Here is a 288,358-nt window from a genome sequence, read left to right as displayed (position 1 = left end):
TGAAAATAACTTCAATTCTGTATACAGGCGGGTACAGTGTAAAAAAAAAAAAATATGGCCTGGATACCATAAAGGAAAGAAAAATGTTTTTTCAGACTGTGGGGGAGAATTCTGTGCTGGCTTTCTAAGAAGCACAGCTCAGGGCAGGAAAGGACAGCTACTCCAGACTATCCTGCCTGTCTGTTCCAGGACACTAGGTCCTGCCAAAGGGCACGTAACTGCTTTTGTGTGGATGCTGCAAGTACAACCTAGATACCTGTTTGCCCTGTGTTGGCACTGGAAGCATGACCTGTTACAGCACAGCATGCTACTCTGCGTTTCAGTTTACACCCCCTTAGTCCAAATTGGGAGGCCATGTAGACAAGCCTTTTGTTACTGCAGGCTCCAGAAGGTTGCCCAATGCTGCCCTATAGTTCAGAATGCTGCTAGGAGTCTCTACAGAGTTGTATGCTACAGTCTTTCATTCTTTACATGCCTATTCTCCCCCACCAACTCTTTCCTCCCACTCCCCAGACACATTTATGCCAGGACTCTGAAGGCAGATTTACAGCTATCTTCCACAGAATCCTCCCCTGGCAGCTTTTAGTGACATTTATGTTGCTCTAAGCCTTTTACATACTCGAAAGGTTCAAATGAGTTGAGGATCCAACCCTGGATATTTTGAATATGCATAGTCTTATCTTCTTCCTTCATAAAAATTCCCCATAATTAATTAATCCATAGTGAGGAGGAACTCTCTGCACATTATTCACCATTAAACAATATTTTAAATAGACCTGACCAACATTCTGAAATTCCATCCCTTAGGAAATCCTGACATTTCAACATTTGTTTCTTATCACAGATTGGGATGGAAAGTTGTAGTTGAGAAATTATTCCTGGAATGTACATTCCAAATTTTCAACTGAAATGAAGCATTTCTATATTTCGAAATAAATCTTTTTCTATTTCTTGAAATGACCCGAAATAGTTCATTTAGTCAGTTCAATATACATACTCCATTTTCCCATAGAGGAACAGTGCTTCAGGGGAGTGGAAATTTGAGTCTGATGTCCCATGTTTTCTCTTATGGGCCAGGCTCCATGGTCAAACTACATCTCCTATGATGAACACTGTCATGAGTTTCCCATGATGCACAACACAGGTCAGATAGAAATCTGTCTTGCATTATAGGCTACATATTCCTCCAGTCAGACTGATTCATAAAAGAGAACCAGGGTGAAAACTGCAGTTCCCATAAGGCAATGTATTGATAGGGAAATAATGTTCAACAGATTTGAAATGCAATGTTTTGGGTCAGCTCAATAGAATGAAATATTCTCATATTGGTTGAACTAATTCCCAGTGGAGAAATCCATCACACCTGCCAGCAAAATCAACACTTTCACATCAAAAATGTATATTTGCAGGAACTGCATTTCTGTCAGAAAAAAATCATTCCGATGGAAATCTTCTCACCAGTTCTAACATTCAAACCATCCCTTACATATAACCAGGGATTACCAACTTGCTCACACATTCGTGGACACAAGAAAAAATTCCCCTTCTTATACTGACAAAAATTAATATGAGAATAAGGTATAGCTTGTATTTTGCTACAAAGAATCAGGTTCTGTCAGTAATTGTATGGGGGAACCAGATGATTCCATAACATTAGGAAAGAGGATGCAATACAGAACAGCCTAAGCATGTTCTACATGGAGATTCCATTCTGGTTCTAACATGTTCTGTCTCTGCATTCTCAGTTCTTCTGGCAATTGCACATACTTATGGGGGGCGGGGAAAGGGGCACATGCAAAGCATCAGAAAATTCTTTTAACTTCCCCCATAAAACACAATGCTATTAAAAAATGTCGGTGAATGCTATAAATGTCACTCTGTGCCACTGTAGTTTTGAAATGGAGCATCTAGATAAAAAGACAGTTATGCACCTTGTATTTCTCCCTCTCTCACACACACCCAACCCCATCCATCCCAAAAATGAATGAAAAGTGAGCTTTTTTGTTGTATTTACCATGTTCAGGATGGATCAAGAAATGAATGCCTGATTCTAATGTAGAAGTTAAAAAAATAAAAATAAAACCTTGTTTTGGCTGAAAAGAGTAAGAAAGGCAAATAAAGAGAGTTTGTTCAAAGGATATAATTAAAGCTGTGCTAAGTTACCAAGTAAATTAACAATGACATGTATTTGAAAGCTGCCATATCCTGCCACTTCTTCCTCTTTAACATCTCTAAGACCCATCCTTTTCTGTCTATATCTATAGCAAAAGCTCTGATCCAGGCCCTCAGTATCTCCTGTCTTGACTACTGTCACTTCCTCCTCCCTGTATTCCCTGACACACTCGCAGTCAGTCCATACAACATGATACCACCAAGTTAGTCTTTGGTGCCTGTTGTTTTGATCGTATCACCTCCCTATTTCAGTCCTTCCATCAGATTCCCCCTCATCCACATAAAATCAGGCTTTGTTTTTTTTACTGCCATGAAAGCCCAATATTTCTCTGTTCTTGCCTTATTATCCACCTCTCTCTCTTTCTTTTTTGTCTCTCATCAACATTTACATCACTCCATCAGTGATGGCAGTCTTACCCATCTATTTGTCAGCTTCTCACACAAACATCTCTGGGCTTCCTTCCAATTACAGAACACCGTCCTGAACTGATCTCTAAGGCCACCTACACTCTGTGTTCAGGAGCCTCTTGAAAATATACCTTTGCTGTTATCTTCTAAAGGAGACTTGCTGACAATTAATGACAAGCTTGAGAAATAATTTAGGGATAGATGGCACACCTTATGTAATGTTACTGATAAAGGATATTGGGAAGGTGTACAACTAGAGCAGGTCAAAAATGAATCTTCAGAATGTTGTGTTTTACTTTGTAAAATTTGTGTGTGATTTTCTGGTTCTATTTTTGCTGAAATATTTGAGGTTTAGATAAATTCTTGTGAAAACTTGCATATTATCAAAAAGGAAATTTCATCAAAAAATTTCATTTTTTTCAACTGTCTGTATGTAAAATACATACAGTTTTGCTAACCAAATGCAGATATCACAAATGCATATGCGTATGCTAAAAATCTCTATTTGACTTAGTCTATGTTACTGTTCAGACTGTGGTCTAATATATTGTTTATGTTCATAAACCATCTCTAAATGTCAAAATCATACTATTTTTCATCCAGCCATATCTGTGATTGCAAGTTTTTGCTATACGCAGATAGTAAGACTTATAATAGATGTTTGGAGAATTCCAAATCTTAAGACACTTTAATTCGTAACAGGTGTGAATTTGATTTTTGACCTTACAGGCCAATATTTTTTTTTGGCTGGGGGAGTTAGTTGGGGAGAGTTCAAAATTGTAATTCAAATGGGAGGTACAACTGTTTAAAATCAAAGAAAAGATTGCTAAAAACTCATAGAAGACAACTAATTTAACCATTTAATGACTTTGTCAACCAGCTAGAAACCATAAGAATATATACTTTCCTTAGAAGATGGTAAAATCCAATCTGGAGAGCTTTATGAAGAGAGGTTGGTGAAAACCTAAGCTATTCAAAATTTTCAAAGTATTTCTGGAATATATTCAATCTTTTAATGGTTGGGAAAAAACAAACAACAAGATGAAAAATAAACAATGTGTTAAGTGAAAAATGTGTCATCCACATGGGTTAGCTTTTTATAAAGGAGGGTATATTTGGGGGCATTAAAAATGGGCTGATTAACCACATTATTATGCTCAGACATCAGGCCCTACACACACACAGAAAAGTGCCCTGATGCAAACGCTTATGGCATGTGCTTATCTTTATCTAAATCAGCAGTCCCGTTGATTTTTACAAGTATATTTGACCCATTAAGTAGCAATTTTGTAACAACAGGTCTGATCCTTAGCTGGTGTAACTTGATATTAATGGAGATACACCAATTTACACCATCTGAAGACCTGACCTAATATATTATAGTATTAAATATGTAGATGAGATATTGATGTTTGGGCTTTAAACTGGTAAATGAAATAAGGCCTGTTGCAGGAAATAGTCAATATTAATTTAGATTATACACACTTGCCCATAATAGAATTATTTGTCCATATTCAATTAGTCATAAGAAAGGATGAGACATTCCAGAAGACTGGGAAAGGGCAAACATAGTGCACATCTATAAAAAAGGAAATTCAGGGAATAACAGGCCAGTCAGCTTCACTTCAGTACCCAGAAAAAGAATGGAGAAAATAATTGCATAATCAATTTGCAAACACCTAGAAGATAATAAGGGGATAAGCAACAGTTAGCATGGATTTGTCAAGAACAAATCATGTCAAACCAACCTAATAGCTTTTTTTAAACAGGGTAACATGCCTTGTGGATAGGAAGGAAGTGATAGACGTGGTCATCATTTCATCTTGACTTTAGTAAGGCTTTTGAAAATGTCTCACATGACCCTCTCAAACAAACATAGGAAATATAACCTAGATGAAGCTACTATAAAAGGTGAGTGCATAATTGGTTACAAAAACCATTCCTGGAAAGTAATCATCAGTGGCTTACAGTCAAGCTGGAAGGGCATATAGGGTGAGGTCCCGAAGTGGACTCTGTCTGGTTCTGTTCAATATATTCATAAATGATTTAGATAATCATAGCGAGTGCACTTATCAAGATTCCAAGCTGGCAAGGGTTGCAAGTGCTTTGGAGAATAGGATTAAAATTCAAAATGATCTGGTCAAACTGGGAAATGGTCTAAAGTAAATCGGATGAAATTCAATAAGGACAAATGGAAAGTACTCCAATTATGAAGGAACATCAATTTAACACATACAAAATGGCAAATGACTGCCTAGGAAGGAGTACTGCAGAAAGGATCTGGGAGTCATAGAGGATTACAAGCTAAATAGAGTCAATAGTGTAACGCTTGCCAAAAATAAAGTCATTCTGGCATGTATTAACAGGAGTGTTTTAAGCAAGACATGAAAATTCTTCCAATCTACTCCATGCTGATTAGGCCTGAGCTGGAGAAATGTGTCCAGTTCTGGGTGCCACATTTCAGGAAAGATGTGGCCAAATTGGAGAAAGTCCAGAAAAGAGCCACAAAAATGATTAAAGGTCTAGAAAACATGACCTATGAGGGAAGATTGTTAGTCTGTAGAAGAGAACACTGTGAGGGGACATGATAACAGTTTTCAAGTATATAAAAAGGTTGTTACAAGGTGGAGGGAGAAAAATTATTCTCCTTAACCTCTGCGGATAGGCCAAGAAGCAATGGGCTTAAATTGCAGTGAAGGCAGTTTAGGTTGGACATTAGGAGAAAATTCCTAGCTGTCAGGATTGTTAAACACTGGACTAAATTGCGCACTAGAGATCTTTAAGAGCAGGTGTCATAAACAGATAATTTAATGCCTCTTACCTGTAAAGGGTTAAGAAGTTCACTTAGTCTAGCTGACACCTGACCAGAGGAACCAATGGGGGAACAAGATGTTTCAAATGGAAGGAGGGAAGTTTTCCTTTGTTTAGAGTTCCAGTTTCAGCCGGAGTGAAAAAGATCAAGGAACCAGCCTCTTATCAGAGTAGTAAGTTTTACCCTAAAGTTCAGAGGGGAAGGAACCTTGACAGCAGGTTAGACAAAAACCTGTCAGAGATGGTCTGATAATACTCAGTCCTGCCATGAGTGCAGGGGATTGAACTAAATGAACTCTCGAGGTCCCTTGCAGCCTTATGTTACAATTAAAACACATTGGTTTATTATACTCATGAATTACTTTGAGTATACATCCAACAATACTAGCAGTGAATGGGCTAGAGTCCTTTTAAGTTTCCACTACCATCCAAAAGCCCTTTATGGCCACATACAGAGCAAATGGAATGTCAGGCCGACAAAACCATAGTTAAAATGCACAACTCAATTCATGAAAATTGCCTCAAGTCCCAAGAAATGAGGAAAGGCATAGAGATAAAGAACCAGTGACAGGGAAAGAGCAAAGATGAATTCTTTTTTTGTGATCCAAAACCCACTAAAGTCAATAGGAATCTTTCTATTGTCTTCAATGGGCATTGAATCAGGACATGTCTGAAGATAATAGCTTGTGTACCTGCATTCCTTAATGTCTCTCTCAAATGGCTTCTTTTGTTTCTGAGCACATTTAAAGTGCTCATTGTAGAGGAAGAAATATGTCAGCTTTGCCTGACTCAGATTTCACTTTCTCTTTCCATTCTTGAAAAAAACCGCAGTTAAAACAGAATTTTTTTTCAAAAGTTGAAGTGTTGTAAACATGAAGGATAGTTTGCATAATGCAATATGATTTTTTTTTGTTCAACATAAGTAATAAACAGTAGTAAATAAGGTCATTAGAGTAATGTCTATAAATTAATCAAGACTAGATCAAAACACCTGAGTTTTAGTAAAATAACTAGATCACGGAGGTAGATATTCAAGCAATATGTGTTTAAAGATATTTTAGTGTGTTTTCAAAGCGTACCTATTTCTCTTCTATCATGGCTCTCATTTCAAGAAAAAAGTCGCATAACAACTAATTTTGGTTTAATGATTTATGGTATCAAAAAGCATCTTCTGACGTACAGTAAAAAGAAATCCACAAAGTAAAACATCCTTTGCAAGAAGACTCATCTCTTTAGTGGATTGGAATATGATGGCACCATCACTTAGAGAGGCATGCATATACTGGTTTAAACTGGATTCTCTAGAGATCAGCAATTAAATAACCTGAGTTTAACGTGACTCATGGCTTTCTTTCTGTTCTTCCTGTCCAAAGGGAGGTTACGAATCTTTAGGGAAATGTTGGAAGGACTATTGCTGGTCAAAGCCAGTCTGGAGCTGAGAAGGGGAGTGATCTCTGATAAGCTTATTAGTAGGTTCTTTAATTGTTTTTAATATGTTTTCCTCTGTAATGCTTTTACCTTAACAATTAATGTGCTTGCTTAAAAGAGTTGTGTGCAACTTAATTGTGGCAATTAAACTGTTTACCACCTCTGAGGAGAAAAATAAAGCAGGCCTGCATAGGCAGTCTGATTTGGCTGTGGAATTCAGAGTGTGGGCAGGGAATTGTGTAGCCTGGAAATACCCCCAACAGGAAGAAGAGATACATGTGTCTCCACCTAAGAGAGGTGATGGCTGGGGAACAAGAAGCCTAAGACTGTCTGCCCTTGCTGACCAGGAGGGAGAAATATAGGTTTCTGAAACCTGCATCCCAAGCAGGTTGTTAGGAAAGGGGTGCAGACCAAGCTGGAGGAAAAAAGCATCTCAAGCAAGTGGTTAAAAGAAATAAAGTCTACAAGCAATGGAAGATGGAACAGATCAGCAAGGAGAGCTACCTCTTGGAGGTAAGGAAGTATAGAGATAAAATGAGAACTGCCAAAAGCCAAGAGGAATTAGACCTGGGAATTAAAACTAGTAGTGAAAGGTTCTATGGCCATATAAATTAGAAGAAAACAAAGAAAGTGGGACTGCTAAGAACTGAGGATGGGGTGGAGATCCAACACCTAAACAGATACGTTGCCTCTGTTTTTAATGAGGCTAATGCAGAGCTTGGAGTCATGGCAGGGTGGCAAATGGCAATAAGGATATAGAGGTAGAGATTATCACATCTGAGATGGAAGTCAAAATCAGACAGTTTAATGGGACTAAATCAGGGGAGAGGTGGGGAAGATAATCTCCATTCAAGAATATTAAAGTAGTGACAGATGAAACTGCAAGACCAATAGCAAGGATTTTTAATTAATCTGTAAACTTGGGGTGATACTCTATGACTAGATAATTTCTAATATAGTTCCTATATTTAAGAAAGAGTGGGGGGAAAGTGATCCAGGAAACTACAGGCATGTTAGTTTGACCTCAATTGTATGCAAAGCCGTGGAACAAATTTTGAAAGAGAAAGTATTTAAGGACATAGAGGTGAACGGTAATTGGGATAAAATACAACAGGGTTTTACAAAATGTAGCTCATGGCAGACCACCCCGATCTCCTTCTTTGAGAAGATAACTGATATTTTACACAAAGGAAATGCAGTAGATCTAATCTATCTGGATTTCAGTAAGGCATTTAATACAGTTCCACATGGGAAGTTAATAAAGTGGAGAAGATGGGAATTAATATGAGAATTAAAAGGTGAATAAGGAACCGGCAAAAGGGGAGAATGATGGAATAAAGTGATTTAGAACCTTAATCATCTAATTATTCCTGCTCCTACATTTTGATTGAGACCCTTTAATTTACAAAATCAAAAACTTTAGTCAAGATTTTTAAAAAACAGGCACCTCAAGTGATGCTCCTAAATCCATGATGAGGTACCTAAACAAATGGTTTCACTTTCAAAAATGTCATGCAATGATTGGTTTTCACCGACTTAAAAAAAAATAGAATAAGATTAGTGAAAGCTCATATGATCAAATGTTAAAAGATAATGAAATAAAAGACTAGATAAACTTCCAAGTAGAAGAGATGAGTCCAGCCCAGACAGTACTGGCCTCCATATTCTTTGGCAAAGGGGACATTTTGGTGGAAAATCTGAAAGCAGTCAATGTTTTACCAGATTGTGGACTTTTTCCACCTTTGAAAATGGCCTGGGCTAGAGGTTAACAGCAAAAATATTGGCCATCACACTTCTTTCCTCCATTTTCTTAACTATTGTGTCTCATTTTCAAGTAACAGGTGATTGTTTAAATGTCCTGCCCTTGACTACGATTTCTTTTGTAAACAGTCAAAAATTCCCTACAGTATGTTTTAAATGTTGGAGTGTGATGTGATTTTATTGTTGAACAGATAGAGGAACACAATGAAATGAAAGTTTATTTAAATAATATTGAACTCTTCAAAAATTCAGAAAGGAACATTTTCAAGAATACTTATTCTTTTTTTTTTTTTTTTTTTAGAATAAAGTTGTCCAGGAGACTTAATCCTAGAGATCAGAGTATATTTTTTGAAGTTACAAGAGGGATCTAAATTCAACTTTGAGAAAGGTCTGTGGCTGCAACCTTAACAAAAGATGATGTTACCTATCCATAATATATCAGACCCAGCCAGTAGAGCTGGGACTAGAACTGTACACTCCAGAAACTCAGGCCTCTGCCTCATGAGCTTAAATAGAATCTGTCAGCTTTAGGACCCATATGCTGTATGCGGTGTTGTTAGGGTGACCACATGTCCTGATTTTATAGGGACAATCCTGGCATTCAGGACTTTGTCTTACATTGGCATCTATTGCCTCAGACACTTTTTTTCCACACTTGCTATCTGGTCACCATAGTTTGTTGTAGCCATGTCAGTCCCAGAATATTAGCGAGACAATGCGGGTCAGGTTCTGAGGACCCCTATGTTTTTCCCAATGTGTAGCCATCCAATAGGAACAACGTGTTCACAAACATTAGGTCCAAATTAAGAGTGGAAGAAACTCTTACCAGACCCTAGTCTCATTGAAGTCAATAGCAAAAATTTCCCAGTAACAATGCTTTGAGCAAGAAAGGACAAACTCTTCATCACACAGAGATTTAAGTATATGGAAAAACAGGAAAGGGTAACTAACTTCTTTTTGAGATACAGGGAGACAAAGAATATGGGACAAAGGTCAATATTTCAAAAAGGTACATTTTTATGATCTGAAATTCAAAAAATATTTGCTGAATCTTCTTCAAACTTTGAAGAAACTCTTTCTTAATTGTATTGAGTTTTAAATGGCATTTAGTTAGTGTGCAGTGTTATTAATTTCCATTTTACTCCATAAAACTTGAATGTAGACAAATAGCCATGTCATAAATCTATTCCACAGCACAAATTTTTTATCATGGCCTATTTCACATTGTTTCTCTCATGCAGGTAGTCCCACTGACTCCAGTAGAGGTACACATTTGTCTCATTGTGTGATTATTTCCACTTTAATTTGTTTTTTAGAGATAATAAAAAATATTGAATAAGGTTTATGTATTTATTAGGCAGAGCAGTTCAGAAAAAAAACTTACAAAAGGTGTCTTTCAGAAACATCCTAGCTTCACATACTGTTTGTTTAAATATATCACAAGCTGACAGAGTCAGGTGTTTTTTGTTTTGTTTCTTTTGGTAGGAATAGAATTCAAATATAGCCAAGCAGCCAAATTGAAAAATAACTTGTAAAACATTGTTGTGGGTTGTCATTAGCAACTTTTTACAGTGTTTTATAAAGAATTTAAGCTCTCAGTTGGTGCTTCCCACAGAAGTGTATAGGACAAAACTAAGTAACCACATACACACACACACACACACAGAGCGTAATCAAATAGAAATACAGAACGAAATGAAATCTGTCATCTTGCGTTATCTGAATCTAAGCTGTCAGATAGTTTTCTATATATTTCCAAAACAGATAACACAGAGATGCAACTAAGCTATTCTCCTAATTTCTGAGTGTATTTCCAGTTCTTCTTATAACCTTTCCCAAAGGTGTGAATCTGCTATTCTAACAGTTTCCTAACCACCACACATTTACCTCTGTCCTGCTCCTAAAGTGCCAATCCCTTATTTTCTGTAGACTCTAAGCGCACGTCCAGACTAGGGGAGGAAAATCGATCTTAGATACGCAACTTCAGCTACATGAATAACGTAGCTGAAGTCGAATTTCTAAGATCGAGTTACTCACCCGTCCAGACGGCGCAGGATCGATATCCGCGGCTCTCCGTGTCGATTCCGGAACTCCGTTCGGGTTGATGGAGTTCCGGAATCGATGTAAGCGCGCTCGGGGATCGATACATCGCGTCCAGACTAGACGCGATATATCGATCCCCGAGCAATCGATTTTAACCCGCCGATACAGCAGGTTAGTCTGGACGTGGGCTTTATTCACTAATAGTTGCTCCTCTACATATATAATTGTCACATGAGCTACACAGAAGAAAGATTGCTATGCTTCTTGACTCAAGGACACTGTTACCTGTTTTTGACCCGAGCAGCTAGTTATAGTGTTGGTCCTGGGGATGATCCACTTGAGACTAGAAACTGGGATGGAGTCTGGTATTTTCTTTGAAGTTGTCCTGTTTATTTACAGCCTGTACAAGGTCCTGCTTCTCCAAGTACAGGATGAACCAAAAGGCAAAAGGAGTAGTTTCTTAATTTATGGGCCCAAACTTTTCAGCCAGCATCTGTGACCCAGAACGAATCTCTAAGTTTCACTCAGAGTCCATCATGCTTACAGTCTTCAGCTTGGATTTATTCAGTCTGCTGCTGTCTCAATCTCCATCATTTTCTGCGTTTTGCCTTCCTACACACACACACACACACACCCATCTAGACAGTGCAAAATTCCTGGGCAGGTTCACATAGTCCTTTTGCCAGTGAAATTACTAGGCAGCAGGTTTAAAACAAATAAAGGAAGTAATTGTTCACACAACACACAGTTGGAACTTGTCGCCAAGTGATGTTGTGAAGGCCAAAACCACCTATTTTTTAAAGATAAGTTCATAGAGGATAGTTCTCTCAATGACTATTAGCCAAGATCGTCAGGGATGCATTCCTATGATTTGGGTGTCGCTAAATCTCAGACTGCTACATGCTGAGACTGGATGACAAGGTATGGATCACTTGATTGTCTTGTTCTATTCATTCATTCTGAAGTATCTGGCACTGGCCACTGTCAGAAGACAGGTTACTGGTTAGATGGATGATTAGGTTGACCCAGTATGGCTGGTCTTACATTCTTTAGGTGGAGGATTGTTATTAATTAATCCTTACAGTCATGTTATTCAAAGGGTACATTCACACCCATTGATCCCAACCAGGTTTTAATTCAACCCATAATAAAGTTTCAGTCAGCTCATAGCATTATTCATGCATCCTAACATTATTGTCCCAGTATGGATCAAGAGGCACCCAAATACTAATTGTCTTCTAGGCAGTGGTTTACATGAGGACTAGTCCAGTGCTCCATCACCACTGTAGCAGGAGCTGCAAGAGGAATTCTGTCTCAGATTTCTAAGGAGATTATAAGGGGATCCTTTGTAATAAGTGATCAGAAACTTGAAAAAGAGAGGGAACTTCCATGAAAGCCACTGGTTTTTGTGGGGAAGGAGATTGCTATCTTGAAACCCACCTTTGTCTGGCATGGTGAGTTTTCCAAAGTGACTGAAATGTAACATGGTGTCTTTTGAATCTATAAATACATTAAACAAACAAAGAAAAACACTAAAAAGAGCTGGGAGAAGTGTTTCAGACAAAAACAGAAAATTGCAGTTTCTGGTCAACCAAAACTATTCATGAATTCAAGCTGAATGTGGTCAATTATTTCAGCCAATGATTGATTAAAAAAATGTTTATTTCAACATTTCTAAAACAAAAACAGACTTTGTTTCTCAAATTGTTTCATTTTGAAATTTATCTAGATTTATTTTAAAAGAAAACAATGGCAAAATATTCCCCCAACAAAAGAAAAAAATAGGTTTGTGCCAACTAGTTATTTGTTTGACCCAAAATGTATTTTTTTTCCAGTTTTTCATTTGAGCAAGAAAAACCTAAAAAAAAAATCCATTTTGGATTGACCCTAACAAAAATAGTTTGGCTACCAAACCAGTGAATGAATTATTTGCTCAGCTCTACAGTTTAAATTAATCAAAAATTGTATGAAACGTGTATCTGGACTAGAGGCATTACTGACTAGGGCTTTTCGAGAATCCTGATGAGTTTACAAGATTTCTATGTCTCCAAATCAGAAAATTAAAATGAGAGGAGATAACCACACATGAGTAATGGAAAGACTTCGCAATATTGATGAGACAATGTGGACACTCCTTTGATTCTTCCTCTCTGGAGATCACTTGACAATTGAGCACGAGAGAGCGCTTTGGGAAGTATTAGGCTCCTGTTGACCAGAGTCAGTTTCATCATCATAGTAACCATAATATGATTGTCCTAAGGGGCTTATCACACAATTGGGTCTTTTTCTCCTGGTATTCTGTCCAGATTAGATGAGTGTAAGGATACAGATAACATCACTGTCTCCATGGCTGTGTCCTGAACAATTTTTGACATGGGCGTATAAGATTTCTATTAGAACTAATCAAGAAAGCAAATATTTACAAATCATTCCCTCCAAAATTGAAAACTGTTCAAATTCAACTATCTCTACTGTAGATCAAAGAGAGGTGGTAAGTTTCACAAAAAAAAATTGTCAAAATTTTTCCTTATTTTTCAGTTCAAAATTTTGTGTAAAAGAGTGGGGAAAGGTTAACCAGTTCCAGCACCTGTTATGAAATCCTCCTTCATGCATCATTTCCCACCCCACATTATTCCTCACCTCTTACATATCACTGCTTTTTACTTTGGGACTAGCAAGCGTTTGGAATAGCCAGCCAGGAGGAAGAGCTACCATTACAACTTTTCCTGTGAGGAGACTGGAAAGATTAAAGATATTCATAAGCATCTTGATTCCAGTAAAAAACTTGTAACCCACAGACTATATGGTATAAACCTTTCATGCTTTTTGAGCTCACACAATGCCACACTAGTATCTTTTCCACAACCAACAATATTTGTCAATGTTTTAATGGTTGATAGCCTCCATAAATGATGTATCATAATGTTATTGTGGTTCATTGTATTTATGTTTATGCTTCGACCAGGTGGGTTAGGCTTTCCATGATGAATGGACATATTTTAGTTTTTCATTTTGTGATATATCAAAGCATTGATACTGTCAGTTATTATTTTGAACTAGAGTCACACAAGAAATGGGTCCTTTCCAGTAGGTCAATGGAGAATATCACCATTTGAATTCAAAACACAATATTAAATTCATCAAAGAATTGTGAAAACATCATGCTCCCACTGCTGCATTCAGCAAACAGCCATTTCAGGTCTTCTGATTTTAGGAAATGTGTGTTCAAATCAATTCATCAAGGTGATGAGAGTTTCTGTTAAGATGATGGATAGCATTTGCTAGCACTTTTGTTTAGGAGTGTGTTTTCTGTGACTAGGAAAAAAAAGTAAAGTATATCTTGATTTACAGCCAAAAGCTCTTTGTATCAAAACTTCAACTAGATTTATCACTCTGGAAATTTTCAGAGTTCATCGATTGCTGCACTCCTAGTGAAAACAAACAAACTTGGTATCTAACAAAGAATTTTCTGTTTCCTTCTAGTATGGCTTGATGAAGGCCAGATTTCTATTTCTTTTCTATCCTTCAGTTCAGTGTATGTATTATTCCTACATGAAATATCACAGAAGTGTTATGGATCTCAAGTATAGAAAGCTGATTCTCTAGGAACACAATCTTAAAGTCTCCATATCTTAAAACCTACATTAAAGGCAATGAATCAACATAATACATAAGTCATTGATTTAAACAACCACATTATGTAATATTATGTGACCCTTCCTCTTGCATGTCATCACCTGCATGACATGTCATATCTAATTTACATGGTAAACTCCTGATCTAAAATTCCAGCTTATTTATGGTAGTGTTTGAAAAAAGTTTAGAATTGTACTTTTACAGAGTATTAGTTATGGCAATATATTGTACAACATTTATGGGTCTGCTTTATATCATTACCAACTGAACCAATAATTTCATATTTCTGACAATAATATGTTTGAACAAAGATTTATAGCCAGATCCTCTGCTGGTGTAAAGTAGCAAAGCTCCATTGACTTCAGTGAAGCTACTCTGATTTGCTACCAGCTGAGGATCTAGCCTTTGAAACATATTCGCCCCTCTGAAGAAATCTACCTAAGGAAAAGCTTATGCTTATAACCTGGTCTGCTGATTAGATTGATATTTACACATTGTTTCAAATGCTATATGAAAGAAAGAAACTATTACCCCTCCCCAAAACCACAGTAAATTTAATTTCTATAGATGATACATACCTATTTTTATGTCAATCATTGCCTCAAAGTTTGGCAGCACTACAGTAAGGAAGACATTCCCAATCCAATGCATCTTTGCCTTCTACATTTAGCCACCATTACTGATAAATACAGAAAAAAAATGAAATTTGAGATCTTTCAAAACAATTAGATGAAACATCCTATGAGGGAGGACATAGGATTTTATTCTACTCTACACAAACCTTCTACCTTTCTAGCAAAATATATACTATTGACAATTCTCTCACATTCTGGGTTTGTAGATGGAGTTCGTTCCAGGATCTACAGCTACCTGGTGTAATTTCTCTAGCCATTCCTCTCAATCTGTTGCCAAGCAATGAGATAGAATGCACCAGTCAGATAGAAATACAGCGTTTAGAGTAGAAAAAAAAATATTGACATCTCCTAAATATACTTCTTTTCCTTAGTGCATTTATCTCTTCATACACAAGTGATTTCACAAGATGTTTCTGACTCCAAATATGAACTTCAATTTTATGGGCAGCCATTTGCTTTCCATTTCTGTTTGTTTGTTTGTTTTTCAGAAGGCAACTTTATTTTCTGAAAGTATCTATCTATATAATCCTAATCCAAAAATATTCATCTTTTTCCATTGGAATTTTTCACTTGCATACTATCCACAGAATAGTGGTGACTAAGTTGGGACACTCAGCTTCCAATTAAAATATATAGAAAAATCTATTAGCTACCATTCCTTAGACATTGGACAGCATTGTATACAATGGATTTTTGTGGATGTAATTTTTTGTATGGTAACTGTTTAATGCTACCGAAATGCAGAATTATTTTTATTTAATTCCTATTAGGATTTTGAAAATTATTTTTCTAGTGTAAACTGCTCTCTCATGCTGCTCACATTGAATATTTCAAATCATAGTGATGTTATTTTTCATCCTTACCTCATTTTTATACTTCAAAGCTAAGTCCAAACTTATTACTCACGCAAAACCCGCCACTGAAATAATTTGGAGTTCTTCCTAAATAAAGAACTAGGCCATTAGTATCACACTGTGTCCAACTACTTAATACAATTTAATATTATTTTTGTATATAGTCTAGATTGCTATAAAAATCCTCTAATTATATACACTGTTATCTAGAAAGTTTTCATTAAAATAATTTATGATCTGATTGCCTTCAACAAGAGCAGGAGCAGGTCTATATTGTAGTGCAAACTGTAAGAAATTATGTCAAACTGCATGTAGTAAATCAGATTGATATTTTACTGAAAATTATATAAAAATATATATAAAATCAGTAAAAACAAAGCTTTGCAAACACAGAGCTATACTGTGTCATTGTTTTCTAAGCAGAACTCCCCACTGAATTTATTAGAGGAGTCTGTTTCAGTATCAGTGGCAAGCTCCTGGGTTTCTGTAAATCTTAATATTAAATTGATCTCTGTTATTTTAATTGGTTTCTCTCAAGCACTCAAAATTGCTTATATTAAAAAGTCTTATAGACCAATCTTAAGTGCCTGACATGGATGTAAAGTTCTAGGCATACACATATTGGAATATGAACTTGGATTAGTATCTAACATTTCTGTTAAACTTCAAATGTGAGAAGTTTATGAGAAAGGTTCTAAAGATTATTTTAAAAAGTCATCCAAATGACTCCTGGCATTGGGAATGAAGATTCTGTTGAGCTGGCATGTAAAAGAGAACTTCTTCATAGAGAACAGAGGACTAACTAGTCCTCTCACCTACATCACAAATTACAAGGTTTCTTGCTGTATCCCACATACGAAAGCTAAAAGTTGATCAGTGGATTAATCAAATAAAGGATATTACTGACTTTGAGAAGTTGAGGACCAACTTCTGTGGAAAGAATAAGGACTATGAGAAATTGGATTCAATATTTTGGGACTGCATTAAAACTATAAGCATCCCTGCTGCAATAGGAACCTCATTCTCTTTATCATGATTCCTAATAAGGTATCTCTTCTTCACTAACGTTGTGATGGAGCTTTGTTTATTTCCACTATTTATGTTTGCTGTCTATTGACCATCTCATCTTCAAATCAACAAAGTCTTTAAAAACAGCTTCTTAACACAGTATGCTGCAATGGAACACCTTACATGCTATTGTACATATATTGTAAAATTCAATGTGTATGTATTGTGTGCAGGAATGTACACACACACACACACACTTGGGATTTGTGAACCATGCAGTTTTTGAGAAAGGATTTGCAAGCTGAATACTGCAGTTTTGGCTTGGGAGCAAACCCTCCCATGCATGCTTGTTGAAGGCGATGAATACGGTATAATTGCTTATATAGTCTGTGTAATTCTCAAGTTCTTTTGCAGGTTCAGTCTAATGTTTCATACTATTCTACAGGTGTAACATATAGCTACATAGACACTGTATATAGACAAAGCTAATAGAAAATTCCACTGTTATTACAATTTAGGGCCTGGATTGTTAATACTAAACATAAGAGTATGATAAATTATATATATATATACACACACACACACACACACACACACACACTCAGAGTTTAGCAGAAATTATGCTATTTTTCTAATTAGGTCCAGAAGTTAGTACCACAAATCTCAGGATAAAGAAAATAAACATGTTTAATTTTGTAATATATTTCTGAAAGATACTGCAAATTGAGATTAAATAGCCAAAAAGTTGTGTTAGTGTTCATGCCAAGGGGGGGGGGGAATCCAATATCACTTCAGTTCATAGGCTATTTCCACTGGACTATATTAAAGAAGTTAGGTTCTTTGTAAACTATGGAGGTTGCTGCACATCGTAAATCCATATCTGATCTCTTTATTTCAGCTATTACTCATCTCTGTAATGACTAGGAGGTTCTCTTAGCTATCTGACATCTCTTGCATTTTGTGCTTGATTTTTTTAAAAGTGCTTTGGCCATCTCTATTTAGTTATGGGGCTGCTTCTCTTAGTTTCTCTCCCTTTTCTTCCATGCACTTTGTAAACACCTCCATCTGCATGACTTAAGTTGAGTAACAATTCCCACTCCCCTTCCCCTTCCCCCTCCCGCCAGCTTCTCACCATGTTTTCCTGGCTGCATTTCTAATCTTCCCTCACCAGCCTCTCCATTTACTCCAACTTGTCTTAGAGCTCCCCTTGCTGTTGGATGCTGTTATGATTCTGTCAATCCTCAAAGAAACTTAGCATATGACTAATGCGACATTCAAATAACCATTTATAATATTTTGATGTAATTGTTCTTCCTAAGCAAAAAATCACCTAGTCAACAGCTTATTTTAACACTCAGCGATGAACACTGAATAACTGTTTTTCTATGTGTTATTCTGCAAATCTCTCTACAGAAAGCATAATATAAAACAAAGGTTTCTTTGACTTCCTGCAAAGTCTGAAGGATCATTTTCTTTGCTAGGAATTTCACTTCCAATATTTTTTCCTAACATAATTCTCTAAATTTTTGGGATAAAAGGACAATAGAACAACAATTTGATATGGTAATTATTCTTTGTCTGTATGAGTGCTATTATATTAAATGTGAACTCACTATGTAGATTATTATAAATTCTGTTCAGCTTTTAAAGATTGAAATATCATCTCTCAAAGAAAGCATCATTCAATCAAAATTTTTAAAATCAAGAGATTAATAAATATAAGGAATTGCAAGCTTTTAACAGTTCTTATACGTTTAAAAAGTGCACAACTGCAGTGAAAGAAAGTAGAATGATTAAGTTATTTCTACTGAAAAATCATGGTATCTGCACATGTCATTAGCAACACTGTCAGCAGATGAAGTCAATTATCACTACTGTTATCCGATAGCGAATATTAAAACCAGTGTTGGTGTCACTAGGCATAAATCCAGGTAACTCGGGAGGGTGGTAGACCACAAGTGTCAATGAAGCCCTCCTGTTGTAGGCCTCAATGAACCAATGTTCTTCCATGTTCAACACTTTGTGTAACCTAATGTACTAATAGTTGCAAAAATGTAATGTTAGAAGTTAGTTTTTGGTTGTAACAGCCAGTTCTCTGCTGTAATACATTGAAGCTAGGCTGAAGCAAGTTTCAAGGCCACTTTTAGATACAGCATACATGTCTCTGCAGTAGAAAGGGGGAGAGGGAAGGGGAAAACAAAGAAATGTGTGAGAAGAGAATGCTGCAGTTGGACAGAAGAGGGAGGGGAAACGGGGGATTGCTAGTCAGTGAGAAAAGTTCTCATGGATATAAAGGAACAGACTGACTCAGATCAAGCACGTCTAAAACAAGCATTCTCCCTGCACCGCTTTGAGATCTCAAATAAATTTGGTTTGCTTCTCCACCCTGGTGTGTTTATTGGCGCGGCGCACCAGGCAACGGACCCCTCCTGCTGTTGCTTGGCCTCAGGCAGTTATCTGCCGGCAACACCAGCACCTTCTCCTTTAAAAAAAAGTGCATGAGCTCGGATATTTCTAGTTTTAAAAGAACTGATGTCACTTGAAAGTATTACAAACTAGAATTCATGGATCTTGCTAATGTTCATCTGATTATTACTATATGCTTTTACTTTTTTAAGTGTCTAGGGAGGTTTTAGTTTTACTAATTCCTGCCATAATACTAATTATTCTAGTAGACATTAGTGAAATTTTAAATATGGTGCATCCCTTTAAACAAGGGTTAACATTAAAATTTAGTTGAGTGCAACATATTAAGATTATTTTTTTTTAATGGAAACTGACAGAAGGTCACCTTGTTTTGATGGAGATCATTGCAGTGAAGAGAAGTTTTCAACTTGATTATTCATCTTTGAATGCTGAACTATGCAAAAAATTTGGCTGTGCTCTTATGTAAAGACCAAAAACTGAAATCCATTGGGGGTGGGGGGGAGAAGAGGGGGGAGTAGCTGGCACCAGTGCGTATAAAATACAGGACACAGGATCCATACACAAGCTTCAAAGTACAATCTAATTAAGGATGCAATTACATTTTTTAAATAAAAGAATGGAGAGGCTCTTAATGTGCTAGTTTCAAGGGCGGGGGAAGGGTCTCCCTTCCAATACCTTTGAGCCACTGAATTAAACACACACACACACACACACACACACACACACACACAGAGTTGTCCTTATATTATTTCATTCATAATCCAGGATATAACTATACATCTGTGTGGTACAGATTTGCATCTGCAGCTGAAAGAAAGGTGACTTTTATTTTTATTTTTAGTGTGCATGAGCTTTAATATAGTCAGTAAGTCTCTCATTTATTATATATATGCACATACACACACCCCTATATCAGTCAGTAGGGCGCACAACAACATCTGTATAAATAAATCTATGGAATAATTATTTTGCAGTGGCAAGGTTGCTTGTGATGATTTTATTACTCAAAAATGTATACTTCCTTTTCTTCTTTATAAAAATGTCCTTCAGTATTACACTCTGCACATCCCATTTTATCTCTTTCTCGTCTGTGGTTGAATTCTTCTCTGCTACACATCAGCATGCTGATATGCAGAGCTTCAGTGGATTGTTACAGGCAACAACAATCTTACATGTTATTCTGTGCTGTGATTTTGATAGAACGCTTTGCATGGATCCAGCTGTCTGCAGAGATTTCATAGACAAATTTGAGGTTATCAGTTGTGACCACCAAATAACTAGTAGATTCAGGTCCAAATTTTAAGGCATGAATCACTAAGACCCCCCCACCCAAGACTGCAAGCTGCAAAATAAAATACTTTCTTGGGTAGACATCATTTACTAGACCGGCTTCTGAACTTTATTGGATGTGCTCCAGTTGGGAAGACCCTGTGAGCAGCAATCTAGCCTTAGAGACTACAACTCCTATATGCCTTGGGGAAAAAGTGAGAGACTCTCTTCCAGAAAGAGCAGGCGGTGGACTCCATTTTGGGAGAGGAGTGAGATTGCTGCTTTGGAGCTCTGTCCATACCAGGAACTGCTGCTAGGAAGCCAGGAGCTGCAGCAGAGAGCCTGCAGGGGCTTTGATCCAGCAGGGAGCCTCAGAGGCTGTTGGTGGCTTCAACAGAGCCAGGGCAGAGACTGTTGCTGTGCCTAGAACTGACTGAGGTGGGCTGCAGTGAAGGAACTGTGAGTAATCTCCAGCCTTGTTTGGGAAAGTACTTGCAAGGGAAGGGGCACAGCAGGGAGACTGAGTCTGAGGAGAGGCAGAGTGATCTTCCCACCGAACCAGGACACAGAGCTGCTGACATTTGGTGGAGCTAACTCCAGTCATCAGAGGGGTTGTGCAGCTTGGTGCCTTGGCTGGACTGATACACAGAAGCAACAGAGTGCTGTCTCCAGCTGCAGATCTTCCTGTGCACCTGCGCAAGCAAGTGGAGTTTACACTGTGGTGTGAGGTAAATGGTGGCAGTATAAATGCCAGTTAAATAAATTTCATTTATTACTGTTAATTGATTTCATTCAAGTGCCTGTGTAGATTTAAATCTGTAGTGACATTTAATCTTAGTTTGTTATACCCTGTTTTTTTAAGTAAAGGTGTGTAAACTCTAAGTATATTGGATGTATATTACTTAACTGATATTTTTTAGTTACATCCAGGCCACAGATTATTAATTATTATTAGAATAGGTTTATTGCCAGCGGTTTCCAAGTGACCTGACTGGGTACAGAGGCCAGCCAGGTGGATACATGGCTAATTTTAAATTCCTTTAAGAGTAAAGGGACTGCAGCAGAGGGGTGGGTAGTGGATTCCCACCTATCCAACATCACCACTGGGATACTCATGATCTCCTTTAATGTCAACATCAGATGCCCTGGCACACAGGTGAGTGGTGCCTGCTTCCAAGTAACCCAAGGAGGAAGTATCAGAGGGTAGCCGTGTTAGTCTGTATCCACAAAAACAACGAGGAGTCCAGTGGCACCTTAAATCTGCTAGTCTTTAAGGTGCCACCAGACTCCTCATTGTTTTTCTAGGGGTGGAGTGGGGTGTTACGCTTGCATTCTTTTGCTAGGTATACCATAGACCAGGGATCGGCAACCTTTGGCACGCGGCTCACCAAGGTAAGTACCATGGCGAGCTGGGCCAGTTTGTTTACCTGCCATGTCAGCAGGTTCGGCCAATCGTGGCTCCCACTGGCTGAGGTTCTCCGTCCCAGGCCAATGGGGGCTGCGGGAAGCAGCGCGGGCGAGGGATGTTCTGGCCATGGCTTCCCGCTGCTCCCATTGGCCTGAGATGGTGAACCACAGCCAGTGATAGCTGCGATCGGCCAAACCTGCCAATGCGGCAGGTAAACAAACTGGCCTGGCCCACCAGGCTGCTTACCCTGGCGAGCCGTGTGCCAGAAGTTGCCGATTCCTGCCATATATCAATAGAATAAATGATTAATATAAAGGGGAAATATACAAAATAGAACACTTTTGGTTACAGTACACCAGTATGATTGCTTATGATAAAGTCCTCCAGGAGAATAGCCACGTTAGGGGGAAGGAGTGTGCTGCACATCCAACTGAAAACCACAGCTCCTCCTTTTAAATGGCAAACACAACTGGCATTGGTTGCTATAGGAAAGGAGGCTGCTGCATTATGAAACCATTCCCACATATTATGAACGTGGAAGAAGCCAACCCCATGTACCTTTTTGCTTACCATGGCTGCCTGCAAACTGAAATCTGTTGCCCAGCCACGTGTGGTGTGTCACCATACCAGCAGGTGCTCAATATAAAAGGCAAAATGCAACCTTGTACCTAAAATACACGTGCTGTGAATTGCTTGATTCACTGTGAAAGAGTGTCCCTTTTGTTCTCAGAAATGTATCTTCTGTAAAGTTTCTCCCATTTTTTCCTCCCTGCAGCTGCAAATGTTTCTATGATCCCCGCACCAACTCTATCCCTGAGGCTAGTGCAGACTAGAAAAACACACCACACTTGCAATGAAATGTTTTCAGAGCTCATGCAATCCTCCAACACTGCTAGGGCACAGCTGAATGCATGGAGGCATTCCGTGGCAGAGGACAGGAAAGCGTACAGTCAGCTGATTGGAACACACAGGAGGAGATGCTGAGGCTAAAGGGGGAGCAAACTGACATGATGAGGCGTCTGGTGGAACTGCAGGAAAGGCAACTGGACTACAGACCCCACTGCAGCCACTGTGTAACCGCCTCCCCTTCTCGCTAAGTTCCATATCCTCCTTGCCCAGATGCCCAAATACAGGGGGAGAGGGGAAGCTCTGTGCAGCCTACCTGTCAACTCCATGGGATGGCCCAAGCAACAGAAGGCTGTCATTCAAACAGCTTTGATTTGTATTATGGCTACAATAAGCAAGGTGGCTTTGTCCTTCCCTCCTCCCCCACCCCATTATCAAACCCTTTGTACACCCGGGCTTCCTTTTAATAGTCAGCATTGCCAGTCATCTCTTTTTTTTTTAAATAAAGAAAAGAATGACTCAGAACAATAGGGACTTTATTTCCTGTGCCAGCTGTGGTTGAAGCAGTGTGCATCTGAGTGGGCTCCATGCTTGCCATGCTATGGCATCTGCATGGATAACCCAGGAAAAAGGGCACAAAATGATTGTTTGTCATCGCTTTCAAGGAGGGAAGAAGGGAGGAGAGAAGACTGATGACATGAAGCCAAAATCACCCGCGAAAATGTCTTTGCCCCATCAGGCACTGGAAGCTTAACCCAGAATTCCAATGGGCAGGGGGACAGCTACCCACAGGGCACCACTCCATGAGTCGATGCTAGCCACAGTATTGAGGATGCACAGCACCAACCTAATGCACGTAGTGGGGACATGCACGATCAACTATATAAAATCAGTTGCTAAAGACTGACTGCTATAAAAATCGACCTAATTTCGTAGTGTAGACATGCCCTAAAGTGTAGCAAAGAATCCTTTAATAAAAAAGGGGGGAAGTAACTTGGCATTAATTTGGGAAAACACCACAAAATCGGGTTCATAAACATAAACCATGAGCAAAAGCCTCACCCCCAAGTAAGTTGGGCACTGTTCTTTTCCCTCAGGTTCTTAAGTCCAGCAACCAAAAGTCCTTTTAATGTGTCCATGTTTTCTCTGCACCCCACTCACAGTTGTGGTCCTTCATATTGGTAAACATAACAAAATTCATTTGGTGGGGGTGGGGCTAAGGGGCTCAGAGTGTGGGAGGGGGCTCAGGGCTGGGGTGCAGGGGGATGAGGGCTCTGGTTGGGGGGGTGGCCTTGGGGTGGGCCACGGCTGAAGGGTTCAAGACGGGGCTCAGGGCAGAGGGTTGGAGTGTGGGAGAGTGCAGGCTCTGGGGTGGGGCTGGGGATGAAGAGTTTGGGGTGCAGACTGCCCAGGAGCTGTAGTGGGGAGAGAGGACTCCCCCCAGCCTTCTCTCACTGCAGCAACTTGGGGCTGCGGGAGCTCTGGCGGAACTGGGCCAGGCCGAGGGAGGTGTACCTCTTCCCCGGCCACAGCAGGTCCATGCTGGAGCTAGCAGGGAGGGGCACCTCTCTCCACCCAAGCCCTGGGCCCCTGCTTGGGGCTTAATAGGCAGCTTCACAGCCCCACCCCCATCTTAGAGGGAGCTTAGCTTATCAGGTCCCCCTCAGTCTTTTCTCAAGACTAAACATGCCCAGGTTTGTTTTTTTAAAACATTTCACTGTAGGTCAAGTTTGAAGCATTTTAACATTTTTGTTTTTCTCCTCTCAGTTTGTCCACATCTTTCCCAAAAAGGTGATGCCCATAATTGGACACAATACTCCAGCTGAGGCCTCACCATTGCTGAGTTCAGGAAAGCAATTACCTTCCTTATCTTACATTAAATCCTCCTATTAATACACCCCAGAAGGATACTATCCTTTTCTCCACAACTGCATCACATTGACTCAGATTCAATTTGTGATCCACTGTAACCCCCAGATGCCTTTCAGCAATATTACCTACCCAGTTATTGTCCATTTTGTAATTGTGCATGAGATTTTTTTCTATTCCCAACTGACATACTTTTCATTGGCTTTATTGAACTGAAATGAAGTACTGGAGAGGAGAAAAAGCCCGGGTCTTAAAAGCACTAGGAAAGTAAAGCAGCTGACACCACAACCCTAAGCAGAAAACTATGGAAAGTTGATTGACTAACACCACCCTTTTGTGCCTCAGTTTCTGCATCCATGAAATCAGGATAATACTATTGCCCTCCTTTATAACACACTTTGAGATATACTGTTTAAAAGTAATATATAAGTAGTAGATATGTTATTAACAAGACGGTTCCATCCCTGCCTCAAGAATCTTTTTACTCTGGAGCAACAAAAGGGGCAAGACTGTGTCCAAAAGTAGTTTTGACTATTAGTCTGTTATTCTATTCCATCTCCACCAATAAGGAGGAGAGTGGGAACTATTTAATATATTGACACAATTTTATATCACGCTAGCTTGGATATTTACTGTGGTATTTGATCTTTTATATTAAACAATTCTGACCAGACCAGGCAATCATATGATTTTTCTGTTTCTGATTTCTTTAATTGTAATTTATGACCATTTCCCTGACAATACAGGATTATTTTCGATTGTATGCCTGACAACATTCTGTCCGATGAAGCTTCCACAATTTTCCCTAGAAGATTATTTATGCCACAGTCTAACAGATCTCACCATTAGAAATGTCTTCCTAAAATGAAGCCTACTTTTTTCTGCTATTCTGTTTACTTCGTTTCATATTGTTACTCCTACATGTACTTTCTCTGGGACATCCATTCTCTGTCAATTACAAAGATTTATAATGCAGTCATTAATGTCTGTAGCTATTGTGATTTCTACTTAATGAATATTATCACCAATAAGCATACAGTGGTGTCATACAATTCTAGCTTCTCCATGGGCTAATTCACTTAGTGCTATTTGAACTTTCCACTGGCATGGTCAGAGTTTTTCTTTAAAAAAAAAAACCAAAAAAAAAAAGCCTCATGATTTTACATTACTTGTCCAGCTGGGAGACTTTCAGATGGGTCAAATTCTACTTATTTTTTCCCCCACTCAGAGCATGAGTAAATACATTTTGTGTAGAGACCTGTGGATATCATGTGGGATGGAATCCAGTCCACACACTGAAGTTTGAACACAGGGAGAAATCTGCAGTCCCTCTGTGGCAGATACTTCAAAGCCATGGGTCAAACCTTCATGCAGCCCCCATATGGGGGTTTTGTAGCCACCATTTTATGCAGAGGACATCTCTGCTGTACACAGGAGGTGCAAGGGCCCCTGCATGGTTGCTCTGCATTATTCCCTTTCTACACAGAAGTAACACAGCAATTCTAATGGTTTGTGGGGGATTGCATCTACAATGAAGAGTTACCTACAGGAGTAATCTAAATTCTTAATTTAGAATTTAAATTATAAGTGGAGATCTAAATTCTGTGGGCCTGATTATTCCACCCTTACCTTACGTAGTACTATATTTCACTTATTGTTCCACTGTAATCAATGCTAATAGTGATGAAGGGAGAAAATTATGGGCCTTGAGAAGTCAGGCACTTAAACAGGGTCAGATTCTCAGCTGGTACAAACCATCAAGTTCCACTGAACTCCCCTGTGACTAGTTTGCTGTACCCTAAATTAAGATAAATTGCTTTAGTTAATTAAGATGTAAATTATATATTTTGTTGTTCAAAAAATCCTGTTTTGCAAAAATCATCAGTACTACTCTATAGCAATAAAAGTAAACTTATTTTAACAGATCTGGAGACTCACTGGGAAAGAATAGAAATTTGAAGTTTGTGCATGGAGTCCTGAGGATTTCTTGCAGATTAGTAATGCTCCAATTCTTAGGTCAAGACTCCTTCAGAACTAGAGAGGTGGCTGACTTCTAGAAACTTATTTTTGCTGAGGAAAATCTTGGCCCACTTATTGGCATCAACGCAGATGGTGGTCCCCAAAATCATTCATTGAGCAATACAGTATATTAAGATGACCTATTGTGTCAATGAGATTATCAATAAGCTTAGCATTGCTGAAGAAAGAAAGCACACACAGATACCTGCCTAAGTCACCATGTGTCTTGTCATAATAAAGGGTAGGGAAGTCTAAAAGCTGGAAAAATAGACATGACTTAATTGCCAGTGTTTAGGCTAGGAATGCTAAGGCAGGTGGGACCTAGGCCATATATGATGCCCAATTTGATTGAGAGGCAGAAAATAAGCCTAAGACTGAACATGCCTGTGTCCATGCTAATAACATTCTTGCTACCAAATGCTAACAGAAGGAGTCCTGTGTCCATGCTGAGTCCTTGAATTTTCTAGTGTCCTTCCTTCAGTGCTTTGGAACTGAAAATGTAGAACACTTAGAAGACATTGAAGCTAGTGGATCTGAGAGTTAGTTTGATGACAGCATTATTTATAAAAAGACAAAAATGTTGATAGAACTTCAAAATGGTTTTGAATTTCACCAGGAATCCAATTTGGAATCCGGGAATCTAATTTAGAGATCTAATTAGAAAACCTTCTAGGTGGCTTTTCAAATGCGACTGGTAGTCAGGTTGGACACAAAGTCAATAGGGAGGCACAGCGCACCTAAACTTACTATGACAGGAGGAAAATATAGTTAGTTTTAAAAATCTTAGTATCAAACATGGACAAGCTACTAACAATTAAAAGTAAATAGAAAACAAAGTAGTGCACTATTTTAAATATGAATATGCAGAATAAAAGTCATACTAAATGTTTTCAGTGGCAACCAGTACCTGAGGTAATTAAATAAAGCCTCAGAGATAGGTTACATTGTAGACACTGTCTCCAATAGCAAACTGGAGATACTAGACCACTAATGATTATATGGCTTTACAACATTTTGGAGTCTGAGAGACTCCTCAAAAGAGTCTGAGCAGGGATCTCTGAAGGCAGTTTCATATAGGAGAAGCTGCAATTAATAACTCAGACATTCTCTCTGTAGTATGTCTAATGAGACCATTAACAATTTGGAAGTATGTAACTGATGACTGAAAGCAGGTTTCTCCAATGATGTTTTCCAAGTCCCTTGGGTGTCAGTCATGAGCCAGAAACTGGAACTGATGAACTTTTTGCTCCTGTAACACCTGTGCAAAGTAATAGCCTAAGATGCTGTGTAAAAAACAGGATTTCAGCTGCCAAAGACAATCTATGTTGAGATATTAATTATTCCTTTGGGAGCTGGGTACAGTAAACTGCATTCTTTTAAAAGCTAACATGAATAAATCAGCATGGGTTTTCAGAGTCAAAGCCAGTAGAAGCCACTGAGTCTGAATAAGCAATTACTAAATTAAAGCGATAAGGAATAGTGCTACATTTCAGGAGAGATTTTAGATCTTTGGTTACATTTTAAATTAGTAAGACTGCATAGTAATTGTTAGATCAGTAAAGGTACTTGCTTCCACTTGTACAAGTAAACATACAGTCTGGTGATTCCCATGTCAAACTCCTTTATCATCTTGAATTATACACAGATGGTTACTTATGGAAATGAAATAAGGGCTTATTTTTATGTGAAAATAAATGTATGTAAACATCAAATGCTGGCTGCATTTTTGTCATATAAATAACCCCAAAAATGTGTTATGACAAAGTGTAGTGGTCCTGTAAACCAGACCTACTATCTGGCACCACTCAATTCTGAGAGTAAAGCATATCAAAGCTTACAGTCTAAAAGGGACGTCGTAGGGAAAGCATGCTGGAAAAGTGACAGGGATTTAGCAGCTCCCTTTCTTCTACTAGAGAGGCAGGAAAGGGAGCATGACCTGCCATACAGCTCTCTGGAGACCGATTATGAAAGTGGCAGGTCTCTCCAGTTCAATGACCTGGTAATAACCCTGGGAGTAGTTTTGGATAAAGACAGTTAAAAAGCCATGAATGAGAGATAGATTGCTGGGTCAGAGAACTCCAGAAGATGCAGATGTTTTGGGCCAAACTAGTCCTCAAGAGGGGGGCTAAAAAGGACTATGTTGAAGGATGCATCTTAGGGGGCAGGGGCAGGAGGGAAAGAGAAGTGCCTGTTACCTGTATAGGAGAATTTGGCATTGCATACAACTCCTGCTTTGTCATCTAAGGTAAAATGTCATAGCTCTCAAAAGTTGGAGGGGGTGGGAATTCCCTTCAAATCTCAGGGACCACAAGAGGATATCTGTTTGTACCTAAAGAGTGAGAGACTGGGTGAAGATTGATTCAGACTATACTGCTGGTCACAGCATTCCCTTGAAGGTTTTAGTGAAGATATGGACTTTCATCTAGATTCTTGTTGTTAAATTGAAATTTTGATAGCCTGAAGAGTAGAGCTATAGTTTAGCTTTCCAGCTCAGCTCTCTCACCAGCAAGGAAACTTTGGCAATGATCATAGCACCAAGTAAAGATCCCTCACGCTTAAAAAGTGAAGAAGTTCCCAAAGGCATATACATATTTTCTAAAATGACAGAATAGAACCATCCATTAGCCCTTGTATTGGACCCTCCAGAGGAAAAAAAAACAAAACTCCATTACGATCTTCTGATTTCTCTGAAAGAGGCAAGGATGGAGCTCAAAGGCAACCTTTTGCAGACAGGATCCACAACTATGAACTCCACCATATAAATCAACTAATTATGTCTGAAGTCAACAGGTCTAAATGCTCTTGAGTTTTACTTAGTACCAGAAAAAAAAAAAAAAGAGTTCCAAAGAAACCAGCTCAGACATCACGCCAAAACCAGATCTAAAATTGGAGCCAAAGAAAATTCTAGTTTGGAGCAAAGGAAGAATTTGTAGAGATAAACTCCTATCTCCATCAGCACATTCCGTAGCTTTGGGAGAAAGCTGACCAAAAAGAAAACAATCTTTTCTTAATGCTAGACTCAAGACAGGAGGGATCATGGCAGAGCCAGAAACAACAGAGCACATGAGCAGTTTGAACTGTTCATCTGAACCAGTGGATTGTGTTAGGATGATTTATAGAGAAAAAATAGAGAAGAGGGAGCCATGACCAAGATGGGTTTTGTACTGAAAAAGCTATACTAGAGCATATGAGCTGGGAATCATTGTTAAGTACAAAGGAAGGGGAAAATAAATTGGGTCCTGTGGGAGAAAGCCAAGTGGCTAAAGATAAATGCCAAGGGGAGGTGGAGAGGGAGAAAATCAGTAGCACCTTAGAGGAACTGCCAAAAAGAATTAAGTACAGGTACAGGGGCTTTACCAATGCTGTGAAACTTCAGATAAGCTCTCTTTAAAAGACTTTTCAGCAAGCCAAAAATGGCAGTTTGCAAATCTCTGGAAATTCTTCAGTGATTCTACTGAGCCCAGACATAGCAGAGCCGCTTGGAGCTCGCACGGATGAAGCTGCCCCAAGCCATGGTACAGAACTGGAAGACTAATATGCCAGCGGTGTGTCTAGAGACCCACTGCCCACCTTTCAAGTGAAATAGACACAGTTTGTCTGGAACATAGGCAATTCATGTGGTGGTGAAATTCATTACTGTTATTTATTTTAATTCCTTCTGATAGAGATAAGAGAACAGTGAGCTTATTAGGTTAAAATATTATGTAAAGAGTTTGATAATAGTCGCATGGATTACAAATACATACTCAGGGGAGCCATTTCTTACTGGGATCAACAAGAAATGTGAATCCTAAATGTAAGTTTAAGGTGACTAAACAAAGCATACACTTGCAATTTAAAGAAATGGAGAAAAGGATTTTTTGTTAAAAGGGAAATTTCAGTGTGATGTGAGTTTGTAGTATAAATGTTAAAGGGAAAAGATTTCTGCAAAGAATATAGAACTTTGATTTTGTAAGCTTCCATTAAAAAGGGAGAGTGACATTTGGTATAGCATAAATTATAAGTTAAGTCTCTCTTCTAAAACAATGAAAATATATTGTTATAATATAAAGGTACCTGAACACTGTCAAACTAATTTACAAGTACTTGGAAAAAAGCATTCTAAATGTGTTAGCGGCATTGTTTAAATTGTTTTGTTGAGTTTATGCTGATGGATGCTTGTCAGTACTATGAAGTACTGTATAAAGGCAAGCGGAACACATGTTTAGTATTTTAATATGCATGAAATTGAAGGCAACAGAACAAATTGAAAGTGATTTCCTAGTCTCAAGAGAATAGAGTGTGTACAAAAATAAATCAAAGAGAGAGTTAAAACAAAAAGGTACAAGTATAATTTAAACTGCTTCATGATCATCTTAATCCTAGAGTTTATTATTTCTTCTCTTGATGGAATGGATAAGATGTGTGTTTCCAAACTGTGGGACAAAAGTTGATCCTTAAACTGCTATGATCATGGGGGAAGTAGAGAAAACAATTACCCTGGAAAATAATTGAGGCACAGGAAACTGGATTGTCAATGGAACATGAAGTCTAATATGTCACTAGTTCGAATCCATACAGAGCAGTACCTGTCAGAAGTTACTATCACACTGGCCACAGAACCACTATCACAAATGGCACTATTGCTATTAAAAGAGTGTATAATCTTTGATCCAAGTGTTCTGTTAAAATTTTTCTCTGTGGTCATTGTACTTCATGGAACAGTGCTCTCTGATGCTGCCAGCTACAGGACTGAGTGTCATCTCTTAGCCAGACTGAAGAGTTCTCCAAATATTTCAATGTTTTTAGTAGTCCTACAGCTTAGTAATGTGTTAGTGGTGTGCTCCCATATATTTTAACAAAGGTTTCCACAAGCCCAAAGTAACCAGGTGAACCTTCTCAGAGAAAAGAGGTGAAGGAATGAAAAAGGCTACTTGCTTGATTGCTCCTTTAAACAAAAGGTACTTGTTCCTGGTATGAACAAGAAATGAGGCAATGCCACTGGTGAACTTAATGGAAATGTTTCTTCTGAAAAATATACTGAGAATATTGACAGCATAATATATTCTTTAACTTGATTAGTTTGAAATAAGGAGAGACTTTCTAACAAGGTCTGACTAATTTTTTTTTAAATGTGGATAAAAATTGCAAAATGTACTGTCCAATAATAACTGTGTAGGATGGTATATGTATACAGCACTGTCATGCAAATGTAAATATTGGTACTGTATAAATGAGATTGTACAATAAATTAAACCATCCCATAGTTTTTATTTTGTATAACTATCTATAAAACAAAAGAGAATGCCACATAACTGCAGTTGTCTTCTGCTAGAGAGAAGAGAAAAGTCAATAGGTTCTCAGGACCAGAATATAGACTTTGATCATAGAATCATTTTTGATTTTGTTTAGTTTACCCATGTGAGTTGTCCCAATTTTACCATGAGTAGTTTCACTGAAGTCAGTGTGTGTCTGCTTATGAATAAAGTTACTCCTATGTGTAAATGGTTGCATGATCAGGACCATGAATAGGGATTTTCTGTTATATTGCTGCTGCCTGTGTGGGCCTCTGATAAATAAGCCTGCCAAAAACAGTCTGTTCCTGGATCAGAATTAAGGTGCCCTGTCTACAAGTGATACTCAATTAGATGTACCTGAAGTCTGATTTGAGAATTTTATCACAAATGGCTGGTCATTTGCTCAGAAGACTGACAAAATTTAAAAAAAAAAAAAAAAAGAATCTCCCCTCTCCCCTCCACATACACACTTCCAGCTGCAAATAAATAAAGACCTTGATTACAACATAAGTATTACTGTTCCAATAAGGGCTCTTGATTAATCACAGATAACTCACACATTAACTCAAAAAAATTAATCACACTTTAATAGAATACCAACTGAAATTTATTAAATATTTTTGGATCTCTTTCTACATTTTCAAATACATTGATTTCAATTTCAATGCAATACAAAGTGAGCAATGCTCACTCTGTATTATTTCTTATTACAAATATTTGCCCTGTAAAAATAAGCAAAAGAAAGTGTACTTTTCAATTCACCTCATACAGCTACTGAAATACAATCTCTATTGTGAAAGTGCAACTTACAAATGTAGATTTTTGTTACATAACTGCACTCAAAAACAAAACAAATGTAAAACTTCAGTGTCTACAAGTCCACCCAGTCCTACTTCTTGTTCAGCCAGTTGTTCAGGTAAACAAACGTGTTTACATTTATGAGACATAATGCTGCCCACTTCTTATTTACAATGTCACCTGAAAGTTAGAACAGGTATTTGCATGGCACTTTTGTAGCCAGCATTTCAAGTTATTTAAGTGCCAGATATGCTAAACATTAGTAAGCCCTTTCACGCTTTGGCCACCATTCCAGAGGGCACGCTTCCATGCTGATAGCGCTCGTTTAAAAAAAATGTGTTAATTAAATTTGTGACTGAATTCTTTGGGGGAGAATTATATGCTACCTGCTCTGTTTTATCGGCATTCTGCCATATATTTCATGTTATATCAGTCTCGGATGATGACCCAGCACATGTTGTTCATTTTAAGAACACTTTTGCTGCAAATCTGACAAAACACAAAACAGGCACAAAAGTGAGATTTCCAAAGATAGCTACAGCACTTGACCCAAGCTTTAAGAATCTGAAGTGCCTTCCAAAATCTGAGAGGAAGCATGCTCCCCACCTCATTTCAGAACTCTTAAAAGAGCAACACTCTGATGCAGAAACAACAGAACTGAACCACTAAAAAGAAAATACACCTTCTGCTGGTGGCATCTAACATAGATGATGAAAATGAATGTGTGTCAGTCCTCACTGATTTGGTTCTTTATCGAGCAGAACCCATCATCAGCATGGACACACATCCTCTGGAATGGCGGTTGAAGCATGTCCTCTAGAATGGCAGTTGAAGCATGGAGACATATGAATCTTTAGCGCATCTGGCACATAAATATCTTTCAATATCAGCTACAACAGTGCCATGTAAACACCTGTTCTCACTTTCAGGTGACATTGTAAATAAGAAGTGGGCAGCATTATGCCCCGTAAATGTAAACAAACTTGTTTATCTGAATAATTGACTGAAAAAGAAGTAGGACTGAGTGTATTAGTAGGCTCTAAAGTTTTACATTGTTTTGTTTTTTGAGTGCAGTTATTTTTTGTACATAATTCTACATTTTTAGTTCAACTTTCATGATAATGAGATTTAATACAAATAATGTAGTGCAGTGAATTGAAAAACACTAATTTTGTTTTTACTTTACAAATATTTGTAATAAAAATATTAAGTGAGCACTGTATACTTTTTATTCTGTATGGCAATTGAAATCAATATATTTAAAAAAAATTAGAAAATATCCCAAATATTTAAATAAATGGTATACAATCAAAAAAAGTTTTAAATCACATGATTAATCATGATTCATTTTTTAAATCACTTGACAGCCCTAGTTTCTATCTTTTACCAAAATGTATACATCAACATTACCACCTGTGTTTGTGGCACTCTCTAATGGGAAAAGGTGACAGTAGTCATGACATAACCTTAGTCCCAGATTTGGACCTTAGCGTCCAAAATATGGGGGTTAGCATGAAAACCTCCAAGCTTAGTTACCAGCTTGGACCTGGTACCTGCTGCCACCACCCAAAAAATTAGAGTGTTTTGGGGCACTCTGGTCCCTCTGAAAAACCTTCCCTGGGGACCCCAAGACCCAAATCCCTTGAGTCTCACAACCAAGGGAAATAATCCTTTTTCCCTTCCCCCCTCCAGGTGCTCCTGGAGAGATACACAGACACAAGCTCTGTGAAACTACACAGAGGGACTCCCCCTCTCCGTTCCCAATCCTGGAAACAAAAGTACTTTCCTATTTCCCCAGAGGGAATGCAAAATCAGGCTAGCGATCCAACACACAAATCTCCCCTTGATTTCTTCCTCCCACCAATTCCCTGGTGAGTACAGACTCAATTTCCCTGAAGTAAAGAAAAACTCCAACAGGTCTTAAAAGAAAGCTTTATATAAAAAGAAAGAAAAATAAGTACAAATGTTCTCTCTGTATTAAGATGATACAACACAGGGTCAATTGCTTAAAAGAATATTGAATAAACAGCCTTATTCCAAAAGAATACAAATCAAAGCACTCCAGCACTTATATTCATGCAAATACCAAAGAAAAGAAACCATAGAACTTACTATCTGATCTCTTTGTCCTTACACTTAGAAACAGAAAATAAGAAAGTAGAGCTACTTCTCCAAAGCTCAGAGAAAGCAGGCAGGCAGGCAGACAAAAGACAAAGACCTCAGACACAAAATTCCCTCCACCCAAAGTTGAAAAAATCCGGTTTTCTGATTGGTCCTCTGGTCAGGTGCTTCAGGTGAAAGAGACATTAACCCTTAGCTATCTGTTTATGACACGCCCCCCAAATTGCAGACAGTGGGGAAGCTCACTGGCGGCGATTTCCTTCTAGAACTTGAAAATAAACAGATTAATACAACACATACACCTTTACATATACTCCTAAGTATATAACTAACAGACTTCTACATTTTAAGAACACTTTTTAGCTACTGAATTCTGGGAAACTCTCACGGGAGAGTGCATCAGCAACTTTATTAGAAGCTCCTGTGATGTGTTGAATTTCAAAATCAAAATCTTGGAGAGCTAAACTCCAACGAAGAAGTTTCTTGTTGTTCCCCTTGGCAGTATGAAGCCACTTTAGTGCAGCATGGTCAGTTTGTAGTTGGAACCGCCGTCCCCAAACATATGGGCGTAGCTTTTCCAGGGCGTACACAATGGCATAGCATTCCTTTTCACTGACTGACCAGTGACTTTCCCTCTCAGACAGTTTCTTGCTGAGAAACACGACAGGATGGAAGTTGTGATCTGTTGCTTCCTGCATGAGCACTGCTCCTATACCACGCTCAGATGCATCCGTGGTTACTAGGAATGGCTTGTCAAAGTCCGGGGCCCTGAGCACAGGGTCAGACATGAGCGTTGCCTTAAGTTGGGTAAAGGCCTTTTGACACTCATCAGTCCACTTAACTGCATTTGGCTGGGTCTTTTTGGTCAGGTTGGTCAGTGGGGCAGCGATTTGGCTGTAGTGGGGTACAAATCGCCTGTAGTATCCGGCCAAGCCTAAGAAGGATTGGACCTGCTTCTTGGACCGTGGGACAGGCCACTTTTGGATAGCATCCACCTTGGCCTGTAGGGGGTTTATGGTTCCTCGACCCACCTGGTGCCCCAGGTAAGTCACTCTGTTTTGGCCTATTTGACACTTTTTGGCCTTAACAGTTAGTCCTGCCTGCCTGATGCGCTCAAAGACCTTTTCCAGGTGTAGTAGGTGTTCGGGCCAGGAGTCTGAAAAAATGGCCACATCATCGAGGTAGGCAACTGCAAATTCTCCCAGTCCAGCTAGTAGACCATCTACCAGCCTCTGGAAGGTGGCGGGTGCATTTCGAAGGCCGAAAGGAAGGACATTGAATTCATACACCCCCGCATGGGTGACGAATGCTGACCTCTCCTTGGCAGGTTCATCTAGCGGTACTTGCCAGTACCCCTTGGTTAAGTCTATTGTAGAGATGAACTGGGCACGTCCCAACTTTTCCAATAGCTCATCGGTACGTGGCATTGGATAGTTGTCCGGACGAGTTACAGCATTTAGTTTACGGTAGTCCACGCAAAAGCGTATTTCCCCATCTGGTTTGGGTACCAGAACCACTGGAGATGCCCATGCGCTGGTAGATGGGCGGATAATACCCATCTGTAGCATGTTCTGGATCTCCCGTTCTATAGCGGCTTGGGCATGAGGAGACACTCGGTAGGGTGGGGTTCTGATTGGGTGAGCATTACCTGTATCAATGGAGTGGTATGCCCGTTCAGTCCGTCCTGGGGTGGCTGAGAACAACGGGGCGAAGCTAGTGCACAGCTCCTTGATTTGTTGCCGCTGCAGACGTTCCAGGGTGGTTGAGAGGTTCACCTCTTCCACGCCACCGTCTTTTTTCCCGTCGTAGTAGACACCGTCAGGCCACTCAGCATCCTCTCCCTGGACTGTAAACTGACAAACCTGTAAGTCTCTGGAATAGAAAGGCTTGAGAGAATTAACATGGTACACTTTAGGCTTTAGTGAGGAATTAGGAAATGCTATGAGGTAGTTTACAGCTCCCAGGCGCTCTTGGACCGTGAATGGCCCTTCCCATGATGCTTCCATCTTATGGGCCTGTTGCGCCTTCAAGACCATAACCTGGTCTCCTACCTTGAAGGACCGATCTCTGGCATGTCTGTCATACCAGGCCTTTTGCTCTTCTTGAGCATCCTTTAGGTTCTCTCTAGCAAGGGCTAAAGAGTGTCGGAGGGTGCTTTGTAGGTTGCTTACAAAGTCCAGAATGTTTGTTCCTGGAGAAGGCGTAAACCCCTCCCATTGCTGCTTCACCAACTGTAATGGCCCCTTAACCTCGTGACCATACACAAGTTCAAATGGTGAAAACCCTAAACTGGGATGTGGTACAGCCCTGTAGGCAAACAGCAACTGCTGCAACACTAGGTCCCAATTATTGGAGAATTCGTTGATGAATTTTCGTATCATGGCCCCCAAAGTTCCATTGAACCTTTCCACCAGGCCATTGGTTTGATGGTGGTATGGGGTGGCAACCAAGTGATTCACCCCATGAGTTTCCCACAGTTTTTCCATGGTCCCTGCCAGGAAATTAGACCCTGAATCTGTAAGGATGTCAGAGGGCCAACCTACCCTGGCAAAGATGTCTGTTAGGGCCAGGCACACAGTGTTAGCCCTGGTGTTGCCTAGAGCTACTGCTTCTGGCCATCGGGTAGCAAAGTCCACTAAAGTCAGTACGTACTGCTTTCCTCTGGGCGTCTTTTTTGGGAAAGGGCCCAGAATATCCACAGCTACTTGCTGAAATGGGACCTCAATTATGGGGAGTGGCTGGAGAGGGGCCTTGACCTGGTCTTGAGGCTTTCCCACTCTTTGGCATACCTCACATGACCGGACATACTTGGCAACATCCTTGCCCATCCCCTCCCAGTGGAAGGACTTCCCCAACCGGTCCTTGGTTCTGTTCACCCCAGCATGGCCACTGGGATGATCATGGGCTAAGCTTAAGAGCTTCCCCCGGTACTTAGTTGGAACCACCAACTGTTTTTGCGGCTGCCATTCTTCCCGGTGTCCACCAGAAAGAATTTCCTTGTATAAAAGTCCTTGGTTTATAACAAACCGGGATCAATTAGAAGAGCTGAGAGGCGGTGGGGTGCTCCGTGCCGCCGCCCAAGCTTTCTGAAGGCTGTCATCCGCTTCCTGCTCAGTCTGGAACTGTTCCCTTGAGGCTGGGGTCACCAGTTCTTCCTCAGACTGTGGACTTGGGCTTGGTCCCTCTGGAAGCGATGTAGGTGATGGAGTTGTTTCCGTTGCTGGTGAACCGCTCTCCGCTGGTGCACCTGAGGGTATTTCAGGCTCCGGCTGAGCCTTTTGGGTATGGCTGTCTTTGGCTTCTGCCAGTTCTGGCTCGCTGGCGCCCTCTGGCGTTGAGTTTGAAGATGTGGTTGCACTTGCTGGTGCTGGTTGCTGTTCCAGTTCCGGGCCTGGGACTGGAGATGCTGTGGCTGTTTCAGTGGTTGGCATGGAATCCGGGTCCACTACCTCTGTCTGGGTCTCTGGTAACACAGACGGGGCCTCTGTGGACGGCTCAGGAACAGGAATGGGTCTGGAAGCTTGCCTGGTTTGGCTACGTGTAACCATTCCCACTCTCTTGGCCCGCCTCACCTGGTTGGCCAAGTCTTCCCCCAGTAGCATGGGGATAGGATAATTGTCATAGACTGCAAAAGTCCACATTCCTGACCAGCCTTTGTACTGGACAGGCAGTTGAGCTGTAGGCAAGTCTACAGCTTGTGACATGAAGGGGTAAATTGTAACTTTGGCCTTTGGGTTGATGAATTTGGGGTCAACGAAGGATTGGTGGATAGCTGACACTTGTGCCCCCGTGTCTCTCCACGCAGTAACCTTCTTTCCGCCCACTCTCAAATTTTCCCTTCGCTCCAAGGGTATTTGAGAGGCATCCGGGCCTGGGGATCTTTGGTGTGATGGTGGTGTAATGAATTGCACTCGCATGGTGTTCTTGGGACACTTGGCCTTGATATGTCCCAGTTCATTACACTTAAAGCATCTTCCATCCGATGGGTCACTGGGCCGAGGTGAGTTACTGGAGACTGGTGAGGTTGAAGGGTAGGGTATCTGTGGCTTTACTTGGGTGGTATGTGGGGTCTTTGGCTGTCCTCGGTTGTAGGGTTTATGGTCTGTGTGCCCCCTGGGGTAATCGTTCCCCTTGACAGTAGCTTTCTTGCTTTCTGCCAGTTCCATCCATTTGGCTCCAATCTCCCCCGCCTCAGCGATATTCTTGGGGTTTCCATCTTGTATGTACCGTGTGATGTCTTCAGGAACACCATCCAAGAACTGCTCCATTTGTATGAGGAGGTTCAGTTCTTCCAAGGTTTGAATGTTGTTTCCTGTTAGCCAGGCCTCATAGTTTTTTGCAATGTAGTAGGCGTGTTTGGGAAATGACACCTCTGGTTTCCACTTTTGGGTTCTGAAGCGCCGACGGGCATGATCTGGGGTTATCCCCATCCTGTATCTGGCCTTGGTTTGAAAAAGTTTATAGTCATTCATTTGCTGCTTAGGCATTTCAGCTGCCACCTCTGCTAAAGGTCCACTGAGGTGTGGCCTTAATTCTACCATGTACTGGTCTTCGGGAATCTTGTACCCAAGACAAGCTCTTTCAAAATTTTCCAAGAAGGCCTCGGTGTCATCACCTGCCTTGTAGGTGGGAAATTTCCTGTGCTGTGGAGCAATAATGGGCGCCGGGTTGTTAGGGTTGGCTGGAGTCTGTTGCTTAGCCTTTTCTAATTCCATGGCCTGTTGGTGGGCTTCCCTCTGGAGTTCTATCTGTCTTCTGTGGGCTGCCTCTTCTTCTGCTTGCTTCCTTCTATGGGCCACCTCTTCTTCTTCTTGCTTCCTTCTGTGGGCCAACTCTTCTTCTGCTTGCTTCCTTCTGTGGGCCACCTCTTCTTCTTCTATTTTTCTTTTGTGTGCTGCCTCTTTGATTTGTTCTTCTCTTTCTTTCATCTCCATTTGTCGCCTGTGTTCAGCTTCTTTGAATTGCTCTTTGGCCTTAATTTTTGCCTTAGAAGTCATGGTTCCTGTTTTCTTGTGTTGGGGTGCCCTCCGGTGTTCATCTTCTGAACTGCAGGTTCTGTTGCCTCCTGAAGTCTGCCTAGCAACAGTGCTTTTTTCCTTTTCTCTCTCTAGCTAATGTTCAATGAAAGGAAACCAGAAAAACCACTTTATTTGCATGCATATAAGTGCTGGTACTTGCCTCCTAATGGGAGGGCTATTGCATGACAAAAGACCCTCAACAGTCCCTTAATGTATCAGAGGGTAGCCGTGTTAGTCTGGATCTGTAAAAGCAGCAAAGAATCCTGTGGCACCTTATAGACTAACAGACGTTTTGGAGCATGAGCTTTCGTGGGTGAATACCCACTTCCTCAGATGCATGTAATGGAAATATCCAGGGGCAGGTATATATATGTGTGCTAGCAAGCAAGCTAGAGATAACGAGGTCAGTTCAATCAGGGAGGATGAGGCCCTGTTCTAGCAGTTGAGGTGTGAAAACCAAGAGAGGAGAAACTGGTTCTGTAATTGGCAAGCCATTCACAGTCTTTGTTCAATCCTGAGCTGATGGTGTCAAATTTGCAGATGAACTGAAGCTCAGCAGTTTCTCTTTGAAGTCTGGTCCTGAAGTTTTTTTGCTGCAGGATGGCCACCTTAAGGTCTGCTATAGTGTGGCCAGGGAGGTTGAAGTGCTCTCCTACAGGTTTTTGTATATTGCCATTCCTAATGTCTGATTTGTGTCCATTTATCCTTTTCCGTAGAGACTGTCCAGTTTGGCCGATGTACATAGCTACGGAGTCTCTACAGAAAAGGATAAATGGACACAAATCAGACATTAGGAATGGCAATATACAAAAACCTGTAGGAGAGCACTTCAACCTCCCTGGCCACACTATAGCAGACCTTAAGGTGGCCATCCTGCAGCAAAAAAACTTCAGGACCAGACTTCAAAGAGAAACTGCTGAGCTTCAGTTCATTTGCAAATTTGACACCATCAGCTCAGGATTGAACAAAGACTGTGAATGGCTTGCCAATTACAGAACCAGTTTCTCCTCTCTTGGTTTTCACACCTCAACTGCTAGAACAGGGCCTCATCCTCCCTGATTGAACTGACCTCGTTATCTCTAGCTTGCTTGCTAGCACACATATATATACCTGCCCCTGGATATTTCCATTACATGCATCTGAGGAAGTGGGTATTCACCCACGAAAGCTCATGCTCCAAAACGTCTGTTAGTCTATAAGGTGCCACAGGATTCTTTGCTGCTTTTACAGTCCCTTAATGGCTTCTCGCTTAACATGCAAGCCACAAACTGCCAGAGAGAGCAGAAAAAAAAATTCTCTCTGGTTCCCTTTTAAAACCAAACTGTTTCTCTCTGCTAAAAAGCCCTTAGCAGAGAAAAGAAAAATATAATATTCCTACTGGCTTCTGGATTCTGTCTAGATCCTCCCACCACTGCCACTCATGACATAACCTTAGTCCCAGATTTGGACCTTAGCGTCCAAAATATGGGGGTTAGCATGAAAACCTCCAAGCTTAGTTACCAGCTTGGACCTGGTACCTGCTGCCACCACCCAAAAAATTAGAGTGTTTTGGGGCACTCTGGTCCCTCTGAAAAACCTTCCCTGGGGACCCCAAGACCCAAATCCCTTGAGTCTCACAACCAAGGGAAATAATCCTTTTTCCCTTCCCCCCTCCAGGTGCTCCTGGAGAGATACACAGACACAAGCTCTGTGTAACTACACAGAGGGACTCCCCCTCTCCGTTCCCAATCCTGGAAACAAAAGTACTTTCCTATTTCCCCAGAGGGAATGCAAAATCAGGCTAGCGATCCAACACACAAATCTCCCCTTGATTTCTTCCTCCCACCAATTCCCTGGTGAGTACAGACTCAATTTCCCTGAAGTAAAGAAAAACTCCAACAGGTCTTAAAAGAAAGCTTTATATAAAAAGAAAGAAAAATAAGTACAAATGTTCTCTCTGTATTAAGATGATACAACACAGGGTCAATTGCTTAAAAGAATATTGAATAAACAGCCTTATTCCAAAAGAATACAAATCAAAGCACTCCAGCACTTATATTCATGCAAATACCAAAGAAAAGAAACCATAGAACTTACTATCTGATCTCTTTGTCCTTACACTTAGAAACAGAAAATAAGAAAGTAGAGCTACTTCTCCAAAGCTCAGAGAAAGCAGGCAGGCAGGCAGACAAAAGACAAAGACCTCAGACACAAAATTCCCTCCACCCAAAGTTGAAAAAATCCGGTTTTCTGATTGGTCCTCTGGTCAGGTGCTTCAGGTGAAAGAGACATTAACCCTTAGCTATCTGTTTATGACAAGTGACCTTTGGCAAGCTTCGTGAAGAGTGGTTTCTAGAGGTCAGGACAAGGTGCATGCACTGGTAAAAATATTCATATGTCAGGTGATTGCTGGGTCGTTTTTTTTATAATGTTCATGGTAGAAAACCCAAATTCAAAGATTCACATTGATCTGAACATTGTCAAAAGAGAGATGACTAGATTCTGGCTGTTCTGAAACTGATCAGCATATTTAGTTCACAGATCACAAAAGTATGAATTTTACCTTCAAAATGCCTAAACTCTGGCACCTTACCTTTCAATTAGAAATTGTAAGGCATCTTCATCAATTGAATCAAGAATGTTCTTAGCTTCGGAAGGGCAGGTCCATAAGCAGAGACAACAAAATGGATCACAAACAAATAAAAGCAAATTCTTTGGAATTTTAGAATTCCAAAAATCACATTTTAAAATGTTGTATTGATTGTTTAGGACTTCCTGCATCATCTTCATCAATTTTCATCTGTAGCAACACCGCAATGTGGGAAAGAGTTAACAAGAAAGATGATGTACTATCTGTAAAATTTCAAGATTCCTCTGAAAGGCACATGCTTTTTCCAAACAGATGGCCAACGTTGCTTGCATTGCCTTTGAGCTGCAAGCTGAGGGAATTCAAGTAACCAGTAACGTGGCACAGAAAAGCTACATGACAGAGAGGGCATCATTCATCAAATTCTAGTAACTCACAAGTCTTATTCATCTTTTGGCTTGAAAGAAATTCTATTATTTCTTTTTGAAGCACACAAAACCTCCCTAACTTAACCAGTGAACATCGCTGTGCTGCAATAGGTCACTGCATTGGGCTGAAATGTCTTGTAAAAAAAGAGTATTAAGAAGATGATGTTGCAAGCTAGAAGTTGAGTGTATGTAGTTCATAGATTTCATCACAATACCCATTGTTTTTCTCAATTCTCCAGACAACTTACCTGTCAAAACAGTCTGGTGAATGATGCAGTGAGGTCTATTTAGTGAAGGATGCATTGCTGCCAAAAGTGAAGCAAAGCCTCTCTCTTTCCCTGTTATGGAGTGACCTCCATCTATAACAAGCAAGTTAACTTTCTGCAGCTCTAAACCACTTTTTCTCAAAAAAAAAAAAAGCCTTTTATCTTTTCAAAAAATGATCTAATCTGTGGTGTAAGTTTTCTAATGATATTAAGGACAAACAAATTCTTCCTTGAAGATTTCACTGTCATGACATCTAACAAACAACAACGATAATTGGGCAGTATCACAGTGGACAAATCAAGAAATTTAAGTAAGAGATTTGTATTTGGCATTTTTAAAATTGGAAAGCAGTATCAACAAATAATCCTCATAAATTATGTCCAATCATTGTACTGCCATGCAATCAGACAGATGAATTTGCTTTAGAGTTCACAAGGTCACCTTTGTTTTTACCTTCAGCAAAAAAGGTCCTAAAACACTCTCACAAGCTCAGCATCCAGGAAAGGCTTTTTCTTTTTTTGCTAGTATCAACATTATCCAAAATGAAGACGCTGTTCCTTTTCCTGATGTTGCAAGAATTACAGTTGTATAGTGATAGGAAGACTTCAGATTTTCAATTTTTCCATGTCTTGTAACTCTGCTAGGAGCATAGGGCATGTTGAAGTTACTGTGCTTTGATTCAAAGGGGCACCTCACACTGATGACCTTACAGAGGGATAAAGTGGTTTTGCATTTTAAACAAAGATTTTGCATTTAAGCGATGTGGCATAAAAAAAAAATTGATGTCCAACTTGGGTTAAAACCTCCGTTCTCATTATTGACTTTGCAACATTGTTCATTTTTGGCTCCATTTCCATTACTAAGGAAAAAATGGCCAGTGCTCTAGCTCAGTTGTTTCTACTGCTGTTGTGAGAACTTAAGATCTAGTATGCAATGCTTAATTTGGGCCAGTGTTTGCTACAGCTGAGCCCCAGCATCTCTAGGCTTGGCAGGTCATAGCCCCAACACCTCTGGGCTCCTAGCCAGCATCCGCCATTCTCTGGCTGCCCTGCTCTGAAGGTATCACCGCCATCTGTGGAAGCACAGAAGTAAGGGTGGCAATACCACGCCACCCTTACTTCCTCATTGCTACTGGTGGTGGCACTACCTTCACAGCTGGTCTCTCCGCCAGCAGCTGCAAATTTCTGGCCACACAGCCAGTGCTTAATTTGTGTCAAATTAATTTGTATTGTGTTAATTACTACCAGTAAGTTACCTAGAAAGAAAGTCATAGACAAATAGGTAGCACATTATTGTTCGTGAATTTAAACAAACATTTTTTTGTTTTAAGGTGAGCTGGTGGGCCATATAGGGCCTGTGGGCTACTGATTGAGTATCACTGTTGTATACTGTGGGAAGTCTCAGGGTTCTGTTTACCATGAACATTTTTCTTGGCCTTAAAGTGTGAATCTAAAGTATAACACAGGAATGGTATCTCTAATTTATTGCTTCTTAGTATAATCATCATCTTCCTAGAAAATATCAGGGCTGCCAGTCTCTTATAAATGGACTGAAACACAGCACTATGGTAGTCTGTTTTTTCTGGCTAAATAGAAAAAGATAATTTGTTTTAAGAATAGGTTGGAGAAAGAAAAAGAAAAACCTCAGCTATTCCATTATTTTGATTGTATGTTTTATTCTTCCCCCACTGTTCATAAAGCAATTGCCTTCTTAGGTCCAAATTTTCAATGAGCTTTGTGCAGCACCCCACTGAAGTTACTAGGGCTTTGTGCAGGCAGAGGTCCACTCATGCAGTGCTCATTGCAGAACTGGGAGCTTAGATGGTAAGTGTAGCCGGATGTGGCCTCGTTCATGGCTTGGCCTCTGGCAGGCAGGAGCAGCTCCTGCTCCATGGGGATGCGGGACAGCCCATGGCCTCACCTCATGCCTTTTCAAGCAGTCTAAAAGTGCAGTTTGCAGTTTCCTGTCTGAACTACAAATACCGGCGGAAGTCCTCGCTGATGTTAGGGCTTGCTTAAAGCTATATTACAAATTGTATTCATGCTTATTGATTATGTAATCCATATATAATGAATGAATGAGATAGTATGAGTGTAAGAAACCAATTGCAAGGCTTGAACCAAAATATTACCATGTAAGGATAATCAAGGTATATATGGGGCTATATATAAACCTAGGCAGTAGCAGCCAGAGAAAAGAATAAAACCCACAACAACAACAAAAACACTCAGGACTGGACCAAAAGCAGTAGGGCCTTCCTGCAGACCTGAAGGGATGCCGGGGTGTCTCATTGCCTATTGGTTTGATCTCTGGGAAGCAGGAACCTGGCCAGTCTCAGTAACCTAAGATCAAAAGCAACACAGAATATCAGGGTTGGAAGGGACCTCAAGAGGTCATCTAGTCCAACCTCCTACTCAAAGCAGGGCTAATCCCCAACTAAATCAAACAGCCGCATCTGCAGCCTGTCAGCAGTATGAATGGAGCGTGTGTGTGTGTATATATATATATATATGAGTATAACTGCGCAAATAAGAGAAACAAGCAATAAATCAACCCTCAGTTCTACTTTTGTGGTTATTTCTTGGACTGATTCCAGGGAACAGGCAACAGTAAACTCCATGAGGAAGGGACAGTGCCTTTATGTGTCCATTGACAGCACACCCTGGACATTGTGGGCATTACTACAACACTTAATTGAAACAATTTGAACAATATTATTGTGACAATAATTCAAGACCACAGATAATTACATGAAAATTAAGTTTAATAAAAAAAGAACACTTAACAGGACTCGCTCTCCCTAAAAAGAATCTAAGGGGAGATGCTATGGATATATCTGAACATGGGGGGCGCCATGTGTAATTTGTTAATTGTCCAACTGCTTCAGCAGCAGGAATGATGGCAGGCCTCTTACTTGATAATTATCACATCTAAGGGAGCAGAAGTTCCAGAAATGGAGTTCATCGTCTGATAAATGGAGAGTGTCCTTCAAAGACATTTCATACTTTGTTACTAGAATCTTTTGTTTTCAGAAGACTGTTATGAATTAAGGACCACTGGTGTTAATAATTAGGATTTGTGGGTTAAAGAATTACCTCCCATTAGAGAAGTTTAATGGTATTGTGTAGCTGCAAGCTGTGAAATATAAAAATGTGACTAAGACAACTGCTGAACTGCTACTAAAATATGTGAACTTTCCTAGAATATTTTCAGGAGAAAGTGCTTCTTTTGCCTAGGAAATAACAAGAAATAGAAATGACAAATCCGGCTGAAATCAGAGTACTGTTGTGCTCTGGAACAATGACATTTTAAACAATAGTGAAGTTGAATCATACAATAATACAACATAAACCATGTATGTGAGTGGAGTGAGTCATCCCAGAATAACCAATAGCCCGGTGGTTAAAGCCTACACCTGGCATGTGGGAAATCCAGCTTCAAGTCCCTAGGTCCAAATCAGAGTCAGAATAGGAGGAGTCAGAAAGTGGGGAAGGAACTGGGGACTAGTGAGGAAGGGGCAGGAACTGGGATGGGCAGAGACTAGGACGGGGACAAATAGTCCAGAAGGGGAGACTAAGACTTGCTGGGCAAGTCGACCGATGAGAAACCTGGCTAGGTAACGAGAATAGGGCTGTGGCGGAGAAGAGACAAGGTAAGGACAGATTGGAGGGAATGAGACAGAGGAGGTTCTCAAGACAAGCCACAGTATTTCAGTGATTAATAAGAAACATATTTGTTAAAAAGGTATTTGCTTTACATTAAAAGTAACTGTCAGGGTTCCTTCCCCACTCTGAACTTTAGGGTACAGATGTGGGGACCTGCATGAAGGACCCTCAAGCTTATTTACCAGCTTAGGTTAACAGTAAGCTGCCACCACCAAGCGTGTTCCAAATCTTAGGGGGGAGCCACTTGGCATTTTGCCTTCCCCCAAATATTTCCCAAGTCCCTAACCCCTGCCCCTTTCCTGGGGGGATTTTAGACTAATTTCCCACACACACACACCCCCAAGGCCTTACACCCCTTTGCCTGGGTAGGCTTAGAGTATACCCTCACCAATTAGTCCTGGTGAACAATGATCCAAAATCCTTGGATCTTAAAACAATGAAAAAATCAATCAGGTTCTTAAAAGAAAATGCATCAATATTGTGGCAGAAGCTTTTTTCTGCGCAAAAAATTAAAAATGTGTGGCTCATTAATTATGCACATGTGCAGTAGCACAGAACTTCCCTAGTAGTGATTCATGTGAGCCAAGCTTACCAGTACACCAGGATGGAATGGGCCAGGATTTGCTGAATGAATATGAAAAGAGAATGGAACATATCACTTATGTCATGAACCAGATTTGCTGTTCTGAGTCTTGTATTCCCTACACTGGCAAATTGCTCACAGATTTCAATTTTTTGACAGTGTAATTACTATAGGATGGTGTTCCTTATAGACTGCAGATTTATTTTGCTAAGTTGCATATTTTGCTCAGCTTTTTTTCTTCAAGGCATAGCTTCTTATGCAATGAAGATTCCAGTTTAAAAAAAAACAAAACACCGTTGTATGATCTCTGCTCAGAGCATTCTAAGCCCTTCCCATTCATTTTGTTTCACTTTCAAAGATCATATAATTATGTATAATATTCCCATTTGTTGTATTATATTATAGCTAAATCTGCTGCTTACTATTGATTTTATTCATAGCTCTTACATGCAACAGTAACCCTACTTCTTAAAAGATATAAATTTTTAATGGAAATTCAAAAAACCACAGCTCCCATGTTTAAATATATTTCAAGATACGTTTGCTTATCTTTTAATATTTAAAGATGAAGCAAGAGGTATAATTCAGTAGAGCCTGTATTATATGCCGCATAGTACTTTCCATGCCTTACCCACTGCAAACTGTCATTGAAAAAAGTAATGTAAAAAGTAAATAAAAGTGAGAAAAGTCGATAGAAGATACTGATGAGCCCAAAAAGTCATAACTTCAAAGTAACGAGCAAGCCACCAGGGAAGCAATGTGCTTTGTAAAAAATTCCTGTGAATGAGGTAACAGGAAAAGTGTTTCCTATAACAAAATGCAAAAAAACAAATATTTATGTAGGGGTTGGTGTTCACCCCTAAGGCACACTAATATGAAAGCCATTTAAACATTCACAACTGGTTGTTTTAAATTCAGTGGTTAAGAAAAGCAAAATGCTTTCTTTAAATCATTCATTACAAACATGAATAGTATGTTCACAGAACCAGATCCTGGGATTGCTTCCCTGAGGTGAAAAGCCCTGCTGGAGCTGGAGCATACCTGTGCTGTGGAGCACTAATATCCTTGTACCCTGAAGGGGTTCCCCCTAGGGGTGGCCAGAAAACAACTTTTTCATCTTGCAAAAAAAGTGTTGAGGCTTCCTGTCAAACAGATAGTTAAGGGTTAATGGCTCTTTTCCCTGTAAAGGGTTAAGAAGTTCAGTAAACCTGGCTGACATCTGACCAGAGGACCAATCGGTGGACAAGATACTTTCAAATCTTGGTGGAGGGAAGTCTTTGTTTATGCTGTTTATTGTTCACTCTTGGGGCTAAGAGGGACCAGACGTGCACCCCAGGTTACTCCAATCTTTCTGAATCAGTGTCTCATGTTTCAAAATAGTAAGTACTAGCTAGAAAAGGCGGATTAGTTTTATGTTTGTTTTCTTAACTTGCAAATGTGTATTTTGCTGGAAGGAGTTTTACCTCTGTTTGCTGTAACTTGAATCTCAGGCTCGGGGGTAAGAGGGAAGTCCCTCTAGTCTATATGAGCTGAATACCCTGTAAACATTTTCTGTCCTAATTTTACAGAGATAATATTTACTTTTTCTTTCTTTAATTAAAAGCTTTCTTTTTTAAGAACCTGATTGATTTTTTTCCTTGTCTTAGACCCAAGGGGATTAGGTCTGAACTCACCAGGGATTGGTGGGGGGAAAGGAGGGGAGGAGGAGGTTAATTCCTCCCGGTTTTAAGATCCAAGGAGTTTGGATCAGTGTAGCCTCTCAGGGTAACCCAGGGAGGGGAAAGTCTGGGAGGGGGAAAGGAGGGGGAATGGTTTATTTCTCCTTGTTTTAAGACCCAAGGGGTTTGGGTCTTGGGTTCCCCAGGGAAGGTTTTGGGGAACAGAAAGTGTGCCAAACACTGTATTTGGCTGGTGGCAGCATTATCAGATCTAGCTAGGAATTGAGCTTAGAAGTGTCCATGCAGGTCCCCACTTTTGGACGCTAAAGTTCAAACTGGGGGAAAAATACCTTGACATTTCCAAATTTGTTTTTGTTATGATGCAAAAAAACAAAACCAAGAATTTTATTTAAAAAAAAAAGAGAGATACACACATAACAGAATAGCCAACAGTCCACTGTTGGGCACTCCCCAGGGATATAGGGGAGACAGTTTCAAGGCTCTGATTCAGAGCATAGATTTTCATCCCAGCTGACTCTGAATGAAGCAAAGGAACTTGAACCAGGATCTCCCATATCCGGGGAGATCTCTCACCACCAGGCTATTGTTTATTATGGGTTGGTTAGTCTCTTCCACGCCAGCCCTCTTGTTTTAACCAGAAAAATCCACCCTCATCCTGAAAAACCTTTCCAACAAAAGTTGTGTTGAAATTAATACATTGACACACAAAAAGGTTTGTTTTAGATGGAAACATGAGTTTTTTGTTTTGTTGTTTGGACAAAATGTGTTTTCATCTCTCCTGTGGAATACCACTGACATACCCAGGACCCTGCCTGCAGTTCTCCATTCCTGGCCCGCATCACTTCCCTCTGCTCCCATTGGTTGGGAACAGCAAACCATGGCTACTGGGAGCTGTGATGTTCAGGTAAACAAAGTGTCTCACGGCATCTCCAAAATGGGAAAAAAGAGAACTTCATGTGTTTGGGGCCTAGGTCACTTTAGAGAGCTGTGCTTGCTCTTCCTCTCTGGTTTCTACAGATTCTGCTAACGCACCAGTGCTTTAATAATTCCTGAGGTCTGGCAGATGAGACAAAAGTAAGTCATGCAGAAGGGGTGCTCAGACAGCAGACCCTATTTTACCCTTCCTCTCCTCAGAGCACCTTCATAGACTGCATGGTTTTGCAGAGCAGCCACAAACCCCTTCTGAACCCTTAGTGCATTAGGCCTGAATACTGAGAATCAGTTGGGCTACCGGGGACCCAGCTTAAATGTAAGAAAGCCTTATGTGCATCTAATTTCTGACTTTCCAAGTCCTTATCCCATTTGTGCTCATTCTATGCAGAATGTATCCATAAATCTTTCCTACATTCACAAATACAACCTACTCAGTTTGAAAAGTAAACCCTCTTATCAGAAAACTAAACGTTTCATTTTGCTTCAGCTTTCTTTAACATTTGCTTGAGAATTCATTACACCTTAATGCATTACACAGTGTACAAATGATAAATAGTAACAAAATAACAGTCTTATAAGCAGATTTTAAATACAATGAAAACAGTGACCATATGACCATGCTATTTAACTGTTCTTTTGGGAGGAAGGGGGGCTGGCGAGAATGCTGTAACTTTTAATATATAAAGAAAAAAACAAAACCACACTTGGCATGAAAGACTGTTGAAAAGTAATTAGTTGTAGAATGGTGTAGACTGTAAGGCCCTTATCTGAAGCCCACTGAAGTTAATGGAAAAGCTCCCGTTGACTTCAGTGAGGTTTGGATCAATATCTTAGTGAAAATCATGGGGGAAATTGTGAGACAGACAGCTAAAGGCTTAAAAATAAGAACAGCCATACTGGATCAGACCAAAGGTCCATCCAGCTCAGTATCCTGTCTACTGGCAATGAACAATGCCAAGTGTCCCAGAGTGAGTGAACTTAACAGGTAATGATCAAGTGATCTCTCTCCTGCCATTTGTCTCCACCCTCTGACAAACAGAGGCTAGGGACACCATTTCTTACCCATCCTGGCTAATAGCCATTAATGGACTTAATCTCCATGAATTTATCTAGTTCTCTTTTAAACACTGTTATAGTCCTAGCCTTCACAACCTCCTCAGGCAAGGAGTTCCACAAGTTGACTGTGCACTGTGTGAAGAAGAATTTCCTTATTTGTTTTCTACCTGCTGCCTATTAATTTCATTTGGTGACCCCTAGTTCTTGTATTATGGGAACAAGTATATAACTAGAGGAGGAGGGACAGCTCAGTGGTTTGAGCATTGGTCTGCTAAACCCAGAGTTGAGAGATCAATCCTTGAGGAGGCCACTAAGGAATTGGGACAAAAATCTGTCTGGGGATTGGTCCTGCTTTGAGCAGGGTGTTTGACTAGATGACCTCGTGAGGTCTCTTCCAACTCTGATATTCTATGACTTTTTCTTTGCACCACTCATGATTTTATATAACTATCATATTCCCCCCTTAGTCTCCTCTTCTCCTTGCTGAGAAGTCCTAGCCTCTTTAATCTCTCCTCATATGGGACCCAGTCCAACCCCCTAATCATTTTAGTTGCCCTTCTCTGAACCTTTCCTAATGCCAGTATATCTTTTTTGAGATGAGACCACCACGGTATTCAAGATGTGGGCGTACCATGGATTTATATAAGGTGAATAAGATATTCCCCATCTTATTCTCTATCCCTTTAATGATTTCTAAAATCCTGTTTGCTTTTTTCACTGACACTGCACGGACATCTTCAGAGAACTATCCATGATAACTCCAAGATCTTTTACCTGATTTGTTGTAGCTGTTAGCCCCCATCATATTGTATGTTTAGTTGGGGTTATTTTTTCCAATGTGCATTACTTTACATTTATCCACATTACATTTCATTTGCTATTTTGTTGCCCAATCACTTAGTTTTGAGAGATCTTTTTGAAGTTCTTCACGGTCTGCTTCAGTCTTAACTTGAACAGTTTAGTATCATCTGCAAACTTTGCCACACTGTTTGCCCCTTTCTCTAGATCGTTATGAATAAGTTGAATAGGATTGGTCCTAGGTCTGACCCTTCAGAAACACCACTAGTTACACCTCTCCAGTCTGAAAGTTTACTATTTATTCCTACCCTTTGTTCTCTGTCTTTTAACCAGTTCTCAATCCATGAAAGGATCCTCCCTCCTATTCCATGACATCTTAATTTACATAAGAGCCTTTGGTGAGGGACCTTGTCAAAGGCTTTCTGGAAATCTAAGCATGTTATGTCCACTGGATCCCCCTTGTCCACATGTTTGCTGACTCCTTCAAAGAACTCTAATAGATTAGTAAGACATGATTTCCCTTTAGAGAAACCATGTTAACTTTTGCCCAACAATTTATGTTCTTCTATGTGTCTGACAATTTTATTCTTTACTATTGTTTCAACTAATTTGCCCAGAACTGATGTGAGACTTACCGGTCTGTAATTGCCAGGATCACCTCTAGAGCCTTAAATATTGGCATTACATTAGCTATCTTCAAGTAATTGGGAACAAATGCTGATTTAAAGGACACATTACAAACCATAGTTAGTAGTTCTGCAATTTCACATTTCTGTTCTTTCAAAACTCTTGGGTGAATGTCATCTGATCCCGGTGACTTATCAATTAATTCCAAAACCTCCTCTAGTGACACTTAAATCTTTGACAGTTCTTCAGATTTGTCACCTACAAAGGACAGCTCAGGTTTGAGCATCTCCCCCTCTAGGGGGGCACAGGCCCCATTGATCAATTCCTCCCCCTCTCTCCCAGTGCCTCCTGCACAACAGGGAACAGCTGTTCCTGGTCTGCAGGAAGTACTAGGAGGGAAAGGGGAGAGAGGACAGGACACACTCAAGGGAGGGAGTGGAATCATGTCCAGGCTGTGGGACCCTCTGATCAACTCCTCTCCATTCTTCCCAGTGTGCAGGAGGCACTAGAAGGAAAGGGAGAAGAGAGGACGGAGAGTGCTCAAAGTGGGGGTGGAAAAAGGCATGGAAGAGGGGGAGCGGTGAAGTTGGGGTTGGGGCTTGGGGCTGAGCAGGAGGTTTGGTGGTGTGAGGAAAAAAAAATCAAATCAAAATGAGGGTCCTCAGGCTGCTAAAGTTTGAGAACCACTACCACAGGTAGATGTGGCTGAAGCAATAAATAAAAGATGAAATTTCTTACTACGCTTATTAGGAAAAGCAAACGAACAACTGGGAAAAATATTAGGAGTTCCTCTTTTCTGCATTCTCCACCTGCTTTCCTTTTTAACCCATTTAATATAAAGGATAGTTATGAGGGGTTTTGTTTGGTTATGTGGTCCCAATTTTATACTGTTGGCAAATGCTGTGACTCTATCAGAAAAGCCCATTCAGTGAATAAGGACAATAATATTAGTCAGAGTCAGGCATTACAATTTAAGAATGGTTTACTCATGTGGATCATTTTTCTGCCAGTGTAATGATGTGTTAATATTTCTTAAGCTATAAATGCATACTTTTTTTGCTCAACTCAGCAACACATGGATGAAAGTGAGTTAAAGTACCAAGGGCTATTGCCAAAATGACCTCCTTCAGTGTAACAAATGAAAATAAACATTTTAATTTCAAGGTATTAATCCATCTGCAATACATTAGATCAATACTAGTGAAGAAATGCTGTAGAGCGATACATGTTACTGGACTTCCCCAATGCATGTAAAAGATCTTAACTTTATTGCATTCAGCATCTCAGATCTAGTCTCTGAATATTTTGCATATATTCAGTCTCTTAATCCTTTTCACTCCAGAAAGCGAATAGATTAAGTCATAGGACATTAGTTTTAGTTTCTTCCTCCCATCTCTACCCCACATACTCCCAACAGCTGCCTCCTGGATATTTTGAGATTTAAAATAATGAATTTGAAAGCACCTTAGAGCTCCACTTTATGTAAATCTCCACTCACTTATCAACAAAAGTACTGAGTTAAACTTTTAAATTCATGATGAGATAAGATAGCTGTGTCGGCATTTGAAGGATGAATACACTCCAATTTGTAGCATGTGCTTTGTAACTGTGGTGTTAACACTGGTGCTATCACTACAGTAGCTTGCACAGCATGTGACTAATAAGCAGATTTATCTTGAAGCCCCAGTCCTCTCAGTGTGCATCTGTTCATAGACAGATGAACTCACACGTTTATATTGTAGCAAATTGTGGTTTAAAATCCCAGCTGAATCCCAAATAGAAAGCAGATAAAAGCCTTTATTTATTTAAATCTTAACTATAGATGAAAGACTTGTTTGCATGATGCAAATGCAAAAAATTGTGTCACACATCTTTATTACAGATAGCCATATTACACAAATGATCTCAGTCAGTATGAGTACTATAGTAATTAAGCAATCCTAAATAAGAAAAATATTAGAAAATGTTTTTCATAAACAAATGTGACTGAAGCTGTTAGAGGACCCATTAGTTATGACAGGAGTGGTTCATTTTTTGAGCACTTTAAACAAGATCACTGGCAAGATATAGATGTGTAAGCTAAAAAGCTCCCTCCACTTGTCTGTGGACAACTGGTGATCTCTGGGACACTTGTTGATGGCCTGTAGAGACCTGGCTGGTCACTTAGTGCTAGGTCCTATTAATTTTGAGCTGCCAAATGCAGCTAAAAAATTAAATGTTTTCCTAAGAATACTTTGCCACGTAAGCAATAACTGCAAGGATCCTGCATTTCCGCACATCGAAGAAGAGGTAGTCTGTACAACTGAGGGTGCCAGGGCAGGTGGCCACAAGATAATTTATGTATTAAAATGTGACTCACAATCTGAAGAAATCACAAACCCCTACATTAGTGAATTGGGTTTCCTGTTAGCATAAGACAACTGATGAGTAACAGGCTACAACAGTAGAGCGTTAAGCCCTGAAAGAGGCTGTTAGATCCATTTTCACCAGTTGTAAGGGGACACCGCTATGCTATGGGCCTGATTTTCAGAAATGCTGAACCATTATTGATTTCAATAGTAACCTTGTACACAAAGCACCTCCATCTGAAAGCCAGGGGAGTTTGAAAGCTCTCAGCACTGGGGGATTGGCCAAAGTTTTACTATTGACTTCAGTGGGAACAGAGTTAGGCCAAAACGGAGCACTCTTGAAAACACCTTACAAGTTAAGATTAGCAATGTAGGTTGGAGATAAATTGTGTAGGGTCTTGGAGTTGAGGATGAAAAGTAACTTGCTGTGGTGGAATTCAAATTCAAAAGGAGAGTGGATTCTCCCCTCCCCGCCCCAATATTTCAATTGCACAGTCTGATTACAAGACGCGTATTTCCATTTTGGTCCAATTGTATCTGACTTAATAGTACTCAGGCCATTTCTTGTTTCCATACAGTTGGCTCTCAAACAGCAAGTCCCCAGAAAAGCAAACAAAGGAATCAAAGGATCAAAATTCAGTGTTTTCACCTGTCCTTCTGTATTTCTCAGTGGAATGGTTAAATATAAAAAAAAAAAACTTGCCCGTCTCCCTTTCATATGCATCTCTGAAACATACTGCGGAATCACAAGTATATCTGGGTGAAATTTTTCAGACAAATAGTTTATTCACTGAAAAATTCAGTTTCAGGTTAACTTAAACTATTCACAAATTCATGTCAGTTCACTAAATGATTGAGAGCAAACTGAAAAAGTCAAACCTGAAAAAAAAGTTCATTATGACTCAGGCATTTTGACAAAAGCAAGCAAGGAATTGCAAAGGGAGGTGAGAGTCGTGCCTCTTTTATGAGCTTTAGTCCAATGATTAGGGAACTTACCTAGGACATGGATGGCCCAGATTCCTCCCCTCAAGGAGAAGGGATTTGAACTTGTTTTCTCACATCACAGGAGAGTGCCCTAGTCATGGATGGATATTCTGGTATGGGGCTTTCACAGTACCTCCTCTTCAAGTTGTTCTACTTTAAATAAATAGTTATTGGAGCCGAGATTTGAACTAGTTCTTCCTACCTCCTAAGCGGTAGTCCTAATCACTGGACTAATGCTTACACAAAAAAAGGCAGAGGCAGCAGCAGCACCACCTCTTCCTCCTCACTCAGGCAATTTTGTGAATCATTTGCGCACTTGTCAAAATACCTGAAAGTCTAAATGAAGGCGGGGTGTATTCAAAATTGCCAACCAACTGAAAACAAAAATCAATTTTCCCTGCTCTTGTGAGAAGTGCACTTTCATAACCTTAGTCCCAGATTTGGACCTTAGCGTCCAAAATATGGGGGTTAGCATGAAAACCTCCAAGCTTAGTTACCAGCTTGGACCTGGTACCTGCTGCCACCACCCAAAAAATTAGAGTGTTTTGGGGCACTCTGGTCCCCCTGAAAAACCTTCCCTGGGGACCCCAAGACCCAAATCCCTTGAGTCTCAAAACAGAGGGAAATAATCCTTTTTCCCTTCCCTCCTCCAGGTGCTCCTGGAGAGATACACAGACACAAGCTCTGTGAAACTACACAGAGCGACTCCCCCTCTCTGTTCCCAATCCTGGAAACAAAAAGTACTTTCCTATTCCCCCAGAGGGAATGCAAAATCAGGCTAGCAAATCCAACACACAGTTCTCCCCTGATTTCTTCCTCCCACCAATTCCCTGGTGAGTACAGACTCAATTTCCCTGAAATTTCCCAGTAAAGAAAACTTCAACAGGTCTTAAAAGAAAGCTTTATATAAAAAAAGAAAGGAAAAATACATACAAATGGTCTCTCTGTATTAAGATGATACAATACAGGGTCAATTGCTTAAAAGAATATTGAATAAACAGCCTTATTCAAAAAGAATACAAATCAAAGCACTCCAGCACTTATATTCATGCAAATACCAAAGAAAAGAAACCATAGAACTTACTATCTGATCTCTTTGACCTTACACTTAGAAACAGAAGATTAGAAAGCAGAACTACTTCTCCAAAGCTCAGAGAAAGCAGGCAGACAGAAAACAAAGACTCAGACACAAACTTCCCTCCACCCAAAGTTGAAAAAATCCGGTTTTCTGATTGGTCCTCTGGTCAGGTGCTTCAGGTGGAAGAGACATTAACCCTTAGCTATCTGTTTATGACATGCACCAATACTCAAAAGTGCTGCACTCGTCACTATCTAGCTTATTCCAGAATAAGGCAGATTCCCACAGTTCTGCAAGTTACAGAAGAGGTCAATCCATTGAGGACAGGAGCACATGCTGAGGCCTGTATTTTTCTTCTTTATAATAATTTGGACTTTCCAGTTAAAAACATAAGGAGCTGTACAAACAATGAAGAATTAGCCTTAGAAGACCCCAGAAAGGCAGGTGCATATATGGTGAAAACAACCTAGATGTCCTGACTCCCGCTACTTGGTCTTAAAGACTAGACAGCATGTACAATTTTCAAAAAAGTGAATTAAATCCCTTTGCCTTCAATGAGATTTAGTCTCCTGGATGCCTAAGTAACTTTGACAATAGGATATAGGCTTGTAAGTCACTTGGGCACCTTTTGAAATATTACCCAATGTGTCTTCTCCTACATTTAAAGAGAAACTAAAGTAAGTCTGAGTCTACTGGTAAAAGTGAAGAGATTCTTAAAAAACATGTATCTTGATGCTACAAACCCAGATTTAGAAGTCATTGGGCTATTTCGTTAGCTATGCTGATGTGCAACAGCTGACAGTCTGACCCATTTAGTTAATGGAGAAAAGGGATGCTGTGAAGTTCAGTCCCTTTTCTCTGTTCAGTTTTAGGTCCTTCACTAATTTTTATTCCCTTCCCCATGCCAAGATCCTGAAATCACACTCAGTGATATGCCCCATCATCCATTGCACCAAGGATACCAGTATTTTTAATTGTACTGGAAGTTTGATTTTGCAAATGAGTTTTTGTATTGTATTGTATTTTTATCCAATACTTAACTCACTTTAAGTTATCCTTTTAACATTCTCCTTTAAATAATTTACATCAGAATTCCTCAAACTGAGATTAGTGTAAAGCCTCTTCTGGGGTAAGCTTAGTAAATTAAAGGGGAAAAATAAAATAAAAATTAGACACATTTATGGAGAATTCACACCAAGGAAAATTATCCAGAGCTAAATGGAGCAGTAAGGCTCAGACCTGAATATAAGGGTTGTATGCGCTGCTCCAAGAAAAGCTCTGGGAAAAAGAACTATGGCCACATACAAAAGTTGCTTCAAACATGCCATTTTCTTCAGAGTGCACGTGAACAGAGAAAATAATGCACACATTAAGTTCAGATACATTGCACAGTGTTAACATTTCTCTTTCTGTGCTTGCACTGCATTTTGCACACTTTCTCCCATTAGAGAAGCACATGCAGATATACATAAGTATGCACAGAGAGGATGTCACCATGATTTGTAGTGTCTATTTACAAGCACATCTTTTCAATAACTAGTGTCTGTATTTCAAGGAAGTAAGATGTTATTTCCCCCCACCCACCATCAGCTTACAAAGGGCTAATGTAATGCTTCCAGGACACATCTTCCTTGTCATATGCCAGCTGATTTTGATCACTTCAGACAGCTTGAAAGCTATTTCACATAGAAATGTTCCTAATTCATGTTATTTTTCTGTTAAAGCTGGGTATCATGTATTCAAAAAGGAAGTACAGATAACTGATAGATAGCAAGACCTGACTTAAATCATTATCAACACAATTTTTAAGTGATCTTAAATGGACATGAGAAATGAATCGCTATGAAATTCTAGTGTGTGGAGGGCAGGATAGCACTCATATTGTCTATCTTGGATTGCTTACTAATTATGCACTGGTCTCTGTTGTATGAGTGCACTCAGGCATATAATAATTTTAGATTCAATGAGCTGGAATGTCCTGATTCAGGTAATATTTGAGCAAGTTGTTTTCCTGCTGCAGCTCAGTGAGGATGTTTTTCTACTTTGAGAGAACAAAGAATTTCTAATGTGAGTCAGCCCACATTAGAAGTGTTTGTTGCGTCATCCAAAAGTTTTTCCACAATTATATTTAATCATGCAAGAAAAGTCATGTTTGACTCACATGAAAGGGTGGCTTCAATTTTGATATAAATTCTATGCATGTACCAACATATAAGGCAAGCACTGCGGCAGCCCTGAGATAGCAAGTAAAGACTAATGAAGGTGGAGATGGTTGAGATTGGGTCATTTCATTCAAAGGCAGAGAGGACTCTGGGTCAAACAGTGGCAGAGGAATTGCGGACTGAAATGAGGGGCAGCCAAATGCAAATAATTTCTCTCTCTATAAAATTAAACACCTGCTTAGTCTTGTAGACTCTTGGATTTAGCCCATCATAGTGTAATGCGATGTACATGGACAGACGCTGGAGCTCTCAGAGAGCCCACTGACTTCAATGTAGCTCTCTGCAAGCAAAGGAGCCTGGTTACATGCACCACATTTCAGGATCGGGACCCTTATTAGGTGTACTCCATTGGGGACAGTCACAAGGAAGGGAATCAAAGTGACAAACACTGGAAGGAAATACAATTATGAGTGGGAACCACAAAGGAATTTAGTTGTCACAATAGTGAGCATCTCAGTGCCTAATTTTTAGGTGCCTAGATAGATCACAGGAACAGCACTGTGATTCACAATGCATAGGCTCCACATACAAAAAACAGGGAGAGAAAGGCACCTAGGAATGCAAGTCACAAAAGCAAGAATGCCAGATGTGGAGCTGCCTAAGCTAGGCAATAGGAGATAGGATAGAGCTGAGTCCAAAGCCTGTCTCTCAGACATAGGTGCCTAAGGGTACGTCTACACTACGGGATTATTCCGATTTTACATAAACTGGTTTTGTAAAACAGATTGTATAAAGTTGAGTGCACACGGCCACACTAGGCACATTAATTTGGTAGTGTGCGTCCATGGTCGGAGGCTAGCGTCGATTTCTGGAGCGTTGCACTGTGGGTAGCTATCCCGTAGCTATCCCATAGTTCCCGCAGTCTCCCCCGCCCGTTGGAATTCTGGGTTGAGATCCCAGTGCCTGGTGGGGCAAAAATCATTGTCGCGGGTGGTTATGGGTATAGCCTCACCCCTCCCTCCATGAAAGCAGGAGACAACTGTTTTGCGCCTTTTTTCCCTGGCTGAACTGTGCCGACACCATGGCATGGCAAGCATGGACCCTGCCCAGATCAATACCGCAGTCGTGGACTTTGTAAACACCTCGCGCATTCTATGCTGAACTAGGACCCGCAAAGCCAGGCGAGGAAGAGATGGCAACTACGGCAGCGCGGCAAGGAGAGTGATGAGGACATGGACACAGAATTCTCTCAAACCACGGGCCCCTCCGCTTTGGAGAGCCTGCTGGTAATGGGGCAGGTTCTAGCTATTGAGCTCCAATTTCGGGCCCGGGAAATAAGCACAGACTGGTGGGACTGCATAGTTTTGCAAGTGTGGGACAATTCGCAGTGGCTGCAAAACTTTCGCATGCGTAAGGACATTTTCATGGAACTTTGTGACTTGCTTTCCCCTGCCCTGAAACACCATAATACCAAGATGAGAGCAGCCCTCACAGTTGCGAAGCAAGTGGCAACAGCCGTCTGGAAGCTTGCAACACCAGACAGCTACCGGTCAGTAGGGAATCAATTTGGAGTAGGAAAATCTACTATGGGGGCTGCTGTGATGCAAGTAACCAAAGCAATCATTAAGCTGCTGCTATGAAAGGTTGTGACTCTGGGAAACATGCAGGTCAGTGGATGGCTTTGCTGCAATGGGATTCCCTAACTGTGAAGGGGCGATAGATGGAACCCATATCCCTATTTTGGCACCAGAGCATCAGCGCACCCAGTACGTAAACTGCAAGGGGTACTTTTCAATGGTGCTGCAAGCAATGGTGGATCATAAGGGACATTTCACCAACATCCACGTGGGATGGCCAGGAAGGGTTCATGATGCTCGCGTCTTCAGGAACACTACTCTGTTTAAATGGCTGCAGCAAGGGAATTACTTCCCAGACCAGAAAATAACATTTGGGGATGTTGAAATGCCTGTAGTTATCCTGGGTGACCCAGCCTACCCCTTGATGCCATGGCTCATGAAGCCATACACAGGCAGCCTGCACAGTAGTCAGGAGCTATTCAACTACAGGCTGAGCAAGTGCAGAATGGTGGTAGAATGTGCATTTGGCTGTTTAAAGGCATGCTGGTACACATTACTGACTCGCTCAGACCTCAGCCAAACCAATGTCCCCTTTGTTATTGCTGCTTGCCGTGTGCTCCACAATCTGTGAGAATAAGGGGGAGACCTTTATGGCGAGGTGGGAGGCCGAGGCAAATCACCTGGCCACTGATTACGTGCAGCCAGACACCAGGGCTATTAAAAGATCACACCAGGAAGCGGTGCACATCAGAGAAGCTTTGAAAATGAGTTTCATCACAGGCCAGGGTATCATGTAACTGTTTGTTTGTTTCCCCTTGATGAACTCCCCCCTTGATTGACTCATTCCCTGTAAACAACCCACCCTCCCCCTTCGATTACAGCTTGCTTAAGGAAGTAAAGTCCCTATTGTTCAAAAATCATATTATTTATTAAAAAGTCATTATAAAAAGAGGGAGAGAACTGACAAGGTATCCCGGATGTGGTTTAGGCGGAGGAGAGGAAAAGGCCACTAAAAACATTTCAATGTATTGACAGCCTTTTGGTTGTGCTATCCACAGGGGTGGAGTGGGCAGGTGCACGAAGTCTTCCCCCACACGTTCTTACGTGTCTGTGTCCGTGCCTGCAGGTATATGGGATCTTAGGGAGCAATTACCATACAGGTGACGTGCCAATTTCTTTATTAAAGGAAAAAGGAAGTGGTGGGAATTTAACAATGAAATACGATGGGATGGGGTGTATAGAGTGTTTACAATAGACAATGATGGGAGGTTCTTCTTGAAGAGTGTAGGGAGTTCTAACAGTGGGGTACAGTAAGTGGGGTTCAGCACAATGGGATACAGTACAGTCAATAAGCGTATCAAAAAGAAATGCAAAATAAAATGGTAGCTTCTACATAAAATGGTCAACAATCTTAGATAGAATGTATTAAGTGGTTAGTGGCCTTATACACAATGTAACACAATGGTATCAATGCAAATACAAAGTATATCAGAAAAGTGGAAGCAACCAATGGGGTGTTATAATACAATATAGGTGATAAGTGAAATTATGCAATGTAATGGTATAAAAGAAAAGTAATGACTATCTGCTATCCTAGCCTCACAAATTATCTGTCAAGGAACAGGAGGGGGGAGGGAAGTGAACAATTAGAGGCAACTGATGAGAGGAGAGTGCGGCTGGAAGCAGCGAGAGACTCTGAAGCCCTGCCGGGTAAGGACAATGGAGCAGCGTGATGGTTATCTTCGGTAGGGGAGGGGCAGTGGAGAAGTGTAAAGAAGGGCTAGAGAGGTTTAAGCAACAAGCGGACACCAAATACAAAGGAAAAAAAACAGCAAAGGGTTTGGCAAGTTTCACAGGGGGAGAAGCACCAAGGGGTTTGGGAAGTTCGGAGGGTGCAGATGCGGGGGGAAAAAAACAGCAAAGGTTTATAACAGGGAGACACAGAGAAGCACACAGACGGGGAGATTGGAGTGGAGGAAAAACAGACACGGAAGAGTTCGGGGAAAGATCGGGACAGCGGGATGACGAATTTAAGCAGCAAAAACTTTATCTTAACCAAAGACTAGGCAAAACAACAAATATCACAATTCTAAGCAAAACTATAACAAGCAACTATACGGAGCAACAAAACAGTAAACTATAACAAGGCAGGTGAAATTTACAAGCTCTACAATTTTAACGAGCTATGACTTATTAAACTAACAAAACAAAACCTATGGTGCACCTTATGCTATGGGGAAGTCAGAGGGCAGAGTGGTATGTGCCCAGAATACAGCTCCCAAGGAAGCCAAGGGATGGTGGCTGAAGCCAAGGGCTACAGCTGAAAGCAGGGAGCCCTGAGGCAAAGCCCACAGGAGCAGAGCTTAGCAGCAGCACAAACTTATTTTTAGCAGCAAAGCGCTGCGGAGTTTAAGAGGTTTTAAGACACAGACCAAGGTTTAGCTTGAGTCTGTGTGCTGGGGAAACAGAGCCAGCAGCTAAAATAATAAAAGTAGGGAAAGTGTTACAGAGGGATTCTTACCAGTCCCCAAGGCAGCAGCAAAGGCAGAAGCAGCAGCAACATCAGAAGCAGCAAAGAGGGCTCAGTACAGTCTCAATAATCAGGAGATCTCAGGTAGCAATTTGTTCTTTGTGGGGGGGTTCAAAAAACAGGGGTACGCTCAAAAATAAAACTAGAGCAGAGAAAGGAAACCCCAGAGCCCCTGGCTGATCAGACCAGGCAGCAATGCAGGAACCTTTCTGATGTTTGTTTCAAAAATGTCTGTTTTTAAAGGCAAACTCAGGCAGTTTCCCGCCAGTAATCCTGATAGGCTCCCTCTGTCACAGGGGAGGAGGCACAGGGAAAAACCAGGCAGGTGAGCACAGAAACATGCCTGGGCAGAGTCCTGTGCAATAGGTGACTCAAAAGCACATGAGGCCTATGACTCATGCCCAGGATCTTAAAAACACAATCGGTCTTGCAGCTCTGGACATTGCCTGCCCTACACCGAGCCCAGGTTCAACAAGGTGATAACAGGACTAACCCTTTGAACAGGGCAGTGGTCCCATTTAGCATGCAGCACAAGTGGTCCTCCCTTGGAGAAGGGCAGTGGCCCTGGTAAGCAACTTAACAGCCAGGGAAGGGCGGCCACAAGAGGAGAACAAAAACAAAATGGAGTATGGGGAAAGCTGTAAGAAACAAAATGGAGTAGGGGGATAGCTGTAACAGACAGTCTGGGTGAGGAAGACATGGAACATGTTGAGTGGTGAGGGTGGTTACACAGGGGCTGTAGTGGCACTTTTTGACCCCGCTGCTCTTCCTTAAGCTCCACCAGACAGAGGACATCAGTTTGATCACGCAGCACCCCCAGTGTTTAAATGTAGAGAAACCATGCTTCCCCAAGTAATTGGGCTGCCTGTGCCTCATCAAGCCATTTCTGCATCAGTTAACCTCTCATTTAATTAGAGCACTAAAGGGACAATTTAGTTGATAAAAAAAAAATATATCACAGAACCAAGGTAGACTTCCCCCAAATATTTTATCTGGTAAAGTTAGAGTAAATTGTTTGCTTGAGATACCTCCAGCACAAACAAACAGCCATTTCAGGAATTACAGGTCAGAAACCTTCTGCAATTTGATTAGTAAACCCCCCCCCCATACTGTGTGTTGGTGGAGCATGAAGAAATATTGCACACATAAGCAACCAAAGTAGTAAGAAACAAAGATGAGACACACAGAATCTAATAGGTCTGCTGAACTAAAATACCATCAGTATGGAAAACAGTATCACTGCTTCAAGATAGTCATTTTGATTTATCTGGGAAAGAATGAGAATGAAGCACTTCAATGACAGCACTAACAACTGCATCAGAGAGAGCATGCTATGCAGAGCTGGTCAAACTCATCAAAAGTTTTACAATTAACATGATTTAGTAACTGGGAAATCTGCTTTTTGTCCAGTTATAGGGCTGGCTGAAATATTTTAAAATTTTTTAAAAGAATTCATGACAGTTTTCCTCTTTTCCCTGCCCCCTCCTTTTTTTGGGTCCCCTCTCCCCAGCTATCTCTAGTTATAAGAGGGGGAGGGAAGTAAAATTTCAACACTACAAAACAGCACTTAAAAGTGTCTTGAGGGTTGAAATAGATTACCTGAGTGAGAGAGGATAATGTAAGCCTAGCACTTTCAATGCTCTCCCCTTACACTCTAACATGCCCCCTCCAAATCAAATAAATAAATACTGTGTCCAAGAACCTAAGGGCTAATCCTCCTGCCAGTATGCAGCCCAAATTCAAAGGAGTTACCAGTTTAGATAACCAGAGTATGGTCCTATATTCCTAATCTAATTTATTCATAATAATAAAGCACAGCTATATGAAAGGGGATAGTAGATGGCAAAAGTAATACATGACTTAACTGTCAGATGTAACAGTTCTGTGTCCAGGTTCTGCTCCCCACTTCTGTAAAGACACTGCTCTGTGACTTTCCTCCTCCCAGAACATACACACAAATCCTTTGTTTAAGCATGGCAGCCAAGGCACAGGACTTTACTAACCTCACATGGTCTTGCCTATTTTATAAATTAAAAGGAAACCAACTTCACTTGAAATCAGATAACATTTCCCCAAACATAAGGGGCCAGGAGCTGCACTGATTTATATCAGCTGAGGATCATGCTCAACAGCTCAAATGTCTTCTTGCAAATGGGTGAAGACAATGACAATCAAAGTTACAGACTCAACATCTGACCCACCATAAAATAGTTATCACCTAAGTCATTGATTTAATGGGCCATGGTTTTTCCTCTGGAGAGTTCATTTTGGTAGTTAACTCTCAATACTAAGCAACCAAACACACAAAACATTTACTGATTAGAACTTATAAAATGCTTAGTACTATGCTCTCTCTGCAGCAGCAAAGAGGACACTAATTACAAGTAATTGAGGCTGCCTGGATCACAAAGCTATGTTAGCTCCCAAAGAGGCAGTATTACAGACTGTGTACTGAAGTTACTGTTATCAAAATGTTTAATTTAACCATCTGCTATTCTTTCAGAATATTAGGGCACCTTGAGAGTTGTTTGAAATTATAAACTAATATCCTTTTAAATTTAAAAAAATATAAATGATCCTTTGTTAGGCAATCTCTCTTTTGCAGTTGGGATAAAGACATGTATAAAAACCACATCATTTTTTTCAGAAAGATTGAAATGTGTTAATCATGTGACGTTGTCATGGAAATCTTACAACATGGTCAAAATCAAACCCTTCATCTCAAAACCAACTTTCAATAGCACTTAAATTCTCTGAAACAAGGGTGGGAAGGATAACTATCATTAGGGAACAGACAGCTGACAAACTCAAATAACCAAAATAATTCCAGTTTTTCTGCCACTGATTTTATATTGTTGGTTCCACTGACTTCTCTTAAATCCCTGCTAAAAATGTATATCTTCCAGAATGCCTACTAGAGTCTTATCAATTAAGTTGAACACTTTTTATGGTTTTAATTAGATAAATGGATATAATAAATAAATGGGAGAGACTTAACTGGCAAGATTGTTATAGGCTCCAGGGAAGGAATGAATTTTTAGAAGGATTTCACATTATAAACTGTGAACACTACTTAAAGAGCCTGTGTAGGGGTTCAGCCAGGGTTCATCCCCCTTCAGGGTGGCTGGGAACCAGGTTGCCTCACTACTTAGGTCCACTGAGTCAGGGAATTAGACTGGCTAGGTGGCAAACAGTCAGCACCTCAGGAAGGGGCTGAGCAAAGAGTTTAATATTAGCAAGTCCTAGCCCTGGATCAGGGCAGGGCAAACAGTCAGTGGCTCAGGCCCTCAGGCAGGGGCTGAGCAAACAGTTCAATAACAGGCCTAGGTCCTAGCTCTAAAGGACTAGAGAGAGGGGGAGACTGCCACCCACACATTGGGTGGCAGCAGGGGACACAGGCCCACCCACTCCACTGCATTCCAGCCCAGGGCTCTAGCAGTAGTAGACAACCTGCTGCCAAGTCAGTGGGGAGCCTGACAACAACACACTGACATTGGCTCTGGGTGTGCTGCAGCCAGACTACGGTTGGCTGCCCCCAGACTACTTTCTAATTCCCCTTTTTAGAGGTACCTGCATCTGCACAGAGTCTTCCAAGGAGTCAAGCACCAGGGGCTCCTCTGAGTACCCAGCGAGTGGTAGGCTTGGAAGCTCCTCTAGGTAACTTGCCAGAGGCAAGTTTGCTAGCTTCTCCAGGGTATGGTCAGCCACAACCTGCAGGAGTCTTCCAACCAAGAGCTAGGCCACAGGTGTCTGGCTTCTCCAGCAGCCAGGCCTCTAGTGAGCTCTGAGGTTGGGGTTTTGTACTTCCTGTCCTGTGCCCTGACCTCTGGGGAGCAGGCACAAGCTTCACTGGCTCCTCCCACTTTGGCATCCGGAGGGGCTTGTCCCCCTCCAGGGCAGCTGGGAACCAGGCCACCTCACTACAGCCAGTTATCCCATGCTGTTTCAATACAAACAATATAAAATAAGTAGCATCTCATAAACTTGACAAAGGTTGCACCATGCAAAAGCAGGCACTTCGCTTCTGATTGCTTGCTTCGTATGAACTCTAGAACATTGTGTAATACTGTCTTTACCAAGACTGTTATAGCTCAATGTATGAGTACAAGGAGACTTCAGTAAGACTATTCATCAGAATACAGTCATACATGAGTGTTTGCAAGGTCTGAGTCTTTGTAAACTCCTTGAGTCAATGGTCTTGGGTGAAATCCTCCCTCCATGGAAGTCAATGAGAGTTTGCCATTAACTTCAGTGGAGCCAGGATTTCACCCTTTGTCTTTCAGTCTATTTTGGGAGGTGTCTGGTGCAGTTAAAATAATGATAATCTGTCCACTTACAAAAAATATAGAAAATTTCCCATTTAGTGAAAGAAATAAAATATATGTTAACAACCTGACTGGTATTTTCATCCAAATACTACTGGAGACAATGAAAGGAAAAGGTCATTAAACATAATCCATATTATACACATTATGAATTGCCACTGATATTTTTGTTTCAAATGTAGTATATAGCAACTGTATTAATTTTTATTGACATGTTCATGAGGGAAAATTAATATACCTATGAATCAATGGTTTGCTCTCATACATATTATATATAATAAAAGATTATTCAGGGTCAGGTATTCCAGTTTCAGATAAGTTTATTATCCAGATTTGGAATAATGTCATGACCTACTGACATCATCAGCATCAAAATTTCAACTGATTTTTCCCCACCATGAATCGCAGCTAACTTAATAATTTTATTTTGCTGACTGCTCATTCACATGTTCAGCTGATAAAATAATCAGGGTCAAAACAATATTATATAAATGTTATAAGGTCATTATACTCTTGGGGAATTGTATGACTCACAGCTGAGAGATGTGAGCATAGTGTTATATTGATCATTCTCCTACCTGATTTAAATTAGGTATGCATGTCAATGTGAAATGCATTGCATATTTCAAGTATACTCATCTCAGAATTGTTGTGTCATGTGTCAAGGACACAAATACCCAAATTCTTTGATTATGTGCTGTGGTTTCTTAAATTGCCTGCCCATATCTAAAATTGCATGATCAATTGCAATGTAGAATAAACTAATTCTGAGCTCCGGCTTCAATGTCACATAATTAAATTAAATTAAATTAAATTTAAATTAAATCATGTAGTTTAATTGCTTTGCCCTCTATATGATATCATGGGCCTGCTTATTATTTATTCTAAGGACCTTTTACACCACTCTTGCTATATAAAGAGTCCTCAGAGAGGGTGTAAATGCAATTTACATCCCATTTAGAGTCACTTTAAATTGCTAGTATGGTGTACCTATTGTCATAGCTGGGAAATGATGGGTCTAGGCCCATCCCCTCAACCATGGGGGAGGAACTATTGAGCCCAAGCCACAAATGATTTGTCATTTATTGTCCTAGCAATACAGGAACAGGAGTGAAGGTAACAGGTTGAAAATCAGGGAATCACAAGGGGACACTGAGCAGACAACCCCCACAGTGCCCACCTACTCCTCAAAAGTGTCTAAGGAGTCAGTGAACACCTCCCAGAGGCATGAACTGATGAGGTACTGGAAATAAGCCCTACACTCACAGAGCACATCCCTTCCCCCATGAAGCTTCAGCCTTCTGTTTTGGCAGATGGCTATCTTGGCCAGTGCCAGGAGGAGGTTCACAAGGAGGTCCTGCGACTTTGTGGGGCCACAGATATGGTGCACCAAGATAAACAAGTGATCTGAAAAGTGCAGCCAGAACCTGAGTAAGAGGTTCTGGAGGTGCTGGAAGAGAAATAACAGCCTGATACACTCTATGTAGACATGTGCCAGGGACACCCTCTCACCAGAAAAGGATAAGAGTCCGGGATTCTATGAACTGTGCCAAATACATACCCATGTTCATGGTTCCATGGAAGAGACTCCACTTAATATCCTCAGTGGGCAGTAGAACTACAGTGGAGTACAGACTGGCCCACTATGATTCCCTGCCTTCTGCATGTCCGGCCACTTGGTGTCAGGACGGGACATCAGGGCAAGAAAATGGATAGTGAGGATCATGAGCAAATACAGATGTTCTCTGGTTGCAGTTTCCAGATGGACTGTCTGGATGACATTCAGGAAATCATGTTATGTGTCAGGGTTGGCTCGTGGGGCAAGGATCTAATGGCAAGCTCGGAGGGCCAGAAGTAAAGGTTGAGTGGGGAGTACACTGTGAGGCCAAGTGTGTGGTAGAATTCTATGGTCAGCCTGTCAATCTCCAGAGATTTACTGATGTGCATCAGATGGAGAGCTTCTGAGAACTCAGCTAGAGTGAAAGGGTGTTCTAGCCAGTCTCAGTTACCTGCACAGACTGTAGGGAGTTCATCCCACAGGATCCCACAAGCATTGGTGTTGGTTGGGTCTGGGGAGAAGAGGGCAGTATAGAAAGCACCTGGCCATTTCCTGCATGCCCAGCAGATCTGTAATAGGAGTGCCATCTTCCTCCAGGAGACAGATGATGTATTTTTTTGGCACCTCTCTTTTTCTCCAGAGCATACAAGAAATAAGAGCTGTTATCCACCTACTAAAGGAGCCAGATACTGAATTAAACAAAAGTGCTCTGGTACCAATGGTAGTCAAGAGCTTGTAGCTTGTCCCATTTCTCATGAAACTCTCTACAGAGAGATGGATTCCTGGGATGATCTACTGGAACCTCTGTAGCTCCAAAACCTCCCACCCCAACTGCTTCATAGCACATTCCTTCTGCAATTGGCCCCCTGGGTTGCACATCCCACCACCTAACTGCTGAAGGAAAAGTGTGCCTCTGCTGCCTCCGGGCCATACAGAACTCCCCGAATGATGTCACAAAGCCCACATCCACCTGCAGGCTGTTATTAAAATGCCAGTAGGCTGGCCCCAGCCATTCAGTCATCAATGAAACCATTACAGCCACCAGGTAGTGATCCAAGAATCAGTGGTGTAGCTAGAAGTGGAAACTTGGGTGGGCCCCATCTTTTGGGTGGACGGACAATAACAGAACGTGCTAGCTTAGCCTCTCCCCCAACACCATGCCCTCTTCCTAGCCCTGGTGCCCCCAGACACAGGGCTTCACCTGCCGAGCTGGGCACATGCATGGAGTGGCTCAGAAAATGGCAAGGCAGAGCAGGCAGAGCATAGCTTTCTGAAGGGCGGGCACATGCTCCATCCAGGATTTCAGGTGCCCAAATGACGCTCAGGACCACTGTGGCAGCACTACACCCCAGCTCAGATTTGTGTAAGCCTGGATGCTAAGTGAGTGGCTACACCCCTGCCGAGAATGGGACTGGCCTGATTCTAGAAGAGTGGGCCCGCAAGTTGTTAAATCTGGAAATATAAATGTGCTCCGGCCAGGAATGACAACCATAGGCAGTAGATGAACTGCCAGCTCAGGGATGCTATCATTTCTAAATTTGTAAGCCCTAACAATGCCACCATGGAGAAGGAAATCTCAGGTTTTATGCCCCATTTGGTAATATGTTAAAAATCAGTTGTGTTAGGAAAATTGACAGGATTTGTTTTTATAAAGATTGGATCCAAATCCAAGCCCCTCAGCCCCCACGTGCCTGAATTGATTTGGCACTACAAACAATAGCAACACTGGAAGGACCCCACTGTCTATTCCCCCAAGTTCTTAATTGGTTTTTAGATAGTTATTTTTTTCCCTCTAGACTAAATGTAGCACTTGTATCATACTGCTTAATCTGTTAGTCCATTTTATGGAAAACAGCCATGCTTCTCAAATCTATATTACATTAGGTGAAAATCAGGTGCTTCACAATTTGAAACACTTTCAGCTACAGTTTGCTTCTCTCTCAGAAAGTCCCACCCACCCATTCAAAGAAATTTTGGAGTTGCTACAAGTGACCATTTAAAAAGTTGTTAATTTCTGCTCTCAGATACACCTGAGCCACTCTCTCTATAATCGGGAGCTCTGCTTATATACACTGGCTAGTTGGGCTGCAGCCCTGCAGTCCTTTTGGATGCCTCAGTGTTGTCAGATGGCCAAATAGGGATGATGATACCAATCATACACTTCCATCTGTAATTGGCCAGAAGTTTGCACCGCTGCCTGTAAGGCACAGACCTGGCCAAATTGGTCTTTAAGACTGGTTATTAGGACTCACAATATCAGGAACAAAACCACGCACAAACTGAAAGAGCCCCAGCTAAAATTACAGGTCTACTCAGCACAGGTCACTGTGAACACACTACTGTTGGGCTCCATTTTTCTACATAGTCTTGTCATTATATATCCAGTCCCTTTCTCTTTCCTGATATTCTCTCAACTATCCATGGTATTGGCCCTAGCTACCTGAGATATTTCCTTTCCCTGAGTATGGCCTTTCATGACAGTTATCTTCCACTGGGACTATGAAGCTCCCAGCTTTATATGGGGAAGTTCATAAGCTCATGATATAAAACATTCACAGGAGTTAGAGGATGACTGGAACTCACTCCCACATGATATAAGAATGGCCATTGAACTAACCATCTTGTGAACTAAATGCAAAACTTCATCTCTACTTTCACTCATTAACTTCTGCACACAGCCACTCAATACACCATCATGACTGGTATGTGTCTATGCGCATGTTTGTGTGCAGCTGGTATGTGTCTATGCAGCTACTCAGGGACTGCTGCTACATATCTCATGTCCAGAGTGCTATCACATTTTGTTCTGACTGTTGCTGACCTAAGCAGTACATGATCGTTATGTGTTTTGACTGACAACCTACCTGCATGTCGTGTTACTTTTGAGGGTGTGGGTGTGTTTTAAGATTTCTGTTCTAGTGTGCATCAGAGCATTGCACTCTCTCTCTCTCACACACACACACATACACACTAATCAAGCTACAGGCTGGGAAGGAGAAAGAGTCAAGGCGAGCATTATTTCTATTTTTAAATACTTGGAAAGCATTCAGATATTACAGTAATGGGGTCCAGATCATTACTGTAATAGATAGTAATGTGTCTGAGGGCAAAAAAAATAGATATTTATTTTTAATTGCATTTTAGGACTTATATGTATGATCAAAAATAGCATTTTTGGTATCCCCTATAGTCTGGGAAAAGGCTTCTATCACCAGGTGGTTGGCCGCACTAACTGAAGTAGGTCCAGCACCTGTATGCCAGAGCAGGTGCTCCCATTTGGCCAGTTAAGAGGGTGGCGCAGCACCTGGGCCTTAAAAAGAAGGGAGACCCAGTGAGTCAGAGCAGACTGGTTCAGTCAGGAAGGGAAGATGAGAACTATTAGGGGACCATGAACAATTCTAGATGGAAGGAGATGTGTAGGTGTTATCAGGGGCGAGCAGGCTTATGGGATGACCAAAGAGAAAGTAAGTAAGAGGCGGGTTGTATAAGCCAGAGGGCTGAAAGTAGAAGTAGTAGTGGTGGAACTTACCTTCTGACAGTGCCATGACAGGAGAGCTGGACCCAGAGCAACTGTGAAATGGCCAGGGGGAAGGAGGGATGCTCCGCTAGAAAGAAGACTCCCAGCAGAGAGACTATGGGAGGTTCCTCCTTGGAAGAGTGGGTTTTTCACTTCAGTGGGAAGGGGTGGGGTGGTTCCAGAGCTTCTATCCTCGAACAAAGCTAGAAAAGGGGATGCACTGGAGAGCTAGGGCATGGTAAGGGATGCCAAGACTGTATGTTGTGTGCACTGTTTTAACTATACTGGGGAATTCTGGACTATGGTTGTGGTTTTATTGTTATGACTTATGTGCCTGGAACTTTCACAATAAATTAACCCCACAAGGGCTATAGTTGGGAAGATGCTTAGACTATTTCTAGGAACTCTGAGGGGAAACTGAGGCAGGTGCATTTTTCATGCTACAGCCTGCTGAAGGTAAGTGCTCCAAGGGAGTCTGCTGCATGACAGACCTCTGTAATTAGAGGGGGTGCTTGCCCGTGCTTTAATATGTTTTTCAACATGCAAGATGAACATTTTATATAGGATTATATTTTATTGCAGTTGTTCTCTCTGTCTGCTCAAAAGAAAACTAGGAAGGTTCCTGCTACTGTCTGTCATAACATTTTTCCCAGATCTGGACCTTAGCATCCAAAATATGGGTGTTAGCATGAAAACTTCCAAGCTTAGTAACCAGCTTGGACCTGATAACGCTGCCACCAGCCAGGGATTTATACAGTGCCTAGCTCACTGTGGTCTCCCCAAAACCTTCCCTGGGGGATCCCAAGACTCAGATTCCTTGTGTCTCACAACAAAAGGGAATAAACCATTTCCCTTCCCCCTCCTACCCCCAGGTGTTCCCTCCCTGGGTTCCTGGAGAGATATACAGAAGCAAGCTCCGTGAATCTAAACAGAGGTACTCCACCCTCCCTGTTTCCAGTCCTGGAAAACACAAGTATTGAGAGAGCTAATCTCTCCTGCCCCCCTTCACCCAGAGGGTATGCAAAGTCAGGCTAGTAAATCTAACACAAAGAGATTTTCCCCCTGACTTCTTCCTCCCACCAATTCCCTGGAGTCCCCACTAAAGAAAAACTCCAACAGGTCTTAAAAAGAAAGCTTTATATAAAAAGAAAGAAAAGGACATAAAAATGGTCTCTCTGTATTAAGGTGACAAATACAGGGTCATTTGCTTAAAAGAAAAAAATGAATAAACAGCCTTATCCAAAATGAATACAATTTAACACATTTCAGCAACTACACACATGTAAATACAAAAGAAAACAATATAAACCTTATTGTCTTACTATCTTTGTACTTACAACTTGGAAATAGAAGATTAGAAAGCCAGGAGATAGAAAAATCACTCTCATAGCCGAGACGGCACAGACACAAGACAAAGAACTCACACCCAAAACTTCCCTCCACCCAGATTTGAAAAAGTCTTGTTTCCTGATTGGTCCTCTGGTCAGGTGTTTCAGGTTACTCCTTTCCAGGTGAAAGAGACATTAACCCTTAGCTATCTGTTTATGACACTGTCTTAAATAGCATTATGTTAAGTGCCTGGAACTAACCAGCTTTTTATGTTTTTTAAATTATAAAAATAGTCCTGAAGAATCTTTCTAGGATCAATTACCTGATGAAATGTCAATATTCCCTTTAGAGAAGGCCTTTGACCAGAGCTCTAAGGGCAGTTTGTGAAAGACAGCTAGACCTCTGTGTCCTGTGAGGGATCAGTTCTATATTTCTAGAAGTGAAAAGTATGTTTGCTTCACCCTTTTATAGTACAAGAGGAAAGCAAAAGATAGAAAGAAGGGGTCACCTCTCTCCCACATGAGGACCTTCTGTGTCTCATCCTGAGATGGAACGAAAAGGGCATTTGTTGAAACAAAGGATTCCAACAAAGCCCATTGCCAACTCTGCCCACATGTCTATTCAAGGGACACCATCATAGGACCTAATCACATCAGCCACACCATCAGAGGCTCGTTCAGCTGCACATCTACTAATGTGATACACCATCATGTGCCAGCAATGCCTCTCTGCCATATACATTGGCCAAACCGGACAGTCTCCATGCAAAAGAATAAATGGACACAAATCAGATGTCAAGAATTATAACATTCAAAAACCAGTCAGGGAACACTTCAACCTCCTTGGTCACTCAATTACAGATATAAAAGTCGCACGTCTCCAACAAAAAAAACAAACTTCAAAAAAAAAAGACTAAAGAGAAAATGCAGAATTGGAATTAATTTGCAAACTGGAAACCATTAATTTAGGCTTGAATAAAGACTGAGAGTAGATGGGTCATTACACAAAGTAAAAACTATTTCCCCATGCTAATTTTCCCAGTACTATTATTCATGTCTTCTTGTCAACTGTTTGAAATAGGTCATCCTGATTATCACTACAAAAAAGTTTCTTCTTCTCCTGCTGATAATAGCCCATCTTAATTGATTTATCTTGTTAGAGTTGGTATGACAACACCCATTTTTTCATGTTCTCTGTGTCTATACATCTTCCCACTGTATTTTCCACTGCATGCATCCGATGAAGTGGGTTTTAGCCCACAAAAGCTTATGCTCAAATAAATATGTTAGTCTCCAAGGTGCCACAAGTATTCCTTGGTCTTTTTGATGACACAAACTAACACAGCTATCACTCTGAAAAAAATAATTTGGGGGCTGGAGCACATGATTTATGAGGAGAGGCTGAGGGAACTGGGATTGTTTAGTCTGCAGAAGAGAAGAATGAGGGGGAATTTGATAGCTGCTTTCAACTCCCTGAAAGGGAGTTCCAAAGAGTATGGATCTAGACTGTTCTCAGTGGCAGCAGATGACAGAACAAGAAGTAAGGGTCTCAAATTACAGTGGGGGAAGTTTAGGTTGGATACTAGGAAAAACATTTTCACTAGGAGGCTGGTGAAGCACTGGAATGGGTTACCTGAGGAGGTGGTGGAATCTCCTTCCTTAGAGGTTTTTAAGGTCAGGTTTGACAAAGCCCTGTCTGGGATGATTTAGTTGGAGATTTGTCCTGCTTTGAGCAGAGGGTTGGATTAGATGACCTCCTGAGGTCCCTTCCAACCCTGATATTCTATGATTATTTAAAATGAACATTATGGAAGAGATTTCAGGAAACAGGTTGTCTTACAGTAGGATAATTATTCCTTTTCCTTTAGAAATGTGGATAATGTAGTATCTGTGAAGCTGTAAAAACTAATTATTCTCTTCAGTTCTCAAAAGAAAGCTAGTCTCCTAGTGAGTTGTGAAAAAAATCTTTCCTTTTGTCTGGAAAAAAAATCACTTATTTTACTTCATAAATCTAAATAAAATCCTTACACCTTTTGGACACTTAAGATTCCCTGCTGTTTATAAAAGGAGAATGTAACAATCAGCTCAGATACAACACTTGCTTCCCCTACCACCCCCCCTAATCTTTCATACTGCTCAGAATTTTTTCTGTACAGAATACAGCATTCCAACTTTATGACCAGAAAATAAATAAATAAATATATATATACACACACACACTTTGGTTATGTGAAGTAAACAATTTTGAATAAGAATATGCCTTTAACACAGTGACCCCTTTAAAACCCAAATTGCATTGCTCAATGGATAAGATGAAATCATTAACTTCTAGAATAGACATGAAATTTATTTAATAAAATAACTCACATATTGATTAAGACAAGCATAATTTAATGTTTTAAAACAGTACACTTAATTTTTGGGAAGACTTGTGGAAGGACACGCTAACTCAATGTGATTTTTAAATATTTTTTTCTTAGTTTGCTAGGAACTTTTCTTCTCTCCATATACAAAAGAAAAATCTGATGACATAATGGAAAGAGCTTTACAAACACATGTTTAGCCAGTGCTCTCATTTAAAAATGGAGTTTGGTCTAACTTGAAATCAAATGATTATTTATGAGAATGTGAAGTTTCTCTCTGTGACTTTTTAGAATTATATGTCTTGCTTTTCTCATACTGACGATTTGTGTGTGTGTGGAAGGATAGTTATGGTATAGGAAGACATTTAATCTTCCAAGTGGAAATAATTATATACTGCTTTTACTTTATGTAAGATGTTAAAGGTCAGGTAAGCTTCTAGATAATAGTTGAAGTGGTACAAAAAGAAGTGAATGGAAACTAAATCTTACAGACTATTTTAGTATCATCTCTTAATTTAGCATATTTCACATTGATTTCTGACCCTAGAATTTAAACTAGAGTTTAATCCCTCGGCCCACACCACTTCCCACAGCCCCAATGCCCTGGAGCGGCAGACCACGGCCAGTGGGAGTCTCAATCAGCCAAACCTCCGGATACTGCAGTTAAACAAACTGACCCGGCCTACCAGGGTGCTGGGCCTATTTTTAAGAAATGACTACACAAAATGAAAGGCCACAAAAAATATTGCCATACATCTCAAACATGTTTTTGAACAGTATTCTAACAGTATGAGCTCATCCTTTAAAATGATTCAGTGGGAGTTGTGGGAGAACCATGTTTTTAAAATTTAGATCCCCATCCACAATGTTGCCTGAAAAAAGCCCTGCCGCTTTGGTTGCATTAGCAACAGAAGCTGCAAGTGGATGCAAGCAATAAAGTAGTTAACATTTTTTTGTCCTCTTCATATGTATTTCCTTTAGACTTCAGTACTTTATGCTGTATTTTTCATCACCAGAGGCAATCTAAAACACCTGTCCTTTCTTATCCGCTGATCATTTAGATACAAATAGAATGGTTTCCTCCAAGGATTCTCTTAAATTATGAATCAAAAGGCTCTTTAATTTTCAGATTTTAGGCAGAATATATCAGATACATTTTTATTAGAGATAGAATCAGCCAGAGTTTGTGTGATATGGTACATGAATTAATGTGAGTTTAAGGTGGGATTTTGAAAAGCGTGTAGCATTGGAGTAACTCTGCTCCCATTAAAATTTTTTTGCCATTAACTTCAGTGGGAGCAAAGTTAGACTAATGATAAGCTTTTCTAAAAATCGCACCTTTAATTCTATTTGGAGGAAAAGAGCGAGAGAGCGTCATATTTGGTGTGACCATCTCACATGGGGCCTGCTGAAGAGAAGCAGGGACAGATGTTACCACAGAAGTATCTATCTTAAACTGGAAAATTTGAAAAATATATCCATCTTCATCTTTTCCTAGTCAAGGACTGAAAAAAAAACCATAGTGAAACTTCAGTACATTGAGGGAACATTTACTATATGTATTCTAGTAACAATTGTGCTAACTGCTGACCAACCACATCTAAAGATACCATCCGCCCAGATTGGTCTCAAGCTCAAAAGACAAGCAAGTCCCTGCTCATTCATGAAATGAATTATGTCTCAATAATATCTTCCACTTGTAGAGATTCTCATAGTACTTAATGTGATCCTCCAAACTAGAGATGTCAATTTCCACTGAGTTTTGTTTCAAGTTAATTGACACCTAAATTCAACTAAAAACACTGGCAGTGCAAATTCTGTGACTCTATAACAAAGATTTATGTGAGTTCTCAGAAACTGATAATGCTGCATTTTGTGCCACTGTACTAATAAATCACAACCTTTTTTGTGTCTTCACTGTTCCTTGTTAACCCCTTTACTGACACTAACGTGACGATGCTCTCATGCTTCATTATCTACTAAAACTATTTAGTTATTTCCTTCTCCCTATCTCTTGACTTTACAACATCATATGACACCATCTGACACACGGTTTACTGTATAATATGTCTAGAGTTCTTTCTAGATGGGTTGTCATGACCACTGACCTAATATTAATGGACTTTGACTTCCAAAATATTGAAGAAAACCAAAACAGTGATATGGCTGACATAGGTGACTATTGCAAGAAATGGAGACTGTAGCCGAAATCTGTGTCAACATGCTTCCACTTAAATCACTCTCAGTCAGCTTGATCTAAACATATCTTTTTGAATGGTCAGCTGTTGGCACCCAATCCAAAACCAGTGTATATAAGGGTCACCCTAAATCTCAGACTCGTATGTAAATACCATCTCACTAAAGTAGCTCAAAACATCAAGAGCAAAATCTGTCTCCTGAACAAACTGTTAGGGTCCAATGCACAAACAGTGTTGTTCAGGGCACACTCTCTGGTGAATATTGTGCCCCAGTTTGGTTAAACTCTACTCACTTTAGACCAGGAGACACGCAGATTAATCATACTATGAGAATGATCACAACTGATCTTGAAACAAAACAAAACCAAAATTGTATGGCTGCCAGTCCTAGCCAATATTCATCTACCTAACATCCAGTGTTAGAATACAGTCAAGAATACAGCCAACAAACTGATCACCAAAGCATAGCAAATGCCCCACTTGCCACTGTTTAGGGAAATATGGGATGCACCCTGCCACTGACTGTGTAGCAGAACTCCTACCTGGACAGAGCTGGACACTCTCTACCTAGCTGCTATCATCATCAGGTCACTGTGGCAGAGAGAATGGAAGAGATCCTCTATGATTTCCAGGAACTCTCACATCATGACTGTGACACTGGCAGAGCAGGTGCCAACTCATGTCAAGGGCCCTAGGCCTCACTGAACACTTACAAATGAATAGCTAGAAACCAGTTTAAATCACCTGGGTGTTAGTATTGTTAAAATAAGAATTGCCACCCTTGCTTGTCTGCTGCTGATGGTAGTAGTACTGCCTTCAGAGTTGGACAGCTGGAGAGTGGCGGCTGCTGACCAGCCGCCAGCAACAGTGCAGAAGTAAGAGTGGCATGGTGTTGTACCACCCCTCCAGCTCTCCCTCCCTCTGTCAGTGTCCCTTTTTGGGAACTTGAAATATGATAATCCTACTTTACACTTTTTGAAAGACTTCAGCACCTTTGACTGCAGGGATAATGATTACACGCCTTATTTAGTGCTCTTATGAATATATACAGTAATTTGTTTTGTTTTTTTTGCCAGGGGAGGAATCATCACAGCCTGAAATATTTATTTTCGAGGGGGGAGGGGGCAGCAAAAACAAACAAACAGAGAAAAACCTTGCCTGAGAAGTAACTCTGCAACCTTAGCAACCACCAGAAAAGTCAGATAAAAAGACAGACACCTAGCTCTCCTAAAGATGAGGTTTGTGTCTTGTGTGGTCTGAGGGACACTATTGATGTTCGTCCATAGTTGTCGATGAGGACCTCAACAACTCATTCGTTTGATGACCGGGCTCTGTGCGTCCAAAGATGACTGATCAGTCCGATTCAGGCGTGGAACGTCCCATCACACATCGGGCAGACATGGAATGGAACTGTCGATGTGCGGGCAGCTCTGGACTTGCGCAGCTCACGCTTTCTTTCAGCCTCAGCAGTATGCCTCGCCTCAGAGGTATTACTGCCTGTGTGAATGAGGCTGTGCCATTCTGGATGGTTCAGTGCGAGGGTTTCCCATGTGGCGGTGTTGATCTCAAGGGACTTCAGAGAGGTCTTCAGCGTGTCCTTGAACCGCTTCTTTTGTCTTCCATGGGAGTGCTTTCCCTGGGTGAGTTCTCCGTAGAAGAGTTGTTTAGGAATGCGCTCGTCTGACATTCTCATGACATGTCCAGCCCATCTGGTCTGGGCTCTCATCAGCAGTGTGTGAACTGACAGCAGACTGGCTCTGATAAGGACTTCATATCGGGCACTTGTCCTGCCATTTGATTTTTAGAAGCTTTCGCAGACAGGAAATGTGGAAGTGATTGAGCCTTCGTGCATGACTCCGATAGACAGTCCACGTCTACCAGGCATACAGCAGAGTTGGAAGCACTACTGCTCGGTAGACCTTCAGCTTCATTGGTAGGCTGATCCCTCCAAGTTACCAGATGTTGGAGTGCAATAGGCCAAATGCAGAGCTGGCTTTAGCAATTCTGCAGTTTACTTCATCATCGATTGACACTGCTCAGGAAAGGGTACTGCCCAGGTACGTGAAGTGGTCCACTGCCTGAAGTCTCTGTCCATTTACAGTGATGGACGGTTCTGAGTACGGAGCACGGGGAGCTGGCTGGTGCATGACCTCAGTCTTCTTGATGTTAATGATGAGACCGAAGTTCTTGCAAGCAGATGAAAACTTGTCCATACTGGCTTGCATTTCTGGCTCTGTACTAGCATTCAGAGCACAAACATCGGCAAAGAGAAGGTCTTGAAGTACAGTTTCCTTCACCTTGCTGATGGCATGCAGTCGCCTCAGATTGAATAGTTTCCTGTCAGTTCTGTACTTCAGGCCTACTCCTTCAGTGCAGTGTTGAAAGGCATCAGTCAGAGTGGCAGAGAATATCATGCTGAACAAAGTGGGTGCTAAAACACACCCTTGCTTGACGCCGTTAGTGACTGGGAAGGCCTCAGATGTTTCACCGTCGTCATCCAGGACACGAGCCATTATACCATGATGAAATTGATGTACCATTCGTATGAATCTGTCTGGACAGCCGAATTTCGACATGATTCTCCACAGGCCCTGGTGACTGACAGAGTCAAACACTTTCGTGAGGTCCAGAAAAGTTTTGTGTAGAGTTCACGATTCTGCTCTTGACATTTCTCCTGTAGCTGACACGCAGCAAAGATCCTGTCAATAGTCCCACGTCCCTTGCAGAAGCCGCACTGTGATTCTGGCAGTAAACCCTGCTCCAGGTGAGTGATCAATCGGTTCAACTATTATATAAACTAGAAAGGGTGACTATAATCATCCTGGCATCAGCACCACTGAAGGAAGCCATCCTGACAGTTTTGGATCTCTCAGCATGCTGCCAAAGCCTGTTAGCATTTGAGGTGGGCAATTTTGCATGGTCAGGGCCACTTTGCTCAAGTTCATAATAGAATCATAAAATATTAGGGTTGGAAGAGGCCACAGGAGGTCATCTAGTCCAAATCTCCTACTCAAAGCAGGACCAAAACAAACTAAATCATCCCCACCAAGGCTTTGTCAAGCTGGGCCTTAAAAACCTCTAAGGATGGAGATTCTACCATCTCCCTAGGTAATCCATTCCAGTGCTTCACTGCCCTCATGGTGAAACAGTTTTTCCTAATATTCAACCTAGACATCCCCCACTGCAACTTGAGACCATTGCTCCTTGTTCTGTCATCTGCCTCCATTGAGAACAGCCAAGCCCCTGATCATTTTCGTTGCCTTCCACTGGACTCTCCAATTTGTCCACATCCTTTATGTAGTAGGGGGCCCGAAACTGGACCCAATACTCCAGATGTGGCCTACCAGTGCCAAAGAGAGGGGAATAATCACTTCCCTCGATCTGCTGGCAATGATCCTACTAATGCAGCCCAATATGCCGTTAGCCTTCTTGGCAACAAGTACATACTGTTGACTGATATCTAGCTTCTCATTCTTTGTAATCACTAGGTCCTTTTCTGCAGAACTGCTGTTTAGCAAGTCAGTCCCCAGCCTATGGCATTATATGGGATTCTTCCATCCTAAGTGCAGGACTCTGCACTTGTCCTTGTTGAACCTCATCAGATTTCTTTTGGCCCAATCCTCCAATTTGTCTAGGTCACTCTGAACCCTACCCTCCAGCACATCTGCCTCTGTCCCAAGCTCAGTGTCATCCACACATTTGCTGAGGGTGCAATCCATCCTACAATCAAGATTAATGAAGATGTTGAACAAAACTGGCCTCAGGTCTGATTTCTTGGGCACTCTGCTTGATACCAGCTGCAAACTAGACATTGAGCCATTGATCACTACCTATTAAGACAGATGATCTAGCCAGCTTTCTATTCCCCTTGTAGTCCAGTCATCCAACCCATACTTTAACTTTCTGGCAAGAATACTGTGGGATACTGTATCAAAAGCTTTGCTGAAGTCAAGGTATATTATGTCCATCACTTTCCCCATATCCACAGAGACAGTTCTCTCATCATAGAAGACAATCAGGTTGGTCAGGCATGACTTGCCCTTGGTGAATCCAAGTTGACTGTTCCTGATCACCTTCCTCTCATCCAAGTGCTTCAGAATGGATTGCTTGAAGACCTGATCCATGATTTTTTTAAGGGACAGAGGTAAGGCTGTCCAGTCTGTAGTTGCCCAGATTCTCCTTATTCCCTTTTTAAAAAGATGGGCACCATATTTGCCTTTTCCCAATCATCTGGGATCTCCCATAATCACTCAAGTTTTCAAAGATAATGGCCAATGGCTCTTCAATCACATCAGCCAATTCCCTCATCATCCTCAGATCTGGACCTATGGAGTTGTGCATGTCCGGCTTTTCTAAATAGTCCTTAACCTGTTATTTCACCACTGAGGGTGGCTCACCTGTCATAACTCTCCTACTCAGATCTGAACCTTAGACTTCAGAACATGAGAAGCTAGCTTGAAACCTCCAAACTTAATTACCAGCTTGGATCTGATATCGCTGCCACCAGCCAGAAAAATTCCAGTGTCTGGCTCACTCTGGTCTCCCCAAAACCTTCCCTGGGGAACCCCCAAGACTCAGATGCCCTGAGTCTCACCACAAAGGGAAATAACCCATTTCCCTTCCCCCTCTTTACCTCCTCCCAGATTTCCCTGCCCTGGGGACCCTAGGATACTCCCTGCTTCAAGTCCTTGAAACACAAGTACCGAGAGATCAAATATCTCTCTCCCCTCACCCAGAGGGTATGCAAAGTCAGGCTTAGTAAATCTAACACAAAGAGATTTTCCCTTTCCCCCTGTCTTCTTCCTCCCTGGTGAGCTGCAGACTCAATCCCCTTGAACCCTCACTAAAAAAAAATCCAACAGGTCTTAAAAAGAAAGCTTTATATAAAAAGAAAGAAAAAGACATAAAAATGGTCTCTGTATCAAGGTGACAATATACAGGGTCAATTGCTTAAAAGAAAAAATGAATAAACAGCCTTATCCAAAAAGAATACAATTTAACACGTTCCAGCAACTACACACATGTAAATACAAAAAAACAATATAAACCTATTGTCTTACTATCCTTATGCTTACAACTTGGAAACAGAAGATTAGAAAGCCTGGAGATTCCTGTGGTCACTCTCAGAGCCCAGAAACAGAACAGACCAAGAACAAAGGACTCACATCCAAAACTTCCCTCCATCCAGATTTGAAAAAGTCTTGTTTCCTGATTGGTCCTCTGGTCAGGTGTTGTTTGTTACCCCTTTCCAGGTGAAAGAGACATTAACCGTTAGCTATCTGTTTATGACACGCCCCCCAAATTGCAGACAGTGGGGAACCTCACTGGCGGCGATTTCTTCCTAGAACTCTAAAATAAACAGATTAATACAACACATGCACCTTTACATATACTACTAAGTATATAACTAACAGACTTTTACATTTTAAGAACACTTTTTAACTACTGGATTCTGGGAAACTTTCACAAGAGAGTGCATCAGCTACTTTGTTAGAAGCTCCTGAAATGTGTTGAATCTCAAAATCAAAATCTTGGAGAGCTAAACTCCATCGAAGAAGTTTTTTGTTGTTCCCCTTTCTGTATGAAGCCACTTTAGTGCAGCATGGTCGGTCTGTAGCTGGAACCGCCGTCCCTAAAGGTATGGGCATAGCTTTTCCAGGGCGTATACAATGGCGTAGCATTCCTTTTCACTGACTGACCAGTGGCTCTCTCTCTCAGACAGTTTCTTGCTGAGAAACACGACAGGATGGAAGTTGTGACCCGGTCCTTCCTGCATGAGAACTGCTCCTATACCACGCTCAGATGCATCCGTGGTTACTAGGAATGGCTTGTCAAAGTCCAGGGCCCTGAGCACAGGGTCAGACATGAGCATCGCCTTAAGTTGGGTAAAGGCCTTCTGAAACTCATTAGTCCACTTAACTGTATTTGGCTGGGTCTTTTTGGTCAGGTCGGTCAGTGGGGCAGAAATTTGGCTGTAGTGTGGTACAAATCGCCTGTAGTACCCGGCCAAGCCTAAGAAGGATTGGACCTGTTTCTTTGACTTTGGGACAGGCCACTTTTGGATAGCATTCACCTTGGCCTGTAGGAGGTTTATGGTTCCTCGACCCACCTGGTGTCCCAGGTAAGTCACTCTGTTTTGGCCTATTTGACACTTTTTGGCCTTAACAGTTAGTCTGGCCTGCCTGATGCGCTCAAAGACCTTTTCCAGGTGTTCTAGGTGTTCGGGCCAGGAGTTAGAAAAAATGGCCACATCATCGAGGTAGGCAACTGTATATTCGCCCAGTCCTGCTAGTAGACCATCTACCAGCCTCTGGAAGGTGGCGGGTGCATTTTGCAGCCCGAAAGGAAGCACATTAAATTCATACACCCCTGCATGGGTGATGAATGCTGACCTCTCTTTGGCAGGTTCATCTAGCGGTACTTGCCAGTACCCCTTGGTTAAGTCTATTGTAGAGATGAACTGGGCACGTCCCAACTTTTCCAATAGCTCATCGGTGCGTGGCATTGGATAGTTGTCTGGACGAGTTACCACATTTAGCTTACGGTAGTCCATGCAAAAGCGTATTTTCCCATCTGGTTTGGGTACCAGAACTACTGGAGATGCCCATGCACTGGTAGATGAGCGTATTATACCCATCTGTAGCATGTTCTGGATCTCCCGTTCTATAGCAGTTTGGGCATGAGGAGACACTCGGTAGGGTGGTGTTCTAATGGGGTGAGCATTACCTGTGTCAATGGAGTGGTATGCCCGTTCAGTCAATCCTGGGGTGGCTGAGAACAATGGGGCGAAGCTAGTGCACAGCTCCTTGATTTGTTGTCGCTGCAGACGTTCCAGAGTGGTTGAGAGGTTGACCTCTTCCACGCCGCTGTCTTTTTTCCTTCGTAGTAGACACCTTCAGGCCACTCAGCATCATCTCCCTGGACTGTAAACTGACAGAACTGTAAATCTCTGGAATAGAAAGGCTTGAGAAAATTAATATGGTATATTCTGGGTTTTAGAGAGGAATTGGGAAATGCTATGAGGTAGTTAACAGCTCCCAGGCGCTCTTGGACCGTGAATGGCCCTTCCCATGATGCTTCCATCTTATGGGCCTGTTGCGCCTTCAAGACCATAACCTGGTCTCCTACCTTGAAGGAACGTTCTCTGGTATGTTTGTTATACCAGGCCTTTTGCTCTTCCTGAGCATTTTTTAGGTTTTCTTTAGCAAGGGCTAAAGAAAATCGGAGGGTGCTTTGTAGGTTGCTTAAAAAGTCAAAAATGTTAGTTCCAAGAGAAGGCGTAAACCCCTCCCATTGCTGCTTCACCAGCTGTAATGGCCCCTTAACCTCGTGACCATACACAAGTTCAAACGGTGAAAACCCTACACTGGGATGTGGTACAGCCCTGTAGGCAAAAAGCAACTGCTGCAACACTAGGTCCCAATTATTGGAGTGTTCATGGACGAATTTATGTATCATGGCCCCCAAAGTTCCATTAAACCTTTCCACTAGGCCATTGGTTTGATGGTGGTACGGGGTGGCAACCAAGTGGTTCACCCCATGAGTTTCCCATAGTTCCTTCATGGTCCCTGCCAGGAAATTAGATCCTGAATCTGTAAGGATGTCGGAGGGCCAACCCATCCTGGCAAAAATGTCTGTTAGTGCCTGACACACAGCTTTAGCCCTGGTGTTGCCTAGAGCTACTGCTTCCGGCCATTGGGTAGCAAAGTCCACGAAAGTCAGTACGTACTGCTTTCCTCTGGGTGTCTTTTTTGGGAAAGGACCCAGAATATCCACAGCTACTCGCTGAAATGGGACCTCAATTATGAGGAGTGGCTGGAGAGGGGCCTTGACCTGGTCTTGGGGCTTTCCCACCCTTTCGCATACCTCACAAGACCGGACATACTTGGCAACGTCCTTGCCCATCCCCTCCCAGTGGAAGGGCTTCCCCAACCGGCCCTTGGTTCTGTTCACCCCAGCATGGCCACTAGGATGATCATGGGCTAAGCTTAAGAGCTTTTCCCTGTACTTAGTTGGAACCACCAACTGTTTTTGTGGATGCCAGTCTTCCTGGTGTCCACCAGAAAGAGTCTCCTTGTATAAAAGTCCTTGTTCTACAACAAACCGGGATCGATTAGAAGAGCTGAGAGGCGGTGCGGTGCTCCGTGCCACCACCCAAGCTTTTTGAAGCTGTCATCTGCTTCCTGCTCCATCTGGAACTGATCCCTTGAAGCTGGAGACACCAGTTCTCCCTTAGACTGTGGACTTGGGCTTGGTCCCTCTGGAAGTGATGTAGGTGATGGGGTTGTTTCCGTTGCTGGTGAACCGCTCTCTGCTGGTGCACCAGGGGGCATTTCAGGCTCTGGATGAGCCTCTTGGGTGTGGTTGTCTGCTGCTTCTGCCAGTTCAGGCTCGCTGGCGCCTTCTGGCGGCGAGGTTGAAGATGTGGTTGCGATTGCTGGTGCTGGTGCTGATTTTGGGGGCTATTCCAGTTCCAGGCCTGGGACTGGAGGTGCTGTGGCTGTTTCCGTTGTTGGCAGGGAATCCAGGTCCACTACCTCTGTCTGGGTCTCTGGTAGCACAGATGGGTTCCCTGTGGACGGCTCAGGAACAGGAATGGGTCTGGAAGCTTGCCTTGTTTGGCTATGTGTAACCATTCCTACTCTCTTGGCCCGCTTCACCTGGTTGGCCAAAATTTCCCCAGTAGCATGGGGATGGAATAATTGTCATAGACTGCAAAAGTCCACCTTCCTGACCAGCCTTTGTACTGGACAGGCAGTTTAGCTGTAGGCAAGTCTACAGCTTGTGACATGAAGGGGTAAATTGTCACTTGGGCCTCTGGGTTGATGAATTTGGGGTCGACGAAGGATTGGTGGATAGCTGACACTTGTGCCCCCGTGTCTCTCCACGCAGTAACCTTCTTTCTGCCCACTCTCAAAGTTTCCCTTCACTCCAAGGGTATTTGAGAGGCATCTGGGCCTGGGGATCTTTTGGGTGATGGTGGTGTAATGACTTGCACCTGGTTGGGGTTCTTTGGGCAGTTGGCCTTTATATGTCCCAGTTCATTACACTTAAAGCATCTTCCAGCTGACTGGTCACTGGGTCGAGGTGAGTTACTGGAGACTGGTGAGGTGGAAGAATAGGGTGTCTGTGGCTTTCCTTGGGTTGTAGGAGGGGTCCTGGGTTGCCCTCGGTTGTAGGGTTTATTGTCGGTGTGCCCCCTGGGGTATTTATTCCCCTTGACAGTAGCTTTCTTGCTTTCTGCCACTTCCATCCATTTGGCTCCAATCTGCCCCGCCTCAGTGAGATTTTTGGGTTTTCCATCTTGTATGTACCGTGTTATGTCCTCAGGAACACCATCCAAGAACTGCTCCATTTGTATGAGGAGGTGCAGTTCGTCCAAGGATTTAACATTATTTCCTGATATCCAGGCCTCATAATTTTTCCCAATGTAGTAGGCCTGTCTGGGAAATGAAACATCTGGTTTCCACTTTTGGGTTCTGAAACGCTGACAGGCATGATCCGGGGTTATCCCCATTCTGAATCTGTCCTTGGTTTGAAACAGTTTATAACTGTTCATTCTGTCCTTTGGCATTTTAGCCGCCACCTCTGCTAAGGTTCCACTGAGCTGTGACCTCAGCTCTACCATGTACTGGTCTTCTGGGATGCTGTACCCAAGACAGGCCCGTTCAAAATTTTCTAAGAAGGCCTCAGGGTCATCACCTGCCTTGTAGGTGGGAAATTTCTTGTGCTGTGGAACCAGAATTGGGTAAGGGTTGTTAGGATTGGCTGTGTTCTGTTGCTTAGCCTTTTCTAATTCCAGGGCCTGCCGGTAGGTCTCCCTCTGGAGTTCCAGCTGTCTTTGGTGGTCTGCATCTTTAGCTGCTTGCTCTCTTTTGTAGGCTGCCTCTCTTTCTCTTTCTCTCAGCTCCATCTCTTGTAGTTTTTTTTCCATGTCTTGCCTGTGGTCTGCCTCTTTGATTTGTGCCTCTGCATTCGGTTTTGCCTTGGAAGTCTTGGTTCCTGTTTTCTTGTGTTGGGGCGCCCTCCGGTGTTTATTGTCTGAACTGCTGGCTCTCTGTTGTCTCATGGGGTTTGCCTAGCAACAGGGCCTTTTTTTTTCTTCCTCTAGCTAATCTTTTAAATGTAATGTAAACCAGAAAAACCACTTTATTTGCATGTGTGTTGTGCTGGGTACTTGACTCTCAATCGGAGTGCTATAGTTTAACAAAAGACCCCTTGCCAACCTTAATAGTTCCTTGCTTAATATGCAAGCCAAACTGCAACTAGAGAACAGGAAAAAAAATTCTCTCTGGCTCTTTTTAAAAACAAAGCCTTTCTGTCTGCTTAAAAGTCCTAGCAGAGGAAAAGAAAATAATATTCCTACTGGCTTCTATCTTTCCACACCGCTGTCACTCATGTCATAACTCTCCTACTCAGATCTGAACCTTAGACTTCAGAACATGAGAAGCTAGCATGAAACCTCCAAACTTAATTACCAGCTTGGATCTGATATCGCTGCCACCAGCCAGAAAAATTCCAGTGTCTGGCTGACTCTGGTCTCCCCAAAACCTTCCCTGGGTTGCCCCGAGTCTCACCACAAAGGGAAATAATCCATTTTCCTTCCCCCTCTTTACCTCCTCCCAGATTTCCCCACCCTGGGGACCCTAGGATACTCCTTGCTTCAAGTCCTTGAAACACAAGTACTGAGAGATCAAATCTCTCTCTCCCCTCACCCAGAGGGTATGCAAAGTCAGGCTTAGTAAATCTAACACAAAGAGATTTTCCCTTTCCCCCTGTCTTCTTCCTCCCTGGTGAGCTGCAGACTCAATCCCCTTGAGCTCCCACTAAAAAAAAATCCAACAGGTCTTAAAAAGAAAGCTTTATATAAAAAGAAAGAAAAAGACATAAAAATGGTCTCTGTATCAAGGTGACAATATACAGGGTCAATTGCTTAAAAGAAAAAATGAATAAACAGCCTTATCCAAAAAGAATACAATTTAACACGTTCCAGCAACTACACACATGTAAATACAAAAAAACAATATAAACCTATTGTCATACTATCCTTATACTTACAACTTGGAAACAGAAGATTAGAAAGCCTGGAGATTCCTGTGGTCACTCTCAGAGCCCAGAAAGAGAACAGACCAAGAACAAAGGACTCACACCCAAAACTTCCCTCCACCCAGATTTGAAAAAGTCTTGTTTCCTGACTGGTCCTCTGGTCAGGTGATGTTTGTTACCCCTTTCCAGGTGAAAGAGACATTAACCCTTAGCTATCTGTTTATGACATCACCTGCTCCCCATACTGTGTTGCCCAGTGCAGCAATCTGGGAGCTGACCTTGCCTGTGAAGACCAAGGCAAAAAAGCATTGAGTACTTCAGCTTTTTCCACATCATGTGTCACTAGGTTGCCTTCCCATTCGGTAAGGGTCCCACACTTTCCCTGACCTTCTTCATGTTGCTAACATACCCATAGAAACCCTTGTATTATCCTTCACATCCCTTGCTAGCTGCAACTCTAATTGTGCTTTGACCTTCCTGATTACACTCTTGCAAGTTTGAGCAATATTTTTATACTCCTCCCTAGTCATCTTTCCCAGTTTCCTCCTCTTGTAAGCTTCCTTTTTGTGTTTAAGATAACCAAAATTTCATTGTTAAGCTGAGCTGTCACCTGCTATATTTACAATTCTTTATGCACATTGGAATAGTTTGTTCCTGCACCCTCAATAAGACTTCTTTTAAATATATCCAGCTCTCCTGGACTCCTTTTCCCCTTCCTAGGGGATCCTGTCCATCAGTTCCCTGAGGGAATCAAAGTCTGCTTTTCTGAAGTCCAGGGTCCATATTCTACTGCTCTCCTTTCACAGGATCCTGAAATCAACCATCTCATGGTCACTAGTGCCCAGGTTTCCACCCACTTCTACTTCCCCTAGCAATTCTTCCCTGCTTCCTGTTTGGGAGCAGCAGGTCAAGAGGAGCATAGCCCCTAGTTATCCTCCAGGACTTGCACAAGGAAGTTGTCCCCAACAGTCTCTAAATAACTTCCTGGATTGTCTGTGCACTGCTGTATTGCTCTCCCAGCAGATGTCAGTGTGACTGACATTCCCCATGAGAACCAGGGCCTGTGATCTGGAAACTTCTGTTAGTTGTCCAAAGAAAGCCTTGTCTACCTCATCTGTTGACTGTGCATTGTATGAATAAATACTTTGTTTTAAACTTGCTGCATATTAATTTCATTTGGTGAGCCCTAGTTCATGTATTACAAGGAGTAAATAACACTTCCTAATTTACGTTCTCCACACAAGTCAGTCAATTTTATAGACCTCTATCATATTCTCCCTTAGTCATCTCTTTTCCAAGCTGAAAAGTCACAGTCTTATTAGTCTCTGCTCACATGGAAGCTGTTCAATCCCTTAATAACTTTTGTTGCTCTTTTTTGAACTTCTCCTATTCCAAGATATATTTTCTGAGATGGGGCAACCATATCTGCATGTAGTATTCAAAATGTGGGTGTACCATGGATTTATGTGGAGGCAATATGATATATTCTGTTTTATCTATCCCTTTCTTAATGATGCCTAACATTGTGTTTAATGTTTTTGACTGCTGCTGCACATTGAGTGGATGTTTTCAGAGAACTATCCACAATGACTTCAAGATCTTTCTTGAATGGTAACACCTAATTTTATATCTGGGATTATGTTTTCCAATGTGCATTACTTTGCATCTATCCACATTTAATTTCATCTGCCAAAAAAAATGACTTGGGTACTTTTTTGATAACATTACCTCTCATGTTAGATTATGGGATAGAGACCATTTTTATCTAGATAGGGATATACAAATAATTACTCACATGAAATGCTTAAATATTCTGTGACAGCTTCACAAAAGTATTGGGGACTGGGAATGCAAGAGAAGAAAGTATTTAGTTTTCTTTTCAATTGCTGGGAAAATTCAAAGTTCTTGCTCCGACTCTGTGAATCCTTACTGCTTTCAGTGAATGTAACAGAACAAATTCACGAGTACTCTTTCAGATGAGATACAAATATTTCAGTCTGTCTATATCTACACAATTCTAATTCAAAGACAAACTATACTAGCCACAGAAGAAAGAGGGAATGCAAGAACAAAATCAGGAAGAAGGGATTTTTTTTTAAAATTCAGCTAGTAATATGTTGGGTGAAATGCCAGATTGAGGACTATGAAACCCTAAAAAAAGACCGTGACAATAAACAACAATTACAGAAATGCATTTACTAAATGACCATTTTATGTATGTGCATGTTCACATGCAAACACACACAATTATATGTGGTGACTAGGTGTACTTAAAACTCCCTATTATTTTAAATCTACACAATTAGTGTCATGCACATCACAACCAATATAAAATTGCAAATTTCCTGTTAAAATGATAGGTTCCTATGCTCAACTCTGATGTGTGGTGTGAAGGAGAATACTTTAAAATACTTGGAAACAAAGTGGGTTGGTCTGAGGTAGGAAGATAACATGTATGTTCCATGCAAATTCAAAGGTCTCAGTTCTATAAAGATCTACAGAAGTGGAGTCTTATGCCCTTAACGTCAGTGAATATCTGAACAGGCATAAGGGTCTCTCTACATGTTTTTTTCCCCCAAGATCCAGCCTAAGACTGTTAGAGGAATAGTAATTGAAGCTATAATTTGTGCTGGGCCTGCCTGTGTTTTTGAGAGATTTGTGATCTAGCATATCCACTATAAAATGTGTAAATGCAGTACCTATTAGGAATGATATTGCAATGAAAAATCATTCCTCTCTGAATACACACAACCCTCAATTTCTTAGTTGATACAGTCCAAGCTCCCTTTAGTTTTGTTACATGTTCAATCTATGACCAGGTATACACTAGAAACGCTACATCAGTGCAGCTGCAGTGATTAAGCTGTAGCACATCTGGTGAAGACACTCTATTCAAATGGGAGAACACTCCTCCATCAGCATAATTACTGTATTGGTGGGAGAGCTTCTCCTGTCAACATAGTGCTGGTGTGGACAGTGCGTAGGTCACTCTTTCTTGCGTTGCTTGGGGGTGTGTCTGTCTTTTTTGCACTTTGAGTGATGTAAATTATTTATTTATATTTTAAAATACACAAAATGGCAAACAATTGTGTTTAATGCACTTCCTGGATAGATTGATACATTGTTCCTGAAACGTATGCAAAGTAGTAAGACACAGTGATCAACTTGCATACATTTGAAAATGAGTGAAATTTGTGGGCATAGTTCTCCCACAACCCCATTTTTTTAAATACCTGACACTAACAGAGGGGGAAAAATGCTCTTCAAAAATATTTTTATGAGCCCAGGGATAAAAGCAATCTTTGGCATGATGATTTAGCTGTATCCAGAATGGATGTGACCTCCCTAAGAGACTAGGAAATCATTTAAACCCTTCCTTCAGTTTACTGATGGAATTTTAACAAGGTGTTTCTAAAAGCACTCTCCAGCTGAGAAATGAGAGGAAACTGTTTGGCCAATGGGCTCTCTGAAGTTTTTTGTTCTGATTTTAAATTCCTTGATTTAATGTCTTAAATTAGTCCATCCAGAATGATAAAGAGTCTAACTATATATGATTAGAATGTTACTGATTATTTGGTAAGTAATAGTAATAAATAATTGTTTATAAGGGACATGAAAATGTATAATAATCTTTGTGAAATACCAAGAGAATGGTTATGAAAGACTATGGAAATAAAAGCACTAATTGATCTTAATGGATTTTCATAGAACAGAGAAACAGTATGTTCTGTGTTTCAACAAACTACTTGCTGTTTTGAAGATTCTGAAGTGTTGAGGCAGATGGATAAGCCTGTAGAGCATGGCAAATTTAAATATAATTTCTTGATGAAATATCATGGGTCTCTTCGAGGGAATATTCTACAGTGACAAAGCTATTGCCTTCATGATTATTATAGAAATTGCAATTAGAAGTCCAATTGACATAATTTATACAACTTATAAAGATCACTGTTATGCTGTCTGGAGTGGCTCACAACCACGAGGGCTTACCTCAGAGAAGATGGTCAGAAACAATACAGATACCCCAAAATTGGTGGCATGTTCTATAATTAGATTTCACCAACTAAGTAACAAATGTGAACTCCTGGATCACAGTAATGGGCTTATCCCTGGAGTCACAGAGTCCCCTTAGTCCAACTTGCCTGGGTGGAAAGATTGTCTGTCTGTACATGACCATTTATCAGATAGACTGGAGAGCCTATCCGATAAATGGTCACGTACAGACAGACAGACACACACAAAATCATAACACATTGAGGTTGTTTCCAGTCCCAAGAGACCAGTCACTTATCTCAGATCTAAATCCTACACCAAAGACAATGCCAGTAGCCAATCCTGTCATAAACAAAGTACAGACTTATCTATGAGAAAGAAATGAGAATTACAGGTGCAAGGAAGCAAATAAACATATGAGTTACCATAAAGATGACAAATGTAGTAATCTGTCAATTCAAAATGCCTTGCAAGGCGGACACCCAGATGTAACCCTTGGAGATGTCTATCTTAGTTTAGAGTCTCTGGTCCCCTGAGAGTTCAAAGAGATGAAATTTTTTCTTCTGACCCAGTTTAATCTTTTAGATTTAGCCTTCCAGTCCATGAGACAAGCTCCCTTGCACATAGGATTGCCAAAGTGTGATAGGGCCATTCAGCAATCATTTGTACCATGATCCTTAAGGACTAGTTTAATCTTGATAGTCCTCCTTAATGGGCTGGAGAGGAAGAAGAATTCCCATGCCTGGATTCACAAGTTCAGAGCAAACATTTTCAAAGCTATAAATCAAAATTTACATATTTCTTTATACTATGGAATACAGACATTATAAAAGTGAGATTAATTCATGCAGCATTTTAAAAGCATTTCATAGAGTAAATACTAAATACATTCCTATAAGACTTCTTCTGAACAAAACTAACATACATTCGAGCTGGGGGTTATTCCAGCCTTGAGTTCGTCATTTTTTTATCTGGCACCAATTACGGAAGAATTGGCTTCTACTCTTGGTCACATTTTGGGGTAAAATCTAGACCAATGATAGTTGGTGTCACTGTAATGCTGGGTGCATTAAAATGCTTGCTGCTGTGACTCCCTTATCTGGATGCTCCCAGCAAGCATACAAGGTGCACTGAGTGCCTGTGCGATAAGCAGCCCTGGTTCCGTAGCTGTGACTCCAGCAGTCTGCTTGTTACACCACAGGCATACACTGTTCTCCACCAGCCTTGGTTACTACTAGCCAAGTGACCCCAACACACCTCCAGTCCCAAATTTCCCCAAACTGTCTACCCTGAAGCATCAAACCTTCTCCTGGACCACTCAGAGAAATAAAGTTTATTTGCTCCTTTAGAGATACAATACTGAGGAGTTTGCCACATTAATTGGAGTTAACAATTACTTCAATTCAAATACAGCACTGGGTTGGTTTAAATTTAAATGAAACAAGTTTATTAACAAGAGGACATAGGTTAAGTGATGCCAAGTAAAAAAATAAAAGGTAGAGATGGTTACAAGCAAATTAAAGTGTAAAAAGCTACATGTCTAAAGCAATCTGGCAAGGAACAGGCTTTGTTTTAGATTTTGCTTACTAGTATTCTTGGTCCAGCCTGAGTGGCCATCTCTCAGTCTGGACCTTCCACTGAAGTAGAAGGCATTTTGCCTTTTCTTTTTAGGTTCACTGCCCCCCTTTTTGAAGTCCTATAAACCTTTGAAAAGCATCTCTCAAAGCTGATTGACCCTGCTTCAAGAAGCAGGAAGGTTTCTTGGTGGTGCAGTATCCATCACCTTTGATAGCTGAGTTACCACCACTTCTCCTTGTTGATCGCTCTGTATATCTTTTATGTAAATATACCCTCATTGTCACTGCCTGACAACCAGGCTGGTTAGACAAGCAAATACAAATTCTTTATAATCCAGCCATGCTGACACCTCAATTACTTGTGAGCTTTGATGGTTCTCTTTACCACATATATAAACTGCATTTCCATACTCACTGGTCACCCTGCTTCATTTGCATTCAAGACCTGGGCAGACCTGTTTCTACTTTGTTCAAATACAGACTTTGAAACATAATATCAGAGGACATCCATAACTCCACCTGCAGCATTGTCACATATTCTACAATGATATTGAGCAGTGTGTTAGTTTTTAAATTATACTTCACAAGGTAAAGTTATTAAAAATATAATTGCAGTAGTGTAGACATAACAACCCACAGAGGCTTTGCGGCTTCCCACCATAGTCACGCCCTGGAAAAAAATCCTGGATCTGCCCAAATCCCTCTTAGCTTTAATCATCAAGTCCATCCCCTTACACGCTCCCAAATCATTTTCACTGAGGTGAAAAATGATCACATCCAGCACCTGCTACTGGGCTGCTAAAGAGCGTACAAAGGGATCAGCTGGTCCTGATACCCGAGAAATTCTCCAGGTTCCATTTTGTCTGCCTGATCTCTATTCTGAATACACAAGGGCCACTCCAACCTTGTGGAATATGCAGATCTTGACCATGATTGGTACTAACATAGAATGAAAAGTTAAGTTAATTGACAGAAAGCCAAGAATTTCTAAGACACCCAGCAGCTATTAGAGCACTCGAGTGAAGACGGACAAAGAAATTGGAAACCAACAAAAGAGCTGCTGGAAGAACTGCTGGAGAGAGAGATCAGAGGACTGACCAAGAGAATAGAAGATCTGCTGGAAAGACAGTTTAGAATTCAGAGAAGAGGTCTCTTGAAGAAAGCACCTTAGAAAACAGCAGATAGCAGCAGTAATATCAGCAGCAGGCACAACATTGGCAACACTGAAACCAGGGCCGGTGATTCCACTTAGGCGACCTAGGCGGTTACCTAGCGCACCAGAATTTGGGAGGGCAGCATTTTGTGGCTCTCGGTGGCAATTCGGCGGCGGGGGTTCCTTCCACGCTCCGGGTCTTCAGCGGCAATTCTGCGGTGGGTCCTTCACTTGCTCCGGGACCCGCCACTGAAGTGCCCCGAAGACCGGGAGCATGGAAGGACACTCCCCACCGCCGAAGTGCCGCCGACTGGGAGCGTGGAAGGACCCCCGCCTAATGCACCAAAAACCCTGGCATCGCTCCTGACTGAAACAAAATAACTAAGGAACAAAATGACAGAGCCAGAGAAACTGTTGGGAGTGAGCTGCAATACAGATGCTCCCTGGGTTACACAAACCGGATTTATGCAAATCCGCATTTACTGAAAAAGTTCCGTAAGTTCTGTAAGCTTTTTTGCGTGGGGTGGGGAGGGGAGCACACATAATTATTGGGTATATGTTCCTGATTTATGCAAAATTCAACTTGCGTAAGTCGGGAAGCATCTGTAGTAAGAACTGGAAACAGAACTGACTGAGAATAAACTGAAAATAGCAGCAGCAGGCAGCAGCAACATTTGTAACAATGCAGCAGAATCAAGGAATAGTGTAAATATAATAGTTTAACTATAAATTTACTGTATAGTATAGATGTGTATGCTTGACATGTGCCTGTTTTAATTATATTTTATGTAAAACTTAAAGTATAAATTAAGAATTGCTGCCAGCAATCTATTGTAGACCAGCCATCTACAATGGAGCACCTCGCTTAGAATTTAAAGTGTATACTATTGTAGTTTAGATGCTCTTTAATTTGCAATAAAAGATTTGTGTTTTAGTTAGGATTTTAGATTATACTGTATTAGGGATAATTAGTTACATCAAAAAAAAGATAATATTTTTTCCAAAACAAAGTGTGAGAGAGAATCAGTTTATCAGAAGATTATATCAGTGTCCTTCATGTGTTTCCTTAATACCCTTGAGACCCAAATCCCAGGAAAAGCAGATTAAGGGGGTGATAGGCAGGTTATTCAAACCCTAAATTTGGGGTAACAGCCCCAGCGCATGCCCCTCTGTGATATACTCTTTTGCTCCCTGTGGAGTGCCCGTCCAACGATACTGACTCAGAACTGCCTCACTGTTGAGGTGAGCCTGTGAGCCAAATGCCCAATATTATGCCCATGCATCCAGTCACACACTCGGGTACCCATTCACATGATCCTGAAGGAGGGAATAAATGCAAATTAGTACATAAACCACTGAATTATCCTCCTTAACAATGGGCTCCAACCTTGTATGCATTCAAATGATAGGCTTGATTTGGAAGATTCCCATTCCAAGCTATACTGTGGATGTCACCAATGCATTCCTGAATGACTTCTCCGGGAGAACTTCAACAATGTGTGTTCTTTGATGTTGCCATGAACTGAAATTTCCTTCTTAGAGGTAACTCCATTCCCTGAGAACAAACAGTGGCATCTACACTAAATCAGTCTGTACTGCTTAGATTTTGCCAATCTCATCCTCCCCTCCACTCTTCTATTATTTTGGTGCTACTTGCCATTCCTTAATTGGTTTGGTGACACATTATGAGTCAGGATGTCAGGTCCCTCTTTCCTCTATTGCAGATCCCCAATTTCAAAGCCCTATCTAAATCCTTGCTGTCATTAATCCCAGCAGCAACCATCCCGTCAACTAATCCCAGTTCACACACCCTCTTGTAGCATTAGGACACCTCATTGCTATCCTTTAATTGCTTTTTGACTCTCTGAAAGTCATGGGGTCAGATCTCTCTGAAAGATCCCCAAATTCCAAAGCCCTATCTAAATCTTCCCGTCTCTAACCCCTTGTTAACTTAAATAGTGAAGTGGAGTAAATTCCCTCACGTTCCCAATATATATATACTTGAACTTTCAAGATGCTAGTTGCTTTGCATTAAGACAAAATTGGTCAGTAAAGAACCAAGCTTCCAAAGGTATCACGACACCCAAATGGGCTCCTTTCTGGTTCCCTACACCAACTTTCAATTTCCACTTCTCTTATATTCTGATCGACTTAAAAAATGGCCATTACCAATGTGGGCCCCTGCCTAATTCACCTCCTTCACCCCTGATTTATTGTAGAGGTGCTAGGACTGAAAAGCACTCTCATAGGATTATGTTCCCATCCCTTCCCAGATGGCACAAAAACTAAGGGAGTGGTAAATAATGAAGAGGACATCCAAGTCACTTGGTAAACTGTGTGCAAGCAAACATGCATTTTAATGCAGGTAAATATGTACATTTAGGAACCAAAATGTAGGTCTTATTTACATGATGGGGGACTCTATCCTGGGAATCCGGACTCAGAAAAAGATTTGGGAGTCAAGATGGATAATCAGCTGAACACCCACGGTATGACACTGTGTCCAAAAGAGCTAATTTGATCCTGGGATACATAAATGGGGGAATCTTGAGTAGAAGTATCCCTATATATTTGGGACTAGTGCAAACACTGCTAAAATACTGTATCAAGTTCTGTTGCTCACAATTCAAGAAGGCTGTTGGAAAATTGGGGAAGGTTCAGCGAAGAGCCACGAGAATGATTAAAGAATTAGAAAACATACCTTCTAGTGATAAACTTAAAGAGCTCGTTCTCTTTAGCTTAACAAAGTGAATGTTAAGTTGTGTCTTGATCACAGTCTATAAGTATATATAAACTTACTTAAGGGGCTCTTCAATCTGGAAGAGAAAGGTATAATTCTGTAGTTTCAGAAAGCCTTTGATAACATCCCACACCAAAGGTTCTTAAGTAAAGTAAACAGTCGTGAGATCAGAGGGGAGGTCCTCTCAATGATTAGTAGTTGATTAAATACAGGAAACAGAAGGAATAAACTGTCAGTTTTCACAATGGAGAGATAGTGGGGTCCCTTCCCCCAGGATCTGTATGGGGACAAGGGTTATTCTATATATAAGTTATCTGGAAAATGGGGTAAATAGGGAGGTGGCAAAGCTTGCAGATGATACAAAATTATTCAAGATAGTTAAGTCCAAAGCAGACCACATAAAGTTACAAAGGGATCTCATGAAGCTGGGTAACTGGGAAACAAATGGCAAATGTATTTATCAACAATGAATTTCAAGTAATGAATATTGGAAAACATAATCCCAACTATACATACAAAATCATGGAGTCTAAATAAGCTGTCACCACTCAAGAGAGACATGGATAGTTCTTTGACAATATCTATTCAAAAAAAAGCTAACAGAATATTGGGAAGCATTAGGAAGGGGATAAATTATAAAACAGAAAATATCATAATGCCATTCTATAAATCCATGGTATGCCCACACCTTCAATACTGTGTGCAGTTCTGGTCACTCCATCTCAAAAAGAGATATATTAGAAATGGAAAAGTACACAAAAGGACAACAAATGATTATGAGTAAGGAACAGCTTCTATGTGAACACAGATTAAAAATATGTACTGTTCATCTTAGAAAAGAGATGACTAAATGGGGATATGATAGAGGTATGGTATGGAGAAGGTAAATGTAATTTATTTACTCTTTCTGTCATGGGGTCTGACTCATGGCTGTGGCACCTCCTACTGGGCATTTCAGGAATTAGCTCAGTCCCAGCAGGTGCACACCCAGGTGTTGGTGGCTCTTCCATCCTTGCCTCAGCCTGCAGATCTATTATGGCTCTTTTCTCTCCATGTCTGCTTTGTGGCACTGCCCCCCAGCCATGTCACCATTTTGGTCCTCCCCTGCACAGCTTCCAGGGGACTCCTCCAACAAGAGTCCAGCCGCTCCTCACAGTTGCTTGGCAGTCCATAGTCAGGCCACTCCTTCCCTGCTAGGACCTGCCCTTCCCCAGGTGCTGGTCTCTCTGTAGCTATCTAGGAAGCCAGTCTTCTCCCTAGGGCTCCCTGCAGCATACTAACTCAGGTTGCTTTGCAGCTTCCTTTTATATGAGCCAGCTGGGCCCTGACTTACTGGTCCAGACGCTGCCCTAATTGTCTGCAGCTGCTGACCTAATTGTCTGTTTCCCCTGCAGCCACTCCTTTTGCTGCCTGCTGCTCAGCCTCTCTAGGCTGGTTTTAACCCTTTCAGGCCAGTGCGGGCATCACACCTCCACATAACACAAGAAGTAGGGATCACCCAATGAAATTAATAGGCAGAAGGTTTAAAACTAACAGGAAATACTTCACAAAAAGCACAATCAACTAGTGGAACTTGTTGCCAGCGGGTAATGTGAAGGCCAAAAATATAGACCAGTGGTTCTCAACCAGGGGTACACATACCTCTGAGGTTACACAGAGGTCCTCCAGGGGGTTATCAAGTCATCTAGATATTTGCCTTGTTTTACAACATGCTATGTAAAAAGCATTAGCAAAGTCAGCACAAACTAAAAATTCATACATTGATTTGTTTATACTGCTTTATATGCTTTACACTGAAATGTAAGTACACATTTATATTCCAATTGATTTATTTTAAAATTATATGGTAAAAATGAGAAAGTAAGCTATTTTTCTGTAATAGTGTGCTGTGACACTTCTGAATTTTTATGTCTGATTTTGTAAGCAAGTAGTTTTTAAGTGAGGTGAAACTTGAGGGTAGGCAAGACAAATCAGACTCCTGAAAGGGTACAATAGTCTGGAAATGTTAAGAGCCACTGGTATAGATAAGTTCATGGAGGACAGGTCCATCAGTGGTTGTTAGCCAAGATGATCAGGGACACAGTTCCACTATCTGGGTATTCCAAAACCTCTGACTGCTAGAAACTCAGACTGTCAGCAACTGTGATGGGGATGGTCATGCCTCATGGTTGGAGCTAGGGCCAGAGCCAGAATCAGGAGTCCGGAGCAGGGCTGAACTGAGAACAGGACTGGAGTGAAAGTATGGCTAGGAACAGAGCTGGAATGAGAGCAAGGCTATAACAGGCTAAGGCTTGGGGAGACTGTTACCACCATCAGGCAGGAAAGAGTTCCAAATCTTGGAGTGACATTGAGGAAACTGAGCTGCTGTTCCTCCTGTGGGGCTTATTTACCTGCTCTGGGAGTGACCAGACCAGTTCCTGGCTTATGGAGTGCCTAAGGCAGGGGTCAGCAACCTCTGGCACACGGTTTGCCAGGGTAGCACCCTGGCGGGCTGGGCCAGTTTGTTTACCTGCCGCATCAGCAGGTTCAGCAGACCGCAGCTCCCACTAGAGCCCAGCACAGGACTGACTAATTACCTTACAGGGACTGCATGACAGGGGATGGATCATTCAATAATTGCCCTGTTCTGTTCATTCCCTCTGAAGCATCTGTCACTGGCCACTGTTGGAAGACAGGATTTTGGGTGAGTATGGCCTCTCTGATGTTCTTATTTTCATATTACAATTCAATATCTGAAAGTTGAAGCTCCACAAATTCAGACTGGAAATAAGATGTATTTTTTAACAATGAGAATAATTAACCATTGGGAACAATTTACCCATTATTTCTTAGCATTTCAGTTTGGTGTAGAATTGTGCTTCAGAATGTAAACTTCTTCTTAAGTCCATTTGTTCAGCCTCCCACACAGAGCTGAGAAGGAACCATATTTTTTTTTTCAGGAAATTCCACAATTTAATTTTTTTTTCCATTTTGAAATGGAACAAAACTAAACAAAATAATAAAAAAAACCTTTCTCACAAAATGAAATTCCAAATAAAACAATAATAAATAATAAATAATAATAATGATAAATAATAATATTTGGGGATGATTAAAATATTTCATTTAGAAAAATAAGAAATGTGCTAATTTTGACTTTTTGAAAGTTTTTAAATATTTTAAAACATAAAAACCAATAATTTAAAATTATTTTAAAACAAAAAGTTCAACATATTTAATTTAGTTATTTTAATGAAATGTCAATAAAATCAACATTTTTAAAAAAAAAATCTTTTTTTTGCCAGAAAATTGTTTCAGTAGGATACTTCTGAGAAATTCCATTTCCAAATGCAAAGCTGTGTAACCTTCCTCAGTCTACAGACTACTCAAAATAATAGATTGGAGTATTTTGCACTGCTACTACACATGACAATGAGTACTCTAAACTGGAGGTTTTTCTAAAAAGATATGCTCTAGTTCAAATAAGAAATTGAAGTCAAATGGCTTATGTAACAAATAAACACAATAATTGTTTCTGGCCTTGAAATTGATTAAGCTCTCCCTGTCTGTGATTCAAAGTTGCAGGCCAGTGGGGGCTGCAGGAGCGGCCAGCACATCCCTTGGCCCATGCTGTTTCCCACAGCCCCCATTGGCCTGAAATGGTGAACCGTGGCCAGTGGGAGCTGCAATCAGCTGAGCCTATGAATGCTGCAAGTAAATAAACCATCCTGGCCCACCAGCGGAATTCCCTGATGGGCCACATGCCGAAGGTTGCCGATCCCTGCTATAACCTAATTGAACATCACATTCAAATCAGTATTACAAGGAACACCATACTGATAGTATTATTCAGTAAAACCCTCTGTTTTCAATATATTTTAAGATGCTGCAGAATTTCCAGCTTGCTGCACTGGAGTGCTGCACAGGTGGATTTCAATAGAACTTAGGTAAGCTTAATGTATAGTTCAGAGGACTTTAGTTATTCTGTCTGACTTCAATAAAAGCTATTCCTTTTCTGCTATTCTGAGTTTCAATACTTCCAGGGTAAGTGGAAAAGAGGATACGAGCTTCTGTTTAATTTTTTAATTTGAATAATTAAATTAAATTATTTATTTATTAATTATTTGATTTGATTAAGAGATAACAGAGTGATGCAACAAATAGATGGGCAACTTAGATCAGCTCTAAATTGTGCTAGGAGTGAATCACACTTTAGACTCAGGACTGGAGACCCGTATCATTGTTTTCATGCTCTCTTGCAGACTGGATCTTGTGTTGAACAGAACCTAGCCAGACCTGGGAATTGTGTCCTTGCTTTTCTATCAGTTTTTTGTTGCTCTTTAGCTGCTTGGGAAAGACTGGTACTATAAAGAGAAAAGTGTATCCATGGCAATGATCAGGCAATAACATTTCACAACACAAAGTAATTATTTTTATTTTTATATTTTCTGTTTCATAACAACAATAATGGTTTCTGGGCCTGGCAGATAATGACTGTTTGGGTCAAGTGGATTTCAGACTTTATCTTGGGCTTTCAATTCCCATGCTCATTTGTTGGCAGGAAATGACTTTCCCATCAGTTATTATTGTCTAAATGAACTATTTCATTTTATGTTACTTGCAAAGTGAATGAAGCAATTTGTTTACATTGGTCATATAAAGTAAAGTGAACAATAAACTCAGTGCTAACTTCACTCAATAGTCTAATGCAAGTTTTGTTCTTTGTGTCCACTTCACTACAACTTCAAACTTTCATTGGGACCAATGCAGCTAGATTGAGTTTCAGCATGTGCTTAAATCACTTCTCTGGTTGGAAGGTAGTAAATATTTATGATTGATTTAAAAGAATTAACTGTTTCTGTAAGCTGAATTGTATGATTATCTGATTTGTTAAAAGTCTCTTCTCAAGTAGCTAAGAGTTGCAATAATGAAAAAAACTATTAAGTTAAGCAGTTTGTTCTTGCACATTTCCTTTTTGTGTCACTTATTCTTTGGTCAATATGTATGTCTTCCGCTACCGAATTGTTACTAGAATCATGAGTGGCATGAAGTTAGAACTTCACATGACTCTTTACCACTGACATACAAAGTTATTTGACAAAGGAAGAATAATTCCAAGTCAACACACCTATCTGATTGCTGATAGCCACTAATATAACAAATTACTAATGGACTGGAAATTCAACAATGGAAAAAAGTATTTGAAATACACCATTTTTATGAAATTTGTAGTAAAACTCCTGAGTAAATCTGTGCAAATAATGATTTTTTTTTGGTTTGGACACAAATTTTAAAAAAAAATTGGAGTAAATCCAAAACCAAAACACTGTCTAAAATTTGATTTTAAAATGTTTTGGATATTTTTAAAATAAAATTAGGGGGAATTTTTAATGAAAATTCCCCCTCTCAGAGGTTGAGCTCAGTCCTGAAAATTCAATATAATTTGAACTGAGTTGCAGGAAGGATGAATTTGTTCCTTTATGTTGCAGCATCTTTATATTGTGTGTATGTATGTACATTTTTTTTGGCCTCTGCTTACCAAGTCTGCTTATGTTCATTGTATGAGAGCACTATGTCTCATTTCTTAGAGTGTAGTTATTTCTCAGGTTAATATTTCTACATTTAGCACTTTATCCCAAGAGGACACTGAGTGACAATCTGAGGGTAAAAAGGGAATAGATCTGAGAGCCCTGATGATCTTGACAGTTGTCAGGATTTTTTTCCCTCGTGAACAAAATACTTAGCCTGAGAGCAGAGAACCTCTACTGAGTGACAGTAAAGACCAGTATGCTGTTGCTTCTGAAAATGTTTTTCTCCAATTGCATACTTAAACCTTAAAGGTCCCTGTGCTTTTCAGTTCTCCCACTACATTTTTTCATTCTTCTAATACCAAAGTTTGTGAAGAACCATAGCAACTCTTTGTTTCTGCTGTACACAGTAGTTCTATCATCTTACCCTAGTATTTGATAAGCATTGCTGACATGTTAGAAACAGCAGTTTCTGCTGGTGTTGGGTATTTTCAGAAGGTTTGGATAAGCACCTGGAGGATTTTGACAGCATTGCTGTAGGGGTCAGGAAAGGAAGAAATCTGTGAACTAGCCAGACTTTTTGAGAACCCCACTCAACTGGCAGCAGCACTCCTTTGAAGAAATTTAGCAACTTCTCCCTTCTGCTGTTAGGACACATTGTAGCAAGGTTTGGATGCCCCTGCCTACTAGCAGCCGTTTTTGAGGGAAGGAATAACTTAGCAGGTCTCCCCCCCATCAATAGGAGTTCTCAGAGGGAGGTTTCATGTACCACAAGGCAGCAGAAGCTCACTGCAACTCATTTTGCAGTTGGCATATTTGGTAGTTTCTTCAGAAATAACACTACAGTGTGCATATGGGAACCCAAAGCATGAGAGATTTGGCCCTTACCAGATGTACTCTGCTCTCTGGGATGCCATTACTAACCCTACAAATGACAACAGCATCTCACCAATGGGACAAGGAGACAAACACATTGTTCAGCTTAGCTTGGTAATATCAGAATTCACATTGGGAGGAAGAGAGTAGAGGTACTTCCCCAAGCTCCAAACATAAACCAAGATCTGCTTGTTTGAGTGTGATACCAAAATTATATTTCACACCCCTGGACTCTGCTGAGCTCAGCTCAGATGGGACCTTGTGCTTGGCTTGGCTAAGCTCACCTTTAGTGAGGCTCAGATGTCTTCCTTGGATTGTAGTACCCTTCTTGGGACTCAGTTAATCTCCAGGCTTTGGTCAATTTGTCTCATACAGAGTAGCTGTGTAGAACACATACCATACAAGTAGCTGTGACAGCATCTCTCTCCTTCTATTCTCCACAGCTTTCTGATTTAATGCCCAGCTATGTATATTTATTTAGCACCAGTGGACATCTCATTGGCCAGTATACTAGATGACTGCTAAATGACATCCAGTCAAGGGGGACGAGCACAACAGCAAAATCAAAAAGGTGTCCAGGCAGCACCACTACCACAATGGCTTACTAGTGTAGCCGGACATGTCCCTCAGCCTCCATTTGCTTTTTCAAGTGCAGTCTGCACAGTTTCTTTTTCAAGTGCAGTCTGCATGGTTTTCTGTTATGCTGTTACAAAGCCACAAGCAGCGGAAACTCCCCATTGATGTTAGGTGCTTGCTTAAAGCTGCATTGCTCTATATTACCAATTGTATTCATGCTTATCAATATGTAATCAATTAATGTAAGGAATGAATAGAGAGAGAGAAAGAGTGACAGCCAATGGCAAAACAAAGAAGCAAATATCGCCTTTTATGGAACCATGGTATTATCTTGGTAAAGGTATAAATCTCAAGATGGGTGGCCAGGACAGTTACCAATAAGAAAATGTAACAGCACACTAAGCTTGGGACCAGACTGGAAGCAGTAGAGCCCTCCAATGGATCCAAAAGGACTTCAGGGACTCTCGTTGCCTCGCAGCCGATCTCTGGACAGCTGTTGCTCGGCCAGTCTAAGCTACCTGCAAAATCAAAAGCAATCAATGCCTGCGCCTGCAGCATGAATGTGTTGTGTGTGTGAATATAATTGCACAAGTAAGGGATGCCAATAAATCAACCCTCAGTGCTGCTCTAGTTCGACCTCTGTTTATGGTTATTTCTTGGTTGGTTGTCAGGACAGGTAACAGCCAGAAACTGGTTCATTCGAGTCTCACATACCATACTTCCTCTCCTACCTCCTAGCTGCCCTCAAAAGGTTCAGACATGGTTTGAAGAATGTGAGAAGTTTCTAAACAGTTGGAACCAGTTGGTCTGTCCCTGCTTTCTTCCTGCCAGCTAAAAAAATGAAATATATTTTGCATTTATCATCTACTTACCTAATGTAGATATCTTACTATTTATCTGTGTTTCAATATTGTATTCCTCTCTGTGGTATTTGAACATCTCACCTTGTACAAAGTAGGCTAAAAACCAGAAACAAATTATTTGATAAATATTACTGCTATTTATGATATAAAGTATTCACTAAACCAATTAATACTATTCAGCCAGCAAAATAGGCTGAAGACTATACAAATTATTTGACAAATAAATGATTTAATGGAAAACTATAATATTCACTGAATAATTCATTTATCTAGAATTTGTCTAGTACTTAACCAGTTTTGTTCAGGAGAGTTCAAGTGTGTCAGTTCCTATCTGACTACATTACTTTATTATTCTCAGAAATGTAGTCCCTTTTTAAAAATTATTAAAAACCATACTTTACCTTAATACAGTCAGAATGCATTGAGTCCTCTTTTTTAAAAAAATAGAAAAAGAACCAACATATATAAGGTTGGATACAGAAAGAATAGTTACTACTACATGTTAGTGTGATATATACAAGAAAGAAAAAAAGAGTATGTAATTGGCTACAATAGTGTGACATCTCCAACCTCATGGAGATACTGCTCTCTCTGATCCTCCTTAACTCTTCCTGAGAAAGTCATTGGCTCCTCATCCTGAACCACCGATAACAATGGGAGTTTTATCATTCACTTCAACAGGACCAGGATTGTGCCCTCAGGAGAACATGGCAAGCTCATAGACTCATAGACTCTAGGACTGGAAGGGACCTCGAGAGGTCATCGAGTCCAGTCCCCTGCCCTCATGGCAGGACCAAATACTGTCTAGACCATCCCTAATAGACATTTATCTAACCTACTCTTAAATATCTCCAGAGATGGAGATTCCACAACTTCCCTAGGCAATCTATTCCAGTGTTTAACTACTCTGACAGTTAGGAACTTTTTCCTAATGTCCAACCTAAATCTCCCTTGCTGCAGTTTAAGCCCATTGCTTCTTGTTCTATCATTGGAGGCTAAGGTGAACAAGTTTTCTCTCTCCTCCTGATGACACCCTTTTAGATACCTGAAAACTGCTATCATGTCCCCTCTCAGTCTTCTCTTTTCCAAACTAAACAAACCCAATTCCTTCAGCCTTCCTTCATAGGACATGTTCTCAAGACCTTTAATCATTCTTGTTGCTCTTCTCTGGACCCTCTCCAATTTCTCCACATCTTTCTTGAAATGCGGTGCCCAGAACTGGACACAATACTCCAGTTGAGGCCTAACCAGCGCAGAGTAAAGCGGAAGAATGACTTATCGTGTCTTGTTTACAACACACCTGTTAATGCATCCCAGAATCATGTTTGCTTTTTTTGCAACAGTATCACACTGGTGACTCATATTAAGCTTGTGGTCTACTATGACCCCTAGATCTCTTTCTGCCATACTCCTTCCTAGACAGTCTCTTCCCATTCTGTATGTGTGAAACTGATTGTTCCTTCCTAGGTGGAGCACTTTGCATTTATCTTTATTGAACTTCATCCTGTTTACCTCAGACCATTTCTCCAATTTGTCCAGCTCATCAAGTATGAATGAGGAGGCTCAGCTAAAAACAATTTTCTACATTACACACCCTTCATTTCCATGTGACAAATTAATAAAAATCAAGCAACTACAAGAACTATCCCCTTCTGACATAAATGACATAAATGGTGATACTTATTTACAAGTTTGTGACAGAGTATACCTACCCCGTACCAGTCCCAAAGGGGTTAATTATATGTTGCAGGCTGAGGAAGCCCCGCTTTTCTGACCCTGCTATGCATGCTCAGTTTGGAGGTAGAGTATAAAAGGAAACAGCCCATCTTCTTTCAGGAGGCTGCCAAAGCGGGAGGCTAGCAGGAAGCTGCTACAGGCCCCGACCCAAGAACCTAGGCATGTAGAGCCTCAGATGGATACCCAACTAACCCAGAGAAGGGACCATGCCATCAGGAGTTGCAACTGAAGGAGGATCCCAGAGGGCCCAGAGAACCATGGACCTCCACTGAGGAAGACAGGGTAGGAAGCAGCCATGAGGACTTAGATATTGCCCCAGTGGAAGAACCAGGGAACTGGTCAGTGTGTTTCAGGAGAATCCCTGTTGACCCAGTGGCAGACCACTCTGCCACTGTTAGAGCCCTGGGCTGGGACTCAGAGTAGTAGGGAGGGCTTGAGCCCCCTACCCTGGGTTCTCTACACCTCTAAGTGGCCACGCAATCCCATAGGTGAGGTATTTTATTGACTCTGGCCATTAAGCCAAGCTGACAGGGTGGAAGGGCCACTTATTGACTCTGGCCATTGGGCCACGCTACCCTGAGAGGAAGGGCCACTGGCTACTGACCATACTACAATGTTTTGTTGTTTGGGTCACAAACGTAGGACCTAACTGGATGCTATACTGTTTTTTTCCCTTCTTTTCACCGTACCTACTCCTCAACTAGATTAAAATTTAAAATTATATATTGCAACTGAGGCTGGTAATACCGGAGAGCAGAGATTGACTCATGTCAATATCCTGGGTACAGTTTACTTCACTCTTCAGGAAACTTCAATCTGGACTTTAACTTTGAAGTTTGGGCTTCTCTGTTGCTGAAAGCATGTAGACAATACTGAAATAAAGGCACCATTTACAACATTTTGACCCAAAGTAAGTTAATCTAAGGCTACCCTAGAAGCCCTCCTGTACCCAATTGTCAGCGTCATTAAATGCTAATTTCTGAATTAGGGTTACAGATCAGACAACACACACTTCTTGGTTAGAAAAGAAATTTGAGAAAAGATGTTGCATTCAAATCCACTCGGTCTTATAGATGTCATTTCCATATCCCTCTGTCTATGAATCTAGCCATTTGTAATATCATGAATCCAAATGTGCATGTCTCAGAGGAAAAGTCGAAAAATAAATACAACTACTTATTAATTTTGAGTGCACTGACCCCAATCAGAATTGCAGGGAGGGGAGGAAGGGAGAATGGTTCAAGCCTTGTTATCAAATCTTAAAACTGGCACCACTTCAGAACTTGCTATAGTCACTGAAGGAATCTGAATTAGTGTGATTTACAACCCATGCCCTCATCCTGCATGGACACCCCAGGTGACTACTTGAGGCGATACGTAACTTATGTGGGGTTCCACATAGACACCAGAGTCTTCCCAAGTTGGTCCAAGGGCAGGTTTGGGTCCATGTTTTCCCTGATCCACATTTGGGGAGAAGGACAAAAATATGTTTGGGTCAATCATTTTTAAAAAACAAAATTACCAGCTACACAAAAGCTGCTCAGAGGTTCAGAATGGAGGAGGAGATGGATTAAGGGGCGGTGAACTGGTGAAGAGTCAAAAGTGGAAGAGAGATGTAGTATATTTAGCCTTGGAAAGATTGAATTTTTAGCAATAAATATTGATAAATGTTGATTTCACCGTACACACAAACCAACAAAAAAAATTCCATGACTAATAATTGAAATTTACCGATAGACAAAGAAAGAAAATGTTGCTTGAGAATGTAGAGTTTGATTTAATGCTATCCACTTTGTATTTTGACTTATGATACTTAACAATTTGTGTTTTAAGATCTAATAGTTTGACTCTCAGCATCTACTATCATTAAATAATTATAGTCTGACCTCCATAATTTCTCACAACTGGGGAAATTTAAATCAATATAAATTAAAAAATGCTTAAAATCCATAATTGTGTGGAACTATGGCAATTTAAAAAGATAAAGAAATAAAATAATGCTTAAAATAAACATTGATATTATCTGCCAACATCATAAAAATGAATGGAATTTTGCCAACCCTGAGTTTATTACTCTATGACTCTACAGGTTATTCTTCCATAGTGGCAGATAAAAACAAATAGAATCCATTGGAAATTTTCCAATGGAACATTTTTCCATTGGAAATAGCCAATTTTTCAAAAGGGAACATTTGCAGAAACATTAAAGTTTACCATTTCATTTTGAAAAAAAAAATCAAGACAAAGTGCTTAGAAAATGTTGAAACCTCCCATTTCTCATTTCAAAATGGCCTTCCATTTCAAAATTGATGTTTCTTCATTTTTTTAAGTAAACCTTTAAAAAATGTCAAAATTATATCAAAAATTTTCCAGTTCTTTCAGAATTTTTTTTCAAGGGAAATGTATTTATTTATTTAGTTAATAGGTATTGTTCTGTTTCAAAGCATTTTTTTTAATCCTGGAATTTAACACAGAACAAAAAATATCTATTTCCTGTGCAAATTAACTTATTCCATAGATGATGACTGGCTTCTGCCTGATTCTTTTCCTGTTCTTGAATTTATTTGGCCAGTTTGCTAATTATGATAATTATCATCTTTAAATATATTTTTCTTATATAGTTAAGGTGCCTAGAGGCTTCCAAAGATAAGTCTTAATATATTAAGTTTATTATCGTCTTCAGTTTTCACAAGAGAACATCAAGACACATTGCCAGTCTTCAGTGTGCTTTAACACCGCTGGATAATAAATATTATTGAGACATTCTTGGAAAATTACACAAACATAATTATAATTTAGAAGTGAATGATTGAATACTGTGAAGGATAACTGCCCAAAATTGAAACAATTTTGGGCAATCATTTTAGCTTGAATTGCATTAAATTTTTGCTTATTATTCTTTCTTTTTTCAATCTTAAGGAGAGAACTATTCCCTGCCAAAGGCAAAAAGAAAATCTTTACTGTGAAAATTGCTTTCACACATGGAAGGATATTAGAGACACTGGTAACAACTGCATAGTTAAGACTGCTGAATTTATAGTAGGGAAAAACTCCTTGTTATCTGTGCAAAATAATGTATATCAGCACCAATCTAAAGCACCTACACTAAGCATTTCACTTCCTCACTGCTTACTGGTCCCACTACACAAGACGCATCCCTGCCTCTCCGATCTTGATCCATTACCCCAACCTTCCCTATATGACCCTGCCTGCTTCCCCCAGCAACCCACAAATACTATAAGCATCACTAGTTCTTTAGTCCATCTCACTGACCTTTGGACATGGATGAATGTGCCCCCAATGAGGCTGCAGGCACTAAGGAAAGTTTGAGGTGAAATTCTTCCTTCTTCCTGGTGCTTGAAAGAACAGGTGAGGAGAGATGACGACTTGCAGCAAAAATGCCCTAGGAAGAAGAGATTTTTAGGTTTGCTAGGAAGGCACTCTTTCTGACTGAGGATCTCAGCAGCATTCCCATTAGCTCACCAGTACAAGCTCAATGGAGCACCCCACAAACTGTCCCTGACCCTGTCACTTTGTACGGCCCTCTAGTTCCATGTATTCCCCTCCTTTCTCTGCTCTTTTCCGTGCCTAATCAGCCACTCACCCATTCCACTTCAAAGTATTTGAAACTAAACATTCTCCCTGTGATATCATTGTGATGTTGCAGCCTATGTGGTTTTATAAAAATATGTTAATGAGTGAACATAATGTAACTGGAATATGCTTTATGCAAAAGGTCTCTTGTAAGGTATCATTACAAAGCTTATAATCTACTAAGTATGATCATTCTATTTGTATAAATGTACCACACTTGTATCTGAAACTAGAAATATGAAATGTAACTCTGAGGGCCTATTGTAATTATGCAAAGTATGGGCCATTAATGGTGGTTTGGAACCTTGATGACTCCCATTAACCAGGACAATTGTCTGCAGATGGATGTTTTTCACCTGTAAGTCTTCCTATACATGTATGTGCTGGCAAGTGGGCAATGAAGTCTTGCAGTGACATGTGATCATGTCACCTGAACTGGAATCCATCTTTAACCTGGTGTCTTTCCATTGAGAAGGAGGGGGTGAAAACCCAGAGAGGACAAAGGATTCCCGCCTTATGCAAAAGATATATAAAGAGGTGGAACAGAACAAAGTGAGGAGAGGAGCCATCATAAAGAATCCCCTAGCTAGCATCTGAGCTGGAACAAGAGCTGTACCAGGGGAAAGAATGGTGCCCAGGCCTGGAAGGGGTCCATTTTGAGGAAAAAAATTACTGAAGCATCTCTGAGGGTGAGATTATCTGTATTCAGTTTGATTAGACGTAGATTTGCATGTTTTATTTTATTTTTCTTGGTGACTTACTTTGTTCTGTCTGTTACTACTTGGAACCACCTAAATCCTACTTTATGTATTTAATTAAATCATTTTTTACTTATTAATTAACTCAGAGTATGTATTAATACCTGGGGGAGAAAACAACTGTGGATATCTCTCTATCAGTGTTATAGAGGACGAACAATTTATGAGTTTACCCTGTATAATCTTTTTACAGGGTAAAATGGATTTATTTGGATTTAGACCCCATTGGGAGTTGGGGATCTGAGTATTAAAAACAGGAACACTTCTGTTTGCCTCCCTCACCCTCGTCCCCCCCAGCTAACCTGAGTCTATTCTGGAACTACCCAATGAGAATCTTCCTCTAGGAACTGCCCCAGTGGCTGACTTTTAAAACTGGGCAACCTAAGAGTTGTACACTTCAAATCCAGGCCCCACCTCACAATCCCACTTAGGCTGATAAGGCCATTGTGCATTTTAAGCCAACCTGGTCATTCATTCATTCATCTACTCTGATGCTACAATACAAATACTTTCCAAAAGTTACTTTCCCATGTGTTGCCAGAGGGATGGTATTTGATTGTGGATGAGAGAGGAGGTGATTCACAGAGCAAATTCTCTATTAAGATGTAATTCATGCTAAGAAAATATTTGAGAACCCCCTGCTTTGAAGATTTTATTAGTAATGATCTTTGAGAATACAGTAAAACAATGAAGCGCTAAATATGGGAGCCCTTTTATATTGTATATGAGTCTTGCACTGTTTGTACAGTGATTTGAGATCTGTAGATAAAAAGAGCTATATGTGTACTAAGTATTAATATAATGTCCTTAATCTCCCTTTTCTAAGGTGAATGCTTTTACAGTTTCAAGAAACAGAGGTAGAAATTTATGATTCAAATGTCAAACACTTCGATACAAATGCTTTGTGTGTTTGTGAAAATGGACCAAAATGAAACATTACCACCAGTACCTGAGGCACAAGGGAGAAAATATCTTTTTAGCTTTGTTGGTACATTAAATCATGACCAAATCATGGACTGGGAGACATAGTTCTTTCAAAAACAGAACGGTTATCAAGGAAAAAAGATCAAACTTGCTTTTTCATGCAAAAGGTGCCCGGTCTGATTTAGCGACTTCGCAGTAGCTTCTCCAAACTTCTTCGTTTTTTTAAGCCTTATGGTGTAGGCTCTAGAAAATGGAATAGCATATCAATATAGTCAAGGCTTATCACAAAGCTTCCTTTTCTACAATTTGATACAAAAGCAGTTAGCCTATTGAACTGAACAAATGACATGCAAGGTACATATTAATCAGCCCCTGCTTATTAATAATTGGCAACTATGTAACTTTTGGGAAAGAAGTGAAATATGCTATTTATGTGAATATTCAAAGAGTCGATTCACATAGCATCAATGGGGAAAATTCCCCCTACAACTTATGAAGTACCTAGGAAGAGTTTTATTGTTTCCTTGTTGTATTCCATTTTAGCTCTAGAAAACTCACACAATGTGTAACATAAAATTCAGTGTTATTTATGATTTCCACTGTTTTAGCACTTACAGTCAAGACCATCATAGGTGAAACTCCATTTCTTATACTTCTGTATCCAATAACCTCTTTGTATTTTATATTCCTTTCTCAGTGAGAGTTTATTATTTCAAAGTGTGGTAGAGCAAGACTCCCTGGAAAGCAAGGTTAACTTGATTAAGAATAGCTATGTGAAGCTGTATGTTTAATGGCACTTAATCTGGCCAAATGAAATAGGAAATATTATATCCACAGCCCTGATAAAATGAAGTTTAGTTTTCCTTCTTGGAAATGGATTTAAGAAATTTTGTCAGTTCATGGTGGAATAATGCTAAATACAAATTGGAACAGTTGAATCTAAATGAATGTAGCTAGAGAAAAACTATAAAGAAATGTTATTTCCCAGACCACTGAAAAGTAAACCAGCAACCATTATAGGCTTGGTGAAATCCTTTGCAGCCATTGAGAGTCCCAAGGCTACACCACTCAGAGCAGGGTGTAATGGAATATCCAAACCCCACACTGGGCCCCAAAAAGGTTAAAAAGACACTACTGGCTCCAGGATTCCTGAATATGCTCCAGCTGGAGAGTGGGTTAAAAGGGAGTTCAGGTGTCCAGGCAAAAGGTGGTAGATGTGCTGTAGGAAAAAGGAATCTTTATCTGGGAAGCCAGCCAGAAGGTTGAGTCTGAGAGGGGACCACTGAGTGGGTAAAGATCATAGGCAACATCTTCTCCAACAAATACTCCCTTTGATAACCAGCAGGATTTCAGGCCCCTGCTCATTTGGATTTTTTTCAGGGGGGGCATGAGTGGATAGTAAGGGCCATGCCACACACTAAAGGGACTGATAAGTAGAAAGTAGCCCTGGGATGTGAACTTAGACCTATGGTTCTCAACCTATTTATCATAGTGGGCCTCATATGTAGCTCTCTGTATGTTATATGGGCCACATCTGCATACTACCTGTATGGCCCTAAGTATGTCACATAACTGTGTGTTGATTGGGCTGCAAGTGGCCCATTGGCTGAGAACCACTGACTTAGACCAACTGCAAGAAGGATCTGCTGATGATGCTTCCCAAAGAACCCTGGACTGGGACCTGGTAGAGAAGGAGTGTCTTGGTTCCCTACCACACCCTCATAAAGACTGAGGCCCAGATGTGGGTGGAATGTGGAAGATTTTTGGCTTAAGGTTAGGAACTGGTACTCCCACCACCCTGAATGATGCTGAGGGGGCTGAAGTTGGGTGTACTAACCACTAGGTTCCCTGGACTTCCAAGCCCTTATCATACATGGGTTCTCAATATTGTTCATAACGTAGATCACCTCTTACTGGAAAAACTGACTCATGTACACTTCCCCTACCATTCATAATTATTGTTTTTTTCTGTGATGAGTATAACTTCCTCAGAACATAAGAATGGCCATACTGGGTCAGACCAAAGGTCCATCTAGCCCTCTATCCTGTGTTCTGACTGTGACCAATGCCAGGTGCCCCAGAAGGAATGAACAGAACAGGTAATCATCAAGTGATCCATCTCTGTTGCCCATTCCCAGCTTATGGCAAACAGAGGCTAGATACACCATTGCTGCCCATTCTGGCTAATAGCCATTGATGGACCTATCCTCCAGGAATTTATCTAGTTCTTTTTTGAACTCTTATAGGCTTGGCCTTCACAACATCCTCTGGCAAAGAATTCCACAGGTTGACTGACCAGTGTGTGAAGAAATACTTCCTTTTATTTTTTTAAACCTGCTGCCTATTAATTTCATGTTGCGGCCTCTAGTTCTTGTGTAATGAGAAGGACTAACACTTCCTTATTTACTTTCTCCACACCAGTCATGCTTTTATATCATCATATTCCCCCTTCACCGTCTCTTTCCCAAGTCCCACTCTTTGAAAAGTCCAAGTCTTATTAATCTCTCCTCATAAGGAAGCTGTTCCTTATCTCTAATAATTTTATTACCCTTTTCTGAAACTTTTCCAATTCCAATATATCTTTTTTGAGATGAGGCGATCACATCTGCACGCAGTATTCAAGATGTGGGCATACCAGGGGTTTTATTTCAAGCAGTGTGATATTTTCTGTCTTATTATCTATACCTTTCTTAATGATTCCAACATTCTGTTTGCTTTTTTTGACTGGCATTGCACATTGAGTGGATGTTTTCAGAGAACTATCCGCAATGACTCTTTCTTGAGTGGTAACAGCTAATTTAGACCACATCATTTAATATATATAGTTGAGATTATGTTTTCCACTGTGAAATACTTTGCATTTATCAACACTGAATTCCATCTGCCATTTTGTTACTCAGTCTCCTAGTTCTGAGAGATCTTTTTGTAGCTCTTTGCAGTCTCCCTGGGACTTAACTATCTTGAGTAGTTTTGTATCATCTACAAATTTTGCCACCTCACTGTTTACCCCTTTTTCCAGATCATTTATGAATACAGTATGTTGAATAGGACTGGTCCCCGTACAGATCCCCTGGGAGACACCACTACTTAGCTCTCAGCTTAGCTTTGCAATGCAGCTTCGCTACTCAACACTCAAACCTAATCCCTACCAACTCAGGAAGCCTGGACCATCAATTCCTCAGGCATGCCAGAGACAAGGCTGGTCCTTTGTATCCTATTACCAGGTCTGCAGAAAAGAGTGTGAGTATGTTAGCTGAAGTAGTCTTTTAGAAGAGAGATGTTATCACCAGGAGTCATAGACTTGTATTACTTCTTTGTGATTCTGTGTTTTGTACCATTTATTCTGCTTTCATTTATTTTAATAAAGATCTTAACAAGTTGTTATTGTCCTCAGTATGTGTCCTTGGCATAGACCCCAAGAGTCCTCTTATGATATTGAACTATGTTCTCTATCCCTGTAGTCTGAAGTGGGACAAGAACCTAATATATCTTCTGATCAGATCAGTGGTGAGCCATAGTAAAACTAGACCATAAATTCAGGTCAACAGCGTGGAACTGAAAGCATTTCAGAGAATGCTACCACAGAGGTCCTGGTCTTCACTTTCTTACCTAGCAGCCTACATTTGGCCTCCAGGACCTCTCTCATATCCTTCCTTATGTCACTGGTACCTACATGTACCACAACAACCAGCTCCTCCTCAGCACTACGCATAAGTCTTTCTAGATGTCTCGAGAGATCTGCAACCTTCGCACCAGGCAGGCAAGACACCATGCAGTCCTCCAAGACATTTCAAAGCCAGCTATCTATGTTTCTAATGATCAAATCACCCACTACTAAAACCTGTTTCTTTCTAATTACTGGAGTTCCCTGCCCTGAAGAGGTATCCTCAGTGTGAGAGGATACTACATCATCATTTGGAAAGAGGGTCCCAACTATGGGAGCATTTCCTTCTGCTTCAGCTGAATGTCCTCCTTCCCTGAGACTTTCACCCTCCTCAACAGCACAGAGGCTGTCAGACCGGGGGTGGGACCAGTTTACTGTGTTCCGGAAAGTCTCATTTATGTACCTCTGTCTTCCTAAGTTCTTCCAGTTCAGCCACTCTGGTCTCCAAAGCCTATACACAGTCTCTGTGGGCCAAGAGCTCCTTGCACCGAATGCACATATACTCCATCTGCCCATAGGGCAGGTAATCAAACATGCTGCACTGGGTGCAATAAACTGTATAGACCCCACTTTGTTGCTGGACTTCTGGCTGCATTCTCTTTATGCCTGAAGTTCATTCCTTTGTTGTTGTTTTGTTTTTATCAAGAGGTGTTTTGGGCTTTAAGTTTAAAGAATATTAAGTACATCTAGCCCCCCCTCACACTTCCCCCTGTAAACTCCTTTGCCAAACTCCTGTTAGCTGTTCCTGTTCAGTAGCTGCTTGTTGCAACTTCAGCAATTGTTTTCCTAGAAAAAAATATACGTTAGTATTCTGAAATGTCTTAATCTGATGAGTGGTTTTTAATGAATTAATTATTATCTAGCTTTCTTTATTTAAACTCTCCCATCCATCTATTCTGATTCAGTAAACGGAAACAAAACAGAGCCAGCAGAATGTGTACAGATAGCTTATTGAACTACTAGCAAATGCGCTAGTGGATCACAGTTTTACCCCTCTGGGCTCACCTCCACATCTGTAATATGGGAATGGTTACACTAACCCTTCCATGTGTGTTGTATCTCATACAAGCTCAGGACTATGTTCAAAGTGCCTGCCTTGGGGGAGGGGCACAGCTGGCAGGATCAGTTGGAGTCAATTTTGAAGTCTGTGAGAGGATTCTAGTTCTTTTGGATGGATTGTACCCTTACAATCCAGAGTGCTGTGGGAGCACATCATTTCACTGTCCAAGGAGAAATCCAGGAACGAGACAATGACTGAGTTACAACATGCATCTGAGGAAGTGGGTATTCACGCACGAAAGCTCATGCTCCAAAACGTCTGTTAGTCTATAAGGTGCCACAGGATTCTTTGCAACTTGGCCCTAGCATCTCCCTTTTTCCAGAGATGAAGTAAATAGTGCAGTTTTCTTCCCTCTCTACGACACTTGAACTACTCTGGTTTGTCTAGAGGCAGCAGGAACAGAAAGGAGACTTGGCTCCACCAATACCTCACCCTTGCATACTCAGGTCCTGGCTTACTTTTTTCTGGAATGGGAACAGGAATGTCATGGCCAGTTACTTCTTTATCTCACCTGGGTAGGGATAGGTAATGCAGGTTACCCATGGTGGGCGTGGGGGTTATGACAAAGTTCCTCCTCTACCTTGGTGGATCCTGCACTTATTGACAGAGTTTCTCACCTCAGTGATCTTCCCTACAGTCTAGATCAACTCCTCCTGTATCTGATCAGGAGTTGGGATGTTTGGGGGAAACTTGGGCCCAACCTCTACTCTGGGTTCCAGCCCAGGGCCCTGTGGATTGCAGCTGTCTATACTGCCTCTTGTAACAGCTGCATGACAGCTACAACTCCCTGGGCTACTTCCCCATGGCCTCCTCCAAACACTTTCTTCATCCTCACCACAGGACCTTCCTCCTGGTGTCTGATAACACTTTTACTCCTTAGTCTTCCAGCAGCACACCCTCTCACTCTCAGCTCCTTGTGCCTCTTGCTCCCAGCTCCTCACACACACTTCCTCTCCTCTGGCTCCTCCCTCCCTGACTGGAGTGAGCTCCTTTTTAAACCCAGGTGCCCTGATTAGCCTGCCTTGATTAGCTGCAGGTGATCTAATCAGCCTGTCTACCTTAATTGGTTCTAGCAGGTTCCTGATTACTCTAGTGCAGCCGCTGCTCTGGTCATTCAGGGAACAGAAACCTGCTTCTTCAGTGGCCAGTAGATCTCCCTTCTCTTCCTCTGCTGTAGAGGGAAGGAGGGAGAGGGCTGCTGCTGCTGTTCCTGCTGAGCACTGGACCCTCCCTGCTGCTGCTGCTGCTGCTGCTCTTCCTGCTGCTCCCTTGGCTGGGCCAGACACCACCACTTCCATCCCTGCCTCCCCCCTTCTCTGCTACCCTCTAGTTGGCTGGCTGCTGATCCCCTTACCCCCCCACCCTCAACTGCTGCTGTTGCTCCACCTACAGCCCCAGTGCTGTACGCTTCTTCGGAGTGTCTGGTCAGGCTCAGCTGGACCCTGACTGAGCCAGTCAGCTTCGGGCGAGGAGTGCGGCAGGGGTGTCCCCTCTCGGCTCAGCTGTACAGTCTGGCGATCGAGCCCTTCCTCTGTCTCCTCCATCAGAGGCTGACGGGGTTGGTGCTTCGAGAGCCAGAACTGTGGCTGGTCCTGTCGGCGTATGCCGATGATGTGCTCCTTGTGGTCCAGGACCTGGGCGACTTGCTGGGGGTGGAGGCTTGCCAGGCCATCTACTCGGCAGCCTCCTCTGCCCGAGTCAACTGGGTCAAGAACTCTGGCTTGGTGGTCGGGGACAGGTGGCAGGTGAGCTCCCTCCCACCCATGCTTCAGGCCATCCGGTGAAGCACGAGTCCACTGCTCTATCTTGGCATTTACCTTTCTGAGACGCATCCATCTCTGCCAGAGAACTGTCACAGTTTAGAGGGCAGGGTGACGGAGCGGCTCCAGAAATGGATGAGACTACTTCGGTGTCTCTCCCTTCAAGGGAGGGTGCTGGTGCTCAATCAACTGGTCCTGTCCATGCTCTGGTACCGGCTCAACATCCTGGTCCCAGCCCCTCATTTCCTGGCCAACCTCCGGACAACGATTCTGGAGTTCTTTTGGCCAGGGATGCACTGGGTCTCTGCAGGAGTCCTCCACCTGCCCCTGGAGGAGGGGGGACAGGGCCTGAAGTGCCTATACACTCAGGTACATGTCTTCTGCCTCCAGGCTCTGCAGAGACTCCTGTATGGTGCTGGTAGTCCGGCGTGGAGTGTATTGGCGCATGCCTTCCTCTGCCGCTTCCGAGGGCTCCGATATGACCCGCAGCTCTTTTACCTCCATCCAAGAGGTCTTCCGCGAGACCTCTCCGGGCTGCCGCTCTTCTACCAAGACCTCCTCCGGACCAGGAAGCTCTTTTCAACGAACAGGTCCATGGCGGCCACTGTGGGGGCCAATCTCCTCGCGGAGCCCCTGCTACACAATCCCCAGCTTCGTGTGCAGGTGGCGGAGTCCCCCGCTGTGCACTAGAGTCTGGTCTTGGTGGGAGTCACGAGGGTCGGAGACTTCCTGGACTATGACCAGGGAGACTGGCTGGATCCCCTGATGCTCGCTCAGTGCATGGGGCTGTCCAGACCTCATGCTCCCTGGTGCATACTTCAGGAGGTGAAGGCCGCTTTACTGCCTGCTGCTCGGTCTTACCTCAACCAGGTCCTGCAAGAGGACACACCCTGCCCACCCTCCACCCCAGGACCCATGGATATTTTTATCGGGTCCCTGCCCTGTGGACCCAATCGGTCCCCTCACCCTTTCACTGTGAGCCAGCTGCATGATCTGCAGCCGGTTCTGTTCCAGGCCGTGCCACAGAAACACCCATACACGCTCGTGCTCCACACTCTCCACTACCTCACCCTCGCATCCTGCCCTGATACCAAATGGCGGGACCTCCTGCCACCTCTCGATGGTGAGAGGCCCCAGTGGGCCAGCTTATGCTCTGCCTTGGTCCCGAGGCCTGCCGGGGATGTCAGTTGGCAGCTCCTTCACGGGGCCACGAGCATGGGCGTGTACTTGGCGCGGTTCACCCCTGTCCCCAACACCTGCCCTTTTTATGGCATGAAAGAGACCCTGGTGCACATTTATTTAGAGTGGGACAGATTGCAGCCCCTGTTCTGGCTCCTCTTGAACTTTTTATTCCTTTTTTGGTTGCACTTTTCCCCTCACCTGTTTATCTACGCACTCCCCATCCGTGACCCCACAAAGTCGCGGGATCTCCTTGTCAACCTCCTCTTGGCTCTGGCCAAATTAGCCATCTACAAAACCAGGGAGAGGAGGTTGGACAACGGGATTTCCTGCAACTGTGGGGCCTATTTCTGCTACTCCATCTGTTCACGCATCCGGGCAGAGTTCCTCTGGGCGGCGTCCACTGGATCCCTTGATGCTTTCGAGGAGCAGTGGGCGTTGTCTGGGGTTCTCTGCTCGGTGTCCCCATCAGGTTCCCTTCATTTAGCCCTATGACCTCACTCCCAATCCTGTTTTTTCATTAGTTGTCCCCTGTACTTATTTGGTGTCACAGACCTGTGGATCCTCCCCTTAGGCTGGGGGGAGGTCCTTTAGAAGTGGGCGGGCTTTGCCCGCCCACCTCTTGCATACCAATAGGACCAGACTCCTGTACCCCACTGGCCTGGGTCTGTCACAGGGTATAAGACCAGAACCTATGCAACAACTCAATTTGCTTAAAGAAAATGCTCAAGGTATTACCTTACATGTATATTAGGAAAAAATATTGAGATTTAGACTGAGCTTAAATGACACATGTTATCTAAATCTGACCTACACCCAATGGTCTTCCTAGTCAAGATGAAGAAAAGGAGAGTATTGACAGTTGTCTTCCATGGGGCTAAAATTAGATAATAAATCCTGCTTTTACGGTGCTAATGTATGCCTATAGGCATATTGAAAGCATACTGGGTTTCAATGTGGTGTGTTTAAAGTTGATTAAATGGCCCATGAGTTATATACAGGAAGTAAATATGGAACTGGATCAGGGATTGAGTTATACAATGGGTAGACATGAGAGCTGTTTCCCAGTCACCTAATCTCCAGATTTTTATATTTTATTTATATAGTACACAGACACATACACACATTATAAAGGCCTCTGAAGAGGCATTATAACTGAAACTAAATATTTTGGACAGAAAACTGGTCTCAAGGTATGTGCTTCCCTCTGTCATTTTTATTCAGATTATGGGCCTTCTGTGGCAATAAAAATCATAATGGTGATAGTTTTTCTGTACCATTATTTCATTTTAAGCTAGAAATGTGTTAAGTTGAGAGTGCAGCAGTAAATTTCCACAAGCACATTAGTTCTTTGCTGGAGAAAATGGCTTAGATGTTCCCTAAGTAGTGTCAAACTCAAGCACACTCAGTAACAAAGAAAAATATCTTAGCCAATAGCCACAGCTATAACTGGATATTATGTCTCCAATATAGAAAGTGGCAAAACAAAAACACAAACCAAAAAAAACCTCCTACAACTGAACTCAAAATCTTGAAGATATATTACAAGATCATCTACTTCAGTGTCACAAAGATAACACTTGAGATGGTTTTAGAGATTTGATGAAAATCAAGAAGCTTAAAAAGAAAAAAGCACAGGAGATTTGCAAGAGAGTTGGTTTTGTTTTTTGTTTTGTTTTTTTTGAGTGACTTTTGTACATGTTTGTAAGATATATTTGAAAAGATGAAGTTGCAGCCATCAGTCAACTTTACACTGACAATGACAAAGGTCTTCAGTATTGAAGAAAAACACTTTAATAAAAAAGTGTGAAACTTTTAAGGAGAAAAGAAAGATAAGGAGTTGCAAAGGAATGTAGCCTGAGGCAAAATGCACCTCTAAATTTATTCCAAATCAGAGTGTGATGTGTCGGGGGGGAAAGAAAAAAATCATTGTAATTAGACAACATTATTGGTTAACTTGATATGGTGCAAATGCAAATTGGGAATGTGGTGAAGCACATGAATGTCTTTGAAGCAAACTTCTCTGGGTTTGGTCACACAAACTTCGGTGATATCAGTGGTCTTCAGAATATGATCCTAAGGCCAAGATCCTCAGAGCTTCAAATTAGGGCTGCTTACAATTAAATTTTCTGCATCAGTCCCCAATAGCCATTTGTTTCTGTGCACTGCAGTTCAGCGATACACCTGGAACATCTTCACCTCCAGCAGGATTGGGAAGAGTTACACAGAGTTGGCTGTGTCACCTCTATACTGGCTGAGGGATTTTTGCACACTAAGGCATCCTCAGGAGCCCTGGTAATTGGTTTGATTGAAATCTATTTCATCAAAACAGATTTGACAAATTGGGGTTTCAAGAAAATGTGTTTTCTTTTACCCCTGCAAAGTGTCTGGCTTTCGCAGAAAATGTTGATAGTTTATTGAGAAAAACAAATGCCTGCACGATGGCCAGGGACTATTATTCTTATGATGCATCCTCTCCCCTCAACTGATCGGGGAGGAAGTTGTGCATCACAGGAGATGAAGTCCAGTCAGAGATCCTGGCCCATAAAAGGAGAATGGGACCACAAGGCACCTAAACTACAACTCCCATGAGGCACTGCAGCACTATTTTGAATATTCTAATTTTCAACTGAAATATTTATGGTTTGGGTATTTACTGGGGAAAAAATAGATCTCCCAACCTGTTAGGACAACTTCCAGGATCTTTGGGTATGTCTACACATCAGTTAGGATGTATGATTCACAGCTTGGATAGCGGTGTATATTCTAGCTCTACCTGAGCTAGTGTACTAGTGCTAAAAATAGCAGTTTTGCAGTGGTGCCTTAGGTTAGCTGCTCATGTACATGCCCAGAGGGTTGGGTAGGATTGTACTTGGGTGGCTAGCCTGAGCTACTGCCTGTGCGGCCATGGCCACACTGCTATTTTTACTGCACTAGCCTGAGCAGAGCTCATATGTATACAAATACCCAAGATGGAATTTCACATCCTACTTGCTGTGTAGACATACTATTAATGTGACACAGAGCAGTCCTACCAAAGGCCAGGAGATAGCCCTAAATGTTAAAAAAGCCAAAAAAGACAATCCAAAGTCTCTACCTCAACATATAGAATTTTATTGTCCCTTTGTCCTGAGCAGTTAATCGAACAGTTGGAGTCTCACAGGGTGGCATCAATTAACAGAAAATAATAATGGTGAGTCAGATACTTTGGTGCAATATTGCTTATTTATAAAGAATGAACATAAAATCTTGTTTCTTCAAAACAGACAGCAGGCAGTTTCCTAGCTTATATATCCAAGTCTGCCTTTCCAGAAGATGCTGTACTGAAAAGAAACTCTCTCTTCCTGCATCCTCCAAGGACCTTGTTCACCACTGCTTCTCTCATGATCTGCTAGTTTTGTCCTTTAAATACGCAGCTTATGAAGCAATCCCTTAACCCTTCTATCTGCAACCAGTCCCAGGGAAACTTCTCAGTCTATACAGCTTAGGCCTACTCAGGCTTTGCCATGTCGCCAATTGCCTTGGATAAAGTAGCTTCAGCTGTTTCCAGTTATCACACTCCATAGAGGAACTTAATTGCTCTCCCATGTAGCCCAAAATAAGGGTGGTTAACACACCCATCAGTTTTAACAAAGGTAGGGATTGTCTGTAAATCAGAGACCCATTGATGGCAGCCATGAACAATTTCCAGCATAAACAATATCACTTTTTGCCCATCATTACTTTCTGAATTTGATTCTTCATGAGGTGGGGGGACAAAGAAATGTTAGGTTCAGGCACATTTTCTCTCCTCAGAGGATTCAGACCACTCAATCTTTATTTCTTTTCAGATATAATCAAAGTTGTATTTGTTAAAATCATCTAGTCAAAAAAAGCACACCGCAAGCATTTCACTGTTCTTAAAGAAAAGCTCAACATATGGTAAAGGACAGGAGCTTTAAAAGCAACAATACATATCAACACTTCTAAATAAGATTCAGTGAATTAACTTGTGCAGGCAAAGGAAAAAGGGAGTGCTGGATGGGATAAATATAGACTGAAATCTGGTGGGAAAGAGTGCATTACACTGAAGACATTGCAAAGAAAGAATAATTCAAACCATAGGTTAGTGTGTCAGAAATCACTGTAAACTGCAACCTCTGAACATGGAGAATGGAGGCAACACTCCACATCGCTCAACTAAACAGAGGAGATTCGTAAGCAGAAGTTGAATAAATGCAGAAATATTAAACTAAATGGGTAAAGGGACAAACAAAACAAAAAACACCAGCCACCGGTTAAGTACCTGATAACTTGACATGGGAATTATGTAGACCGAACAGAAAAAAGATAATGTTCAAGTTATTTATAGTTTTATGAATGCTAGATCCAATCAGTACAAAATTCTCTAATGTTGACAATCTGTTATAACATGAAGAAGAAGATGATAGCCTCTGCGCATGTAGTCTTTTATTCCAGTATCCCACCTGAGAACTGGAATTACCTCCTAATGCAAACTTCCAGGGGGGAAACACATACCGTCTGATCAAAAAAAATTGCAAACAATCACCACATCAATCCTTCCTCGATACATGCTTTATAGGGAGTTTAAAATAGTGATTTAGAAATTTCAAGAATGATATTTATATAGGTATGAAAGTAATATTATATATTACACAAAAGACTTTACATGTTGAAAAAATATTTCAAAGAGATTTTTGTTTATCTCCAAGAAATCTGAATTTCAGTGGACAGGTTTGGAACAATGTGTATTCTGGCCAGCCTGGGTTATCCTTGCACGAACACATTAGGAGAATGAGTTGTTGCTGTGGAAGCATAGTGCACAGGGAAAAAATGGGGCTACATGCAAAAAAGCATGTACCAAGCCCCTGGATCTTTGGCCTTACCTCAGGATGTTGCTATGTGATCTAACCAAAGAGGATCTGCAGAAAGTCAATGCCACAAATTTTGTGACAAAGTGCAAAAATGTACCTTGTGCTCCCTCTCACTCACACCCAAGAACTCTATTTTCTGTGATATCCTAAATTCAGGGCCAGGAACACTTCTAGAGTCAAATGCTTGCATGTTAACCATAAAGATAATACTCACAAAGTGCGACTAGTCCCTGTGCAGGTTGCAAGAGGGTAAGGGATGATGTAGAGAGCCTTCCACTCGTAATTGCAGTCCCTACACACACCTGAGTACAGGGACTGCTACTATCAGTGTCCTGTGGGGTAGTAGGCACTGGTAATTAGTTGAAGGGACCTGACCTCCCCTTCCCTACATACTAGCCAGAGGAAATGACTGTCTATTGAAGGAGTGCAAGCTACACCTTCCTAAGGGATGACCCATTGCTCATGCTCATCCTTCAGACCAGAGACAGTGGAGGCCGTGTCTCTTGTGCCACTCCTAGGGCAGCTTAGTACTGCTCCCAGTGAGAAGTAGTGCTTCCATGGAACAATTTGAGTGGAAGTAATTAGCTTACGAATAGTCACAAACATTTAGGCCACCTTTAATACATTCACTAATTCGTAAAGCCCGGATCGAATCAAGCAAATCACATAGCTTACTTTCCCTGCTTTAGTATTTGCTAGACATAAAGGGCCAATTTAAAATCAACATATTAAGACTGAGAGACAGTACAGTCTAGTGGATAGGACACTGGACTGGAAGTCAGGACAACAAGAACCTGTTATGTGATCTTGAACCATTCACTTCATCTTTCTGTGAATGTATCCCACCCCTGCCCAGTCTGCCTATAATATCTATTTATATTGTAAATTCTTTGGGACATGAATGGGCCCTTCCTATGTTTTTCTACCAGTGGAGTACCAGGTTTGAACCTATCGGTGCTACTATACTAATTATAATAAAACCCCTATATAAACCCTTAGGGTCCTTCATGTGCCCCCAATCTGCAAGAGCAAAATTATAATGTTTGCTTGCTTATTTTCACTTTACCTTCACTATGCATTTGTAGGCCAAAAATCCCTTTATATTAACAATGTTTATTTTGTCTGTAGATTTATTTTGTATATAATTTTAATAATGAGTATGTTACTTCTTATTTGTTCTTATTGCCAATTGCTGGGCTGTTTGCTCAACAAATTCTTTGAGGTTTAAAAATATCACTTAAAATATAATGTAAAACTTACCAATAGGGAAATATTTGTTTCCCTAGAGTTACCATGAAACAGAGTTACATGTTTGAATCTTTTAGACTGTAAGATATGTATACTGTTTCTTTAAATCTGTAGCAGAAAACCATGTGGAAAGTGAAGAAGATCTATAGTGAAACAAAAAAAAAACCAGGGAAGCTTTAGGGATAACACTATTTTTCTTATTCCAATAAAGTCCTTTGAGCAGATTTAAAAGAATGCAGTTTTTTTCTCATAGTCCTGTGACATGCTGCAGCTATATCTCCAACTATTCTATCAAGAATAAAAGCATGTTGATTAAAGAGAGAAAACTCAAGGCCTGTCTCCCTGATTTCAAATCCTGATCTTTATTATCTAACAAACATTACAGTGATTGCTGTGATAATTAAAACTTTTTTTCATGCAAAGACTTATCCAGAGGGACAAAATAACAGTGGTAGAATTTCTGTTAGAGTGTGAAAATAAATGGAATACTGTCTTCCACTTTCCTATTTATATAATAAGAAAACAATATATAGTACAGTGGCAATGCTTGGGAAAACACACACATCCTGTTAAATGGATGCTCAGTTAACATGAGAAGTTACTGGGAAGTGAGTCACACCAGGGTAGGGTGACCAGACAGCATGTGTGAAAAATCAGGAAAGGGTGGGTCGGGGGGTAATAGGAGCCTATATAAGAAAAAGGCCTCAAAATTTGGGGCTGTCCCTATAAAATCAGGACAACTGGTAACCCTACACTGGGGATGTAACTGAGTTGTGGTGGATTCTCCATCACTGATCATTTTTAAATCAAGATTGGACATTTTCTAAAAGATCTGCTCTAGGAGTTGTTTTGGGGAAGGCCTATGGTCTGTGTTATGCAGGAGGTCAGACCAGATTATCACAATGATCTCTAGGACTCTATAAACTGACACAAGGGTAAAGATGTATTTTGGGGATTAAAATAATTTGATTACATAGTTTATTGTAATCCATTGAAGGTGTATTTTTACTGGTTATTTCTGAGGACAATGACTAATACAAAGACTACAGCCTTAAGGAACTGTATGTCTGAGTATCATTATTCCAAGGTAAGTGATCTGAGTACTGGGTAGTTTACTGTGCATGTATGAGGAGAGTGTAAAAGATGTTGTGTTTCTATGTCAGTTCAGGCCTTCAAGCTTTTGGACCTCAATGCTGGCCTTACAAAAGGGTACATGTTTCTTTTTATAAATCCCAAGAAGGAGTTTTGACATTTCATCAGGAGTAAAACTAAAAACAAGCTCCTTCTTCCTAATTTGGCTATGCTAGGGTTTTTACTTTAGGAGGCTTCAATTTAATAAAATACTAGTTCTCTAATGGGCTACTCCTACCTCCCAAATTTTAAAGGTGGAGTTAATCAAGTCACATCTGCCTCATTGAGTCAGCAGGAATTAAGCTACTTCTCCCCACATTGGGGAAACAAGAGAACGGCCACCCTGTTACAAGGCCCTATTTAAAATGTTAAACAATGCCATCAAATATAAAATATAAGTTATAGCTTAATAAAATGAGCTAAACACGTTGTTATCCCAAATTTTGCATGCTTAATTTCCTAATCTTAACATTATATTTGCAAAAATTAGCAGATGTCACTCACTATAGAAGTGTTTAGGGTAATACTAAAGAACAGTTTAAGACTTATAGACTAGTTTGACAGTGAAACTATCATCTCTTTGATAAGATATGTCTACATTTAGAAATCTAGAGAAAAGCAGGTGGAATACAGAAAATACTTTGCTATAACAGGAATCTATCAGTACCTCCTCCCTAACCATTCCATCCTGCAGGCTTGATTAATTTCCAATTGGCAGTGCTGCTTATTTTTGAAATAAAATGAAATCGTTTAATAAAATACACATGTTGAAAGCAATCTGGCTTTCAACAGAAACAAAAGAAACGTGTTTAGAATATCTCAATTGAGAGATACTGAAGGAGTGCAGGGGCTGATCAATGTTTAAAATAGAAACCTGCACTTCCTCCAAGATCCCTAATTATGAAGTTGTTTTACTACTTATCCATGCATGGTTGGGTTTTTTTTTGTTTCTTTGTTTTTCAGTTTCATAGCACTCTGATTCCTTTCAAAACTGGGCTGATCCCACAAATCATCAGCCTCAAAAGTGTGGTGGTGAGCAGGAATAGGAAGACTGTCCAGTACTTCAGATTTCACCTGTGATTTCTTTGTTATACCCGAGAGATATACTCTTAGTTCCAAACGAATTAAATGGAGGCGATCCATCTCGTCGAAGGTCTTTTGAATGATAAATAGGACAAATAGTGAAATCCTAGCCCCACTGGATTCAATTAAGACAGAATTTCACTCCAAATGCTTAATTGTAGCTTGAGGTGATAGCTACTAGTATACCAAATGCTATGTGTACATTTCATCCTACTTTGAGTAGTAATACCCACAAACACCCTACACTATTGTTGCATCTGAAGAAGGGAGGCTTTTTTACCCATTAAAGCTTATGCCCAAATAAATCTGTTAGTCTTTAAGGTGCCACTGCACTCCTTGTTGTTTTTGTGGTTACAGACTAACATGGCTCTCTCTGTTACTTGACAACCTACACTCACACCTAGTAGGAATCATGTACATACACAAACCTCCACACATCATCATGGAATTAATTTTCCTGGAGTCATTTTTTAACAGCCAAGGCAGCTGATTTCTGATGCTTGAATTTGACAGAGTTAATGTGGCCCAGAAGTATTGACAATGAACACAGATGACAACTACGGAATATATTCAACAGCACTGCAGGTTCCTTGGAGTTTTGTTATTCTGAATTGTAGAATTTTGGGTGGGGGTGGGAAGAACCTGAATGAAAAAGTCAAATCTACTGTTCCCTGGATACAGACATGATTACAGGTAACAACAATCTATAGGACAAAATCATGCAAAAGGTCAGTAAGTTGTACCAAGCAACATGATTTTATTAACATTTAATCAAAATCAGCAGAAAAACACGAACTACAGATGTTACAGGAGTAGATTTTTTTTTTTAAGGGCCAGAACCTCAGCTGGTGAAAGTCATATAAATCTCCATTGAAGATCCAATCCTCAATGCTTGCAACAAAGCCGGGACTACAGAGAGGTCAAAAAAAGAAAGCTCTGCTCTCTGTCAGTTAGAAAATCTGGCTCCTTCATTACCAGTATCCCACCTTGACATGCAATTTATTAAAGCAGCTTCTCCCCCATGATAAACACCACTTAGTTACTTCTCTCTTCCCAGATGTTTAGCTTTCCCCCTAAATGAAAAAAAAATTCTTCTCACCATAATAGAAATTGGAGATAGCAGAAGAACATCAGTTTTCAGAAAAGTGAAAATCTGAGAAATTAAGAAATGTAGGTATTACTGTCTACTACTAAGATATATTAGGACTCACCATATAACGGAAGAGCTCAGTGAAACCTAAAAGCCTCAAAGTACTCTATATTCTAGTTCCTCCAAAAAACAGTGCAAGGATTAAGTGGCTAGTGTACCTTTATGAAGGACTGTCAAAGAGAAGAATTTAAATGTATATAACTAAATGCCTTATTTAAATATAAACTAATGAATTGGAAAAGAGACACCTGCACCACTGAAGTCAATGGAATTTCTGTTATTCTCTTCAGGGGAAGCAGTAGTTATCTCATAGCATAATCTACCCTACTTTCAGAAGTTTTTATCTTATATGTTTGTACTTTCTTTCTTTAGGGCCTGATTATGACAGAGCTGGCATGGCTGTGCAAGATAGTAAGTGGGCACATTGTATAGCAATGACTTACAAAGCAACTGTGCAGTCCCTGTTTTTCTTCACACAAGTGGCTGGAAAGAGGTTGGATGCATCAGGAGAGGGCAGAGTCTGGGGTCCACCGTCCATGCACATGAGGCAGTGTAGCTGTTCAGCTGCACTGGGGAGCACACTCTGCATTGAATAGAGATGTGCAGAATGTGCTTCCTTCCCAGATCAATGAGGAGGCACACAGAGAGGCTGTGACTCAGAAGGTCACAATCTCCCTCCAAGGCTGCTCCAGGGTCAGCACAACAACACACAGCCACTTTAGGATGTGCTTTAGGAGGGGAGGAGCAATCTGTCCAGTCAGCATAAGGCCAAAGATTGATAAAAAAAGCATAGACTCTTTCTGCTATTTAAAGGGTTAATATATAAAGGTTTATAAATATATTGTGTAAGAGGCCTCAAAAGTACAAAGGAGAAAATAGAGAAAATGTGGTGAAATGAATAACTAAGACAGGTAGGATACTGAATAATAAAAATCTGCTTTCAACTAGAAAGATAAAATAAACATTTAGACAATAACTGTGGAGATAAAGTGTGATGAGTTCGGTCACAGAAAACCCCTTCAGACTGTCACCTGGTGTGCTGAAACTACCTCTGAGCCTGTTTTCTTTGCCAGCTTGGGACTCCAGAACCTGTCTTGTTGAGCCAGACTGGCTAACCTGCTGCAACACAGACCCAGGGTCTGAACTATGCCCCCCTAAACTGCAGACTTAACTGAATACAGCTCAACAAGTACTCCTGTCTCCAACACCCAGACACCTAGCTCCCAATGGGATCCAAACCACAAATAAATCTGTTTTACTCTGTATAAAGTGTATACAAGGTAAACTCATAAATTGTCTTCCCTCTATAACACTGATAGAAAGATACGCACAGCTGTTGGCTCCCCCAGGTATTAATCACTTACTCTGGGTTAATTAATAAACAAAAGTGATTTTATTAAGTATTAAAAGAAGGGTTTAAGTGGTTTCAAGTAATAACAGACATAACAAAGTAAGTGGATGGGTCACTACAAAAAGTAATTTTCCCTATATTTATACTCACAACTTCTTGTCAACTGTTGAAACTGGGCGACATCCATCTTGATTGCATTGGCCTCGTTAGCACTACAAAGGTAATTTTCCCTCTCTTGACATTCACATCTTCTTGTTAACTGTTGAGAATAGGCCACATCCACCTTAATTGAATTGGCCTCATTAGCACTGACCACCACTTCGTAAGGTAACTCCCATCTTTTCATGTGCTGTGATATATATGTATATATTGCTTATTGTATTTTTCACTCCAGGCATCTGATGAAGTGGGGTTTTGCCCATGAAAGCTTATGCCCAAATAAATTCGTTAGTCTCTAAGGTGCCACAAGGATTACTCATTGCTTTTTGCTTATACAGACTAACATGGCTACTACACTGAAACCTGAGAACAAAGTAAGTTATCAAGCAAAATAAAGCAAAACATGCAAGTCTAAGCCTAATACATTAAGAAACTGAATACAGATAAAATATCACCCTCAGATGTTCCAATAAGCTTCTTTCACAGACTAGACTCCTTCCTAGTCTAGGCCCAATCCTTTCCCTTGTTACAGTTCTTGTTAGTTCCAGGTCAGGTAGTATCTAGGAGATTTCTCATAACTGGCAGTACCCTTGTTCTGCTTTACCCCCTTTTAGAGCTTTGGTACAAGATGGAAATATTTTGTTTCTGTGGATCTCCACCCCTCCTTCTAAATGGAAAAGCACCAAGTTTAAGATGGATTCCAGTTCAGGTGACATGATCACATGTCACTGTAAGACCTTCTTCTTCATTACTGAGTAGCTGGAAGACACATACATAGGAAGGTTTGCAGGTAAACAAACCCATTCACAGTTCATTGATTCTGAAGCACCCTTAATGGCTTCCACTTAACATGTTTACATCTGTAACAAACATTTATATCTTATTCTCCTAACTCCAGACACAGAAATAATACATGCAAACAAATAGGATGAACATGCTCGGTGGATCATAAGCTTTGTAATGATACCTTACAAGAGACTTTTGCATTGAGCATATTCCAGTTACATCATATTCACACTTATAAATATATTTACATAAAAGATATGGAGTGCAATGTCACATTAAGGAAAACCTTAAAACAATGACTGATAAAGAATAGGCAAAGACTACTTGTAACATCTGCTGTTCAAAAGAAAAAAAATGAATTTGGATGATTTGCATACCAAGTTATGGAAAACTAGTTTTAAAAGAGACTGGAGAAAGCATACCGACTCTGAATCTTCAGAAATAAAATAATCCTGGCAACTATCATCCCATATTTGAAAGGTATAAGTATCAAGAAGGTTATAGTATTTCTGAGACTAATAAAAGGGGTTATGATGCTAATTAAGCAAAAATTTTAAAATGAGTGTTAAGCGTTTTCACCCTTCACCCTTCCCGTGGTTCTTGATACACAAACAGAAAACAGAAAACCAGAAGTCCAAAGTGGAGGCAATGCAATGTTTACTGGAATTAATCAGGCAAGAATATCCATAGCTCTTCATGCTTACAGTCTTTTTCCCAGTGTCCCCCTTTCCTTAGCAGGCATAATTATACCTGCAGTGCATGCCTTTGGTCCCACCCATTATTATTTATGGTCATGTTCTGTTTTGGAGAGTCTTGGATCTGGGGACTTTTGTATCCCATGGGAGGGTAAGGTGGAGTTTCAGTCAGGGACAGGCATTTCTTTGGCTTTTTAGTGTTTCTTATACCTTCCCACTCATCCCCCTTGCCTCTCCCCACTGGTTACTTGACCTTGTCTCAGGAGAGGAGTTGAGGCAGGAATGTCCTTCAAGTATACGCTCATATATTAAACGCCCACTCTACCCATCAACAGTTTAGCTCTGTCTCTTATCTCTCTTCACCCCATCTGTTTGTGGGCAGATGTAACACACAGTGTCTTTGTTTGTTCACAAATATTCATAATATAAACATATCAAAAGTAAAATGGGCAAACAAACCCCAAAATTCTATCTGAGGCAAATATACAGGCCTGAATACTACATCATCGCTTCTAACAGTAAAAAGAACGAGGAGTACTTGTGGCACCTTTATTGAGTATCAGAGAAAATGTCCATATGGTAAGATCATTTATCTTGTCCAAAGGACTATCAAGAAAAATGACTAACTCCATCACTTTAGAAACTGCACTGGGCAAAACACTAACATATATGCAATAGGGAAGGATTCTTCAACAACAGGCACATGGACTGGTTGAACTAATGGGTCTTTTCTATCACTAGAGTCTGTGATAAATGAAGGAATGGAATTGCTTTATCTCAAAATAAGAGCACAAGGGTCTCATTCAAAAATAATAGATGAAACCTAAACCCACTGAAGTCAATGGCAACCCCCACCCCGGACTTCAATGAGCTGATGATTTCACCCCGTTTCTCAGAATGCAGAAGGAGACAGGCCAGGCCTCCTGCCTATGCAATGGTATTGAACTACTTAAAAGTACCTAAGTGAATATAACATTCTAGATGTTTATTTAAAATGCCTAAACTAAAAGAACTAATGAGAGTTGCCTGGTAGGGGAGGGAGAAAACAAGAAGCTCTTTGTGTGGTGGCCATTGTGCTCATGTCTAGCTGCAGAAAGGCTCGAACTAAGGAACCACCAGAATTCATCTCCAAGTATTTAACAGTATGAGGGAGTGACTATATGGTCCAAATAGGCACTGCTTTTTCTACAGGATTCCCAAACCTCATTAGTACTACTGGGTTTTAGACAGTAGCAAAGTGCACAGCCCACACTCTCAGAGAACCAGGATTGCTAGTAAGTTACTTTTTTTTTTCTTCTTTTTGTTGCTGTCTTGGCCTTTCTCTCTATCTTTGTGAAAGTGTTTAGTGTAAAGCTATGCTCCTAAATGCCATCATAATAGCTCCCCAGTTCTCAAAAATCAGCCATATGTTGGCACTGATCTACCTCTAACTTACTCACAGTAAGCTACTTTTTCCTTAGAGCATTAAGAGTGCATGTGGAACTTTCTTGGCTGCTGACAAAAGCCAACTGGAAATAAAAAAAGCTACCTTCATGGGCAATCTGTGTCAGCAGTAACACTTGAGTTTGCTTCTTGCCAAAGATCACTCTTGCTGCCTGCAACGCTGTACATGGGATACCTGCTGTGGCTTCTGCTGCTAACTCCAGTGCCACAGATGCTCCTCAAAAACAACACGAAAGGCCAGTTTTGCTATAATGCTGCAGGAAAGCAAATGCTGCTACAATCACGGTGCAGGAACAACTCCTGTTTCCTTTTCAAAATTGTGTGGCAAAAGATAAGTCAATCTCAGTATGTGGCATAAAGATGCAAAAGCAGCATCAAATTTACATTTACAAAAATAGGAGTCGTTATACACCCCAAAAGAAAAGATGTTCATAAATGTTAAGCATCAACTACATAGAACACTTATCAGCTGGACAACAGGTTGGTTCTCTTGTATGGCTACATTTTAAAGTATTATTTCATAAGTGTAAGTTCTCCTGGTTTTCTATGAACTAACTTCAACCTAAATGTTTTTTTTGGCAAAGAATATTTATACTGATTTTAGCTTTTTCTTTTATTACATTGGTGTTGGATTACATTTTTGAAAATCCATTTTTATCCTTCTATATAAAATGTGAACGTTATTCTTTTTTGAATTCAGTGCGGACCATATATTCAGCAATAGTGTGCATTATTTAATTATTTTATTTTGACAGCTATATAACAAAAAGATGCTGTCATCCAGCTATCTGTGTAATGTATCTTCAAATGTAGAGATATGTACCTGCATCTGTCACTTTATAGTTCAATTCAAATGCAGTGATTGAGAAGTAATTGTGTTATTTTTCCAAGCAGACTTTATATTTGTTGTTTTTTGTGATCTTCCTTAATCTGAAAAAGATTCTCTAGCCTGAAAAAAAATCCAACTTTTTTTCTGTGTACATGGAAAAAATAAAAGCACTGTACACTATCATTAGTGTTCTGGAGCAATGGAATTTCAATGCAGTAATAATTCCATTTCTGAAAAGAAGTGTGTAAATTCTGTGTAGTCTTTAGAGAATCAGACACTTGCACAAAGGAGTGAAAGTGTTCACACAAACATCTGAAGACCAGAGAGGCCTCTGAAATTATGGATACAAATTTTATTTTATGTATTTATTCTGTAGTATCAAGGTTGATGATTCATTCTATTTCCTATTTTGTTGCAGTAGGGATACCAAAGCTTTATGATTATATTAGAATATAATCTTATACAGTAGCCTTGGTCAAGAATTTTTTTAGAAAAAGTTAGGCTCCTAAATCCATATTTAGGCACCTTGTCAAAGACTACATTTTAAGGTACCCCTTTTGGGGTGAAATCAGGTGCCTTTCTTATTTTGTGTCTCGTTGCCCAAGCAACAGCAGTCCTGTTGTGTGGTCCTGGAGTATGGAGTAATTGTGTTATTTTTCCATGCAGACTTTATATTTGCTCTTTTTTATATTTGTTCTCCAGATATACTTCTTTGCAAGTCCACCCACTTCCCCAGGGCATAAAAGAATCCAGACATAAAGGAAAATTGTTCCATGGCCCTTCCCTCACACAAAGGAGGGGAAGCAGTCTTTCAGACCCCACAGGAAATCTCAGCTGCCACCTCCTCTTGCATGGCTAAGACTTAGTTCAGGCCGGTGTCAACAAAAGAAACAAACCAGGCCACCTTCTTACCTCAGAAGCTGATGGTATAATCCAGCTCATAACACAGTCTGGAAACCCTGGGATCTAGCTCTACTTCGTTCAGAAAGCTAGCTCCACCGGCCGGGGGAAGGGGTCAGGGCTGATAAACTGCACAGGTGTAGGGGTTGGAGATGATTTTGACCATAGAGGCTCTTTAACCACACTTTAAAAAAAAACCACTTATTAAGGCAAAGTCGTGGAGATATTTGCCCCAGACACCTAAATGAATGGCCTGATTTTCAAAAATGCTTACTAGACACCAGTTCCCACTCATTTCCCTCAGTATCACTGAATTCCGTGGAAGCCCCTAAGTGCCCAGCACTTTCAAAAACAGACAATTATGTAAGTGCCTAAATATGGACTTAGGAGCCTAATTAAGAACCCATTTTGAAAGTCTGCCCTTGCAATGCTTTACCCTCTGCTGTATACCATACAATACAGGAGATGCAATATGGCCAAATTAATGCTGCTGTGAAAATCATAGTTTTAATTAGATGACGTTTGACCTTTTTTAACTTGCAGCTTTAACACTGCATCAAGATATGTGTCTGGTATTTAAGTCATATATCAGAGAGAACATAGTTGATCAGACATCTTGGTGATGGGCAAAGATTGACAATTATATAGCTAGTTTTAAAAGTGAGTTGCCAAGTCTAATTCTTTTCTGAGATGTCTATAAAAGCATCCAAACTCCCCAAATCCCAAAAATTCTAATAAATAGGAACAAGTCAGGTTAATAGATGTGCATGTACATTTAGTGTCCATCTTCTCTGATTTATCTGTTCTTTTCCATAATATACCTGATCGCCGGAGAAAAAATGAGCAGATATCTTGCACCTGTAAATGATGATGATAATCATGTGAATATCCTTAAGATTTCCTTCCCTCATCACTGTTACAAGTGCAGTGTCCATGAATTGCAAACACTTGCTTCAGAATCACTGTGTAGAAAAGTAACTGCTTCAATCTAGCTCCAAAAGGAGAAGGCATTTATTTAAAATTTGAAATCCAAGCATAGCCATTTCTTTGTCATCTTTCATGATACAGTGCAGTTTAGCCTACAGCAACTTTTCTTATTCTCTTTTATCAAATAATAGTACTGATACACTATGTGTCAAAAATAAATTGCCAACTATATCTATCATGCTTAAATATATTAAAATTATGCAGTATTTTAATTTTCTTTACATGATTGACAGATACCTGTAGTAATTCTATATAATAGGAATGGTATGTGTATTCTGTAGCTCTTTCTGCTAGCTTGTCAAAAAGCAAGCAATCTTAGAATGGCTGAAAACTTGACAAAATATCATCCAGAGTAGGGGGTTCTGACAATTGTTTGAACTATACCTCTTATACATTCCAAGAAACTCTTAAAATAGCTGACAGCCATGCATGAGTATGTAGGTAAGCAGAAGACAAGCAAGGCAGATATACTGAAAAAAATAGGCTATAGTAATTCCGAAAACACTCATTTTCAATGGAAAATGACAATACAAAGCAATGCTTTACAAATTCTCCAAATCCATTGTGATTTCCCTGCAAAAGACATTTTACTGACCTTTGCTGTTTGGAAGCTACTTGCCATATTTGTGCCATATACAAGAATGGGATGGAAAGTGAATGCCACTGATGTAGGTACTGTAGATATTTTTGAATACAAATGAGCACAATTCAAAACATTATAGTGAAATTGCTATGCAAATTGCAGTATCAGAGTGCAATTTTCTATAGAGAAGATAACGTGATATTTTTACTCAGCTACACATTCTCATTAACAATTCACTTGTGAATATCTGAGGTAATTCCTCTCTTCCATGTTACTCAGTAACTGCATCTCAGAAATAATATTCTGGCCAAACATTTCAGAAAGCTCCCAAAAAGCTATAAAATTAAAAAGAGCTGTGAAGAAACATCAGCACAAAGAGACCAGTACTAACAACTGTGGAAACGGTGTTAGTCACAATACAGTTCTGACACAAAAACCTCAAGCAGAACTGATGCAATATTTAAATAGCTGAGGATTATGCAAAATACAGGGGGGTTTTCCTAACAAAAATCACTTTTTATTTCCTGTAATGGTGGTTAAACCCTGCATAATTAAGCTGTGCCTGAGCAAACAACTGAAAGATCCATTCTCCTAAAGTTTGAGGTACTTGAAATGATCAATTCTTCATTAAATTCCTGGGGAAACTCAAACATTCCCAGTAGGGAATGCAAACCTATCATAATAAAGAGGCTACTCTAGATCAATTCTCACCCTTTCCTCCATTTTTCAAAATACTAACTTTTTTACTATTTTACTAAAAATATTTGGACCCAGCAGAAAAGGAAATAGGTTTCAAAACTGAAACAAACATGAAGGTGAGTCTTTGCACTGGGGAGGGGAGAATGTTCAAACATTTAAAGAGACAGGACATCCCATCCCTACGTCCTACTTTCAAAAAATTTCCAAATACATATACCTTATCTTTACGTGGCTAATATGATCCACTATATAACCTAATTAAAAGTTACACATTGACTAGCACAGACTCTCAAATTGTAAGGGATTATTTTGCCCTGGAATAGCAACTCACTAACTAAACAACATGGAAGTTCATGTGCACAACTTGTTTTCACACTCTCTTGGGCTAAGGTGGTGATGGTGTTATGGTGGTGTCCTGAACAACAGGAACAATAAATGGTAAGGAGTCAGCTGGATCTGGCACCAAAGTTTCTCCCAACAAGTCAAAATTAGGAGTTGTAACAGAAGGAGGTTCTATTGAAGGAACAGAAGTCCTACTGCAATATTACTGGGCTCTGATACTTGACAAGTCTGCAACTGGTCCATATGTCATTTCCACAAAATAACATTGGATAGTTTTATCTCAAACAAAACAGGTCCTGTGCATTTTAAAAGTTCTCCAAGTACCCGTTTCACTCCACAACCCTCATTGCTAGTCCACATATAGTCTCTTATTTGAAAAAATAATGACAATTCTCACATCATTGATCAATTTGCATAGCTTGGGATTTGGCTACATGTGAGGCAATATCAGGATGTAGTAAGTCCCAACAGATATGCAAAGATTGCATGAAGAAAAGACTTGCAGATGTCTCCTGGGTAGTAGCATGTAGTGTGCTCATGTAGACAAGCAAGAAATTGTCTAATTTCTGCTGATGACTCAAAATAGCTCGTAAACCATTTTTAGCTCTTAAATCATGTTTAAATGCCCATGCAAAGTGTTCTATTAGTCCATTTGTAGCAGAATGGTATGGAACAGAGCATATGTGCAGACTTCCATCTGAAGCTGGGAACCTCTGAAATTCTTCAGAACAGAATTGCAGTCTATTGTCACTCACCAATTGTAATGGTAAACCAATCTGTCTAAACAGGGTATGAAGCTGTCCAGTGGTCTTTATACCTGTAGTAGAAATCATTCTGAAAATCATGATAAAAAACATATAGCCTTCCAAAGGTCCAGCAAAGTCCATGTGAATATGTTTTCAAGGAGTCTGAAGCCATGACCAAGGGTGTAGATGAGCTGGGCCAGAAACATGCTGAATTTGTTGACACATAATATAATACTTTGCCTTCCTCTAAAAATATTTGTTGATCTCCAACCACCAGACATGACTCTGGACTATGACCTTCATTCGTACAATGCCAAACTGACCTTTGTGAAGAGCTTCCAAAATGTGAGATTGAAGTGATTTCAGAATGATCATTTGCATTCCCCATAAGATGCAACTGTGATGTACAGATAATTCATGTTGACATGACACAAATTGTGTAAACTGGGGATTCTTTTAATCCAACACTGTACATTGTAGTATCATGATGTTCACAAAGGAAATCACATTGTCCTTAATGGTTTCTTTGTTAATGTCTGTGCTAGTGATGGGTAACCTACCCATCAAACTGAGATACAGCACTAGTCCAAAGGTTCTTTGGGTTGACACAAACCTTGGGCATGGCAAGCATGACAGCCCATCATCATTGCTCTGGGGAGTCCCCTTTCGCAACTGAACTGTAGAGGAATACTACATAGCAATGTAGCAATGCTTATGTCATGGTATAATTCCCCACTCTGAACCTTAGCGTCCACAAGATGGGGTACCAGCATGAATTCCTCTAAGCTCAATACCAGCTTAGAACCTGTAGCGCTGCCACCAACCAGGAATTCCAGTGCCCGGTACACTCTGGTCCCCACAAAACCTTGCCCGGGGACCCCCAAGACCCAGACCCTCTGGATCTCAACACAAAGAAAGTAAATCCTTTCCCCCACCATTGCCTCTCCCGGGCTTCCCCTCCCTGGGTTACCCTGGAAGATAACTGTGTGATTCAAACTCCTTGAATCACAAAACAGAAAGGACAATTCACCTTCCTCCCTCCTTCTCTTTCCCCCTCCCAGACTCTCCCTGAGAGAGAAAGTAATCCTGACACAGAGAGAAATTAGCCTCTCTCTCCCCTTTCCCTCCTTTCTCCCCACCAATTCCCTAGTGAATCCAGACCCAGTCCCCTGGGGTCTCACCAGAATAAAAGAACAATTAGGTTCTTAAACAAGAAAAGCTTTTAATTAAAGAAAGAAAAAACAGTAAACATTATCTTTGTAAATTTAAAAAAATGGAATAGGTACAGGGTCTTTCAGCTATAGACACTGGAAACACCCTCCCAGCCTAAGTATACAAGTATAAATTAAAATCTTTTCAGCAAAATACCAATTTGAACTCCTTTCAGCCAAATACACATTTGAACTTCTTCCAACCAAATACACATTTGCAAATAAAGAAAACAAACATAAGCCTAACTCGCTTTATCTACCTCGTACTCACTATTCTGGATCTATAAGGAACTGTATTAGGGAGATTGGAGAGAAACCTGGTTGCACATCTGATCCCTCTGAGCCCTCAGAGTGAACAACAACCAAAACTAACAGCACAGCACAAAAACTTCCCTCTCTCAAGATTTGAAAGTATCCTGTCCTCTGATTGGTCCTCTGGTCAGTTGACAGCCAGGCTTACTGAACTTGTTAACCGTTTACAGTCAAAGAGATATAAAGTATTTCTGTGCTATTAACTTTTCTTATCTGTTTATGACAGCTTATCATCGCATATGAGCAGCAGCTAATGACAGAACTCCATGTTTTGGTTCAAAAATTGAAATTAACAGGTGATGATCTGTCAGCAAAGTAAAATGTCTACAAATATACATAGTCCCTTGAAATACATGTGAACTACTTATGCTAAACAATCTGTTCCACTTTGTATTTAGCTGTGATACTCTGAGTACATTTCCCAGACCTGAGGAAGAGCTCTGTGGGTTTGGGATCAGGTCCTTTACCATTAGACCACACTTCTCAACTCCCATTCAATCAATCCCTCAATCAAGTTACACTATGTTGTACTATGTTGTAAAGTTGTACTTATGTTTTTGACTTTTTCTTGATGACAGTGCTTTTAGTGGGGATTTTGTGCACTAACTTCTAAACAGTTGGAAACAAATTCAAATTGTAGGCATTTAACTCAGAAACGTTAAGGATATCATGTGAAGCAAAAGTCTCCAGAAACATATAATTTGTAATATCCACAGAAAGTTCATCTCTGTAGGTATTTTATTACTTTCACATGTATTTTTATCCAAAGCTTGTTGATTATAAATCAATCAGACGTCTGAAGCACTACAAGGCAGAAGGTTCAGCTACATTAAGTGGCTCTTTTCCATCAGGAGTATGATTATCTTAAAATAAACATACCTCTTGAAGTATGCTTCTTACTAATAGAGAAGGGTTTATATATATATGAAGTAAATTATTTTCTTCATTGGAAACTGCCAGATATAGTTAAGATATTTCACATGAGACGTTGCCAGAGATTAATTTAGAACATTCATGCATTGATCTAACAGACTCAGAATGCTTTTCCAGCATAGGCAGTTTTATTTTATGCTTTAGTGTTTATTCTGGTGATAAACAATGCTGCATTTTGTTTAGAAGGTGTAAATATACCACTTCTACAAGTCCACCACATGTGAAGGTAATCTGGGGAGGCTTCCCACTTCATATTTTTATTAGCAGGGCACAACAGATACACTCTTTGCATGCCATCTGATGACAGGCTTATTTAATAATGAAAAATATTCAGTAGCCATTCATAGCAATGAGTATACAAATTTAAAAATGCTTGCCTTGAAACATGGAATGTATGACTCAAATATAATATTCTTCAGCTTTCATTACATCATGAACAGAAGTGTAAGCAAAAGTTTTATATTTCTTAAAATCTTCATATTTTATTGAATCAATGGAGCCATAATAACTTACACGAGCTGAGAATCTGCCCCATTATTTTCATTTACATAGTGTTAGCACTGTGCTAGGCACTTTACGTACATGTAACAAGATAAGAGTGCCTGCCTCAAACAGTGTACAATCTGATCCTGATCCTGCAGTCTAATCCATGAAGGCAGACCCACAGGGTTTTCATGAATTCCACGGGCCTTCCCATAAGTGCTAGGATCTGTCTATGCAAATCACACTATAAGACTGGGGCCCTGTGATGGGGTGTACAAACCACACTCTGGAATGAAAAGGGCTAAAGAGCTGCTCTGGGCCCAGGTTGTCCCACCCCACTGCACCTGCAAAGTATGCACGGGATGTAGGACGAGCTTTAAAAGGGAGAGCAGAGTATCCTAGCTGGCAGATAGTGAAGGTGAACAGATCTACACTCTGAGTTCCTGGGAAGGAGCTCCACAGGAGCTCTTACTGCCTGAAGCCTGGTGATAGTGACCTTACTAAGCCAACAAGGAAAGGACCTGTGCTAAGACTTTGGGCTTGTCTACACTTGAAATGCTACAGTTGCACCACTGTAGTGCTTCAGTGTAGACACTACCTATGCCAACAGGAGGGGTTCTCCTGTCAGCATAGTTAATCTACCTCCATGAGAGGAGCTAGCTAGGTCAACAGAAGTATTATCGTGCCAGTCTAGCGCTGTCTACATTGGTGGTTCAGTTGGCTTACCTACGCTCGTCAGATGTGTGGATATTTCACACCCCGAGCAAGGTAGTTAAGCTGGTGTTTATCCTGGTATTTAATTCTTTACTTTGCTTGGTGGGAAAGGAGGGGACAGGTAAGAAGTAATCCAGGGAGGAAGCTGCATAGCGCTCCAGGGTACAGAATTTAGCTGTTTACCATTGGGCTCTGGATTGGAAAGCAGTGGAGAGGATGGGCTTGGGTTCCCCTACCACTCCCTAAAGAGGGACAACAATGGAAGCCTATCCCTTAGTGGAACCTAGTTGTAGGAAGACCCTGAAAATAAAAGGGGTCCGGGTCTTGTTGTCTGATCAAGGAGGGAGCCCTGAGTCCATACATAAACCTGAAGACTTCCTCATTATTGAACTTTTCATATATACTTTCAAAGCTCTGGACTTGAACATGTGTCTTGGCTGGAAGGCTGAATCACTGAAAGGACAGACCATTGTAGGGTGGAACAGTAGTAAGAAAGGAGAATGCCTGGGAAGAGAACAATCTGCCACACTTCTGCTTGAGCACTAGGTGGTGTTTGCAGTGAGTGTTCCTCTTCGCTGATCTATAAAAGAAAATACTTATGAAGGATGGATGATGAATTGGAGCACAAACTTGTATGATTATACAGTGAAGCTTAGCAAGCATCAAGTTAGTTCCATAGGTTTTGTTTGGGTTAATCCATCAACTTTTCACTACAGGAAGGATTTACCTTGTATAAACCTGTTTCAAAGTTGTGTTTTAAGAGTGATCTTCAAGGAGTAGAGTGTGGCATAGCAGATCGGGTCATGGAGAAAGGGAGCAACAGATTTAAGGTACTGAATGGATGAGCAGACAAAAGAGAAGGTTAGTTGCATGGCTTGAGTAGAACAGAGCAGGAAAGAGAGAAGAGAAAAAAGATAGATTGGAAAATATGTTATCCAGAGCCTTAAGAGTGAATTCAAGATCTCATATGGAAATATTAACATGCAAAAAATACACACAAATACATAGCAAACAATTAAATTGAAGAGATTTGTTTTGTTCAAATAGTTACTAGGTATAAAACAATCATATGTCAAGGTATTCCTTCTGTACCTCCCATAGATCAAAATAACTGGAGAGTCAGGTTGACTTACTGACAAAGCAAGTTGAGGCCTGCTAACTCAAACTGGTTATCTGCATGAAGACATAGCTTTTAAATAGATTTAATTTAGGTAATACATACAAATTAAATATAATAACTCCTCACTTAAAGTCGTTCCAATTAACATTGTTTTGTTGTTACATTGCTGATCAATTAGAGAACATGCTCATTTAAAGTTGTGCAATGCTCCCTTATAACATCATTTGGCAGCTGCCTGCTTTGTCCACTGCTTGCAAGAAGAGCAGCCCATTGCAGCTAGCTGGTGGTAGCTTGGAACCAGGGTGGACTGGCAGCCCCCTTATCAGCTACCCATTCCCCTAAGTTCCCTGTGCGGCAGCTGCCCAGCAGGCTATCAGTTGCCAGCAGTTCAGCTCTCCCTCCCCCCACTACCATGTGCTGCTCCTGCCCTCTGCCTTGGAGCTGTTCCCTAGAGTCTCCTGCTTGCTGGGTGGGGGCGGGGGGGAAGAAGGGCTAATGTCAGGGTGTCCTCCTCCCCCCTGCTCCTGCACCCTGTTTACCCCATCTTCGATAGAGCGGGGGGTTGAGGGACACACGACAGGGCTCAGGACGGAGGGAGCTTACTGGCAGCAGCTGCTCTCTCAACTTGCTGATCTACTTAAAAAGGCAGTGTACTTAGAGTGGAGTCAGTGTACTTAAAGGAGCAATACACATCTCTCACACACACACACGGTGTGTGTGTGTCTCTGTCTCTGTCTGCCATGCTGTCTCCCCTCCCTCCATTTGTTCTGCCTTGTAGAGTGTAAGGCTACATTAACAACAAGTTAATTGTTGAGAGCTCATCCAATTGCTAGTTCATCATTTTGCAGTAAGGCATTCCCTGGGAAACATCCCACCCTCTGACTTCACCACCTCAACCAAACTTCACAATCATCATCGCTGTGTGCCAGTATTAAATTGTTTGTTTAAAACTTATACTGTGTGTGTGTGTGTGTGTGTGTGTGTACGTAATCTATCTATCTATCTATCATCTTTTGTCGGGTGAAAAAATTTCCCTGAAACTTAATGCCCCCATTAATTCTTATGGGGAAATTGGATTCACTTAACATTGTTTCACTTAAAGTCGCATTTTTCAGGAACATAACTACAATGTTGAGTGAGGAGTTACTGTATATTCATTCACAAGCTTTCAGACAATGTGTTATAGCCTTCTCAATTATTAAATCTAAAAAGTAACTAACATATTACATAACTACATTTTTGTTGTGTCTGAAAATTGTATTCTGTTAATATACACAGTGGTTTGACTATCTTTCAAAATGCTTACAAAATATTTTGTGATAGATAGTAGGCATGTCTAATCAAGTACTGTATGTGTGTATATACAAATTATTTGGAAAATCCAGAATAGTTTAATGTTGAATTTGTATGGTCTAAAATCAAGTTTCTACTAACATACCTATACAAATGGTATTAAATTTTAATCTTACTTTGCATATGGTGCTTTGAGTCTGATAATTCTTAAGCTTTCTTCCTAAAATAATTTACAATAGATCTCTCACTTTCTAGTATGTATAAAAATTGGATTATTTTCCCCATCTGATATTTGTCAGACATTTTTCTTCTCAAATGAACACCAGCTTGCTTCCACAATATAGCAAGTAGTTTTAAAGCCAGTCACCATTCTCTTGATTCAGCACAAAATATGTCAAAGAGAATTCCAAATTGATCAGATTTAACTCTGCAGCCAGCTAGCCAGACAGCCTCCAAAAGCGGAAGTATTACTTAGGGTATGGCTACACTCGAAACTTCAAAGCGCTGCCGCAGGAGCGCTGCCATGGCAGCGCTTTGAAGTGTTAGTGTAGTCGCATCACCAGCGCTGGGCGAGAGCTCTCCCAGCTCTGCTCGTATTTCACATCCTCATGGGGTTTAGCTTGCAGCGCTGGGAACCGGCTCCCAGCACTGCGGCACTGTTTACACTGACGCTTTACAGCGCTGTATCTTGCAGCGCTCAGGGGGTGTTTTTTCACACCCCTGAGCGATAAAGTTGCAGCGCTGTAAAGCGCCAGTGTAGCCATGGCCTTAGTGAGAAAACATTCCTACCAGAAAGAGAATCATAATGCAAATTCCATAATCAAAATTTTATGATTCCTTTTGGTCAATTTGATATAGCCTCAGATTTCATCCAGAAAGCTGAAGCTAATTTTCATTAATTTTTAAATTAATCTTCTTTTGTAGACAAAATATCCTATATTATGCATGTTTTTCTTGTCCAAACAATAAATTAACCATTTAAAGAATTTGTTCTCTTATGACATGATTCTTGCAGGTTTTTCTAGTCTATTAGGAGGCTCATGATACTGTCTCTACTGCTGTTGCTGCCATTTCAATATCAATGGAGTAGTGTCTAACAAAAGAATACCTCCTGAAAAACAGAATAGAATCTGTCCTCACTGCAAAACATGAAAATGCATATTACTGAGTTGTGTATTGGTGTCATTGATTCTATCCCATTTCTACATTTGAACGGACTGCTTAAAAAATCCTTGCAGAGCTTATGGTGGCAACAAGCAAGAAAGAAACTTCTCTGCAATTTAGATTACTCTTTACTGGAACAATGCTCACCTAGCAACCTCAAAGGCCTGTTCTCTGACTTCTGAAAAAAATCAGTAGTGGCTCCTTTAAGACTCTCTTTCTCTCCCTCTCTCCTCTATGGAGTTGGGAGTGGAGAGTGATGGGGGTGGAGGGACGGAAGAAGCATCACCTGGGCTGGGGTGCTCTGGTAAGCCATTGGCCTTCTGGGCACCTAGGGAAAGGTATATAAGCCTTGATCCTTTGGCCAGAGACCCCTCTCACACCCAGATTAACATGCTAATTGCTGGTACTTTCTCGTGGGCAGTGTCTCTAGATGGTACAGTACCCCAGCAAATCAGAATAGGGAGAGAACTTAGGGGAAAAGACCCTCTGAAGAAGCTGGGGAATGTGGTGATAGATCCTAATCTCTGATACAGCAAGACAACAACTCCCTTTCCCCAGCCCCATAATCCTCATATAAGAAGAGGAGACTGGGGTCCCAGAACAACGGGGCTGGGACCAGCAGTGGAGAGATAAAGTGGAAGGAGGAGGGGCACTGACAGCAGTGCTCCACGAGGCAAAAATGATTAAAAAAGGGATGATGACCTGCACTGTCAAAGCATTACTGATCAGTCCCCAGATGAGTAAAACTGATAAGTTGCAGACTCACTTAACCACATCCCTTGCATCTTATCTTTCTGTCTGTGTGTCTAGGTTATCAGTCCCAGAAACAATCCAGCCCTTACATTACATATATAAATACTGCTCCCTTTTATGTGCATTCAGTTCCCACTGAATTAAATGGGAGTTGTAGAAGTAAATGTGAGGGCAAAACTTGGACTTCAGAATATAACCTTCATTGAGACTTAATTGATCTTGTTGAGAGTTGGACCAGTTTATCTAATAGGGGTTTTCAATCTCTAAATTCTATGAACTCTTGTCTTCTAATGTGAGAAAGATACTAGAAGGATGGAATATATGGGTCAGGTTTAATCCACTAGCATTTACCCTGTAGAGGCCCGAATGGAATTAATTGAATCATATTTTATCAAATGAGTTATTTGACAAATAATATTTTAGATGATCTTTGCTCTGTAATCAGTGAGCTCTAGATCTGATTGTGTGGCACTTTGCGTTTGAATCCTGCAGCCTGGGATGTTTTTGGAAAGCAGATTATGTATCCTTGCATCTGTCTGACATTGGCTGTCTACAGGTGCAACAGCCCACATGCACTTCTGTGCTTGCTAATAAGAGAAACACTGTTTTCCTCATTCCCTCCAGGGATGTGTGCTACTGCTTATCTGAAAAGCAATTTGAAATAATGACATTCCTCTGTAATCTACAAAAGGAAAACTCTTTTTCATATATATTCAAGGCTAATTTCTTTCTTTACAATAAAATGTTTTTGTTGCTTTAAATCCCAAGTCCTCCCTTGCTGGTGAAAGCTAGTAGGAAAAATACCAGGAGACAGATTTTCAATAGTGTTTAGGCATGTAGAGATGCAGAAAGTGATTTTTTTTTCAAAAGTACCTAATTGAAATCAATCTGATTTTGGAACCCAACTTGTTTAGATGTTTTTGACTTGCCTGCTAGTTGGCTGTCTAACTTGGAATGCCTAAATATCTTTGTTGGCAGATAAGCTGGTTGAAAATTTTCCAGTAGAATAATTTTCTGTTGGAAGATACAGATTCATCAAAATCAGAATGTTCCGCATGTATACGTTGACTTTTATGTAATTTCAGTTGCAGAGTGAGGGAAGAATTGAAAGAAAGTGCTTCAATTCCAACAATTTGACAATATTATAGAGGGGGGGCTTCATATTTGTTTCAAAAAAGTTTTCATTTAGAAATTTTACACATTATAAAATTATAATATAATAACATAAAATAAAATGAACATATGTAAACAAAAAGAATATTCAAATGTATAAAATATGTTTTTAAAAATCAACATCAAAATGATTAACCCAAGTTTTTTTTCAATTTTATTTTGCATGATGTTTCAAGTTGATTGGGAATGATTTTTTTCCCAAAGAGTCAGAATTTCCTGTGGAAAAAAAATTCTGGTTCCCAACCAGCTTCAGCTGGTGGAGATAACCAGGGATGCTTTTAAGGAGGGTGGAGTGCTCAGAGCTTTTGAAAAATCACATTTGGCCACATCTGCACTATACCATTCTGCCAGTAGAGTAATGTCAGTTAGGGGTGTAATATTTATGACATTTCTATATTGGCAAAGCCCTAGTTTAGACACACTAACACTAACATAAAAGTGCTTTGGTCAGCATACTTTTCTTCACTCAGGGAACTGGTATAACTAAACTAGCAAAAACACTCTTTTGCTGATATAAACTGCATCTACACTAATAGGGCTTGCCAGTAAAGCTCTACCAGAAAACATTTGCTAGCGTAGACTAGGTCTTTATGACCTCTGTTTTTGAAAGCAGAACTTGATTTTGACAATCTGGCCAGTTGCCTATCTGCATCTGTAATTATCCATGTCTGGTTAAGGTTTTTGAGAGACAGATCTCCTTGACCTTTATCAATCTGCCTTGGGACCTGATTATGGTATTGACAACTCTAATTATAGCATTGGGTTTTAATCTTTTTCTAGCAATAGACAAAAAATAGGTATTGGTGATCGTTACCAAATCCCACATCTGCCTTTGTACTGTGAATTAAGTGTGTTTTCATTTGTGTGAAGGCATGGATGAAAGCAAAGAGTGCTCTGTTATAGTGACTTTATTCTTTTCTATAAGGCAGGGATTGGCAATCTGCAGCACCTGGGCCAAAGGTGGCAGGCGAGCCGATTTTTACTGGCATGCTGCTGCCAGCCGGGGTCCCGGCCGCTAGCCCAACTCAGCTCGCTGCCGGCCTGGGTGAACGGAACCCCCAGCCGGCAGCAGGCTGAGCGGGGCTGGCATCTAGGACCCTGGCAGGCAGGAGCTGGCAGACAGAACCCCAGACCGGCAGCATGCACCCCAGGTTAGTAACCACTGCACTAAACTGATAAGATCTGCATTTTAATTTAATTTTAAATGAAGCTTCTTAAACATTTTAAAAACCTTGTTTATTTTACATACAATAGTTTAGTTATATAATATAGATTTATAGAGAGAGACCTTCTAAAAACGTTAAAATGTATTACTGGCATGCAAAACCTTAAATTAGAGTGAATAAATGAAGACTCAGCACACCACTTCTGAAAGGTTGCTGACCTTTGCTATAAGGAATCCCAGAGAGTAGGTTGTTTTTCTGCCAGATACTTCTTTCAGTTGGGGTTCCACTTCTTGTTTAAAATGTATCTAGAACTGTGGGGAAAGCTAGTAAGGAGGCAAGGGTTGAAGTGTTTTTATTGACACTTGGCTTTATATCTCCATTTCATCCAATAGGGTTGAAAATGAATGTCTTTTTCAGTCCTTAGTAGGAGTCAGGCATGAACGATAGAAATTTAATTTCGGCTTAATTCAAAGAAGCTTGAGGTGATGTTAGCAGATTGGAGAAAGCAACTAGAAGTTATAGCAAAGATTATATCAGACTCTCTAATGGTGTGTGTCAGCCTTCTTAAATAATGTTGGGAACTTGTTAGACTGTTAGATGACCAAGTGACCAAGATTACTTACTTCTATCTGGTTTGGAGACTGTGACCTCCTCTCTTAAATAAGTACTTCCCTATACTCCTCACCTTAGACAACCTGGAAACTGAAGCTGGTGAAGAATACAGCAGCCTGCTTTCTGTTTCATTGGATTCTGACATAAACAGATTTATTTGGATTTATTAATAACAGATGATCAAACATTTGCATGCATAGCTAAAAATGTATCCTTGGAAACTATAATGAGCAAAAATTACCCACAGCTGAGAGCCATGGTGGTAACAGACAAGTACCTTGTTTAATTCAGTGCAAATCTTATATTAATACTTATGCCATGTACATTAATAGCTAATTGGTTCATCATGATTAATATTATTTCAACATATACCGTAAATTAACAAATAGAACATTTTAAATAGTTACTATCCTAATGCTGAATTCTAGTGATTAAATAATCCGTTAATCTTTTAGTGTCATTGACTATCAGACTGTAATAATGCATGGTTACAAAATATATACTCCTTATAGCCCTGGACTATGCTAATACATTTTCTAGCACAGACCACTGCAACAAGACAAAACCTGGGATTAGACTGGTTATGGAGTCTGTATATTTGCAGGACCTGGTCTTAATGCTGTAACACAAAATATGTCCTGCCTGTATAGTAAATATTTGAATGCCTTAAAGGAACAGTCAGTTTAGTTCTACTCAAGAGTCCTTTTCAAATAAGCATTTTAGAGTGTTTTTTTTAAAACAACTCAAAATAGATATAAGATTATTTTAATCTCCTCTCACCCAAGTGATACTTTTGTATTATTATTTAGTAGTACAACTTTATTTTGGATAATAATTTGCATGCACTTTGTACAAGGGTAAAGAGGATGAAAATCTAGGGTTTGTGTTACACAGCAGTTCAGACTAAATGATCTAATTGTCCCTTCTGGTCTTTCCCCTGTCTTCAATATTAGTATTCCGGAAATTTATTTCTGTCTAAGGTAATTATCTGGTTCACACAACCTTTAATACATTCATTCTCGCAATACCCCTGTGAGGTAGGGAAGTTCTATTATCCCCATTCAGAGATGGGGCACCAAAGCACAAAAGTGGGATCCACAAAGGGATTAGGTATCATATTGCTGAGTATCATGGCACCTAACCTGTAGGTGTTAGAAAATCACAGGAACAACACTGTGATCCACAAAGCTTCGGTTAGGTGCCTAGGCTCTCTATATGATGAAAGGGGAGAGATAGCTAACCAAGAATGTAATCCACAAAAGCAGTGGCTGATTAGCTACTGGGCCAATGGGGCCCATACTCAGGGGCCCCAGCCAGTTGGAGGCCCCCGAAAAAATGTGCCCTGACCTCCTCTGCCTGCCTGGCGCTCCTGCCGGGGAGTGGGTTCAGGGCGTAGGGGCTTGCCCTGCTCCGTCCACCTGGTGGTCCTGTCAGAGAGCGGGAAAAGCCCCCATGCCCCTGCCCTGATCCCCAGCAGGAGAACTGTGGGGCCAAGATCCCACACCTCAACCCCATTTCCCTGGCAGGAATGCATGAGGGGTTCCAACATGCTGTGGCCAAGGGCCCCACAAAACTGTAATCTGTCTCTGCACAAAAGCCAGCACAGTGAGCAACTCCTCATCTAAGCTAGCCAATAAGAGATACTGACAAGAGGAATGAATGCTAAACTCTGCCCATCTCTGAGATAGGGATTTAATCTCAGCTTCAGGGAGGCACCTATATCAGTTTAGAGTTCCATGACTGGGGAACCTATTTCCTGGAATCAGGCAGTATATGCATCTAAGCTACTTTTTCAGGGAGTGAATTAGGCACCAGTCTCCCTACACACAAAATGGCCACTGGAGGAGGAAGTGGTGCCCACTTTATAACTTGTCACAGTTATTAGTGCCCTCAGCTGGGGTGTGAGACCTGGTTAAATTTCCCCCCACTCTGCCAGTCAGGGAGCAAGGATTTGAATGACCTCTCAGGAGATTGCTCTAACCACTGAGATATTCTGATGTGGGGGACTCTCAATCTCTCCTGTCAAACTCCAGATTAATTAACAAAAGAGGGATTAGAACAGGGTGACTAGACCCGAGCTGTCACCTCTAACCACTGGACTACATAGTCTCTCTCTCTCTTTCTCTCTGTTCCACTGTGGATAAATACTTAAATAGTAATTGGGCCAGAGAGAGAATAGGAGAAGGGAGCATAGCCATGATTATAGTGTTCCTTTATGATGTTCCTGTCACCACTGTTGAGTAATTGGGTAGCCATCTTGGTTGCAGGTAAAGTAGTGATTTTTTTAAATAAAATCATTTCAGTTCTTTGAAGGGGGTTGACAAGGATGTGGCAGTCAACAAGCATGTGGACCAAGGGGATCCAATGGATATAGTGTACTTAGATTTTCAGAAAGCTTTTGACAAGGTCCCTCACCAAAGGCTCTTATGCAAAGTAAGCTGCCACGGGATAAGAAGGAGGGTGCTCTCATGGATTGGTAACTGGTCAAAGGTAGGAAACAAAGGGTAGGTATAAATGGTCAGTTTTCAGAATGGAGAGAAGTAAATAGTGGTGTCCTCCAGGGGTCTGTTCTGGGACCAGTCCTTTCAACATATTTATAAATAATCTGGAAAAAGGGGTAAACAGTGTGGTGGCAAAATTTGCAGATGATATAAAATTATTAAAGATAGTTAAGACCCAGGCAGACTGCAAAGAGCTACAAAAGGATCTCTCAAAACTGGGTGACTGGGCAACAAAATGGAAGATTAAATGTAATGTTGATAAATGTAAAGTAATGCACATTGGAAAACATAATCCCATCTATACAAATAAAATAATGGGGTCTAAATTAGCTGTTACTATTCAAGAAAGAGATCTTGGAGTCATTGTGGATAGTTCTCTGAAAACATCCACTCAATATGCAGCGGCAGTCAAAAAAGCAAACAGAATGCTGGGAATAATTAAGAAAGGGATAGATAATAGGACAGAAAATATCACGTTGCCTCTATGTAAATCTATGATATGCCCACATCTTGAATACTGTGTGCAGATGTGGTCACCTCATCTCAAAAAAGATATATTAGAATTGGAAAAGGTTCAGAAAAGGGCAATCAGAATGATTAGGGGTATGGAATGCCTTCCTTATGAGGAGAGATTAATAAGACTTGGACTTTTCAGTTTGGAAAAGAGATGGCTAAGGGGAGATATGATTGAGGTCTATAAGATCATGACTGGTGGAGAGAAAGTAGATAAGGAAGTGTTGTTTACTAATTCTCATAACACAAGAACTAGGGGTTACCAAATTAAATTAATAGGCAGCAGGTTTAAAACAAATAAGAGGAAGTATTTCTTCACACAATGCACAGTTAATCTGTGGAACTCCTTGCCAGAGGATGTTGTGAAGGCAGAGACCATAACAGCATTCAAGAAAGAACTAGATACGTTCAAGGAGGATTGGTCCATCAATGGCTATTAGCCAGGGCTGGAAAGGGAGGGTTTCCATAGCCTCTGTTTGCCAGAAGCTGGGAATGAGTGACAGGTGATCGATCACTTGATTCTTATCTGTTCTGTTCATTCCCTCTGGGGCACCTGGCACTGCCCACTGTTGGAAGACAGGATATAGGGCTAGATGGACCTTTGGTCTGCCCCAGTAGGGGCCGTTCTTATGTTCTTATATATAAAATAGACTCATAGACAGGATATAGGGCTAGATGGACCTTTGGTCTGCCCCAGTAGGTGCCATTCTTATGTTCTTATGTTCTTATATATAAAATAGACTCATAGACTCTAGGACTGGAAGGGACCTGGAGAGGTCATCGAGTCCAGTCCCCTGCCCTCATGGCAGGACCAAATACTGTCTAGACCATCCCTAATAGACATTTATCTAACCTACTCTTAAATATCTCCAGAGATGGAGATTCCACAACTTCCCTAGGCAACCTATTCCTATAACCTATTTTGTAATTAAAATATGGAAACAAGTTGTTCTTTGGCTAGTTGTTTCTAATGTGAGTCAGTTGCTTTCTGTTTCTTGGAAAGAAAAGGTTAAAGGATTATGGGTAATCTTGTTTTTCAAAAACATGATACAATATGAACAGTCAAAGAACCCCTTTTGGAAGAATTTAGCACTGTAGAAGTAGTAGAAGGTTAGACAGACTCTAGTTTCTAATTGTGATCTTTGCTCCCTCCACATTCTCTCTCTTTTTTTTAATGCAAATTAGCAGGTAACACCTTATGTTGGGATAGTAGCTGTTCTTCATTTTGTATTCTGGGAAAATCCTCCTTTTAAATGACAAAAATTTACATACACCTTCCTTGGTTCTCCAATAAGTTATGCTCACTTGACCCTATGTGTGAGAGATTGATAAACAAGAAGCTGTTATGTACGTGCTGTCAACTTTAGTACAACAATGCTATGGAGTACTTTGAAGGGCAAATGAGGAATTTTAGCCTAGTCCTAGGTACAAGCCAAGGAAAGACACATTTTTCTATCACCACTTTCTCACAGCAATGTAAAAGTAGTGCGTGTTGAAATTCTTCAATCAGTTACAACTGTATACTGCTATGGACTGAGACTTGATCTTTTTTCCAAGCCTTGGGGATCTTAACATCCAGGCAAATCATGTACTGTATACAAAAGTTTGAAGAACATTTTAAACACACCTTCCTTCTTTTAAAAAAGAAAATCAAAACAAAACCAGAGAGTAACAATGACAAAACCATACATTTTCCCACTTCTGTTCCATTCCAGATAAGTCTCATAAGAACACCATAAACCAAATTGTGTAGCATCCCTCATAGTTATTATGTACCTCTGCCACTATGTAACATGCAGGAATTCTCTGGAAAGAAAAAGAAGAAATTATTACTCACACACACACTATCTTTTTTGTTACTTGGATATAAGGAAAATCAACCAGTAGAAAACAATTAATATACTGTATATCTTAAATATACATAACTGCAGTTTAACTAATCTAGATAAAACAGGGCTAATGATGCCTCTACAATAAATATTAACCTTCTGGAGTACCTCTCAATGGGACTTAACAACCATTAGAAAATTGTACACAAAGTCCTTGAAAGTTGTATGATGATAAGTTACATGTATCAATTAATTAGTTCTTGTTTGTAAAGTGCCCTGAAAAGTTTGTTTGTATCAGTAACCCCTAATGTCATATGTCACCATTATCTGTCCCTAAACAACTGTCTCAAAGCAACATGGTTTGTTTGCAGTAGTTAGCATTCATAGGCCCAGTTATGTACTGCTAATGTTTAACAAATCATTGACTTAAGTGTGAATCAAAAGCATAACTGGGAAAGCTGTGTGTGAGAAAGAGGACGAGTAGGATACCTGCTGCAACAACTGTTCAAAGCAAATTGTAATTGGCTATGGGTTTGAGAGCGTAGACATAAAAGGCCTTTTGCACTACCTAAGGCCCAGACATACGGTTTTGCAGAGAAGTCATGTGTTGAGAATCCTTGGGTGTTTTTCACGGTCTGTGCATGAACAAGTTGCTTCACTCTGGCCTCACTTATGCTCTGTGTGTCAGGCAGTTATGGGCACAGACAAGCAATCTCATGACACTTTGCTAAAGTGGCATGGAGGGGCTGTAGCAGCTTCTCCAGTCTAAGAATGCTAAAGCAGTTATGAGCTGGCGGGCTCTGGTCTGGCTCCAAGATGGAGGATCATTTACAAATAAACCCCATCCTTCAAATGCATAAAGTCTGAGAAATTAAGACTCTGTGGGAGAAGGGAATTTGATCTATAGATACCAAATCCATGCTCCATAAGCAAGAAATTAGGTCCTGGGCATGGCATACCAAAAGCCTGAGCAATGACTACAGCCAGGTTACAGATGATGTTAACAATGTAAGGTTTTCTAGTACCTTGACTGGTTTGCACTGCACCTCTACTAATGAAAACAAAAATCCAATGCAATGGCCAAACCAAGAAATGGCTCTATAGAATGTTAGTGGAAACAAATTATATATATACCAATATCTAGGAGTTCCTCTTAACAATATAAAACAGAACCTGTTTGAGCCCCCACTCAGTAACCTGAGAAAACTAAACACCATCCCTGGCCACAGCTCAGAGGCAATACTTCCCCATTCACAAACATTTAGTCTGTATATGACAACAGAAAACTTTTATTAAGAGGGAAAGGGAACCCAGCATTAATTCTGGAAAACTAAAAACTCCACAACCATGATTCAAAAGCATGTGACCATAAGCAAAGACCCATCCTGCAGTACATTGGGCAGTGTCCTTTGCCTCAGTTTCCCACCTTTGGGTGTGAAAGTTTGATGAATTTAACACACTACTCCCCTTTCTCTCTGCTGCCCCCACTCACAATTGGTTGGCCTGAGTCAGCAAAGACAGAGTTCAGAGGTGCATTGACATGGGTCCACCTCCACCCCTGAAAAGAGCGGGGGCATCAAGCAATGCATCCACTGCAGCTGCCATCTCTGCAACTAGCTCTCTACTGCTGATGCTGTTGTTCTCTTTCGCTGCTTGCCCTTTTGCTGCTGCTATTATCTCTGTCACCTCCGGCCACTTGCTGTCACCTCTGCTTCTATCACTGCTACAGAGTCCCTCATTTCATACTTTCAAAACTCCTAGTGTTTTAAGGCCTTCCTCGTCAGGTCCTGATACTCCAAACATTAACGTACATGCTTAACATTACACATGTGATTAATTCTATTGGGCTCATGTGAATAAAGTTAAGTGCTTGACAGGTGGGGGCCTAGGTCAGTTACTGAATGACCGCTTTTCTCCTCTACATGTAAGTATTCTTTTGTATAGATAAGGAGTGGGATTTGAATGGTGCTTTGCAGTTAGATTATTGCATTACCAATTACAAAAATTGTAGCTATTAGACAGAACTCAATGTCTTTAAAGAGATGTGCCTAATACGTTATTTAAATGAAATAAATATCTTTAATAGGACAAGAGAATAGACACAGTTTAGAGCATTGTTTCCCAGCCCACGTACTGTAGTACACTAATGTACTATCACAGCCCAAACTGGTGTACTATGGAACTTTTGGAAAACTACACGTGAGAACAAAAAAAACCTTCCCTTATATTTGAATTAGTGTTAGAGCTGGATTGCATTCTGTACTTTTGATCTCTGGGATGAGGACCCTTTGAAATATTATGCATTCCATTCCCGAAAGCCAGGTTAAGATAATAAATTTGAGTCCTGTGGAATGGGAGCAAGGGAGGGGGAAGAAAGGGGGAAAACCACCTTCTAAGTGGCCATCAGACTCAATGCCCTGCCTCCTCCAGGAGTAGAGAAACCAATCAGAGCTTAAGCTCCCTCTCTTCCCCTCTCCCCTCCTGTGCGCAATGGGTGAGATCCTCTGCCTCTTCCCCTCCCTTCAGCTGTTTTTGTTGTTAGCAACAAAAGGGAAAATAGAATGTTTGAAGTAAAATGTTTCAGGTATTCTGTATGTGGATTCATTTTTCACTAAACTCCTAGAATGTTCTGGACCTATGTAGAATCTCATGGAACTTTCCAGACTTTCTGAGAACTACATTTTTCTTGAGCCTCCTAGAATGTTATCAGCTATTCCCTCACAGATATATAAGGGATGGAGTGTCGCCAATTAGCCAGTGAAATATAAGAATGAAGTGAAGTGAGAGCCCAGCTGCGATACTGTGAACCTTGTGTTATTGTAGAATTTGTACTTATGTTTTAAGACTTGAAGAATGTTAGTAGCAACTAATAAAGGACATATTTAATAAGATGCTGGAGATATCTATCAAACCCCTATCTATGCAACAATATAAAAGAAATACTATTACTTCTTCTGCCATGCTTAACACATAATGTTTGATGACTTTCTAAGACTGCAGAACCTAGCCCAGTGGTGGGCAACCTGCAGCCCGCAGGCCACACGTGGCCCATCAGGGTAATCTGCTGGTGGGTCACCAGACAGTTTGTTTACATTTGTATGGCTGCCCACAGCTCTCAGTGGCCACAGTTTGCCGTTCCCAGCCAATGGGAGCTGTGGAAAGTGGTGCGGGCTACAGAGATGTGCTGGTCACTGTTTCCCACAGCTCCCATTGTCCAGGAATGGTGAACTGCAGTCACTGGGACCTGCAGGAAGTCATGCAGGAAGTCACTGACCTAGACTTTTGCTACCCCTCATACTGTCTGTTTTCCACCATAGAAAATGAAAGATACCTCCAAAGAAGCATTCAGGAGCTCAGTATATGAAGCAAAAAGCTCAGTTGTAATCTAGTTTGCAATAAGAGACAAATTTGATGGAAAAATATTGGAAACAGAACAGCATAGACTGGGATTTAGGGAGTAGCAATCATCCCAGTGCAGAAGAAATTGAGGCGCAAAGCATAAATTATGGAAGACCTTTACTAAGGAATTACATATTTACCTTAAGATAAGGAATGGAAATGTGAGGAAAGTGATGGAAAATCATCCAGTTTTCCTGGCAGTGTAAAGGAGAGTGATGGATAAAGAATAATGTGGCTCACATGAAAAGGAGATAAATAATAAAGAAGACTCAGCCTCTCATGATGATTGAAACAGCAGTGAGAAAAATTGCACACCACAAATCGATACATCAGATTCTGCTTTATGGGCAGTGATCCTAAATTCCACTGATATTGATTATACAATTTTGAATGGATTGGGCAAAATCGAGGATATGACATTTCCAGTAAATGAGCAGAAGAGAAACTTATCAAAGTCACACTGCAAAAGAGTGCTCAGGAATGATGAGAAAATGAATCTCATTGGCTAGTTTACTCAAAATCAACTGACAAAGTGTTCTATTTTTGTTGCAAAATATTTGACAAGAATATTTGACAAATCATTGCTTGCACTTTCTGGGTACAATTACTGGCATAATTTACCTGATGCTCTGAAGCAACAAGAAAAGTCACCTGGCCATTTTACAGCCTCCTTCACATGGATAGAGGCTGAGTCCAGGGTCAAGCTGAAGAAATGCTTAGATGCAGAAAACCAGTGCATCATTAACGTAGAAATCCAGCATTGGAGGATCGTTCTCTTCCATCTGATCTCAATTACCATCTTCCTTGAAAAGAATAATTTGGCTTCCCAGGGTTCGTCAGATAAGTTGTTCACTGACAATAACAGAATTTCCTTGGTTTAGTAGAGCTCCTTGGGAAACACGATGATGTGATGCATGAGCACCTAAGTCAAATAGTTTATAAAGAAGCTAAGGACAATTACTGGAGCAAAACAATTCAAAATGAACTGATTGACCTTATGGCAAGGAAGGTGCTTGATAACATATTGATAGAGGTAAAAGTAACTTAAGGGACTTACCGGTACACAGGACAGCCAGGGTCCTGAGTAAGTGGAGTGGGAGGGCTCAATCGGATGGGGCGGGGCTGCAGCCAGACTCCCCCAACCAGCCTTTCAATGCAGCCTGGTGGCGATTTAAAGTGCCTGGGGCTCCAGGCTGCCACAACCCCTAGTGCTACCAGTCGCCTCTGCTACCCTGAGGAGTCCCAGACCCTTTAAATTGCTGCCAAAGCCCCCGGACTCCTGGCCGCCACTGGTTACAGTCAGCTGTGTACCAGCTCTTACTGGTATGTCATACCAGACTGGATCGGCTTACTTTCACCTCTGCATATTAATGTGGCTTGGGAAAGCAAGGTACTACACCATAATAATGGAGTGCATTTCTGACATTAGTCACAGTGAAAAGATGTCATTTACAATAAGATTTGTTGATGACGAGGATGACTGTATCCAAGTAAAGGAACCCTTCATCTGTTTCCATTCTGTGGACAACTCTATTGGAAAAGGCCTAAGAGAACTGTTTATGAATATTTTGAATGAGAATAAAATAAAGCTTCAGGATGGCTGCGGCCAAGGCTATGGCAATGGCATGAACATGAAAGGAAGAAACAGCAGCATCCAAGCAAGGATTCTTGCGCTTAATACAAGAGCTTTCTTCATGCCTTGTGGCTGCCATTCCCTCAATCTGGTTGTGTCAGATGCAGCATCATCTTCTTTAGACTCAGTATCTCTTTTCGAGTACTTCAAAGGATATATGTGCTGTTTTCAGCATCAACTATCAAGTGGAAGATCCTCATAAACCGTAAAACCGCTAAGTGACTCTCACTGAGAGAGCTGCATTAACAGCATAAGGCAAGTGAGGAACCAAGTGACCGAGGTTTACGATGCCCTGATGGAACTGGCACAGTCGAGTAAAGCCAAGGCCAGAATCTGACATAAGGCACAAAATCTGGCAAACTAGATCATTGACTTCAAATGTCTGGTCTCAATTAGTTTGGCATGATATCCTATTCCAAGTAAACGTTGTAAGCAAGGCATTACAAACTAGGCTGATGGACATTGTGACCTCTACTACTTTAATGAGAAGCTGCCTTTATTTCATTGTGACCTACAGAGACAACAGATTTCAAAATGCCATCCCTACTGCCAAAGAAATAGTGGAAAACTTAGGAGTCGAGCCTATCTTCAAAGAATCTCAGATTCATCGGAAGAACAGACAATTTGGTTACAAGGGCAGAGATGAGGTGATGGGAAGATCAGAAGAAAAACCTTGAGGGAATTTTTTTGCTCACTTGTTGACAATGCTCGAGTGTCCATTGAAGAAAGGTTTGGACAAATAAAGCACCACAAAAGACCTGGTGGGTTTTGTTTGACCTTAGTAAGCTGCCGACAGACAAGAAAACACTCTTGAACAATTGTATGGACCTTCACCAGATGCTTTACAAATGGGGAATGTTCAGACGTCCATGATAAATATCTTTATGTCAAATTGGACAACATTTGTCATATTTTGCAATATGGGAAACATTCTCCACTGCCAGTTTTCCTATTCATTCCTGATGCAGATCTGCAGGACACTTTTCCTAATGTGTGGATAGCTTTAAGGATTCTGCTCATGCTGCTTGTCGCAGTCACAAATGGTGAGTGCAGTTTTTCGAAGCTCAGGCTTATTAAAACATGTCTTCGATCAATGACGGCCAATGAGAGATTGACATCACTTGCTATTTTAATGCTTAAAAATGCCATTGGGTAGTCTTTGAATCTCTCTGATGCTATTATTTAGTTTATGAGGGCAAAGGTGAAAAAAAGCAACTTTTGAACTAAAGGGTTAACATTCTAAGGCTGTCACCTATTGTAACACTATTTAATACTGATTTAATGTTGGCACACAGTTCAATTTGTTGATGTTAGTATATTTCAGTTATTCTTAAAATTAAGTTTCTATAATTTTAGAGGAAACATTTTTTTTTAATTTGCTTATATATGGCATAAATAAACACAGATTTACAGATCCTAGCATGCAAATATATTTTATATGAAAAGGATAAATCATGCATGCAAATAGTGCATCAAAGTCATGAAATGGGCTACAAATGTGATAAAAATAAGGTATTCAATATTTAACAAACAAAATTGCTCCTTATATGAAGCGCTATTTGGTCTAGGGCCAGCCCTGGATGTGAGGGTGAAAACTCCTGCAGCAATGACCAAAATCCTCATCCCCAATACATTTGGGAGCATGGCAGCACTAATTCTCTCTCTCTGAGGATGGGCAGGAGCACTTCACCAATTGTTAAACAGATTGGAAAAACAATGTAATCTCTTTGGAAATAACCACATGTTTTGGGGGCCAATCTCCTGATTTGCTGGGGTCTGACTCATTTATTTTTGATCCCTTGAGGTTGGCAATAGTCTGAGTTTGACTTAATTATATTGCATTTAAAAAACAGCAGAAAAAGTTACACATACTTGGGAAGACTATTTTGGGAATGAGAAGAAATGATTAATTATTAATTAATTGCCATCCTTAAATATTATTCTCAAGCATGGATCACTTTCTCCACTGAGCATGCTTTTGTCCAGAGTTCTTATGTTTAGCTTTAATGTTAGTTTCCACTGTTAAAAATGGTAATTTCGATACAAAAGACAGATCACTGTCTAATGTTAGCTGCCATGGTTGTTTTGATTTTAACCCTAGTAGCCTTATTCTGCATTGGCTCATGAATACTCAAGAGTTCATTTGGAGACAATATGGTGAGTCTCAGAATAATTCAAGGTGTGCCAGTGCAGAGAAAAGGTTGGGAACCACTGGTTTAGAGAAACAGAATAAATGGCTGAAGAATAGGAGATGAGGAAAAGTATTCTGTATTTAGTCTATGGAGGAAACAAGAAGATAGTTTGAATTAAATTTGGATGGGAAGCCAGTCAAGATGACAGGAAATAGGGCTGATTTAATTCCACTTCCTAGAATGAGAGAGTAGACTGACTGCAGCAATCTGGGTCCAAGCCACTTCAACAGCAGAGATGTTGGAAGATCATATAGGAAGGAATTGCTGTAATACAGACTGGAAGTGATAAAGGTATTTAAAGAAAGCACTTAATATTATTATATGCATTGTCATTTTGTCATTGGTCCTTGGAATCACAATCCGACCTGAGCCCGCTTGACTGGATATTTGGAATAGCAGGATGACAAGCTGGCTACTTTATCAATGCTTCTGTAAACATAAAGGACTGGGTAATTTTAAAGTCCAAGATAAAAATTGCAGCAAAGCCTCAAAACGACTATTTGTTTGTATGCTGTATATTTTCTTCTGTTTGACTCTACTACAGTCTCTTCACAACAGTCTTCCGAAGTAGTCAACCAATGTCCTCATCTGAGAGAATACAGAACAGTATTTATATCGTAAAGAGAATGTGTTCGTTCTTCAAAGTTAAATGCAGTGTACAATGGAAGTAGATGAGACTCCGTAGAAAAGAAAATAATATGGACTGTTGATATGGTCTTCTTAAGCAAAGAATAATAGCTGCTATAGGTGGTCTATATTTTGTATTCCTTTATATAATTTGTTCTTTCCTTGCCCTCCCCACATTAAAAAAAAACTGAAAAAAGCGCATATTTAAAGCAGATAGACTACAGAAAAAAAATCTACTATAGCAAATTAACTCATGATCTGAAATAAAGTAATCCAAATTCTTTTCAGACCACAATGCATTGTGCTCTGAAATTACCATCTTTTGTTGGTTAGGCTCTTAAAGAAACTCATATTTAAACAAATCCTCTGCTTGTTAGACCCATTTCACAAAGGGACTGTAAGATCTGCTGAAAATGGTCAACAGTTTGCTGGGACAATCAAGCTACTCTTTCAGCTGAGCTGCTGCTAACACAGCATAATTGTTTAAACAAGATCCTGTTATCAAAAATATATTTAGGCTGAGAACACTGTCTCTTGTGGGGCAGAGAGGAAGGTTGGTGGTGGTGATAGCTAATGCACTGGGTTTATTTATTTTTTTTTTTGAGAGAGAGAGAGAGAGAGGAAGGGGGCTCTGTAAAAGAGGATAAAAGTAGCTCTACAAATCAGTATAATACTTACTAGATAGCAGGCTGTATCAGCCATGCCTCCAACATGCCAGGATTTATGCTTTTAATTTAATCCTATTAGTCTGAGACCCACAATTAAGCTGGTTGCAACACTTTTGCCGCAATGAATTTTCAGTCATTTAAGCTGTTTCATTGAAGTTAAAATATTTTTGTTTCTATGAAACTTTTATCAGGAAGGTTTTTCAGTCCTGGGGCACAGAGAAAAAAAAAAGAGATTTTCTGAGTAGCTTGATGTTTAGAGCACTGGCCTTGGATGTGTGAGAGGTAGATGCAAGTCAAATTTGAAATGAGAAAATTATTTTGTGACTCAAGCAGAGCAGGGTCTTGAACCTGGGTCTCCCACATTCTAGGCTATACCCTAATTACCAGGTGCCTTTCTCTCATATGTTTGTTTCAAGATTACATATAGTTTCAGTGCTTCTGCCACCCCGCCCTGCTGCTGCTGATCTTACCATCCCCTTACAAACAGGCACTGCACAAAATTGGGGAGCAAAGAGAGGGAGCTAGAGGTGGAGCGACTGATAGATCCTGGAAGGGAAGAGAACATAGTTATAGAACACTTTGGTTGTCTTTTCTCCCTTGGAAGATGACAAAATTGTCATCATCCAGGTTCCTGGTATCTGGCTTTGCCCAGCATTGAGACATGTTGCAGAACCTGGGAGAAAATGGGATGGGAGAAGGATCCAGTCACATGGTGGATGAAAACAGTGAAGTGTCCCTTTCCAGTGGAGAGCACAGGGTCTTGTAGTGCTAATATGACACTTCAGTAAACCAATTACAGCATGTCATTCTTTCCCTGTCCATTTCACCACTGTTAGGCAAGGACAGAAGCAGGATTTTCTGGTGATGCTGGGGGATGGGTGGGCAGTGCTTGGGGTTTGTATTTCCCTTTGCATGGAAACATCATATGCTATCTGAAAATATAATCAATTTCCAGACAAATTTCCTCCCAGTCCTCTTGAGCATATTTCCACAAATTCCTGGTATAGCAGAAACTCCAGTTGAGTTGGTCTTAAGGTTCAATAGCAGTGCTCAGTCCACTTTCATAGCTGACCAAACCCCTCCATACAGCAATATGTAGAAGGGTGATCATTAGCAAAACTGCTCTCTGGAATAGATTATCAGATCTCCTCCACAGGACTGGAAAACTCCATCTCTTTTCTGTTCTGGTTCTTTGAAAACTGCTATGTTCTCCAAATATTGGCCAGCCTTTAAAGAAGACATTGCAAACTGGCAACATAGTGCTCTGGAAGGAATGCCTCCCCTTCAGACACTATGTAAAGTTAAAATAAATAATAATAAAAAAGTTAATATTGGGTTTTTTACCATTAGTACCCTCTGCTTCTTCCCCATGGGCTTCAAAAGTTGTCTGAAAAACAAGGCTAGTCTACCAGTAGCATTTCAGGCATGCTAAAAAGTATGAATACTGTGGCCTTCCATAGCAACGTTATGTTATGTAGGAAGGATTCCCAGCTTCTTTCAAAGGAAGAAAATTATAATACCACCCTCGTCTTTGACTTGGTAGGATCTTCGTCTCCCGAGAGGGAAACCATTCTGCCAGGAGGGCAGAGGCAGACAGAGAAGGATCCTTGAATAGCTAATTGTAGGGATGGACAGGAGAAACCAGTTCAAATTCTTCAGGTCACAGAAGAGGAACGCTCTTCAACAGGAAGAGACACTGATGAACAAGTTCATGGAACAAGAGGCATGCATACCATAGGGAGCGTAAGCATTCCCTAATGGAGAGGCTGGTAGAATTGGTGGCTGAATGATTTTCGGTTCTACCTGCTGCTGAGGCCACAGAACCACTCAATTATCAGCAGCCACCATCATTTCTTTTGGCTGATGCCCAATATGTTGCTAAGCCATGATTATCCTGTTTCAAGAACATCCCCCACCCTGAGTAACTGTGAGGAGAAATGTTATATCTTCCTTGCTTGTGTGTGCCTTCTTCTTCCCAAGTATGATGAAATAAAGATATTATAAGGTTTGGGGATTGTGCCCCTGGATTCACAGCACATTAAATTGAATGTTGTATAACAATCTGGTGCCAAAATGCTGCAAATACTTGGCTGTCTGTTCCCCTCCCCAGGGTCAGAAATATCCAAACCCCTGAGGATATATAGTAGGGATGGGAAAGGTGCAGTTAGTGTTATGTGCATGCAGAAAGCATTACTAGTTTTCAATGTCACCAGAAGTTTAACCCACAAGCAAATGTTGATAAGATTGTTAAGAGAGATTGAATGCTCCTAATAAAGTTTGTAAACAAGTGTGAATTGTGAAGACTCAGGGCTTGTACATACTACCACTTATGTCGCTCAAAGGTGTGAATAAGCCACCCCCTGAGCAAAATAAGTTGGACAGCACTATGTCAGTGGGGGAGTGTCTCCTGCTGACATAGCTACCACCTCTCACAGAGGTGATTTTATTATGACAATGGAAGAGCTCTCTCCCAATGGCATAGAACATTTTCATCAGATATGCTACAGCAGTGCAACTGCAACGCTGTAGTGCTTCTAGTGTAAACTAGCTCCAAAATTTTGCATAATGACCACATTACAATTTTGCCACCACCCTGCACAGTACAATTCCCAATCCTAAAGTGATAATCTAATGGAAGTGCCCTATGATGACTATCTTTAAAGTATTTATTGTCACAGGAAAAAATGGCTAATAAGCTTTGCTTACAGGGGAACAAAACCTCACAAAGCTATGTTGTCCCACATGTCCCATTGCATTATGTGCTTTGCCAGTAGCTAGATAGGGTCTGGAGGTGTTCCTCAGCATAAGTAGAAGTTATCCTCTGCCTCCCTGATGTGCATTCCTTGATTTCCGCTTCCTGCTGGACACCAGGACCACGGTACACATGGGTGGGTTTCGGCTGCATACAGAGTTTGTAAATCAGACTTGTCCTGAGCCCAGTATGGATGGAAGCACTCCCTATTACCCTCAGAAATGTTACAGAGTGTGCAGCAGGCAAAAATTACAAGAATGACATTTGCCACACTGGAGTCCATTTGGGTGCACAGGCAACACTAACAAGATTTCCACTTACCAAACATAGTGCACAACCACTCTGCAGCTCCTGCCTTGTAACTGAATTTCTTTTTTCTAGGTCATTGATATCAGGATGTGATTTTATGAGCCAAGTTAGGAGCAGGTATACAGCGTCCCCCAAAATAACAGTTGGCACAGACACATCATACAGATCAATATAATTTCCAGGGACTAAAGTCCCTTCTTCCCCTCCATAAATACAATCCCAATCTTCTCAGCACCCTGGCATCACAAACTTTTCTAGTTTTCCCCATGTTTGTATTCATGAATCTGCCTCTGTGGTTCACTAAACCTTGCAAAACAAGTGAATAATAATATCTGATGTTCACATGCTTGCCCCTTGTGGCAGGCAAAGTATTGGGATGTGGGTGCCATTGATGGCCCCTCCACAGTTTGGAAATCCTATCCTCTGAATCCAGCTATTATTTCTGGAGCTTTGCTTATGGCAACCACCTATGGGTAGATAAATGTTAATTGCCTCAAAAACCTGCACAATCATGCCCCCAATAGCAGACTTTCCCACCCCAAAGTGGTTTGCAATGGACCTATTGATGTCTGGTGTTGCCAACTTCCACAGGACAATAATCACCTTTTCTACCACTATGACTTTTCTGAATCGAGTGGTCTGGCTCTGGAGGTTTGGTGCAAACTCTTCACACATCTCCATGAAGGTCTGTTTCCTCATTTGGATGTTCTGAACCAGTGCTGGTCACTCCAGATTTTGAAAACAATGTGATCTCACCACACTGTGCTAGTTCTCCTGCACCAGAAGTGATCGTCCATCTAAGGGCGTACTATGACAATACCAGCATTCACTATCTCTGTACCATGTGAGCTGAATCAATTGTCAATGACCCTCAAGGTCAGCTGTCTTTGCAGTGTCAAAGTTCTGCCCAAATTCCATCCAGCAACTTGCCAATTGCCTACTTCACTGCATAACTATTTATCCCACCATAAGTAGCAGAAAAAAACAGACTATCATCTCATTGCTTCATGTCTTTCACACAGGCACAGATTAACAGTGAGGGAGATTTGATCAGGAACTGCCATCAGCAAATATGTGAAGGCAAAGGATATTACCAACAACTCACAGCAAAGCAGTTTCAACAGTGTCTTTCTGCATGTATAGAACCTTGGGATACCAAATGGTAGCACTGATGTTGTGTAACAACAGTGGCAGTGTAGAGGCACGTATATGCATGTACATAGTGTTATAGATATGTCCAACACAGGATAATGTGTACTCTTAGGGTGGGTATGGGGACCATGAACAAGAATGTACACAGTCCAGTACTCAAGCAGGTGTGCCAATGTAGACATAGCCAATGTCAATGTAACCACACACAAAAAATACTCCTATTTTAGAATCCATCTATACAAGGATAGAAACCATGTAAGGCAGAACTGCTTCAAATATACTTCTTTCTAGGAAGGTGCTAACCTAATTGCAACACTGCCTTGATACACTCATTCTGTTCTAGCATGTTGTCCTGGAGCATGTTATTATAACCCCAGTTACAGGTAGGAACATGTTCAGTTGCACTGTGATTCATTGCCTTGCACTACAGGATTGATTTGAGTGATGATTAAACAGCGGCCAACTTCACAATATATCCTGACGGGCTAATTTAGGCTTGGCCTGAAACAGTGGATTTTCTCCCTACATGATTAACAAAAAGATCTCATGACAATGAAGAAAATAGTAACGTAAAGGCATCATATAGATTCTTAGTTCTGTCCTTCTCGTGATTTTTGCTTCCATGATCAAACAAAAAGGCTAGTATAAGATTAACAGAATAACAGGTTAATGTGAACTCTGTTCAACTCCATTTTTCACACACATTCATAAACTATGTCCTCAGAATTCATTGTTCAAGTCACAACTTTTCTTTTGCTTACCCTGTTATAACCTCATAAGAACAGCACATCCCCTTGAAACCAGGGGCTCATTTGTTGTAATTCCTTCCTCAGAGGGTTGCAATGTTGCATTCAGCTTGCTCAGAATGCAGCATCACAGTCATCACTGGTTGAAACTATTGTACTGGTATCGTGCTGGCCCTGCATTCTTTACCCTGCTGCCTACAAAGTGATGGATAGACTTTAAAGTGCCACAGGCAGTTTTTAAATCCCTTTATGGTATTGGCCTTAGCTACCTATGAAACTTGCTTCTTGAGCCTTGAGCTGCTGATGGCTATCTGTGCTCATACACCATCTACTATTTAGGGTTTCCTGCTCATTTTCCCCCCTCCTCTCTTTTATAAAAGAGTTTAAAGTCTCCCATGTCTATAATATAATATAATTAATTGTGTGTGAACAATATCATGTAAAGTAACAATATTTGCATGCCTTAGGTCTTTTAATAAGCACACTTCTCTTATGGCTTTGCATGGTTATAATTATAATTAATTGATATTGTGTTTTGTTATGATTGCATTATATTTTACTTGGTTTTTTTAATCCAAGTGCTTTTGCAAAGCAATTAGATACATTATGAATAAAATTATTAATCATTATTATTTTGGGTATATTGAATCACCTTTTTGTTATGATTCCCATATTGATTAGACTGCTACAGTGTGATCTACATTGAAATACATCTGTAATCTGTCAAAAAATGGAAGCTGGTACAGAATTCAGTACCTTGTTTACTCGAGGGTACATCTTTCTGGGAGTACTTTTTACCCCAGAACTATGTAGAATTTAATCTGTTTTGACCTTTAAAGCCTTAAGTAGCTAGGGACCTCCTTGTCTGATGTACCACTCTATCTTGGTGCCATACTGTTACAGCTGAGATCAACACTGAGGCAGGGGGGCAGCTGGCAGGGTGTTCTCTGTGTGGGCTCATTGACTTGGAACTCTCTTTCTACCACTGGTTCGAAATAGACCTACTTTATCAACCTTTGCTGCATGCCGCAAGGCTCTCCTTTGTTTTCCCTGGCTGTGAATGACTGGAAAGACTCTTCTGGGAGACTGTAAAGATCTTTACATCTGTTTTCAGTCACTAGATTATTATATATGCTTATCACAGAGGCAAGAAAGGTTATTGGCATAGTTTATTTTTACAACTGTATTTTTAAAAGGTGTTAAGAAACATGTAAGGCTCCTTTCTGTGAAATGAGTGTATTAGTCAGAATAAATAAAAAACAAATATAAACTAAATATTGCTATTGTATATTATTGTTACCGCCTTTGTTTTAACTACAACAACATTAAGATCAGTTTACAAACACAGTGCTCACTAAAATATCTGCTTATCTGCTCTGTACATTACAACGGACCTTTTGGTTTCATAAATCTGAATTTCTGGCGGCTTCATTTCATGGTGCAGCAACATTTGAGTCCCAAGAGAGTGAAGAAGCTTAGTAATTTCATCATGTTTTAAGGTCAAAACACCTACCCATTCCCAAAAGGCAATAGAATAACAAATATAAGTACTGGTTCTAATGTACTGTACAAATGGAACCAAGAGAGAGAAATGTGTTAAACAAACAGGAAACATGCATCAAACTGTGCTATGTTCTCTTCATATAGAAAATGTCTGATACAGCATTGACATTATTCTGTTTAATGTTTACAACATATACATTCCTCACAGGTAATGAAGAGTATGAGCTTCAGTTCAGACTCTTTTTTTATTATTATTATTTTGAATTTTCACAGTGAAAACAGTTTTTAGATCCTTAATAGTGCAACTGTGTTTGTTTAAACTTTCAGACTGTAGGCACAGAGGGGCTCCAGATAAACAAAGAATAAAAGCTTCATATACTCTATATTTTGTTTGGTGGTTTTTCATAGAATCATCATTCTGTGCCTGATATTAAAATCAACACAGTTAATTCACAAGTTAAATTAAAACAGAAACATCTCACATTACCCTTAAAATATGAGTGAGAAGGAAACTCCTATTGGAAGAAGTTGAACATGGCAAAGAAACCAGGGAAAAATACATCCTTGAATTAATTCCAATGAAGTCAATGGAATGAGACCAGGAATGGATTTGGCTTATAATGCTAACATGCCATCACATTATGGTCTCAAAACTATGGGACTAGCCCACAGTCCACTGAAGTCAACAGAAAATCTCCCATTGACTTTGTTAGACTTTCGATGAGACCTTTAGTGGATTTTTCACACTGCAGAATATAAACACCTTTGAGAAATACAGTGAGATTTGAACAGAAAACTGTACCTTTAAAATCAGCTTACTGACATACTCTGGTAACATAATGCCACCGCTATAGCACGAGAATAATCTGATAAAAAAGTATGCCTCCTGAGAGAAATCTAGTTGCTTCATGCTGACAGCTTGAATAACAGCAACTAAAAGAAAACAGGGACAATATGGTAATCAATCCTCTAGGAAATAAAATTGCAAATACTTCTACATTAGTTAAAAAAATGAAAATCTTATTCATCAAATAGTAGAGCTTAAAGTGATAGGAGTGTGCTTGAACATAAAGCAAGGAAACCAAAATTACTCCATGATTCTTAACAAAAGCAGTGGCAAAGAGATGTACCCAATCAAAGCCTGGAAAGATCACTGCTCTATACAGGTACTTTGTATTGCATCTATCAACAGCAATTTCCACTCATATGACTTATGAGGTGTGTTTATTAGGACCTGATTTTAGTCAGGCTACTGCACAGAAATAACCAGTGCAGTCCAGAAGTTGGGAAAATAATCTTTCTTTCAATACATATATTTTCATTTTTTCCTAAACCCACACATGTACAAAACAAATATTTAAAGGTTGTAAAATAGCCTGCACATTGTGAAAAAAAAATCATAGTCTAAAAAAATTCAAAGCTAATTTAAACACTTGAGAACTCTTTCACTTGAACATTCTATCTTCTTTTTTAAACAATTCTCATACACACAGAAACCAAGTTTCAATCCAATCTTTAAAAAACAGTTGAGTTTACATATAGATAAAATAATGAGTCTATCTGAAGAAATCCAAAAGGAATTGCTTATTACCATATATGTAGATCTGTATGACGTGTTCAATCCAATATGAATCACACTATGAAAGCAACTTGGAATGATAATATTATTTATTTGTACTACCTCAGTTCATAAGAGCACTAGTCGGAATAGGATTCCATTGTAGTAGATGCTGTGCACACACAGAACATAAAGATGGCTTCTAGGGCATGGGGTTGGAACTCAAGAGACCATGGATGAAATCCTAGCCCTACTGAAATCAGTGGCAAAGCTCATTTTTTTAATGGCCAAGATTTCACTCCTGGATTCTAATCACAGCTATGACAGTGACTGAGAGGCAGATCTAAAGTCCATTGAAGTAACTGCCCATGCCCTCACTGCATGACAAGGCAATTTTCTTAATCCCTCTGTGCATCAGTTTCTCCATCTACAACATGGAGATATTAAATGGAACTATTCAAAAAATGCTAATTATTCTTTGTGTGAAAATTTGGAAAAAAATCTCATCTAAATTTTCCCACAAAAATGTTTAGTTTCTTGACAAAAAAAAGAATCTGTTTTTTTGGTGAAAAACCAAATGTTTTTGGAAAAAGTTGATCATTTTCACTGAAAACTGAAGAATTTTATTGTAAACTGATTTTTTTAAAAAAAAACATAAATTTCTGTTTCATTAAAAACAGAAAATTTTGGCCAGAATTAAAATTTTCTGAATCAAAAAATGTTTCAACCAAAAATTTCAATAAGCTTTAGTAAAAAGATTGATGTTTTTTAAGGAGCTGTTTTGATATTAAGATTAAGCACTTTGAGATTCTTAGATGAAAGAGTCTGTGCAACTACAAAATCTTTTTATATTAACTTTGACCAGATATAAAAATGTCTATGTCTATTCTTCAAATATATTCCTTAGTTGGGAATACAGTACTGAATAAACTGCATGAAAAGGAGAAAAGGGAGTGCAATGGACAGGTACCCTGCTTGTACATTAATATATTTACAATATTTTTTAAAATGTTCAGGATTCGTAATATATAATTGAATCCATAAGGTCTAATGTTTGATTTGTACAGCAGAATTATCCACTTTAAGGGTTGCTCTTTCAGAAATGACATTGGCTGATTATCTGCTTTGCCTAGCCGAGAACTCCTCATCCCTAGAGAAATCTCCAGTTATAGGGATGAGCTCAGTTTCTGCTCCCTTTGCATCCCTTGTGTGGTGCAAAAGGAGTGCAATGGGTCACAGAATCTGTCACAAAACCCAAAATGTATCTGACTTCTGCACAACATTATTATACTCTTTTGGTCACAAATCCATGACACCAGTTCAGCTCAGTTCCATGTAACATCAATAATTTAGTCCTTAAGAGGACTAGTGAAAGCATAAAAGAAAAGTCAATGAGTGAAAAATTAGTCTGTGGAGAAAACAGTCTCTAAGAACTTCAAAATAGCTAGACTAGAACTATCCCAGAAAAGCTGAATCAGCAATTTGAGACAGCACTATTTGTTATTCACAACAGTTTCATGAAGTTTTGATATTCTCTGTCAAACTTCTCCATCTACTGCCAGACACCTCTCCCTAAAATATTATCTTTTGATCTACAGTGACTTTAGCAGAAGCACATTAAAAGGTATTTTATTATTAACTACCAGTTTGGCATTGATCTTCACAGAGATTTTAATTGGAAAAGACCAACAGTAGGCTTAAAGACAAATCTACTAATATTTATAGAGTGAGAGTATATGAGAAAACCCCTTTTATGACATAAGTGATTACAACAGATGAGTAAGTTATAAAATCTAACGCTTGAGGCATAAAATGTAATGTTTAATCATTTAGTGGTATCTGCATGCAAACAGAATCATCATTTTATAAGCCTACAATTTTACTATTTCAACATGGAGTATTACAATTATTGCCTATAGTTGCAAAGGTTTTAATTAAAAGAAATACTAATACTGTGATTAGTGATAATTTCCTGCTTGTGTGGACAGGTGGTCCACTGCAGTTTGGGGAACAATGCCCCCATCTGCACATAATGAAATTAGCATTCTATAATCTATCACATTATTTGAGAATTTTTCCCTGTATTATGTGTTTTAGTGTTTTCTTCACATATGAGCTGACTGCAAATAGATCAAAAGTAAAATTAAGTGATATGAAGGCAAATATGAAAAAAGCAAAGCAGCAATCTAAGGGATGTTATAACTCATTAAAGACATAAACTAAAAGTATCAAAAGCATGGGGTTTAGCTTAACCTTTTGCCAACATGTCAAATCCCACAAGGTTGGTTGATTTACTTGAGGAATTAACACTAAAAGTTTAGTGTCCAGGACAGTATTTCAATAAGGTAGTTTATGGTTAGTTTCAAACTAAGTCATGTGATAATGTAATATTACATTGCATAATGATTTACTGAAGAATGACAATTTGGAAACGTAGTTAAGGGGATTTTAGGTGCTTGATTGTGGGGCAGGACCTGGAGAATGAGCACAGCCAATTACAGATCTTCCTTGTTAGGAGACCTGCTATTGGTCCATCATGGAATTTGTATAGACCACTATTATTGGGGAGCTACTGAGAGAAACAGAGCCCCCTGGAAAGAGAGGACAATCTCAGTATGCACCCAGTCTAATCCTTATCTCTCAGGGCACCAGTGAGAGCAGAGGACAGTGACAGACAAGAGGCAAAGAATAATAAAAACAGAGTTTTGATAACTTGTGATTGTATTGAAAATCTTACAATATTGGTGTTTTTCTTAAAGCCTCAGATGCTGGAATTTTTTTTTTCTCCTTCACAAGGAAGTTTTTAGCCATCATGGTTTCAGAGAAAAGCTTGAACAGTGTAATTTGAATACACCCTGAAGAATCAAAAACTCTGCCATACTACTCTTCTGTAGTGAAAGATTTCAGTGGAGCCTGCTACAAGTTTTTGTGCATGAGCTGGTACAGCCTTTGCATACTGTCTGGATCATTGTACCATGTGTTAAACTGGGAAAGGAGTGACTACCTTAATGTCAAACATTGAGTTTAGTCATCTTTACTGTTTGCAACCCTAATGCATGAGCACAACTGCCAACATGGATATGGGGAGGAGGGAAAAACAAACTCTGGAATTTGCATAAACCACCCCCATTTTCCTGCTTGCACACCCTGCCCTCTACCCCTTACCCAAGTCAGATGATTTAGAGAACAGTTACACTTAGCATAGATTACACCGATATGCCAATAATGCTCCCATATTTCCTTATAATGCGTTGTCTAAAGCATATCACCTCCCTTTATACAGTTCATAAGTCAAATCCATTATGTTCTGATACTTTAGACTTCAAAATTTTTGTTAACGAGATAAAATTACATTTACCACTGATCAATAAGGATAATAAGCACAAATGTAATCTTTATTTTTTTTAAATTATATTTAGCATGATTTATCTGCAGTTAATCTCAAATATAATAGCAATATCACATACATGTAAAAAGGAAAGAGTCCTCCACGTTTATCTGAGTTTATCTTTCATCTTCCATTGAAATTCCACTAAGCCCACACCATAATTACTCCAGCTTTGCTTCAGTTAAAGTAACTCCAATAGTACAGTTTGGAAACACTTTGTCACATGCCAAACAGTGGGTCGTAAATCTCTTGACAACATAAATTAGTCACTAACTAAAATAAGGGGCAATGATTAATCACCTCAGAGAATACTTGGCAGCATTATCAGTCACTGGAACTACTATTACTTACTGACAAAAACCCCACAATAATTCTGGCACATGCTTCATCACCTTGCATAACCCAGGACATAATCCCTATGAACTGAAAGGAGGTAAAATGCCCCTAAGGTATATCTTGGTTACGCCAAGATAGATAGCAAGTAAAGGAAGAAACTTGCCAGTGCACAACTGCAGAAATCAGACTTGAATTTTATTAGCAATTGAGAGCATTTTAAGTTGGCTACTCGAGTAGTACTGGCTATAATATATAAGAATGATGTTCATCGGAACAAATGAAATCATTTTCAAAGCCATAATTCTCTGTTATATTTTTTAGAGTTTTTGTTCTGTTTGTAATATTGTTGTATTTTATGGCTACAGTGTTCTTTAATTTAATTTCTGGTTCCCCATTCATAATATATAATATTTTACAGCATTTTATATCCACAGATTTCCACAGTAATTTACAGTATACAATCATAAAATATCCTGCGATGAATAATACGACATATACCGTTGCTTCTTAGAATGTCATGAAACAAAACCAATTTCAGTTGCAAAGGCAGTTCCATTAGAAACAGCATAACTGTGTGAGCTCCCAATACAAATAACAGTGTTTCTGACCTTTATACTTTACAGGCAAGAGATAAAAACCTACCACAACTCCCCCCAACAGAAATGGACCTGAAGATCCACAAGTCAAAATTAGATAAACTAGGGAAGAGCAAACTAATTCATTTTAAATAACAATCAAATCTTTGTCCATAACTAAATTCAAACCATTATTAGGGCTTGCATGTCCCTGGCCCCTGGCCCTGGCCTCTATCTTATGCGCCTGTGCAGGACCCTAAACACAAGGTCTACTTAAGTCTATCTCTGGAGATCCCAGAGTGTACTGGAAGGAGTGGAATCATGGCAGATCTGGGCCCTTATGATAGGGAAAGCATGCTTTATTCTTTGTGTGGGTGCAACGATGGCACACTATCTCCATGTAGAATCCCCTTTGGTGTAAAATGTGTCCTATCTTTTGATCAAAAGTCCTACTCATTCTCAGTGCAAGTGCCATCACACTTATGCATTATGTTGGATACATATAAGACACAATCTTCCGAAGACTTGCACTGAGTGTCCATGAGAAGCTGGGTCACCAACCCTTTAATTTTCATTACATTTAATTCATAATTAAATGAAGCTAATGATGGTGGTAGAATAATTTTTGAATTTCCACAATTTCCTTTAAGACTGTGTTAGGTGATAAACTTCTCAGGAAGTGTACTGAACAACCATACACCAACACTTTAGGATGGTTGCAATCTGAGAGAAATCATCAGCTTTATTTAATTCTTGTTTGTTGATCAAATGGAAATGATATCCTTGTCATACTATTTTACACGTCCTTGGATGGCATCTTCAACAATTGAACACTGTGGACCAGATCCTGAGCTGTATATAGAGGTTAAATTGGAGAAGTCAGTAGAGCCATGCTGATTTACACCAGCTCAGGATCAGTTTAATATTCTGTTTTCTTTTCAGACATAGAATTAATTGGGCTATTTCTTATCTCAGTAACCTCAAGGTAAATTAATAGTGGCGCTAAAGGGTATAAAAGCAGAAAGGAGCATCAGAGCCAATAGTACATTTTCCCCTGTATGTATGTATGTACCTATTGTCAGGTCATTTCCCATCTTTGACTACATTCATGTTAGTGATGATTCTTTAATCCATCCCTTAAATATTTTTTTCCATTCCTTTAATTAGAGCATCTAGTAGTGGGCTTGTTTCTTTTCCTGATAAAATGTAAGTAACTCAAGAGTACAGCAAAAGCTGTGTTTCGAATATTACAATTCAGATATACAACATGAAATTTACTTTCTGTGCACGTTAATGGATTTCAAGCTTCAAATTCCCCTTTCATATTCACAGTAGTAAAACTTGAGCACTCAAACGTTGATGGAAAGCAAACATGAAAGGGTCATAAACAGTTGGAATTCAAATTAATATTTGTAGAAGTATATTTCCAATATCCATTCATCTCTAGCAATTATTCAGTGTTAACTATGTTCCTGTTTGTCTATGATCTGATTCTTTTCCAGGTCCAAATAAAGCCTATGCACGTATCACTGGTACATCTAACCTGCTTGGAAGCAAGAAGAATCAGAACTCTCTCAAGAAAATCGTGTGAAAACTCCTTCCCAATTTTGCAAACTCCTGTGGATCAGATAGTTTGACTAATCATCCACATTTCTTAGTTCATTTTGAATAGAACATACATTCTTATTCAAATCTTTAGGCTATTAGCACTTGTATTTTGCACTGGTTCAATTAAAACAGCAAAGAAAGCTAACCCAGCACAGTACTTGAGAGTTTGTCTTTTATATCAATCTTTATTAAGTTCATTGCAGAAAAATATTTTCTAACACATAACACAGTAGAGAGAATGTTAGCAGTGTCTCGATGAGTTTTGACAGTAATGGAAATCTGTTCTCCTGGACTGTGTAGTAATTTCTTCATTTGAAACTATTATTTGTCATATGGTTTTCAGTATTAAAATTGCTTACTCCAGCCATGTGAAATTCAATAAACTATGTATCTAAATTGTCGAGAGTGGAAAACTGTGTGATCTGTGATGGGCACCTTCCCAATTTTATGACCTGTGACAAGTGAACACTAGTTTTCTACGATGGTTGCAAGACGGAAATAAAGCAGAATGACTTAATTTCATTCTTTACTGGCATTCTCTTCTTAACAGAACCAAGTGGATTTATGTAAAATGCAATTATATCCACCATAAACTTTTTGACCTTCACAGAATTTTTTACCATCTCCACTTAGAGTCTTGACTAGGAGCCAATTGTGCATATTTGTTCAATAATTTGAAATTCTGCCTGCTCTGCTGGTTACAGTTATGAAATTGTTGTTCTGAGGCAGACACAAATGCCTGTGGTGTTATGTAGTGACCCATAAATTCTCTCAGCAGTTGATTCACATGAAAGTGCTATCCAGATAGAATTAGATTATTTAACTGGAACCATTTGTTTAAGGCTCTGGATAGAGGCAGAATGGCTAGTAAGAGTAAGTAGCATTTCATCACAGGGTTAGGTAGTAGGTGTCTGTATATTCAATAGTAACCAAATTATCAACTTCACTTGATTACAACTGCTGCAGCACTGAAACACATCATATTGGTTTATTATCCTTTCAACCATCAAGAAATTTCAGTCAGCTGGTGGACAATCTCTGCATTATTTTCAGAATATCTGTTTTCACAGATTCTTCAAATCTTGTATGAAGTTGTACCCTGCTACATCTGTTAGGGGGGAAAAAAGTGGATGTTTTTGCATAACTGCTCCATGTCTTCAGATAGGTATTAACTACATCTGTAGCGCATGATATTGCAATGTGGTACTGTTACCCCAAATTCAGACTTAAGGTACTCCACAATGGCCTTCCTACCCTAGCAACTCAATTATCAGTTTGGTCTGTTTTGGTGTGCAGCAGGAGATGGCCAACTCTAGAGGAATTTCCCAGGTTTTACCAAGGAGTTTGTCTCTGATGATCAGAGGACTCCTCAGAGAAGGAGGATACTGATACAGCCTTCTGCTCAATGGATTAACATTCAGGCAGTACTTTATTTGAAAACTAAATAACCTTTATTTAATATATAATATCCCCTGTTACAATATTTCTAATACATATACAAAAGGAATAAACTATACACATAACTGGCATAAATTAGAATATAAACAAACTCTATCAGCATATATACATATTCAAATATCAAATACTATAATATTCAATACCCACTACTATGATACTATGTAATAAATATATACTATACTGTTAACATAGTTTGATACTATACTATACAGTTTAAAATGGTTACATACTGCATGCAGTGGCTAGTCACATACAGTATGCTGACAGCAAGGCATTAAAACAATAAAACATTAAACATATAAACACATATACACACAGACATCCAGCTTTATTAATTCAGGCATAAACACTTCAATAGACTTCTATTAAAATTATTAGGCTTACTTCTTCCGATGTCTTCTCTCCTTGTGGGTGGCCCTTTTGCTCTGCCAATTGATGCCATCCGCCATTCCATTGCTCCCACTTCAGCCTTCCTTCTCTCTTTGTGACTTCAGCTCTTCTTGATCTTTCTTCCTCTGGCGACTCCTCTGCTCACTGGCACCTTCCACCCACATAACATGGACTGACTGAAGCCTGCCAGCACTCTGCCTTATATACAGTTGGCCCACCAATCAAAGCCCTTTAGACTGTGGACCTGATTAAGAACCTGAGCCTTTAGAGCTGGACCTGTTTGAAGACCTGTGTTCTACCAGACCTGTGTTCAGGTGTTTGGAGTGACCTTTGCTTCATACCATTCTGCCTACCTGCCATGGGCTGAACATTCTAAGACCTCTCACGACTTTGATTCCTTGCTGCTGCCATTTTGTTTTCCTTTACTGTGACCATATTAATTATTTAAACTCCTATAATTTCCAAACAAATTACATGTTTCTATACACCTTAACATTGTACTTCACTGACACCAATCCAATTTCACTAATTTACATCAAGCCCAAATCATGATCTCTCCCTGTTTCAACTAATGATGACACATAAGCACCATTGATTCTGGACAGCAGCTAGTGCTGAATAGCATTTTCAGCTATACAGGGAGTCCTCGGACTTATGACAGAATTCGTTCCTCAGAATTGCAATGTAAGTCGAAATGTTGCAAGTTAAAACTGCTTTTCCCATAGGAATCAATGGTATGAAGGGGGGGATTGGTTCCTGAACCAAGGCTTGATACATTATTTTCACAATAACTCAGATTTTTGTACTAAATTAATTACAGATGACTAGTGTTGTGACATCAATGTATTTACTGTATACTATTTTGTAAACAGCATTCAAATAAGCATATAAACTCACATATGCTGCTCAGAATGCTGGAAACACAGGCTCAGAAAGACAGGAACAATGGTATTCATGCCAATCACTGTTCAAGCTTTCTGATTGGATGAGCCCAGGGCTGGGAGCCAATCATAGATTCATAGTTTCTAGGGCTGGAAGGGACCTCAAGAGGTCATTGAGTCCAGTCCCCGGCCTTCATGGCAGGACCAAATACTGTCTACACCATCTCTGATAGACACTTATCTAATCTACTCTTAAATATCTCCAGAGATGGAGTTCCACAACCTCCCTAGGCAGTTTATTCCAGTGTTTAACCACCCTGACAGTCAGGAACTTTTTCCTAATGACCAACCTAAACTTCCCTTGCTGCAGTTTAAGCCCATTGCTTCTTAGTCTATCCTTAGTGGCTAAAATGAACAAGTTTTCTCCATCCTCCTCATGACACCCTTTTAGATACCTGAAAACTGCTATCATGTCCCCTCTCAGTCTTCTCTTTTCCAAACTAAACAAACCCAATTCTTTCAGCTTTCCTTCATAGGTCATGTTCTCTAGACCTTTAATCATTCTTGTTCCTCTTTTCTGGACCCTCTCCAATTTCTCCACATCTTCCTTGATGCTGTGCAATGCTACCCAGCAACAAGCTACTCTGCTGCCTCAAAGCCAATCCAAAGTGACCCCTTTCAGCTCCATACCAGTATAACGCAACCATGAAGTGATTTCAAGTGAACTTTATGCAAACTGAATGTCATAAGAGTGAAACAAGAGTCATAGGGGCAAAACAGGCAGTCAATTGAAAAGCATTGTAAGTGGCATCCAACATAAATCGAGCATCATAAATCTGAGGACTCCCTTTATTCAGTACACAGAAAGCAGCTGAAAAATCCTCTGTACCATGATATGCAACATATATGGAAAATATTTGGCCATTCTTCCTTAAATCTGGGGGGGGGGGGGAAATGAATGTATAACTCTTCACATAGCAGTAGTTCCACTGTTGCTGGTGCTATTATATTAGCGAATGTCATCAGATCTTCATTCAAACAGCTGTGTGTGGCTGAGAAGGTAGTCACTGTAATCACTTGCTGTATATCAAATAATCAATAAAATCTCCATTGAACATTGCCATTTATTATCAAGTTAAACCAAAACCAATGATACTTTTTCATTTGTGCATAGATTTTTTTCTTACTAGTAAATAAAAATAAGTAAGAGAACCTCAGTATACCACAAGGTTTCCCACTTCTATCACATTATTTTATATTATGGATATCTTGTTTACTTATGCCTTCAATAATCTTCAGAGCAGAGAACAAGGTAGAATAATCACATTCCCAGTGATATTATTAATTAAGCTTACTGCAAAGTTTTTCCTCATGAAAAAGTTTACTAAATTAAATCCAGATTCTGTTACAAGGAGCAATTGTGATTTCCTGCTTTCTTCCTTTGAGCGAAGAACTGAATAACTTTTCAACACCATGCTGAGGTGTTGGCCAAATATGTTGAATTGCTAGACCGGTGGTGGACAACAGAAAGGACACCACTCTTAATACTGATTATGTCCTAATTCTATTCCCCCTTTTTCCATTATCCTGCTTTTTTGTTGTTTTGTCTAGACCAATTAATCCACTGTCATTAAACAACATTTTCATGCAAGTCAGTTTGATATACACTATAAATAACATTAGAGTCTTAATTTGGTTTGTACTTCTGTGTTCACATCCAACTCCTATAGTCACATAAAGTTTCATAACATCTGGGCAAAATGAAATACAATTTTTCATAGATATAGCATTATATATATATATATGTATATACTACTACTTATTTTCAGAATGAAACTGTTTAGACAAATATGAAGGGAATTCTAAATAACTGGCATTTATATTTCATAAGGATTTGGGGTGCATTCGGGTGTTATGCACAGTGAGGTTGAAATTCACTAACCAGGTCACCAGAAGTGAGTTTGGAAAGTTGTAAAATAATTTTATGGAGAAAGTAATTGTTATTATGAATGTGGGCCTGGATAATGTGCTGAGCATCTTCGTCAGCAATTAAGACCACGGGAAGTGAGAGTATTCACCACTTTGCTAAATAAGGGTCTTAATTTTTCAGTTAATAGAACATTTTCAGCCATTTTTGAACATGTTATTGGAAGTACTATACTCAAAAAGGATTTCTGTTGGAATTCAGCATAAATCACCTGGACCATTGTTTTAAAATATTACTAGTTTTCCACTCTGGTGGAGATAATCTAGTAGTTAGACTAGTGAGTAAATATTTGACAAGAAATACCTTTCAAGTAATGAAATTGATAATTACGGTTTTCTCACACTGCAATAATTGAATATATCTAATTGCCTCTTCCATTTAACTTTAATGCTAGGTTTCAAACTGGTGAATGGACAGGAAAGCAACATTAGAGAGATTATTCTACTTTTGCTTTCCCTCCTGTACAATGATTTGAACTCAAGCAATAAAGTTAAATGGAAAAGGCACTATACTAGATTTTCAATTACAGCAGAGGCAGGGAGCCACAATTATCCCTTTCATTACTGAAATACTCCTCATAGCTGCCCAGGCAAAATCCCTGCTGCTGCTACTGCTGCTGTTCCTATTGCTGTGACTGCGGTTCTTAAATTGAAGTGCCCTTGAAAGCCGTTGAGGTTAAAAGTCACAAAACAAAATGAAAAAAAAAGTGGGAAATCTATATTTTAAAAAATTGGGGAGAAAAGGACAAGTACACAAACCTTTTCTCTAGCTCAATGGTTCCCTCTTTTCTCTAGCTTGTTGAGAAAGAAGCACTTACATTTTTACAATTTTTTTATATATTACAGTGGCAACAATACTGCAATTAGGCTGTCTACTTATATTAAATATAAGTGGACTGGTGCATATTTTAAAAAGGCATACAATTAGAATTTGGTCTACTAGTCTACAGTTTGGGGCAATGGACATCAACTAGTTGTGAACAGTAAAGTACATTTTATCTTTCTCTCTCCTGTTTTCTCTTTTGATGTTGTTTTTGCTACAAAATGCCAGTATATATAATTCTGCTGAATAGTTCTAATTTTAGGGTACTGTAATGGGGTGTATCAACCCCACATTGGACCAGTGGGGAAGGACCAATCACTGTGGGCCCAGGATGCCAAGCCCCTTTTCCCCTGCTGTGCATGTTCCAGGTAGAAGAGCCAGATAAAAGGAGACAGCTGAGTTCAGTCAGGGTTGGCTGTGGAGGAGGAAGGACGTGTACTGCAGGTTCCTGCAGAGGTGCCTGAGACACTCGAGGCAGTAGAATCCAAGGACCTGGACTACACTGCAGGTGACTCGCTGACTTCAGAGGCTGCCAGGGAAGCCAAGCCACCGCCTGCTGAGGAGGTGCCCAAGATGCAACTTGTGGTAGGAAGTGACCCAGGGAAGGGAGTAGAAGCCAATGCCTGAACCCTTAGCAGGGAGTTACCTGGCTTCACTGGGCCCCAAGTTGGAATCTGGTGGAGAGGATGGGACCGGGTTCCCCTGCCACCCTCATGGGCCACCAGGTGTGGCTGTCGTAGGGGCTATAGACTGTTTGTTTGTTTTTCTTTGCCCAGGGGCTACAGACTGATCTGTAGGACAGATTGTCCTGTCCTGTCCAAAGAGGCCACGACTCCACTTGTGGGTATCAGTCCCAGCCCAGAGGCTCAGGGGCCATAGACTATTTGTTTACATGGCCCAGCCAGGGGACCAGAGCCCACCTTGCTGCAACTCCCTGTATTAGCAGGAATGACAATGACGGTGTGAGAGGGTGTACCAATCCTGCACTGGGCCAACAAGGCAGCCCAGCTTAGCACCCAGAGCCCCTGTCACCAAGTTGTCCCCTGGCCAGTTCACTTCAAATTTGCAAAAAAAAAAATATTTCTTATTTGCCCCAGACTTACCTACCAGTTTTGAAAATGATATGTTTATTTGTGGAAATTAAGATGTGGGGAGTCACAAAACTCAGACTTATAATGCAAACTCACTTGCGACCCTACCTAAACTAAATCTATAGTACAGCCATGGTCGGCATAATTTATGTAGCTCACAGGGGTGAGTAAACCAGCCCCCTGAGTGACATAAGTTACACCGACATAAGTGCTGGTGTATACAGCTCACCTGTCAGCATACAGCATCTTCACCAGAAGCTCTGCAGTGGCACAGCTGCATCAATACAGCCACCCCACTGCATCACTGTACATGTAGATGTGCCCTCAGATTCATAGATTCCAAGGCAGAAGGGACCATTGTGATTATCTAGTCTGAGCTCCTGTACAACACAGAAGATAGAATTTCCCCCAGAATAATTCCTAAAATATTTATATTTTAGAAAAAACATGGAGGATCCACCACAACCCGTATAAAACTGTTGTAATAGTTAATTACGGTCACTGTTAAAAAGAATGGCTCCCGTTTTAGAATCTCCTTCATAAACTCAGCCATGAAGACTGATGCAAATAATTCATTTAGTTTCTCCACAATAGTCTTATTGTCCTTGAGTGCTCCTTTAGCATCTGGATTATGCAATGGCCCCACTAATTGTCAAGTAGGCTGCCTGTGATAGAGGGCTTTTCCTTCACTCCCTCCCCTGTTTCTTGCCATGCAGACAGAAAGCAGAAGAGCAGAAGTCCAAACTGCAGACAATGCAGTGTTTATTCGGGTTTGTTCCAAGTAAACATGTCCATAGCTCTACACGACACAGAATCTGTTTCCCAGTGTTCCATTCCCAGCCATGACACCATAGAGCATTTACCCCATGTCCCCCTTCCCAGCTCTGACACTGCAGACTCTTGTCCCATTCCCCATTCTCCAATTTCCTTATTCCCATCTCCTCCTTCTTAGCAGGCCCAAATATACCTGCAATATATGCTCACAGTCCCACCTCTTACAATTTAGGGTCATGCTCCATTTTGGGTCTGAGGTTTAAGTCTCACCTCTTTTGTACCCCATGGGAGGGATAAGGAGTGAGGTTGTGCTACGGTCAAGGACATATCTTTTAGTGTTTTATATTTCTCCCCACCCCCTACACCCACAAGTCCTTTTGCCCCTCCTGACTGGTTGCTTCACTTTGCCTTGAAATAGGGGTTGAGGCAATCTTAAAGTGTCCTCTCCAATGACACTTTAACTTCTCTTATCTGTTCTCATTCTACTATCAAATCCATCTGACTAGGCAGAAGCAACATCAGTGTCTGTCCTTTGTTTACACGTTAGTATGAGTATCAAGAAGTCAAACCCAAAATTAGACCCCAGGCTACCAAACAGACCTATATACTAACAGCCTGCTTCAACATTTGTTTTTGTTATTACGTTTTGAGTCTTTGGCTAGCTGTTCTTCAAATTCTTTTTTGGCCTTCCTAATTGTATTTTTACATTTCACTTGGCAGAGTTTATGCTCCTTTCTATTTTCTCAATAAGTATTTAACTTCCACTTTTTAAAGAGTGCCTTTTTGCCTCTCACTGCTTCTTTTACTCCCAGGGACACTACTTGTAGAACTTCTCTACTTCTATTCAAAAAGTCCCCTGTTTATGTATCCAAGGATTACTTTAGCACTTTTGGTCACAGAGTTGCACTGGGTGCTCAGACTCACAGATTCCAAGGCCAGAAAGAACAATTGTGATCGTTTAGTCTGCTTCCGGTATAACACAGGTCATAGAACTCCTCTCAAATAACTCCTGTTTGCATACTATTTTGTATACTATTTTGTATGATTTCATGTGATTAATTACTATAACACCAAAATCTTTTTCAGAGTCCCAGCTTCCCAGGATAGTATATTCCATCCTCTAAGTATTCTTTGCTTCTAGATGAATATATTAATATTTAGTTATATTAAAACATGTTAATTAGACTCAATTATTTTCAGCTTCATGAAATTGAAAATATATATATATATACAGCAGCAAAGAATCCTGTGGCACCTTATAGACTAACAGAGGTTTTGGAGCATGAGCTTTCGTGGGTGAATACCCACTTCCTCAGATGCATGTCTGAGGAAGTGGGTATTCACCCACGAAAGCTCATGCTCCAAAACCTCTGTTAGTCTATAAGGTGCCACAGGATTCTTTGCTGCTTTTACAGATCCAGACTAACACGGCTACCCTCTGATACTATATATATACACACACACACATATATATATTCTATTTGTATATTATAAATATAATCAAGTCATGATAATTTGTAGTTAAATTACCATTAATTTTAAGTTCTGTGATCAGTTCCTACTTATCTGTCAAGATGAGGTCTAATGTAGAATTCCCCCATGTTGGATGCAATATTTTTTGAGTTAGGAAAATGTCATCTATAATATTAAGAAATTTGGAGAATGTTTGTACTGGCAGGCATGAGATCTCCAACATATGCCACTTAAACTGAAGTTCCCCCATGATCACAGCTTTTTTTCCTAGACATAATAGATAGATTCTTAAGAAGATGGTCAACCAGTTCTTGGTGTGATTTTGTCGTCTGCAGCAGAAACCAACTAACACCCCACCTTGGGCTATATTTGTTAAGACATTGATCAATAAACAGTCAAGATTATTTTCTTCTGAGATGCCAGTCACTCAGAAACAGGTAATGCCATTTTTGACATAGAGTGCCACTCCTTCTCCTCCTTTTTCTCATTCAATCCTTCCTAAATAGGTTATAACTGTTGATTTTAACATTCCAGTCATGAGAATCATCCCACCAGATTTCCATAATACCGATTAGATTGAATTTATGCTCATAAATAAGCATTTCCAGTTCCTCTTATTAGTTATCAAGTATCCTAGCACTAGTATGCAGACCATTAAAGAAAGACTCTTCTTCACATCCTTTGGTTCCTTGAATAATTTTGGTCTCAACTTCTCGATTTTGTGATAACTGAATGTTCTGGTCTCCCTCATTTCTTACCCTTCCTGTTTGTCATTAGTTTCACATTGTCTGGGTATACCGCAAGAAGGACAAGAGACTTGTTATGGGTTTTAATCAGGCCGCAACTTTATTATATAGATGTCTGGGACTATCCGGCAGATAAAGTGTACAGTGCAGGCAAATCCATGCTTATTCAAATAAATTTTCTGGGGCTTCCACCAGCCCCCCTATGTTTCCATCCAGGTTCCCCAGCTGACCCGTGGCTTGGAACTTACCATCCACCAGCCTCGTAAGAGGGTTAAGGAGGGCTATAAGAATGGGAGGAGGGGTTGGCTCCCTGCTGTACCAATCATAGGAGTCCCCAACCCACTCCCCCGTTCTATTCTTTTATCCAGTACCTCGTTTTAAGTCCTTTACCAGCCCATTTATCTGGACACTGGCTCCCCTCCCTATGGAGTACCTGCACTGAACATTCACCACAAGGAGGCAGCCAAGCCTCCTCCCCAACCCCTGCCATGTTCCCAGACATCTCCAAATGACATCTTGGCTAGCAGCCCTACTGGGGAGAAAGAACCCATTGTCCCATGTGTGATTGTCAAGGGACACCAGCAGCTTCATTGTTCTTGATCTGGTACTACAACAACTGCCCTTAATGGAGGGCTGCATAGGCGACACACTCTCTGGAGCCTTGAATTGACAAGTCTCCTTAAAAGAAAACAAAATAAACAACTTTTAAGCTGGAGCCAAAAACCTGCATTCCGCAGACCACATGACATTCTGAGGTTCCAGAGAGCCCGCGGCTTATGTAATTTGGCAAACTGGAAATGAGACAAGGTGTCTGCAATGCCATTATCCACACCCGGCACATGCTTGGAAGAAAAAACAACACTGAAGGTTAAGAACTGGGAAACAAACACCCTTACCAATTTCACAGCCCTGTGCAATCTGGAAGTTTGGTGATTGATAACCTGTACCACTGCCACGTTGTCGCACCAGAAGCACACCCTTATATTAGCCAGCTCCTATCCCCAAATTAATAACTATTTATCTCTCCACAATGATACTCCATTAAATTGACTTAGAAAACTTTCCCACACCCACAAGTCTTTCTTCATCTCTATAGTGACTCATATATAATGGTTTGGCCTGGCTATGACTGCCATTGCTGCTGCCAGCCAAGCACAAAATGCCCGGCCTGGGGCAACAACCCTGCTGGCAAAGTTCAGGGCAATGCCTAGGTAAGTTAATGTAGTGGCAGGGCCTTCTGTTTTGTCCTTTGCTAGGGGTTCCCCCAACTATTTAGCCGTGACCTGAAATGTGTCCAACAGGTGAAAACACTCATTTGACCCGGCTTGCTCTGCAAACAAAAATTATGCAAATAATGCACTATTTGGTTTAGTCCTGCTGACTGCACCACTCCCCAGCTCAACATTGTACTGAATCTCTCAAAAGCTGCACAGGATACTGAACAGCCATGGGCATAGACTTGTCGAAATAAAATTGCTGGCATTAGTCATCTTGCAAACACGCGTGTATCAAGAGGGGTTGCGAAAACAGCCACCATTATTAAATGCCCAGCAAATACTATTACATGCCCGGGGCCACTTCCGAGCTTGTTGTGGTATGAACAATCCCCTGGTGCCCTTGGTGTCATCCACTTCAACCACAGTGTGTGATGCCACCTTATCCCAGTTTGTGTTGCTGTCCTTAATCGAAACTGCTCATTATAATTAAACCAGGACATGCTACCAAACATACTGTTATTGCAGCCCTAAAGCCTATGCTCAAACATGGCATCTGTTTGGACAATTGTCGGTCAAAAGGTCACATTGGTATGGTGTGCAACACCGTAGTGTCGTGTGCCTATTCCCGCTCTTTTCCTTGGTCACCTAAGGGTCAGGCTAATGCCGTGTGCAAAAATACCAGTGTGCCTGTTCTCAAACCTTCTGTCTGATCAAAAGGTCAGTACAGGGCCGTGTGCTATTAGTGGGCCGTGTGCTACTTGTGTGCCACGTGCTACTGCAGGGCCCTGTGCTACATGTGTGCCGTGTGCAGCCACTAGTGTGCCAGGTGCAGATCCTGTTTATGTAGAGGACACCAGCTCGGAACCTGGTTGGTGAAGGCGCTAGGGACCAATCAGCCACTGACATGAGTAAGAGTGTCCAAATAAAACTGTATCTCATGCCAAAATCTGCAGGAGTATCCACGGGTTAGCTGGAAGGCCTGATCACCCTTCCAGCCAGGGTCTCCTCCGGATTTAGCCAGCTTGTGTCGTGTCATTTTTCTTTGGATTACTTCCCCTCCCCAATTCGCCATGTCCTTGGTGTCTGTACTGCTGGTCAGCTACGCCTGGAGTGTGGTATGTGCATTTTAATTTCTGTAAATACTCTGTTTGTTTAACTTCTCCCTTTTTTCCCTTCCCTAACTTGGTATCAAGTTGTGTATATAGTATATGAAAGTCAAATTGTTGTATTAATTGCTATTGTGGTTAGTTGGTGTATTTTTATAGTATTCAATTAATGAGTGTATAGTTTATTTGGTTTGTGTATCTGCTCTGGTTTTTAGTGAGCAGTTGATTATAGACTGCTTGGTTCCTTGTTGTTGGATGTAAACAGATTGTTTCAAGTTGTGTGTATATTCTTGTTCTGATAGTGTTGTTAGTTGGTAAAAGTGCTCCTCCCCAGCCCACGTTGCAACTCATTCCCCATTAATAAACAACCACTTGGTTTTGAATTGCAATCTATTTTTCGTTTTGATTTTCCTGTCTCAATCAAATCCTTACTCAAACCTGCATCTGTCTCGGACAACTGTGTGCCCACCTAATTATATCTGTCTGCTTAACAAAGGCAGGTCTGCTGTCTGGGTACGCCTGTACTATGACACCTGCATAGATGAGGAAGGCAGCCTCCCAGTTTTTCCCATGTTCTAGGCACCCTTGGCCTCTTGGGCAGTTTGCTCTTTTGCTTGCCTTGCCCATGTTTACTGTTTGTTAACACCTCCCTCTGCCATAGGGATATTATATCCACGAATTTGCCTCTCAGGATTTTATATTTAGTTGTACTGAGTAGATGAACTCCCATCGGGTAAGCCAACCTAGCATAACCGTACTCAGGACTGCATGGAGGGAGTTCCGCAGAGCCCTGCTCCCCCATAGCTTTCCCGGGAGCGTTTACTGTGTCCCATGCAGTTACATGCCCTGACGGCCGATGTGTTCCCATGTGCCCAGGGGCTTCGTTCCCAACATGGGCTTTGCTACCCTTGCCGGGGGGCTGCCCTTGTTTGCTGCCCAAACTTGAGCCCATTCTCAGCTTACCCTGTCACATCTAGCTGCCTGAAGCTGCTGTAGTAAATGCAAATTAGTTTGCAGCAGCTGTGTAATATCATCAGTGCCCCCACAGAAGGTGCCTGGACATTCTACTCCTTGGCCCAGAGTATTTACTACCCCAATAAGCTGACTCCTGTCCCCCTCAGGTGAACTCACTGAGTGACTGGTTGAGCATGGTCCCTGCACCTGGCTTTGGCTCCTGCAAATGCCACCCCTTGCCAGGCTGGAAGGCTGGATACCACCTCTGCCACCCATTCCCCCAACCTCTATGTGGTTCAGATTACATTCAGTCATGGGATTAGCATTACCACCATCCCTTGTGTTCAGTGGAAGCTCTGTAATGCTGTGGAGAAAACCTCAGAAACAACATCACTGACCATTTGCTGCACAACTTCACTGACTACCCCATTAATCCACACAACCTGCCCACCACCTGAATGCGTGGACACTTGCCTTTGGTCATTTGCCTCCCTCAGTCCATGAGGCTGCCCTGGGTTATGCCTTGGATTATTAAACACACCACCGCGGGCAGTAGCAGCCCCCGTACTTGTGAGCCCCTTTGACCCTGCTGCAATGCTGTCTGTCTTGGCTCCCCTTCAAGCCCATGGGCTCCATTGGGACTGCCCTGCACTGCAGCCTTTGCCTGTCCAGTAAAAGGTACAGGCACCTGATCAACAACCTGCACACAGCCAGAAAGAATTGCAGCCTGATATATCCACTTGAAGCGTGGCTGGTACATGAAACAGTTAAATTACCTTGCCTTGCCTTGCCCTCTCCCTCACCCCCCAATGCACGTTGAAATCACCCCCTTATGTCCTACTTGTAATTTGCCTCTCCCTGCCCTTCCCTGCCTCTGGGGCCAGGGGGAAACAGGCCCCCGTTTTCCTGAGCTCACCCTTCTCCGTGCTTCCTTGCTGGCTTCCTTGCTGTGTGGACATAGAGATGTGGCCCACTCAGGTTTTGTACATTTATGCACATTGCCTGGGGGGTGGGGGTGGGGGCTGTGAGTCATTGCTGTAAAGTTGACCACCGAGCACCTTTTTCAGCAGTTTCTGACCCTCTTCCTCACCACCCCCCTCCCAACCACAAAGCAGAGGTGCCCTTCTTTGGGCAAGCCCAGACAAATTCTGCCCCCACTTTAGTGTGGTGCAGTCACTCTCCTGACTATTCTAGGCAGTCTACTGACAGGCAGCAGGCTAGAGAGTAGCATTCTTTGTTCTTTCTCACACATACAGTAAGTCCTCACTTAAAGTCACCCCAGTTAACGTTGTTTCATTGCTCATCAATTAGGGAACATGCTCGTTTAAAGTTGTGCAATGCTCCCTTCTAATGTCGTTTGGCAGCCGCCTGCTTTGTCCACTGCTTGCAGGAAGAGCAGCCTGCTGGAGATAGCTGGTGGGTGATTGGAACCAGGGTGGACCAGCAGCCCCCTATCAGCTCCCCGAAGTTCCCTGTGCAGCAGCTTCCCAGCAGGCCAGCAATTGCACCTGTTCCTCCCCCCACTGCCATGTGCAGCTCCTGCCCTCTGCCTTGGAGCTGCTCCCCGAGGCTCCTGCTTACGGGGGGGGGGGGGAGATGGAGGGTGTCCCTGCCTGCAGGTATATGGGATCTTGGGGAGCAATTACCACACAGGTGGGGTGCCAATTAATTTCTTTATTAAAGGAAAAAGGAAGTGGTGGGAATTTAACAATGAAATAGGATGGGATGGGGTGTATAGGGTGTTTACAATAGACAATGATGGGAGGGTTCTTCTTATTGAACAGTGTAGGGAGTTCTAACAGTGGGGTACAGTAAGTGGGGTTCAGCACAATGGGGTACAGTACAGTCAATAAGCATATCAAAAAGAAATGCAAAATAAAATGGTAGCTTCTATATAAAATGGTCAACAATCTTAGATAGAATGTATTAAGTGGTTGGTGGTCTTATACATAACGTAACACAATGGTATCAATGCAAATACAAAGTATATTAGAAAAGTGGAAGCAACCACTTCCACTTATAATGGGGTGTTATAATTACAAGTAAAATGTGAATATAAGTGAAATTATGCAATGTAACGGTATAGAAGAAAAGTAATGACTTAATTTGTGAGGCTACGATAGCAGATAATCTGTCAAGGAACAGGAGGGGGGAGGGGAGTGAATGATTAGTGGCAACTGATGAGAGGAGAGTGCGGCTGGAAGCAGCGAGGGACTCTGAAGCCCTGCAGGGTAAGGACAATGGAGCAGCATGATGGTGATCTTCGGTAGGGGAGGGGCAGCGGAGAAGTGTAAAGAAGGGCTAGAGAGAGGTTTAAGCAACAAGCGGACACCAAAAACAAAGGAAAAAAAGCGGCAAATGGTTTGGGAAGTTTCACAGGGGGAGAAGCAGCAAGGGGTTTGGGAGGTTCGGAGTGTGATGCAGACGCGGAGGGGGAAGCAGCAAGGAGTTAGGAAGTTCGGAGAGAGGGCAGATGCGGGGGGAAAAACAGCAAAGGGTTATAACAGGGAGACACAGAGAAGCACACAGAGGGGGAGATTGGAGCGGGGGAAAAACAGACACGGGAAAGTTCAGGGAGAGATCGGGACAGCGAGAAGACGAATTTAAGCAGCAAAAACCTTATCTATCTTAACCAACGACTAGGCAAAACAACAAATATCATAATTCTAAGCAAAACTATAACAAGTAACTATACGGAGCAACAAAACAGTAAACTATAACAAGGCAGGTGAACTTACAAGCTCTACAATCTTAAACTATGACTTATTAAACTAAAAAAAAACCAAAACCTATGGTGCACCTTATGCTATGGGGAAGTCACAGAGGGCAGAGTGGTATGTGCCCAGAATACAGCTCCCAAGGAAGCCAAAGGATGGTGGCTGAAGCCAAGGGATACAGCTGAAAGCAGGGAGCCCGGAGGCAAAGCCCACAGGACCAGAGCTTAGCAGCGGCACAAACTTATTTTTAGCAGCAAAGCGCTGCGGAGTTTAAGAGAGGTTTTAAGACACAGACCAAGGTTTAGCTTGAATCTGTGTGCTGAGTAAACAGAGCCAGCAGCTAAAATAATAAAATAAAAGTAGGGAAAGTTTTACAGAGGGATTCTTACCAGTCCCCAAGGCAGCAGCAAAGGCAGAAGCAGCAGCAACATCAGAAGAAGCAAGGAGGGCTCAGTACAGTCTCAATAAGCAGGAGATCTCTCAGGTAGCAATTCATTCTTCGTAGGGGGGTGTTCAAAAAACGGGAGTACGCTCAAAAAATAAAACAAGAGCGGAGAAAGGACCCCCCAGAACCCCTGGCTGATCAGACCAGGCAGCAATGCAGGAACCTTTCTGATGTTTGTTTCAAAAATGTCTGTTTTTAAAGGCAAACTCAGGCAGTTTCCCACCAATAATCCTGATAGGCTCCCTCTGTCACAGGGGCACAGGGAAAAACTGCAGGTTAAGCACAGAAACATGTCTGGGCAGAGTCCTGTGCAATAGGTGACTCAAAAGCACATGAGGCCTATGACTCATGCCCAGGATCTTAAAAACACAATAGGTCTTGCAGCTCTGGACATTGCCTGCCCTACACCAAGCCCAGGCTCAACGAGGTGATAACAGGACTAACCCTTTAAACAGGACAGTGCTCCCATTTAGCATGCAGCACAAGTGGCCATCCCTTTGAGAAGGGCAATGGCTCTTGTTAAACAACTCAAGGGGCCCTCCCTTGGAGAAGGGCAGTGGCCCTGGTAAACAACTTAACAGCCAGGGAAGGGCGGCCACAGGAGAACAAAAACAAAATGGAGTATGGGAACAGCTGTAAGAAACAAAATGGAACAGACAGAGGGAAAGAAGAGGGAGGCTAATGTCAGGGTGTCCTCCTTCCTCCTGTTCCTGCAGCCCACTTACCCTATCTTCCATAGAGCAGGGGGGACACACAACAGAGGGAGCTGCCAGGCAGCAGCAGCTGCAGTCCAGTCTCTGCTTGCTGATCTAATTAACAAGGCAGTGTACTTCAGACCCCGCTCTTCATACTTAAAGGGGAAATGCACATCTGTATCTCACACACACACACAGTGGGTGTGTGTCTTTGTCTCTGTCTGCCCTCCCACCTTTCCTGCTGCCTTGTAGAGTGTGAGAGTTAACCCTTGAGGGCTCAGTCAATTGCTAGTTCATTTAGCAGTGAGGCATTCCCTGGAAAATATTTCACCCTCTGACTCCTCCACCTCAACCAAGCTTCACAATCATCATCGCTGTGTACCAGTATTAAATTGTTTGTTTAAAACTTATACTCTGTGTGTGTGTATATATATATATATATACACACACACACATGTAGTGACAGGGTCAGGCCAGATGGTTACAAGAGAGTGTTCCTACTGGTAACCAGGAAGTGCGTGGGCAGGAGTGTGCATATATATATGAGGAGGTGAGGGGAAAAGTGATGCCAGAAGTGTAACAAAATATTTGTGATGAGCCAGAATAGGGGCAGCAACCTGGCACACTCCAAGTAAACATGCACCAGGGTCTCCCTCACGCCGCAGAAGGGAACAGGGGTAAACCATGCCAAGTACACACCCGTGCTCACAGCCCCATGAAGGATCCGCCAGCTGACATCCCTGGGGGGCCCTCAGGACCAGGGTGGAGTATAGGCTGGCCCACTGGGGCTTCTCATCCTGTAGAGGTGGCAGGAGGTCCCGCCACTTTGCGTTGGGGCGGGATGCGAGGGTGAGGAAGTGAAGGGTGTGGAGCACAAGAGTGTATAGATATTTCCTTGGTGTGGTCTGGAAACGAACCGGCTGCAAGTTGTACAGCCAGCTCATGGTGAAGGGGCAGGGAGGCCAGTTGGGTCCATGGGGTAGGTGCCAGATGAAAAGGACCAGATGGCCTGGGGCATGCCCTCTCGCAGGACCCAGTCCAGGTAGGTCCAAGCAGCGGGCAGCAAAGTGGCCCTCACCTCCTGAAATTGGGGAGTAGGAGACCTGGAGAGCCCCATGCACTGAGCGAGCATCAGGGGATTCAGCCAGTCTCCCCAGTCATAGTCCAGGAGGTCTCAGAATTCTGGTGACTTCTGCCAGGACCAACCTCTGGCACACCGAGGGGGACTCCATCACCTGCACACGGAGCTGGGGGTTGTATAGCAGGGGCTCCGCGAGGAGATCTTCTCCCTCGCTGGCCACCACGAACCTGGTCACTGAGAACAGCTTCCAAGTCTGGAGAAGGTCCTGGTAGAAGATCAGCAGACCAGAGAGGTCTCGCAGAAGACTGCTTGGATGAAGATAAAGGAGCTGCTGGTCATATTGGACGCCTCAGAAGCAGTGCAGGAAAGCGTGCGCCAGTACTGTCCATGCCAGACTACCTGCACCATAAAGGAGACTCTGCAGGGCCTAGAGGTGGAAGACATGGACTTGAGTGTGTAGACACTTGAGGCCCTGCCCCTCCTCCTCCAGGGGAAGGTGGAGGACACCTGCAGAGACCCAGAGCAGTCCTTGCCAAAAGAACTCCATAATCACCATCCAGAGGTGGTACAGGAAGGCCGGGGCCAGGACCAGGGTGTTGAGCATGGCTGGGACTAGTTGATTGAGTATGAGTGCCCTCCCTGAGAGGGAGAGGCACTGGAGTAGTCCTGTCCATTTTCATAGCCGCTCCGTCACCCTGCCCATCAAATGGTACCAGTTTTCCGGCGGAGATGGATGCATGGCAGAAAGGTAAATGCCGAGACAGAGCAGTGGACCCACACTCCCTTGGATGGGTCAGACACCACCACCTGCCCCCTTCTCTGCTACCTAGTTGCTGGCTGGCTGCTGAACCCCGCCCCCACCTTCAGTTGCTGCTGTTACTCCAGCTACTGCCCTTGGGGGAAGGGAGCTGCTGGCCCGCTCCCCAGAGGAGGGGAGTGAGGGACCCCAGCCCAAGCCATTGCTGCTGTGGACGTTACCACCATCACAACCATCTGAGCGGGGTCCCTCCTGCCTGTCCACCAGACTACTACCTGGAGCTGCTGTGTTTGCTGCTGGGGAGTTGCTGGAGCCCTGAGGAAGAGGAGAAGAAGAGGACCACTTGATGCTGGGGAATGCACAGAGGCTCTGAAGACCACTGTAGAGGGGGCGCTTAAGGACTGAGTAATTTTCAAACTGTGCTCTTGTGGTGGGGTTCTGGACTGTGTTTGTGGGGACACCGGGGTGTGAGGTGGAGCGTGCCCCCTGGTCCATCTGTGTCCCCCTTCGCCTCTACCACCACTGTCGCACTCTCCAGCACCCCCATTGGCTGTTTACCATCTGCCCAGAACTTCTGCCTCTGGGACTGAGCTGCTCACCTGGCTTGCCATGCCCGTTTCCACTTAACAGAAATATTTTTTTCTTTCTGAATAAATAAGTCAATTTTTTCAGCCAAACCAATTTTCTAAGCCAAAGATATGGGAGGACTAAAATAAGGCTTTCGAGTGTAAGTTTGATTTGCCTTTTTTATAATATGTAACCCAAACACCACTGATGATTTAATAGCAAATAATACTGTTTTCCAAACAAACATAGGGACAGAATTTCCTTCACACTCCCTTCAAATAAGGAGAGGTTTAGGCCCAAAAACCTACAGTTCTTGGGGAATCCATGGGAGGCATTATGCAAATGCCCTCTCCTTCAAACTTCCGCACACAATCTCCCAAATCCGATCCCATGGCATGGTTTGAGGACAGCAAGGTACAATAGCAATGAAATGGCTGACCCCAGGCCAGGTGTCTGCTAGGTTTTCATCTGCACAGAGGTGGAGAAGGCAATCTGACCCACAGTATGCTCATAAAGAGAATAAGGAGTCTATTTGACTTTGAAAATAAAGTCTATTTACTTATTAGAGGGGTAGCCTATCATAACCTTAGTCCCAGATTTGGACCTTAGCGTCCAAAATATGGGGGTTAGCATGAAAAACCTCCAAGCTTAGTTACCAGCTTGGACCTGGTACCTGCTGCCACCACCCAAAAAATTAGAGTGTTTTGGGGCACTCTGGTCCCCCTGAAAAACCTTCCCTGGGACCCCAAGACCCAAATCCCTTGAGTCTCACAACAAAGGGAAATAATCCTTTTTCCCTTCCCCCCTCCAGGTGCTCCTGAAGAGATACACAGACACAAGCTCTGTGAAACTACACAGAGGGACTCCTCCTCTCTGTTTCCAGTCCTGGAAACAAAAAGTACTTTCCTATTCCCCCAGAGGGAATGCAAAATCAGGCTAGCAATCCAACACGCAGATCTCCCCTTGATTTCTTCCTCCCACCAATTCCCTGGTGAGTACAGACTCAATTTCCCTGAAGTAAAGAAAAACTTCAACAGGTCTTAAAAGAAAGCTTTATATAAAAAGAAAGAAAAATACATACAAATGGGCTCTCTGTATTAAGATGATACAACACAGGGTCAATTGCTTAAAAGAATATTGAATAAACAGCCTTATTCAAAAAGAATACAAATCAAAGCACTCCAGCACTTATATTCATGCAAATACCAAAAAAAAGAAACCATAGAACTTGCTATCTGATCTCTTTGTTCTTACACTTAGAAACAGAAGACTAGAAAGTAGAAACTACTTCTCCAAAGCTCAGAGAAAGCAGGCAGACAGACAAAAGACTCAGACACAAACTCCCTCCACCCAGAGTTGAAAAAATCCGGTTTCCTGATTGGTCCTCTGGTCAGGTGCTTCAGGTGGAAGAGACATTAACCCTTAGCTATCTGTTTATGACAGGCCCCCCAAATTGCAGACAGTGGGGAAGCTCACTGGCGGCGATTTCCTTCTAGAACTTTAAAATAAACAGATTAATACAACACATGCACCTTTACATATACCCCTAAGTATATAACTAACAGACTTGTACATTTTAAGGGGCCTTGACCTGGTCTTGAGGCTTTCCCACTCTTTGGCATACCTCACAAGACCGGACATATTTGGCAACGTCCTTGCCCATCCCCTCCCAGTGGAAGGACTTCCCCAACCGGTCCTTGGTTCTGTTCACCCCAGCATGGCCACTGGGATGATCATGGGCTAAGCTTAAGAGCTTCCCCCGGTACTTAGTTGGAACCACCAACTGTTTTTGCGGCTGCCATTCTTCCCGGTGTCCACCAGAAAGAATTTCCTTGTATAAAAGTCCTTGGTCTATAACAAACCGGGATCGATTAGAAGAGCTGAGAGGCGGTGGGGTGCTCCGTGCCGCCGCCCAAGCTTTCTGAAGGCTGTCATCTGCTTCCTGCTCAGTCTGGAACTGTTCCCTTGAGGCTGGGGTCACCAGTTTTTCCTCAGACTGTGGACTTGGGCTTGGTCCCTCTGGAAGCGATGTAGGTGATGGGGTTGTTTCCGTTGCTGGTGAACCGCTCTTCGCTGGTGCACCTGAAGGTATTTCAGGCTCTGGCTGAGCCTTTTGGGTATGGCTGTCTGTTGCTTCTGCCAGTTGTGGCTCGCTGGCGCCCACTGGCGTTGAGTTTGAAGATGTGGTTGCACTTGCTGGTGCTGGTTGCTGTTCCAGTTCCGGGCCTGCGACTGGAGATGTTGTGGCTGTTTCAGTGGTAGGCATGGAATCCGGGTCCACTACCTCTGTCTGGGTCTCTGGTAACACAGATGGGGCGTCTGTGGACGGCTCAGGAACAGGAATGGGTCTGGAAGCTTGCCTGGTTTGGCTACGTGTAACCATTCCCACTCTCTTGGCCCGCCTCACCTGGTTGGCCAAGTCTTCCCCCAGTAGCATGGGGATAGGATAATTGTCATAGACTGCAAAAGTCCACATTCCTGACCAGCCTTTGTACTGGACAGGCAGTTGAGCTGTAGGCAAGTCTACAGCTTGTGACATGAAGGGGTAAATCGTAACTTTGGCCTTTGGGTTGATGAATTTGGGGTCAACGAAGGATTGGTGGATAGCTGACACTTGTGCCCCCATGTCTCTCCACGCAGTAACCTTCTTTCCGCCCACTCTCAAATTTTCCCTTCGCTCCAAGGGTATTTGAGAGGCATCCGGGCCTGGGGATCTTTGGTGTGATGGTGGTGTAATGAATTGCACTCGCATGGTGTTCTTGGGACAGTTGGCCTTGATATGTCCCAGTTCATTACACTTAAAGCATCTTCCATCTGATGGGTCACTGGGCCGAGGTGAGTTACTGGAGACAGGTGAGGTTGAAGGGTAGGGTATCTGTGGCTTTACTTGGGTGGTATGTGGGGTCTTTGGCTGTCCTCGGTTGTAGGGTTTATGGTCTGTGTGCCCCCTGGGGTAATCGTTCCCCTTGACAGTAGCTTTCTTGCTTTCTGCCAGTTCCATCCATTTGGCTCCAATTTCCCCCGCCTCAGCGATATCTTTGGGATTTCCATCTTGTATGTACCGTGTGATGTCTTCAGGAACACCATCCAAGAACTGCTCCATTTGTATGAGGAGGTGCAGTTCTTCCAAGGTTTGAATGTTGTTTCCTGTTATCCAGGCCTCATAGTTTTTTGCAATGTAGTAGGCGTGTTTGGGAAATGACACCTCTGGTTTCCACTTTTGGGTTCTGAAATGCCGACGGGCATGATCTGGGGTTATCCCCATTCTGTATCTGGCCTTGGTTTGAAAAAGTTTATAGTCATTCATTTGCTGCTTAGGCATTTCAGCTGCCACCTCTGCTAAAGGTCCACTGAGCTGTGACCTCAATTCTACCATGTACTGGTCTTCGGGAATGCTGTACCCAAGACAGGCTCTTTCAAAATTTTCCAAGAAGGCCTCGGTGTCATCACCTGCCTTGTAGGTGGGAAATTTCCTGTGCTGTGGAGCAATAATTGGCGCCGGGTTGTTAGGGTTGGCTGGCACATGCAGCCCAGCTTTTGCCAACTCCAGTTCATGTTTTCTCTGTTTTTCCTTCTCTTCATTCTCTTTTTGTTGTTTTTCCATTTCTTTTTGGTGTTTTTCCATTTCTTTTTGGTGTTTTTCCATGTCTCGGCGGTGGGCCGCCTCTTCTTCTGCTTGTTTCCTTCGGTAGGCCACCTCTTCTTCTTCTAGTTTTCTTTTGTGTGCTGCCTCTTGGGCTGCCTGTTCTCTTTGGAAGGCTGCCAGTTTGATGCTTTCTTCCTTTTCTTTCATCTCCATCTGTCGCCTGTGTTCAGCTTCTTTGAATTGCTCTTCAGCCTCAATTTTTGCCTTAGAAGTCATGATTCCTGTTTTCTTGTGTTGGGGTGCCCTCCGGTGTTTATCTTCTGAACTGCAGGTTCTGTTGCCTCCTGGAGTCAGCCTAGCAACAGTGCCTTTAGCTAATTTTCAATGTTAAGTAAACCTGAAAAACCACTTTATTTGCATTCATATAGTGCTGGAACTTGCCTCCTAATGGGAGGGCTATTGCATGACAAAAGACCCTTAACAGTCTGGTAATGGCTTCTTGCTTAACATGCAAGCCACAAACTGCCAGAGAGAGCAGAAAAAAAAATTCTCTCTGGTTCCCTTTTAAAACCAACTGTTTCTCTCTGCTAAAAAGCCCTTAGCAGAGAAGAGAAAAATATAATATTCCTACTGGCTTCTGGATTCTGTCTATATCCCACCCGCTGCTACACCATATCATAACCTTAGTCCCAGATTTGGACCTTAGCGTCCAAAATATGGGGGTTAGCATGAAAAACCTCCAAGCTTAGTTACCAGCTTGGACCTGGTACCTGCTGCCACCACCCAAAAAATTAGAGTGTTTTGGGGCACTCTGGTCCCCCTGAAAAACCTTCCCTGGGACCCCAAGACCCAAATCCCTTGAGTCTCACAACAAAGGGAAATAATCCTTTTTCCCTTCCCCCCTCCAGGTGCTCCTGAAGAGATACACAGACACAAGCTCTGTGAAACTACACAGAGGGACTCCTCCTCTCTGTTTCCAGTCCTGGAAACAAAAAGTACTTTCCTATTTCCCCAGAGGGAATGCAAAATCAGGCTAGCAATCCAACACACAGATCTCCCCTTGATTTCTTCCTCCCACCAATTCCCTGGTGAGTACAGACTCAATTTCCCTGAAGTAAAGAAAAACTTCAACAGGTCTTAAAAGAAAGCTTTATATAAAAAGAAAGAAAAATACATACAAATGGGCTCTCTGTATTAAGATGATACAACACAGGGTCAATTGCTTAAAAGAATATTGAATAAACAGCCTTATTCAAAAAGAATACAAATCAAAGCACTCCAGCACTTATATTCATGCAAATACCAAAAAAAAGAAACCATAGAACTTACTATCTGATCTCTTTGTTCTTACACTTAGAAACAGAAGACTAGAAAGTAGAAACTACTTCTCCAAAGCTCAGAGAAAGCAGGCAGACAGACAAAAGACTCAGACACAAACTCCCTCCACCCAGAGTTGAAAAAATCCGGTTTCCTGATTGGTCCTCTGGTCAGGTGCTTCAGGTGGAAGAGACATTAACCCTTATCTATCTGTTTATGACATAGCCATGTTAGTCTGGATCTGCAAAAGCAGCAAAGAGTCCTGTGGCACCTTATAGACTAACAGACGTTTTGGAGCATGAGCTTTTGTGGGTGAATACCCACTTCTTCAGATGCATGTAGTGGAAATTTCCAGGGGTAGGTATATATATGCAGGCAAGCTAGAGATAATGAGGTAGTTCGATCAGGGAGGATGAGGCCCTGTTCTGGCAGTTGAGGTGTGAAAACCAAGGGAGGAGAAACTGATTCTGTAATTGGCAAGCCATTCACAGTCTTTGTTTAATCCTGAGCTGATCGTGTCAAATTTGCAGATGAACTGAAGCTCAGCAGTTTCTCTTTGAAGTCTGGTCCTGAAGGTTTTTTGCTGCAGGATGGCCACCTTAAGGTCTCCTATAGTGTGACCAGGGAGGTTGAAGTGTTCTCCTACAGGTTTTTGTATATTGCCATTCCTAATATCTGATTTGTGTCCGTTTATCCTTTTCCATAGCGACTGTCCAGTTTGGCCGATGTACATAGCAGAGGGGCATTGCTGGCATATGATGGCATATATTACATTGGTGGACGTGCAGGTGAATGAACCGGTGATGGTGTGGCTGATCTGGTTAGGTCCTGTGATGGTGTCACTGGTGTAGATATGTGGGCAGAGTTGGCATCGAGGTTTGTTGCATGGATTGGTTCCTGAGCTAGAGTTCCTATGGTGCGGTGTGAACTTACTGGTGAGAATATGTTTCAGGTTGGCAGGTTGTCTGTGGGCGAGGACTGGTCTGCCACCCAAGGCCTGTGAAAGTTTGGTATCATTGTCCAGGATGGGTTGGAGGTCCCTGATGATGCGTTGGAGAAGTTTTAGCTGGGGACTGTATGTGATGGCCAGTGGAGTCTTGTTGGTTTCTTTCTTGGGTTTGTCTTGCAGTAGGAGGCTTCTGGGTACACGTCTGGCTCTGTTGATCTGTTTCCTTATTTCCTTATGTGGGTATTGTAGTTTTGAGAATGCTTGGTGGAGATTTTGTAGGTGTTGGTCTCTGTCTGAGGGGTTAGAGCAGATCAACAGAGCCAGACGTGTACCCAGAAGCCTCCTACTGCAAGACAAACCCAAGAAAGAAACCAACAGGACTCCACTGGCCATCACATACAGTCCCCAGCTAAAACCTCTCCAACGCATCATCAGGGACCTACAACCCATCCTGGACAATGATCCCACACTTTCACAGGCCTTGGGTGGCAGGCCAGTCCTCGCCCACAGGCAAACTGCCAACCTGAAACATATTCTCACCAGTAACTGCACATATTCTCACCAGTAACTGCACACCGCACCATAGTAACTCTAGCTCAGGAACCAATCCTTGCAACAAACCTCGATGCCAACTCTGCCCACATATCTACACCAGCGACACCATCACAGGACCTAACCAGATCAGCCACATCATCACCGGTTCATTCACCTGCACGTCCACCAATGTAATATACGCCATCATATGCCAGCAATGCCCCTCTGCTATGTACATCGGCCAAACTGGACAGTCGCTATGGAAAAGGATAAACGGACACAAATCAGATATTAGGAATGGCAATATACAAAAACCTGTAGGACAGCACTTCAACCTCCCTGGCCACACTATAGCAGACCTTAAGGTGGCCATCCTGCAGCAAAAAACCTTCAGGACCAGACTTCAAAGAGAAACTGCTGAGCTTCAGTTCATCTGCAAATTTGACACGATCAGCTCAGGATTAAACAAAGACTGTGAATGGCTTGCCAATTACAGAACCAGTTTCTCCTCTCTTGGTTTTCACACCTCAACTGCCAGAACAGGGCCTCATCTTCCCTGACTGAATTACCTCATTATCTCTAGCTCGCCTGCATATATATACCTGCCCCTGGAAATTTCCACTACATGCATCTGACAAAGTGGGTATTCACCCACGAAAGCTCATGCTCCAAAACGTCTGTTATCTACAAGGTGCCACAGGACTCTTTGCTGTCTATTTACTTGTTAGCTATAAATGAAATATGATGATTAGTCAGCAGAAGTGAAGTACATAAAAAAGAGATCCCAACATTTGGGGAAAAAAACAAGTCTACTGAATTTTCTTCATTAGAAAAATATGTATTTAGTGATTCTGATACATTAAGCTATACTCCATTTACTTACAAATAAACTTTCCCGAAAAACTTCAAAACCCCAGGAACCACCATACCTAAAATGGTAGGAAACAAAAGATATCATCTCAGCCTAACATTCTTTATTTTCTTTTTTCCATAAAAGGTATAATCTAATAGCTGAACATAATACTTACAAAAAACTGTCAGCCTGACAGATTGTAGGTGACTTGAAAACTTAATGACTCCAGAACATGAAATATGTTTCAGAGAGATGTGAGGAAAGAAAGAAAATATACCTGATGTAGCTGACTGTTCACAGATAGCAAAATTTTCTCACTCTTTGCAGATACTATTTGATTCATTTAAACAACTGAAACACACTGCAAAGAAATGCCCTATCATTTTGGAAGTTAGGCTACTGATTACAGCCGATTCAGGAAAGTATTTCTGTTCAAGAAAATACTTAAGCAACCACATAACTTTTATTGAAGCTGTAGCGAGGCAGTGTGGCTCCCCTCCTCCCCAGGTAGGATCAAGCCCCGTCAGATGCCAAAAGGGGCGGGGCCACTGAGTGGTAGTCCCGCCCCTCAGAGGATCAGGAGGCGCCCCGGAAGTATAAAAGCAGGCCCTCAGCCCTCAATTGGAGCTCTGCTGCTGTCGGGAGCGGACCTGCTAGAGGGTGCTCCTGCCTGGGAAGCTGCGGAGGCTCAGGGCCGTTGCCCTGACTGGCTAGAACTTCCCCGCTATGCCGAGGAGCTGCCGGCGCTACCCCGTCCCTGCTACTACCCCGAGGAACCCCTGGAACAGGCCTGGCCGGACTTTCCTGAGGTACTACCGGATCTACCGCCCAGCCCTGGCTGGGAGGAGCCCATGCTATTAAGCTTCCCAGGGACTGATGGCCCCAATCAGGTAGGACCAGAGGGGGAGATAGGAAGTAGCCCGGGGCAGCTGACCCCCATCAGACTGCAAGTATGCTGGAACCCATGTCAGTGTGTTTCGGTCAGGATTCCCCACTGACCGTGAACGGTGTTAACTGCTGATAGGGCCCTGGGCTGGAACGCAGTGGAGTGGGAGGGCCTGCGTTCCCCCTGCCACCCCTTCAAGGGTGGCAGACTCCCCCTCCCCTGGCCTGAGGAGGCCATCCACGGTGGTTGTCGCTCAGCCTCTGAGTCACAAGGGCCTGAACTAGTGTATCTGTGGGTTTGGTGCCCTGCCCGAACCAAGGGCTGGGCCCCCTTTGACTGTGCCACTGCTCGGTCCTGTCTACGGGGCCCGAGCTGCCCGAACTGATAACTGCTTGGCCCTGAGTTACAAAGGCCTGAGCTAGTGTACCTGTGGGTTTGATGCCCTGCCTGAACCAAGGGCTGGGCCCCCTTTGACTGTTCCACTGCTCGGTCCTGTCTACAGGGCCCGAGCTGCCTGAACTGTTGACCGTTCAACCTCGAGGGCAGAGGCCCTCAGACGACATGGAGCGAGGAGGTGTGGCTCCCCTCCTCCCCAGGGAGGGTCTAGCCCCGGCCGCACACCGTCACAGAAGCCAATTGGATTTTAGCATATTAAAGTTCAGCAAGACTGAAATGATGTCCAGAATAGGGATGGTCCTACGCACGTGTTTAAGTGCTTTCCTGAATGGGCCTTAAATTATTACCTGGTTTTCTGATTATTTATATTTAAAGCCATGCAAGTTTAAATTAATAACATCACCAATCAAAACGGAACCAGATTAATAGGTTTTAAAGACAGAAAGGACTATTAGATCATCTAGTCTTAACTCCAGTATAACAAAGCCCATAGAATGCTGTCAGAATAAAATATGGACAGGAATTCATGGCTGCACAGATGGGGTCAACGAAAGGGATGCTATTGTGAGAAGAAGGTCTGCTGGGAAGAGTGTGGCTCCACCTGAGCAAGAGGAAGAAGCATTGTGAGAGACAGCCCAGGCTAGAGAGTTAAGGGGGTACAGTGGTCCCACTGTTCCGGGCTGCCCCCCAGGGATCCTGTCAACTGGTTGAAAGATTGTATATCAATGGTTCACTGTTAAACTGGGAGGGTGTTCCTAGTGGGGTCCCACAGGAGTCAGTCCTGGGTCTGGTACTACTCAATATTTTCATTAATGACTTGGATAATGAAATAAAGGGTATGGTTATGAAATCTGCAGGTGACACCAAACTGGGAGGGGTTGCAAGTACTTTAGAAGACAGGAGTAGAATTCAAAATATACTTGACTGGTCTGAAATCAACAAGATGAAATTCAACAAAGATAAGTGCCAAATACTACACTTAGGAAGGAAAAATCAAATGCGCAACTACAAAATGGAGAATAGTCTAGGCAGTAGTACTGCTGAAGTGGATCTGAGACTTACAGTGGATCACAAACTAAATAGGAGTCAACAATGTGATGCACTTGTGAAAAAGGCTAATATTCAGGGTGTATTAACAGGAGTGTTGTATGTTAGACATAAGCAGTAATTGTTCCACTCTACTCCACTGGTGAGGGCTCAGCTAGAGTACTGTGTCCAAATCTGGGCACCACACTTTAGGAAACATGTGGACAAATTGTAAAGCTGCAAAAATGATAAAAGGTTTATAAAACCCATCTTTTGAAAAAAGATTTAAAAACTGTACTTATTTAGTCATGAGAAAAGAAAATTATTAGAATATCAGGATTGGAAAGGACCTCAGGAGATCATCTAGTCCAACCCCCCTGCTCAAAGTGGGGCCAATCCTCAGACAGATTTTTGCCCCAGATCCCTAAATAGTCCCCTCAAGGATTGAACTCACAACCTTAGGTTTAGCAGACCAATGCTCAAACCACTGAGCTATCCCTCCCCCCATAGAGAATGTGGAGTGGAGAATGCTTCCTGTGTTTCAAAATATGTTGTCCAGTTCAGTATAGGGAACTTTATCACTGACATCTGAATATTCCCTATAAGTCAGCATCCAGTGAAGATCCACACAATTATTCAAAAGTGGTTTCCTGTCTGCCAGCAGCTTACTAGGGTCATACAAAACCCACCAGGTATTTTAGTAGTGCTTCATTTGTCCAAAACTTTCTTTGATTGACACTCATGCACTGTCAGTGAGTGAGCGAAAAAACTCCATCTTGAAGTTCTTCTCCCATCACCTCATCTCTGCCCTTGTAACAAAAGTGTCTCTTTTCGCTATTTGCACAACAGATGAGCCAGGGAAGGGCAAGAAGGAGTCTTGGACTCAGCTGCCTCCTATCAACCTAGTTGCCAGAGAAGACAGTAGACTCTCCAGGGAAGCCAGGAGCAAAAGCTCCTAAAAATATTAAATGTCAACACCAAGTAAAAAAACCAAAACAAACAAACAAAGAAAAACCACTCCATGACTGGCTGACAGAAAAGTCAGAAGGAGGGAGCAGGCCAAAGGACTAGAGATAAAGCAGAAAGCCAGTGCCTGCAGCCAAAAGCCACAGGAGAGACAGCTCTGCATCTCATTGCCTTTCCCCTTTTCTCACCCTGTTCTGCTTTGCTGCGGGACCCCTGCTCCATATCTCAGTGTCGTCTTCATTCCCACCCTACCAGTAGGCAAAACAAGGAGACAGACTTCACAGTGCTGCATGAGCTAGCAGGATCCAAGTGTGTGGTGCCTTCTCTCTGTGCTACCTGTTGCACAGATTGAGAGGGGTTGGAAGAAATACCAACTCACTGGTGTAGCAGCAGTAGTAATAGCCCCCTGTTTGTGAATATGGGAGTGCAAGAGGAGACATAAGAAACTTAAGGAGCGCTGTAAAAAATAATAAAAAAAGTTGAAGAAGTCTCAACTGCTGTGGGCATCTCCAATGAGCCCCAAAATACTGCAGAAATGGTGAGGTGGGTTTTGGCAGAAGTCCCATTGGATACAATGCATAATATGGTGTGTCAGTTTTGCTGAATTTACCCATTCGTCATCTGTTTGATTTCTGTAATACATGCTAGTGTCTCTGGCTAGAGGATGGCCTTTGAAATTAAACAACGTCTCTCTTGCCTACCAGCCCCAACAAATGCATATAAAAACCAGAGATCCACAACTCCTATCAATCAGTTAAACTACTTTCATACTTCACACACCAACACCAAAGCATCTAAACACTTTGCAAGACTCAATTCAGAGAAGAATTAACCATTCAACTTCAACACAAACATCATTCTACAAATGAATATCCTAAACTTTTTTCCTTAATGACCACTAGTATTTCCTGAGACTCATAACTGCCAAAGCAGCTTTAAGACAGTTGATGCATTATTCTCAGTTCCTATGAATTATAATATAAAGATATATCAAGCTATGCTATTCTACGTATTTCCTTGAAAATCCATTTCTGTTATAGACTGTTTGTTATATATAGGTTTATATTTATAAATGTTTTTGATAGTATGAGAAATATTTGTGGAAAACAGATTTTAAAATGTAACTGATGCCAATAATGTTTTTTATGATTATATACTGAGTAGCAATGTATAAAAAGAGCTTAGCTTGGAAGATAATTTAGCTAAAAAAAGGCACCTGTTATGCAGAACTGAAACACAAACAAAGCAGTATGGAAAACAAAACACAGGAGGGTTTCTGCTTCTGAACAGCTATCATGGCAGTATAGTTTCACCGCTTATGCCCTTTGCCGGCTGTTAATACAGTCATCTCTTTTTATCACACACACAAAAAGAACTTTCTTCATGGTTGTCTGCCGCATGCTCCAAAAAATACACGATGCCTGTGTGACCAGGTGTGCACAACAGGCAGGAGTTAAGAAGGAGCAGTCAGAATGATAACAATTTTTCCTTGATGAGTTCTTGTTATTTTAAGACACACCTGCTCCAAGTCAGCAGGATTTCAGAAGAAAATCAGAAATGTGTTGGATGTGTCCCAGGGCACATAAACGATTGAATTCAATTCTGTCAGCCTGGTGTTCAGAAATTTACAGCAGTGCTGACTGGGCTAAATGCCTTGCCTGCGTAACAGCAGAAGACACAAAGTTGTGTTTTTCAGTGAAATTACATAGCAGAGCACAGGTATACAGGACTCCTCCCACTTCTAGGCATTAACAGTGGACCTGCCCCAGAATAGAAATGCAGAGACTGTTTTAATTTTTATGTCAACTGGCTCAATTGCTGTATAGAGGGTGTGGTAAATGGCAACTGTAAAAACAGAAACTATTGTTTGGAGAGTTCACTTTTAGACTCAGATTTGATTTTCATCATTTGCAACAACATTTGAAAAAAATGTTAAAATGTGGTGGAAAATAAAATGAAAATCTCACTTTCATTTTATAATAGTCACAAAAATTAATTTGTTCTCTCTTGAAAGAATTAGCATATAGATTTGTATTACATCCACTCTTAACATAATTTTAGTCAAATCATTGCAGTAGATCTGCAAGCAAATTTGTTTGTGGAATACATTTTGCTCACCTTGGCCATGGGTGATGTTCTGTGCCACAGCACTCAACATCACCCTAGAAACTACTTAGTAAATGAAAGATGAGATTCTGATGTAATTACATGACCCCAGGAGTCAGGGCCCTAGGTACAGGTCTATGGTGCCTAGGCCTTAATCCTGCTGTGCTTGGGCTATAGTTTAATATGTAAAAGTCTTCCTTTTCCAGAGATTACAAATAGCATTTCTGAGCAAATGAAAAATACATATTTGCAAAGACAAAATGGCTTTGCTCTACTGTTCTGCGTATTTTAAAATATGTTTATTCAAAGCTAATGTAACCCCTCTGTGCCCGCTCTACAGAAGATCTGAGTCTGCAAAAACTCTCAATGGGAGGTTGGGTCTTTAGTGCAAGCTACAGAGATTTAGCTCTGAGGTCCTCCATTCAATCTCCAATGGAGGCCATTACACTTATTCCTTAAAACTACATTCTGCTCACCTTACTTAAAGTAGATGTCTCACTGAAGTCAAGGGCCCTAATAACTTATGAAGCTGTGCTAGTGTAACCCTTTGTGGGATCCTACTTGGCTGCAGAAGTTTGCACTAGCAGGATAGAACTCGCACACGGGAAGGAAGCAGGAGAGGTGTTAGATGGCTTACTGTCACCTTTGCGCCTCCCTTATCCCAGGCTGCTCTGGGGACTGGAGTGGGCCTTGCTCAGATGTCCAGGCTGCTCTGAAGACAGCAGTACACCTCAGAATCTCTGCAGCATTAGGTGCTGCATCTCCACACCTGAGAGGCCTCTCTTACTCTGGCACGTTCTCCTGCCCTCAGCATACCTCTTAGGCCAGGACTTGAGAGAGGGTCCTTGGAAGGCTCTCTTCTGCAGTTCTTGTAAAGGGGAAATCCTCACTTGGCCAGATGCAGAGATGTATGGGCCCATTTATGCCTCTTGAGGTCCTTTAACTGGTGTACAGGGATCAAAGTAGGAGTGAGCTGCCCATCTCTAGACTTCACGGTTACAAAAGAGAAGTCTGAAAACACAACCAGAGTGTAACCAACGCAGTGATGTAATTTGAAACTGCGGACAGCCTGAAGAAATGGCTCTGAGAAGTGTGAACTGCCTAGAGTTGCCAACTTTCTAATTGCACAGAACCGGAAATCCTTGCATTGCCCCTTGCCCCACCCCTTCTCTGAGGGCCCACCCCTGCCCCATCTCTTCCCTCAAGGCCCCATACTCAACTCACTCTAGTCCTCCTCCAACTATCGTTCACTCTTCCCCACCCTCACTCACCTTTGTTAGGCTGGGGCAAGGGGTTGGAGTGTGGGAAATGGGGAGGGATCCAGCTTGGGGTGCAGGTTCTGGGGTGGGCCAGAAATGAGGGATTCAGGCTGGGGGTGAGGGCACTGGGTGGAGATTTGGAGTGCAGGAAGGGGCTCTGGGCTGGGGCCAAGGGGTTTGGAGTGTGATCCAGGCTGTGGCAGGGGGTTGAGGTGCAGGGTGGGGGGCTCTGAGAGGGAGTTTGGGTGCAGGAGGGGGCTCAGGGCTGGGCTAGGGAGCTGGGATGTGTTAGGGCGTGCAGGCTCTGGGAGGGAGTTTGGATGCAGGAGGGGGTTCCAATCCGGGGCAGGAGGTTGGGGTGCAGGTGGGGGTGAGGGGTCTGGGAGGGAGTTAGGGTGTGGAAGGGTTCTGACCTGGGTTGGGGTACAGGCTCCTGACAGGCGGTTCTTACCTCAAGTGCTCCCAGTCAGCAAAACAGTAGGGCTAAGGCAGGCTCCCTGCTTGCCTTGGCTCTGTGCTGCTCCCGGGAAGCAGCTGGCAAGTCTGGCCCCTAGCTGGAGGTGCAGCCAGACAGCTCTGCATGGTGTGTGCTGCCTGTGCCCACAGGCACCGCCCCCACATTTCTGATTGGGCACAGTTTTCAGCCAATGGGAGCTGTAGAGCTGGCGCTGGGGCAGCACATGGAGCTTCCCTGATCTCCCCAGCCACTTCTGGGGAGCTGCGCAGAGCCAGTGCAGGCAGGGAGCCTGCCTTAGCCCTGCTGTACCACCGACCAGACTCTTAATGGTTCGGTCATCAGTCCTGGCAACCCTAGAACTGCCCCATGCCTCTCAATGAGGTGTTAACACCAACACCCACCATCAACAGAGGACTGTGTGTGCGCAGCGGGAGGAGATAACTCCTCTGGGGCTGACCCACCATCCACATACATCTCAACTGCTGGGCTAAAAACTGCCCTGCTACTGCCCATGCCTCTCTGGAAAACAGAGGAAATTCCTGTTGGTGCATCCAATAACCTAAAAAGAAAAGGGACCCCTGCTGCCACATAAAGAAATGAAGAGAGAGGCCTCATCTGCATCTCTAGTAAGGCCATGCAGCCCCACTACCACTGTAACTCCAGTTGGGGTCATAGGCCAAGGACTATGGCATGGGGTTGGGACCATAGTGCTGGAGTCAAAGGAGGACTCTTGTAAATTACCTGATCCTGCATGGAGCTCTGAGCAGACAGACTTCAGCACCTCTGTGTAGGTCCTTCCAGGCCTAAGTGACCCAAAGGAAAGCAAAGTCTGTTCCAAAACCAAGTACACAAAGAGAAAAGCTCTCTTCCAATATGGTGTAACTCTGTATTACATAAGGATAGAAAGATACAATTGGTCAAATATACCTCTGAGTTACTGTGTAACTCACGGCAGAAATCAGTCCTATGACTGGGAATTTTGGTGGATAAGTTTTAACATAATCAGCCAAATTCTCCCTTTAGTATATTTTTGATTTATGATGAGAGGCTGAGGGAAATGGGATTGTTTAGTCGGCAGAAGAGACGAATGAGGGGGGATTTGATAGCTGCTTTCAACTACCTGAAAGGGGGTTCCAAAGAGGATGGATCTAGACTGTTATCAGTGGTACCAGATGACAGAACAAGGAGTAATGGTCTCAAGTTGCATTCAAGGAGGTTTAGGTTGGATATTAGGAAAAAAATTTTCACTAGGAGGGTGGAGAAGCACTGGAATCAGTTATCTAAGAAGATGGTAGAATCTCTTTCCTTAGAGATTTTTAAGGTCAGGCTTGACAAAGCCCTGGCTGGGAGGATTTAGTTGGGAACTGGTCCTGCTTCGAGCAGGAGGTTGGACTAGATGACCTCCTGAGGTCCCTTCCAATACTGATATTCTATGATTCTATTATTTATGCAACTCCTATTGCCTTCAGTTCATTGGAAGCTTCTGCCACACATCCTAGGGCAAAATTTGGCCCATACATAAAAATAAAATACAATATTTCAACTTTGAAGATAGTAAAAACAAATATAAAAAGAAAAAAATGCAGTTAAGGAACTATATAGTGCATGCCTTTGTAAATTATTACTGTACTGCCATTTCCTTAATAAAGTAGCCAATGTGGAAAATAAAAACTTAATTACAACCAATGAAACAGAGAAATACACGTTTCTTAATGAATTACTTCCAATAATGCTTTTTTAATTGTAAACAGTAAACTAATACACTCTTAAATTTCCCAGTATTCTTCATACATTCAGCTCTGTCAGCCTCAGTGTTATTGGCTTTTTGTTTGTTTGTTTGTTTGTTTTTTTATCCATTAGGAATCAAAATAGAGTATCTGTTTCAAATTACTGGCAACAGGTGGAGGTAAATCTTTGTGCTGAACAATTTTTGCTACAAAATATGGTCTCTCAAACATATTTCATACACATAACGTACTTTAAAATAATGACCCTGATATTTTTGAATGAAAAAAAAATCTCTAGTAAATTATTATTACTCTAATTGTTTCTCAGTATTTTATTCATGGCAGTAACCTCAGTTGGTCAATATGGTGTTTCTAGAGCTATGCCTGCTTAGCATCAGTGCAAAATACTCAGTAAGGGTAATGCCATTTCCCTGGGAATGTTTGGTAATATTCAGGGGGATTTTCCCCTCAGCTGTGGACAAATCTACAGGACTATGCAAAATGTGTGTGAGTGAACCAAGGGGATCTTATGCCCCTTTGTTGTCTTTATCATACATATACAGTCATCTGCATTTTGTGAAAATATTTAAACAGTTACATTTGTTTGAGAAGCAAATGATGCTGTCTAGTTAAATGTCTAATTTCATGACAGTGTGCAGGCATATCAATATTGTAACCAACCCTACTGTAGGGAGCTGCTGAGAATGTTGCAGTATTCCAGTATGCTGACTGTACTTAGAGACACTTAAACGGTAGAATCACCAGGCTGTAGCCCTCAGAGAGTACTTGCAGATTTTGAGTTATGCAGAATGCCTCTGCTCGGGTTGCCAGAAATAAAGTGGTGAAAACAGTGTAGATACACGTTGCTTTAACAGTTTCAAAAAGATAAACCTAGTGGTTCCCAAGCCAGAGGTTGTAACTCACCCCAGTCAGTGTTTGCCACTGTAGACATCTTACTTTGAGTCTCACAGTACATGGTGTTCTCAAAGCCCCCGTGTCATGGTATAATTCCCCACCTGAACCTTAGCATCCAAAAGATGGGGTACCAGCATGAATTCCTCTAAGCTCAGTTACCAGCTTAGAACCTGTAGTGCTGCCACCAACCAGGAATTCCAGTGCCTGGTACACTCTGGTCCCCACAAAACCTTGCCCGGGGACCCCCAAGACCCAGTCCCTCTGGATCTTAACACAAGGAAAGTAAACCCTTTCCCTTACCGTTGCCTCTCCCAGGCTTCCCCTCCCTGAGTTACCCTGGAAGATTACTGTGTGATTCAAACTCCTTGAATCACAAAACAGAAAGGACAATTCACCTTCCCCCCTCCTTCTCCTTCCCCCTCCCAAACTCTTCCTGAGAGAAAGTAATCCTGGCACAGAGAGAAATCAGCCTCTCTCTCCCTCTTCCCTCCTTTCTCCCCACCAATTCCCCGGTGAATCCAGACCCAGTCCCCTGGGGTCTCACCAGAATAAAAAAAAATAGGTTCTTAAACAAGAAAAGCTTGTAATTAAAGAAAGAAAAAACAGTAAAAATTATCTTTGTAAATTTTAAAAAAATGGAATAGGTACAGGGTCTTTCAGCTGTAGACACTGGGAACACCCTCCCAGCCTAAGTATACAAGTACAAATTAAAATCTTTTCAGCAAAATACCAATTTGAACTTCTTCCAACCAAATACACATTTGCAAATAAAGAAAACAACCATAAGCCTAACTCCCTTTATCTACCTAGTACTCACTAGTCTGAACTTATAAGAGCCTGTATTGGAGAGAAACCTGGTTGCACATCTGATCCCTCTGAGCCCCCAGAGTGAACAACAACCAAAACTAACAGCACAGCACAAAATCTTCCCTCCCACAAGATTTGAAAGTATCCTGTCCTTTGATTGGTCCTCTGGTCAGGTGACAGCCAGGCTCACTGTTCTTGTTAACCCTTTCCAGGCAAAGAGATATGAAGCACTTTTGTTCTATTAACTCTTACTTATCTGTTTATGACACCCCGTCTGCTGGAGTCAAAAGATTGCCATTACGGCAAGAATTAGGGTCATCAGGCATCTGTTTTTTGACTGGAATGCCTTGTTGAAAAGGGACCCTGGTGGCTCCGGTTGGCACCACCGAATGGGCCATTAAAAGTCTGGTCGGTGGCGGTCCAGGGCTAAGGGAGCTCCCAGTCTGCCCTAGCTCTGTGCAGCTCCCAGAAGCGGCCACCAGGTCCTGGCGGCCCCTAAGCACATTGGAGGCTAGGGAGGCTCTGCGTACTGCCCCGCCCCGAAGGACGGCTCTGCAGCTCCCATGGGCTGGGAACCGCAACCATTGGGTGCTGTGGGGGCAGCACCTGCAGGCATGAGATCTGCATTCAGAGCCTCCCTGGCTACCCATGCACCTAGGGGCTGCAGGAATCTGGCATTCGCTTCCTGAGAGCTGCACCCCCTCCCACACCTCAACCCCCTGCCCCAAACTGGAGTCCCCTCCTGCACCCAAACTCCCTCCCAGAGCTGTAGCCTACACACATCCCCACACCTCAACCCCCTGCCTCAGCCCTGAACCCCTTCCTGCACCCTCATCCTCAGCCCCAACCCAGAACCCACACCCTCAGCCAGAGCGCACACCTCCTCCCACACCCCAACCACCTGCCCTAACCCGGAGCTCATTCCTGCACTCCAAACCCCTCTTTCTCAGCCCCACCTCAGAGCCCACACTGCCAGCTGTATCCCTCACCCCGCCACACCCCAGTCCTCTGCCCCAGCCTGGTGAAAGTGAGTGAGGGTGGTGGAGAGCGGGCGACGGAGGGAGGCGGATGGATCTAGCAGGGGCAGGGCCTCGGAGAAGGGGAAGGGCATGGACAGGGCCTCGGAAAAGGGGTGAGGATGGAGGGCAGGGCAGCGGTGTTTGGTTTTGTGCGATTAGAAAGTTGGCAACCCTAATAAGAATCTCAGCTTTCATTAGAAATAAAAATAGAAATAAATAATTAAATACATAATTAAATAGAAGTAAATATGAAGCAAGTGTCACCTGGCACACTTCCATACTCTTATTTTCTCCAGATGGGCAAACCTGACTGACTTGCTGAAGAGGGGTGGGTCATAAATGGGTGTTAGTTGCTAGGTACCACATGCCTGGGCAATTGGACTGGCCCTTATTTTCTGGGACTCTCCATGGGCATGGGGCCTATGCCCAGACAGACAGGTGTGAGTCACAGCTGGATCTCTGCAAAGAGTAAACAGCTTTTCCCCCCACCTAAGTAACCATGCAACACATAGGAGAAAATGAGGCACACACAATATTCATCCAAAACATGAAAAATTCCCACGCCATCACATCTCTTCCCCCTTCAAGCCAGTGACCTGTGTAAGTTTGTATCCACCAATATTATGCATAGATGCCACAGCATCTTTCCCATTTCCTTGGCAGTTTTCCTACCAGGCACTTTCAAGATTCCTTTAGCACCCTTGCTAATCCATCACAATTACAGTTTAAGTGCATGAGCCTCTACTGCATGAGATAAAAGCCATATGGCTGTTAGCTAACATTTTAGAGCAAACTCATAACTCTCTCTCTCGCTCATATACATCTCGGTGCCACAAAATAGTGACAAAATACTACTCCCAGGGTTAGAAATACTTTTTTTGTAAATGAATGTTCAATATATCTCAGTTTACTTGGGAGACACATTCAAGCTGGCATAACCACATGACTTTATAAGGGTGCGGTAACATATATCCTGCCTGACACACATTTTAAGAACATACTTGAGCACATGTTTGTAATTATGCATGTTACTCATCTATGCATCACTCCATAATATTAATGATCAGTGAGTTATGAGTTTTCCTGTGATACATTACATGTCAAACTAATTCATCTTTATTTCTTCACAACTAGCATTGGGGTGCTCTTAGCTGATGTAGTTTCAGGTATCGTGGTCTTTCCACTCAGTTACTTAGTAGAGAGCTGCTGAATGGGAACAGGGAGATGACAATTGACTGGGAACTCCATAGACCCAGATCTATGGAGTCTTGACAGTGCCCTCTCCCCTAGAGGTATCCTTGGGGTGGTGCTCAGAATAGTTTTGTGGAATACTTTGAGTAGAGCAGGCATACAAACATTTTCTTCTGGTTCCCCAGAACACTTCTCTGGGCCATACCCTTTCCTGTTTATTAGGTACCAAAGTTTGCCTCACTTAATCCTGGAATCTAGGACCTCATTGACAATGCACTCTTCATGCCCTTGCATGTGTACTGGTGGAGAAGGTGGTTGATTCTCATGAGGGAAGGGATTTTCTGTATATGGTTTTAGCAACAAAACATTGAAAACCAGATGGATACTGAGGGATTGAGACAGGTGGAGGTCGAGGATGCCTGGGTTGATCTGTCATTCGATTTTCTAGGGTTTCCAGAACTGGTAGTCTAGTTTGCAGGAAGGTCTAGCTGTACAAAAATGTTCTTCTGAGTGCCACACATTATCACCCACTAAAGAAGAGAGACCTGGTTGATGACAGTGGTGTGCAAACCTTTTATAATACAGATTTGCTTTTTCAAGATGATTCACCATTCAGTCTCTCCTGGGTCTGATGGATCTCTTAAACCCAGTCCAACACTGCTGGGTAGGAGGAGGATGCAAATGTGCATATGGTAATAATGAGGACCTGATGGTAGTTGGGGTAGCATCATAGTCACTGCTCTAAGTGTGGTCATTGGTTTGATGATATTATGCAGAGGAAGAGTATATGTGGACCCCCAGAATTTGCAGTGCCTCCTGCCAGAAACAAGAGATGAATTGCAGCCCACGATCAGAGACAATGTGACCTCAGAGGCCATGGAGATGGATTATAGAGATTATCCAAACAGCCCAGTGGCTGTTTCTTTGGATGAAGGTAGGTAGGCTGTCATAAACAGATAGCTAAGGGTTAATGTCTCTTTCACCTGAAGCACCTGACCAGAGGACCAATCAGGAAACGGGATTTTTCAACTTTGGGTGGAGGGAAGTTTGTGTCTAAGTCTTTGTGTCTGTCTGCCTGCTTTCTCTGAGCTTTGGAAAAGTAGTTCTACTTTCTAGTCTTCTGTTTCTAAGTGTAAGGACAAAGAGATCAGATAGTAAGTTCTATGGTTTCTTTTCTTTGGTATTTGCATGAATATAAGTGCTGGAGTGCTTTGATTTGTATTCTTTTTGAATAAGGCTGTTTATTCAATATTCTTTTAAGCAATTGACCCTGTGTTGTATCATCTTAATACAGAGAGAACATTTGTATGTAATTTTCTTTCTTTTTATATAAAGCTTTCTTTTAAGACCCGTTGAAGTTTTTCTTTACTTCAGGGAAATTGAGTCTGTACTCACCAGGGAATTGGTGGGAGGAAGGAATCGGGGAGATCTGTGTGTTGGATTGCTAGCCTGATTTTGCATTCCCTCTGGGGGAATAGGAAAGTACTTTTTGTTTCCAGGATTGGGAACAGAGAGGGAGATTCACTCTGTTTGGATTCACAGAGCTTGTGTCTGTGTATCTCTCCAGGAGCACCTGGAGGGGGGAAGGGAAAAAGGATTATTTCCCTTTGTTGTGAGACTCAAGGGATTTGGGTCTTGGGGTCCCCAGGGAAGGTTTTTCAGGGGGACCAGAGTGCCCCAAAACACTCTAATTTTTTGGGTGGTGGCAGCAGGTACCAGGTCCAAGCAGGTAACTAAGCTTGGAGGATTTCATGCTAACCCCCATATTTTGGACGCTAAGGTCCAAATCTGGGACTAAGGTTATGACATAGGCAGAGGGAACAAAATAGCTTATTTTTGTAAGATGATGCATGAGTATCAAGACTGTTATAGACCTATTAGAGTCTGACAATTCTACAATAAAATCTAATGTAATAGCTGCCCAGGCCTAGGTGTAGTTTCCACGGGCTAAAGGGTTTACCAGGTGGTGTCTTGGCATGAATGCACAAATTACAGGAAGCAAAAAATAACTATGTTATAGAATGTATTCATGGCCATGAGAAGAAATGGGATACAAAACATTGGGTTTTGAATAGTCACTGAGGACCCACTCGCGGGAAGTGGTGACATAGTTGTACTGGGAACCGGAGATAACATAGATACAGCCCTTCACAAATGTTACTCCCTTCCGAGTTTCATGTGGCTTTAGTTTGGCTAAATCATCAGAAGGTATTCCCTAAGCAGAAGCAGAATGAATTAAAGAAAATAAATCCTGCCGGACAGCGCCATTCAGGAAATTACAGGTTTTAATTATATGAGATGATTTCTGGTTCTTCTTCTCCTTTTGGAATAAGGCACTGGCTTTGCCATTTCTGATTCCAAGATGGTAGGAGATACAAAATTGAACAAGGCCCACCAAAGTTGCTGCTTCAATGCTCTAGCCTTGTCCAAGTGCTCTAAATTTTTATTGTCAGTAAAAACCTGGACTGGATCCTGGAACCACTCAAGATAGTGACATCATTCCTCAAAGGCTGTTTTGATGGCTAGAAGTGCTTTTGTCCAGGATGTCATAGTTCTACTCCACTGGAGTGATAAGAGTAATAGGCCCAGGGATGTAAAATCTACTTGGCCCTGTGCCTTTGCAAGAGTACCCCTCCTCTTCTTTGGAGGTGAGCTGCTGGTGGGCTAGGTCTATCTGAATTGGTTTGATAAGCAGGGCACACACTGATGGACCTGCACAGGTACAAGCTGGCTAGAGGGACCCCTTTTTCCTCTCTCTCCTTCTCACAATCATTCACTGATTTGGATAGCAAGGTTGACAAAAGCGTCCGGTCTGCAGGATTCTCTGTCCAGACCATAATTTCCTCCCTCAGGCCTTCAGAATTGGTATCATTGTGCTGCATCATTCCATTCTGCGTCTTCAATAAGCTGGCAGAAGTGTACCATGTAAGAGGTAATGGTGCCCTGTCCTTGCTGAAGCTTCCTTAAAGCAGCTTTTGCTGAGTGGGAATGATGAGAGTTTTTATAAATTGAATTAAATATATCAATTGAAGAAAAGCATTTTAGTTTGACAATGCTGAAAATGATTGGCCCAGTCCAACACTTCTCCAGATATTAGACTAATCCCCAGGCTTATTTTGGCCTGGTCAGAATTGTAGGCCTGGGGACAGAGGAAGAACTGGAGACGTTATTGATATATAAACCCTGGAAATGCTGACAATTACCATTAAACTGTTCCAGCAAGGGTATCGAGGGACCCTGCTTGGGGTGGATACTGTAGCTTGTGCCCTCGAAGTTGACTCACATGCTCCCACAACAGCTGATTCTCAGAGGTCAATTGCACAATATGAGTCTGTAGTGCTTGGTTGTCTGTCTGGAGGCTGGCAACCCACTTTAACAAGCCAAGTTCTTCACAGAGTCAAGGTTGACTGAGCGGCTCCATCCTTTTTTCTTTCTCTGGGCCCACTTTTTGGAGTAGTGGTCTGCACAAACTGTTGAGGCCAGGTTGTAGGCTGCCATGTCTAGTGGTTAGAGCAGGAGCCAGTGGCCACGCCAAGGGTCAGAACTGGAGTTAAAGTCAGAAAGCCAAGCTAACAGTCAGTGCCAGAATAAGAGAGTCAGGCCAAGGGTCAGAGTCGAAGACCAGGGATAATGATCAGGAACAAGGCAGGAAAACGAGAACCAGGAGTCAGGTTAGTAGGCAATATCAAATGTAGTAGCCAGGTAGAGCCCAGTTATACAGACAACATCCTATGCCTCTCACTGGGTTTAAATAGGAAGACTTGATCAATCAGAAATCCTGGTGTTCCTTCAGAAAGGCCTTGGGGAGGCATCTCCACTCAGTCAGGTAGTAGTGAGCCACTAGACTGGAATAAGGAAGTGACAGTTGACTGCAAACACCATGAACCCAGTTTTGAGACCCAGGGGGTCATGACATAAACTTTAATCACAGCCAATATGTTTCCACAAAACAGAAACAGCCTCTTTGACAGAAAAAAGTTTCAGCAATTTTTTTCAATCAGCTCTAGTGGTGATAAAAAGTGGGGGAACAGAGAGTTTAGATTTTTGGGGGGTGGGGGCAGAAACAGATGATACAAATTCATGTACATTTTGCCTAGATAATATTGTGATGAGCGCCCTGGACAAAAAGTCACTCCATTTCATTACCTAATGATTGTGGTATTGCAGGATGAACTTCATCTGGTATTGGTTTATTCCTGTTTATTATGTTTCTCATGTTTGAGCACAGTTACTGCAGCAAATAACTGGAAGTTACCTTTTCCCCCAGTTTACAAGTCCATGGTAGGTTTGGTGTTTTTCAGCATTGTTTCCTATACACTTTTATTATGCTAATTTTCAAAAACAACTAGAAGGCCAATTTCAAATGACTGAATTTTGTGAATTAACTTGTAAATTATCAGACATAATTGACAAAGGCAATGATAATACATCAGAAAATTCATTCTCTTCATTTATTTGATAACTAGAGTTTAATTTTACTTATTTATAGTACTTCATAATGTACTTCAGCGTATTTAGTGAAAATTATGAAGGATGAGTACTGTGAGACTTCTAAACAGCACTCTACTATTAAATCTTTTCAGGGAAGTGAGACAAGAGAATATTTTTGGCACTAGGTTCATCTGTGTTTCATCACTGGCCCAGCAGTTACAGTGTTAGCAGCAGGAGTGGGCAACACTGAAAAATATTTCCTGCATACTTATCTAATCAGGGAAGAGAAATAACACAAGATTTCACCTGACATAGCTACCCAAGAGCTTGAAGAGTGAATATTGAATATCAGATACACACAGCCAACTCCTCACAATTAATCCAGAGAGTTAAACAAAAACATTTATTGAACATTTCCAGATATCAAATTCAAGAAAATCACTATCTGCTCATTATAGACACCTTCAATCTGATCTGCTCTGACATATCATTATGCCCACACAGAGACCCATTGAGGTCAATGGGTGCCCAGCTAGGCTCAGGCATGTATTTTCGTGCATCAGATTGCAGGATTGGGGCTTTAGTTTAATGAATACTTTGCTAGTTTAAGAGCCTCCCAATAAGTAGAAACTGGAAGTATCAGCAAAGATGTTCGGGGAAGCTTCCACACTGCCTGCCCAACTGGGTCAAATTTTGCTCTCAGTTACAGCCGTGCCACTCCATCAGGCAACATTCAATGGTTCCTAAAACTCCCAGCTAGAAACTTTTTATTTGCTTTCAGATTTATTTGTTTCCTTTCTAAATCATTATTCAATCCAAGGAACCAGTCTTCCACTTCTTTCAATATCCTTAGATATGATACGCCTGTGGAAAAAATTGTCAAAGGCTTTCTCAACATATCAGTTTAAATTCCTCTCCTCACTTGACTACCTGTAGTGATGTCCTTAAAGAATTCCAAAAAGTGAGCAATGAATGACCTTCCTTTCCTGAATCTGTATTGGCTATTTTTAATCAAGCTGGGCTTCTCAAAGTATTTCCTCATTTGATCTCCCGAAATAGTTTCTAAGACTTCCCCCATAGCTGAAGATAAAGGTAAATAGCAGAAATCTCCTGGTGTGCTCCTAAGGCTTATCTTCAATTAGTGCTTTATATTGGTCATATTCAGTATCTTCAGGATTCATTCCTAACTGAGAACACCTGCAAAAATTCCTTTTGAAACTTCACTAATTTATCTGAGCCTTAAAATATGTTTCTTTTCTGAAAAGTGACTACATAAAAATGGCACTTTCTTAATTCAAGAAATCTGCTCCATGAGAGTTATCAGTTATCCCTGAAGATTTTAATGACAAAAAGTAAATTGCTACAAGTTTTCCCTCATTTGCATTTCCCCCAATGCAACTGAAACAGTTAAGTGGATTTAAAGTACATGCATGGTTTAAAAATTTAAATAGGATCAAATATGCACTCACACTTAGGATGTTTATCTAAATCAAATGTCCATACCTTCTGAAGTTTGGTCAACATTAATTTCAACCCTGCTTGTAAACTATTTCCTAAAAAGCTGTCTAAGATTGCTTCAGATATTTTTGCTTGTTCAACACATTTTTCAGTGGAATGAAATAAAAATATCAAGAAATCTAAGTCCTGCTCTGCACTACAATGTTAGGTTGATTTACACTGCTTTGCTTTTACCTAGTTGCTCATGTGTCTACACTCAAATTTGCCTCCCACCAATGTAAGTGCCCTGTTACCGCAACAGTAACACCATCTCCCTGAATGGCATTGAGCCACGGTTGACATACTGTGCTCAACACAGTGCAAGTGTAGATGCTGCATGACCTATGTCAGCCTGAAAAGTTCTCCAGCAGCTATCCTACAATGCCCAACCCTGACTGCTCTGGTTACAACTGTGAACTCCACTGTCCCAGGGTCACAGAGACCAGAAGCTGCCTCCATTTTAAAAATCCTGCATATTTTTTAAATGACTTTTCCTGATTGCCCAGCTTGTGGAGCACACCTAGCAGCTCTCCTTGTGTGCAACTGTCTAATCAACCATGTGGGCTACACACTCTAAAAGCACTCATGCTTGGAGTAGATAGGAAGTATTTGGTCTCCTGGGCCTGTGGTGAGAAAAGGCTGTGCAAGCACAGCTACAGAGCAATTGTAGAAAAGTGGACATCCATAAGCCAATTGCACTGGATATCAAAGTGATGAGGTATGACAGGAATCAGGAGCAGTGTTATGTGCAAGTGAAGGCACTATGGCAAGCATATCAGAAGGCCAAGACCATCAGTTGATCTGGTGCGGAGTCCCAGACCTGCAGCTTTTACAAACAACTACAGACCATACTTGGTGGAGATCTCACCAGCACTCTGCAGAACACTGTAGCTACCTCTGAGATCTCTGAGACATAGACCCCTACCATGAACAAAGAGGAGGAGGAAGATTGGGTGATATGAGACCAGAGAATCCAGCTATGTCGCATCCAGGACCTGTTCAAGACTATACTGCAGTCTAGTCAGTCTTGGCTGCTGAGTTTAATGTATGGATGGTGCCCAACCACAGCTTAGCAGGACACAAGTATCAACTTCTCATGGTTTTACTCATCCTAAAGGTATCAGTACAAAAACAGAGCTACAGTTTTTATCTGCTTTTCATTCCCCTGTACAGTTAGGTGAGGGGTGGGGAGCATGTGAAGCATTTTATTTATGTACACAGTGATGTTCCTTGAATCCTTCTGAGAGATCATAATGAAATTTTCCTGGAGCTACTCTGTAATCCTCTCCCAAAGGTTTCTGAGATGGCAGCCTTATTTCTTCCTCTGTGGTAGGATATTTTCCCATGCCACTCCACAATGACTTCAGCAGGCACTGTTTCAATTATCAGGCTAGTGACATAGGGGTCCCTGCAGCTTCAGGATCCAACAGCAGCTGTGATCTCTGTGCATTTGTTACACTCTGGAGTGAGAGATCAGCTAAAATCATCACTACCTGTGGAAAATAGTGCCACTACTCAGTATCTTTGACCTGTGTTCATATACATGGAAATTGGGGCCAAAATGTTATTGTTTCTTGAAGACAAACCATTCTCTCTTAATTCCTCTCCCCTCCCCACCCCTGTTGTGCCATACTCACCATGGCTGGGTCTGAAGGGTGGTGCTCTGCAGATGCACTCTAAAGCTGAAGTGTCAATAAACATGTCTTGTTTAAAAGTTCTGGGGAACAAGGGAAGGGAGCTTAACTTTCACTTTCCATTGTGGCAGGTGAATATTTCAGACACTATGGAGAAGGAAAAAGCAGACAGGAAAAGGAGAGGCAGATACATTTGGACATCATGGGGCTACTTCAGCAGCAAACACAGATGGTACAGATACTTGTTGACCTACAGGTTTAATAAACACAGACTTATTCATCTTTATTTCTTCACAACACACGGTACAGAACACCTAGTGCTACTGAAAGCACTCTCTATTTCTTATTGTTCAGGGCAACAGCGCTCATAGGATCAGTAACAAATACAATACTGCAAGCACTGAAATGGGTGCATAAACAGACAGAGTTATAGTCATAAATTTACACTAAGCACCACATAATTCCTAACAGTTCAAGTTCAGTTCTAATAGCCCTTGAATCTGTGCAAACTCAGCAGACATGGGCTCCACCTCTGCCCTTCTCAATGGCAGCAATAGTTTGTCCCTTTGCCTCACAGATATTATGCAGGACACAACAGGCACATTCAATGTCATTCTGAACTGCTGACCTAGCAGTATAATCTTTCCTTGGTGCTATCAAGATGGCCAGTGTATGGCTTCATAAACCAGGGAAGCAAAGGGTCCTCCAGGATCACTACTGGGATTTTAAAATAGTCTATGGTAATCTGCTGTTGAGAAAGAGAATCTCTCTTTGCATGTTTCTGAACAGTACTGTGTTCTTAGAGATGCGAGCATCAAGCACATTCCCATGACCAGTCACACTGATGTCAGTGAAGCATCCCCAGTGATGCACTAATACTTACATATCTTTTCTGCTCTTTCGGTTCATGTACTCATTCCAAAATAGGGATATCTGCTCCACTCCAACACAGTTCAGGAACCCCATTGCTGCAAATCCATTCACTATGTCTTGCACATTACTGAGTCAAAGTCCTGCTTAGCAGTGGACAATTAATGGGCCTGCATACTTGCATGAAAATGGCCCCCACTGTGGATTTTCCATCTCCAAAATGATTTCTCACAGACTGATAGCACTCTGGCTTTTTGAGCTTCCACAATGGGATCACCATTCACTTCTCAGCTTGCAATGCAGCTCTCATTTTGGTATCCCTGTATTGGAGAGCTGGGGAAAGTTTGGCATTCAGATACAGGAGCATGGCCTCTGGCGTCCAAAAGTTCTGCAGCCACTGTTTGTAATCCAAAACCCGCATTATGATGTGATCTCACCAGTCAGTGCTCATTGCTCAGACCCTGAAGAGGTGCTCCACCATCCAAAATTTGTAGCATAGACATGGAACACCTCTGAGCCCTGGATCCTCACTGACTAAGGATAACTACTATGAGTTGGGTATGGTTCGGGAGGGGGTATATAGAGGTATATAAATCTATTTACATATTCAGCAAATTTTATTATTATTATTTTATTACAGTCAGTCAGTGTCATACTAATATGAATCTGCCACATATATATGTGTAGCCTTTTTGCATGGCTTATCTGATTGGACATTTTCAGTTTCTCATCTTGTATATATTTATGTAATATTTTTCTCTTCCATAAACTGACTTTAAAGCAATAGCCATCTTTATACAAACATGCAATTTCTTGATTCTTTACCTAAGATAAATAAAAGGGTGCCTTCTTATAAACATTGTGAGTTATCCTAGCCTCACTTTAACTTCCATATTTTTCAGTTTACTTTTTCTACTGGTTCTGCTGGCAATTTAATAGTTCAATTTTCCCCCCATATTGACAAAACTTAGTTATATATCCAGTACTATACCTCATACTCTTAAAATATATATTTAAAGTGGCAGTTTAGCTGCCTTGTATATTTGTTTGTTTGTTTGTTTTGTTTCCTGTATAAAGCATATATGGCTGCAATTTCTTCATATTCTGGATTCTGTTTAAGTGATCATGCTCTTTTTCCACAATTTCAGAAGATATCTTCTTCCTAATGCAAACAATAGCTCATTCTGTATGGTAAGTAAACGGAATCCATGTAAAGAAGGAAAAAAATAATTACTAATGCCATGAATTCAATAGTGGATGAGAAAAGTGGCACAGCACTAAAAAATATTCGTGGTCCCTTCAGTGGTTTAATGAAATGAAGTTTCATTTCTAGTGGCTGGATTTGACTGAGGAAGCAAGATAACTGGGTAAAGGTTTGACTGTAAGTTTTCCAGGTCAACCTCAGTCACACCAAAAAAGGAGAGCGTCAACATGGTCAAAGCCCTAAGTGTTGCAGAGAGCAGACCTTTGGAAAATTGGGGTGAAATTTTCACAGCCCCCGAGGGATATTACTGCGAGCAGGACATCCACCCCAGAGTGTGTGGGACAGTCTTCTGGCTCGTGTTCTTGAGTTCTACAACCAACACTTCCTTTACTGTGCCCCCGTCTGCTCCCTCACCATATCTCACTCACAGTGGTTGTCCTGTGTGAGTTCACCTCCCACCTGGGGAAGAAGGCACTTTGCTTGCTGTGGCATCTGAACACTTGCCGTAGCTGGCCACCCTGCCACCCACAATTCCTCTCTGGTGGCTGTCCCATCACCTGCTGTTCATTCCCAATGGCCGCCCTGCCAGCCATTCATTCTGTGCTGCTCACTAGCCACTATTCCACTCACTGGTCGCTTTCTGACACCTGCCTCTCTGCTATGACCTCTGCAGGTCAATTTCTGGAGGTTCCACCCAGTTCTTAGTGATTTTCAGCTCTGAGATTGGGCAGAGACACTGTCCCACTGGAAGTGATTGTTAGCTCTTCTAAGCACTTAAAATAACAAAAGGATCCTAATGGAGTCCATTTAGTTCTGTTTTTGAACAGTGGGGAGGAACCAGGGCCGGCGCTTCCATTTAGGCGACCTAGGCGGTCGCCTAGGGCGCTAGGATTGGGGTGAGGCGGCATTTTGCCACCCTCGGCGGCAATTCGGTGGTGGAGGGTACTTCCGCGCTCCGGGTCTTCGGGGGCAATTCTGCAGCGGGTCCTTCACTCACTTCAGGACCAGCCGCCAAAGTGCCGCGAAGACCGGGAGCCGCGGAAGGACCCTCCCACCACAGAATTGCCGCCAACAACCGGGTGCGCGGAAGGACCTCCGCCTAGGGCGTGAAAAACCTTGGTGCTGCTCCTGGAAGGAATAGGTTAAACCAGACCATCATGTTTATATCTCTCAGTACAATATGCTTCTTATTCCATCTATATCTCCTTCACACTTCCACAAATCTCCTCATACATAGGACATGGATGTTTTCCGGACAGCTAAAGAATGATACCAAATATGAGTGTCATCCCTGTCCCATGGGAGCAGTGTTTCTCAACTGTTTTGATACCAAGGACCAGCTTGCTGCCTTCCTAAACTGTCAGGGAGATCTCAGGGACCAGTGCCGGTCCACAGACTGGTAATTGAGAAACAATGCCATAGAGGACCCAAGAGTGAAGCTAACCTTAACCTTTCTCACCAGTTGTTGTAAAAGGGACAGATGCTGGGATTCCTGTCAGGGTTTTGTCCCTTGACTCTACTTGGAGGCTCTATTTGTACCAGCTCCTGGTTAGTGGGTGTCTGATAAATTTGAAGTCCCTTCCCCTAAGCCACAGTCCAATTTTTTCTGGCGTCTGGAGCATTCTCTGTTTCCTTTATCCAACCCAAACTGTTCTTTCTGCTGGGAGCACAAATGGGTGGGTTCTCCACTACTATATTCCTTCCTCAACTCACATTATTGACTTGTGGAAGGCACCTGTTTTCTGGCCCTCCATCAGCCTTTGTGTTTGGCTCCTCCTCCCAGTGAATAGCTCCTCTGTTGTTCAGACCTTTTCTAAGTAGAGCAGAGTGCGAACAACCAAATCCTTTACAGTTTTAGTTCTGCATAAAGGCTCCTGAAGAGCAGCAAGCCAAGTTTTCACCCTGCTGAATTGTGGAGGAGCTAGGAGCAGAGTGAGTGGAAATGTCTGTTGGCTGACCTAGGAAGACAGTACTACATAGTGTATACTTGGGGAGTTTACATTAGCAACCGTAATGGCTAAAACATTCTTTTAATTCTAAATTAATGCTCGGATCTTGCAGATAATGATGTCCCTCAATGGAAAGTCATCTCCACAACATGAGTGGCCACCGTGAGAGAGTGGAATTTTCAAGGCCTGTGCTAATTTTTTAGTACTAAAGTATGATGAACTTAGGTGGTATATCTTGGTCATGTCACTCATCTTACCAATCCTGAATTTTTACATTACAAAATAAATTCTCTCTGCATAACCCTTATTTCTGCAATATAAAATTTAGGTATTCATGTTCCATGTGGACCTCCTTTGGTGGGACAAACTTTCTTAGGTGATCCAGAGTTACTGATTCGCTGCATTAATTCAAAACCTCATTTAATTAAAACTTTTACATTTCCAGTTATTACTTTTCTTAATCACTTCTTATAGTTATTTGTCTGGCTTTATATTACATATTATCATCAACGTTCTGGTGTTTGCAAAGACTGCTGCACAAAAGTTTACACTTAAGATTTTTGGGATAACCATTGGCAATGGATAGTTGCAGACCTGTTCATCTCTCCTTTAAGCACTAAGACTGTTTGAAGATGCCTTGTGCTCCATAGTGAGAGCACCACAAGGGTCCAGCTTGGTTCAATTCCTGTCAGAGTCACTGAATTATCATGTGACCTTGGACAGTCATCTGATCCTTTTGCCAGAGTTGCTGACAAGGGGTTTTGGGGGAAGATAAATGCTGAAAATGAGTTGCTGAATCTGAGCTGCACTGTGTGAGCAATACATCTTACCACACCAATGGCACTGGCAGGATTTCACTTTGTTTTATTTCACCAATACTGCTTACACAGGAAACCAAACAAAAGAAAAAAGGACAATACAGAGTTTATTTCAGACTTTCTGAATAACACAACTTCTGCATCTACAGCTAGTTTTTTCCTCCTTCACCTTGTTGAAGTTCAGTGCCCCAAATTAACTGTCTGTCTTCTGTGGTAGGGAAAGCAGATTGCAGGATTCTTGAATACACCAGCACATGTCCAGCTGAGCCCACACCTCTCTGAGCCTGTGAATTCAGGCTATTATCCTGCCCAAGAAGAGTTCTAATGTTTCATCCGCTCCTTTATTCTGAGACACCACCAACATCCCTCATAGCCTCATTCCATATAGTTGCTCAGGACAGGCAAACAATGAAGTGGAAGTTTCACCCTTAATACTGGAGTATGAGAGTTTCACCTTGGTTATGATGCAAAGTGTGGGCCATTAATGGTGGTTTGGAATCTTAATGGCTCCCATCAACCAGGACTATTGACTGTGGATGGCTCTGTTTGCAGGCAGGCCTTCCTTTGAGTCAGTCTGGGAGCAATGAAGGCTTGGGGTCTTACAGTGACATGTGATCATGTCACATGAACTGGAATCCATCTTTAACCTGGTGCTTTTCCAGTGAGTAGGGGTGGAAACCCAGAGAGAGACAAAAGATTCCCGCCTTATGCAAAAGATATATAAAGAGTGGAACATAACAAAGTGGGGAGACATCATGAAGAACCCCCTAGCTACCACCTGAACTGGAACAAGAGCTATACCAGGGGAAAGAATTGTGCCCAGGCCTGGAAGGGGCCCAGTCTGAGAAAAAACTTACTGAAGCATCTCTGAGGGTGAGATTATCTGTATTCAGTTTGATTAGACATAGATTTGCATGTTTTATTTTATTTCGCTTGGTGACTTACTTTGTTCTGTCTGTTACTACTTGGAATCACTTAAATCCTACTTTCTGTATTTAATAAAATCACTTTTTATTTATGAATTCACTCAGAGCATGTATTAATACCTGGGGGAGCAAACAACTCTGCATATCTCTCTATCAGTGTTATAAAGGGCAAACAATTTATGAGTTTACCCTGTATAAACTTTTTACAGGGCAAAATGGATTTATTTGGGTTTAGACTCCATTGGGAGTTGGGCATCTGAGTGTTAAAGACAAGCACACTTCTGTGAGCTGCTTTCAGGTCAACCTGCAGCTTTGGGGCAAGGAATTCAGACCCTGGGTATTTGTTGGAGCAGACGGGAGTGTCTGGCTCAGCAAGAGAGGGTGTTGGAGTCCTGAGCTGGCAGGGAAAACAGCAGCAGAGGTAGTCTTGGCACATCAATTGACAGCTTCCAGGGGGCGTTCTGTGATCCAACCCGTCACAGTAAGATTACATAGTTAGAGAGAGATACCAAGATAGATAATTAGAGCAAAGATTTATTGGTAAGTTAGTTAGTTAAAAAAGCTATTTCATTGTTTTATCATCATCATTAGCAGTAGTAACATTGTATTAGTGCCTAGTAGCCACATTAAGGGTCCTGCACTGAGCACTGAACACACAGAACAAAAATGGTGCCTGCCTCTAGAGCTTGCAATATTTTCAACACATATTGGTAAAAATCACAACCAGAACCTTTGCAAATAATGCATGTTAGCTGAAAAGTGAAAGAATATGCTCCCGAACTCCATAGCAGAGATCTGTATAGCAGAAAGAGGGGAAAACAATCAATGAAAAAGGAGAAAAATATGACTAATATTGGTAGCACGCAGTCTTTTGTAGCATATCACAAATATCATCCAGAGCTCTTTATTTCTGCTCGCTTCCTCTTATCAGTACTGTTGTCATGGAATTACTGCTTCCCTGTTCACCTCTGCAGCAAGGAATTCATGTGTATCTGAGAATGTAATGTGGTTGTCAAAATGACAACAATCTGAGGTTTGGTGTTTCAACATTGGAACAAAGAAACAGTGGAAAATGTGTGAAATATGTTTTTAAAAAGAGCCTATTGGCTGCTAAAGTAGAATCCCTTTGGAATTTAAAGGATATCAGGAAGAATAGCAGGGGGTCAGTAAAGAAGTAACATCTATGTTTCAAAGCTTTAGAGTAAATAGTAGTAGCATAAAACATGATATGGTGACCTGGGTTTGATATTAAAGCCTACATACATCCCAAATGGTCTATATTTTGAAATAAAAGGAAGTCTGGCACTTAATATGAAGCAAGTAGCAAAGAGGCTTAAATAGAATCTTTTTTTATCAGAATACAAAGCCATATCCTCAGCAGGTGGAAGTCGACATAGCTTCCCTGAAGTCAGTAGAGCTCTGTCAATTATATCAGCTGAGGAATTGATCAAAAATGTTTATCTCTTTCACTTACAGTTTTTCATGCCCTTCTTATCTTTTTATTTCCTTAAGTTGAGCAAAAGGTTGACTTTTGAGCAAAAGATTCTTGACCATACCTCCAAAAGCAATTCATCACGCAGTATTCAGGTTCTGACAGACAGTAAGCATTCCCAGACCACCTCCAAATTGTATCAACAAATGTCAACTGCAAAAATGCTTAATTTGGAATCAAGGCATCCAACTGAAAAAAACAGTTATAAAATAGGGAATACCAGAGAGCCGTTAAGTTATCAACACAACATGACTACACTGATGTTATCTTGTTAGGAGGTCTCAATCCACCTGCTATAGCTCTTCTGCCAACTATGAACTGTAATGTCAAAAATGGTCATTATAACCTTATTAGTTAAAATGATGAATGCTCTTCTGCGCCAATACAACATTGCCTGACATCAATTTTTGGCAGATAGGGCCATGTAAGCTAATAAAAACTGGAAATGAGGCAAAGAACTGGAAAGAAATGGACAAGTTAATAAAAAATAATAAATAAATAAATAAATAAAAATAAAATAAAACAAAATAAATAAATAATGTGGACACTGCATAGTTTTCTACTTTCTGAGGAAGATGTAAAAATGGCACGTATGAAATATTTATTCAGGACTTCAGGTGGATACGTTATTTATCATTTTCAGTCCTACATCTGTGCAAAGTCTGCTCTTGGGTAATACTCTGCCATCTTTTCTTCACAGATGTGACTGTATATAAGTAGTGGGAAAAGTGATCTCTCTGTATACTGGATCAAATTCATCCCTGGTGCAACATCACTGGCTTGAGGGCATACGTTCAACATAGAGGGCACAGAAGGAGGAATGCTCTCTCCAAGTAGCTAAATGCAGCAATTCCAAGTGAGACTACTAAATTGGAATCCATGTCAATTCCCTGAGCCCAGAGTTGTAACTACTTCCAGTCTATTACCATGATGATAAACACTATTGAGAGGTGCTGCTATGCTTGTTACTGTGGCCTAAGGTAATCAAGAGAGCACATGGGACTTGCAGGTACAGTATTTCCATCCTGGCTTCAGATTAGGAAACTCCATGCCACAGCAAAACAGGTGGGAGGGTAGGGAGATGAAATACAAGCATGAGGCAAAAAATGATATGAATTAATAGATACAGACACATCAAGACATACCTTTAACAATTTGTTCCAGCATCTCTCTTCTCTCCTTCTCTGCTCATAGGACACCACCATATCTTCTTCTGCCCTATGCACTGTACAGTTCCCCTTAGCTCATCTATAAAGTACTTACCCTTCATCCACATTTAAGTCTGTCTTTAATACGTCATACTGCTTACAATTAATCAAAGGACTTGAATATAAATTGCCTATTGTTGCTCCCTTTTCTGGCTTGCCTCTATCTACTTAACATTTGTCAGTCTTTAGAGTGTGAGTTCCCTTGAAAAGCGATCATCTTTCTTCAGTGTTTGGAAAGCTCAGACTTATGGTAGCTCCCATTACATGCTAACCAAATAATAATCAAATTAATTAATAAAATAATACATAAAATAATAATAATAATTGCAAAGAGAGACAGGAAGAAAAGGTGAAACTGTGCCTCTACTAGAAGACCAACCTTTAAAAAAACATGCTGTTTCTATGGTTAACTTTGTCACTGAAAAATGATGTTGTTACACCTGACAAAAGCAGGTGTCCACATTTTGACCCTGTGCCACACATTTTTATAGCCTTGTCACACACTGACATGTCTGAAGGTTGAACAGCCTGTCTGACTCACTGCTCTAGAGAAAACCATTGCACTGTTAATGATGGGGATACCAATAGACCTTTTTCACTTCCAACAACCATTTACAATCTTTCTCTGCCCTTTAGCAGGGCTTCCCAGGTGTCAACTGCACACAGTTAAACAAATGAATCCAAGTTTATCATCAGGTTGAGCTCCCAGAATTATATGTCAGATGTATTTACTAGTAATATCTCTTTCAGACCCCACCTACAGTATATACATGCTATGTACATTTTTCCTTCAATTTTTGGCCATATTTTATCTCCCTCCCACCACAAGGCAAACTGCCAACTACCTATCCTCCTTTTTTTTTTTTAAGTCTATTCCCCTTTTACTGCTCGTGATTTAATTATTCAAAATGGCACTAATTTCTGATAGTCATTCATCCATCCTTTATTTCACAATAGCAAGAAAGTTTATGAAAGATGCATTGCTGCCACCTCCACTGTACATTTTCCGGGGATGAATAGAGATGATTGTGGTCCCCAGAGCAGACAAAGCCAAAACATTTTATAAGCACTAAATTCATTCAGGGATTATGCTTGTTTGTTTGTTTTTAATAAATTCCATCTTCTGAGGAATTTTTCTAGGTTTTGATCTACTGAATGTTAACTCAGGACTTGTAGATTTCTGTTCTATAGGATTCATTGCACAACACTTCAATGTACTTTGGGGTTTTGATGGTATAATCCCAAACTTCTTACTGTCCCAAAGAAATCAACCTTTTAATTATTAATCAAATATATCCAACAGAATCATGAAGAAATTGATATACTGAGTGCTGAGTTTATTAAAGCATTCACTAGTACCCTAATGAAAGCTGCAGATCTTTCCATGTCCAGAGATTACATGAAATCTTGTTCATAAACAAATTAAAGTTTATGAATACCATTGTTCAGTGAACCATATCCCAAGGTTTGTAGTATTTTACAGGCATCAGATGAAAATTCCTCCTTGAGGAGAGGATGAGGGCATGAACCTAATAAAGATATTACCTCTGATTGAAGCCAGTTCATCATAAAACTTGATATGTATGAGGACCACCTACTACTGAAGGGAGGTTTGGTTCTGATGTCACATAATTCCTTAAAATGAATGTGACATTCCTGTATGTCAGTGGATTTATTATTTCAGAATTGTTTTCTGTGGCTTGTGGTGATTTAAATTCCTGAATGTTTGGAGGTCAGACTTAGCCTCTCCTGGGAGTATTCTCAATCCTCAATCTCATTTAAAAGAAGATTTCCTTTTGAATATTTTCTCGTATTCTTACACATCCCTAAATCATCCTTCCTCCTCATGATGGTTTGCACTGAATTTCTTTTCAGACAGACATGCAAAGACTTTACTTCACCTATTATTCTGAGACTTTTGATTCCCCAGTGACAGGATATACTGCATCTGTGTTTATTTCTTGACCTGTAGTTAAGGTGTGCTTTTCTTTGTCATAAAACACTATGTCTCTCAGGCATTGTGCACTTCTTCTCTTTTCTTCCTTGTGGATTAAAACATATATTCAGCTTTATTATCTTCTGCTAGAGTGCTATACAAAAGTGAGACACTGGCTTCTGATTTGCTTGAGTTTGTGGTGAAGATTTGTCCCTCTCAGGGTGTGAGGAGGTTTGGTGTCTGAACCCAGCAGTACTGCCTAGTTGTGATATTCTGAGATGTGTTTCCTAGTGGTAATAGTCCACGGCAGTGAAACCCTATCACTGTACTTCTGTGCGTCACAACTGAGAATAACAAATTCAGGACAAGATGCTGGGAAAAAGGGCAGACACACACTAAAAGTGATGGTTATTCTCCCACAAGATATACCACACCAGCAACAAAAGTAAACTTCTATTTCACTGGCTAACAAGAAGTCATAAAAGCAGTCTCCTTACGCATTCCCGTCCTGGATTCAACACCCAGACATTAGACTTAAAGATGAGTGGTTATTTGAAACCAATTTAATCAAACAAAGGAGTCTTCTAAAACCAAAGGACCAGCCACGTACCCAGGTCAATATGTAACACAGATCTTACCCAGTAATCATGCTGTTGCCAATCCTTTAGTATCTAAAATCTAAAGGTTTATTTATAAAAAAAAGAAAGATAAGTGAGAGTTAAAATTGGTTAAAGGAACAAATATATACAACAATTGCAAAGTTCTTGGATCAGGCTTGTAGCAATGATTGAATAAACTGCTGATTTGATAAGTATCTGGTTGCTTCCAAATCATTGGAAGGTCCTCAGTCATTTGGTTAGAATGCCCTCATTAGTATAAATTCAGTGGAGGGCTTGAACAAATATGGTGATGTGATGTATGTGGTACTCTCAGCTGTTACTATAGATGACTATGCCATCAATATAGGGGTCTCAGCACCTAGTCCATTAGTCACCTAAAGATTATTGCCACTCCATGTAAGCCAAAGGGAATCGTCACAAATTGATAGAGGTCAAAGGCTGTCAGGAAGGCCATCTTCTCCTGGGACTTTCTTGCCAGGGGGATTTTACAATAACCTGTTAGTAAGTCCAGCATGGAGATATACTCGGCACTCCCCAGTCTCTCTAACGGCTTATCCACCTGGAGCATCTGGTAGGCATCACAGCATGCCCTCACATTGACCTTTCTGAAGTCTATACAGAACTGGGTTGTACCATCAGATTTTGGCACAAGTATGATGGGGTTCCTCCACTCACTGTGGGACTCTTTGATGATTCCTAGGGTCAGCATAGCCTGGAGTTCCTTGCGAACCATTGCCCACATCTTCTTTGGCAGAGATCAATAATTCTCATGTGCCTTTTTTCCAAGTATCATTGCAATCTGGTGATGGGTTAGGTGTTTCCTTCCTGGGAGGGCTAAGAACACCACAGGGAAGGCCTGCATCAGCTTCAGCAGTTGAGCTTGCTGTGCTGGGATCAGCTCCAACACCATTAGCACAGGTGTTAGGTCCAGTAATGGCCTGGCTTCAGGCTCCAGCCTGGGTTCTGGGGCATGCATGGCTATCAGAAAGCCTTCCTGAGTTTTGCAGGCTTCAGGAGATTGATATGGTAAATCTGTGTATCCTTCCCTTTCTTAGGGTAACAGATCTCAGTTGACCAGGCCTATCTTCCTCACCATTTCAAACAGCACTTCAAAAGCCCCTTGGTCTGTCTCTCACATAGAAACACAAAGGGTGAGAATCTGGTGGAAGCTTGGGGGACATCCTCTACAGCAAACAGTAATGATGGCAGTAACTGGTCCCAGTGCCAGGGTTCTGAGTCAAAAAACTTTCGTAACATGGCCTTCAGGGTTTCGTTGAATCATTCCACTAACCCATCTGACTGTGAGTGGTAGATGGAAGTCTTCAGGGTCTTAATCCTTAGCAAAGCTCCTGCATCAATTTAGATGAGAAGTTGGACCTCCCAATCCATAAATACTTCTTTTAGTTTTCCAACCTTCACAATGACCCTCATGAGTTTGTTCACCATTCATCTGGAATACCATGTGGCATAGTTGACTATATTAATATGTGAAGGTACCCTGCTGTGCTCATCTTGAGGGAACCCTAGGTATATCCCCATTTGTTCAAAGAGTATGCCTACCAATGGGAGGTAGAATCATGGGGCCTTTGGCATCCCTTTGGGACCTGCCAGCTGGCATCAGGGTACAAGGCACAAAAGTCAAAGATCTCTTTGTTGATCCCCAGCCAGAAGAAGGTGAGGTCCACTCTCTCTTCCCTTCCCAGTTGCCCTGTGCACAGCACTTAGTGGGCCAGATGGAGAAGCTTCCATTGGAACTTGTAGGGTACTAGGATTTGATACCATACCTCTCTGTTTTGGGGGTCTCTTGTCATGTGATAGAGTTGCTCAGTCTGAAGATTAAAGTGGAGCCACTGCTTTGAATGAGGGTTTTGCCCACCTCCTAGCTGGGGATGATTACCTGCTCCCCGGCCAGCTCAGTCTGGTCCTCGTGCTGTTCTCAGGCAAAGTCCTTATCTTCTGGTAACTAGCTGAGACTCTGTTTCACAAGTCACCTTGAACTAGCATGTTGTTGGGTTGGCATCCTTGGCTTGCCTGAGGGGCCCTCCGCAGAGCCTTCTGCCTTATTCTGGCCATGATCCTCCTTGTTTTTGGGGTGAAGGTTGTTTTTGATGAGGGGGCCTTTGTTCTACTGCTGCAAGAGCTCCCCAAATCATCTCCAGTCCTATCCCAATATCATGGAGAAGACCAGAGTGACCACTAAACCAGCTTGCCAAGTCTCCATGCATCCTCCCACTCCCAAGTCTCCATACATCATCCCACTTCCAGCTGCAATTTTTGTCATGGGGTAGATATGACACTCATAGAAAGAATGATAATGGTCCCAGTGGGATGCCAAAGGCTCCTGATTCTACCTCCCATTGGTAGGCATACTCTTTGAACAAATGGAGATGTATCTAGTGGGTCTCCTCAAGATGAGCACAGCAGGGTTCCTTCATATATTAATATAGTCAACTATGCCATATGGTACCCCAAATGCACAGTGAACAAACTCGTAAGGGTTGTTGCGAAGGCTGAAAAACTAAAATGATACACTACTTTTGCAATCACTAATGTATCACCACTGTTGCACAATTACACTAAATCTTAATCAAAATATGTCCTGTAAGATATCAATGGAAAAGTTGTAATCTGCAAAGTATAATAATCCTGTTTATATGCATGTCTCATCTTTGTATATGAAGTTACTAATATTTGCTATGCATTTGTATCTCAAACATGTGTTGTGTTCCTGGGTGACACCCCTTCCACTCTACAGACAGATTTGCATCAATGCTAGCCAGCCTCCCTGATGGCCTATTAAGGACAACTATTCCAGTGACCCTCCTGAAAACTCCTAAAGGAACACTGACTCAATGAATACCCCTATGATTCAGCAAAGCATGTGAGGACCTGTGATCTAAGACTCCATCTTTTGCCAGTAACTTTCCATGCTCATGAGCTGAGGTATAAAAGTGGAAGCTGTTACATCTCTTCTTTCCTGCTTCTCATCTCTGAACAGTGATTTTCTAAGGAAGCTTTGAACAAAGGACTGAATGATTCCCAACCTGTGATTTAACATCACTACTGTTATCCTGACCTACAAACTCTGAAATCAGTTGTGAAGTATATGATTCCTTTAACCATTTAATAACTCTCTTGTTTATTATTAATAAAATCTTTAATTAGTTTACTAAGGATTGATTGACAGAATGATATTTGGGTAAGATCTGGAATATATATTGACTGGGGGTAAGTGTCTGTTTCTTTGGGATTGGTGGAATCTTATGTATGGTGCATTTGGTTTTCAGTAAGCTCGGATCATAAAGATCTGATGTCTGGGTGGTGACAGGGGCTGTATTGCCTACGGAGATTGTGTCTTTAGGTTATTGTTAAGCAGTGTAGTGATATGGGGGCTTATGTTGTTACTGGCTTGGTGAACTCTAATGTAGAATAACCACAAGTTTAGGATGTATCTGCCCTATTTCTTAAATCAGTCTGTCCTGAATTTGGCATTCTCAGCTGTGACCTACACCAGGCACTAGTTCACAGTAGGGTTGCACATCTATGGATACAGTGGAGTTAGGTTGGGGTCCCTGCCATGTCAGGGTCTAATAAGCTCGCTTGTATGACCATGTGGCAACACCCAGAGTCCACTACACCCATCATTCAAGTGGCATTCACTTGTACAGGCAGCAGCACCTTGCCTGGGCTATTTCTGGGTTCTGGTGCCTCTCATCCATGCCTGCCTGTAGTGCAGTCCAATGAAGAGACACTCCCACCTAAAATGCCCCTGCTGACCACACTTGAAGTAATTGCACTTTGGTGTCCCCAGCGACTGCTTGCTCTCATGGGCGATGGGTCTTCTAGGTGGGGTGCATCCGTTTCTCCAGAGACCTCAGCTTCCCCTACATTCCACCTCAGTGGTTAAGGCCTCGCCCCACACCTATGGCAGGGACAACTCCCTGGGATACAGCTAGTTTAGTTTCCATTGGCTGCCCCTCCGAATCTGGCCCTCATTCAGGGTTGGCATCTTGGTTCCTGCACCTAAGCGTCAGCAAGGCCTAAGTATCAGGGAGGATGAACCTTTGGCTGGCATGTAATTTTCCATCAGAATCAAGTCCTTATATCAAAATCAAGGCATTTCACCCACTCCTTCCCTCCAGCTGGGAGAATTTGAATGAACTGTTCTGACACCATAGGTTCTGCCACTTCTACTCTGGTCCACTTCTTTGTGTCCAACTGGTGCCAATAAAGTTGCTTTAGGCATTGAGCCACTGCCACTTGGGGCCAGGCTCAAGGTGGGCATCTCTCTTTGCAGAATCTTTGGCGGAACATCTCAGGGTTGATATCCAGTTAGTCAAGGATGGCTGCCTTTACCTTGGCATACTCTAATATGTCTGTGTGATCCAAGTCCCGATAGGCTGCTTGTGCTGGGCCCATCAAATATAGGGCTTTCAGGGGGGCCCACTGTTCCGGTGGCTACGGGGCACTCAAAAGTGACCAGGAAGGCTTCTGAGTCACCACCGGGGCACATTTTCATAAGCCTGATGGGCATGGGTTTGAGTGTCTCAATATTAGATTTGCCCCGAGGGAGGGGAGGGAGGCTGCAGTAGTGCTACCATTTGCTGGGTCAGGCGTTCCTACTGTGCATGATCCTGGGCAGCCAACTTCTGAAGCAGCTGTTGCTGCCACTGCTAGGTTGCTTGCTGTTGCTGATGACCTGCAATCTACTGTAGTGTCTGTCCGTGTTGCTGGGGTGCCTGTTTTGTTGTTGGTTCTCCATCATCCATTTCAACAGCTGTTTGGTCTCCATAGTCCCTTTTAGAACAATTCAATCAGTTTTCTGGTGTTCCTTTTAACAGAACCCGGATGTTGCCTATATTCTCCACCACATGTTGGGGGAATTTTGGTGTCTGAGCATGGCAGTACTACCTAGTGATAATATTCTGAGCTGTGTCACCTACTGGCGAGAATACACGGCTGTGCTGTCCAGTGGCGAGAGCCAGAGGCTGGAAGTAGGTGAACCTGGGCCTTGCCTGCTTCAGTAGGTTCCAACTGTGGAGCCAGTAAATAGTAGTTCCTTATGTGTGGCTTGGGGGTGGGTGCCCCTATGCCTGCTCCTTGGACCACTTCCTACCATGGCTTCAGTTCCTCTGCTGGTGCCAATGGTTTGCTCCGAGTTTCCCCTGGACTCCTCCCTGGTTACACACCAGGGGGTCTTCCTCTCACACTCACAGTTTGTTGTTGTCATCCTCCGTGGTTGAGGGGCTCACAGCAGCCTGAGAATGGGCCTTGGTCCCAGCTGTTTGAGAAGCCTGCAATTCACAACTGTTCTTCTGACATATCCATGCTGACTGATCTGAGCTTATCCCTTTTGAGTCTAGCCTGCACTGTGAGCATGCCAGAAGGGGTGACTTAGCATTGCTTCCCAGGGCTGCTCCTTAACCCTTACGTCCCCAGTGTGTGACTTGTACACACCATCACAGTACTGTATAGTGAATTTTTTTCAATATCATGCATCTATTTTTCTCCCCAGAGAATATAAAGCAAGAGAAGTGCCATATAATATACATATCAATACAACATGTTATTTGAAAGCTTGCTAATTTCAAGACACATCTAGAGATTGTAAAAATGCAGGGCTGTATATATATATATATACACACACATATATATATATATACACACACACATATCTCCTTTTAATCCATAGATGTGTCTTGAATTTAGCAAGCTTCTAAATAACATGTTGTATTGATATGCATATTATATGGCACTTCTCTTGCTTTGTATTCTTTGGAGAGAAAAATAGAAAAACTATACTGTACGAGACTTAGCTTCACCAAAAAAACAAGCAAATCAGTACATAAACTATTGCAAAGCAGAACAAATCCATAGCTATGTCCCTGGGAGACCAACCTGTGGGAAGCCATAGCAATTCATAGTATTTATAATGATTTGAATGTTCAATCCAACATTGGTATTATATGATGATCCCATAAATCTCTGACACGAGAGATTACTCACTTAATCTGTTCATTCTGTAATCATAACATAGAATATAAATGACTGGAGTAACTGGAGTAATTCCACTGAAGCAATGAACTTATACTGGTTTAAAGTGAAGGGAAAATGAAGCCCAAAAACTCACTTTAGATAGCAGCAAATTACCTAATATCAACAGCAGCCTAGTCTAAATTGCCAGATTGTGGAAAAAAGAGAAACCTCAGTGAATGAGGTTGGTGAGAAAAGGGGAGATACCAGGCACAGCACTGTAAATAAGAAAAAAATATTGAATGACAATGTTGTTCACCTAGTCATGTTATTTAAACAGGAATCAAAGATATTTTATCAATTGCAATTTTTCTTCACATTTAAAAAAGAAGAAAACCACAAATATAACATTATTGGCCATTACTGTGAAAATTCAGCCGAGAAACTACTGAAGATACAAAATTATTTATTTATGAATCACACAAATTCAAAAATCACAACTAATTGGCCTATTTCCCATGTAGGGCAATCATCCCCCTCTTCTGGCCTCAGCATGCCTCAGTCTGGGGTGGGTTTTTTCCATCTCTACCTCAAGTGAATATACAAATGCTTCTCCCAGTCACCTATGGGGAGACAATTCCCTATATTCATCTCTTCTGGGGCGGCTCCAGGCACCAGCACGCCAAGCGCGTGCCTGGGGCAGCAAGCCATGAGGAGTCCTCTGCCGGTCACCACGAGGGCAGCAGGCAGGTTACCTTCAGCGGCATGCCTGCGGAGGGTCCGCTGGTCCCGCGGCTTCGGCGGACCTCCCGCAGGCTGCTGCCGAATCTGCAGGACCGGGGACCTCCCGCAGGCAAGCCGCCGCAGGCAGCCTGCCTGCTGTGCTTGGGGCGGCAAAATACCTAGAGCCGCCCCTGCATCTCTTACCTTGCTTTCTGGGCTGAGGGCACCATCAGCCAGGCCCTGTACTTGCCAGTCTAGGAGATTGCTGGTACTTCCACCGGCATGGTCACACTCCTGCACATCTGTTGGTGGTGCTGTGGCTACTGACTGGGCCCTGGTCAGGTGGTGATGCCACTGTCCTTGGCCTCTACCTGGAAGTACAGAAGAGGTTGCTCTCCTCCATGTAATCCAGTCCTTCTTTTGGTGTATTTCTAAACTGAAATATGGATATTTATTGTCCCATTTAGCATTCTTTGAGGGATATTTCAGTATCTGAATACCTTTGCCCCTCATCATGTTGCTCTCAGCTAGAAATTTTCAGAATTTCAAGTTCTCAGCTATGGGGTTTTTTTCTGTCATTTTCTTGTTGAAATTTTGGATTTTACTTAAAAGAAAAGGGCACTTTTTTGCATTTTTTTTTATGAAAAATATTCCCATATCTACCTTCTGGATATTTTGGTGAAGAGGCGATGGACTTAAACTGGATGGAATTTACAAATCCCTGAAATTCTGCATTTGAGAAATGGAGTCTGTTGTCAGTAATAAGAATCCTTTGTATGTCATGTCTTATCTGTTCCGACTGCAAAGTGGAAGTGTTTACAATACATAGTTTAATTTAAATCATATATGTGAATCCATTGCCATTTCTAATCTGACTTCTCAATTACAACCATAAACAAATCTTTGCCTATAGATTGTCCTACCTTTTTACCAATTCCTGTTTTTCTTATTATCAAGTTCAATTTTTAAACTCATCTGTTAGAGTAAATAGAATTTTTCTTATGTATGGAATATCTGAGTTAATTATTTGTGTAACTTGAAATGGTTTTCCCTTTCCAGGTATCCCAGGGCTTGGAAGACATCTAAGACTTTGCCTTTTATACAGTCTGTGCTCTCTCTATGAGATGTTGTGGTATAGTTGGTATATTTTTAACTAGCTTAATGAATACACAATTGTTTTTTCTTAACACGGGTGGTACATCTGCATTTTCTATTTGCAATGCAATTCAATGTTATTTTAAAACAAATTGTACTAGGTACTGTATGCCTTATAGTAAACAAGGTTTCCTTTAGATTTTGATACAGTGTCCTTAGTTATTATCTAATACATATTCCAGGGAATAACGTTGCATTTTTCTCCAGCATTCATTTTAAATGACAAAGTCTTCCACTGGTGCTGAATGTGCCAATCTGAGAGACGGAGGCATCAAAATCAGTACAAAATACCTGAAACAGCTTTTCTATGACTAGAAATATCATGATATAAAAGTCTTAGGCCTTTTCAGAATTAGAAATGAATGTTGGCTCCTACTGAAAAAACTCCCATTTTTATCCCCACAGGGATGTACAATATATCTTGGCTTTTACATTTGTGAAGTATAGAAAAGCTATTGTTGGCATAGTACTTAATTTTTTCAGGGAAAATTCTATATTTGGAAGGTGATAGTATGTGACATTCTCATCCTGCATTAAGAAACACTTCCAAGAGGTTGGCTTTTTTTAACTAGCAGCTTAAAATAAAACAACCTCCAGCCCAAGTTTTGCCTCAAGGTCTGCTTCTGCCTAGTTTTCCACCACCACCTTGCTGCCAGCACTAGCCCCTTGGTCCATTTGTTGAAAAGCCATTCCCATCTCCTTTATATTTAACTAGCCACTATACACCAGCTGTACTGAGTGACAATAGTTCAATTCGCATCTCCCTGAAGGGTTCCAATGCCTGTTAACAAGATGGGTCAGTTGAAGAATTTAGCACATTGTTACAAGGGGAACCAATAGCAGATTGATCTTAAAAAAAATGGTGGTTGTTTCCAGATGCTTAGGGTTTGAAAGGTTAGATTAAATCCTGGGGAGGTGGATTAGTAGGCTAATAGAGAGCAGGTGTGGTGGTCTAAATGTGCATGATGTAAATATTTAGCATGTGCCTTTCTGTACATAATCATATGGATATCAGCTCCACATATGTAACAGTGATTGACACTAATATTATTCATTAATATTCAGTGGTGGTGGTGGTAGCATCAAGTAAATCTTGTAAAGGAGACTCTTGTCCAACAAAAATAATTAAGGTTTCCAAAATAAGATGTCATCTCCAAATGATGAATCTTTTGCTAGGATCATAAGAAAACAATAGCTTATATATAATTTTTTTGTAATTGAAGTATGGTCTAATGTCTCCACCTACAGACCTGCCTCCGTGAAAACAACCTTCTGAGTAGTAATTTTTAATTCTTTTGGTAACAATATTTGTAAATTGAATTTATGCTATGATGTCACCAATATTCAGACATGAATAAACAGACTTGCTTACTTTTATTTGTAAACGAATCTAAACTTTTCTGTGGCAAGCTGAGAACCAACACTGGAACATCCACACTCAGACATCTGGTACTTCATGATAAATAAATGATGTGGTTCTTCATCATATATAATCGTAAGAGAAATAATCAATAATACTGTTCTTAGCACTTACCAGCACCTTCCCTCAAAAGATGTATAAGAACATCACAAACATTAAGAAATTAGGCTTCACAACTCCTCTTTCAGCTGAGTAAGTATTATCCCTATTTTACATAGGTAAATTGAGGTATTGAAAAGTTAAATGATATACCCAGTCTCATATAGTGAGACAGTGGCAGTGAGGACTAGACTACAGGAGATCTTGGGAACCAGACTTGCATTCAGTCCACTAGACCACACTAAATCTCAGTGAGATACAGAAGTCATTCAGATCCTAATCCAGCAAACATGTACATGCTTAACTTTTTGGTCAATAGAATCATAGAAATGTAGAGCTGGGACCTTAAAAAGTCATCAAATCCAGTCCCCTGTGCCGAGGAAGGACAGAGTAACCCTAGAACATCCCTGACAGGTGTTTGTCAACTTGTTTTTAGAGGCTTCTAATTATGAGGACTCCATGACATCCCTTGGAATGTCCCTTAGAATTCCTATTTCAAAGCTTAACTACCCATTATAGTTAGAATTTATTTTACTAATATCTAACCTAAATATCCTTTGCTTCAGAATAAGCCCATGACATCTTGACCTACCTTCAATGGACATAGAAAACACTTGATCTCTGTCCTCTTTATAACAGCCCTTAACATATTGGAAGACTGTTATCAGGTCCCACCTTAGTCTTCTCAAGAGTAAATATACCCAGGGTTTTTTTAAAAATCTTCCCTCATAGGTCAGATTTTCTAAACTTTTTATAATTTATGTTGCTGTCCTCTGGACTCTTTCCAATGTGTCCACATCTTTCCTAAACTGTAGTGCCCAGAACTGGATGCAGAACTTCAGCTGGAGCCACAAATGCTGAGTAGAGTGGGGCAGTTATCTCCTGTGTTATATATAACACTGTTGTTAATACATCCCAGAATCATATTAGCCTTCTTTTGCTGCTACCTCAAATTGACAACTCATATTCAGATCCTTTTCAGCAGTACTATCACCTAGAAAAATATTTGCCATTTTGAAGTTGTGCCTTTGATTTTTTTCCTTCCTAAATGAAGTACTTTGCACTTGTCTTCATTGATTTCATATTAATCAATAGGACTATTCATGTCTGTAGAGTTAAGCACCTTTGTAAGTATTTGCAAGATTGGGGTCTTAAATGTCATTGTTCTTTCATGCAGTGTAGTTGCAGCTGTGTTGGTCCCAGGATATTAGAAAGACAAGATAGGTGAGGTAATACCTTTCACTGGACCAATTTCTGTTTATGTATATAAACAAAATCTTTGTTTAAAAGGGAATAAGGTTTGCTAGGTGTTATATCCTGCCCAATGGAAACCCTAATAAAACAAGGAAATGTCAAGTTGTGGGATCCCTCTGAACATACTAATGCTCACACAATTCATTGTCACTGACAGTGGGAGAATCTGCGTGGTCAGGAGGAGCTTCCTTCTGCTTCCAACTGAAAGCAGGTGTCATAAACAGATAGTTAAGGGTTAATGTCTCTTTTATCTGTAAAGGGTTAAGAAGCTCAGTAAACCTGGCTGACACCTGACCAGAGAAACAATAGGAGGACAAGATACTTTCAAATCTTGGTGGAGGAAGTCTTTCTTTGTGCTTTTTGTTTTGGGGGTTGTTCGCTCTTGGGGCTAAGAAGGACCAGATGTACATCCAGGCTCTCTAAATCTTTCTGAATCAGTCTTTCATGTTTCAAAATTGTAAGTAATAGCCAGGCAAGGTGGATTAGTCTTATGTTTGTTTTCTCAACTTGTGAATGTTTCCTTTTGCTGGAAGGATTTTTACTTCTGTTTGCTGTAACTTTGAATCTAAGGCTATGGGGGGGGGGGTCCCTCTGGTCTGTATGAATCTGAGTACCCTGTAAAGCATTTTCCATCCTGATTTTACAGAGATATTTTTTACCTTTTCTTTCTTTAATGAAAAGCTTTCTTTTTAAGAATCTGATTGATTTTCCTTGTTTTAAGATCCAAGGGGATTGGGTCTGAACTCACCAGGGATTGGTGCGGGGAAAGGAGGGTGGATGGTTAATTTCTCCTTGTTTTAAGATCCAAGGAGTTTAAATCTGTGTTCACCAGGGAATTGGTGAAGCCTCTCAAGGCAACCCAGGGAGGGGAAAGTTGGTGGGGGGTGGGGACAGGGAGTGTGCCAGACACTGAATTTCTGGCTGGTGGCAGCGTATCAGATCTAAGCTAGTAATTAAGCTTAGAAGTGTTCATGCAGGTCCCCACATTTGCACTCTAAAGTTCAAAGTGGGGAAAGAAACCTTGACAGAAACACTGTACATCACATTTATCTCCTTCCCAGACTGTGCTTTCTCTAAAGGGAAATTGTGTCTTACTAACCTATTAGAGTTCTTTGAAGGGGTCAATAAACATGTGGATAAGGAGGATCCAGTGGACATAGTGTACTTAGATTTCCAGAAAGCCATTGACAAGGTCCCTCACCAAAGGCTCTTACATAAATTAAGCTGTCATGGGATAAAAGGCAAGGTCCTTTCATGGACTGAGAACTGGTTAAAAGACAGAGAACAAGGAGTAGGAATAAATGGTAAATTCTCAGAATGGAGAGGGGTAACTAGTGGTGTTCCCAAAGGGTCAGTCCTAGGACCAATCCTATTCAACTTATTCATAAATGATCTGGAGAAAGGGGTAAAAAGTGAGGTGACAAAGTTTGCAGATGATATTAAACTGCTCAAGATAGTTAAGACCCAAGCAGACTATGAAGAACTTCAAAAAGATCTCACAAAACTAAGTGATTGGGCAACAAAATGGCAAATTAAATTTAATGTGGATAAATGTAAAATAATGTACATTGGAAAAAATAACCCCAAATATACATACAATATGATAGGGGCTGATTTAACTACAACAAATCAGGAAAAATATCTTGGAGTCATCGTGGATAGTTCTCTGAAGATGTCCATGCAGTGTGCAGAGGCAGTCAAAAAAGCAAACAGGATGTTAGGAATCATTAAAAAGGGGATAGAGAATAAGATGGAGAATATATCTTATTGTCCTTATATAAATCAATGGTATGCGCACATTTTGTGTGAAGCGTACGGATGTGGTCGCTTCATCACAAAAAAAGATATACTGGCACTAGAAAAGGTTCAAAGAAGGGCAACTAAAATGATTAGGGATTTGGAGAGGGTCCCATAGGAGGAGAGATTAAAGAGGCTAGGACTTTTCAGCTTGGAAAAGAGTAGACTAAGGGAGGATATGATAGAGGTATATAAAATTATGAGTGATGTGGAGAAAGTAGATAAGGGAAAGTTATTTACTTATTTCCATAACACAAGAACTAGGGGTCACCAAATGAAATTATTAGACAGCAGGTTTAAAACAAATAAAAGAAAGTTCTTCTTCACACAGCGCACAGTCAACTTGTGGAACTCCTTACCTGAGGAGGTTGTGAAGGCTAGGACTATAATAGCATTTAAAGGAGAACTGGATAAATTCATGGAGGTTAAGTCCATTAATGGCTATTAGCCAGGATAGGTAAGGAATGGTGTCCCTAGCCTCTGTTTGTTTGTCAGAGGATGGAGATGGATAGCAGGAGAGAGATCACTTGATCATTACCTGTTAGGTTCACTGCCTCTGGGGCACCTGGCATTGGCCACTGTCAATAGACAGGATACTGAGCTGGATGGACCTCTGGTCTGACCCAGTATGGTCGTTCTTATGTGCTCAGTGCCTCCCCCTTTCCTCCTTGCTAGAAACTAGGCTGTGAGGAGGAGGAGGAGATTGCAGCTTGAATTGAATGAGAAAGGGTTAGGAGCAAAGTGGGGAGAGAAGTAGACTGAGACCAACAAGAGCTAGGGGTGTGAGGACTATAGGAACAGAGGACAGCAGGGACAGGAGCTGGCACAGTTGATAGAAGCAGAGAGGCACACAGATAGGAACTAAGGGGCACAGAGACAAGAACTGGCAGAATAGATAGGAGAGAAGCAGAGGGGCACAAAGACAGACTGGAAGGACAGGGAAAGAAGACTTTGCAGCTGCTAGAACACAGTCCCCTGCTGTCTAGCAAATAGCTGTGAAACCCACAAGAACACACCTGATTGATTACAATTTCTTGTTTACAATTACATTTTGAGACCTGTCAGACAATTTTTAATCCATTTAATATAGGCCATATTGATTTTTTTGTCATTCTAGTTTCTTTACCAAAATGTTGTGTGGTACCAAGTCAAAAGCCTACAGAAGTTTAAGCATATTACACCAGCTCTACTGCATTTATCAACAAAACTTAAAATCTCATTGCGTGTTGGGTAGAGGTGGTTTACAAGATTCCATTCAACCTTAATTGGACCTCTTGTGCATATGTGTTCTGACTAGAGCTAGTTGAAATTTTTCCTATAGAACTGTTTTCCATTAGAAAACGCTGTTGCATTAAATATGCACTATGCAGGAGAAAGGAACAATGCTGGGAGACAGAGAGAACTGCCATAGGTGGCAATAGGACCAGTACATTCCCAAATTGGAATACTCCCTTTCTCTGGAAAGTCTGAGGGTCAACATTTTATTCTGATTCACAATGAAATAAAATCTCAAACACTTAGATTTTTCCCATGGGACAGACATTTCATTTTCTAGCCAGCTTTAATAATGATACAATTTTTAATTATATGATCACATACTAATTTTTTTCCTGCCTCATTCAGTGCCCAGGATGGATGATTCTTCCTGAATGGGTATCTGTTAAATATTCTTTTTTATTATTACTAACATGTCATCCCATGTTTTATTTACTGAATACCATTTAAACACTGAAGTATTATTATGTAGGTATCAATTTTCTAACTGACTTTTCTCTGACACTCATCACTGTACTGAGTACTTCACAAACATTAATGAATTCACATTTGCAATACCTTTGTGAGGTGGTGCTATTATTTTTACTATTATTATTACTGTTTTACAGGTGGGAAACTAAGGCACCAAATAAGGCCAAAAATTGTCAGATGTCCACTGTGTTGGTTACTCATTGTGAGATGCCTGAGGTCTGATTTTTCTGAGTCCTTTGACTTTTTAGAGAACTTTATATGTTCTAAGCATAGATCCCATAGACTTCAGCTGCAGCTGTGAGCGCTCAACATTTCTGCAAATCAGTCTCCAAGTGTCTCAAGTTGGGCACCCAGAAAATCAGAAGCACACAGTTAGTGTCCCTGTATGAGAATACTTTGGTTTAAGTGATTTGCACATTATTACTTAGGCGCAGAAAGAATAAAATCCACTTCTTGAGAGTGGCATATTTAACTGCCTTCTCTTCCATGCCTCATTCACTCCACGTCTTCTGACTTCTCCAAAAGATGAGAAGCGGTCCTATGGACAAAAGTCTCCTTCACTACATTAACCCATTTTCCTATGCACAAGTCCCTCCTATGCACTGAATGGGGAAAGGGTTCATGGGAAAAGTTTGATCATATAAATGCAGACTGTATGATAAAATGTACATACATGACATTTCCTAACCTTTAAGTGCTTGACTGTGCAACAGCCAAGATGGAATCTCCTTCACTGGAGGTCTTCAGAAAGAGGCTAGCTAGACATCTGTTTTGGATAGTTTAGACACAATAAATACCGCATCTTGGCAGGAGGCTAGACTAGATGATCCTTGCAGTCCCTTCTATCACTATGATTCTAGATCAGCAACATCTCAAACGTTCAAACATGATACTCAGGTTTTTAGCCATGAAGAGAGAACTCCGCAGTTCCAAACCCTGATGACATAGCCAAGAAGAGAGAGATCAAAGGCAATGCTAAAACATTAGTGCATCCCCAGGGCCTAGAAAAGGGTGAGGCTGGAGTAAGTGGGCAGAGACTGTCCAGAGTGCTAGTGAAAAGCTGAGACGCTGGCAAAGGCATATAGAGTGAGAGAGGTAGAAACTGCAGCAAAGGCAGTTTGTTTCTCCCTGCCAGAGATGGAGTTAGTTGGACTGAATGAACTTACATAGGTTTAAGTAAGACCCAAGTGTGCAGGTCTTTCATTGTGTTAACCCATTTTCCTAAATGCTTTGTATCTTTAAGGAATGAACAAAATAATGCTTTGTTTTGAAGACACTTTTTCTGTGTTACTGCAAACATATACTGTCACAGAGTCCTGAGGGAAACTCACACAGATGCTAGAAACAAGTCAGGCCTGTGTTGTTAACATGACTAAGCTGGAGCCCAGAGATGCAGTCTAAGAGCAGTTGGACTATGTGATTCCACCCAAAGTGAGATACAAGAAGCCAGGCCTAAGGGATGCACCTGAAGGGGACTAAAAGAAGTCTAGGGTATAGTTCAGGTATCAGCAACCTTTGGCACATGGCCCATCAGGGAAATCTGCTGGCGGGACGGGATGGCTTGTTTACCTGCAGCATCCTCAGGTTCGGACAATCGCAGCTCCCACTGGCTGTGGTTCGCTGTTCCAGGCCAATGGGGGCTGCAGGAACAGTGGCCAGCACATCTCTTAGCCCGCACTGCTTCCTGCAGCCCCTCATTGGCCTGGAACAGTGAATTGCAGCCAGTGGGAGCTGCAATCAGCCAAACCTGTGGACGCTTCACGTAAACAAACCAGCCTGGCCCTCCAGCAGATTTCCCTGATGTGCTGGAGCCTAAGTTTGCCAATCCCTGGTGTACTTCATACTGTAGCTATGACCATCTGTATAATAATGAGACAGTTGGCTTGGAAGTCCTTTAAAATCAGTTTTTATACTTAATCTAACTCCATTTACATTAATGGAGTTTCTCCTTTTTTGCATCAATGTAAGTAAAAGAAAAATTAAGCTCCATGCCTTCACTTTTCCCTTATAGTTGGGGGTAGCAAGTCAAATAAGTGTCTAAGCTAAATGGTTGAGGAAGAGAGATGTCTTTGTTTCCTGAAACAGACTATAAAAATTTTTATTTTATATCAATATGCAGATAAAGAAGTCTGCTAAAATGACAAAGAACAAACTTCTCAGAAGAGAAATAGAACTGTATGGGTACTAATGTGTACAAATCTTTCTTTAGCTAGATTGTGAAGAGTTGTTCAACGTCTGAGTGTTGAAACCAAAATAACAGTTGCTTTTCTCTCTCTCGCTTACTTTTTTTAATTTTTAGGGGAAAAAAAAGCAACTAAAAGCCATAAAAACTGACTTTCTAGATCACTTTTGAAATACACACACACACACACACACACACACACACACACACACACACACACACTGAAGTAATCCTACCATTAGGAACAGATAGTAATAATCTGCAACATCTTGGGAAACTTTTGATATGAAAGTTTCTGGATGTGGACTCCTCCTGGGGAATTAAAATGCTTTTCAATACAACCCTCCAAGAATATTTTTGGCAATGAAAAAGGCGGTGTGCTATTGATGATGCAAATGGATCCACATGAGTAACTTATTAATGGGATACTGGTTTAATTGACATGTCAGGCATATAATCAACTAGAAAATGCTTATTTTCTGATACGGTTTGGTGGTTGGCTGCGTTCTTTGATTCCTTTGTTCTAATTTTGCTGTATATCAGTAGGATTCTTGGGCACTATTGGATTTTTAGTATTTTGTGAGTTTGTAATGGTTATCATAACAGACATTAAAATTCTATCTTAGGTCGTCTTAGACATTCAAGTGAAGCCAGATATTTAAACAACAAAGGTAAAATCTGATGTGAAAACTTTTTTTTCTCTCTACTCCCATTTAAGTTGCCAGATGGTGAACTCTGAAGACTAATTTTGTTCATCCATATAATTGACATGGCACTGGCAATAGCACTGCAAGTTTTCCTACTCTTCCCCTCAATGTGCCACAACCATAGTCTGAGGTGACCGCCACCATAGCTGACAAGGTAGATCAACTCTATGTTTTTAATCCTCGGTCACATGTAGGGGTGGTTTTTGCTCTTTTCCACTACAAAGTGGACTGGCAGAGGCTAAGCACCCTTCAGATAATTATGGCTTAAATCACTGCTGAGCTTAGCTACATTTGAACCAGTGACCTACAATAGAGATATTGGCCGATACCATGAGCACTTAGCACAAGACAGAAGGGATACCGCAAATCTGACTTTAAGATATTTTGCACTCTCTCAGTTCTGGCTCTATCTGCACCAGTTCAATCCTCCAGTAAAATGTAGCTATTTTATTAAGTTGTATTTTGAGTTACTTCCAGGTAAAGTTATATATTTCACATACAAAGTGAGCAGCAGCTTCTAAAGGAAGAAGCAAGGCAAGAGGTCAAAAAGACTGCTCCCCAGAGACAATATAGTTATGAAAATAAACATATTATATCCTTTTAGTCTTCAGCAAAATGGGTTAATGCCAAAACATAACCTTTTGGACAAACAAGAAAGCAACATTAATCCAATAATTTCTGATTGAAATTGAATACAGTGACAGCTGGAGTGATCATCTCACCAGCTTCAGCAATACTCAAGGCATCCTTCAAAGTGACAGGTTTCTTTTGGAAAATTTCTTTGGTTTCTTTCTCTTTTCATTCTGAAGCTATGAAGTATGTCAGGTTTGAAACAATGCAATTCTTTTTGAGAGTAACATTTCAGAGTTATTCCATTATGTCACAAACACACTTAGGGTTAATTTGAGTTAGGAATCAGGCAGGTTATTTTATGCAGAACTCAATAGCTCTAATTGCAACATTTATCATGCAAAAGCTGGAGCTGCCAGAAAGGTGTTGACATTAAGAGAATACACAACTTCCCCATAGGGATTTTATTATCCAACATCATGGAACACCTGCCACACAGTGGTCGTTGTCACCATAAGTCTCTCTGAGCAACATAATAACAAGTTTGCTAAGGGCAAAGAGTGAAATTTCCTTGTATTATTTGCAGATTTCTTGTACAGTACAAGTGCTGTACTAAACCTCTATGAAAGCTTGCCAACAGGAAAAAACTACTGTAAATCATGTAGGTTTTAAACCATACCAAGCCCTAAAATCATAGCTATTATGTTAAGTAGCACACTTTTAAAGGCATGCATCAAAGAGAACAAGGGAAATGGAAAAATCAAGCTGGTGATGTTCAATGTACTTGTAAATAAGTAGAAGCTTGCTAATCATCATGTAATAATGCAATATTTTGTTGTTACTTCAGTCGCTCTTATGATATCAGATTCTTGCAAAATGAACCAGAGAAGAATATGTGTCAGATTCCCATTTGTACTACACTTAAAATAATCCAGCATGAAGCTTGATCCAACAACCCTTATTTGTATTGAATCAGATGAATGGCCTTGCTGAAATAAAAGGGGTTACTCACCTGGTAAGTGCCACAATGTATTGTAAGGATTGCAGAACCAGGCAAGTAAGCGGTAAAAGTTATAGCATCTTCATTAGACATGTCAGATTAGGGTTCTGAAGAGTCCATGAATAAGTTGCAAATTAGATAAGAGAATTAAAAAATGCAATTATTTGGGAATAAAAATGCAAGTAACTCATAGTGAATTTCATGTGTGTGTTACATTGCTTTTTTCCCCCATAAATTATTTTTCTTGTCATTTTCGCTTGCTGCAAAACAATAAGGCATTGCATAACTCATTGCAGAACTGAGACCCTTGGGATATTTCCACTTTAAGAAAGGAGAGAAGAATGCACTTTTTAAAAAAATTAGACTATAGTTTTGTCTTCTTTTTCACATTTCACTAAAAGCCAAACATGAACAGCAGCTGATCTGCATTGTGTCTGCTTATAAGGACATACAACAGGTGAAAAAGTTGACTATATCCATAATTTCTACCAGTAACAAAGGTCATACATTTTATATTTTGTGGCCTCATATCGTGTTCCCTTTCTGTATTAGCCTCAGCAGCTGTAGCAGCATATCTCATCTGGGAAGTCAGTCAGTCCAGCATTATGGTTCTATGAAAAAAATATATATATTCTATGCTGGAAAAACTAGGGAAAAATCATGATTTTCGCCTAGGGAAAATAAATCTTAGCGTTCTCAGCAGAAATCTCTGTTCACTGGCAGAAATGGCAAAATGTTATCCAGGGACAAATTTATGGATTATCTCAAATATATTTTTGCATGTGACTACCTTCATAGAGAAAACTGGCAGTTTCACACTGCTCTGTACAGCAGCTACCATCTGCAGCTGCTTTTGAATTTTCTCTGTATGAATCATCCACTAAAAGGTGTCATCTGAGCAATGAGGTCAGTGCTTCCACCCCCACCAGGACAGTGACCCTGTCTTCTGCCTGACACACCAAGCTTTTCTGGCACAAGACCTGGAATACTCAAAAGTCCAACTTGCCTTGGGTTTTTGTCTACCAGCATATTGCACAGATGCTGCTGCATTGGTCCAGCTAATTAAACACACATTTTCAAGCAAAATATTTGGAACAGTGATGTCAAATTAACCCTGACACGAAAAATAATGTGGAATTTAACTCAGCGAAATAAATGCATTGGCAGATAACAAAGTTGCTTCTTGGTTTCAGTTTAAAGGGGTTTCGATTTTTTTCCATTTATGGTTTTAATATAAAAAAATGGACTAAGTTGATGATAGAAGCTATTTACTTGGACATACTTTACTTCCTCCCCTTCTAGTTTACCAATTTTTGCCCTGAAGAAAAAGATTGTATACAATCATTTCACTATAAATATTATTGATAAAATTACCCAAACATGTAAAAAAAAAAAAAAAGGCTAGAGCATTTACCTTGAGAAAACATTTACAGAGAGTAGAAGTAAATATGACACACATAAATGTATTGTTTGCCAGTGTCCAGGCATCTGTTAATGATGTACAATTACTATTTAGTTGCCAAGACGTTTTATAAAGTCCTGTTTGGGTTTTTTTGTTGTTGTTGTTGTTTTGTACTTGAAACTGAAGAACCAATATTGAAAATACTTTCAAGTTTTCCCTTAGGACTTACTAGAGCCTTCAAGGTATAACATTTTGGAAATTCTGAAAGCTGCTCAAAATATGAGGTGTTTAATTCAATTATTGTTACTAAGATTACAGACTGTGCTTTTTCCTCCTTCAGCCTGATTTGACATACGGCGAGGAGAATTGCAGAAACACTGCAAAATTGCGAAGATGATAGTTCTGAAGATTATTTGATCATTTCATTTCCCTTTCCTGTAAAAGTTGCAAAGTTCAGAAGTCTCAGCACCATTGTTCAGGTGGGAAGAGGGATTTTTTTTTCCAACTATGAAACTACTAAGAGAACAAAGATTTGGGCTTGGAATTTTCAGTAACTCTCCAAGTCCTTATGCCAATAAGTAGCCTATTTTTAAAATTTTTCTTCCTAACAAAGTGCACTCTTTTTATTTGGGGAAAATCTAAATAATGCTCCTTTTAGTTTGGTTCATATTTTCCAGTACAAGGAATTTGCCAAATAAGATGAAAACTGCTCTCACTTCCATGAAATTTACACTTGATTCTTCAAGAGTAAATTTGTCCTTTTACTGCTTTCTAAGTGGTAGTTTTACTCCTAAAATTACAGCTGAAACATTGCTTTATTCCGGGCAAAATGAATGGCTTAAGATCTGGACTCTGCTGTCTTGTGCCAGTTTATAATATATGCATTCTTATATGTCTACATACAAATGGATATAAAAGAATTGCTGGTGTTTTCATTTAAAAAAAATAAAGATTCTGAACATTTTTGTTACCAGACCACACAGATGACTGATATGCTAATATGCTGAAAGGAATAGAACTGAAATGTTTGCTATTAATTTTCTCTTACCTGACATTATGTAAGCAATAGGAAGGTCATTGAGAGGTGGGTTTCTTTTTGTAAAGGGTGCAGTTCTACTACTCTAGATACTTACATGGCTCCATCACTATAGTGGTTGAGCACTTCACAATCTTTAATGTATTTAATCTCATAACACTGTTCTGAGGTAGGATAAGTACTAGTATTTCTATTTTACAGATGGAAAACTGGGGCACCAAGAGACTAAGTGACTTACCTAAGGTCACACAAGAGATCTGAGCTGGAGAAGAGAATTGAACCAAGGCCTCTAAATCCCAGACTGGCACCTTAGATGGTGAAATTATTCATTATGAATAAGTTTTCAGACAAATTATTTTTTCCTGTTCATATGAATTCTACAGGGATATTTTTAGTATTTGTAAATTTTTGACTAATAGTTTATGAAAAATATCAGACTATGGCTTGATCCAAATTTTTATTTGTCAATATTTATGGTGTGTCATGGGTCATGTAAGTCATGTGGTATTGTTTCTTCTTCCTGTTTGGATGGAGGAAAACTTTTAAAGAGGAAAACGAATAAAAATATAGCTAAATAGTGAATAACAAGTAATGTGTTTCTTGCATGAAGTTCCAGATTAATAATCTCTGCTTCTAAAATTCATTTAACACTCAGGACCCAAAGCCACAAATTTATGAATACTTGAGAACAACAAATAATATGATCTCATGAATAAAAGCAAAGTAAACTTCTCAAATTTATTTGTGAAAATATCAGATACCAGTTTTTTATTATTTCAACAACTCTACTTTATAAACCAAAATTATATAGCTTTCATCTTTTTTAGAGACAAATATCCATTGTTCCAATTGCACAAAATAATACTCATAATGATTTAAATAAGGGGTGGAGCTAGCATTACTTTTGCCAGTTATACTCCCTAAAAAGGATAGAAAACATGGCAATACAATAAGTACCTAGTAGTGATACCGATCTGTAAACTACTGAAGATATGTAAGGGTATATAACAGACTAGAGTTTGTTTACCAGTTTTAGCATTTCTAGGGAACAGCACACTTTAGCTGAATCTTAAAACAACATTGCTACTTTATTTTGAATTTGTAAATCAGTCTTTTCAGGCGATGAGATTAAATAGCACATGGTTCTGAAATGTTTTTATTTCTTTCTGTGCTTTGTTATATCACAAATTTCTGGGACTACATCATTTGGCAAGAATAATGAAGTGAATAGCTTCCTTATAGCTTTCAATGATTTTATTGGGACTATGTGCAGAGTAAGGTACTACTTGGTGAGGTGGAAAAAATAGGACCCTATGTTTCGGCAGTACCTTGGTAATAGAAGGGGAGACCTGGCAAGGTTCTTTTGTTGGTTAGCTTAAAACATTCCAAAGCAAAGGTTCCCTAGAGGGTTCTAGTGCAGATTAATGTATAGTGTTTCTGAAGAACAGAAAAGGTAACTATTCTGGGCCTGAAAAGTTAAAAAAAGAAAACCTGGTGGGTGTGTGTGTGTGTGTTTGCGCATGGAACTATGTACACAGCATTATGAAGGTAGATAGTTGAGGTGCATGTGTTCATGGATCATCAATGCAAACTGGCTTCACCAGAGTAAGATCAAACAAGAGTTTGGTATTGCAAACACCCTAGCTGCAACCCAAATGATTAATGGCAGCAATAAAGATCAGATTCAATGAGTCTAGGGTCCCTCTTAAAGAATAACAAAGGTAGCTTGAGTTCTGGGAAGAATAAATAAATCCCCTTCTAGAAGCCTCTAACATGCTGAACCTTCCCCCTGCCCCCCGGTCCATGACAAGCACCCTGAGTCTATATACAACACCAGATAATCTTTTTTAGGGGGAACATGGTCATAGAATCTGGAAAAACTCAGCAATAATATAACATTCAAATAAAAAGTAAAGCAGTCAGTAAATCTGCAGCAGTGTATTCAGCTCCATCCCCACTATTTTTTACAAATACCCAACAAGGCAGAATTCCTTGGCCATGTCAAGTCACCCACTACAAACAGTACTCGTAGTTCAGGTTAGTCCGGGTGCCTAAGGGTGGTGATATTTGCAGATCTGATTCCAGCCCTCTTGAAGCTGCTTTCCTAGTCCTGGTTTAATGCACCATCACCTGACTCGGCTTTGTGATTCAGCTCAGTTAAAGTGGCAGAGGGGACCTTAGTGAAGCCATTTCAATGTTGTTACCACCCTGTTGGACTCTGCACCAGAGGATCTTCAGAGGAGGGAAGCCAAGAACATCCAGGCTCTGGGACATAGTCCTTGCTTCTTTCTTTTACCATGAAAGGGCAATGCCTACACTGCAGTTAAAAACCCACAGCTGGCCTGTGTCAGTTGACTTGTTCTCACAGGACTTAGGCTAAGGGGTTGTTTAATTGTGGTGTAGATGTTTGATCTTGGGCTGGAGCCTGGGTTTAGACTCATAGATTCATAGACTCTAGGACTAGAAGGGACCTCAAGAGGTCATCGAGTCCAGTCCCCTGCCAGGTTCTAGGAACCTGTGAGGTGGGAATGAAGCTATCTTTCCTTTCCACCAACACAAGGAGCAGAGAGTTCCTTCCACTCTGAAGCATCTGACTATTAATATACACTCCATTCCATCTGCTAGTTGGTTGAGCAGAATTATATTCCATAGTTTTATTTGACTCCACTCCCTTCCCTACTCAGCTACAGAATGGCATTCATCACCTTACCAACCAATTAGATCATCATAGAATATCATGGTTGGAAGGCACTTCAGGAGGTCATCTAGTCCAACCCTCTGCTCAAAGCAGGACTCATTCCCAGATAGATTTTTTACCCCAGTTCCCTAAATGACCCCCTCAAGGATTGAACTCTCAACCCTGGGTTTAGCAGGCCAATGCTCAAACCACTGAGCTACTCCCCCATCTCAGACGATACTCAGGGAAAGTATTCATAGCTTCTCTGAACTCTTCATTTTTAGTGGTACATTTTTGGCAGTCAGAAACAAACCTCAATGGAATTTTAAAAAAAAATAACTCAAACCAGTCAGTTGTGAAAGATAGAAAATCCTTAAAATACATAAAAGAAAATTCATAGAAAAAATAGCACCAGCACTAGAGATCTTTTCCTTCTACCTCTCAGGTTCATGAACATGCAAAAATGATCATTTTATTATAAATAAATACAATAAACGCTTCTTTAAAAACTAACAACCTTAAAGTTCTTTGTTACTGTAAACTGAATACCTACGTAATCCTATTGCTATAACCTGTGTCTTTCCTTTCCCCACCCACTTCCTGGTTTGTTTTATCCTCGTTTTCTGTCAAATCCACCATTTATCTGTCTGTCTGTCTGTCTATCTAGGTAATTATATGACTATCACCATAATGAGCACCTATGATATATCCAAGCGCCATTTAGCCCATAAACTCCATGTGACAGGGACTCATCATCCACGCATCAACTACAAAGCAGTTAGCACAAGGTGTTCTCAACTTTGTTTTAGCCTGGAGCTCATCCTAACAGAGCAATTATCTTGTGGACAACCTCCTCTACCAGTCACAATTATAAGCATGGACCTCCCTTGACATTTTGCAGTGACCTAATATCCCTTCAAAATCTGCAGCAATTTCTTAATTAGAAAAGTAATGCTAGGGAAATATTTAACATAATTCTGGATTTCTTTTAATCCGCTTGAAAATATGGGGAAAAGTAAAGTTCTAAGATCTCTGTAAGGCACCAGCAAGTGCTCCACAGCCCACAGTTAAAGGAGTATCTACTATACTTGTAAGTGCTATACGTAAACAAATAAACAAGATACTCCTGCTTTATAAATGTGGGAGTCTGATAGCATATCTAGGGTAAAATATAATGGCACCCAAGATTGCTTTGAAGTTGACATTTGGCCAAATGACATTCTTCTGAGCAGAAGAATGAGCTTCCTGAAAATTCCTCGAGCATTCCGTTTAATGAATATACACATTAAGTAGTACACTTCCATTTAAATAGAAATGTTGCATTCAGGTAGTTCGAGGACCCAGTCTGAGGAGTATGAATATGTCCTCCAGGATTTCTCTTCCACATTCATTCCTCTTGAATGTGATCACCTAACACTTGAGTGAGTGCGATATATAGCACTTTGGCTCAAAAAGATACCTGGAGACCAGGAGATGAATGGGTCCATCCTCCACGCTTTGTGGACCACAAAACAACTGCAACTGCACTTGTGACTGACTGGAATAATTTCATGGATCTCTGTTTTGAGTCCACTTAATCAGATAAAACAATTATTTTGAAGCAGCAGAAACTAATAACCAATTAGTACTCAAATACTTGCTTTCAGATTTAAAGCAAATTTCTTTTTAATATAAACTTTTCTCAGCATATTCATAGAAATACACTTCAAAAGCCCTATCACATTTCAAACACAATGAAATAGAATGTGAAATGATTTTTTTGTGCAAACTATCATATTTTTCTGGTTCATTTTCAAGATCTCTGGTATTTACATATGACCTTTCCATTTTTATTAACAGTTTATTGGATTTTTACATTCCAGCCAGCAGAAGAGAAAGGTAATTTACACAGAGATTTGACAGTTATACACACAGCTATAAACTTCAGTCCATTAACTTATTTCTCATGTAACCTTTACAAGATTCTACCAAAACATCCAAATAAGCAGTATATCTTGTTTTCCTTTACATTAAAAAAGCTTTCATTAGAAGCCCCTTTTCCTAGAATGTCATGTGGAAGGAAAAGTTCTAAGAAAAGCTTTTATCATATCTTTCTGTGGCTTTTGGAATGTATAGCTCTTAACTTTAAATGACATAATTCCATGTCAAAATTGCTTGTGTGTGGTTTAGGTTTGCGTTATGTCTTAATCAGCATATATATTAATTTTTTTATTTATTTATTCAGGTGGTCATTGTCTGGCCATACTGAAAGAAGGACAGGAGACACTCTTTTAATCAGGTCACAACTTTATTATATAGATGTCTGGGACTACCTGGCAGATAAAGTGTATAACGCAGGCAAATTCATGATTATTCAGATCATTACCTAGGGCTTCCAAGAGCCCCCTTTCCATCCAGGTCCCCAAGTCAACACATGGCTTGGACCTTACCATCCATCCCCCTCATAGGACGGTTAAGGTGGTCTATAAGAAAGGGAAGGGGGAGTTGGCTCCCTACCCTACCAGTCATAAGGGTCCCCAAACCCCCTCCCCCATTCTGTTCCTTTAATCAGCATCTACTTTTAAGTCCTTTACCAAGACATTTATCTGGTCACTGGCTGCCCTCTCTATTGAGTACCTGTCTGGACATCTGGCACAAGCAGACACCAGCAATTAGCTTGGCTGCCTCCCCCTAACCCAGTCGTGTTCCCAGACATCTCCCAATGGATTCTTTTATAGCAGCCCAAATAGGTAAAGCCCCATTCTCACGAAAGAACCCATTGTCCCTTGCACTATACCAGGATCGTTGAGGATGCCAGCAGCTCAGTCGTCAACAACCAGGTACTGCAAAACCCACCCCTCTGTGGGGGGCAAAATCGGTGACCAGCATTCCAGATCCTGAAATTGGAAGTACTTATTAAAACTTTCTTTATAGCTCAGCTGTGTGCCAGGAGCCAAGAATCTCCATGCCATCAACAACATCATATGCCAAGGCTCCATAGAACCAATGGCATCTGCTCAGGTTCGTCACTAGCTCCTGGTGCAAGCTCACAAAATCTGTCAAACTGAAGATGAGACAAGGCATTTGCTGTACCATTATCCATCCCTGGCATGTGCTTAGAAGAAAAACAGATGTTAAAGTTTGAACATTGAAGAACAAATACCCTCACTAATTTAATAACCCTGTGTGATCTGGAAGTTTGGCGACTGATAACCTGTATCACTGCCATTTTGTTGCAGAAACAGATCCTTTTATTAGCCAGCTCCGGTCCCCAAATAACCACTGCAACTAAAATGGGGAAAAAAACCAGGAAAGTCATATCAAGTACAACCCCATTTTGTGTCCGGATGGCTGGCCATTTCTGGGCACACCACTTGCCTTGATAAAACACCCCAAAACTTGTACCCCTGAAACATCCAAATGGATATTTAAACTCTCCTATAATAACCATTCCTCCCTCCACAATGACACACCATTCAATTGACTAAAAAAAATGTTCACAGACCTTCAAATCTTCCTTCATCTCTCTATTAACTCGTATGTAATGGTGAGGCCTGACTATGCTTGCTGTTGCTGCCGCAAGCCGGGAACAAATTGCCTACTCAGGGGCAACCAAAGTTCAGGTGCCTCAGAATAGACTCCAGGTCTTGCAGTATGAGTTTCTTGGCTCCTACCAGGGGTGGCTCCAGGTCTCATCACGCCAAGCGCGTGCTTGGGGCGGCAAGCCACGGAGGGAACTCTGCTGGCGCCGCAAAGGCGGCAGGCAGGCTGCCCTCAGCGGCTTGCCGGCGGAGGGTCCACTGGTCCATCGGCTTTGTGAGACCAGCGGACCCTCCGCAGGCACGCCTGCGGGAGTTCCACCAAAGCCGTGGGATCAGTGGACCCTCGGCAGGCAAACTGCTGAAGGCAGCCTGCTTGGGGTGGCAAAAACCCTAGAGCCGCCCCTGGCTCCTATAGTTCTCCCGAGCAATCCCAATAGCTTCTGAAGCTTACTCTGAGGGTGCCACGATATGCCTGCCCTGGTGTCCAGCACAATCTCCACGCAGGTCAATGTAGTGGAAGGGCCCTCTGTTTTTTCTTCCACTAGAGGTATCCCCAACTGTTTAGTTAGGACCTGAATTATGTCCAATAGGTGAACACACTCATCTGACTCAGCTTCTCCTGCAAACAAAAGGTTGTCTGAATAATGCTCTATTTGGCATAGTACAGCTGCCTGCACCACTTCCCAGTGCAACATTGTTCTAAATTTTTCAGATGCTGAACAGGATACCAAACAACCCATGGATATAGGCTTGTCAAAATAAAATTGTCTCTCAAAAGAGAAATCCAAAAGGTCAAAGTCCAATGATGCCCCTGCAGCAGATAAAAAGCAGACTTGATATCACACTTTGCCATTAATGCTCCCAGGCCACAAGCCCTAACCGTATGAACGGTTTATTCAATGGAGGAATAGTACATGGAACATAGCCCCAGGTCTATCCTATTATTAACAAAGCCACCTCATGTGTACGACAGGTGATGAATTAATCTGTATTTCCCTTGAGTCTTCTTGGAGACCAAACCCAGGGAGAAACCCTTAAAATCTCTATAGGTAACTGATCAAATGGCCCTGCCACCTGCCCTGATGGTAGTGTGGCAGTGTCCTAAATAACAGAAACAGCCAGAGGTAAGGAATCAGCTGGATCTGGAGTGGATCTGGTACCAAAGTTTCTCCTAAGAAGTCTTCAAAATTTAGAATTTGTAACAGAAGAGGCTCAATCAGAGGAACAGAAAGTCCTGCTGGAACCTCTCTGAACTTCGGTACATGTGAAGGCTGCAACTGTGACATAATCATTTCCATAAAATCAGGGATGGCTCCAGGCACCAGCGCCATCAAGCGCATGCCTGGGGCGGCAAGCTGCCGGGGGTTGCCTGCCGGTTGCTGTGAGAGTGGCAGTCAGGCCGCCTTTGGCAGCATGCCTGAGGGAGGTCCACCAGTCCTGCAACTTCGGCAGCAATTCGGCAGAGGGTACGCTGAAGGCGCGGGACCATGGGAACTCCCGCAGGCATGCCGCCGAATTCGCGTTACCAGTGGACCTTCCGCAGACATGCCGCCGAAGGCTGCCTGACTGCCATGCTTGGAGAGGCAAAATACATATTGCTGCCCCTGCATAAAATACTGTTGGATAGTTTTACCACAAACAAAACAAGTCCTGCATATTTTACAAGTTCTCCAGGTATCTGTTGCATTCTGCAACCACAGTTGTGTGTCCACACTAAGTCTCCTTCTTGAAAAGAATGATGACGAATCCCATGCCATCAACTGATTTTCACAGCTTAGGATTTTGCTACACACAAGGCAATATCCGGACAAATCAGGTCCAAGTAAATATGCAGAGATCACTTCAAGAAAATAATTGCAAGTGACTTCTGGGTAGTAGCATGTGCTATGTTGTCCACTTTCTGCTGATGACTCAAAAGATACTTCTTAGCTCTTGAGCCATGCTTAAATGTCTGTACAAAGCACTCTACTAGTCCATTTGTAGCAGGATGGAATGGAGCAGAGTGCATATGCTGAATTCCATTTGAACCTAGGAACCTTTTGAAATTCTTCAGAACAGATTTGTGGTCCATTGTCACTCACCAATTGTAAATCAAACTGGCTAAACAAGGTACAAAGTTATCTAATGGTCTTGGTAGCTGTAGTAGAATTCATTCTGAAAACTTTGGGCCATTCTGAATTGGCATTGACTATGAACAAAACCATATAACCGTCCAGCAAAGTCCCCACGTGAATGTGTGTCCAAGAAGTCTGAGGCACGCATCCAACTTTGTAGACAAGCTGGGCCAGAATAATGCTGAATTTTGCTGACACAGTTCAGCACTTTGCCTTCCTCTCAAAGTCTTTGTTGATCCCCAGCCACCAGACATGACTCTGGTCTATGGTCTGCATCTGTACAATGCTCAAATGACCTTCAGGAAGAGCTTCCAAAACCTGAGATTGAAGAGAATTCAGAGTAATCATTTGCATTCCCCATAAAATGCGATTGTGATTTACAGATAATTCACATTGATGTGACATTAATTATGTGAACTGGGGATTCTTCTGATCCAACATTATACCCTGTAGTATCATTCCCTTCACAAGAGAAAGTGCATCATCCTTAGTGATTTCTTTTTTGATGTCTGTGCTAGTGATGGGTAAACTATCCATAAAACTGAGACAGAACTCTGAGTCTGAAGTTTCTTTGGGATGGGAGTTTGGACCAGACAGGAATGAAAACCAATCATCACTGCCATGCTGAGTCCCTTTATAGAACTGAATAGCAGAAAAATGTACTGAAAGTAGTAATGCCCATTATTGAATACAAGCAGCAGCTAATAACAGAACTCCACGTTTCGCTTCAAAAATTGAAATTAATGGGTGATGAGCCATCAACAAGATACAATGTCTAATGTGCACATAGGTATGGAAGTTCTGAATCCCGAAAATAATTCTGAAAACTTCTTACTCTGTTTGTGCATAGTTCTCCTCAGGCATAATGAGTATTTGTGATGCAAAGGCAAATGGTTTCTCCATGTCATCAAGAAAAATGTGGGAAAGGACTGCACCAACTCCACATGGTGAAGCATCACAAGCTAACTGTAATGTTAGCAAGGCGTCAAAATGTTTTAGAACTTCAGCTGATATCAACAGTTTGTTTGCTTCCTTAAATGCACATTCACACTCTTTAGTCAATTTCCATTTTTTAATTTGCTTCTAACAGTTCATGTAAAGGTGCCAATATTGTCACTAGATTAGGCAAAGATTTACCATAGCAGTTAAGCACCCCTAAGAATGAATGTAACTGTGTCATGTTCTTTGATGTTAGTGCTTCAAGAATTGCTTTCTCTTTCCCGGGTGATTTTCTTAAGCTTGTGGCATCAATACTTGTCCAAAGTATTCAGCCGAAGGTTTGAAAAACTTACATTTGTCTCTATGTACTTTCAGCCCATGGTCTTTCAAACACTGCAAAATGACCTCCAAAGTTCAAAGATGATCTTCTTGATACTTACCTATAACAAAGATGTTGTCCAAATAGCACTGAACTCTGTGCTCCTTCAGAATTTCATCCATGGCTTTCTGAAACAGAGCAAATGTTGTTGTGATACTGAAAACCAACCTGTTGTCACAAAATAAGCCTTTTTTGTGTGTTGGTTATGAGATATTTGATCCAGCATCTCACAATCTCCATTTGTAGGTATGCATTGAGCAAATCCAATTTACGTGAAACAATGACCTCCACCAAGAGCAGCAAACAAATTGTCAATATGAAGCAGTAGATAAAGGTCTGCACATAAAACTGGATTCAGTGTCACTTTGAAATCTCCACAAACATGAAAGAGTCATTCTTGATTACTGGTACAATGAGTGTAGCCCACTCATTATGTGAAACTAGTCAGAGGACTCCAATGTTCACTTAATTCAGCTTCCATGAGAGGCTTCAGAGCATAAGGCAAAATTCTGGACTTGCAGTATTTTGGCTGGCATTCTTAAAAAGTGAGCTTCACTGACATGTTGCTCATCTATCCAAGTTCTTCTTCAAAAACTTTGGAGTGTGTCCAGCATTTCCTGAAGATATTGAGATGCTTTCATGATCACCTTGACCTCAGTCCAATTCACGTAGAGCTTCTCAAGCCAAGATCCGCCTAATAATAGTGGATATTTCCCTTCAATCACATATAAGGGTAAAACAACTGATTGTCCATCTAGCTGAACTTCTATTTGGAGTATCACTTTTGGGATTAATTTTTCCCCAATATAAGTCTTCAAAACTTTGGCAGCTTCCTCCAGAAGAACTTGTGACAAATTCTGATGATAGGTAGATGCAAAAATCAGTGAAATAGCAGCTCCAGTATCGAGATCCATTCTCATAGGAACTCCGTCGAACAAGGGTGTGACCCAAATGCCATCTCTGACTCCAGATTCCAATAACATGCGTAATGCTGGCTCTTGATCAGTGTCATAAGAGCTGCTGTCTTTTGTTTTTCAGATTTGAATTACCAAATTCAGTCCTTTCTTAGTTTCAGTCTTTATAGATGTTTTCTTTGATGGATGATTTTTCTATGTTGCTCATTGTTGAACAGTGTGACAGGTCACAGCCATATGCACTTTCTTCTGGCACTTGCTGCAAGTGACCTGGCATGCCCATCAATCCTTCTCAGCCAGTGTAGTTTGTGTACAACAGATGCACAGAAATTCCTTATGTTCCCATGGTTTTCTGTCTTGCTGATTCAGAAGATGGACTTAATGGTTCACACTAATTTCCTGAGAATTCTTCTCAGCAGTTTCAGCAGCCACTTTAAACAGCCTTTTTAAATGTAAGCGCTGGTATATGCAATAACTTATTCAGGAGATAGTCATTGCATAATCCGGAGACTAGCTGGTCACACAGGGCATCACTTAATGTTTGTCCAAACTTATAATGGTCTGACAACTTCCTTAGAGCAGCAATGAACTGTACTACCAATTTTCTACTTTCCTGATGTTGGTGATGGAACCAATATCATTCTGCTATCATTAATGGGGTAGGGGAAAATGTTCCTCTGCTGATACTGTAATTGTGGCATATGTGGCAGCTCCAGGCACAGCTGGAGACAATAGGTCACAGAGCAGTCCCTATGACTCTGGACCCATCACTGTTAGCAAGTTTGAAACTTGTCCATCTGGAATGGTGTTGCAGATTACAAATTGCTCAAAATGTTTGAGGTACGCTACTCATGATTTGCGGTTGTCGTCAAATTCACCAACATTGCCCACAAAAATTGCTATTTATATGCTCTCCTGTTGGACTTCATGTCTCTTTTCTGTCACAGGCACACTTTTTTTTTTTTTTGTTACTGCACTATTTGTGTTCAGTCATGCTCTGGTGGCTGTGTGTTTACACTGCAAACTGGAGAACTCTACTTTGATTGAACTCTACACCCTCTACTGGCTACAGTACCTGACTAAACTGTTTCTCTCTCTGCCTGCTTGCACATGGTCCATCATTCTGGCTGCTTGCTTTCCCCTCATTGCTTTGTTTGCAGAAGCTCCAGGCAGCAGCATATTCCTTTGTTCTGTTTTTAATTGCCAATTCCCCTGCTCTAGATGGCTGGTTTATGCTGTCCCAGAAGCAAAAAGCTGCAGTCTGTCACTGTGTGCCTCTAGGGGAGCTTCCCCCCCTTCTTTATAGTATTATTTGCTTACTTTTTCTTCTTCTCATTCAGGCAATGGGAGGACTGCACACTAGTGGGATAGAAATCTGCTGCACAATGTTATATATGGACCCAGAAGAGAAGGAGATACAGCCACAGGAGATGATAGAATTTAATCTCTCTGTTGTGCTGGTTTTTTTGTTCAGGTTGCTTATTTTTCTCCTCAGAGATGGTAAACAATGTAATTGCTAGAGTTAAGTTGTAACACAGCTCTTTCTAAGCATACACATTTATTCTTAAAATAAAAGCGTCACAGATAAAACATTAAAAACAATAACAGAGCCTACAGGTATGCTAATAAGTTTACCAGTGTTCACCCCAACTCCAGCAAGGGCACTGTCCAGTGATCAGTCCTTCAAACCCCACTAAGAGGTTTTTTCTGTGGTCACAAGTTCATAATAGCTGCTAGCTTAGAACAAGCCTACAGATTGGTCCAAATCCTGCCAGCCCTTCTCAAGTAGGATGGGCATACTTGGACAGATGGTCTTGATCATTTGTTGAATCAGAAAAAAGGCCCTGAGTCAGTTTTAACTCAAGTTATTTAACCAAAAATTCTTTCTTTGTCTCTTGGTCCCTGGAGAATCTCGTCTGAACCATTATATTTGAGACTCTCTGCAGGTGATGGTAGCTCTCTAGAGGTGTTACAACATGGGTGAATTTGCCTACCGCCCTGCTCACCTCCTGATTTTTAGTTCCTAGAGGGCTATGGTTCCCCACACCCATGGAATGACATACAATCTGTGGCCCACAAAGTTACATAAACTTAATTCAATAAAGTTTGCCCAGGATACTGTAGGAAATTGCCATATCTGTCCTAAGTAGTTACCCCTACTGTTAAAAGGGATCTTTATTTCTAGTCTGAATTGCTCTAGTCTCAGCTTCCAACCACTGGATTTCATTCTGCCTTTGTATGACAGATAATAGAGACCCCTGTATTATCTGAAATTTTCTCCCTAGGTAGGTACTTATAGCCTAAACAAGTCACCTCTTAAACTTCTCTTGGATAAGCTAAGTAGAGCAAACTTTTTAAGTCTCTCCCTCTAAGGCAGGTTTTCCAGATCTTGAAGCTGTTTTCTGAACCCTTTCCATTATATGTAAGAATGCTGATGAAAATGTTGGTACAGCTTGTCTCAGATCCAGCAGAGGGATTAAGGCATTAGTCTATACAGTGTACAATACCTGTCACTGCTACTCACTTTCCATGTGACTTTTGGAAAGTCTCTTCATCATCTCTGTGCCTTAATTCACCATCTGTAAAATTGGGATGGTAGTACTTCCTTCCTCCCACCTTTTGTTTGTCTTCTCTATTTCAATTTAATTGATTTAGAACAATGACTATCATTTTAGGAATATATACAGTGCCTAACATAATAGGGCTCCAATCTTGGCTAAGGACGATAGGTGCTGCTGTAAAACAAGTACCATTAAAAAGTATTGTTAGAATGGCTGCTGGCAGGTTGTGGGGGGAAGTGCTACTAAGAAGAAACATCTTTGCCCATGCTTTCTGATAAAGTATAGGCCCCGAGCCATTGAACCCAAAGAGTTGGAGGAGGTGATTTCCAGATGCAAGATTGTTAGCCAAACACAAGATGTTGTACACAGAAGAAACCAATTAGTGAGATGACAAGGAGAAGTTTTGCTGTTATGAGCTTATGTTATATTCATGTGATAAGCGGAACATGTAGATGGGGCAAATACAGTTTTATTATCAAGAAAAAATAGTTGATTTTTAGAGTATCCCAAACACACAACAGTAAAGACTTGAAAAATGAAGAACATGCAGTGATATATTTTGTTGCCTTTGCCTATTCCATTGGAAAAAGATTTGTCCTTAATAAACACAAGGATTCTTCCAAAGAAAAGCAAGATTCAAATCTTTTAATGATCAAGTGCTACACTATATGTACTTCCTTCTTGATTTGGCAGATAAAGGTGACAAGTAGCAGCTCTTTAATCCTCCAGAGAGTATGCTGAGTACAAGCGGGACAGAGTGGGGGCTGAACAAATGTTCTGATTCAATTTGAAACTTCAAAGGCAATATACTCTGCTGAAAATGTCCATCATTCAGAGAATATAAAATGAAATGACAGATGCCTATAGAGATTAGAAAATGTTAACTTTTCAGCTCTGTCCTCTGGCCTGTCTTTTATAAACTAATGTACATTGAGTTTACTATTGCCATTAAGCTGAACTGGCAAAGTCAAATAATCATTTACCTGTAACAATTCAGGGAATAGGCATGAATCATCAAAATAATTTCTAGAAATAGCAACTATTTTAAGTAAAGCAATCATTGTAAACAAGTTCAAGCAATAGAGATGTTATTAGTTCTCCTTTCAAGTGACATTAACCATCATTGATCTTTTTGCTTTTTAATACATATTTTTCTAAATGTAACAGGACATTTATTGCAAATATGCTGATAAATGGTTTAGGATTGTATCCCAAGATAATTAAAACACTGGAAAGAGGTTGGCAGGGGCTGTGCAGGGGAAAGAAATGCAGTTTGTTTCTGAGCTAAGAGAACATCTTGATTGATCGTTCTGAGGAAAGCCATATTTTTTAGAGAATACAGAATACATTTTTACCCCTTGGCTGCACTGCTACACTTGCCGGATGCTATTAAGGCACAGAAAATGAACAGCAATCAAAAATGGATTAAAACAAAAAAGACATTTATCCTGTATATTTCTGAAGGCGAGACCAAGATCACTGCAAAGTTTCACAAGGGCTGTTTATCCTACAATGGCCATCTGTCTATAAGGGAAGGGATGGGCTCAGGCTGCCACGTTTTTTTGTGGCAAGATCTCAGTCTTGATTTGCCTTTGCAGTAGCAACACCAAAGCCATACAGGGTTTTGATTGTGGCTTCCCAATGTCCAAAAAAGCTGAGAAAGACCCCAGTTTTTTTAGCATGCACTCCATTAAAGGATATTTGACTTCTGGGAAATACTGGATATAATGGATGGGATAAAAACTGTATAGGTTAAAAAGTGTGAATTCAATTACAGCCAGTATGAGATATCAAGGAATAGAGTTCCCTGCAATATGGCAAGAGTTAGGCCTCAATCGGTGGTGGTAAATTAGACTGTTGAATTAGAACGGTTCAGTTACTGCCCCTTATAAAGAGGATAGGCAGTCAGAGGGAAATCTGTATTGCGTAGTATGTTATGGGAATCATAAGAACGTAAAAATGGCCATACTGAGTCATACCAAACATCCATCTAGCCCAGTATCCTCTCTTTCAACAGTGGTCAGAGCCAGATGCTTTAGAGCAGGGATTGGCAACCTTTGGCATGAGACCCATCAGGGAAATCTGCTGTCGGGCTGAGATGGTTTGTTTACCTGCAGCAAGTTCGGCCAATCGCAGCTCCCACTGGCCGTGGTTCACCATTTTAGGCCAATGGGAGCTGCAGGAAGTGGCATGGGCTGAGGGATGTGCTTTCCACCACTTCCTGCAGCCCTCATTGGCCTAGAACGGCAAACCACAGCCAATGGGAGCTGTGATTGGCCGAACCTGTGGATGCTGCAGGTAAACAAACTGTCCCAGCCCACCAGTAGATTTTCCTGATTGACCGCATGCCAAAGGTTGCCAATCCCTGCTTTAGAGGAAATTAGCAGAACAAGTCAGTCATCTACTGATCCACCCTGTGTTGTCCAGTCCCAAATTCTGGTAAATGGAGATTTGCCCAAAGCATGCGGCTGCGCCCCTGACTATCTTGGCTATAGCCATTGATGGACCTATCCTTCATGGACTTATCTAATTCTTTTTGAACCCATTTATATTTTTGGCCTTCACAACATCCGCTGGCAATGAGTTCCACAGGTTGGCTGTGTGTTGTGTGCAGAAGTACTTAATTTTGTTTTAAACCTACTGTCTAATAATTGAATCAGTTGATTCTTGAGCTATGTGAAAGGGTAAATAACACATATTTATTCATTTTCTCCACACCATTCATGATTGTATAGACGTCTGTCATATCCCCCTTTAGTCATCATTTCCAATCTGAGCAGTGCCAGTCTTTCTACTCTTTCTGCATATCTTTCCATACCTCTAATAATTTTTGTTGCCCTTCTCTGTACTTTTCCCAGTTCTAATATATCTTTTTTGAGATGCAGTATTCAAGGTATGGGTATATCAGGTTTTTATATTGTGGCATTATGATATTTACTGTGTTATTATCTATCCTTTTCCTAATAGCCCTTGACATTGTTAGCCTTTTCAACTGCTGCTGCATATGGAGCAGATGTTTTCAGAAAACTCTCCAAAATGACTCCAAGATCTTTTTCTCGGGTAGTAATAGCTAATTTAAACCCCATCATTTTATATGTACAGTTGGGATTATGTTTTCAAATATATATTATTTTTCATTCAACTCTGTTGGACAGAAATTGTTAACTTTTTTCCCATCTATAATCAGACATTCAGAATTAGCTAGTCTTTGTAAATTAACAGCACTTCAATAATACAGTGTTAGGGCTTTTAAATGACAAGGCTTAGTAATTTTTCAGAATTTTTTATGGTCTGGGTCTACAATGTAGAGACCCCCCACCACCAACAACCTGCTTACAAGGCTTGGAGCAAAATTATTTTTACTGTTTTTGTCCAGATGTTAAAGAAAACCCCAGTAACTTCTGGCAAGTGTTGTGATGTTATTCCACAGCATAAAACAATCATGTTCTGCCAAACTGTTAACAGGAGGCTCCCTCAAAAGTCACGTCTCATCTAGTGACATATATAACATTCCCAGACATAACAATACCCCCTCTCACCTCTACAATATCCTCTCTGCAACTAAAAATATGAATTCCATACTCTTTTTCCTTCCAAGTACATCTCTTCATTCACCACCAACCCTCTGTTGCAGTATTTCTCAACACTCCTGTTTCCTTCTGAAGTTCCTCATGATTTCTCCTTACCTCATAACTCCTCACAGCAGCAGTGATAGAAGGAGGGCTGTCCTTTTGCATTCTTTGCTACTAGAAATGATGTCAGGGAGAATAACTTGCAGTCTTTGTATGGCAGATGATTATCTGAGTGTGGAGCAAGTCCCCTTTGAGTCTTGAGTGGCATGAGGAGCTGGAGAGTTGATTCCTTTTGTTTCCTGAGTGGCATATGTCTTCCTTGACTGCTATAATTCTCTTATACCTGGGGTATGTAGATGAGGGAACAGGTTTCCCAAGTCTGAATGGTGGGGTTTAAGCAGACAGACTCTGGTAGGCTGCAGTGGCCAAATGTCTTCTACTCAGTGTGGCAATAGCTTGTATCCATCTCCTTTCATCTCCATGCACTTCTGGAAAATCTTGAGAGAGCTGTGAGGCCTACACAATAAATCCTCAGTATACTCTTACAAATACTGGTTGGAGATGCAAGGAAGTAGTTTTATTTGCAGCACCTACCATGGTAAAATGAGTAGTGAGTGCTCTCAAAATGAGATGAACTTTTTAACTAGAACTGGCTTTTGCATTTGTGTTCAGAGTATGAAAGAATTTTTGGCTGCTTCCTCTTTCTCCAACCAAACACAACCACACCACTACACACAAGGCCCATCAGAGGATTGTGGGGAGGTTTAGTGAAATCCTTTCCCCACTGAACATAATGGCAAGACTACCATTGACTTCAATGGGGCCAGAATGTCACCTATAATTCTTGGGTTACAAACTTAACTGATCCCCCACCTTTTTTTTTTTTAAACACAAGAGTATATGCATTTATGTATTTAGGGGAATACTTATGTCTCTGCAGAAGCAAAGTATAATGTTGTGGGCCATCCCTACATGGCCCCTTGTGGTCCAGTATTGTGCTGCAGGTGAACCTGCATTTATATTCCCCGATTGGAACGGCGATATGCTCACTTTATTCACCCAGGGCAAGCGGAAGCCAACAAATACTAACAGAATATCATGTCTCCTTTTAATAAGGACAGGAGCAATTACAACAAACAGTTCATCAGATTATCACCTCAGGACACAAGTTTAGCAATCCTAACTTAAAGTCCACAAAACAGAGCTTCTGGTTAGGTTGGTCTCCTGAACCCACAGCAGCCTGCCTGACTTTTACTCTGCTATCTCTTGCTCAACTTCCTCTTCCTGTTTATATAGCCCAGCTCTGTTGCTAGGCAGGGCTAGTACACTCCAGCCTTTCCTAGCTGTAGGCAGCCTGTTCGTTAAAGGAGGGTAGCATGCTTGGTCACCTAGGCCTCACTGTATATTCTTTTCAGTCTTAGAAATCAGTTTAAATCTATGGTCTGTCTAAATTTTCAAGGACAGCTCACAAGGAAAATGGGTAGAACATTACTTGAAAAATAATTCTGGGATTCAAAAGATTATATAAACAAGAGGATTGCTTGAACCCTCTACAGCTCATCATTATTATAAAATGAACCATTTCCAAATATCCAGGAACACTATGGAGAAGCAAAACAAGACTCAGAACAGTATTTTGTTTTGATGGGTGCATGGGGAATTACCATTGCTTTGGGTGTTTGTTTCATATACTTTCTGGGGTAGACAGAAAAGAAAGGTAATTTATCTAAACAGATATATGAAACCCCCTTTTTCCTCAAAATGATACAGAACAAATGAAGATTAGGAGATCAAATTGCTCTTTGAATGCTGCTCTTTGAGAATCCAATTAGGATTTAAAAAAAATAATAAAAGGGAGCAGTGAGAATCCATCTGCACAGATTTATCAATATCTGTCCCAATTTTGTTATAGGCCTGTAGGTCTATATATTTAATCCTACATAGATAAAACAAACAAAATAAAAACACTGCTTGTTGTTTAAAGCTATCTTTAGAGATATTTAAGATGATGGGCACATCTGTGGAGTTATACTGTGTCTCTCAGTGAGATTCTTAAAGCAGTTTACAAACTTTAAACAAAATTCAAATACCCATGCAGTCACTGTGAGTCATTTATCTTAAAGAGGTAAAAGTGAGGCCTGGATAGGTTAAGTGGCCACATGGTAAATTAGTGTTAGGATTGGGAATAGAAATAGAGCCCTAAACTGACTCCCACTACATTGCTAAAACCATCAAACCACAATGTCATGACATGAAATAGAATTACACCTCTACCTTAACATAACACGATCTGATATAACACAAATTTGGATGTAACGTGGTAAAGTAGTGCTCTGGGGGAGAGGTGGTGGTGGCTGCACACTCTGGTGGATCAAAGCATGTTTGATATAACGCGCTTTCACCTAACACGCAGTAAGATTTTTTGGCTCCCGAGGACATTATATTGAGGTAGAGGTGGAAGAAGAAGAGATAAATGGTGTTTAAATGAGACAGATGTAGTGGAAAATTTTGATTTTACAACCCTTTGCAGAAATAGATTTGCAGGATGAAAGCCCCAATTAGCTGAAAGCCTAAGGATAGGAAATATAGTAAAATGGGTAATATGGTAAAATTCACTATGGTGCAGTGAATAGCACAAGGAGTTAGAATACTGAGATTTCATTCCTGGCTCTGTAACTTTGGGCAAGTCACCACAGCTTTCTTTCCTCTCCTATTGCTCATTTATTTAGGCTGCAAACACTTAAGGTCAGTGAATGCCTCTCACTGTATGTGTACAGCATCTAGCAGCACAATGTGGCCTTAATCTCAGCTGGAGCCTCTTCTAAGTGCAACTGTAAATAGAAATAATAAATTAGGTTTATGCAGGTCTGAAGATAAAGTTTTGCAGCAGTGGCTCTTCAGCCAGCACAGCCCTGCAGGCCCAATCAACCTTCATCTAACCCAGAATTTTAACCCACATTTCACAAAACTGGGTTTTCACTCTTCTCATTATCTTTTATCGGGTCAGACTCTGCTGGTGTAGATTTGTTCAGCTCCATTGACTTGAGCCTGTTTAAAATTTAGCCCCTTAGGTATTATTAACTTGGCATTAGGTTCAGAAAGCACACATCCTTTAGAAACATTTTAATGTGTAGGGAAACCTAAGTGGATTTATCAAAGCCCTCAACTGATTCTATAACACTGAGTGCATTGAACCAACATACAGTAGGATAGGTTTCATCTGAAGTTCCGCCAGCCAGAAGTCTACCTTAGCCAGAAGTCATGAAGTAAATACAAGAAAGCAAAACCAATCACCAGAGGGGAACAAGGTTTTGAAAGTGAGTTGAAAGAAGCTTTACGTACATGCATGGCAAGAAATCTATTGAACAAAACAAATTACACAATGCTAGTAGAGTGACTCTCTGCCTCAGGGAAATACAAAACAGTACACAGTGAATAAGGAAAAAGTACTGAAAACTGAAATCAAAACAAATACAAGAAAGATGATACAGAAAAAAAACAGTTAGAAATAACAAAATACTACTACTACTACCACTAATATGCTCAATCCCAAACAGCATACACATTACAGTGTTCAAGAATCAAAGAAGGAGAACTGAATGTTGACTTTAAGAGGTAATAGCCCTGCCAAGACCCATCAATGATATATAAGAAAAATCATTCTTTATCCCTGAAAGAAAAACATTTAAAATATGGAATACAACTTAAGATGCCCATTACAGGTCAAGTGTTCAGAATAAGATTCTACATTCTAGTCACTATTCTAGGACCAGTAAATGGAGACAATTCCATACATACTTGGTAAAATGGAAAATAGTCGTGTGTCTAAAATGGCTTTAAAGCCTCATTTATTTTTTATGTGCACTTAAGTTCTCTTTTCACTCTACGGTAAGAATGTTGCCAAAATAAACATCGTTCTTAAAAACAAAAAAATAGACCTTATTGCTACTGAAATCCAACAAGGTTCTGAATTTACATTTTTATGTAAACAATCAGAGGACTAGGGGCTCTGATTATGATTAAAGATTAACAGAGATAAATATGTATCACTAGCTAAGAAGTGGTAACACAAGCAGGACATAACAATAGTTTTTAAAATATCTGAGAGTGCAAACACCAAGCACTCAGAAGCATTGTTTAGTCTAGTACTATTTGCATAACTAGATGATCTAAGATTAATTCAAGATATGGGAAATATAATCTGTCAAGCAAAAAAAAAATCTTATATGAGATGTATGAGGTTATGGGATATGTTCCTTAGTGAAGTGATGGAAGTGCCATTACTTGGGACAGTTACACTGTCTGCTCAAAGAACTAAAAAATGTACTGTGGGGAAAGGTAAGATGATCTAATAGTTTTTCCATCTTTGGCTTCTTTGATCCAGTAGCCAATGAGTTTGAAGTTTCTTTCTTATTCCCTCCAATTTTTATTGCCACAAGCACCTGGTGCAACCAGGCACTCAGATACCACAGTGATGGGTGGATCATGAGAAACTAGAATAGAAATAAAAGAACAGAACAGATACATATTTACATGCTTCAGACTAGATTGCGTATTACAGAAGAAGATTGCATTAAGACAACAGGGGTCCACACAAGCATTTTGAATTGAGGTTTATATAACATCTCGTAGATTCCTCTTTCTAACACTTATGTTTCTGCATATTTGCAAACAGGTGATTGCTTTGTGGTTTCTGACATTGACTGTTAAAATGATCACAGATATTCCCTGCTATTGCTGATCAAGGGATTTTCTTACCCTGTGCAGAGCCTCCATTGAAGAAGTTTGGGGGAGAACATGTCACACATTAACCAAACACAAGTCTCTATGGTCTCACTAATCTAATAATAAGACTTACTGTCAAATATTTTGGAAATTGCTCTTTAAAATTCACTTTTCCCATCAAATTAATTTTATACTCAAAAGAAAATGATTATCAACAGTTTACAATAAAAAGAGTCTTTAAGAGACTTAATTATTTCTCTCTCTATTAATATTTCATTTTGTCCTCCTAAAGATCTATCTTGACAAAGAACAGGAAGTTGGTCTAATTTTGGAACTCTTAGTGGAGGAAACATAGCATAGGGGGAGCACACATTTCAGACAAACTGTCCATTGCGCAATCATACATTGCAGGTGTTATATAATCACTGTCCATGAAAAACTTCAGAGGATAAGGATTGAATTTTATATTAATTCCAGGCTCAGAGATTTTAAAACAAGCCTCCAAACTTGGACTGATTCTGATTCTCAACCAAAATCACTGGCTAACACTGATAGAAAGTATCTTTCTCCACGTCTATGTTTCAGACTTCTCTGATGGGCCACAATCTAGAGAGCATAGCAAAGACAAGTTATGGGATCATTCTTGTATGGCCTTTCAAAGATTTCATTAAAATTGTGTAGAAGCCAAACTAACTTAGCTCTATTTTTCAGAAATTCACTCTTTCTAGGGAATACCACCTCTTCCTCTTTCATACTACATATACTCAGCACAGTATCTTCTATGCTGTCAAAAAAGTTTTCAAATTTGTTCTGTTAGTACAATTTTGCCTCACAATTTTCTCTCTTCTTTAGTAATGTCTATTTCTCAGACTAGCATCCCTTATCTGAGATACATTTCCATATCTGTTTTATTCTAATTTCTTCTCATGCTTTTATTTACTCTTCTGCTAATGAGAACTCTAAGAACTTCAAGTATGGTTGTAACATGCTGCTAGGGATACCCAGAGCTGTGAGCCACTGTTACCTCTCTGCTTCAGCAAGCACAAGTTTTGCTAGAGATTAGACTGTGTCATCTCCCTGCTGCACCAGCCTGTCTCCCTCACCAGAAAACTCTGCAAGGGTTTCCCAGCATAAACTTTGCCTAGCAGGTAAAAATCAGTGAACCCAAGCTCCTGAGTTCCTCAAAAAAGTTTCTCTGCAATGAACAGCCTGTACCACTGTACATTCACAGAAGATAATAAGTTTGCTGCTCTGTTAAAGAGTGCATCACAATTTATTAATTTAACTGAGGTAAATACACACTTCCTTTCAAGCACAGCACTGAATTGGTTTATAGTAAATGCAAAACAAGTGTATTAACAGAACAACATGGAGTAAGTGATATAAAGTAAAAGAGATAAAGGTAGAGAGGGTTAGAAGCAAATAAGAGTGAAAACACACATTTAAAAGTCTAACATTTAATCTAGTAAAATACACTGTTTGTTCAAGGTGGTTTCTCTCACCCATAGTTTCCTTTCAAGCATCTTCATCACAGATCAATTTTTTGGTTTCTTTGTCTCCGTAAGGTGAAGGATAAAGATGGAGTCTCTCTGTTCCATCTATTCTCAAAAGGCTGTCTTGGTCAAAAGGGCCTTCTGCGGATCTAGACTAGGGTCCAGAGACTCTAGCATGGAGGAACCATCTTAATTCTTTGTCTCTGAAGTTCAGGCTCAAAATAACACCCAGTTGTCCAGCTGGATAGCTTTTTTTATGGCTAATATGTACATTGAGATAAATCCTCATTCCTCTGTTTAGGACAGACCTGTTTATCAACTTTACCTAGGCTGGGCTGTCTTGTCTTAAATCTATTCTAGAAATGTCATAAAAAGGGAATTCATAACTTCACATACAAGGTCAATGCATGCATTTTAGAATAATATTAATAGCTGGCATGTTATTCACATTTATAGAATACCTCATAAAGCATACTGTGTACAAATATTATTGCTGTAGTCTGTAGGGTGCAAGTACATGGGAGCCTGGGGTCACAGCAGTTCTCTAACTTCTGATGTATGCCCCTATATTTTCTCACTCAGCATATGTTAGATCTCTCTCAAAAACAAAGGTATTCTGTTGGTAAGTGCATGATGCTTGACTGGACCTCGCAAAATGCAATTTACTTGCATTTACAGTCTTTCACAATAGTCTGAATTAATGATGGAAAATATTATTAAGTTTCTTTACTTTGGATAGTTTGTCAGAAGAGTAGTTAGGTGGATCAAAGTATTTCATCAGCAGTGAGGGTGCCCCAAGAAATTTTTTCCCTCTCCACACATGCACACTAAACTAAAAGCAATTGCTTAGATGGAAAAGTAATATTAGGAAACTATTTACTGTCTTTTTAATGGTATTTTAATGTGACTTAGTGACCAGAAGCAAAATGAAGAACTAGCGTCATGTGACAACAAGTGGTTCACAGACAACAAAAAAATACTGCAGGTGCCTCCAGTAGTTGATAGATCACTGTTTTAGAACACCTGTCCATGTTCCCACCTCAGTGGATGTGGCCTCTTATAGGAGGTGAAGGAATGAAAATAGAATTTCACCATAGTACTTCCCTTTCTTAAGTACCAGTTAAGACCTAACATATGTACAGGTTGTGGCCTCTAGTATGCATCTCTTGCTCACAAACATTCACATGTGCATACTTATAACACTGATCTGGAAACTAAACACTAAGAGGAAAGGAAAAAAATCATGCACAAGAAAAACCACTTAAGCAATTTAAATAAAGACAAGCCATTGCGTGATGCAAACATTATACACAACATCTCAGTTATAAGGAAAGCTGCAGATTACTGCAATCTACAGTACTTCCCTGTGTCTGTCTAAAAAATGCAGACAGAGCACTCTACCCAGGATGTTCCAGTCCAGCTTTTTCACTTAATTTATTTCTAAATCTGCTTAAATGAAATATGACTAGAGAGTTCATCCATTTCTCTATGTATGAAGTTGTCAGATATTTCATAAACAAACAGGCTCATTTGAGATATGATGAAGTACAAACAATCAGGAAGGCATCCAGCTTTATGACAGAAATAGGTCCAGAAAAACTCCAGCTGTTTATGCAAATGCTGGTACTGAGACGCTGGCACCTTATCAAGGACCAGCAGATCAGTGGCATATTTGTGTACTCTCTTCAGCATGTAATGGATGTTTACTGCATCAAACAGGAAAAATCAACAAACTTCCTAGCAACATTTAAAGGATTTGGTATATTGGGACCTGCAATAGTGCCTAATCTAGTACTATCTAATTAAAACCTGCCTGGTGGTTAAATCTAGCTACTGGTGACTCATATGCCTCTGCAGACTTGACTTAATATATTTTTCCTTTCATTCAAAGAAATTTCTGCAAAGCAGTCACCTATGAGACCCATACTATAAGCAGACCTCCCATTTATTTCTGGTTTCTTTTCCTCTGTCATCTTTCTGTTTTATACTGTGTCTTTTTTTATTGCTGTATTAAGCTCTTTGAAAAGAATTAAATAAAAAGTTTACAACAGGGCATTGCAACCATGTATTAACATAACATAAACTCATAGTCCGTTTCGTCAATATATAGTCACAAAAGTCAGTGAAGTGAATAACACTTGCACTTTAGAGTATGAAGATATTAGCATTAACTGTAATTCAACTAGTTCATAGACCAGGGTAACATACATTTCCTTCTCTGCCAACATGTTTGTAATTAATTTGAAGGAAAGAAAGTATCTTTCCAAATGATTACTTTTGGAAGCCAAATATTGTCATTCCCCAAATCACCCAATACAATATTCTGCAGCCCCTTCTCTTTGCTAGAAAATTTCAGGTCTTCCATTTTAGTATCAATTACACCCAACCGTGATTGACTGGAATGACAGAATATCAGGGTTGGAAGGGACCTCAGGAGGTCATCTAGTCCAACCCCCCACTCAAAGCAGGACCAATCTCCAACTAAATCATCCCACTCAGGACTTTGTCAAGCCTGACCTTAAAAGCCTCTAAGGAAGGAGATTCCACCACCTCCCTAGGTAACCCATTCCTGTGCTTCACCACCTTCCTAGTGAAAAAAGGTTTTTCCTAATATCCAACCTGAACCTCCCCCACTGCAGCTTGAGACCATTACTCCTTGTTCTGTCATCTGGTACCACTGATAACAGTTTAGATCCTTCCTCTTCGGAAGCCCCTTTCAGCTAGTTGAAAGCAGCTATCAAATACCCCTTCATTCTTCACTTCTGCAGACTAAACAATCCCAATTCCCTCAGCATCTCTTCATAAGTCATGTGCTCCAGCCCCCTAATCATTTTTGTTGCCTTCCGCTGGACTCTTTCCAATTTTTCCGCATCCTTCTTATAGTGTGGGGCCCCAAACTGGACACAGTACTCCAGATGAGGACTCACCAACGTCGAATAGAGGGGAATGATCACATCCCTCAATCTGCTGGCAGTGCCCCTACTTATACAGTCCAAAATGCCATTAGCATTCTTGGCAACAAGGGCACGCTGTCGACTCATATCCAGCTTCTCATCCACAGTCACCCCCAGGTCCTTTTCTGCAGAACTGCTGCCTAGCCATTCAGTCCCTAATCTGTAGCAGTGCATAGGATTCTTCCGTCCTAAGTGCAGGACTCTGCACTTGTCCTTGTTGAACCTCATCAGGTTTCTTTTGGCCCAATCTTCTAATTTGTCTAGGTCCCTCTGTATCCTATCCCTTTGCTGAGAGTGCAATCCACACTATCCTCCAGACTATTAACGAAGATATTGAACAAAACCAGCCCCAGGACCGACCCTTGGGGCACTCTGCTCAATACCGGCTGCCAACTAGACATGGAGCCATTGATCACTATCCGTTGAGCCTGATAATATAGCCAGCTTTCTATCCACCTTATAGTCCATGAGAATGAGCTAATAAAATCATAACCTGAATTTATGAAAGGATATAGCCTGTATGCATATTCACTATTAAATTGATAGCAGAGCAGGTTGATTCCCCCATACCCCAATGTAGTGGGATGGATTGCCCCACTCCCTGGGAGGATGGGCTGTGGCAGGCCAGGGAGCCTGCGCAGCCCAGGAGCCAATCAGAAAAGGGGCTTATGTAGAGCCAGTCAGGGCCCAGATTGGAGGGAACCAATCAGGGCCAGCTTAACCCATATATAAAGGCTGCCCAGAGCAGGAGTGATCAGTCTGTTCCAGGCCTTTGACAGGAGAAGGTCAGTCTCCAGGGGGGAGACTAGCACCGCAGACAGCGCAGTGCTGTGCAGTCCCAGAGAGGCTAGAAGGTTCTAGCCCATAGCCGCCAGGCTGCAAGCCCTGAAGGGAAGGGCCTAGCAGGTGCAAGGGGCCGTAGGGGAAGCGGCCCAGGGAAACAGACAGAGGAGGTGTCATAAACAGATAGCTAAGGGTTAATGTCTCTTTCACCTGGAAAGAAGTAACCTGAAACACCTGACCAGAGGACCAATCAGGAAACAAGACTTTTTCAAATCTGGGTGGAGAGAAGTTTGTGTGTGAGTCCTTTGTTCTTTGTCTTGAATCTGTCCCTCTTGGCTATGTGAAGGATTTTTCTGTTTCCTGCTTTCTAATCTTCTGTTTCCCAGTTGTAAGTACAAAAAAGATAAGACAGTGATTTATATGTTTTTTTTATTTTGTATTTACATGTGTATAGTTGCTGGAGTGCTTTGAATTGTATTCTTTTTGAATAAGGCTGTTTATTCAATATTTCTTTTAAGCAATTGACCCTGTATTTGTCACCTTAATACAGAGAGACCATTTTTATGTATTTTTCTTTCTTTTTACATAAAGCTTTCTTTTTAAGACCTGTTGGAGTTTTTCTTTAGTGGGGAACTCCAGGGAATTGAGTCTGTGCTCACCAGGGAATTGGTGGGAGGAAGAAGTCAGGGGGAGTTCTGTGTGTGTTAGATTTACTAGCCTGACTTTGCATACCCTCTGGGTGAAGAGGGAAGTACTTCTGTTTCCAGGACTGGAAATAGAGAGGGTGGAATCCCTCTGTTTAGATTCACGGAGTTGCTTCTGTGTATCTCTCCAGGAACACCTGGAGGGGGGAAGGGAAAAGGTTTATTTCCCTTTGTTGTGAGACTCAAGGGATTTGGGTCTTGGGGTCCCCAGGGAAGGTTTTTGGGGGGACCAGAGTGCCCCAAAACACTCTAATTTTTTGGGTGGTGGCAGCTTTACCAGGTCCAAGCTGGTAACTAAGCTTGGAGGTTTTCATGCTAATTCCCATATTTTGGGCGCTAAGGTCCAAATCTGGGAATAGGTTATGACAGGAGGGGAAAGAAAGAGGACAGCGAGGCTGATGCCAGAGGATCCCTGGGCCGGGACCCAGAGTAGAGGGCGGGCCTGGGTCCCCCCCCCCTTCCTCCTTGCAGTACACCCAGCCATTGGCCGTAGGGAGTGGCCATTATAGACTACGCCGGATCCCTGACAAGAGAGATTAGACTTTGCAGTGTGTGGTTGCACATGGTGGCTGGAGTGTAGGACTGCTGATCACCGATCCCTGGAAGGGGTCCAGATGGACTAAGGGACACTGCCGGAGGGCAGTGGCCTTGAAGAGGATGCCGCCGAGCAGGGAGCAATGTGGGTCCAGTGACAGCAGTGGAGAGCAGAACAATGGATGGGACACCATCAGGAGAGGGTGCTCCACTGGAATAGAGCTAATTCCTGAAGTGACCAGCCGGAGGTGCCGCGGGTGGTGAGTCTCAACCCGTTTACACCCAACTTCTAGGGAAAATTTTCATTTTCAGTTGAAATTAATATACTGAAAAATTTCAGCTGAAATATTTTCATTTTGGGGCAATTGTCTTTTTACCCTCCACCCTCATATATATATTTCTCAAAAGCAGTCTTTTTATAGTGAAAAGTTTATCTTTTGTTGAAATCTCAAATTTTCATTCAAAACAGTTTAGTCTGAAAAAAATTGACCAGCATTAATCAATATTGATTTTGTGACATTCAGTTGGTGGAACACCTTATGTGTGTTACACTGTCAGATGCTCATTTTTTTCAGCATATCCAGGCCCAAATCCTGCTCTCAGGTACAGCTGCAATGTATACAGATATTTTATCAAAATCACTCTCAGTGACAAAAATTTGACTCTGAATTTAAAATAGATTAAAGAGAAATACCATCTCATATACAATATCCCTTTAATTTAAAGCCATCTCTCTGTAACATCTTGCTGAGACTATTTTAAGGATGTGTGCTTGAATATAATTTTGAGGAACTGGATGTGTGCCTTTTGGATAGCTGCACATTGAAAACAAAAGGAAATTGGATGTTGAGCTGAGGACTCTGTGTTCAGGTATAATGGTATTTGATAAAATGCGAGCATTGGTGGTTGTGGGCGTTAATGTTACTTTAAATTGGATTTCCTTGATTGTTACTGATTGTGTTTATAGGTAATATCTTTGAACAATATAAAGATTCTTAATCCACTTATCTTGAACCTATTTAAAAATTGTTGGTTTTTTTGGGGGGGCGGGTGGAGGTAGTAAAGAGTAGGGGGTATTTATCTATGTGCTGTCTAATGCAGATATGTATTAAATCAGAAAGCACATTAAATATGCTTACTTGTAATCACATACACAGAATGTTAACTTAATGTAATTACAAAATCATTAGGATGTGCAATGATTGTAGTAAAAACCTTTAGTCACCCTTTAAGTGAAGTGCCTCACTCTCTTTATTGAGGTTTAAAACCTATGCATTAATAAAACACATTATTATACTTGCTATATATATTTTGGATTAATCAAATTTATATTTAACAAACAGTAACTTTCCTGTTTAAATACAAATTAAATGCATTTAAGTGTATACAGCAGTAGAATGTTTAAAAAGATATCCATCACTGTTAAACTTTCTGAAAAATGCCATAGTTTTCTTGTGTTTTTTTCCTCTTCTGCACAATTAAAAAGCAAAAACTTCTTATTGAATTTTTGTAAAGCTGAGGTTCATCCTTAATAGGCCACACAAAGTTCTAAGATACTCTTGTGGCCCTGCTAGTCAGCTAAAGTGTACAAAGTCAACAAGGGGGAGCAGTTCAGATTGTTGGATCCTCCCAGTACAAATTGACTAGTTTTGCATGATTGTAGCAGGATTCTCTTGGGGCAGGCTAGTTCGCAGGCCTTTACTCAGCAGTCTCTCAGAAGCTTTGGGATGGCCTTGCTGGGAAACTGGAGGGCCTGGTAGCCAAATTACAGTCCACCATCCCCTGGTATTTCCTACATTTCTGCAGCTGGGCAAATGATGGTGAAGTATAAGGGGACCTGGGACCTACTACTGTACTGTGTCCCATCCCAAGCCCAAGGGGGAAGGGGTGAGGAGCATCTCCATCCCCTCTATCTTGTACAACAGACAAGCCATCCTGCGTCACACCTGGGCCACTTCCTACCTCCCTCTGTTCTCTCTTCAGTTTGGGGCATTGACCCCAGCACCCAGCTTTTGGCTCAGGAGAGGATTGCTCTCATAGTTTCAGTAGTTCAGTCTGTTGGGGCTTCTACAGCATAATTACCAGTGGCCAATCTCTCCTCCTTGTCAGGAAGAAGGGCGGGGGGGGGGGGGGGGAGGATGGTCAGACCCTTGGCATTTGGGTCTTACCCACAGTCTGGACCCTTCCCCGTAGATCCCTCCATCCCAGAAGCTGCAGTCTGGCTGTCTTCCTGCAGCCAGTCTCTCCTCTATTGCCTGTCAAAATCTCCTCTTTGAGCAGGCCCTACGTTTGGAGTATGCTCTGTAGCTGCTGAGTGGCAGGTCCTTCTTGGCCTAATACAGCTCAACAACTCCCTTAGCCTTCACATGTGGTCTGTAAATCCCATCACACATCTCCCCCTCAAGCTGGAGGTCGAAGAGCTGTCTGTGTGGACAAGCTTCCCCCATCTAGCAAGAATAAATCCGCATTCTTGTGGTCTCCTTCTGCTTGGTACCTTAAACCTGTATGGCTGCAGTGAGAGGTATTATTGCATGCTACAAAGGTTATTGCTTCTCATGGCATGCAGCCATAGAAAAGGTGCATGATCTGTTGCCAGACAGAATGGCTGTCCCCATAAGTAATAGTGGTAATAGCGCTTTGATGGCTCATTTCACTGCCAAAGCCTCCTTTTTGATTATTGAGAGGTTTCTCAGGTAAACAAATTTGAGCAGAGGTAAATAATTGGGTGGTCTTCTCTTTTCACCTCCTGAGACAGCACAGTCATGAGGCCAGCATCAGAGGCATCCAAAACAAAGGGTTTTGAAAAATCAGCGTGAAACAAGACAGGCTCCTGAGTCAGCTGATCCTTCAGTTTTCTGAATGTCATGGCATAGTTGTGAGGCCATCAGAGCTGCTTGGGAGTTGCATCCTTCACCAGCTCTGCCAGTGGGGCCCCAGTTGTATGAAATCCAGAATAAATTATCTGTAATATCCTGCTAATCCCAGGAAATATTATATCCGCTGCTTTGCAGTAGACTTGGTGAATTCTGCTAGTGCTTAGACTTTTCCCACCAAAAGGCATAGATGCCCCC

This window comes from Gopherus flavomarginatus, chromosome 3, assembly GCF_025201925.1.
Source record: "Gopherus flavomarginatus isolate rGopFla2 chromosome 3, rGopFla2.mat.asm, whole genome shotgun sequence".
Lineage (NCBI taxonomy): Eukaryota > Metazoa > Chordata > Testudines > Testudinidae > Gopherus > Gopherus flavomarginatus.
This window is presented reverse-complemented; position numbering follows the sequence as displayed.